The 269,507-nt window shown below is 41.5% G+C and overlaps 8 protein-coding genes and 1 long non-coding RNA gene across 10 annotated transcripts; 5 read left to right on the forward strand and 4 right to left on the reverse strand.

Moving 5' to 3' along the window:
* Nucleotides 1-1,218: 1,218 nt before the first annotated feature.
* Nucleotides 1,219-2,134, forward strand: LOC133462587 (uncharacterized). The gene is made up of 3 exons (XR_009784260.1): nt 1,219-1,235; nt 1,360-1,421; nt 2,043-2,134. It is a non-coding gene; the product is annotated as an uncharacterized LOC133462587 (long non-coding RNA).
* Nucleotides 2,135-26,564: 24,430 nt separating this feature from the next.
* Nucleotides 26,565-38,550, reverse strand: ap5s1 (adaptor related protein complex 5 subunit sigma 1). 2 transcript variants are annotated; one of them, XM_061743573.1, is made up of 4 exons: nt 38,305-38,550; nt 31,233-31,364; nt 31,073-31,184; nt 26,565-27,449 (listed from the first exon to the last, which is right to left on the reverse strand). In XM_061743573.1, exons 1-4 carry the CDS (start codon nt 38,469-38,471, stop codon nt 27,321-27,323), a joined length of 540 nt encoding a protein of 179 aa, XP_061599557.1. In that variant the 5' UTR covers nt 38,472-38,550; the 3' UTR covers nt 26,565-27,320. The 2 variants fall into 2 exon arrangements, with proteins under 2 accessions (XP_061599557.1, XP_061599555.1); XM_061743571.1 differs by having other exon boundaries at nt 31,073-31,364.
* An 11,675-nt stretch (nt 38,551-50,225) lies between these two features.
* Nucleotides 50,226-64,591, reverse strand: cdc25b (cell division cycle 25B). The gene is made up of 15 exons (XM_061743819.1): nt 64,076-64,591; nt 63,820-63,902; nt 62,712-62,760; nt 60,878-60,919; nt 60,671-60,704; nt 59,801-59,935; nt 59,393-59,497; nt 59,185-59,304; nt 58,939-59,016; nt 58,611-58,799; nt 56,434-56,532; nt 56,272-56,334; nt 56,064-56,162; nt 53,711-53,956; nt 50,226-50,788 (listed from the first exon to the last, which is right to left on the reverse strand). Exons 1-15 carry the CDS (start codon nt 64,282-64,284, stop codon nt 50,648-50,650), a joined length of 1,692 nt encoding a protein of 563 aa, XP_061599803.1. The 5' UTR covers nt 64,285-64,591; the 3' UTR covers nt 50,226-50,647.
* A 27,644-nt stretch (nt 64,592-92,235) lies between these two features.
* On the forward strand, nt 92,236-94,529 carry LOC133461924 (tripartite motif-containing protein 16-like). The gene has a single exon (XM_061742948.1). It carries the CDS (start codon nt 92,236-92,238, stop codon nt 93,907-93,909), a length of 1,674 nt encoding a protein of 557 aa, XP_061598932.1. The 3' UTR covers nt 93,910-94,529.
* A 1,852-nt stretch (nt 94,530-96,381) lies between these two features.
* On the forward strand, nt 96,382-102,813 carry LOC133462840 (uncharacterized). Its single transcript, XM_061744290.1, has 5 exons — nt 96,382-97,090; nt 97,298-98,041; nt 98,461-98,473; nt 99,002-99,137; nt 100,439-102,813. Exons 1-5 carry the CDS (start codon nt 96,382-96,384, stop codon nt 102,200-102,202), a joined length of 3,366 nt encoding a protein of 1,121 aa, XP_061600274.1. The 3' UTR covers nt 102,203-102,813.
* A 20,724-nt stretch (nt 102,814-123,537) lies between these two features.
* noto (notochord homeobox) lies at nt 123,538-134,084 on the forward strand. Its single transcript, XM_061744291.1, has 6 exons — nt 123,538-123,928; nt 124,058-124,245; nt 124,927-125,126; nt 126,031-126,184; nt 127,619-127,751; nt 133,933-134,084. The coding sequence occupies exons 1-6, from the start codon at nt 123,538-123,540 to the stop codon at nt 134,082-134,084; spliced, it is 1,218 nt and encodes a 405-aa protein (XP_061600275.1).
* A 5,402-nt stretch (nt 134,085-139,486) lies between these two features.
* On the forward strand, nt 139,487-145,411 carry emx1 (empty spiracles homeobox 1). The gene is made up of 3 exons (XM_061743672.1): nt 139,487-140,094; nt 142,096-142,280; nt 144,789-145,411. Exons 1-3 carry the CDS (start codon nt 139,713-139,715, stop codon nt 144,954-144,956), a joined length of 735 nt encoding a protein of 244 aa, XP_061599656.1. The 5' UTR covers nt 139,487-139,712; the 3' UTR covers nt 144,957-145,411.
* Nucleotides 145,412-150,320: 4,909 nt separating this feature from the next.
* On the reverse strand, nt 150,321-189,712 carry sfxn5a (sideroflexin 5a). The gene is made up of 14 exons (XM_061743093.1): nt 189,561-189,712; nt 181,746-181,814; nt 177,410-177,487; nt 177,206-177,232; nt 176,054-176,108; nt 174,925-174,950; nt 174,751-174,804; nt 173,104-173,160; nt 171,082-171,147; nt 168,300-168,390; nt 165,354-165,469; nt 165,147-165,232; nt 151,864-151,981; nt 150,321-150,685 (listed from the first exon to the last, which is right to left on the reverse strand). Exons 1-14 carry the CDS (start codon nt 189,606-189,608, stop codon nt 150,608-150,610), a joined length of 969 nt encoding a protein of 322 aa, XP_061599077.1. The 5' UTR covers nt 189,609-189,712; the 3' UTR covers nt 150,321-150,607.
* A 2,113-nt stretch (nt 189,713-191,825) lies between these two features.
* On the reverse strand, nt 191,826-243,504 carry rab11fip5a (RAB11 family interacting protein 5a (class I)). Its single transcript, XM_061743066.1, has 5 exons — nt 242,849-243,504; nt 213,104-213,615; nt 205,196-205,796; nt 195,368-195,512; nt 191,826-193,765 (listed from the first exon to the last, which is right to left on the reverse strand). Exons 1-5 carry the CDS (start codon nt 243,238-243,240, stop codon nt 193,499-193,501), a joined length of 1,917 nt encoding a protein of 638 aa, XP_061599050.1. The 5' UTR covers nt 243,241-243,504; the 3' UTR covers nt 191,826-193,498.
* Nucleotides 243,505-269,507: the final 26,003 nt, after the last annotated feature.

Below are 269,507 nucleotides of genomic sequence, written 5' to 3' on the forward strand. Positions count from 1 at the left end.
CTGAGTATATTTTTCAAAAGCATTTCCCCATACTTCAATGCAATAGGTTAGATATGGCACAATCATGTTATATAAAATGTACAATAAAAATACAATATACAATATATAATAAAAATATAAAATATATTTTATATGTTTTAAAAAATATACAATGCCTTGTTATCCAGTGAATCTTTTACTTTGTGTATTTTTACCTTTGTATGCTGTATATGTGATTTCCAACACAAATTCTCGTCCAGAATGACACCTAGAAACTTTGTTTCCCTTACCTTATTAATTTCAACACCTTCTATACTAATTGAAGCACCAGTGTCTTTGTTTCTATTGGTGAATATCATGAAGTTTGTTTTATCAAGATTCAACAATCATTTATTTAGATCAAACCGTGTTTTTACTCTTTTAAGTACCAGAGACTGTTATCTTACTGAGATCCTCCAGATGTGCCGTTGCAGTTGCCACTTGCTGAACGTACAGAGGGGGGGACAATGTATAATACAGTATGGTTGCAATGCTGCTGCTTGTCCTTCAGAGAGGAACCTGCACAGCACGAAAAGATGAGTTTATGGGAATATGCTGACATAGCATTTAACCGGTAATGTTTGTGTTTGCTGGGTGTGTGTGGATGTTATTGGGAATTTACTGGTAAAAGAAGTTTACTGTGAAATACGGCCATTTCTGAGCTGTAATCGGGAGTTTACTGACCCCACTTTGTTGCCACGGGTAGAGGAACAGCAGGGGACCTGCTTAAGGCCTTTGTTTAAAAAAGGAGCCATCAAACAAGAGCCATCAAACGGCCATCAACACTTCTGTGAGTTACCATTCAAACTCCCCCAACCTATGCCCAATTGGCCCACGTGAATAGCAAATGGAGATAGGGCCTTTATGTTATTGCGGGGGCGTGGCTAAGAATTGATTCAGCAATGTCATTGGTTTCTGTCTCACAGCGTTGAGAGTTGCGGGGGTCTTTAAAGTTTTTCCTAGTTAGTTTGTTTTGCTCCCGCCCGGTAGAACTTTTTTTGCTTTTGAGGAGATACTGCTGCGTTGTTGTAAAACATGTCGCATAAACGGTCCTTGGGATTTTATCCAAATCAGAGCGCACACTACAAGACATGGACGGCAGATTTGAACTACTGGACGAGGAAGTGAAGAACTTAAGCTCTGATCGTGTTGAAACTTTCAGCTCCGATTCCACACCCGCAAAACGGATTAAAAGAGCAGAGAACACACGTGTTGCTGTAAGTAAGTTTGCTTATGACTATAAGGCACAATTCCTTTTACATTTAACTGCATGTCCACAGGAGGCAATAATGCTTAAATACTTTTAGAATCACACTAACTTTGTATTATTAATCTATACAGGAGGCTGTAAGACGTTTACACAATTCTGAAAACAACGCTATGAAGCTGGATCCAAAACAAAGGTAAATATATGTTTTTTGTTTGTAATCACTGTAATTTACCACAGCAAAATAAAAAATAAATGAATAAACGGCATTAGGAAAGAAATTGTTGAAAAGCCAAACTGATTTTGTAGTGATGGGTCGGTCCATAGACATATATAAACTTTATATATGTCTATGGACTTTATTAAAGGCTAGATGACTCGTCCGCGCTGCTGCCAATGCAGAGCGACGTCGTCACACGGCGGCCATCTTGCCACAGGAGAGCTCGCTCACTCTAACATTGTGTTTAATGGTGCATGTACTGCTTAAACAACCTTAACTTGCTCAATTCTCAACAGATTTTCAAACAGTTTGGTTTTTTTATCAACGTCAGAGATGTAGTTATGACACTGCATACTTGTGAATAATTATAAACATTGAAAAACGTACTTTTATATGAAAATAACCAGAAACAGATAGCTATGACATGGTATTTATATTAAATCAATATTTCTATAGTATTCTTAGTAACGTGTCACGTGTGCTCAGTGTAGTCACATGTGATCTAGATCTATTTTCTCCACACAAAAATAAATAAAAGGTTGCTTTGGGGTTTGAGTTTGTTTTTAATCAACTAATGGCTCCTCTCTTTCCCAACAGTATCAATTCTCCACATAACCTTGCAGTTACGACATACATGTTGGAGCAGGTCGGCATTGCTTTTCCTGACACAGACAGCGACGTGATAACAGGTAAAAAGAAAGGCACATCCATCCTTGTTCTTTTAGAATTGCTTTGAATAGATATTGAACCTAATTAAATTCTAATTGTATTTTTGCTTGCGCTTTAGCTGCTTGCTGCCTGCGTGAGGACTGGGGGGGTGGGGGGTGGTTGGGGGGTGGGGCTTGGGTCGGTGAAGTTACCCCCCCCCCACCCCCCTCAAGTCTGGAATGTCACACCTTTGTGTGACAATAGCCAGCATGGCACCCTGCTGAGCTGGCTACTCCAAACACAGCAAGAGGTCCCAGTACAATACGGGTGTTTCCGGACCGGGGAAATTTTTAGTTTTCGGCTGGTTTACCTTACATAAATTCCCGTGCTAGCACCTGAAATACCGGGGGTATACACAGCCGTAAACCCTGGTTTTTTTGCTGTGCTGCTGCAGTTAAGACAGCGCTTCATCCAACACACACCATCAGTGTTGGAAGGTTGTGGTCTCATCATCCAAACCAACTTTTCTGTGTTCACATGAATATTTAAATGTTTGCAGTTCACTTGTTGGTACGTGAAACAAGAAGGTTTGTCAGTGGTAAGACGACAACATCTGCCTCGTGATTTCTGTGGGATTACAGCAAGCATGCCCCAAATATGTGGGGTAAATACGTATGAGGATGTGATGTGGCTATGTGAGAATGATCAACTTTTAAATAGATAATGTTCAAATTAGTTTGAATGGTGTAGCTCTAGGTTGCTAATGTGCTGCGGCAGCTGTTCGATGCTCAGGCAGACGTTAACTGAGCACTTCCATCTGCAGCTATTAACCAGACGTTAACAAGATCACAACTAAGCATTCCAGAATTTCATCTGGTGGCTCATTGTGGAGAAAACTCGACCATAAGATGTGCATGTGATCTGAAATGGCATAAAGGAGCCGGTACAAGTGGGTCTGAACCTTTCTTCTGCATCTGTTGGGTTTTCCTTTTTTTTCCTGTGGTCCAGAATACTGTTTTACCCAAAACCAAACAGAAAACTCCAAAAGAGCAAAACAAACAAAAAAACACATCTAAAACATTTAACATATATTCATTTTCAAAGTATTGTTGGTTAATATTTAATTTGGACAAAAACATGTAATAAAAGTGTTGAGGCGTACCCTGGATTCACACTGAAAGCGCTACAGGCATCAGAGGCGTCCGGTTGCCATTCATTTTCTATGAAACCGGGCTGCGAGAGGCGTCGGAGGCGTCGGAGGCGTCGGGAGCTGCGCGTTAGAGATCGTCAATTTGAAGTTGAGAAATCTCAACTTTATGCAAATGAGCAGCAGCGACGCCGAGGCAGCGTCCAATCACAGCCCGGGATTCCCGAAGCGAGAACCCTCAATGCTGATTGTACTTTCATGTTCACACAAGCGTACACTCATTCACATGCAAACATGACCAGAGCTGTACACTAACAAACTTACTTTATCAGGAATTAATATATTTCATCCTGCAAACTGACATTTCTGCTGATTTGACTGCCGTTTTTACCTAAACTGCTCATGTGAAACAGGTGACTGATGGTTGAGGAGCTGGATGGTCCCAACGATTTTATTTGCTACATCGATCCAACGCAAAATAATAAAAAGAAACGTGCTTATTAATGTCAAAACACAGCTTGAAAGCCCCGCCCACTGCAGGCATCGACAAGCATCGACAGACTTTGGCAAGCAGCGTGATGAAGGCGTCCTGAGCATCCACAGGCGATTTTTGACGCTTTCAGTGTGAATCCAGGGTTACTGTTTATCACAGGAACGTAATTAACTTTGGTTAAGACGTTGTAGACATAAATCGCAGAGGTGAGTTGATTTCCCGCCTGCGCGATCTGATCTGTTCTGCAGGCAGACGGGAAGCCCTGCGGCTTAAAAACCTTCTTTCAGCACAGGTGGTCTCGGGGTCTGACGCCGTCCCAGGAGCACGTTGGGGGGGGTTTGGGGAAAGACGCGGTGGTGTGGCATTATTATTTACAAAATCCTCGTAATGGCCCTGGTCACACTTTATTTTAATGGAACTTTGTCAGCAAACTCGGGCAGAAAATCAATACGATTTGTGTAGCTATATGGCTTTTGAAGGGCCTGGGAGGATGCAGCTGTCTCTGCCTCCACAAATAATGTCACTGTTTTAAATAATGTCAATGTCTTACAACAAATGTACTCCCCACTTCCCAAGACAGTACAGGTTTTACAGGAATACACAGTAAAGGTCAGCTCAGAATGAATAGAATAAGGATTGTGTCTCTGTGGTGTAGCTAAACATAATCATGTTTTAAGTATTATCTGGAGTTACAGTTTACTTTCACCCTTTTTGTTCTACTGGTTTCTAATATTTAACTCTTCCCAACTGTCTGCTTCTTTATTTTACATCATATTATCAATAAAAACAAAAAAATAGTAGCGGAATTAGTCTAAATGTAATTACAGTTTGGAATAGTTCTCAGAAACTTATTTCATTTGGATATAATGAGCAGCAAACAGCAGAGCCCATCTGTTCTCCGCTGCGCTGGTACTTTCACAAAATGCTGAAATGCATTCAAGTTTTAAGATGCCCGTGGGCAAACTGGGAGCAGGAGTGAAGAAAAGCAGCAAATGAGAAACAGCATGGTATGATTAAGCATATAAAGGAGAAAAACAATGTTTAAATAATGTGAATTTGCCAGTTACAGTTGATAATTGGAGGCTTGACAATTAAAAATCAATATCAGCTAATGTTGTTTTGAGTTGAAAAAGAAGCGACTGTGAGGAAAACTGTAGTAATAGCCTGACTGGTTATGTTCCAGCAACGTGCACGGCGTGACGAGGCAAAACAAAGAAGTTCAGAGGGACAGAAAAGCGGCAGGGCGAAGGATTGAAGGCATACGGGGGTCAGGGGATGTGACGTGTAATTGGTGTGGAATATTGACCTGTTTTCTCTCTCTGACAGTGAATCCAGGAGCAGAGACGTCAAACTGAGGGAGATGCAGCCGCGAAACTCGCTGTCATGAGCCGAGAACAGAATTATCTGTATTTAGGACTGAGCAACAATTATCAAGTGGGAGTGTTGTGTAAAATCCAAATAAAACCAGTCTCATTCAGTGTTCAGCTTTATTCACTGTAGAACATTAAAAACATTAACTGTTGAAACTGAGGAAAGGTATAGTTTAACCCTTGTGCTGTGTTTGGGTCAAGGGAGAGTGAAGGGAGAAAAGATGGAAGGAAGGAAGGAAGGAAGTAAGGAAGAAAAGAAGGAAGGAAGTAGGAAAGGGAGTAAGGAAAGGAGAAAAGATGGAAGGAAGGAAAGAAGGAAGAAAGGAAGAAAGGAGAAAAGAAGGAAGGAAGTAGGAAAGGGAGTAAGGAAGGGAGAAAGGAGAAAAGAAGGAAGGAAGTAGGAAAGGGAGTAAGGAAGGGAGAAAAGATGGAAGGGAGGAAAGAAGGAAGTAAGGAAGAAAGGAGAAAAGAAGGAAGGAAGTAGGGAAGGGAGAAAAGATGGAAGGAAGGAAAGAAGGAAGAAAGGAAGAAAGGAGAAAAGAAGGAAGGAAGTAGGAAAGGGAGTAAGGAAGGGAGAAAGGAGAAAAGAAGGAAGGAAGTAGGAAAGGGAGTAAGGAAGGGAGAAAGGTGAAAAGAAGGAAGGAAGTAGGAAAGGGAGTAAGGAAGGGAGAAAAGATGGATGGAAGGAAAGAAGGAAGAAAGGAGAAAAGAAGGAAGGAAGTAGGAAAGGGAGTAAGGAAGGGAGAAAGGAGAAAAGAAGGAAGGAAGTAGGAAAGGGAGTAAGGAAGGGAGAAAAGATGGAAGGAAGGAAAGAAGGAAGAAAGGAGAAAAGAAGGAAGGAAGTAGGAAAGGGAGTAAGGAAGGGAGAAAGGAGAAAAGAAGGAAGGAAGTAGGAAAGGGAGTAAGGAAGGGAGAAAAGATGGAAGGAAGGAAAGAAGGAAGTAAGGAAGAAAGGAGAAAAGAAGGAAGGAAGTGGGAAAGGGAGTAAGGAAGGGAGAAAAGATGGAATGGAGGAAAGAAGGGAGAAAAGAAGGAAAGAAGGGAGAAAAGGGAGGGAGGAAGGAATGGAGAAAAGGAAAGAAAGAAGGGAGGGAAGAAGGAAGGAATGGAGAAAATAAGGAAAAAGCAAAGAAGGTAATAAAGGAACGAATGACGAAAGGGAGGTAGGAAGAAAAAGGAGTAAAGGAGGAAAGGAAGAGGGAAAGAGAGAGAGCATGGCAGGAGGAAAGAAGGATAGAAGAATTGGGTCATTTTGACCCAAAGACATCACCAGGGTTAAGGGAGTTTGATGGCAGCGGTGGGAGGAGGCCAGCTGAAACAGTTCTGGGAGACAAACGTTGTCCCACTCTGGTCCCACATGAGGGGCCAGGGTTGTTTTCATCTCACCATGAAAGAAAGCGCTGCTTCTGTAATGGAGCAGCGTGTGATTGAACATTGTCTTGCTGAAAGATTCAAGACCTTCCCTGGAAAACGAACAAAAAAAGACAGAAAACGCTGATGGGAGTATATGTGCAATATACCGCTCACCATTAACGTCTCCTCTCCAGATGTTCCAGCTATCCATTCCACGGGCGCTAATGTTCCCTCATGCCGTACCAAGAACGATGTAGGCCTTTGAACCAAGCGCTGATAACAGCAGATAGCTGCTTTTGTTGTTGACGCTGATGGATCCCACACATACTGTAGGTAGAAAGTATAACTCTATACCTGCTGGGGAACAGCAGCAATACTGTGAGGGGAGGCATAGTTTCATCATTTCATCATTTTCATCATTCCTACTGTATCAGTTGTGCCTCAATACTTTGTTGAAACAGCGATTTCTCAACTTCATCTCATTCTGCAACAATCCTGAAAGTCCTGTGTGTGCTGCAGGATTCCTGGATGATACTCATATTTCATTGCAGTGAGAATGCTGTCAGTTTATAGTCTTGAGGTCATGATGAAGAGTGTTGTGCAAGTTCATACTTCTCATGAACTAGTTCAAAGTTCAATTCAAATAGCTTAAAAATGAACAGTTCATGTTCATAGCTCACCATTTTCACTTTGAACTAGTTCAAATTCAGTTCATTTCAATTTTTTTAGGTGAGAAGTACAAATGAAACACCCCCCTATCCTAAAACTGTTCACTGTTTACAATCATGTTTTGTCCTAGTGGCTTTTCAACTTTACTCAGAGGCTGTAATTCTCCAACAATGTAGTCCATTATCAGTTTGTCTACCTGTTGCAGGTAAATCCTCCCCCTGAAGGAGCAGCAGTGACTGGGGTCGTTTGGGGCTGAAGGGTCTTCTTGGTCTTTCCTGATCACTTTGATTGATTGTCAAGGACTTGCAGATATTTTCTCACACTGGACAGATGCTTTAACTCCACATGACGTTTCAAATTTGAAGTTGACGAGGCGGACGCTAGGACTTGCTTTTGTGTTTTTTTATTATTTGCACAGAAAGGTTAGATTTTTACCATCGGACTCTTTGGGAGACGATGTGTAAAATTCCCACAGATAATGATGACTGGATCATCATCTGACGTCTCGCTGACGCTGCGTCTGCAACGTCTCTCTCTTCACTGGTCATGTAAAGATGCACCGGGTTCGGGCCACCGTTGCCATGGAGATGGTGCCCGTTGTTATGCTAGTGTGCACTGCATTGTGGGTAATGTAGTGTGAAGTCGTCGTCTCGTCCAGTATTTTAAATGTGCGCTGCCCGCTGGTGAAATGTGTCCTGTAATAATTGGACCTAAACAGTGAAGCTGAAACTCACATAATCTGAACAGTTCAAATTCCAGTTCATGATCTGCAGAATGAACAAGTTCACGTTCAAGTTCTTTATTTGCAAATATGTTGCGTTCAGTTCAACGTTCTCACAGAAATTAATGTGTTCAATGAACGCGTTCATTTGAACTCGTTCATGCACAACGCTGGCCAGGATGATGTTAAAGCAAAGATGACAAAATTAGATACGTTTTTTAGTGCAACCAGGGAAAAAGCAGCATCCTGCCTGAGGAGAGCTCGCCAGCTCCCTACTGACGACCGTCGGGGAGGCCATGAGAAGACGGTCACAACATTAGCCTACATGGCGACAATAGCAATTCAATTCAATTCAATTTTATTTATATAGCATCTATTACAACAGAAGTTGTCTCTAGGCACTTTCCAGAGTCCCAGAACATGAACCCCGAGCAATTATTACATAAACATAACAAATAATGGCAGGTAAAAACTCCCCTACTGGGAGAAAACCCTCAAGCCAAACAGTGGCAAGAAAAACTCCCCTTTAGAAGGGAAGAAACCTGGACCAGGACTTGGATCATAAGGTGGGAGGGGACCCTCCTGCAGGAGGCCAGCTGGAGGGCAGGAAAAGAGAGAACAGACAGAGAGAATGAAGAACAGAAAAAGGAGACACACAGACACAATGGCAATTTGATGCACTACAGTAATCCCTCGCCATAACGTCGTTCACCTTTCACGTCTCGCTGCTTCACGGATTTGCACAGTGCATTGTGTTCTGCATTCTGATTGGCTAAACAGTCTCCCCGCTTCTTCACTTCCTGTGTCAATAACGTTGGTTGCTTAGCAACAATGCTGAGAACGGCCAATGAGCTTCAGCAGCAGCTCAAGAACGTTCATTGCAGTCTCAAATATAATCCATGGTGGCATGTCGGTTTATAAGAATCTTTTTGCCCAGAAGAAAAAAGAGCGACAACAACTACCCATGCATGCAGTGTGCGTGTTTGTTTAGGGCAGGGGTGGGGGCACAAACAAATGTTCGCACCGAGGCCTACCACCACGATGTTACGCCGCTGTCACCAGTTGTGCTTGGAGCTGGGCTCGCGGCGGTTGCTTGTACTCCACCACCCTCAACGATCCCAGCAGAACACACCACTTTACTGGGTTTTACATGTCATGGAACATAGATGAACCCCTCCGCCAAAGAGACAGACTCAAACAGAGACGTACATGTTGCACATACTCTGTTGTCTTACCCAGATCCTCCAGATGTGCCGTTGCAGTTTTCCTGTCTGAGAATAAAAGTGCAAGAAGCTGGAGGAGAGCCCTCCCAAGGATGTGGGGAGAACTTGAAAGAAGGAACCTCCAGGAAGATTAACTGGATGAAAACACTGCTATTCCCATGCTTTTGACTGGAAAATGAATCTTCAATAAATAATAATGATGACATTTGTATGAGTCATTCTACATTCACATGCTGCTCAGAGGAATGAAGAGATGCCTTCAGGGATCGTTCCGTGTAGAAACTGCAGGCTCCATAACTCCTAGATGCACCCGTGCACCCAGACAGCGAGGTTGGGAAGAATCGTAGATTGAATCAAGGAGGCAAGAGCAAGAAAAGGCATCAAAAATGAATCCTTTAATGTGTTCAGAGTTTGCAACTACATATTTAAAAAAAAAACTTTAAAAAAAAACCTTCTCTCACATGGGGAATGAAAAAGCAGCAAACCACACACATGGGTAATTATTAAGGTGCCATTAAAAATGAAAAGGGTTCCCACTGTGTGCCCTGAAATAACCCGTCATCACACAAATGCCTGGCTCTGAACACAGAGATGGATCAAACACAAACAGCAACCAGTTTCAGAGTGTTGCTTGTTGCTCAGATGGCTCTTGGCGTGACATGTAAACACTGAGCGAGGCTCTAATCTCTTCGTATGTACGAAGCCACTGGGCAGCAGAAAACATGCATTTCAGCGCAGTGGAGGCTCTCACAATGAAAGGTAGTGGAGAGCGGGGAGGAGACCGGACGGGCTTTTAGCGCGAGCTGGGCCCAGGCAGGATGACGCGACCGACACTGGGGGCCGCCCCTGAGTGACTGCAGCTTAGCGAGAGATGACATGACAAGCATATAGTGCTCTCTGCTGCACGTCCCTGGTGTCAGAAGTAACCCACTTCCCCCCCTCTAATTGCCACTTCCTCTTTAAAACTGTATCACTACTCACAGTGGATTCAAAGTGCAACTGAAGTCTGCAGTGAATCGTGCAGCGGCAGGAGGACTTAGTCCTTATCCTCAAAGACGGGGACTGCTGATTTAGTATAAAAAAACATTAAAAAACTATGTGTCCTCATATCTTTAATGGATTCTGCAGCCAGGTTTAAATTAAACAACCATTCTCTGAAAATAAAGTGGCTCGCAGGGGGCCTGGAGCCAAAGATACACCTGCTCTCCATCCCAGAATGAGCCGTCTGCCTCCAAACAGAATTAATGACACGTTCAGGCACGTGTTGACACAGCTTGTATAGTCAGGATTTTGTCATCATCACCATAATGTCGTCCCCAAACCATCTGTAATCAAGGACGATTTCAATGCAGGTTCACAGCGTATGTTAAATCAGAGAAAGCCGTAGCCAGTACTGGAGTTGAGGGGGGATGAGGGGGGATGGCACCCCCTGAAATAAAAACGGTCAAAATCATCCTCCCTGTAAAACTGCCATCCCCCCTTTCCATCCCTTATGTCATTTCATCAATGAATGTGGTTTTACTGCTATTTCAACATTTAGAGTCATCACCAGAAAAATAACTTATTTGACAATTTTCACCTGTTTTAAGTAAATTTTCACTTGAAATAAGTAGAAAAATCTGCCAGTGGGACAAGATTTATCTTCTCATTACAAGCAAAAAAAATCTAGTTTTTTCCAGTGATGAGTCTTGTTTTAAGTGTAATGAGATTTTTTTTAAAAACGCTGCTGAATCGCGGATACAAGCGGCCGAGATGAGTTTCCTCCGCAGGGTGGCTGGACGCTCCCTTAGAGATAAGGTGAGGAGTTCGGTCACCCGGGAGGAGCTCGGAGTCGAGCCGCTACTCCTCCACATTGAGAGGAGTCAGCTGAGGTGGCTTGGGCATCTGTACCGGATCCTCCTGGACGCCTCCCTAGGGAGGTGTTCCAGGCATGTCCCACCGGGAGGAGACCCCGGGGAAGACCCAGGACACGCTGGAGAGACTATGTCTCTCAGCTGGCCTGGGAACGCCTCGGACTCCCCCCGGAAGAGCTGGAGGAAGTGTCTGGGGTGAAGGAAGTCTGGGCATCCCTGCTGAGGCTGCTGCCCCCGCGACCCGGTAACGGATAAAGCGGGAGAAGATGAGTGAGTGAGTGAGTGAGAGATTTTTTTTACTAAAATGAGACATTTTAACTAGAAATAAGACACATTTTCTTATTTAGAGTTTTTGCAGTGATCCATTTTACTTATCCTGTGAAGGACAGAGTCATATTGATAAGTTCAGAAAACTGTTTTTTATTGTTGTGTTTTGATGTATTTGATGTAAGCCCAGTGGATATTTAAAGCTTACAGAAGGCTGCATTTAACTGCTGCTATGTCATTCCTGCAGTATTTCTGCAGCTGTTTTGGTCACTGCTATTATTTGTAATATATTATATTATTTGTAATCAGCACAAATTATCTGTCCCCATATGATAAAATCCACCATCCCCCCTGATTTTCTTTTACAACTCGAGTACTGGCCGTAGAATATGCTACGGTAAGGGTGGGAAGACCCGCCGGAGCCAGGAGGGGCAGGACTCGGAGCCCCAACTGGTTCCTGTTTCATTAGGGAAAATAAGATCAAGATTTCAGTTAATGCAGTGGGTGTCGGTCTAAGGGTAGGGTTGCCAACTTATAAGGGACACCTCATCAGCAGCCTTCACCCTTCCTGGCAGGATGAATATTTTTAGCCCCTTTTTTTCAGTGAAACGATTTTTTAACTATTTGACTCGAACCCGAATTGAATTAGATGCATATTTTTGAATGCCATGAACACATGGAAAACAAATTATTATCCAGCAATTCACTTTAATACAAAATAACAAATTAAACTGAATAAAAGAAGTATCTTTCTTAAACAGAAACCTGTCCTGCTTAACTTAAAATTGCATAAATGAATATAAAACAATAGAAAGAAAGCAGAACATCCATCCTGTAATTTTTTGTGCAATAACAAAAGTGCAAACAGAAAGTCTGTAGAAAACTTGTAAACATATTTGTGCCTCAAAGGCCATGACTGTAGCTACAGTTGTAGTAAAACAGGAAAAAATAACAGCTCAATGCCATTTTCCATTGGCATTTTATGACTATTTTTTGACTCTCACAATAATACTGGACAAAGTGCGTCCCTTTTCAGCTCAATACGGGACGCTACTTTAGTTTATAAATACAAGATGATTCCGTTTTTCAAGGGACGGTTGGCAACCCTAGTCTGTTGTTCAGGGGATTGGTTGAGTTTAGCAACGTTACTCCACATGAACTCACAGAGCTCGTCCTCATTTTGTTCCGGCTCACCTCGGTGAGAAGTGACATGATACAAGACGTGTCACCAGCGTCTCCGTGCGCCTCCAAACCTCCTGGTCCACTACATGCAGCATGTTCTCATAATAGATTTCAACTTAGAAGTGGACTCTGCTGTCCTGAATGCTCCATTACACAACTTATCAGTGCACAATGGAGTGTGGCATCCTGGGTAATGCAAAAGACCAGCCAGTACTTCCTCCAAACAGGCAAAAGACAGCACTTCAAATCAGAAACCAGCTTGTTACAGCGTCCAGGTAAAAGGTCTTTGTTTGTTGGTTTTGTGGGTTTTTTACTATTATTAAATGCTGCTTGAACAGACGAATAAAATCCTCTCATAAAGGACGATGCCGGAGGCCGTATTTCATTTGATGAGACCTCCTGCAGCAATGCTGAGACAGAAACCCTCCTGCGTTTCTAGAATGCTGCCGGGGCTGGGTCACCTAGAAGTGGTTGATACGTCTTCACCATTGAGTTCATAAAGCAGACAAAACGGGGCACTCCTCCAGCCTCGGCTCCCGCGCGCCAGTAGCAGCGCAACATTGAATTCAAAACTGTTAATGGACTGCAGTCGACACGTGTGAGACCAATAACCTGGAAATATAGCCAAAATGAATTCACACAAAGGAAGGCAGAGAGGCATCAGCATGAAGATAAGTCTGGAGCACCAAACTAATGCAAGAAAATGTTTGTGAGTATAAGGCTGACAGCGTTGTGCAAGTTCATACTTCTCATGAACTAGTTCAAAGTTCAGTTCACATAGTTTAAAAAATAACAGTTCACGTTCATAGTTCAACATTTTCATTTTGAACTAGTTCAAATTCAGTTAATTTCAATATTTTTAGGTGAGAAGTACGAATGAAACGCCCCCCTATCCTAAAACTGTTCACTATACAATCATGTATTGTCTTAGTGGCTTTTCAACTTTCCTCAGAGTCTGTAAATCTCCAACAATGTAGTCCATTATCAGTGTGTCTACCTGTTGCAGGTAAATCCTCCCCCTGAAGGTGCAGCAGTGACTGGGGTCGTTTGGGGTTGTTGGGTCTTCTTGGTCTTTCCTGATGACTTTGTTTGATTGTTAAGGACTCGCAGATATTTTCTCCCACTGGACTGATGCTTTAACTCCACATGACGTTTCAAATGTGAAGTTGACGAGGCAGACGCTCAGACTTGTTTTTTCAGCGCAGGTGGACATAATTTGCACAGAAAGGTTAGATTTTTACCGTCGGACTCTTACGAGACGATGCGTAAAATTCCTGCAGATTATGATAAGGATCATCATCTGCGTCTGCATCATCTCTCTCTTCACTGGTCATGTAAAGATGCACCGGGCTCGGGCCACCGTTACCATGGAGCGGGTGCCCGTTGTTATGCTAGTGTGTGCACTGCATTGTGGGTAATGTAGTGTGAAGTCGTCTCGTCGTGTATTTTAAATGTGTGTGCCGCCCGCTGGTGAAATGAGGAGGATTATTCCATAATAATTGGACCTAAACAGTGAAGCTGAAACTCTGAACAGTTCAAATTCCAGTTTGTATCTGCAGAATGAACAAGTTCACGTTCAAGTTCTTTATTTGCAAATATGTTGCGTTCAGTTCAACGTTCATTTGAACTCGTTCATGCACGACACTGAAGGCTAAATAATAGTGCTTATCATGAGTGCTGGGTTTTTAAATCAGATTTTAATAACAGTCCAATCCTACCGAATGTTTTGATAACCCATTTATTCCATGTTCTCCCCAGTTCCATGAAGAAGATGATGGATTAGCCAGAACTGCTTGTACAAGGCTCATCTCAGGTTAGCTGCTCCAGAGGGGACTGGACTCAATGCATTTGTTCAGTTACTCTGGTTTTGTATGTTTAGGTTCCGCGCCACATGTTTGAGTCCCGGGAAGAGCAAACAGGGATGCTGTTCCTGCTGGATCTTCCCCCAGCTCAGAGGTCACAGCTCCGAGACCTCCAACTACCGCCGGCACCGGTGCTGGCGTCACCTTTCACATCTCTTCCCCCTCTTCATTCAACCAGACAATGTCTGGTCCACCAGCAACATCAGCATCTTTACTCTTACTTCCTCCACCATCTCTATTTGTTATTTAAGCGTACTCTTAAATTAAATACTTGTGATTTTCTAAAACCGTGCAAAGTTATGGATAAGCCTTGAATGCAGGCATTGTGACGTAGAATTGTCAAATTGATTTGATTCACCGCACGAATCAGCACAGATTACTACTGTATTTGTCCTGGTCTTTGTACGTTTGACCGTATAGAAACATAATTCTCCTCAGTTGTGTGAAATAAGACCTGGAAACAGGTATTGTGACGTAGAATTGTCAAATTGGTCTGATTCACTGCACAAATTGTTACAGATTGCTTTTGTAATACAGTATTTGACCCGGTCTTTGTACGTTTTGACTGTATAGAAACGTAATTCTTGCCATTGTAAGAATGAGATGTACCTGCTGTACTCTACTGCCCTTACTTTTTAACAACTTGTGCTTCTTATTTTTTTACCTCTTTACTTATCATTTTTCTTCATTTTATTTGTTATTTAAGCGTATTTTTAAATTAAATACTTATGATTTTTGAAAACCATGCGAAGTTATGGATAATCCCTGAATGCAGGCATTGTGACGTAGAATTGTCAAATTGGTTTGATTCACCGCACGAATCGGCACAGATTACTTTTGTAATACTGTATTTGACCCGGACTTTGTACATTTTGACCGTATAGAAACGTAATTCTCCTCAGTTGTGTGAAATAAGACCTGAATGCAGGTATTCTGATGTAGAATTGTCAAATTGGTTTAATTCACCGCACAAATTGTAACTGATTACTTTTTTAATACTGTATTTGACCCGGTCTTTGTACGTTTTGACCGTATAGAAACATAATTCTTGCCATTGTAAGAATGAGATGTGTACCTGCTGCTCTACTGCCCTTACTTTTTAACAACTTGTGCTTTTCTTATCATTTTATTTCATTTTATTTGTTATTTACTGTTTAATTGTGTCTTGCCACTTTTAATGTTGATGTAAAGCACTTTGAATTACCTTGTGTTGAATTGTGCTGTACAAATAAACTTGCCTGACTTTGTGACCCATCCTCCATCCGTGCAGATGTTCCCCCGACTCTATTGCAGCTGCTTCCACGTGAGCCTTAACAAAGTCAAAGTCAAAAGTCAAAGTAGCTTTATTGTCAATTCTTCACATGTCAAGACATACAAGGAATCGAGAGGACGTTTCCCACTTCCCTCGGTGAAACATATAAAGTGCGCAGGCACAACAGATAGACAAGACATTTCCTAAAAAGTTCACATAAATAAATACAACATTTACTAGTACTAAGATGGTAGTGCAAAAGGCAATTTTTGTAAAAAAAAGAAACATTCTTTAGGGTGTATTTGGACATTGTGTGAACTCCCTGCATCCCGAGTCCTGCTGCTAAGTGCTGGATTGTCTCGAGGATCTGTGCCCGGTGCAGCGGGGGTCTGGTCTGGTGTGGTAGACCCCGGCCTCCATCGCTCTCCTGCTCCAGGCCTGTTCTGGAGCTGCTGTGATTAATGCCTCTGCGCTATCCTTCACGCCACCGCTCATTTAAGCCTAAAAGAAGACATATGGGGGAATGTGCAATCAATTACACAAATGACATTCTTCTTTGAATCCGACTGGCTGATACATGCATGAGTAATGATTAGGAACAATTACTAATGACGCATATAAACACTGACGAGAGGGGGAACGCTTTATAAGAAGAGATATAAGCTCCCGTTGGTACAAGTGAGGTGTCACACAAAAGCCATTTAGAGAAGTGAGGGCCGCGTGAACGGAACACAGTAAAGAGAAGGCCCTTCTGGCGCTAACGCAAGAATTTTTTACAGATTTGACATAAGCCCGCTACGATAAATGATCAAGAGGAGTTCCTTATACATGTAATTATTTATTTATTTATTTATTTTCTTATTTTAGTAGGGGTGGCCATTAAAATACAAGAGGAGTCACTGGAAAAACTGATTATTTTTCTTTTATATGATTATGATTATGATTATTATTAGGGCCCGAGCACTTACAGTGCGAAGGCCCTATTGTATCTTTAGGAAAAAAACATTTCTTGTTTTTTTTTTCTCGTTTTTATTTTTCCAACGAAATGAGGGACTTTTTGCCCCCCTAAACGTGCCCCAAAAGTCACCAAATTTTGCACGCAAGCCAGGCCTGGTGAAATATTTGATATTTAATGGTTTGCATTAATGGGCGCCCCCCCTAGAAAACTTTGTGCCTCAAGCCCCACAATACGGTTTGACGTACATGCACGAAAATCGCTACACACCTGTATCATGTCGCAACTTAAAGAAAAGTCTCTTGGCGCCATGGCCGAAACCGAACAGGAAGTCGGCCATTTTGAATTAATCGTGTAATTTTTGCGCAATTTATGCCATTACTTCGGCCGCTAATACGGCCCGAACCGTAACGCGTACCCAGGTGTATTATACATCAAAATGTTCGTCTCCATCCTACTTTTCTCAGTCAAAAGCGTTACCGGGGCAACGCTAGATGCCAAAAAGCTCCCCCCACCCTTCATCTGATTGGTCCATATTTGATAGTCCCTATTTTCTGCCATAACTTTTGAATGGTTTGACATAAAGACATGTGGGTGGTGTCATCGGACTCGGTTTTGAGTACTTGACCTTCATTGGCCTGAATTAGCCCCGCCCCTTCTTCTGATTGGTCTATATTTGATAGTTCCTATTTTCTGCAATACCTTTTGAATGGTTTGACATAAAGACTCGTGGGTGGTGTCATCGGACTCGGTTTTGACTCCTTGAACATAATTGCTGCAAATTAGCCCCGCCCCTTCATCTGATTGGTCGATATCTGATAGTTCCTACTTTCTGCCATAACTTTTAAATGGTTTGATATAAAGAGTCATAGCTGGTGTCTTCTGCTAAATGTCCAGGCCTGAAGAATCTACATGCAAGTCATACAAGCTTCCACTGCAGCCTGAACGTGCACAAGGGGACTCTGGATGATAAACTGCTAAGAGTGGGGTTAACAGCAGCGTTAACAGCAGCGGTAATAGCTTGAACAGAGTGTGACAGCTGTCAAGCTCAGCTTACTGCTGATTTTTATGGTTGGTGATCAGTATTATGGGCTGGAGGTCATGCCATGAATGGTTGGGCCTATACCGGGGCCAGGTATGTTTGGCCCGGCGCTGCAGAAACATCTGTACTCGCACACCAGGACGGTCTGAAGCTGCAGCCAGAGACCTGAACGTTGCGAGGGTTTTAAACATCAAACATATGCAAAGTCTTCGTGAATAGACGCAGTTAACGTAGCTCTGAGGACAAATAACTAACGGGGAACAGCAAGTTAGTGTAAGGTTATATGCTTCACTGGTGCTGGTCACTTATTATTATCTGAATGTGGTGACTGTGATAATCCCTCATTATTAGTTCTTCTCCTCTGCTCCACGGCATGCAAGACCTTCATCTCCAAGGTTTATGGTTGGATTTGAGAATGAGATTCTGTCATTTACGTCACTCACTCCAAAGCACCGTTAAATGTCACGACTGAGTTAAAGGCCTCCCCCAGACTGCAGCGGACACACGTGCTTTCATGGGCGGGAGGCGGGAGGCGGTCAGCGGCTCTAGTAGGTGATAAAAGCTCCCTATAAAAACAGTCTCCCACACAATCCGGGCTGTCTTGGTCTAGAAGGCAAACAGGAGTGTTGCTCCTCGTCTGGTGCAGCCAAAATAAAACTGAGCAACAATTGAAGCCAAAAGGAATGAATAAAATAATGTGGGCGATACTTGGTACCTTCATTATTCAGTAGCTTCAGTGTGGCTTTATAAGTCTCTGAAATGGTTGTGGAGGAATGTGGGTCCTTTCGTCTTCACAATGCTGCGTCAGGATGTGTGTTTGGGACAATCACAGCTCTCCTAAGGTCATGCCGCAGCTTTTCATCTGGCCCGAGGTCTGGACCAGCTAGGCCATTACAATATCTTAATTCCTGCATTTCTCTGGGTATTTTTTCTTGGTCTTCATCTAATGGTGCCGCAGTGGACTTCGGCGTGCTTGGGGGGGGGGTCTGTAGACTCGGAGGAGCAGCTCTGTGTGGTAAAGTGGCAGGTTGTTGATTGACAAGTGCTTTGAGTGCTTTCTACTCATGAAAATGTAAGCTCTCACTATTGAGGATTGAACTCCAAATTGTTCAGAAATGGTTTTATAACCCTTCTCAGATCGATCTGCAACAACAGCTGCTCTTCTGAGGCCATTGTTACCGTCTTTACCTTTGGGAGGTGTGTTGGAGCACACCTGAACATGCACACCTGAATGAACCTCTGCATTTATGGTCTGGGCATAAGCGAACTAAGCAGCTGCTTAGGGCCCCGTGACCACTAGGGGGCCCCAAGAGTTAAAAAAAAATAAAAGATAAAACTATTTTTTTATGTGTGAGTGATGATTCCTACATGATCAAAGGTATGTTATGCCATGGCCCCCCTAGAAATTTGCTGCCTACCCCACTGGCCACCTCACTTGCCTCAGTAAAAAAAAAAAACATTGCAGATCACATCGATTCTATCGTCTACGGTATTAGGTCTTAGGGCCATGGAGGAGAAAAAATATCTGAGAGGGGAAGATTTTTTTTTTTAATGTGCACATCGAAAAAAAGTTGAAATGTCGAGAAAAAAGGCAAAATGTCGAGATTAATGTTGAAATACAATTTCGAGAAGAAATTTCTGAATAAAACAGAAATTTCGCCTTTTTTCTCAACATTTCGACTTTTTTCTCGAAATTGTACTTCAACATTAATCTTGACATTTCAACTTTTTTCTCGACATTTCGACTTTTTTCTCGAAGTGCATAATGAAAAAAAAATCTTCCTCCTCAGTTATGCATTTCATCCCAAATCATTTGGGCCAAATGCATATCAGTAGGTGTTTCTTTAAGTATTTCTGAGCCTGTATACTACAACAGTATAATAAAATCCTGTAATGATGGCTTTTAGTTTTGGTGTCCACCCCAAGAATTTAAGTGGCCCCATCTGGCCCCCCCTAGGAAACATTTTTGGATGTGGGTACTAACACACAACTATAGGAATCAGATACAATTCTCCATCAACAAGTGGTGATGCTCCTTGTGTGGCTTTATTTCTAAATAGTATGAAAAGCTTTGATAAAACATCTCAAGACATCACCTGCTTCACGCCGGCCTTCTCCTTCTACACAGGGCTGGCCAGTAACGGCCAGTAAAAGTGAGGACGCGTGCGTCCACCACCGGTCGGATTACGATCCTTTCCCCAATCCCACGGCGGGAGGTGCAGGAACACACCCACAAATACATTTTACCATAAAAGAGTCACCCGGCATGGAAATTTACTGAGCTGGTCGTAACGTTTTACGGCCGGAGCTCGCTGCTGGATATGATGATATTTGCTCGGAGCTGTTGAAGTTATGATGCCAGACGATGCATTTCACCACACAGAAGCAATAACCGCTCCACAGTCCTCTTAATTAGGGCTCATATCGCCATCGTTGACCAATTTCAAGCAGTAAAGTACCAAACGGTGTGTCGTACGATGGAAATGCAAGCGTGCTTTGCCATATCGTGATTAGTTTACTATGAGTTTGTTGCCTTTCTGGTCCATCAATACCTCTTTTTAGAGGAGAAAAACACATGAAAGTATTCTCATCTTTGATTTGAATAATAGTGAACTTCACAGTTTGGCCTTCAATGCAAAGGAAGACCGTGTGTTGTTTGTGTGATAATCCCCGCTGAGACGCCACGAGAGCATGTGGAGCATGTGGCCTTCGTCATCATGGACTATTTTACCACTCGGCTTCTTTAAAGATCAACAAATCAATGTGCGGACAGAAATAAAAAGAGACGAGAGAAGGAAAATCAAAGAAATGAAAGTCCTTGTTTTCATTTCCCTCTGTGAAGTTTGTTTTCCTGCCGACTGTTTCCCCGCAGATCGCGCCGCCTCGCTTTGGTAATGAGCAGAACCGTCAAAACTTCGGAGGAATCCAGCAACAAAGGGAGTTTAATTAGGGTTTATTTTACTCCTATTGTAATTAAGAGTTGTTTGAAGTGATGAGACGATCAAACCATAGCCTACTTCTGCACAAAAGCATCAAAATAAATGCACGGAAACTGGATTTCCAACGCAACCTGGAAGCGTGTCTGTCCTGGTTGTGATGGGCTGAATCAGTGGCGTCAATTCAGTGGAAGCTAAGGTATGGCAAGGTTACGAGTCACAGAACTTAACTAGAGTATCAATCAACACGTCCAGCAAATACTCATCACAGAAGTCTGCTATGTAGCTTATCTGTGTGGTCAAGAAAATTGGAACTTTTTCAAATGCAGTCTCGCTCACACTGCAAAAACTCAAAATCTTATCAGGAATATTTGTCTTATTTCTAGTTAAAATGTCTCATTTTTAGTCATTTTTTGTCTCATTACACTTAAAACAAGAGTCATCGCCAGAAAAATAACTTGTTATTTGACCATTTTCACCTGTTTCATGTAAATTTTCAATTGAAATAAGTAGAAAAATCTGCCAGTGGGACAAGATTTATCTTCTCATTACAAGCAAAAAAGATGTTCTACTTATTTTAAGTGAAAATCTACTTGAAACAGGTCAAAATAGTTGTTTTTTTTGAGTTTTTGAGTCTTGTCTTAAATGTAATGAGATTTTTTTGACTAAAAATTAGACATTTCAACTAGAAATAAGACAAATATTCTTGTTAAGATTTTGAGTTTTTGCAGTGTATAATAACTAGTGAAATCGATCATGTTGTTCTGATTTGCATTTGTAGTTATTTTATATGTATTAAATAATAGAATAATCAATTCAAATAGACAGAGTAATTCCATAAATGTATTTAAAAAACAAACATTTACATTTAACCCTTGAAGCCAAGGTGTGGCGGCTGCCATACCTTGCCATACCCAATGGACGTCCCTGGGCTGAATAAACCAGGGAGGTGAAACGGACTTTTTACTGGGACAAAATCCACAACTGTGGCAAAGAACCAACATGACAAAATGATGATTTATCGCATTTGAGCCATTAATTCAAGCTTAGCATGCGAGTGCCTACGTATTCCACTGGGAGCATGTAATCCCCCTCCTACACAGGCACCAAAAGAGAAGAAATTTACAGATCACCCTGATCTGTTGTGGCATCTAATATGAGTGGCGTTTAGCCGGTATCACTGCACATCCCTCAGCCTCCGCTCCAATACACGCTGCACTTAGCCCCGGCCCGGGAGGAGAAGACTTGAAATTCTGGAGATGTGCGCGTGAAAGGGAATAGAAATGATGCCTAATGTATATGAATGGAAGCCGGAGCGCTCGGCTTTTTCACGCCGCATACCTTGACAGAGGCTAAAGTGAATAAGTCGTCAACTCTTATTGAAATTCATATTGTACCTCTGGCTGAGGCTGAGCCCATTTTCTCCACAGTGCTCTCGCCACGAGCCGCACAATAGTCGGGGAGACGTCTAATGAGGCGGGAGGAAGAAATATTAAGAGCGAATGCTTGAACTGAAAAGCTGGCATAGTCAGTGGCTGCTCGCTAAATTCAATGAGAAACTCTTTTTGTTGGAGTTTTTCTGCTGCCGCGGGAGCGAAGGGGAAGGAGGCGCTGAGTGACTGAGATGGGCTCTGACAATGTCAGCTTTGGTCTGGTCAAACGGGGTAGAGGACGCCGGAATATGACGGCGGCTGATATTCCGAGGCAGCGGGAGCCGGACGGGAGGTTTTCCGCGTGCAGAGCGGGAGCGGGACCGAGCGGTTTGGGAGGACGGTTCACGTCCAGGACGCCCGGCGCCCCGGAGGGCCGTCCCTGCTCGGTGGCTCGTGCACACAGCAGCAAAGCACATTCTGCCTTTGATCCAGTGGCTCTGTTGCCTCATGCAGTTTGACCTTTAGTCCTGTTGACAGAAACACCCCGCCCACCATCTGCTTAGATGCGTTTTTTTTTCTTTCTTTTTTCTTTTTTTAAGCACTGGGCCTGTTAAAAACCTATGCACGAAGTTGGTGCACGCACCAAAAACTATTTTTGCAGTGATGTTTCAATTTCTAGCAGTACTGTAAAGTACCAAACGGTGAAAATGCAAGCGTGCTTTGCCATATCGTGATTAGTTTACTATGAGTCTGTTGCCTTTCTGGTCCATCAATACCTTGTTTTAGGGGAGAAAAACACAAGTAACAAGTATTCTCGTCTTTGATTTGAATAATAGTGAACTTCACCGTTTGGCCTTCAATGCAAAGGAAGACAGCACATTGTTTGTGTGATAATTCCCTCGTTTTTTTCTTTCTTTTAAGCACTGGGCTGTTAAAAACATATGCACGAAGTTGGTGCGCGCACCAAACACTGTTTTTGCAGTGATGTTTTTTCCTTTTCTGTGTTAATGGCCTTCAATTTCAAGAAGTAAAGTATCAAACGGTGTGTCGTACAATGAAAATGCAAGCGTGCTTTGCCATATCGTGCTTAGTTTACTATGAAGTTTGTTGCCTTTCTGGTATCAATACCTCGTTTTAGGGGAGAATGAAAGTATTCTCATCTTTGATTTGAATAATGAACTTCACAGTTTGGCCTTCAATGCAAAGGAAGACAGCACGTTGTTTGTGTGATAATCCCCTCGTTTTTTTCTTTCTTTTTCCTTTTTTTAAGCACTGGGCTGTTAAAAACCTATGCACGAAGTTGGTGCGCGAACCAAACACTGTTTTTGCAGTGATGTTTTTTTTCTTTTCTGTGTTAATGGCCTTCAATTTCAAGCAGTAAAGTACCAAACGGTGTGTCGTATGATGAAAATGCAAGCATGCTTAGTTTACTATGAGTTTGTTGCCTTTCTGGTCCATCAATACCTCGTTCTAGGGGAGAAAAAAACATGAAAGTATTCTCATCTTTGATTTGAATAATAGTGAACTTCACAGTTTGGCCTTCAATGCAAAGGAACTGCACGTTGTTTGTGTGATAATCCCCTCGTTTTTTTCGTTCTTTTTCCTTTTTTTAAGCACTGGGCTGTTAAAAACCTATGCACGAAGTTGGTGCGTGCACCAAAGTACGGAGCCCCTCTGGTGACATTTGAAAAAAATAAAATAATGCATGGCAACGCATTAATAACTCGTGTTCACGAGTTAATATCTCGTGGCCACGAGATAATCAATGCGTGGCCACGAGTTATTAATGCGTGCCCACGCATTATTTTACTCGTGGATGGCATTATAACCTACTGTCTGGACTTCGTGGATGCAACTTCCTTGGTGGGATGGTTATTCATCATTAATAATGGTAATTATAGTCTATTTATATTAAAGAGCAAGAGTATTGTCATGGCGAGTGTAGTAATAACATGTGACATTTGAAAAAAATAAAATAATGACTCATACAGTATATTAATAACTCGTGGCCACGAGATATTAACTCGTGGCCACGAGTTATTAATGCGTGGCCACACATTATTTTATTTTTTTCAAATGTCACCAGAAGGGCTCCATACCAAAGACTGTGTATGCAGTGGTTTTTTTTCTTTTCTGTGTTAATGGCCTTCAATTTCTAGCAGTAAAGTACCAAACGGTGTGTCGTATGATGAAAATGCAAGCGTGCTTTGCCATATCGTGCTTAGTTTACTATGAGTTTGTTGCCTTTCTGGTCCATCAATACCTCGTTCTAGGGGAGAAAAAAACATGAAAGTATTCTCATCTTTGATTTGAATAATAGTGAACTTCACAGTTTGGCCTTCAATGCAAAGGAAGGCAGCACGTTGTTTGTGTGATAATCCCCTCGTTTTCTTCTTTCTTTTTCCTTTTTTTAAGCACCGGGCTGTTAAAAACCAATGCACGAAGTTGGTGCACGCACCAAACACTGTTTTTTGCAGTGATGTTTTTTCCTTTTCTGTGTTAATGGCCTTCAGTCTGTTCACTCTGTAAGTGATACCGAAGCCTCGGTCTTCAGTTTTCATATTCATTAGCTCGAGCTTTGCCGACGAGCTCGGGCCATTCAGGGAATACTCACTTGCAGTGTTTACCTGAGAGAGAAACTTGCGGGCTTTATTGGCCATTTATAACCTTAATCCATTTAAGCCTGTAACTTGAAACCCGCACGGCCCCCTCTTCTTCAAAACAAATGCTAATTTTGAAGCATCAACACATTTTCCAGCCATTTGATTTCTTTGTCCAATTACACTGAGCGACTTTCACGGCCTTCTGACACCGTGTCTCACCGTTCCTCTTGTTTATTTGTGCGCTGTGATGTTTAACGAGTCCTCATTAGTAGATCTGTTACCCATGAGGCTGCATTGTACTGAAATGTGGACAGGACCTTTCAGACTTTTTTATTTTAACCTCCACTTGACATGAACTCATTTGATCAAACAGCTGCTTGCATGCAAAGATGAACTTCCTGTCTCTGAGCATCACAAATTTGTAGCTGTAATTACAAACCTCTGAGACACACATGAAAACGATTTGAAGGCTGTTTGTTTGATGTCTACATCTAAATTTAAATTGTTTCAAGGCAACATTCAGGAGTTTTCCAAAGGAAAATAAAAAAAGGTAAGTTTCTGCTCCAATGCCAATATTTGTCTCCTATTAGGATGAGCAGAGCGGCGGCGGTCATGTCTGGCTGAACGCTGCCCTCTAGCGGCGAAACCCCCGCACTGCAGCTCTTTCCTGGGAACATTTATCACAAACACAAGCTTCGTTTCATGCAGTTTAAACATATTTTAGCAAGTCATGTAATCCCCCTCTCTCCCTTTATATTTCAGTCAACTATAACAGCCCCCAAGTAGGATCTTTGGCTGACGCCACGGGATGGAAAGGCATCAAGCAGCAGCAGTTTGGTGGAAAACTACCAATTATTATTTTTTTTTTTAATCTTTTTGTCTGCATACAGGACTGTCTCAGAAAATTAGAATATTGTGATAAAGTTCTTTATTTTCTGTAATGCGATTAAAAAAACAAAAATGTCATACATTCTGGATTCATTACAAATCAACTGAAATATTGCAAACCTTTTATTATTTTAATATTGCTGGTTATGGCTTACAGTTCAAGATTAAGATTCCCAGAATATTCAAGTTTTTTGAGATAGGATATTTGAGTTTTCTTAAGCGGTAAGCAATGATCAGCAATATTAAAATAATAAAAGGCTTGCAATATTTCAGTTGATTTGTAATGAATCCAGAATGTATGACATTTTTGCATTATAAAAAATAAAGGACTTTATCACAAAATTCTAATTTTCTAAAACAGTCCTGTATATATTAATGGTTAATACCAAATTGGTAAAAACCTAAGGCATATACTGTATATGTATGTATATATATATATATATATATATATATATATATATATATATATATATATATATATATATATATATATATATATATATATATATATATATATATATATATATGTATATATATATATATATATATATATATATATATATATATATATATATATATATGTATATATATATATGTATATACGGGGTGGGGGGTGGTAAGGGGTGACATCCGCTGCTAGTCTGAAACGTGAAAAACCAAAGGGAAACGCACAACGAGCACACAAGCCTTTGAGATCTAAGAGAAAAAAAACAAAGAAACAGACACAGATTAGGCAGAGACACAAACATCAACCATTTCAGGTCCTTGAGACTGAATCAAAGCCAGACTACTGTGATTATCTGTCCCCCAAAACTGTGGAGTGAGTATGTAGGTGAGTGAGCAGGTACAGTATGTATGTCTGTGTAACTGTGTGTGTGTAAAGTCAAATTGACTGATTAAATTTCCCTCCTAATGAATCAAGCAGGAGTTTCCTGCACATGTGAGAGCATGCCGTGTGAGCGGAGCGGAGGAGCCTGAACTGTGGTGATTTCCTCAGAAGTTTGGGCAGTGCTGAGACTCAGCTGGCAGCTAGGAGTCCAGCTCAGCCCAAAACGGGTTGGGCTTGGTCTTAGTGTTCACTTAGCTACGTATGTCAACTACTGCACCGTTATTGGGTTCAGTTGGGTTCACAAAGCTGATGACGACGGTACCCGAGTGACCAGACTACAGGTCGTCCCCCCAGTCCACCCCCCACCCCTGGCCTCCTATCTTGCCCCACTTTCATATTAATGTTCATTATTCAGAGAATTTACTTTTTTATTTCAAATATAGAGAAAAAAGAGAGAGAGAGGGAGAGAGGGAAAGCTGACAAAGATAAGGAGTTGGTCAGTCTGGATTTAGAGGGAAACGGTTATTACAACAAATATTCACAAGACATACAAAGTATTCATATATTATTTACATGTTTGTGCATCCGGATACACGTCCTGCACTTGTTCTTGTCATCATTCTTGCTTTATTCTGCTCTGACAGTTAGGTGTTCCTTCATTATCGTCTCTTTGTTTCCTGCCGATCCCATTTCCCTCACAAACGGTGACATTTCTGCTCCTGTGGAATAAAAAGAGAAGAAGAATCCCAGTCTCCTTCCCCCCTTCTGCTAAACTCTCTTAAAGCAACAACACGGTTCATTAATAGCTCCAGAATTCTCCAAAATGCACCAAAAAAAACAGGTGAAATGTGGCTCGTCGGAGCTAAACTCTGCACACGGCGACATTGCAGGTAGAGCGAATGAAATAAATAGCAGACTTTGATCCTGACGGGTGAGTCTTAACTGGCCTCTTCAGCTGCACTCTCATCTGCCACGTTTTCCGCTCCGCTTTTCAATTTGACAAACACGATTTGAAGTGAAGCCTCCCACACAGTAAACAGCAAACGGTGAATTGCAAAAGTGGCTGAGGGAGATATCCAGCAGCAGCAGCAGCTCCTCTGCTGCCGACGCTGACGTGTCACCGGAGGTGAACGACGGGCGGCGTGTTTGCTGTGTTTGCTGCACAGCAGCGAGAGCGGCTCGGCCCACCGGGGCTCGGCCCACCGGGGCTCACTTGGCCATGTACGCCGCCGTTTCCTTCTCCAAGCTCTGCAGGAAGCGGTGGTTGAGGAAGAGGAGCTGTCCGTGAGGAAGGAGGCGGCTGAGCAGGACGTCCACGCGGCTGCTCTTCAGCAAGACCTGGAGGGAACAGGTCATAAGTACAAGATCTTCGTCAGATGGGAGATACAGTGCAAAAACTGTAAATCTTTGGAGGAATATTTGTCTTATTTCTAGTTAAAATGTCTCATTTTTAGTCAAAAAATCTCATTACACTTAAAACAAGAGTCATTACCAGAAAAATAACTTATTTGACAATTTTCACCTGTTTCAAGTAAATTTTCACTTGAAATAAGTAGAAAAATCTGCCAGTGGGACAAGATTTATTTTCTCATTACAAACAAAAAAGTCTTGTTCCACTGGCAGATTTTTTACTTATTTTAAGTGAAAATCTACTTGAAACAGGTGAAAATTGTTGTTTTTTTCCAGTGATGAGTCTTGTTTTAAGTGTAATGAGATTTTTCTTGACTAAAAATGAGACATTCTAACTAGAAATAAGACAAATATTCTTGTTAAGATTTTGAGTTTTTGCATGAAAACGAGAGGAAAGCCAAGACCCAAGAAAGCTTGAGCAGCAGATACTGTTTCCCCCGGGACTCAACACTCGGTTAACAGTTTTCCAGTCGCTGCTGCACGTTTTCCGAGGAGTGGGTGTGTACATCGGAGTTTTGGGACGTCCAGCGGCCGGGACGTTTGTATGGAGCCAAATCAAGGCCAAAAGTTTTGCTAATTTGAAAATGAAATTGGAATTGGAAAAACTAAGATTTGAACCTGAACATTTTTGATTATGAACTTATTATTTTACAGTTTTCTCTGTTCTGCTGTCACTCATGATTCCACGCCCCCTACGCCAGATCAGGGCCAAAAGTCTGAAAAAGATCTGTTTTTATTTAAGTTTTTATTAGTTTCAGTCACGTTCATTCTCCTTTTAGTTGTATCAAGTTTCAGTCGACTAAAAGTCTGAGCATTTTAGTCTTATTTTAGTCAGAATCGTCCAGGACCATTTTAGTCTAGTTTTAGTTAAAGATTGTATTTAGCCAAACCCATTTTACAATTCCAACAAGGTTATCTTATTATTATATTATTGTTACCTTATAGACTCAAGAATACATTTATTCTAGATACAGAAGACTAATTTGAGTTTACAAGATATTCATTTTTCCGCATTTCTCCCCATCTTTTTGTAAACCCAGCAGCATTTAATATTAAAATGTATATTAAATGTTATAACATTTCGTCTGATCTCGTTTAAGTCAACGAAAATGAAGACACATTTTAGCAGAGTTTCTATTTTGTAATCTACATTTAAGTCTTGTTTTTATTCCTCTACGATATTGCATTATATATGTAATTATCGGTATCGTCACATGACCAGCATTTTCGTTGCGTCTCGTTTTCCTCAGGTGATAAAGTTTCGTTGATGATGATATCTAAACATAATTTTCGTTGATGAAAGCAACTTTAACTTTAATTGAAGTGGAGGTAAACTATGTTTACTCCAGCAGTTACAACGTTAACAAGTAAGAATAAGCTGTTTGTTCGTGGCAATTAGAGGACATGTCATCCAGCGCTTAGTGAATGTGTCTCCACAGCTGTTGGGCAACGCGGCTCTGAGGGGGAAAGCCCCCAAATACAGCAGCATAATAAACAAATAAACGTCACCATCTGGATTCAACAAAACAACCAGGTAGGAGCGTCCCGCAGGAGAGCAGGGCGGTGATTAATATGATGCAGACGGCAGCGAGTTACTTAACCGTAACCCAACTGTCCTTCAACACCACCGTGGCGGAGGACACTTCCTCTGAGACGGGAAGAGTCCTGGTGTTGGGACGGTGAGAGGACGCTCGCCTCTGCTACAGAAGGCTGCTCTCGGCTTCTTAGAAGGACGACTAAAAGACCGTCTCTCTGTCTTCCAAAGACCTTAACGAGACCTGGGCAGCACGTTTTCGTCGCCACCTGGCAGCTCCGGTTTTTGGACCACTGAGGAGGTGTGGCAGTGTGAGTAATGTCTAGGGATGGGAATCCAAAACTGGTTCTTGTTGAGAACCGGTTCCAAGTGTTTCAATTCCTTGGAATCGTTTGCCTTTTTTGCAAACGATTTCCTTATCAATTCCAGTGGACGTGAATGACGTCACTATGCGCACGAATGCGCACGTTGTGTAGTTACGCAACGTGCGCATTCGCACCCAGCAGGAAAACATGTCGACAAAGCGGCATAAACGCCTGAAAGTTTTGTTACATTTTACCAAAAAGGATGACGACAGGGCAACTTGCAATACTTGCAATGTGGACATTTCAATAAAGGGGGGAAACACTAGCAACATGCAAAAGCATTTTCATACACAGCATGCAATAACTTTTAATGAATGTTGCGTGTTTGATCTGTTCCGAGTCCGGAGTGAATCTTCTCAACGTTAGCCAGTCCTCTGCTGTTAATACTGCAGGTAACTACTGTAACAAACTAACACTGCCTATCATGTCAGCACCATTTGCCTTATTGTAAAACCTGCTATTACTAACTACTAACGTTAAATAAATCCCTTCTCATGCATTACATTTAGATGACCATGACTCACTTGTATTTTTTTGTTCAAAGATATAAAACAAAGTTGATGCTAATCGACCTGTTTGTTCTCCTTTTTTCCAAATGATAATCGATAAGAGAATCGATAAAGCCAGGCAGACACTGTGCGATTGTCAGCTCATTTTGAACCGATTTTCTACTCGTGCAACAATTTTTTGGATCGGGCCAGATTTCGACCGAATCGTTGGTCGTGCTCGTGCAGTTAACGTAAACACCTCACGACGAGCTCCCGATCACAAATCACGTGCTCTCAAGAAAATCAAACGTGTTTGAAATCCTGGTCGCTCCTTGTGAAGGAATCACAGTTGAAGCAGCTACGACCCGACTGGACTCATCCTTTCACAGAGAGAATGCGCAATCTCTGATGTCACGTCAAAAACTATTATTTGTAGTTTAAAGTGTTTCAAATTCACATTACAAATCATGTTTTAATAGCAGAAAAAAAAGGTCGCATTTCCCACGTCTGCCCAGCCAATTCCTTTGTCCAACCACGACGTTGTCTAATCTTTTTTCATTTATCGCCACACAGAATGGCACAAATTGCTAAAGGCTGATTTATGGTTCCGCGTTACACCAACACAGAGCCTACGGCGTAGGGTACGCGGCGACCAGCACCGTACGGTTACGCTGTCGATTTAACGCAGAACCATAATTCAGGCTTAAGGCAGCGCGTTTTGTTTTTGCTGAGCATCTTCAGTGTCTCCCACTTCCGGGTTCCTCCTCTTCCACTTCTTTTTGACGTTGCAGTTCCAGTAACAGGAGTCCGACGTGAGGATTATGATCGTATAGTGTGAGCAGACGGGTCGCATCAGAGCATCGGGTCGTACAGTGTGAGACCATAAATCGTGGGCTGCGAAATTTTGAACTCAGCGATCTAGTCGTGCAGTTTGAGATGGAGCTGAATCAAACCATTTAAAATATCACACAGTTTATGCCAAGCTTTAAAAAGAATCGAAAATGGAATCGGAATCAATTCCCATCCCTAGTAATGTCAAATTGTGTTGCAAACTGGTAATAAATGGGATTTTTGTCAGTAAATGTTGATATGAATAAATGCTGTCTTCCTTTTCCCTGTGTGTGTGGTGTAAAGCAGAGGACGGTGGTCCGAGGCGGTGCCCACCTCGCTGCCGGGGCCCAGCATGTGCAGGTGCTCCAGGCAGTGCCGGGTCAGGCCGCGCAGCGTCCCCTCGGCCAGCAGCAGGTTCTCGTGCGGCTCACAGACCAGCGTGAAGGCCAGGCTCTGCACGGCCAGCCACAGAGCACTGGCCTCCTGGGGGAAGGGCTCTCCGGCCCGCAGCCGCACCACGCCGCCGTCGGCCTCCTGCAGGGCCAGGGCCTCGTCCCCCGGACCCACGTCCACCAGAACCTTCCCCGAGGCCTCCCGGGACAGAGAGACGGCGCTCCGCACCTGCCTGGAGCGGGAACAGGAGTCAGCATCAGTTCTGGGAATCACTTCATTGTCACTCACCCTGCTGTTATTCCTCATCCACACAAATGGCACTTTTCCACTAGTACCTACTCGGTTTGACTCAACTCGGCCTGGTTTCTTTTCCTTAACAATTCAGTTGGAGCAGAAGTAGGAGGTTGGAGAGAAGCTGCTGTGACGTATTTGATTGTGTGATATAAACAAAGAAGGCAACACTAAAGATGTAGAACCTGGAGGAGATGATAGATGTGCTGCTGGGTCTGTGGCTCGTGTTTGATACCAAGTTAAAAAATGAGAGTGAGAGAAGCTTCAAGTGGTGACGCTTTTACATTTTTTGTTAGTTTGTCTCGTGCTGCTGAAAAGTCAGCTGGAGCCGTGAGCAGCTATGAAGAGACAGAGCTCCTGGTGGATCTGGTCGTTCCTTATCGCCCGTCTACATCCCTTTTTACGACGGAGTATTAGGGCCAAACTAAGACAAAAAAAAATTTGGAAATTATGAGAATAAAGTCATAATATTACGAGTATAAAGTCGTAACATTACAAGAATAAAGTCGTAATTTATGAGAATAAAGTCGTAATATTATGAGAATAAAGTCGTAATATTACAAGAATAAAGTCGTAATTTATGAGAATAAAGTCGTAATTTATGAGAATAAAGTCGTAATATTACGAGAATAAAGTCGTAATATTACGAGAATAAAGTCGTAATTTATGAGAATAAAGTCGTAATTTATGAGAATAAAGTCGTAATATTACGAGAATAAAGTCGTAATATTACGAGAATAAAGTCGTAATATTACGAGAATAAAGTCGTAATTTAGGAGAATAAAGTCGTAATATTACGAGAATAAAGTCGTAATATTACGAGAATAAAGTCGTAACATTACGAGAATAAAGTCGTAATATTATGAGAATAAAGTCGTAATATTATGAGAATATAATTCATGAGAACTCTAACAGGAAGAGCATCTTCTCCCTGTGTTAAAATGAGGAATATTGAGCATCTTATGAAGTTATATTTATATATTCATAATATATTTAATATTATGACTTTATTCTCGTAATATTACGACTTTATTCTCATATTATTATGATTTATTCTCGTAATTTCCATTTTTTTTTGTCTTAGTTTGGCCCTAATACTCCGTCGTACATTTTTAATTCTCTCCTCAGCACCAGGTTTATGAACATCTGCACCTCAGAGTTGGATCAGAAACAGACTTTTGCTGCCATTGCTGTTGAATAAAATGAACAAGAATCCGTCAGAGTCTCTTTCTCTGATTTCCTCCTCCTGACTCAGACGTCTGACTCCAACCCCCCGACCAATCGGTGGCCTGTAGTGTGATGACGTCAGATACAGCTGACTCAGCAGCTTAGAACCTCAGCAGAATAGTTACAGAAAAAGTATCTACTCGGCACGTTAGACCCCTAGTGGAAAAGCGCAAAACCGAGGCCAGTCAGGCTGAGTAGGTACTAGTGGAAAATCGCCAAAAGATACACAAAGATTTTGTCGCATAAACTTCCAAAAATAGAGGCGATTTAAAGGCTCAGAGCTGATTTACAACAGAACGGTGATTGTGAGAGTCCTCCGACTCCATGGCTGCGTTACAAAAGGCCTGAGCAACGGCAACACCAGCCAGTCCCTTCAAAGCCTCGTCTCCCTCCGTGCTGGAAGATGATAAGAGTTTTGCATATTGCAGCAGGAACAGTAATGAGGTGGCTCTCCGCCGCAGGGAGGGAGCGTTATCCTCCGACAGACAAACACTCCCCGCTACCTAAAACACACCACATGAATGCAGAGGAGAGTGACAGCTCCGACTCCTTGATGATGCTCGTCTGTGTCGTGAGCCTCCGAAAATTATCACGACGCAGGCGAAAGAAAAAGAGGAGCAGAAACACAAAACCGGGACGCGCTTGATGTTGCAGACATCTTAGCAAACAAGTCGCAGCGTTTTCAGGCTTTTACTTGTTCAGAAACTTTATTCTGAGAGTTCTGGGGAGCGTTGCAGAGGTGCTTCTGCATAGGCCATAGGTCGATTCTCATATTAATTTCTAAAAATCGATTCTTTTTTAAATCATTACATTACAACTTTTGGTATTTTTTGTTTATGCGCAAAAAAGGAATGTTTTGTTGGACACGATAATAACTTCTGCCATGTTTTTGCCTTTAAATTTGTTTAAAGATATGAAAAGTTTTCAGTTATAATTGCATAAATTGTCTATATTTCATTACTTTACATACTGCCTAGGGGTTACATTTGCACAAAATGCTAAAAACCAAATTCTCAAAAATTAAAAACAAAAATAGACCAAAAAAATTAAAACGGAATGTGGGAAAAAATAAAACCGATTTCATAAAGCCCTATCTCTGTTTCCTCCCTGGATCCGTTTGATAATTCTGACCCACATGATTTTTCTGAAAGCAGTTCTATCAGCATTCTGGGAGCTGATTGGTCCTTACAGCATCATTAGCTGCAATATTTACTGTTGAATCTCAATATAATACTAATATTAATATGTTGCAGAACTACAGTCATATAATTAATGCAACAGGTCAAAAAACTATTTTAATAACACTAACCCAAATCAATATCAGAATCGAATCGAATCAAATCTTGATAATCGATTCTGAATCTTAAGAATCGGAATCGAAACAATTCTTGACATTTGAATCGATACCCAGCCCTAGTTCAGAGTGTCTCTCCGTGCTGGAAGGATGTGAAAGGTCCTGCTGCTCAGGAAGGACTTCACAGGTTCATAAGACTCACAAGACCTGGACCCGACCGCCTAAAATAACACAGTGAAGGAGGAGGAATCCATTGACAAACCTGAATCTAATAGAGTTATTTTGTGTTTTACTTTTAAAACCTCAGATATTACAGCCGACACCGACAAGGCCCAGAATCTGGGTGTAGTCCTGGACTATGACCTTCAGAGACACATTAAAACAGTCACCTGAAGAACATCTCCAGGATCAGAGGACTCATGTCTCAGCTGGACCCTGCAGAACTCATCCATGCGTTTATCTGGACCTGATACTGCTGCCCCGGTTCTCACCAGAACTAAGGAAGTGGACCGCATCACTCCGGTTCTGAGATCTTTACACCTGCTCCCTGGACCTCAGAGAAAAGACTTTAAAAATACTGAATGGTTTTAGAACCAAACTACACTGCAAAAACTCAAAATATTAACAAGAATATTTGTCTTATTTCTAGTTAAAATGTCTCATTTTTAGTCAAAAAAAATCTCATTACACTTAAAACAAGACTCATCACTGGAAAAAACAACAATTTCCACCTGTTTCAAGTAGATTTTCACTTAAAATAAGTAGAAAAATCTGCCAGTGGAACAAGTTTTTTTGCTTGTAATGAGAAGATACATCTTGTCTCACTGGCAGATTTTTCTACTTATTTCAAGTGAAAATTTACTTGAAACAGGTGAACATTGTCAAATAAGTTATTTTTCTGACGATGACTCTTGTTTTAAGTGTAATGAGATTTTTTTCACTAAAAATGAGACATTTTAACTAGAAATAAGACAATAATATTCTTGTTAAGATTTTGAGTTTTTGCAGTGCATCAGAGACTTGCCGTTGCCATAGCAACCACCCAGACCTCTCAGGTCTCCTGGTTCCGGTCTGCTCCGTGTCTCCAGAACCAGAACCAAACATTCAGCTTCTATGCTCCACAGAGCTGGAACAAACTTCCAGAAACCTGCAGGAACGCAGAAACCCTCAGTTCTTTTAAATCAAGGTTAAAAACGTGTTTGTTCCCAGCTGAATTATTTAAACATTGATTTCAGCACAACACATAACTCCACCTTAAGCCTGACTTTTCTTTATTATGTCACTGCGCTGTGACTCTTGCTTTTCCTCTTTACTCGTCACGCTTTCATCATGTAAAGCACCTTGACTTTCCAAATAAACCTTTAAATAATTCCTGTAAGGCTCATTTTCCCACAGGAGCAGGAGATGGAGGACTGTCCTGGGGAACTACGTCAAAGCCCCCAGAGAACGCCACGCTGGGTGGAGGCAAACGATGCAAGCGATGCAGGTGATGGTTATGATTATAAACGGGCCTCTTCTCTTCACACCTCTCAGTGACATAAAAAAGGTGCAAACATAAAATCTTTAGACTCTTCAAGGAATTAATTCAATTCAATGATATTTTACAATCTGCAGTATGAATCTCTCTCTCTCTCTCTCTCGTTTCCAGCTCTAGGAGCCACACGGGAGGCAAAGCCTCTCTGCCGTATAGATGAGGCCAGAAAAGCTCCTTTTGTTAATCTTGGTGTTAGTTGTGGCCGTGGAGCCCTCACCCACCCTGATACTGATGCTGATATTGATCCAGACTGCTGAGGGACGTCCCATGATGCACCGGGCTCTTCTCTCGCTCTGTTCTCTATAGACTATACTTGTGTCTGTAAGTCATGTTTTCTTTTGCGTCTCATAGGAAGATATCTGCGCACTAATCTCTCCCACGTTTTTTGGGTCCAGGGTCAGCCGGGTATAGACAATTGGTGCTTTTCCACTAGTACCTACTCAGCCCGACTTTTCTGTAACTATTCTGCCGAGGTTCTAAGCGGCTGAGTCGGCTGTATCTGACATCATCACACTACAGGCCACCGATTGGTCGGGGGTTTGGAGTCAGACGTCTGAGTCAGGAGGAGGAAATCAGAGAAAGAGACTCTGACGGATTCTTGTTCATTTTATTCAACAGGAAATGGCAGCACAAAAGTCTGTTTCAGGAAAGAATTAAAAAGGGATCTAGACGGGCGATAAGGAACGACCAGATCTACCAGGAGCTCTGTCACTTCATAGCTGCTCACGGCTCCAGCTGACTTTTCAGCAGCGCCGAGACAAACTAAAAAAAATTAAAAAGTGTTGTCACTTGAAGCTTCTCTCTCTCTCATTTTTTAGCTTGATATCAAACACAAGCCACAGATCCAGCAGCACATCTATCATCTCCTCCAGGTTCTACATCTTTAGTGTTGTTGTCTTCTTCGTTTAGATACAAAATCAAATACGTCACAGCAGCTTCACTCCAACCTCCTACTTCTGATCTGGGTATTGAAAAGAAACGAGGGCAAGTCGAGTTGAGTCGGGCTGAGTAGGTACTAGTGGAAAAGCGCCAAATGTGATCATTGCACATGTTTGTAACTCTTCCGGACCAGCGCTACCACTTTTTATTCATATCTTTTATGTATTGTGTGTTTTTTATATATGGTGTTTGATTCTCTCACTGTGATTGTACGTGTTTGACTCTTTGTGCTGCCTCTTACCCAGGTCCTCATTGTAAATGAGAAACTGTTCTCAACTGACTTACCTGGTTAAATAAAGGTTAAATAAAAAATAAAATAAATAAATAAATAAACAATGGATGGATGAACTTTGAATCTGGACTGGAATGAGTTACATTAACTGGACTGTATTGAACCTTCCCTCTGTGTAAAGAGCCTGTGATGATACATAAAAAACTGGGCATGTTATGATGTACTACTGCATCACAGAACTAGATTAGATTAGAATATCCTTTATTTCTCCCTCAATGGGGAAACTCACTTTGTGCAGCAGTACACTTAACACACATGCAGGGGAGGGGTAAAAAAGTACAAAATATATAATTACGAAATATAAACAGTATAAACATTGGAATGAAAATAAAAGTAGTGCAGTACGGGAAAGAATGAAAAAACAAGCAGGTAGGTTGTGTGTGAGGTAGACAGATATTTCACAGAACTAAAACAGCCTTTCTTTTTTTATGCTACCTCTTTAGGTTTGCTTTTAATTTTTTGTTGTAATGTACTGTGTATTATGTGTGGGACCCCAGGAAGAATAGCTGCAGTTTTGCTTTAGCTAATGGAGATCCAAATAAAACTATAAACTATAAAACGGAAGCAGAAATGGTTCTAGTATTTATGAACTTAACCGTGTGTGGAGTGTGATCTGTACTAGAGGAACCACGTGGAACCAACTGGGGATTTGTGGCCCTTAAATGTGATTCTGATCATGTTAAACAGCTTATTCAAAACAGAACTACCCAGGATTGGTGGACGTGGAGACATCCGTCCCCTGCTCGGCCTGCTGACCCGAAGGGGTGGTGACATGTGTGGGTGTGGAGCAGTACTCGAGTTGTAAAAAAAAGAATCAGGGGGGATGGTGGATTTTATCATATGGGGACAGATAATTTGTGCTGATTACAAATAATATAATATATTACAAATAATAGCACTGACCACAACACCTGCAGAAATACTGCAGGAATGACATAGCAGCAGTTAAATGCAGCCTTCTGTAAGCTTTAAATATCCACTGGGCTTACATCAAATACATCAAAACACAACAATAAAAAACACTTTTCTGAACTTATCAATATGACTCTGTCCTTCACAGGATAAGTAAAATGGATCACTGCAAAAACTCAAAATCTTAACAAGAATATTTGTCTTATTTCTAGTTAAAATGTATAATTTTAGTAAAAAAATCTCATTGCACTTAAAACAAGACTCATCACTGGAAAAAACAACAATTTTCACCTGTTTCAAGTAGATTTTCACTCGAAATAAGTAGAAAAATCTGCCAGTGGAAGATTTTTTTGCTTGTAATAAGAAGATAAATCTTGTCCCACTGGCAGATTTGTCTACTTATTTCAAGTGAAAATGTACCTGAAACAGGTGAAAATTGTCACATTTTTCTGGTGATGACTCTAAATGTTGAAATAGCAGTAAAACCACATTCATTGATGAAATGACATAAAGGATGGAAAGGAGGGATGGCAGTTTTACAGGGGGGATGATTTGGACCGTTTTTATTTCAGGAGGGATGCCATCCCCCCTCATCCCCCCTCATCCCCCCTCAACTCCAGTACTGGTGTACAGACTGACCCTCCAGAGCGGGTACAGATGCGGGTGTACAGACTTGGACCCACCTCGCCACCACCGCCAGCTTCTCCCTCCGCAGCAGCCTCCTCTGCTCGGGGCTCCGCTCCCCCAGAGCCCCGTCCGGCCCGAACACCCGGGAGTACAGCACCCGGCTCTCCCCGGGGGACAGCCCGCCCACGGCACAGGCGGTGTGGATCAGGAAACACAGCACCATGCTCTTATAGGACCACAAACGCACCGAAATAACACTCGCTCCTCATGGACCGCTAATGTTTATCATTCACTTCCGCATTGGTCAGCTGACCGGTGACGCTGCTGCGCTCGGTCCGACCACCAGAGGGCGCTGCGGCGCTGCTGTCACAGGCTGGAATAAGGGAGATTAATAATAATAATAATCATCATCATCATTATTATTATTATTATTATTATTATTATTATTATTATTATTATTATTATTATTATTATTATTATTATTATTATTATTATTAATAATAATTGTTGGTATTGATTGTATTGATATTGTATTATTATAATTATGATTGTGATTGTGATTCTGATTATGATTATTATGATTATGATTATTATTATTATTATTATTATTATTATTATCATCATAAGCCAAATGGATCAAATATAGAAATATTTAATACCAACAAATTCACTTATTATTTCGTGTCAGTGAAATTATTGCTGTTAATGACAGCTTTAATGTCTTTAACGACTATAATAGATAGATAATATATAAAGTCCAGGTTTAAAAGTAATGATGTTGACACCAAGTCATGTATAACAACACGGGAGGTAATAAATAATAAGAAGAGCCATTTGTGCAAAAGTCTGCCATGAATAAAGAGACATTTGCAATCAAATATTTTATTTGGATCAGTAAAGACGGAATATGAAGCTGCTCTTGAGCTTGTCCGGTGTTTTCTGTTGTCCGCCTGCCTTTTGAGTTTGTTTAATCTGTTGGTGTCCTTTGCTTCCACGCCTACATGGATGGTTTCGTTAACATAAACACACTTGTTCATTTGAGTGTGTTGGAGCAAACTGCAACTAGTAGTGGTTTGATATAGCTTTAACTGATTAGGTGCATAAGAATAGATCCCTGTACTCTGATCATGGATTTACAATGTGTACCAGACTATAATCATGTTTATTTCTGTTGTAAACATTGAACATTTTAACAGGGAAGTCAGTGGAAACTCACTTTTGGAGCCCGCCCCCAGTGGTCAGTCTGTGAACTGCAAGCTTTGGCATTTTTTTTCAAAACTTGACGTTTCCCTTTGACCATTATATTGTGGTACCATGTTTCTTTTCTCCTTCTGCAGGTGTTCCCCCCTGTCTTTAGTTGTTTTTTTTTTTTTACAGTATCAACTAATCAGCTGAAAGGATCAGACTCAGAGCAGCAGCATGAATGAAGCCCAGCCTGCAGAAGGGATGAAGTGGTTCCTGAAAGAGACAGCAGCAGATCAGCAGACAGGAGGAGACAGCTGTTAATCCAGCAGCTGCTGCTGGTCACGCTGCCTTTGTTTGAGAGGCCCAGAGAGAGGGGGGGAGAGGGAGAGACAGACAGAAAGAGAGAGAGAGAGAGAGGAAGGGAGGGAGAGAGAGAGAGACAGAAAGAGAGAGATCCTGTTTTTAACACAACAAACAGGTTCTCACATGTTCACCTCTAAAACAAACCAAATAGACACGAGCTGCTGACGTTAACTGTTAATCTGTTTATGAACATACCGGTTTAACAACCTCATAAAAATAATAGTTTTTCTGTTTTAGAAATAACTGCTTATCTGTGCTCGTCTGTTGCTTAAGTGTTAATGCACTGCAAAAACTCAAAATCTTAACAAGAATATTTGTCTTATTTCTAGTTAAAATGTCTCATTTTTAGTCAAAAAAATATCATTACACAAGACTCACTGGAAAAAAACAACAATTTTCATCTGTTTCAAGTAGATTTTCACTTAAAATAAGTAAAAAAAATCTTTTTTTGCTTGTAATGAGAAGATAAATCTTGTTCCACTGGCAGATTTTTCTACTTATTTCAAGTGAAAATTTACTTGAAACAGGTGAAAATTGTCAAATAACAAGGTATTTTTTCTGGTAATGACTCTTGTTTTAAGTGTAATGAGATTTTCTGACTAAAAATGAGACATTTTAACTATAAATGAGACAAATATTCCTGGTAAGATTTTGAGTTTTTGCAGTGTGGTTCTGTTTAAATCCTGCTGTGATCAGTCTTTAAAACTCCCTCCATGTTGAACTGCAGGTTTGTCCATTTTTGAAACTTCCCTCCAACTCTTCCTCTTTTGTGTTAACATCTTTTGACTTCAGGGTTGCCTTTTTTGCTTTAACATGGTAATATTTTCTTTATTCTTGAGCTCAACTATGCTCAACTAAACTTGTGGAAGTGACATGAGCGGTGCTGCACCTCCTAATCCGTCTGTTGTGTTTGCTGGTGAATAAACACGGAAGTAAAGCTCGGGGGGGGGGGGGGGGTGATGTAGCGGCTGGAGCAGGGTTTTTTTTCTTCCATTCCATTCCAGGTTTTGCAGGAAGTCTCATCCAGACATTCAGAGGTTGAATACTTTATTTTGAATTTTTTAGTCAACAAGTCAAAACACAACACACTTGGTACATTTTGCAGTAAGAATGAGCATAAAATCTGGTGAAAACCTGCAGTTTTCCTCCACACAACCACTTTTCATCCATCGGTTTCAGTCTAAACTTTAATGACCTAGATCAGGGGTGCTCAATACGTCGATCGCGATATACCAGTCGATCGCAAAGGTATTATTGGTAGATCGCGTGACATTAAAAAAATTGACGTCAACCTATCATCCATCCCGTCTTTTGATTGATATACAGGGCAGCCAATCAGATGACATCTGAATTTTGTCTGAGGTCATAGGTCGCTGCGCATGAGCAAACAACTGCGCAAAAGTGCTAACTAGCCAGCTTCTCAGCTTCTCAGTTTTCAGCCTTTGGTTTTTTCTAGGGCAGAAACGATTCCTCGAGTAATTCGAGTAATTCGATTACAAAAAATGATAGAGGAATTTTCTCTGCCAGTGTTATCAGGTGTAATGGCATTTAGGTTAGAAATAAGAACATTTCTTGGTAAGATCCTTAGTTTTTTGAGTAAACATAGTTAATTGTGTTGTGTTGTGCAATTATGGCTCATGCGATATAAAGAATCCTCAATATATTTATAAATAAATATATGTTTTGCATTTTTTGTAGTAGGTGGTAGATCATTTTGACTTGATAATTTTATAAGTAGCTCTCATGCTGAAAAAGTGTGAGCACCCCTGACCTAGATGAACAATAAAGACGAGCACCGGTCCTCACGGTAGACACATTTAACCAAATCTTCTGCAGGATTTGCATAAAATAGTCAAATGAAAAGCGAGTACGTCCATATAACTCGAAGGTTTTGCATATCAGGACAAAAATACAATGAAAATCACGTGATCAGTGTGCAGCCCTTCGATCCTACCAATACCTGCAAGTGATGAGCTTTTCAAACGTTGTTTGTTGTGAATAATGACATATATCTTATATGTTGCTGTAGATATGAGGTTGTATTTAACACACTTTAAGACCTGGTAGGGTGTACAAATCACCCTGTATCTAGTTTGGATTCATGTTCTGGCTTTTTGGACACTTTCAACTATCGACCACTCACATTTACCCTGACATCATCCTTCTTTAATCATATTTTCATAAGCGTATTGCAATAAAACCCATTTGTTTTGCCATCTTTACAGATGTGGGTTGACATCGACACTCCATGTAAGTATCTGTGTGATAAAATACCAACTACTCTGACGGGAACTTGTTCTGTGACGTGAAAAGTGTGCTGAAGATTTATAGTTTCAAGAAGAGCGAGATTTTGATTCCCTATAAATAACTCATGGATCTCCATCTGCAGCTGCTTGTCTCCTCTGGCTATGAATCCTGTAAATGATGGGCATAGCTGACAAGTTTACAAAGTCCAAACTCAGGTTAAAAGCATTATAGATGTGAGAAATGAGGATTTCTTATAACCTCTGCAAGTAAGTGCACTAGACTTATGTAGAATCTTTGACTAGCAGAGGTGTCAAGTAACAAAGTACAAATACTTCGTTACCTTACTTAAGTAGAAATTTTGGTTATCTATACTTCACTGGAGTAATTATTTTTCACACGACTTTTTACTTTTACTCCTTACATTTTCACGCAATTATCTGTACTTTTTACTCCTTACATTTTAAAAACAGCCTTGTTACTCTATTTCATTTCGGCCTTTAAAAAAAAACTATCCAGTTAAATTGCTCCATCCGGATAGAGTGAATTTGGTTGTGGTTGTTTCAGATGTTCTTGTCCAGTTTTGTTCTTACATCCGTTCCCTCAGATTCCTGCAACTAAACTTGGATGTACATTCCAATAAAGGTTAGGATAAATGATAACATGCCTCTGAAGTTTGACTTTTTGCACCATTACAATACTTATAGGCAACTAGTCATCATATCTCCTGCTCTCTGAAACACATGTTAATGCTCAATAGTACACATATATGCTTCTTTAATATATTTGCATTATACTAAGATGCATTCATTTTCAATGGCTTTTGTCCTTAATGGCTTTTTCCCCCTTACATTACTTTTACTTTTATACTTTAAGTAGTTTTGAAACCAGTACTTTTATACTTTTACTTGAGTAAAAAACTTGAGTTGATACTTCAACTTCTACAGGAGTATTTTTAAACTCTAGTATCTATACTTCTACCTGAGTAATGAATGTGAATACTTTTGACATCTCTTTTGACTAGTTTAGGCCTGAATCCTGGTTTGACTCATACTTTAAGCGAAACCTCCTGCTTTTATGAAGCAACACCCATCCTGTACGTAATGATTAGCCAAGGTCGGTTCGCTCAGTTCAATCCTCGCTTACAGAAAAAACAACACTGATCGCAGATAAGAGCTGGCCCGCATCGCTGAGGATAATCAATGTGAAACCGAGGCCGGGTTTCAGAGTGAAACCCTGCAACAGCTGTTAGATGGGAGCGGGTTTCCAATCACAAAGCAGCACAAGTTCACAGCAGCTCGTGTCAAGAGCACCACAAAAAAGTCACCGCATGTTTCAGTGTTTTTGGTCTCTGAGTCATATTTCCCATATTTGTGATGAAGTGAAGCAGCTGAACGAGAACAACAGGATGTGGGTGAAGGTCACATGGACCAATGATCACAAGGTGCACGTTTGAAATAGAGGAAGCTGAAAGCTGCTAAATCTCTGAGAGTGTGTGTGTGTGTGTGTGTGTGTGTGTGTGTGTGTGTGTGTGTGTGTGTGTGTGTGTGTGTGTGTGTGTGTGTGTGTGTGTGTGTGTGTGTGTGTGTGTGTGTGTGTGTGTGTGTGTGTGTGTACACTCACAGCGGGGCGAAATAAAAAACATCCTGAGTTTGTGGAATTCATCTCAAACTATCGTGACCTGATGCAACACGCAAGTTTCTTACTCACACATGAGGATAACAGCAGATGCTTAAACCTTTCAGGCAGCTTTTATTTCATATTTATTGTTTTTTTTAAGCACAGAAATGAAAAAGGTTTTAACAGGTACCTGGCAGGATTAACAGCCGCTAAAAAAATGCTTGCTCTTGGATGGAAACCACCACACGATCTACCAACATGTCACTGGTTTAATCTGTTTATGGACATTCTACACATGGAACTTTCAGTGGCAAGAATTCATGGTGCGGGACCAGGACATAAAAAATATGGACACATGCCATTGAAAAACTGAAAGAACTGAATATTGACTGAACATTTATCTATTTTTTTGTTTTTTTGTCTTGCTTGTTGCACGAATGGTGAATAATGTTGGTTTTTATGATCACACCAATCTATTATTCATCAAGTCAAAAGCACTCAAATTCATGGACCTGGTAGATCAGAAAACAGCTTTGCTTATGTTTAAAACCAGAAAAAATCTACTTCCTCCCAACATACAAACCATGTTCAGAGAGAGAGAGGGGGGTTATGCCCTCAGAGGCCAATTCAACTGGAAACAACCGATCTGGAATACAGTTGCAAAAAGTAGGTGCATTTCTGTTTGTGGCGTGAGGTTATGGAACGCATTACAGGAAGAATTAAAATATAGCAAAAATGTGTTGAATTTTAAAAAAAGTTATAAAGACATGATGATGGATAAGTACAGACTTGTTCTTGGGTAATGGAATTATGTCATAAAGAAAAGAAACAAAAGGATGGGTACATTGATTATTATTTTGATAAACATTTAAATACAGGTAATCCATTTTTTAACATATGTGTGTGCAGATACAGGCATGTATGTAAGTGTAAGCATGTGTAATGTACATATGTATGTGGATATGTAATGTGCTTGTATATATGTATGTACATGTATGGATATATGTGTAGGTACGTCATAAGTAGATAGGTATGCATGTATACGTGCATATGCTTTTTGTTGTTGTTAGTTATTATTCATTTGTTGTATTTATCACAAGGAAAATGTCTCAAACATGTCAGACAATAGTCATTTTGAAATGTAAGAAGGGGCATTCACAAGCCGAGGCTTCAGCCCCAACCCTTTGGTTGTGACCTAAGTGTTCATGCTTGGTGGTGACCAATACATTTTCTTAATTAATTAATTAATTAATTCATTCATTCATTCATTCATTCATTCATTCATTCATTCATTCATTCATTCATTCATTCATTCATTCATTCATTTTCATTCATTGTTTTGTCCTGTTGTTGTGTTATTGTCATTTTGTTGGATCGCTACAGGGTGGGTGGGGGTACGGGTGATTTAAAGGTTTTTACTATACAATTGCATGCATAATTATTCAATTTAATTGTATGCATCAACAAAATAATAAAAAAACATTTGATCAAAAAAAAATGTTTTTATCAGATTAAAGTTATAGTGAAAGAAGCAGAAGCGAGAGTGGGAAAAGAAGTGCTGAACTCATGCAGAAGTTCATTGTTGCACAAGTGCAAACCCCACCCATGCTCCCAGCACTGGGTGCACCCACTGGGTGCTAGGTGTGTCCTGCACTGGGTGGGGAAGCTCTGTGATTTACAGGCTGCTTTTCTCAGTTTACCGCCAGCGCCGGGTGACGGGGGTCGCAGCGAGGTGCCGTTTGTGCGGGACACAAGTGGCTTTGATGGGACTAGTGTTGTCTTTGTCAGCCTCTTTCAGTTTTACTTTTAGTCTAGTCTTTAGGTCAAACCATCATTTTAGTTTTTATTAGTTTTAATCACGTTCATTCTCCTTTTAGTCGTGTCAAGTTTCAGTCGACTAAAAGTCTGAGCATTTTAGTCTTATTTTAGTCAGAATTGTCCAGGAGCATTTCAGTGTAGTTTTAGTCAAACATTGTATTTAGCCAAACCCCTTTTACAATTCAAACAAGGTTATCTTATTATTATATTATTGTTACCTTATAGATTCAAGAATACATTCATTCCAGATACAGAAGACTCTAATTTGAGTTTGCAACATACCATATTTTCTGGATAATAAGCCGCTACTTTTCTCATAGGTTTTGAACCATGCAGCTTATACAAAGGTGCGGCTATTCTGTGGATTTTTCTTCCACCGCTCGGGGCGCTCTAACTGGAATTAAATCAAAACTAAGACAAAATAAATGCAAAGAAAAATACGCTACTTCTTTTTTAGCAGATACAAGTAGGTAGAAGCAGATTTCAAACAAATAAATAGATAAATAAATACCGGTTATTTTCTCTTGGTTCTGTCCCGTTTTAATCAGCAAAGTTGCTGCCGTGTTAAAAGACACTGTTAGGAAAGGATCTATTTAGGTACAAACATGTACATCATTTACAGTTCTAAATCCTTCTGTACATGTAGTAAATATCTAATCTAACAACAGAAATATCTGCAGCTTGCATATCTTTTTTTTTTTTAAATAGAGCGGATGCGGCTTGTATACAGGTGCGGCTTATAGTCCAGAAAAATACGGCATTTATTTTTCCGCATTTCTCCCCATCTTTTTTTCTGTTTCTTTTCCACGTCTAAAAAATGTATATTAAGGATCTCTGTTATAACATTTCATTTCATCTCGTTTTGGTCAACGGAAATGAAGACACATTTTAGCACAGTTTTTATTTTGTAAATCTTCATTTTACTCTCGTTTTTATTTGGCTACGATATTGCATTATATATTTAATTATCGTTATCGTCACATGACCAGCATTTTCATTGAGTCCCGTATCTTTTTCCTCAGGTGATAAAGGTTCGTTGACAACGATATTTAGTCTTAATTTTCGTTGACGAAACCAACTTTAGCTGGGACCCCGAGGTCGTGCGGTTCACCCAGGAGCACCTGCAGCTTGCTGGGGGGACTAGGATGAACGCCAGGGTTACAAGCTACTCTGAATACCCACATCTTTAATAATTCAGAGAACACATCTGTGTGGTTTTGAGTTGAGGTTTTTTTCTTCTTCTGCAAACCAGAGTTTCAGTAGTCAAACGGAGCATTTGCATGTGTTTTGGTATTTGCATTCCTCTGCTCTCCCCTGCTTGAGGCTCCAGTACTTCTATGAGACGAGCTGAATAAAAGAGTCTGAACACTGGAAAACACGAAGGTGAATCACTTAAATACTGTTAAAGGGAATTCTTTCCTTTTAAAAAAGATCCAGGGCAGCACTGCAGCTTTCACATGGCAAAGATGATCAAAATGCACGTGAGGAAAACCAACAAGTTGCCCTTGTATGAATAATAAGGTAGAGATTTAAAATATTAAGCTCAAGTTCACCTGTGAGGTCAGTGACGCCAGTTCTTCCAAATCTAGTGCCGCTGTGATCTTCAGAAATGCGCTGGGAGACTCCAGATGTGAGGTCTGTCTCCCAGGGACCCGGGCGGGGGATTATGCATGTGTGTATTATCTTAACTTTTGCAGGAAAAGGCAGCTCGTATTGAAAAGCAACCTGTGAGTGTTGCATTATTTATGCCTCATGTGAAATGAAGCCCCGAAGGAAAAGCTGAGAAATGGCCCGTTAGTCATTCTGTTCACACGAAGGTTGCAGGCCCACTCTGAATAATGTAAACTCCCCAAACAAACACGTGTAAGGGCAGAGGAAACTAAATCTAGATGTTTAAACTGTGGGTGCCCTCAGGTTTTCTTGCGTTCCCGTCCCTTTCCAGGGTCGAGGAAATGAGGCGTCTTCAGCTGCACAGGAGGCCGGCAGGAGCCTCTGCAGGGAAACCGTCGGCTTCAGAGCTGCGTGGGTGGAAACGGGCTGGGATGGTTCCCACGGGAACAGGACCGTTTTTCTGCCAATCCTTGCTCCCTGCAGAGAAATGCTACTTTGTGGTTCTGCACATGCGCACAGTCGATATTCAAAGTTTGATTGCCCATCATTTCTTGCACGATGTAAAATTGATAATATGGGATGTTGAGTATTTGATCCTTCAAAATACAATACCCATGACATGAATTGCATTACACTTTGTGAACATTATACGATAAAGAGAAAAAAACAACAATTCTATCGCTTTAATTGATATTGATTCAGTCATTGGCCCTTTATTTAACCAGGCAGGTCATTAAGAACATTCTTATTTACAATGATGGCATGGTAAGCGACAAGGACCACTTTGGGGGAAAAGGAAGTGGTTTAGGGAGTAAAACACAGTAAAATTGTAGCTCTACAAAGGTAGAAAACACTTTCTTGGCAAAGCAGCAGAAATTGGCAGAACACCGTACTCTTGGGCAGCTGCAGCTGATCCAGAATGCTGCCGCCAGAGTCCTTACAAACACCAGGAAACTGGACCATATTACACCGGTCATGAAATCACTACACTGGCTTCCAGTGAGTCAAAGGATAGAGTTTAAAATCTTACTGCTGCTCTACAAAGACCTGAATGGTAATGTTGAAGTACAATTTAGACTTTATTCACGAAATTGTATTTCAACCTAATTCTCGAAATTTCGACTTTATTCTTGAAATTGTATTTCAACATTAATCTTGACATTTCGACTTTTTTCTCGAAGTGCACAATAAAAAAAATCTTCCCCTCTCAAATATTTTTTCTCTTGCCTGGCCCTAATACTTTTTATTTTACCTCTTTTCTTATGTTATTTCATTTTGTTTGTTATCTAAGCATACTCTAAAATTAAATACTTATGATTTTTGAAAATATTTTATTTGTTATTTACTGTTTAATTGTGTCTTGCTGCTTTTAATGTTGACGTAAAGCACTTTGAATGACCTCGTGCTATACTAATAAACTTGCCCTGCCAGAGAGCAGAGTGCTGCTTTTACAACCGTCCTCCCCTGGACGGGACACGGGTTTTCTCAGCACGTGGAAGCTCTCGAGTGGCTGTTAGGTCCTGCTGTAGCTGCTGTAGCAGGACGTTAACCTCCTGTCAGAGCACGTCAGGCCCAGCCCCCGCCCCCATGCACAGGAATGCCTGCACGTGAGAGAGTGTGAGAGAGTGTGTGTGTGTGTGAGTGGACAGAGGGAGGGAGGGAGGGGCCACTCCCACGGCGAGCTGTGGAGGGAAGATTTGAAAGAAGAAAACATGTGGGCCCCCGCCCAGAAGACCAAACAAAACTGAACCAGCTATTCTTAGCGGACAAATGTGGACTTTGAGTCGTTTACGCCAGAGCTGTGAGCAGAAGCTGCACGTTTCTCTACTTCTACTACACGTTCACATCCGTGTCCTTAAGCCTCCTTAAGGTCATGTTTGCACTGCTGCACATTTTGTATATACACACTGCAATAGAGTTGTATTCTATTTTATACTTAGGCCCCGTTTCCACGTAGCAAAAACTGTGGTGTTTTCATGCGTTTGCCGTTCGTTTACACGAAAACGAAGCTCAAAGTCACCAAAAATGAGTTCTGAAAACTCCGGCCAAAGTGGAGATTTTCAAAAACTCCGTCTTCACGTTTGCTTGTAAACAGAGGGAAACAGACATTTAGGCTTCAGAACGTCACATTATGAGACAGAAACGTCACCAGTGTCATGTGTGCGACCTGTGTTTACAATTTGTTTGGCCACCGTCAATATTTTCTTGTATTTATATTCTAAAGTCACACTTAAAAGTAACTCCACTTCTCTGTCAGTCCAAACGAAAGACTCTCATTCCGTCTTCGGAGTAACTGGAAGTTACTCGTGTCATTTGTTGTTTTTTTCCAGGATTCTGATTGGCTAGCATGACTTTATCTTCTCGTTACACTGCCCCCTGTAGGTTTGGCTGCTCATAGCGCCTTAACAGCGTATTTATGCGGGTTCGTGCAACGGTATTTTTCAAAACGTAGAGGGGGAAATATCCGTTTTTGTAAATACCCTATCTGTAAACGTGGCCTTATTCTACTTTTTTTACTTAAGATTTTAAAGGAAAACACTGCTCAGTGCTGCTTTAATTTCATTGTATGCCTCGTACAATGACAAAAGTCTGAGGCTGGGGTTAATTTATCTACCACTTCTTTGCAAATGTCCTCTGACAGTGGGAGCAGCAAAGTCCTCTGATAGTCGGCGCAATTGACTGACTCACTTGTTTCTCAATCAACATTTCACAGAAAAGGCAGACATGCGGTCCATTTGAAATCACACTGGATCTTTATTTCAGCAGCACCCCCCACAAGCCTGCACCAAAATACTGGAGCCACCCTACAAATGATCTGAGATCGTTAGTTGTGCAGAAGGTGAGACGTTCTCTCGCTGAAAAAGCAAGAATTCAAAGCAGAAGATCAAAAGGGCTCACACTTGCTGGCCTGCAGCGTCAGAGACTGCAGTTAACAGGTAGTTTGGTTGCTTTGGTATCTGAGAAAACAAATCCCCAACTATTGCATCTGATCAGGAAGGAACGAGCAGGAATAATCTGCATCTTTTTACAAATTAGGCATGTATCCAATTAGAAATTAAGGACATCAAGAGAAATACAAGCATAGAAATGTGGAATAAAAAGGTCAATTCATATAAAAGGTATTAAAAAAAAAAAAAAAAGAAAAAAAAAAGCACCTCAGTTTGTGAAAGGATTAAATTAAGTGCCTTCAAAAAAAAAAAAATACAAAATAAAAAAAACAATATAAAAACACAGAAGAAGATGGGAGCCAGCGAGGAGACGGAGCTCAGACTTGGTAGTGTGGTTAGGGTGTTATTGCAATCCAACTGTGATTAAAATACTATAAAACAGGCCGTAGGTCCAAAAGAATGCTTCATAAAATCTGGTGGCTGCATCTCAGAAGTCCTTAAAAAAGGTTCTTCATTTCACGTCTTTCTCCTCTTTAAAATTTGCATAAATAAACTTGGTTATTGGTTAAAAATGAAGCTGGACTGTGTCCTGCTGGTGCGACCCCCTGGTGGGCGGGGGGAGGCCGTGGTACCGAGTCCAGGTCCGGGGGAGGTGGGTAGGACCGGGAGATCACAGCTTCTTCAGCCGGCTGTACATGTCCCTCTTGCTGCGCTCCCCGGCCCACGTGCGACTTTTCTGGCGGAATTTCCGCAGATCCTCCCGGTAATCTTCGTGGTGCATGGGCCGGTAGGACTGGGGTTCACACTGCGACTGCACAGAGAAAAGAGACGGGTTAAAATGGGGATAATTTAACCTACTGATGTGTGAAGAGGAACTGCTTCTACCCTGTTTTACTTTAACACAAAGATATTTATTCTGAGTACAAAAAGGCAAGGCAACTTTTATACCCTCTAGTATAGCTCTGCTAAATAAATTATAGCTGCATTATTAATTTCATAATCCACTAGGTTTGGTGTGAAGCACTTTAGGATCATTGTGTTAAGTTATGTTATTGTATAGTGTTGTACTATACTGCACTTAATCACAGTGTTAATCGTTCCATGTCGAATTGTCTTGTATATTGTTCTGTTTTTGACCATGTATTCTGACTGCCACAGATGCAAAAGGACTTTTCGAAAGGACAATAAATTGAAACTAACTTGTGCTTTTCAAAACTAGATGTTTTTAGATCAGATCCTGCTAACGTCTCTGGATGATGAAAACGTGTTTATAGAGTTGGTAACAAACGCAGTTATGTCATCTCGGGCCTGAAGGCCCGAGATGACATAACTGATGACATAACATAAGGCCCTGAAGGGAGGCGTTATCCGCAAAACAAAAATGTAACCTATGGGTAGAGATGCACCGATCAGGATTTTGAGGGCTTGTCTTGTCTGTTTTATTGCAGGCTGAGACTCGTAGAGACGACTTAGACTCAGCTTACAGAGAGTAAGTGTAGCTTACTAGCTTAAGCTTTCCTGTGGTGGTTTATTGTTGTAAACGTCATCTGATCGGCCCGCTTTGAACTATTATTTTCCGATCTCCGATCAAAATCGATAGGGGCATTATCGGGCCGATACCGATCGGTTGCCGATTTATTGGTGCATCTCTACCTGTGGGGTTGTAGAATAACGCGTTCTCTACGTCGGCAGGATTTCTAAGTCGTCAGACAGGTGTAGTTTTCAAAGCGCGGGTGGATGAACATCGGGATGAGTGTTTTTTGGCCGGGTTTTGCTTCTTGCAAAATCCTGGTTTGTCATATTTTGGTGCTTTTCCACTAGTACCTACTCAGCCCGACTCGCCTCCACTCGGATTGGTTCTTTTCCACCAGGGGTCTAACGTGCCGAGTAGATACTTTTCTGTAACTATTCTGCCGAGGTTCTAAGTGGCTGAGTCGGCTGTATCTGACATCATCACACTCCAGGACACCGATTGGTCGGGGGGTTGGAGTCAGACGTCTGAGTCAGGAGGAGGAAATCAGAGAAAGAGACTCTGATGGATTCTTCATTTTATTCAACAGGTAATGGCAGCAAAAGTCTGTTTGCTGATCCAACTCTGAGGTGCAGATGTTCATAAACCTGGTGCTGAGGAGAGAATTAAAAGGGATCTAGACGGGCAATAAGGAACGACCAGATCTACCAGGAACTCTGTCTCTTCATAGCTGCTCACGGCTCCAGCTGACTTTTCAGCAGCACCGAGACAAACTAACAAAAAATTCAAAAGGCGTTGCCGCTTGAAACTTCTCTCACTCTCATTTTTTAACTTGATATGGAACACAAGCCACAGATCCAGCAGCACATCTATCATCTCCTCCAGGTTCTACATCTTTAGTGTTGTTGTCTTCTACTTTAGATCACACAATCAAATACGTCACAGCAGCTTCACTCCAACCTCCTACTTCTGCTCCGGGTGATGGATTGTAGTGGAAAAGAAACCAGAACGAGTAGAGTCGAGTAGGTACTAGTGGAAAAGCGCCATGTGTTCTGTTGTTCAATCAACAGGTTCTGGCCAGACGTGGGTTTATGGCGCCCTCTGAGGATGAGTAGCTCCCCAGTTACTCATCTTGCAGATCCCACCTAGTTCCGGCTAATTTTCTTTATACGGTGAGTATAAAAAGGATAAATAGTGGATCTTAACTCAAATCCCTCCATATTAACCCCAGGGGCCTCCTAAGACCACGACCTGGTTTAATAACACGCAACAGTATAGAGGGTATGGATTGATGTCACATTCCCACTGGACCAGCCCCCTTACTCGCACTGAGTGGCAAAACATCAGCAAAAACAGCTGCAACTAGTGGAGAAGACGGGATAACAGCTGATTATGGGCTTAAATTAAACTTGAGTGACCTGTACAGTTACCCCAAGAACCAGTGGTCCATGGACATTAATATTTGGTACAGTTACCAAGAACCAGTGGTCCATGGACATTAATATTTGGTACAGTTACCCCAAGAACCAGTGGTCCATGGACATTAATATTTGGTACAGTTACCCCGAACCAGTGGTCCATGGACATTAATATTTGGTACAGTTACCAAGAACCAGTGGTCCATGGACATTAATATTTGGTACAGTTACCAAGAACCAGTGGTCCATGGACATTAATATTTGGTACAGTTACCAAGAACCAGTGGTCCATGGACATTAATATTTGGCCACGAATCCAGTTTCCTGATATTTATATTACTTAATTTCTACACCGGGGAAATACACGAAGCAAAGCTTGAAGGCATACAAAAGTCTTGACGCTTGGTCCGACTTCAAGGCAGTATTTGTTGTAGAAACTAAAGTGATGACACCGAACTTTATGATTTGACCGTTTAACGTTAGCTACCCAAAAATCCAACATTACCTGATACAAAATGGGAACCGAAAATCTACGTTTTGGTGCCTGGAATCCAGTTGTTTCTGTGAATTGCAGCGATCCATTTGTCTCTTAAGCTTATTTTTCGGCAGTCTGTAAAACGATAACTCCAATTTCTTTCTAAATCTAAAGCTGTGAAGTCACATCTGTGTCGTCATGCGCATTCCCTTTATTAAGCAAACTCAAGACGGCCTGTACTTGTTTGAAATGGAGACGGTGCTGAATTGATCTCACGTTAGGATCAAAGTTTCACTGAGCAAGTTTTGCAGCTGCTGCCAACCCTCCACCGATTCACAACATCAGCTCAAAGGAGTCTTAAACACCAACCTGGAAGTGAGGGAAGAAATCTTTGTACCCGCCCTTGAGGATGTAGAGCTCGGGGTAGAAGAGTTTGGGGTATTCGTTGAGGGCGCGGTCTCGCTCCCTGACGAAGCGGCACATCCGAGGACCCCGCTCCGACGAGAACTCGCAGTGGAAGACGATCACCACGCGCTTTTCTGCGTGGGACGGGACGATGGGGGTCTTGAGGAGGAAGTCCTCCACCTGGTTCTCCTGGTGCAGGTTCAGGGCTCCCTGAGACAAACAAGACACCCCAGATGCTGACAACGCCGTTTCAAACGCTTGCACCGGCACGAAAAAACAAGCGTGCTCTGCTTATAACTAAGACCCTTTGATACACAGGTAAAAGTTGTTACATCATCAGAAAGTAATGTGCTGATTAAAATGACGACAAATGCCTACAAGGAAATGCCCTCCAAAGCCGTCTCTAAACTATACACGTCTACAGAAATGTAATGGTAACACTTATATTATATCAAATCTAAATGGGAAGTAGGGCTGGGGATCGATTCAAATGTCAAGAATCAATTAGATTCCGATTCTTAAGATTCAGGATTATCAAGATTTGATTGCGATATCGATTTGGGTTAGTGTTATTGAAACTGTCTTTTCAGCTGTTGCATGAATTATATGACTGTAGTTCTACAACATATTAATACTAGTATTATATTGAGATTCAACAGCAAGTATTGGCAGCTAATGATGCTGTAAGGACCAAACAGAACATATGAAATCAGTTTTTCCCACATTCCGTTTTAATTTTTTCCATTTTCGGTCTATTTTGGTTTTTAGCATTTTATGCAAATGTAACCCCAAGACAGTATATAAAGTAATTAAATATAGACAATTTATGCAATTATAACTGAAGCAAAACAGGGCACCAGTTATTCTCGTGTCCAACAAAACTTTCCTTTTTTTGAGCATAAACAAAAAAAATACCAAAAGTTGTAATGTAATGATTAATATGAGAATCCATTTTTTTTTCAACACAGGCCAAAATTTCAGAGTGTGCAAAACACAACACAGCTCTACGAGCTCCAAACGCTGGAGAGTTGGGATGGAAAAATCTGACACGTCTCTGTCACGCCTCAAATTAGAAGCAAACAGACTGGATTACAACAAAAATGTTGGAGACAATGTGGAAGCTATAATGCCAACCACAGTCACATTTTCTGGTCATGTGCCAAATTACAATCTTTCTGGGATGACAGTATTGGGCTTTTGGAGGTCATTTTAAATTATAAGTTTCCCAGGGAGCCTCAGGTTCTGTATCTGGGAATGATCCCAGAAGGAGTTGTTAGGAAAGAAGATACCTATTCAAAATAGTGATTGTTGCCTATAAGAAGGCCGTTACAAGAAACTGGTTGAAAAGTGACGCTGCACAAAGACACTGGATGGACATTATGGAGGAGAATCTACGCAATGGAATAAATGACCTTTCATCTACGAATCAAAGCAGGTGACTTTACACAAAACTGTCTTTGAATAATGTCAATTTTCTTCAAAAACAATGCTCACTCAACTTAATAAGAATTGGTATGCCCCCTCTTTTACTGTTTTACTTGATTTCATGTTATGTACCGTTACATGTGTGGGTCAATGATGTGACGCCTATATTTTCTGAAAAACAGATTTTTTTTTTCAATTCAAAAAAGGTTTAAATGGATTAAAAAAAATTACCATATATATGAACTACCTGTCCCACATATGGACTCACTTGAATTTTACAAAAAAAAAAATACTCGTTATTTGGGATTTTGTTGTTATTTTAAGCGTCAAAATGTCATGTGGTGCGACCGTCCGACCAGGACTCTTGTTTTGAAATCACTCAATGTTTTTAAATCAATTTTCTGCCCTATCTGGCATGATTTCCGAACTGTCTTGTAGTGTGTAAGATTGCAACACATTTGTATTTATATTTCCATCATAATATACAAACAAAGTTTGACTGATGTCCATTTTATGAAATATCATGTGGCACGACCATTAAAAAAAAAAAAAACATTTGTATAATACTGAAAACTTGTAAAAAAAAGATGTAATTTATTAATTTATTTTAATATGAATCATGGTTGCGCCACATTACTTTTTTTAAGGCTAGTGCCAATTCATCTTGACAAAAAACTCTGAAATCACTTAATTTAAAATCTTTATATGAATTTATGTGTACACAACATTCTTAATGTTTGAACTACTGCAATAGATATTCTTTCTATTTAAAAAAAAAATTGACCTGTGGAAAATCCTTTTTCGACATTGACCCGTATACGTATACAAAAATAACTAAATGGAGTCTAAAAAAAAAAACCCAAAACAAGCGTGCTCATAGCAGAAGACTCACTTTAATGTGTCCTCCTTCAAACTCGTAGGGGTAGCGGCAGTCGATGACGATCACTTGCTCCACCAGATGTTCAAACTGGCCGTTCAGAGCTGCAACCATCTGAAGGACCAGAGGACACATTTGTTAAATCAAGTAGCTTTCAAACCTTTCTTATTTTTTAATTTAAAGGTTGTAAAGTCCCCACTAAAGACTTTCTGGTCCACCTCACCATGTCTGGGGTGATGTACTTGAGGTCTTGATGTTTTCCCTCCACGGTGGGTAGTACGAAAGGCTGGAAGAAAAAAAAAAAAAGGGGGGAAGTTGCAGTGATGTAAAGCCATTTCACTCCAGTCAAAGCGACGCAGCCGAGAGGTTTCTCCGTCTTGCGTACCTTCGTGAAATCTCCGATTAGCTCGTTGGAACCGTCGTCCCAGTACTTTTCAATCTCTGTCTGGCAGAAGGACTTGGACCTCTGGAGCAGCGCGGAGCTCTGAAACGAGAGCACGAGCACTTAGAGACAAATCAAGGTCGTCTAGAAAACCTCTGAAGAAACAGACCTAAGCAAAGGTGACAGATGAGTAAATACTCACGTATACCCGGCTTAAAAAACTCTGAATTTTCTGTATTCTAAGAAACATTTCACTCCGATTAACCTTTTGTGATAAATATCAGGCGTCCAGAGGTGGTATGGACAGTTTGCCTGACGCTAAATTTGATGTTGGGACATCGGCTGGTGTTCTTTTGCTGAGGTGCGTTTGTTCCAGAGGTGGGTAGTAACGAGTTACATTTACTTGAGTAAGTTTTGTACTTTTAGGATTAGTTTTGAATCACTATACTTTTTACTATTACTTGAGTAGATTTGTGAAGGAGAAACTGTTACTCTTACTCCGCTAAATTAGGCTACATTGAGCGTATTACTTTTCTTTTATCCACGTCAATCTTATGACATCACTGAGTGATTCTTTGGGAAAAATGTTTGTTTTTGCATGTTTTGTCAAATTTAAACAGACTCAAACACAGAGTTTCTATGAGTTCATGGGCTTGTTCTAGTTCTGCATGGTTAAAAAAGAAGTACAAAGGCGTGAGATTTTGTGCTACTAGTGCTTACATTTTTTTTATTCTGTTATTTTATTATTTATTAAAGTACTTGAAATTACTTTAAAATTATTTTAAGCTATTTTTTATTAATTTATTTTATTGATTTAATTTGCCTGAGGATGATTATTTTGTACTTTTGTCTGTTTAAATGGTTGTGTTAAAAAAAATTAATCAGATGTTACTCCACAGTTACTCAGTACTTGAGTAGTTTTTTCACCAAGTACTTTTTTACTTTTACTCAAGTAATTATTTGGATGACTACTTTTTACTTCTACTTGAGTCATATTATTCTGAAGTAACAGTACTTTTACTTGAGTACAATTTTTGGCTACTCTACCCACCCCTGGTTTGTTCCTGCTATTTATCAAAGTCTTCATTTAAAATGAAAGCAAAGCTTTTTTCCTTCCTCGTTATCAGAGAGATTTAAGACTACACATTAACAAACAGTCAAGCGCTCTAACGTGTGAGACCATTAGTGCGTCTGAAATGCCATACTAAACAGTACATACTCAAAAAGTACACTTTAGTTCGTCACACTTTTGAGTAAATATCAGTAGTATGCATTAATTGGGATGTACTACTCAGAGCCACACGGCACTTCCTGCCATTGGGAGGGGGGGTTGTTACCATGGTAACAACTCCTGTCACAGCAGCACCGCTCTTTCCCGTTTATCCTGGCCCAAACAAGATGACATTTCTCCTCTCTCTCATTCGTAAACTTTGCAAATACATCCCCTCACACAATGTGATAAATTAACTCATCTGGTTAATATCTTATGGAAACCAAAGCGATATCCCACCCAATTCCTCAGATCTGAATTGTAGAGTGATGATGCTGCTGCAGCTTTGCTTGGTACCGGTAACGTTATCCTCCATTTTTGTTGCTAAGTATCTGCAGCACTTAGCAGCCAAACAACGCTGCATTGCATTGTGGGATGTTTCTGTTTAGCTAGTGTCCATCAATTCATACCAATACATTTCTCCGAAATGAGTATGGATAGTACATACTATTGTACGTACTACACTGCAAAAACTCAATCTTAAGAATATTTGTCTTATTTCTAGTTGAAATGTCTAATTTTTAGTCAAAAACTAGACATTTTAACTAGAAATAAGACAAATATTCTTAAGATTTTGAGTTTTTTTGCTTGTAATGAGAAGATCAATCTTGTCCCACTGGCAGATTTTTCTACTTATTTCAAGTGAAAATTTACTTGAGACAGGTGAAAATTGTCAAATAAGTAATTTTTCTGGTAATGACTCTTATTTTAAGTGTAATGAGATTTTGACTAAAAATTTGACATTTTAACTAGAAATAAGACAAATATTCTTGTTAAGATTTTGAGTTTTTGCAATGTAATGTTTCGGACACACTATAAAAAAATCTGTTTTTTATCTACTCATGAGGGAGAAAGTATGGGATTTGGGACACAGCTCATGACTGATTACGTCTTGTGCGGCGAGACTCACCACCCTGGGGGATTCTGGGTCCTGCTCCATGGTGGTGACCTGGGATCCTGCCACGCTGCGCCGTCTCTTCACTCTAATGGGGGTGTTTTCATCTGTGGGGCAGTCGGGGCGTTTCATGGAGGGACGGGACACCGGGCTGGGCGTGGAGGGCGAGCGGAACAGGTTTCTGGGCCGGCACCGAATTATGGGCTGGAGATACAGAAGATGGAGGAAAATATGAACTCCCGGCATTCAGTACGTCAGGATCTGAACTTGACGGGTGGTTACAGTGTGACAAATTTAAATGAGCCAAGCAAATGAGAGAGAGAAAAAAAAACCAAACACTTACAGAGTCCTCTGCTGCCCTGTCAGCCATCAGCGGCGCTGTGAGCAAGGTGGCCATTCCCATCGGCATCCCAGAGTCGCTCTGTAAGTAGCAGAGGGGCACAAGACAAAAACTGAGCGGCCATTGTTTTCCTTTAATCCTTTCCTAGTCGTGGCAAAAGGTTGAGAAAAGTGTGGCATGAAAGAAACAGGGAAAACAATCCCTGGGACACTTTCAGAAGGATTTCATGAGTCTGTGACTGTGTCTCACCTCCATGTCGTCAAGCGCCTCCAAAAAGCCATCGTCGTCCTCGTCGTTTAGAGGGGAGGAACCTCTCATGGGGCTGGAGTCACAGAAGTCCAGCATCTGGACTGCAGAAGGTGAGGAGACCTGCACAAAGACCAGACAAAGAGGATCAGCCCCTTTCAGAGCCGGAGCACAACCAGAGAAACCAGCAGGCGTGTCGAGCTCCTCGCACCATGAGAGCCGGAGCAGAGTTGGGACGGAGGGCCAAGGTGTCCTGGAAGGAGCGCAGGCGATTTCTTGACACGGGCTTGGATGGTTTTTTGAATTCGAAGCCCTCCTTTAAAGACAAGACAACTTTCAGATAAAGAGGAATCACCAAACACCTAAATGTTTTCTCAGATGGAAATCTCCAACCAGCTAAACTTTTAAATCTATTTTCTAGATCTATTGTGTTAAGACTGCTTTTAAGATATACACTCAATAATAAAACGCATGGAAAATTCCACCAATACAAAAAGGAAATAACATTTAAATCATAAGATACAATGCCATCGCCATGACAACAAACGTGAAGGCTGTGTCGTGAGAATGCAGGTGAGCTTCAGAGCTGCAGATGTGAGAATACAGAGCAGTTTCTGACCTCTGGCATGTTCTCCTTGTTGTGCTGAGATGTGGAAGCGGCATTTGTTTGAGTGGGTTTCTGGCCGAATGTCCCATAGCGGTTGGAGCCCGTCTCCTGACCCTTCAGAGCCGGGCTGAAGCCGAGGAGCTGCAGCTGAGAGGGACACAGAAGAAACAAATTTAAAAACAAGGCCCAACAACCAGAATCTGCCTCTATGCACATACTGAAAGAGCAATAATTCAATTTTCCAAAACAAATAACCAAATTTGTAACAATGAACTGGGATGTCAAGGTGATTTACAGGACTGTCTCAGAAAATTAGAATATTGTGATTTTCTGTAATGCAATTACAAAAACAAAAATATCATCCATTCTGGATTCATTACAAATCAACTGAAATATTGCAAGCCTTTTATTATTTTAATATTGCTGATTATGGTTTACAGTTTAAGAAAACTCAAATATCCTATCTAAAAAAATTAGAATATTCTGGGAATCTTAATCTTAAACTGTAAACCATAATCAGCAATATTAAAATAATAAAAGGCTTGCAATATTAATGAATGTAAGGCATTTTTTTTTTTTTTTTTTTTTATAAATTGCATTACAGAAAATAAATAACTTTATCACAATATTCTAATTTTACCACAGACTCCTGATATGTCAACAGGCCATACGGTACATGTCATTTGTCCTTTCTAATGCGTGTTCTGTCTCTCCCCAAAAACTCAAGATAGTAAGACGATACTTCAGTTGTGCATAAAAGGAAAAAAAAAAAAAGCGCAGAATTGTTGAATTCTGTTTGTTGACCTGGAGACTACTCAAATTACAATATATATATATATGTATATATAAATAAAAAACAGAACATATAATAAGACAACTTACTGGTAAAGAGTTGTTTCTTCGAATTGTCCTCTTCCTATAATTAACAAAAGGAAATGGATGAAGTCAATACAAGTCAAATTAACAGGCAGACAGACTTGTTTAGTGTGAAGAATGAGCGACTCCCGGGAGTGCATCACTTGTTAAATGACAAGAGGCCGTTGCAGCCCAGCAGTTAACAGTGTTTTTATTGATTGGAAGGCAACTTACTCGTTAATAACTTTAGTTGACTGTTCAATGGCCCGTTCAAATCTGTAACAGAAGAAATAAAGACAGTCTGCATTTGTTCACAAGTTTCAAGAAGATGCTGCGCATTAAATAAAAACATACATTTGCAATATGTTCCTCTGAGAAAGGCCAGAAACCGTCGAAAGTCAACCGTCGAAAGTCAACGGTGGACTCAGACTAAACGGCTCTTAAGGCTCTTTGAGGAAACCTCAGTGATGTTGCAGCGAGCCGGAGAGTCATGGAGAACTGATAAACTGTTGAATATCAGCTTAAACTCTGCTCTACAGGACTGTCTCAGAAAATTAGTATATTGTGATAAAGTTCTTTATTTTCTCTAATGCAATTAAAAAACAAAAATGTCATAAATTCTGGATTCATTACAAATCAACTGAAATATTGCAAGCCTTTTATTATTTTAATATTGCTGATTATGGTTTATTTTTTGAGATAGGATATTTGAGTTTTCTTAAACTGTAAGCCATGATCAGTAATATTAAAATAATAAAAGGCTTGCAATATTTCAGTTGATTTGTAATGAATCCAGAATATATGACATTTTTGTTTTTGTAATTGCATTACAGAAAATCACAATATTCTAATTTTCTGAGACAGTCCTGTATACTGTTGCTCCAATCCTGTGTGTTCTGGTCGCTTTATTTCTCAACACTGACCTCCAAGTCTGTACATGCTCAACTTTTTAAACAGAGATTGCCTGTTTTTGTAATGTTACACCATTAAAGAAACAAGTTATGGAAACTAGGCCACTCCTGTGGTGCAGGAAACACACACAACTTCCTTCAATGGGTACACGGTTGCTATGACACAAAGCACCTAGACACTGCAGAGAATCCAGAGCCCCTTTGAAGAACCTGAAGGAACAGCTGGACTGTAGGAAATAAATGCACAGATGCAACTGAAGGCCACCTGTATGCTAAACAAGGAGCTGAGAGCTGGTGAGCAGCTCAGGGGGAAGGGCGGGAGAATGGAGGCAGCAATCAGCTAAATCGACCATATGCCTGCTGGAGCCAATACCGCCAAGCCCTTTTCTACAAGGAGTCTTTGTTCCAGGGGGGAACGTGCCCCATTCAACCCAGACGAGGAGAAGGGAAGAGCAGTTCAGTGGGGGCACCCTCATTTCTATAGCAGTGACACACAAAAAAACTCCAAGCCTTTTCTCCTATTGAAATAACACTGCATAGGGAGAGTGTGCCAAAACCCAGAGGGGGGTGGGTATTATTAAACCCAAGCACAGTCCCAAAGCCTCCCCCACCCTGAAAACTCCCGGGTAACCCAACAGCTGTAAAAGGACTGAGCTCTTGCTTGCAGGGTCAGTGTGGAGAGCACACCCCCCCCTCACATCAGACGGCAGCAGGTGTCTGCAGGGACTCACCCATGGGAGAGCTAAGGGGCCACCCAAGACCAGGCAGCGGAGGATAATGCAGACAAACTGCTGGAGATAACAATTCTGAGCTGATGCAAACAAGTCTCGCCGTCAGCAACTTTTAGATGTCAAAGATCCGCCCGTCTCTGTGACCACAGAAATTGGTGGTAAATGTTAAAAGATTTTCATCTCATCTGCCTCATATCATATGTTAGATAATCCACTTGTGTGATTATCGAAAATAAAAACCGTGAACCAGTGATCCTAACGCCAACGGTAGAAACAATAATCCTGCAGATAAATGGTGTCTGGCTGAGCTGCACCCAAACATAGGGTGGGGGGCCGGCGGGGTGGGGGGCCCAGAGGGGTGAGAATAGGAGCGCAAATGAAGGGTTAACTGATTAGATGAGACGGCAGGCAGACAGCGGGACTTACGCGTCTTCCACTTCCCCATCCGAAGGGCTGGGAGGATCCATACCGAGGCCTGGAGGGGGATGTGGAAAAATCACAGTTACACAAGCATCAGGATATAACACACAAAATAGTGGGCTGGAACTGTAGTTGATCAATTACCAGATAGTAGTTTTATTTCAAAACCAATTTTATGTATCAATGGGTACAAAAAAAAAAAATGGGGCTCAGACTAGTTATTTTCTATTTTAGATTGAACTTCAGGAGTTCAGTAAATTGTCTAGTTGGCACCAGGAATATTTATTGAAATAAATATGCCCGGGAAGATGAGGACATTCAAACAATGTAGTGATTAGCATTTTTGCTTAATAAATTATCATAGCATGAATAGTTTCCCCTTCTGTTTATATAAATATAAAAATCAGCAGAATCTTCTCCTCTTCCCTTCTTCCCCATTTTTATTTATTATAAGTATCTCAGCCACAATTTTTGTCCATTGTTCCTGTAGTTTCTTGTGCTGGCCTCCTTTTTTCTCTTTTGTGCATGTTTGCAGGCCGGAGCTTCAGGAGCTGCGCATAGAGACAACCTTTGTTGTTAGACGCTATATAAATAAAAATTGAATTGGAGGTGTTTAATCCAGGTGCCATAAAGTAAAAATCCTGTCCAGCACTTGTTCCAATCGGTCACTAAACCAGCTCCTCTGCAGGTAGATGGTAGGTTGTTAGTGAAAACACCGGTTTTAAAAATTTACAGGCTGATCCACAGGAATATGTTTTAATGAGCAAATATCAGCTTAATGTAAAGAAAATTATTTGACCAATGGTGCTTTGAGACTGACCCCATTTCAAAATTGGTCTTAATTTAAGATTGATTCAAAACTATTTTTGATTTTGTAAAGAAAAACATTAAAGCACATCAGCCACTGGCTGTATCCACACTTTCATGTCCACATCCACAGATAAAGTGGAGTATGGACTGAAACCAGGCCGTGATGGCATCACTGAGCAGACAATGGCTGCAATAAGGCTGATTTATAGTTCCGCGTTACACCAACGCAGAACTACGGCGTAGGTTACGCGGCGACGCTCTGCGTCGATATAACGCAGAACCATAATTCAGACTAAAACCTCACCAGCATCCGAGGAGACGTCCGAGCCGAACGAGGGGACCTTCTCCAGGGTGGCATGCTTGCTCCTTTTCGGGGTGTCAAAGAGGCTGTGCGAAAAACAGAGAATAAAAAGGAAAATAAGTGAATAATGTAAGCAGAGTTTTGCTTCCTGCAAACCAAACAGGAGCAACACATGAATGAAAGCTCACATCTTCCAAAAAAGACGTGTAAAATACGTGTATAAGCGCATGGAAAAGAACATGTGTAAGTTTATAAGCACCTTCCGAGTCCAGCTAGGTTGTTCATCACCAGAGCCAGGTTGGTGACCGGGGACATCACCACCTCGGGGCCCGGGGAGGACAGCTCCCTGCAGCGGGGGTTCACTGCGCTCAGCTCGGCCAGCGGGAGCAAGGAAAGCCCGGGGATCGTGTCGGGCCTTTTCTTAGCAGCGGCGTTAACCGGACTGGTGCGTTCAAAGGGGGAATCCATTTTCCTTTTTCCTTTCTCCAGTGTGGATAAATCCCAGCTGAGGATGTTAACTTTCTGCTTGATTTAACGTAATCAAGACAATATCGACCCAATTAAAGACGCTCCAGGGGCTTCACGGTTACGCGGAAGCTAATCGGTCGAATTTACGAGCGCATTTCCCAGAAAATAGGATCCAAAACCCCGGTTGGATGCGACTCGGTGGCTCCGCTGGGAACAATACATTCAGCCGGTGTTCATCGCTATTGTTAGGGTGGGAGAGCTGCAGCAGGACGTGTATCCTCTCTGACAGCCCTGGCGTGTGAGGACGCTCGCAGGCTGCACGTATTTATGTTTAAAACAGCAGAGCAGGAGCGGCAAAACCTCAGCCAATCAGAGACGCTGTCTTGTCGGCTCAGCCAATCAGAGGCCGGGACGCCTCCCCAGTTGTTTTCTCACCGGATGGAGAAAAGAAAAAGGATGTGACACAATTATCTTTTCTGTCATTTTTTTTTTTTTTTTTAAATTGAACACAATTTTTAAACAACAAAAACACATTTTATACAAACTGCTAGTATAGGAAATATAATATAAGAAAATAGAACACTTTGGAGGTATCATGAACAATTTGCCTTTAAAGCCCAGCAGAAACTGCTTCCATACCAAACTGCATTCAGGATTTGTTCCAAATAAAAGAAACCCGATATGACCTGAGGGGGAAACTCATGTTTGGGATGACTACTGCAAGAACAGATATTAAAAAGAGATGTACATCAATTAAGGCTAGAGAAATATGGAATAGTTGTGACAACGACCTAAAAATGTGCAGTTCTATCGTCAAGTTTAAGGAAATGTTTAAAGAAAATATTGTAAATAAATATAAAACACTATAACTATAAAGTATAGTATCAAAAACATTCTAGAATGTGAAACGTCAATTTTATATTTTGTCTTACTTATTTATTTTTGTCTTCTTTATGCATTGTTTGTTTCCACTGAGTAATGCTAATGTCTCATATTTAAGCTGATCATAAGATACGGCTTCAGCCTACACCTTTTCAGCAAAAGAAATGTTTATTTTACCTTTTCATCTTGTTTTGTAAAAAAGTGTGTACAAGCCGTAAATAAAGATGAATTCATTCATTCATTCATTCATTCATTCATTCATTCATTCATTCATTCAACAAGAGACATATAAACAAAAATTAAGATAGACAAGTAAAGTTAAAACAAAGGAACAGTAAAGCATTTTAAAGCAAATAGCATCGACATTTCCAAAAGAGACTTAAAATAAAAGATACTTTGATATATCGGTTAATAATTTTTTTGCAGTTATTTGACTTAATATTTCTTATAGAAACAAAAAACTTTTGAAATCATTTATAAAAAATTGGAAAGAGGGCTTCCTTTTTCCTCCACTTACAACAATGTATGTGATATTTAGCCAGTAAAAGAATGACATTAACCACAAAGGACACTGATTTGTCAATTGTATCTATATAAAAAATAATGTTAACGATTTCTAATTTTGGAATGTCATTCATTTTTAAAGATAGCCAATTTCTAATTTCACGGCAAAAAAGTTGTGAGACAGAACACAATAAAAACATGTGATCAAGTGATTCTTCAGATTCATTGCAAAAAGCACAGGGGTCAACTTCAAATTTAAATCTATGTCTCAAGAATTCAGCGGTTGAATACATTTAAAATGAGTTTCCTTGACTTTGGGGGGATTGGGCCATTTGATATAGTTTGAGTGGGCTTTTTCTAATGTAGACAAACTTAAAATCTTTTCTGTAATGTCCCCTTAGATACATTTCATAGTTTCTATTTTCAGTGATTATTTATTATATATTCTCACAAACCTAACTTTAAAATAAAACGGTTGTTTTTATTCTGAGTGATGTTATATGTGTAGTAATTTGAACATTATTCTGAGCACGTAAAATATATGCGATTGAACCTCTTCACGCATGTTCAAGATGAATGAATTCAATCCTAAACGAACGAATTCAAGTGAACAAAAAGTATATTCACATTTTTATAAATCTTGCAAAAATTATTATTAAAACAAACTTTATGTAAGAGCAGCACAGTCAGTGGTGGAGATAATATATGCACATACAAATAAAACACAACACCTAACAGTAGCTTTTAAAGTGTTTCAGCAGTAAATATAGAGGATGAAATCAAAAGTTCAGTGGCACAAGCTATCAAACAAGAAAAAAGAGCTTAATTTCCTCAGAAATTCAGTGATCCAGTAAGTACAAATTAGCATACAAAATTAAATGAAATGCTTTAATCAGTCAACTTTATTTCCCAGGTTTGTGCAAATGCACAGTCAGTTTGATTTGGCAGACTTTGTCTCTCAAGGTTCAAATGTAAATAAAAAAAGGAAAATTTGAAAAAAGTAACCTAATTAAATAAAAAATATGTTATGTACAAGAATGAACTGATATTTACAGACATGAAGATGTTGCACATTTATCCGACACTCTGTTGTGACCACTGCAGGTTCAGCCGAGTCCTGGTGTGAGAGCAGAACCTGTCTCTGTGATGGGTGGGTTTGGTGTGAAATCCCCTCCAGCACCGACCACATTGCCCCTCAGGGCCCTTTTCCTGAACCTGGACCAATACAGGTCCTGGTCTGGATAGAGCCAAGATCTACCCTGATTATTTTTTTCTCCAGACCTTACTGTCTGTTGCAGTCTGTACCTCCCCTGTTTGGTGGCCGATCCAAACCAGACAGTAATGGAAGAGCACTGGACCGACTGGATGATAACAAAGTAGAAGGTGATTCGCAGCTCCTGGGGGCCAAATTCTCGCAAGCTTACTGTCATATATACAGCGGGGAAAATAAGTATTGAACACGTCAACATTTCTCTCAAAAATCATATTTCTAATCGAGCTATTGACATGAAATTTTCACCAGATGTTGGCATCAACCCAAGTAATACACACATACAAAGAAATCCAAACATTTATGTCCATAAATTAAGTTATGTGTAATAAAGTGAAATGGCACAGGGAATAAGTATTGAACACGCTTACTGAAATTTATTTAATACTTAGTTTAAAAACCTTTGTTGGTGATTACAGCCTCAAGACGCCTACTGTATGGAGAAACCAGTGGAATACATTGCTCAGGTGTGATTTTGGCCCATTCATCCACACAAACTGCCTTCAAATCTTCAAGGTTCCGGGGATCTCTTCTGTGAACCCGGACCAGTTCAGTTCTTTCCAAAGATTTTCAATTGGATTCAAGTCTGGTGATTGACTGGGCCATTCTAGCAGCTTTATTTTCTTTTCCAAACTTGACTGTTGGTACGGTGTTTTGGGGGGTGATGTGCGGTGCCATTTTTCCTCCAAACATGTTGTGTCTTATGACATCCAAAGAGTTCAATTTTGGTCTCATCTGACCAGAGTATGTTCCCCAGGAAGAATAGAGGCACATTTGTGTGCTTCTAATGGGGATCCTTAAATAAACTACACTAAACTAAACATCCCGAGCTGTCTCAGGAAGTACAACCTCTGCTGTGCCTTCTTTCAGACATTGTCTGTTTGGCAGGTTCACTTCAGATCCCGGAAAATTGTGGATCCCAGAAACCTGAAAGTGTCCACATTAGACACTGTGTTGTTGAGGATGGAGAGGGGAGGGAGTGGAGGGGATTTCCTCCTGAAGTCTGCTGTCATCTCCACAGTCTTAAGCGGGATCAGCTCCCGGTGGTTCTGACTGCCCCAATGGACCATCTGTTCCACTTCCTGTCTGTATGCAGACTCATCACTGTCCTGGATCAGTTCAATAAACATGATGTCATCGGCAGATTTTAGTTTACCAGAAGGGTTCCCTGAGGAGCAGGGCTGCGTCCGAAATTGCATACTTCCACCCTAATGAGTATGCAAAATGAGTATGCAAGATTTTTTAGTGCGTCCGAAACATTAGAACGTACTCAATAGTATGTACTATCCATACTCATTCTGGAGAAATGTATTAGTGTGGATTGATGGACACTAACTAAGCAGAAACTTCCCACAATGCAATGCAGCGGTGTTTGGTTGCTAAGTGATACGTATATGTCATAAGTATAATATTAAGTATAATAATATTATTATATAATATTAATATTATAATATTCATATATAATAATAATATATAATGTCATCTTGTTTGGGCCAGGATAAACGGGAAATAGCGGAGCGTGCTGCTACTGCTGCTGTGACACTTCACTTCCTCCCAACGGCAGGAAGTGACGTGTGCGCTCTTAATAGTACAACCGAATTAATGCACACTACTGATATTTACTCAAAAGTGTGCCGAACTTAAGCATACTTTTTAGTATATACTGTTTAGTATGGCATTTCGGACGCACCGCAGGTGTAGAGGGAGAAGAGCAGTGGGGGGAGGACACATCCCTGGGGGGTGCCATTACTGATGATCCAGGTGCTGGAGGTGACACTCCCCAACCCCACAACATACATAACACTTAACACACTCTCTTACATTACACCAGTGCAATAGAGCCCCTACTGCTTATTCTGTTCAATCTGGATTATGGTTCTACTGTGAATGCATATGTACCTTCTTCGCATCCCTCCCCTTTTTTATGGGTCACCAAAGCGAATAATAATAATAACAACAACAACAACAACAATTAAAGGGGATGAACGGGCCCTCGCACTCATGGCCACTCTGACCCCCCCCCCCCCCCCCCCCCCCCGATTCCCCCGGGTTCCCCCCACATTCCTAGGTCAATAATACTATAAAAAGTGCCTTTGCTATTTAGATAAAACTCAACTTATCATCATAAGCATTTCAGAAATGACACCATCCACGACTCTCTACGTCAAACCATTCAAAAGTTATGGCAGAAAGTAGGAACTATCAAATATGGACCAATCAGATGAAGGGGGGGCGCGCTTTTTGGCATCTATCATCGCCACGGTTACGCTTTTGAAAGCATTGTCACAGGATGGAGACGCACATTTTGATGTATAACACACCTGGGTGCACGTTACGGTTTGGGCCGCATTAACAGCCGAAGAAATGGCATAAATTGCGCCAAAATTACACGATTAATTCAAAATGGCTGACTTCCTGTTCGGTGTCGGCCATTGCACCAAGAGACTTTTCTTTAAATTTGCGATATGATACAGGTGTGTACCGATTTTCGTGCATGTACGTTAAACCGTATTGTGGGGCTTGAGGCACGAAGTTTTATCTGTATGGACCAATCCCCCCCAACTTCCACAATGGACTACTGCGTCCTACAAAAATACTCTGAGAGTATTTACAGTAGACTAACTCAGGAAACCACCGATATGTAACCAGTTCAACCAGACTATGGAAGCTATTCAACTAACAAAACCAGACAAATTATACCAATACAGTTGTTATTCTGCCCTTTTCACTTTTTTCTGTGTCGCTCTGTCCTCCAACTCTTCCAGTTTGATCAACTTTAAAACTCCTAGTACAGCAGAATCTCTTATTCACGCCTCCTCACTGTAATTGCAATGCTGAAGGTGAAATTCTCAATCTGAAGAGTTATCAAAGCAGGCAGCACCCATTTTAACGCAACGGCAGCACTTTGGCATTCCAACGAGGAGGTCTCTCTCCATCGTTCTCCGCCAACCGCTGGCTATAGGCATGTGTCCTGAGGAATAACCCCTGTCCAACACAGAACTCTTTGTTCAGCTAAAGTATCCATGTGATTGGCATCACAAATGCAGATGAGGTTTAATGAATTCCTGGAGAGTCGTGAGCACAGGAATTAGATTCTCACCTCACATTTGCAAAGAGGAGACAAAAGAGGGGGAAGGAAAGGTGACTCGCCCGGATAAAACTTCCTCAGAACTGCTGACACCAAGCCCAGCAGTTTCTACCGAGCCTGCGTTCAGACCAGCGGACAGTCACGGATCTGCAATCTGATGAAAGCAATCTGAAGTCACTCTGACAGGTTTAAATGTTGGATAACCCCCCCACATTTGAGAATATGTCATACATTAAACCTTTCAAATTTGCAGTGTCGTTGGACCACAGGCCCATGTCAGACTCATCTTTATTACCATAAGATCCTATGTCCATCCTATGTCCTATGTGTAATACTCCAGCACTTTATTCTTAGCACTTTATTACTCAGCACTTTAGTACCCCAGCATTTTAATATTAATATTAAATCTAATTTTAATTCTAAGTGATCTGTTTTTTTACGGACCATCACGGACAGGGGCGGGGGATCTGAGGACTTGTGTTTTTTGCACACTTGCACTTTTTGCACACTACTTGCTCTTGCACATGTACTGGACTTTTATTCTTTTTAACTGTTTTTTTAACAACTAATCTACTCTGCTTTTTTAACTTAACTCTTTTTAACTTATTTAACTCTTCTTAAACTGTTCTGTTGCTGGCTGACAAACCGAATCTCCCTACGGGGACAATAAAGGTTTTCATTCATTCATTCATTATTGGATCTGTTTTTTTACCTTGTGTTGAATGCATGCATGAAAAAATGCACTGATGCTGCTGATGTAACACCTTAATTTCCTGCAAAGGATTAATAAAGTCTCTATCTATCTATCTATCTATCTATCTATCTATCTATCTATCTATCTATCTATCTATCTATCTATCTATCTATCTATCTATCTATCTATCTATCTATCTATCTATCTATCTATCTATCTATCTATCTATCTATCTATCTATCTATCTATCTATCTATCTATCTATCTATCTCTATAAGATCCTTATCCAACTCTTTCAAATCAAATTCAAATCACGCTGCTTTTCTCTACTTCAGTAATGCATTTTGAATGCAAATAGTCATATGTAGTTTTATAATTCAACTTCCCTCCGGAAGAAATTAGTCAGCGATGCTCAGTCTCGCTTCCGTGAGTCACATTATGCAGTAAATAGGAAGAGAGGTTTCAGAGTTAGTACCACTTCCACCGCTGCTTGTTGCAGAACTTCCGTACCAGGCTGACAGCTTTTCAGCTCTGTAACTTCAAGTTATGCATAATATATTTAGCTAATATGTTGTGAAGTGTTGTATTATTGATTCAGTTTTGAACTTCATTTTTTTTATTACTATTATTACGTTTATTGAACAGGGACAAATGTGTGAAACATTATTTCATAAAAGAATACAAAACAGATGTCATACATACAGGTTTCTAGCCACAGCTAATTTGCAACCCCTGTCCCTGGTTAGGCCTTTACTTAAAATTTGAAAGCAGAGTTAAAACAGTACAAAACCATTAAAGTACAAAACATGCAAAACAGAATAAACAGAATAAAGACAATACAAAGACAAGAAGCAAAAACACAAACCAGATGAGGACACAAAACTAAAATAATACAGTGGTACAGTATGTTAAAGTCAATGTTCACAAGCTTGTTTCAGTTTCAGCCATTGTTTTACTTGTGTACTAAAAACCTTGAGCTCTGTCAGTATTTTGATTTCAGGTTCAGTTTATTCCATAATTTGGTACCTATTACCGAGAAGGATGACTGTCCAAATGTCTGCGTTTTGCTATCCTACAATTACTGCTTGTTGCAGCCCTAGTTCTAATTCCACTGTTTTGTTTGTTTACCAATTGGCAGAGTATTTTTGGGGCAAGATTATTCACACATTTGAAAATAAGTTTTAAAAATGAGAAGCCTACAAAACTGTCAACTTAATAGATTGTATGTTTTGATAATTGGGCAGTGATGCCATCTTACAGGTTTTAGATCCATTACTTTCAGTGCCTGTTTATATAATGACCTAATAGGTGTAAGTGTTGTCCGATTAGTTTGGCCCCAAACAGTTACAGGACTGTCTCAGAAAATTAGAATATTGTGATAAAGTTCTTTATTTTCTGTAATGCAATTAAAAAAACAAAAATGTCCTACATTCTGGATTCATTACTAATCAACTGAAATATTGCAAGCCTTTTATTATTTTAATATTGCTGATTATGGCTTACAGTTTAAGATTAAGATTCCCAGAATATTCTAATTTTTTGAGATAGGATATTTGAGTTTTCTTAAGCTGTAAACCATGATCAGCAATATTAAAATAATAAAAGGCTTGCAATATTTCAGTTGATTTGTAATGAATCCAGAATGTATGACATTTTTGCATTACAGAAAATAAAGGACTTTATCACAATATTCTAATTTTGTGAGACAGTCCTGTATACAATATGATAAATGAGAAAATATCATGGCTTGCATGAACTGTTTTCCTCTTTTTGTGGCAGAGCTGCATTTGCATCCTTCCTGTAAAATGAAACCCGTATCTGTGGGCTCTTGCTGGTTTTGGACTGCGGTGGCCTGTGACGGGAACCTCCCAGCAGTAAATGTCAATGCTAATGTTTTAAGCACATCATTGACAGAGGTGAGTAGCAGTGAAACTTCGGGGGTCGACGGCTGGTGTTCTGCAGACGCATGAAGCTCGGCCCTGAGAGTGGCCCTCTTGTTCCTGTGTTTGACCACAGCAGCTGCAGATTCCTGGTGACAACCATCTCTAAATCAACTCCAACTCCTGCTCCAGTTCTTATCGTCAGTAAAGAAAACCTCAGCGGTTGCTGTTGGATCATCACGCGGCTCAAACCCTCCACTGAAACCAGACAGAGCTATTTTCACCTGAACTGATGCCGTTTTATGAAAGTGATCTCAAAAAGTAGTAAAAAGTAGTAAAAAGTTTCCTAAATTAAGTTTTTGTAGTGTAAAACTTTGCATTCAAAGTGCATCTGCACAGTAAATAAAAGTAGCACAAACAAACCCAGTTGATTGCTGTAAGCATTTTAAAGTAATAAAAAAACATCATATTTCCCATCTCAAGCGTAGGAGAGGAAGTATAGGAGGCAAATACTACTCATCTAAAATAATACTTGTAGGCAGTATTTAGGTGCCTCTGTAACTTTCCACCATGTGGTCAGGAGACACTGGACAGCTGAGGGACAACGGTGGACGAGCCGCAGGACGGACAGACACACGAGCATTTGCATCAACCTTGGGCCAAACGGACTGTTGCAGAGCATTTTCATTAATAATAATAATACATTTTATTTGATGGCGCCTTTCAAGTCACCCCAGGTCACCTTACAAAGAATAAAAGCATAAAATACAAGCATAAAATAACAACATCAAGCATTATTAAAACCAAACAACATCAGTGTTATAGCCACAGAGACAGTGTGCAGTCTGGGGTCAGAGAGGTTAGTGGGGGCAAGATGGTGGAGAGTTTTGTAAGTGGGGAAGGAGGTTTTTGTGTTTACATGGGAAGTTTAATTCCTGTTTAATTCAGAAATAAAATTAAATCCGATTTAAAATGATTAAAAATTACCATGTAAACACCTAATTCCGAATGAAAAAGGCCATTCCAAATTAAACTTAATTCCAAAGTAAGTGGCTGGTTTATTCTGACTTTAAATCCGAATAGAATAATTCCGCCATCATCTATAAACTCATTCCTCTTTAAATTAATTCCGGTCTGTCTCCATGACGCTTATATTCCGCGCTGGGCTGGTTTTACAAACAAAGTTTCAAGATGGCAGCACGCAGTAAACGCTGGTCAAGAGCAGACCATTTATTTAATAAATAGCTTGGAGGACCTGGAAATAATTAAAAGAACAGATAGCAGGAGCTTTTCAAAGTTGTAGCGGCTAGGTTAAATGAAGGAGGTTTCGCAGATAGAGACGCCACCCAGGTAGATAATCATCCACATGATGTTGTCGTGCTGCTGCCTCAAAAATAAAATCAAAACAAATCCAAAAAGGATGCTAATAATGTGGTCCTCCATGTTGTTGCTAATCGAGTAAGTTTGTTTTCTTCCGGTGGACGTAAATACGTAAAGACGTCGGCCCCCCTATCCAATCAGAACCTTCCCAACCCCCAGACCTTTAGAGGAATTGGATAAAGCCGATCAAACGTGTTTTCCATGTAAACCTCAATTACTGTTTCCATGTAAACTTGAAGGAAAATAGTTTAATTCGGAATTATTTAATTCGGAATAACTAATTCCGAATTAAAAAACATCATGTAACGGTGGCCAGTGGAGTTGGATGAGAACAGGAGTGATGTGGTCAGATGATTTGGTGCAGGTGATAATCCGGGTGGCCGAGTTCTGAATAATTTGCAGTCTGTTAATGAGTTTGGTGGGGAGTCATTGCAGTAGTCGATATGGGAAGTGACAAAGGAGTGGACGCACATTTCGAAGTATAACATACCTGGGTGCATATTACGGTTCGGGCCGCATTAACGGCCGAAAAAATGACATAAATTGCGCCAAAATTACACGATTAATTCAAAATGGCCGACTTCCTGTTCGGCTTCGGCCATGGCGCCAAGAGACTTTTCTTTAATTTGCGACATGATACAGGTGTGTACCGATTTTCGTGCATGTATGTCAAACCGTATTGTGGGGCTTTAGGCACGAAGTTTTATCTGTATGGACCAATCAGATGAAGGGTGGGCGCGCTTTTTGGCATCTATCGTCGCCACGGTAACGCTTTTTACTGAGAAAAGTAATGCGTGTTGTCACAGGATCAAGACGCACATTTTGATGTTTGACCTGAGTGCATGTTACGGTTCGGGCCGCATTAACGGCTTGTTAATGAGTCTGTTAATGAGTTTGGTGGGGAGTCCGGGGAGGAAGGCATTGCAGTAGTCGATGTGAGAAGTGACAAAGGAGTGGACCAGGATTTCGGTGCTGGATTTTAGACAATGCTGGGCGTAGTCTGGAGATGTTGCAGAGGTGGAAAGAAGGCAGATCGGGTGATGTTTTGAATGTGAGGTGCAAATGAGTGGGTGCTGTCCAGGATGACGCCGATGACGGCTTTTTTTTCATCGACACTAAAGTTCAAATAGTTCATTAGCACAGTGACAGCTGCATTACAAAGCCAAAAGACCATCGCATGCATGGGCTCAGGAGAGAGCAAGCGCTAAGCACCACATGCTGGTTATTTAACAGGACCGTTCAGCCAGGGAGGACACCCTTCCCATCACAGGCACCGACGGCCTGGTGGCTTTCAGGGGAGAGGATTCCACCTTTCCCTGCTCCTGCTGAGTCCAGAGTCAGACGCACGTGAAGACGTTTCCTCTGACGTTTGCACACTGCAAAAAACTCAAAATCTTACAAGGAATATTTGTCTTATTTCTAGTTAAAATGTCTCATTTTTAGTCAGTCAGTCATTACCAGAAAAATAACTTGTTATTTGATCATTTTCACCTGTTTCAGGTAGATTCTCACTTGAAATAAGTAGAAAAATCTGCCAGTGGAACAAGATTTATCTTCTTATTACAAGCAAAAAAATCTTGTTCCACTGGCAGATTTTTCTACTTTTTTCAAGTGAAAATCTACTTGAAACAGGGGAAAATTGTTGTTTTTTTTTCCAGTGATGAGTCTTGTTTTAAGTGTAATGAGATTTTTTGACTAAAAATAAGACATTTTAACTAGAAATAAGACAAATATTCTTGTTAAGATTTTGAGTTTTTGCAGTGCACACTCTTATTATCAACATTCACAGAATCAAACCACAAACTGATTGACACATTCATTCTCTTGGTTTCACATGAAACAAGGTTAAGAAGAATCAGCATTGCTGACTGCTCGGGAAACATCCTGAAATAATTTACGGACGTCAAAAGAGAAGCCGTGTAGTTTCAGAATAAAGGCCAAGAACTCATGCGTTGTGCTGCCGGTTTAAAAAAATAATGATCAAGTCTTTTTCTTCTCACTTGATGCACTACAGATGAATCTTAATGCAATAAAACAGTATCTTGAAAACTGACCTTTTTGTTTTCCTTCAAGAGTTGAACATGACTGATGTGTACACATATGTTTTGAACACAGATGGAAGCCTATGCCTAATGGCCGCAGAGAATGTTGATGTTTTTAACTCTTGTGCTGTCTTTGGGTCAAGGAAGGAGGAAAGGAAGAAGGGAGGAAGGAAGGAAGGAAGGAAGGAAGGAAGGAAGGAAGGAAGGAAGGAAGGAAGGAAGGAAGGAAGGAAGGAAGGAAGGAAGGAAGGAAGGAAGGAAGGAAGGAAGGAAGGAAGGAAGGAAGGGACAAAAGAAGGAAGGAAGGGACAAAAGAAGGAAGGAAGGGACAAAAGAAGGAAGGAAGGGAGGGAGAAAAGAAGGAAGGAAGGAAAGAAGGGAGGAAAGAAGGAAGGAAGGAAAGAAAGAAGGGAGGAAAGAAGGAAGGAAGAGAAAAAAGAAGGAAGGAAGGGAGAAAAGAAAGAAGGACGAAAAGAAGGGAGGAAAGAAGGAAGGAAGGGAGAAAAGAAGGAAGGAAGGGAGAAAAGAAGGAAGGAAGGAAAGGAAAGAAGAAAGGAATGAAAGAAAAGAAGGAAGGAAATAAGGAAGGACGGGAGGAAAGAAGAAAGGAGGAAGGAAGGAAAGAAGGAAAGAAGGAAGGAAAGAAGGAAAGAAGGAAAGAAAGAAGGGAAAAAAGAAGGAAGGAAGGAAGGAAGGAAGGAAGGAAGGAAGGAAGGAAGGAAGGAAGGAAGGAAGGAAGGAAGGAAGGAAGGAAGGAAGGAAGGAAGGAAGGAAGGAAGGAAGGAAGAAAAGAAGGAAGGAACGAAGGAAGGAAGGAAGGAAGGAAGGAAAGAAGGAAAGAAGGAAGGAAAGAAGGGAAAAAAAGAAGGAAGGAAGGAAAGGAAAAAACAAGGAAAGAATGTACAAGGGGAGAAAAGAAGGAAGGAAGGGAGGAAATAAAGAAGGAAGGGAGTAAAGAAGGAAGTAAGGGAGAAAAGAGGAAGGGAGTAGGAAGGAGAGAGCAGGAGGAAAGAAGGAACAGGAGAATTAGGTGATTTTGACCCAAAGACAGTACGAGGGTTAAAAAGAGGCTCAAGACCCATCTCTTTAATCAGGCTTTTTTGACTCATTTAACTCTTTATAATTGTCCATGATCACCCCTATTTTTATTGGATCTTACTACTCTGTTTTATATTAATCTTTAGTTTATCCTGTTTTCTTATCTCATTGTTTCATCTCAATGTTATATTTAAATGTTTTAGTCGTTATTTATGGTCTATTTTATACATTCTATTGTTGTATTCTCTCAGTTTCTAATTTCTTGCTCTTTAGACCTACTCTTAGGATTATATGTTACACTTGTATACTTTTTTAGTGTGTATTTTAACTACATAGCCTACATAGTCTTATCCTGCTTTCCATTAATAAGTTTTACATTTGTGTATTGTTTTTATGTAAAGCACTTTGTGCTGCATGAAAGGTGCTATACAAATAAAGTTTGATTTGATCTGATTTGATTTGAGCAGTCTGGTTAAGGACGACTTCCTGAACTTTCAAGGCAAAATGTACCGTTAATGCGTAACTTTCATGTAAAACAAAGCAGTACACCTGTGGAGCAAGGGAAGTCAAAATAAAGACAGAAATGAGAGGAAAAGCAGAACAGAAGTGTTGGACACATGAATGTTGCGGCTGGGATCTCTGCGTCTATCCCTCTGCTCCGCTCTGACCTCTTCATACAGCATTATTTAAGCTTTTTTGTTAATAAAATATGCTTCCGCGTGTCAGAAAGTGATGATAAAGGAGTAGCCGCTGTAGACAAACGCAAAGAGCTTTTGATCTAGGTGTCAATATGGGACCTGAGTGGAATGAGAATGTAGAGATTTATCCGATCAGTTGAAAAACAGCTGTTTCAGGAAAAGTTTCTACCAGAGTTTATTGGAAGTGGCTTATGGTAGTTATTCACCATGTCAGGGGTTGGTGGACGTGTTGAAGGTGGAGGCTCCTGAAGATCCTCTCTCTCTGGTTTAATCTATACACTAATACAGCAAAATATGTATTTACAGGGGGGTGTGTGCAGGAAAATGTCCAGCCAAACAAGAAAATCTTCCTAAAATTGAAGCTTATTGCATTTAAACATCTGTCTTCAATATACAGGACTCAGAAACTCAGGTCTCAGAAAATTTGAATATTGTGATAAAGTTCTTTATTTTTCTGTAATGCAATGCAAAATGTCATACATTCTGGATTCATCACAAATCAACTGAAATATTGCAAGCCTTTTATTATTTTAATATTGCTGATTATGGCTTACAGTTTAAGATTAAGATTCCCAGAATATTCTAATTTTTTGAGATAGGATATTTGAGTTTTCTCAAGCTGTAAGCCATGATCAGCAATATTAAAATAATAAAAGGCTTGCAATATTTCAGTTGATTTGTAATGAATCCAGAATGTAGGACATTTTAGTTTTTGTAATTGCATTACAGAAAATCACAATATTCAAATTTTCTGAGACAGTCCTGTATAGTGAGTAAATATCCCACAAATGTTTAACTTATTCAGCACCGTTTAGCTGTATTCTGGTAAATAGAAACTTGTGTGATCAAAGAAAGTCTTGCCATTATCAATGAATACAATGAATCTATTATGTGCACCCACATAATCCTGCACAGGGTCACGGGGGTCTGCTGGAGCATTTCCCGGCCTGTTGCAGGCGAAAGGCCGGGTCCATCCATACCCACCATAACAATAACCACATAATAACCCACTCTAAAAGTAAACGTGGAAGCGAGCAGTCAGCCGTGGCTTTTCCATCCAGGGTCTCCAATAGGGCTGGGGATCGATTCAAATGTCAAGAATCGATTCAATTCCGATTCTTAAGATTCAGAATCAATTATCACGCTTTGATTTGATTCGATTTGATTCCGATATCGATTTGGGTTAGCGTTATTAAAAATGTTTTTTTCAGCTGTTGCATGAATTATATGACTGTAGTTATGCAACATATGAATACTAGTATTATATTGAGATTCAACAGCAAGTATTGGCATCTAATGATGCTGTAAGGACCAATCAGCTCCCAGAATGCTGATAGAACTGCTTTCAGAAACATCGTGTGGCAGAATTACCAAACAGATCCAGGGCAACAAACAGAGACGTATGAAATCGTTTTTATTTTTTACCATTTTTGAGAATTTGGTTTTAGGATTTTTTTCAAATGTAATCCCAAGACAGTATACAAAGCGAAGAAATATAGACAATTTATGCAATTATAACTGAAAACTTTCATGTTTTCATACCTTTAAAGATATTTAAAGGCAAAAACATGGCACTAGTTGTGCTTGTTTCCAACAAAACATTCCTTTTTTGGGCATAAACAAAAAAATACCAAAAGTTGTAATGTAATGATGAAAAAAAAAAAATCGATCTTTAGACATTCGAATCGATTTTTAAGAATTAATAGGAGAATCGATTTAGAAATGGAAAAATCGATTTTTTTCAACACAGCCCTAGTCTCCAAAGGTTCCCCTGGTCCTGGCGGTGGCACTGCAGACACTTTCATGAGAGTCTTACTGGTGTGTGCAGGGGCGTCATTGGGTATGGCAAGGTACGGCAGCCCCCACACCTCGGCTTCAGGGGAAAATGTACATACTTGTTTTTTAAATACATTTATGGAATTACTCTGTGTCTATTTGTATTGATTATTCTATTATTTAACACATATAAAATAACTACAAATGCAAATCAGAACAACATGATCGATTTCACCATATCTTGAAATGTGATGTCCCAGCATCCCTGACGCCAGCGGTCGCTAGGTCAATCTTGTTTTTAGCGCGCTTACAACTAACTTTCAAAATTGAAAAGGAAGCAGGCAACCCTGCAATTTTTTTTTCAAAAAAGAAGGAAAGTGATGGGTCCAATGTTGCCCCGGCAGCGGAGGGAGTCAGGCTATTAACGCGGCTGTTAGCTACTGATGGATTAATTATGCAAGTTCATCTTAAGGTAAGATATCAAATCACCCTATCCTCTTATAAATCTGTTTAAGGGAAATATTTGACTGTTTTTACTCTCCCTCTTTCTCTCTTCTGCTCCCTCCCTCTCCTTTTTGCATTTGGACTTTAACTGTTTGAAGTTAAACTGGGATTTCCACGTGACATTGTTGCACTGACATAGTGAATGAAGTGAACAGAATGGGTTAAATTGCGTTATTTCTGCTCTCTAACTCTGCCGCTTGCCGTCCATGGTGCCGAAAACGGATGGACGGACGTTTTGCATAATCAACACGTTGTTAAAGTGAAGTTTTCATAGTTACGTCAGCAGGAAGTGAGTGAGGCTGCATTTGAAAAAGTTCAAATTTTCCTTACCATGCAGATAAGCTACATAGCAGACCTCTGTGATGAGTATTTGCTAGGCATGTTGATTGATACTGTAGTTAAGTTCTGTGAGTCGTAACCTTGCCATACCTTAGCTTTGACTGAATTGAAACCACTGGGTGTTGGTCCACCATCATGCCCCGGTAGGTGCAGGTCAAGAAGAAGAAAACATCTGCTCATGGAGCCGCCTGACAGATGGACAGATGGACGGAGGGAAGGAGCTCCAGCTCCTGGAAAGGAATTCTGGAGGGAAAAAGACAAAGGATGAGGAGGGGGACCAAGACGAGATGTTGCAGTTTGTGGGGGTTAATGAAAGGAAGAGGGAGGAGGAGGAGGAGATTTATAGACTGAAGTGAGACATCCTGAAAAGGCTGGGAGCGTTTCTTCTTATGAAACACTGAATCCAACCCAAAACCAAGGTAAAGGAGGGACAACATTTATCTTTTTTTTTAGTTTTCGTACAGCACTTTAAACGGCGTCTTGTGCAAGCCATGCACTACACAGTTTTCTTCTTTTTATTATCATTCGTTACATGTGTAGGATATTTATCTTTTTCTGACCGAAGCAGTGACACGTGAATGATAACAAAGTGATCATTCATTGGTCTTGTGGCTGATTTTTAAGAGTAAGACATGATTTATTTTGAGTATAAGGATCTCCGGCAGGTCACAGGGCAGTTTGGTGCATTCACGCCAAGCAGCTTGTTAGGTATTCATCTGCTGATTTGGGCTCCCAGCCGAGAATAAAATAAGAAAAGTGATAATTTGGGTGTGAATGGACTCGGCCGCTCGACCTTTAATTAGCTGGTTGAATCCTGCAGACTCAACCTCGGATCACCTGATGACAGAAGCACTGTTTAAAATGTAGGCACGACATTTAACAGGCTTTATTTCGGTATAATTACATTTTGCCAATATTTTCATGGGTTACTTGCAAAGGTGATATTAAAGCAACACCTTGGGACCCAAGCTATTCTTAGCTCAGTGGGTGTGGATGGAGGTCAAGTCATTTTCTCTTTCTTAATTACTTTCCCGAGACCCTTTTCACCTCGACTATGAAGCTCTGCAGCTCTGAGAGCTGCTTTGGTCATTGATGAGTGATGTGAAACCATTCACAGTTGCTCCAACAAATCAGTGGAAAGTTACTCTGGCTGGTTTTTGCTGATATTCGGGATGAGAGACCATGAGAGTTAAACGAGTATTCCTTCTTATGAAACTGATATTTTAACGTGAATCATTTATTTATTTATTTGTTTATTATGGATCTCCATTAATCCTCACTGCAGTGAAGACTATTCTTCTTGGGGTCCAACATTGCACACATAAAACAATACAATACAATCCTTACAATTAAAAAAGAACTAAATCTAAACTAAAATGATCTTAGATGTCATGTAATTCAACCCTTAAATTGTTGAAACCAGCCAGAACCAAACAACAAAAAATATTACATTTTTAACACTCAGAATTTCAGAATAAACCAAGAATTTCTGAATAAAACAACTAACTAAAACTGACTTCCTTGCTAAGTACTGCTTTTCTTAATTTATTTTTCAATCTAGCTTTATTGTTTATCATGGTTAAATGTGTTGGAAGCTTATTCCAATATGTTACTGCTCTATACGCTGTAGCCTCTTTAGTGCATCGGTTCTTGGTAGAGGAAGAGTAAAGTGAACACCAGAAGCAGATCTGGTTGCATAGTTGAGTATTGCTGGGTTTTGTTGTTACCATGTTACCAGGTTACACACCAGCCTTTTGAATAACAGGCCTTTGTGCTGTTTAAAGTAACTGGAACAAAAAGAAAAGTCATGTAGTGTTGAAGACGAGTTTAAAACTCATTTCTGAATTTGTTGGTGCACTTTTACAGGAAAGTCTCACCCCGTGATGAGTTTGATCCACGTTCAGCTGAACTGTGCTCACATGTGTTTCCTGTTCTTGGATGTGTTGCGTGTATATGAGTGAACCTAATCCATGCAACAAACAATGAAGAGGTGAACACAGCACACACTTTACGTGTAACGAATGCAAGCACACTTTATTTTTCTGTTTTGTTATTTATTCACCTTCAGGTAGGTTGTGGAGCAGTGGCAGACTTACCAAGTTACAGGACTGTCTCAGAAAATTTGAATATTGTGATAAAGTCCTTTATTTTCTGTAATGCAAAAATGTCATACATTCTGGATTCATTACAAATCAACTGAAATATTGCAAGTCTTTTATTATTTTAATATTGCTGATCATGGCTTACAGCTTAAGAAAACTCAAATATCCTATCTAAAAAAATTAGAATATTCTGGGAATCTTAATCTTAAACTGTTAACCATAATCAGCAATATTAAAATAATAAAAGGCTTGCAATATTTCAGTTGATTTGTAATGAATCCAGAATGTATGACATTTTTGTTTTTTTAATTGCATTACAGAAAATAAAGAACTTTATCACAATATTCTAATTTTCTGAGACAGTCCTGTAGAAGTTGCTGGATTGATTCATATCCTGATCACACGCCAGCGCATCTGTAGCAGGACACCGAGAAACAGAAAGAAGTATTTTTCACTGTTTATACTCTTATATAATTAAAATACCCCCTTCATGAGACTGTCAGAGCCCTGGAGAGCTCCATCAGTGACCGGCTTCGTCACCCACGATGCACCACCGAGAGGCATCGCAGGTCCTTCCTCCCCGCTGCCATCAGACTGTACAACCAGGCCTGCTCTCAGTAGCCAGTGGACAATAAAATGTGCAATAACATAAGATGTGCAATATCTGCCAATCTGCCAGTCTACCTCACAACACTCCACCTGCTTTTCTGCACTGTTTAACTGTATATACTGTTCATATCCTGTGTTTATACATATTTTATACGTATCTTTTTGTATTTTTTATATATTTTTTATTTCTGACTTTTCACTCTTTTTACCCCTCCCCTATATGTGTGTGCTAAGTGTACTGCTGACAACAAATACGTTTCCCCACTGAGGGAGAAAATAAAGGATATCTTATCTTATCTTATTAGCAACGCTCTTCTGTAACAGCCCAAATAACTGAAACTTCATCGAGCCGTGATTTGGTTCTGGTCTGGATGTATCACAGTTGCTCCAAATGCTCCGATTGTTTTCTTTATTTCGGATGCTCATGGCCATGTTCATGCCAATTGGTTAGTTAGTTAGTTTGTTTTTTTAATTTGATGTGAACTTTAAATGCAGTTTTCTTACAGTCCTGGTTAGAAACGAATTGTATTCATTTTTACTCAAAACTTGAACCATGTCTGATCAAATAATCTCGGTTCTCTAGGAGTTTATAGAGAAATCATTAGGGCTAAGATAGGACATTATATTTTTTTGATAATGCTTAGTTAATTTTTGAATGCTGATTTAAGATAAAAAGTAATTTCTATCATCAGGACTTGTTTGAACCTTCTCCTGCTGTAAACAACCTGCACACGAAGCGAGCGCCTTTACCAAACAAAGAAAAGTTGATGAAGGCAGATTCAATCCTGCATAAACGAGACAAAACTGAACCATTTAAAGTGCCATAACACCAAAGCATTGGGCATAAAACGGAGGGATGACACAAAGTAAAAGCACTGAAGTTAACAGCCTATTTCCATGGTGACCCTGCTCTAATTACTGGCTGAACAAATCTTCTGCAGAAAGACTCTTGTCCTCTGCCCTGGTTGCACTGAGACGGTTCCTTTGTTTGCTTGCTAAGTGACTGATGGGTGTGTGTGTGCGCACATGTGTGTGTGTGTGTGTGCAGTCATTCATCTTGAAAATGAATGATAGAAAGCAGTTGGCAGCAGTTGAGCTGCCCATCTGTCAGAGGCAGAGCAGCTGCCTCGTTTCTGCAGGATCAGACAGAGTTATTAATCATGAATAAGGTCAGGGATTAAAAGTTAATAAGTTCCACAAGTATCAGAGGCAGCATTATTAAATGTTCATAAACTCAACAATTAACAGCACTTGCCTGTAATGTCCCGAATGACGGATCCTTTATTAATACTGGATTAGGGGGCATAAATGTCTCTCTGAGCTGGGGTTAGAGGTGCAGGCCAGAGGACACTCACATGTGGAAGAAAATCTCCTCACAGTGTAAAAGCTGCGCTTGCACACTAAAATGTGTCCATTATTTTGGCAGAAAGCTTGAACAAATTTTTGTTCACTGTAATTTTTGAATCAAAGGATGTTTGTCAAGGTCAAGGAAATACGTCTACCCTGAAAAATAAATTAACTTCATTCATTCTCACATATCATCTGTATAAACCAGTAGTTGCAGCTGCTGACAAGGAATTCACTTGACCGTTTGTGTGTAGTATGGCGCCATCTGTTGGAAATCTGTGGTCACTACACGAATCATGAACTCAAATAAAAATAGTACTCAGTACTCGAGTTGTAAAAAAAAATCAGCGGGGATGGTGGATTTTATCATATGGGGACAGATAATTTGTGCTGATTACAAATAATATAATATATTACAAATAATAGCACTGACCAAAACACCTGCAGAAATACTGCAGGAATGACATAGCAGCAGTTAAATGCAGCCTTCTGTAAGCTTTAAATATCCACTGGGCTTACATCAAATACATCAAAACACAACAATAAAAAACAGTTTTCTGAACTTATCAATATGACTCTGTCCTTCACAGGATAAGTAACATGGATCACTGCAAAAACTCAAAATCTTAACAAGAATATTTGTCTTATTTCTAGTTAAAATGTCTCATTTTAGTAAAAAAAAAAATCTCATTACACTTAAAACAAGACTCATCACTGGAAAAAACAACAATTTTCACCTGTTTCAAGTAGATTTTCACTTGAAATAAGTAGAAAAATCTGCCAAACAAGATTGTTTTGCTTGTAATAAGAAGATAAATCTAGTCCCACTGGCAGATTTTCCTACTTATTTCAAGTGAAATTTTACCTGAAACAGGTGAAAATTGTCACATTTTTCAGGTGTTATTTTTCTGGTGGTGACTCTAAATGTTGAAATAGCAGTAAAACCACATTCATTGATGAAATGACATAAGGGATGGAGCGGGGGGATGACAGTTTTACAGGAGGGATGATTTTGACCGTTTTTATTTCAGGGAGGATGCCATCCCCCCTCATCCCCCCTCATCCCCCCTCAACTCCAGTACTGATAGTACTGTACACACAGACTGATTAATTTTACCTGTATTCTTTTCCAGTAAAAACTAATTCATCTTATTGTCAGAGATGGAGCATATTATGATTTGTGGCATTTGTTTTGATCTATTTGAACTTTTGTATTTGTAATCGGCCCATCATCAGACCCCACTCTGCTGTTTTTAGGTCATTTTAGATTTATTTTGTCAAATCAGTCAGGCTGCTGCCTTCTATTCTCTAATTAACTTTATAAGCATACAGCTGAGTAAAAAATAATTAGCTTTTTTAAAATAAAATTATTACGTTGTCCATGACCTAAAGCTTTTGAAGAAACGTAAATTTCCAGTAAAACATATTAAGAGTAAAAGACAAGAAAAAAACCCAAACAAACAAAACATTTTATGTCTTCGTCAAATTTATTCGCCTACTGCCAATTAATAATCTGCAGCGCCGCTGTTGTGCCTTGCAACCAGTACTGGAGATGAGGGGGGATGAGGGGGGATGAGGGGGGATGAGGGGGGATGAGGGGGGGTGGCATCCCCCCCCTGAAATAAAAACGGTCCAAATCATCCCCCCTGTAAAACTGCCATCCCTCCTTTCCATCCCTTATGTCATTTCATTAATGAATGTGTTTTTACTGCTATTTCAACATTTAGAGTCATCACCAGAAAAATAACACCAGAAAAATAACTTATTTGACAATTTTCACCTGTTTCAAGTAAATTTTCACTTGAAATAAGTAGAAAAATCTGCCAGTGGGACAAGATTTATCTTCTTATTACAAGCAAAAAAATCTTGTTCCACTGGCAGATTTTTCTACTTATTTCAAGTGAAAAATCTACTTGAAACAGGTGAAAATTGTTGTTCTTACCAGTGATGACTCTTGTTTTAAGTGTAATGAGTTTTTTTTTACTAAAAATGAGACATTTTAACAAGAAATTAGACAAATATTCTTGTTAATATTTTGAGTTTTTGCAGTGTGCTGTACTCTACTGCCCTGACTTTTTAACAACTTGTTTTGTTTATTATTTCACCTCTTTTCTTATCATTTTATTTCATTTTATTTGTTATTAACTGTTTAATTGTGTCTTGCCGCTTTTAATGTTGATGTAAAGCACTTTGAATTACCTTATGTTGAATTGTGCTTTACAAATAAACTTGCCTTCCTTCACCCAACAAAAGCTGCACCCACACTCTCCATAAGAGCTTAGTTTGGTCTCATCAGACCAGAGGACAGGCCTCCAAAACTAATCCCTGTGGTTCTGTAGTTCACAGCAAACTTCAGTCTGGCTTTGATGCACTGCCATGTGAGCAGTTCTTCTTGAAAAAAGACTTTGAAGATCAGCTGTATGAAAAACCCTCACAAACATGAAACATGAAGAGAGAACACAGTTCACCAACACTTTTACAAATATCAAGGGATGCTGTTGACATATGTCATTATTTCTTTCTCTAAAGTGTTGGGACTCCAGTAGTTTCAGTCATAACCAGGTCTATTTCCAACAGGACTTGTTTCCTAGTACTTTGAACTGATGTCTAGCTATTGTGACAAGGTGAAACATTTGAAAAATGCCTTCTCCCTTCAGACGAGCATATCTGGAAAATTCTGACTGAGATCCAGGCAGATTTATTTGCTTCTTGGCATTGCATACCACTTCTTAACTAGAATTTGAGATGAGTTTTTCTCAGTCTGGTGTTGATGTGACACAAGCCTTGCTCATGGAGTCCTTTTAAGTAGGATTCACGCTGACTGATTACTGAGGTGGGTTGAAGGTTTGATGCCCTGAGGTCTAGCAACTTTAAGCACATCAAATTTTCTTTTGTCTCATGGTCAGTAAGTCAGTGAATTGTTTACTTTATTGAGTTGACAGTTCCCTGCATGGGAAGACTCAGGGGAGGAGGCATATGAAAGGAAAAGGTTTAGATACGCAGAATTAGGGGCAGAAGTTTAGTTTAGTTTAGTTTATTTTGTTTTGGTCATTTACATTTTAGGATGTTTGCATATGCACACTGTATATGTATACACACAGGTATAAATATATATATATTATATATATGTACACATTTCCTTTTTTTGACCAAAAAGGTATAGGCTGAAGCCTCATGGCTTATTTTGCCTATCCTTTTCAACAAAAAGCAGACTTCAGAAACAAAAAGATATTAATAAGAAGAAAATGAAACGAACGAACAAAACAAAGAAAATGAACAAAGAAGAGAACAAATTAGATGTGGTCACTCACGATTGAGGACAGCTGCAGGAGGAAAGTTGCATAATTTAGACAGTTTAATATGAAGATAATTTATATTAGTGTTCTATATTTATCTATTATTTTAGATTTATATTTTTTTTTTAATTTGTAAATTGAGCTGCTTTTTTTTAGTTCCTCATCCAGAATCTGAGCAGCGAGGATGGAAAGTTAGGGTTCATCCAGTAGAAGCGGGGTGTAGAGGTTTCATAGCTAGATCAGTAACTAAATGATTTGGAGGAACTAGGAGTATATGGGCAATGTCAAAGGAAGACAGTGAAAGGAATATCAGAAAAGGCAGCTAGATATAGTGGATTTGGATTAGGAGAAATAATGTCAGCTGGAGCCCAAAATAAAAAAATAGAGTGGGGTCTGATGAGGTCAGCTGAGGAGGAAACCCTGGAAGAGGACATTTATTTTGGGGAGTGGCATATTTGATTTGGTTTATCTCTAATGGCGCTTTTCCACTATTACCTACACAGCCCGACTTGACTCTACTCTGATTTGCACTTCTCCACTAGGGGTCTAACGTGCCGAGTAGATACTTTTCTGTATCTATTCTGCCGAGGTTCTAAGTTGCTGAGTCGGCTGTATCTGACATCATCACACTACAGACCAACGATTGGTCGGGGGGTTGGAGTCAGACGTCTGAGTCAGGATGTGACATCAGTGAAAGAGCGACTCTGACGGATTCTTATTCATTTTATTCAACCAGCAATGGCAGCAAAAGTCTGTTTCATGATCCAACTCTGAGGGTCAGATGTTCATAAACCTGGTGCTGAGGAGAGAATTAAAAAGGGATCTAGACGGAGATAAGGAACGACCAGATCCACCAGGAGCTCTGTCACTTGATAGCTGCTCGCAGCTCCCAACGGACTTTTCAGCAGCACAGAGACAAACTAAATAAAATTAAAAAGTGTTGCCGCTTGAAGCTTCTCTCACTCTCATTTTCTAACTTGATATCGAACACAAGCCACAGACCCAGCAGCATATGGGTCAATGACATGACGCCTATATTTTCTGAAAAACAGATTTTTTTTTTCAATTCAAAAAAGGTTTAAATGGATAAAAAAAATTCCATATATATGACCTACCTGTCCCATGGACTCACTTGAATTTTACAAAAAGAGGTTTATTTGGGATTTTATTGTTGTTTTAAGCATCAAAATGTCATGTGGTGCGACCGTCTGACCATGACTCTTGTTTTGAAAACTTTTTTTGAAATCACTCTAAATGTATTAAAATCAATTAATGCCCTATTTGTCTTGTAGTCCTGTATAAGATTGCAACACATTTGTATTTATATTTCCATCATAATATACAAACAAAGTTTGACTGATGATGTCCATTTTAGGAAATATCATGTGGCGCAACCATTAAAAAAACTAAATCCGACAGCACTCACTGTAAGTACAAAACTTTTAATGCATGGTTAAATCACTGCACAGCAGCAGAGAATCGGACGCGTTTCAGCTTACAGCCGTCCTCAGCGATGAATGATTAAGTGGGTGTCTCCCATTTAACAGAAGCCAGCTGACTCTGATCGACTCTAAACCACTCAGAATAAAAACCATACATCAATCATGGAATAAGTGCAATGAAAATATTTAAATACAATAGAGAAAATAGAAAATATGAGTACATCATAGAAAAATAGTAAATTGATACAAATAGAAAAATGTTTAAGTAGACCACTTCACAAACCCTAACCCTAACCCTGTTTTTTGGACTGGCACCCGGTGACACACTTTTGGTCTTTTTGAGTGAGCACGCCAAGTCTGCCGGCAACAATTAAAAAAACAACATTTTTGTATCATACTGAAAACTGAAAAACTGGAAAAGATGTCAAGATGTTAAGGAAATTAATTTTAATATGAAACATGGTTGCACCACGTGACTTTTTGTTAAGGCTAGTGCCTATTCATCTTGACAAAAAACTCTGAAATCACTTTATTTTTTTTTTAATTTAAAATTTGCATATGAATTTATGTGTACACAACATTCTTAATGTTTGAACTACTGCAATAGATATTCTTTTTTTTATTATTTTAAAATTGACCTGTTGAAAATCTGTATTCGTCATTGCCCCACATCTATCATCTCCTCCAGGTTCTACATCTTTAGTGTTATTGTCTTCTTCGTTTAGATCACACAATCAAATATGTTTGCTCCAACCTCCTACTTCTGCTCCAGGTGCTGAATTGTAGTGGAAAAGAAACCAAGCCGAGTTGAGTTGAGCTGAGATGAGTAGATACTAGTGGAAAAGCGCCACAAGAGTCAGCTAGAGCAGGGGTGGAAGATGACTCGCAGATGAATGACATGGTAATGAATCTTGGAATGGACTTGACAGCCTTATCCTCCACGGCTAGAATTAGATAGAACAGTGCTCAGGATAAGGTAAGAGAAGCTGCAGGGGTTAAAGGTAGTACCATAGAGGATACGATACTTCAGGTCTGTCCATGTGGCTTGCAGAAAGTAACATCAATAAAAAGCCTTATAACACATCAGGGAAAGAAGAAGTGTTTAGCAAAGAAAGGACAGAGTGGACGCATTGAGCAGTACTTCTTATGGAGTCATTCCAGTCAGTCGGATGAAGTCCAGCAATGGGTAGAAAACAACAGTTCTCAGGATATCAGTCAAACTGAGGAGGAAGAGGAGGAGGAGGTAAGAAGCAATGCAGGTGAGGTAAACATCCCAGCAGGGCCGGACTGGGAAACTTTTTCAGGCCAGGAGTCAGTCATGTAACCAGGCCACCTTGCCCACACACACACACACACACACACACACACACACACACACACACACACACACACACACACACACACACACACACACACACACACACAACACACACACACACACACACACACACACACACACACACACACACACACACAAACTGACACACGTATATAATCTAAACTTTGTGTTTAATGTTTAGTTAGTTGTTGTTTTTGTGTTGTTTAGCATCAGAATTTATCCCTGTATTGTTTCCTTATCTTTTAACACTTGTCCAAATACATTCTGATTCATTTGAATGAGAGAAGTTGTTTATGTTTATTTCATACACATTTGTCACAGCTGCTGGTTGCAAAGGTCTGTGCTCAGACTTCTTCCTTCACTGTTATTCTGTAACGCCACCCCCCCTACTTTGAGACTGATTTTGCTGTTCAGTTATTATTTAATGATGAGTCAGGTGGTGCCCTGTTTTGATTGATTAATTTAGATAATTCATTTCCATTATTAATTATTAATAACTCTCTACTAACTGAACCAGCGATCCCTTTGTTGCACAACACTGTGATGCATTAAAGTTGTGCATGTTTCAGTCTGAACAAATGACAGTCATGTGAATGTTAAAATGTAAATGTGGACTTTTATGAAAATCCCAGAGTCCATCTGGTTACACCTTTAAAGGAGCCGTCTGTAAGAAATGTCCAAAACTGGTACTGCAGTCACTTTCAAAATATTGTTGAGCGGCGTGTACCCTCCCCCTCCTCCCCCCGACCAGAGGTTGACAGGTAGGCTGCAGAATGCAGCAGGAACGTAGGCTGCCATGGCTGCGATAATTAGAGCCGAGCTGGCAACCCGGATGCCGAAACAATACTGACTTGGTGATTGGGAGATAGGTGGAGGGTGGAGCTTCAGAAACAATACTGACTTGGTGATTGGGAGATAGGTGGAGGGTGGAGCTTCAGAAACAATACTGACTTGGTGATTGGTAGATAGGTGGAGGGTGGAGCTTCAGAAACAATACTGACTTGGTGATTGGGAGATAGGTGGAGGGTGGAGCTTCAGAAACCATACTGACTTGGTGATTGGGAGATAGGTGGAGGGTGGAGCTTCAGAAACAATACTGACTTGGTGATTGGGAGATAGGTGGAGGGTGGAGCTTCAGAAACAATACTGACTTGGTGATTGGGAGATAGGTGGAGGGTGGAGCTTCAGGCTAAAACAAAAGATGACAACATAAACATCAGTTGAGGGCTGCAACTCCTCTTTTTAAACTGGAATATCCTGGCTTGAGTGCTGTTGTCAGTGACATAAGTATTTGAAATGAACATGATTTTTAAATGTCTGTTGACATATCGGGGTCATTTTATGATTCGTTTTATTATTGCTCTTACATACAGCTCCTTTAAATGCTACATTAAGTCTGTTCATGTGAAATGTATAAGAATTATAAACTATAAAATAATTCATCTGTCTGAAATGAAACCTAAATTACATTTATTATTATTATTATTATTATTTCTGAATACGAGTTGAGGTAAAAAGTTGTTTACTTCTAAACTGAAGTCTGATATAAAAGGGTTAAATCCAGAGTTCGTCCTCTTCCTGTAATCTGATGCTGGTGAACCTCCCTCTTCTTCCTGCTCTCAAACCAGCAGATTCAGTTTTACCTCGTGTTTCCTGGTTCTAAGGCAAGTTTCATGTTTGAGGAAGTGAAACTGTCTCAGTCTCAGTTATCGAGAGGAGAAATGGCGCAGAAAGGAGTTGAGCTGGACCAGGAAAACTTTTGTTGTTCGATCTGTTTGGAGATTTTAAAGGATCCGGTGACTATTCCCTGTGGACACAGTTACTGTATGAACTGTATTAACAACTTCTGGGATGAAGGAGAGAAGAAACTCCCCAGCTGTCCTCAGTGTAGACGGATTTTCACAGAGAAGCCTGAGCTGGTGAAAAACTCCATGTTAGCAGCTTTGGTGGAGCAGCTGAAGAAGACGGGACTCCAAGCTGCTCCTGCTGATCACTGCTATGCTGGACCTGAAGATGTGGCCTGTGATGTCTGCTCTGGGAGAAAACTGAAAGCTGTCAAGTCCTGTTTGGTCTGTCTGGTCTCTTACTGCCAGAAACACCTTCAACCTCATCATGATTCATCTTCATTCAAGAAACACAAGCTGGTGGATCCCTCCAAGAACCTGCAGGACAACATCTGCCCCCGTCATGACGAGGTGATGAAGATGTTCTGTCGTACTGATCAGAAGTGTATCTGTTATCTCTGCTCTGTGGATGAACATAAAGGCCACGACACAGTCTCAGCTGCAGCAGAAAGGACGGAGAGACAGAGAGAGATGGAGGTGAGTCGACAACAAATCCAGCAGGAGATCCTGGACAGAGAGAAAGATGTGAAGCTGCTTCAGCAGGAGGTGGAGGCCATCAATCAGTCTGCTGATAAAACAGTGGAGGACAGTGAGGAGATCTTCACTGAGCTGATCTCCCTCCTCCAGAAGAGAAGCTCTGAGGTGAAGCAGCAGATCAGATCCCAGCAGGAAACTGAAGTGAGGAGAGTCAGAGAGCTGGAGGAGAAGCTGCAGCAGGAGATCACTGACCTGAAGAGGAGAGACGCTGAGATGAAGCAGCTCAGAGTCATCGAGGACCACAACCAGTTTCTCCACAGCTGCCCCTCACTGTCACCACTCAGTGAGTCCACACACTCCTCCAGCATCAGCATCCGTCCTCTCAGATACTTCCAGGATGTGACAACAGCTGTGTCAGAGGTCAGAGGTCGACTACAGGACATCCTGAGAGACACGTGGACAAACGTCTCACTGGCCATCACTGAGGTGGATGTTTTACTGTCAGATTCACAATCAGAACCAAAGAGCAGAGATGGATTCTTGAAATATTTATGTGAAATCACTCTGGATCCAAACACAGTACACAAACGGCTGTTACTGTCAGAGGAGAACAGAAAGGTGACTTTAATGGAGAAACCTCAGTCTTATTCTAGTCATCCAGACAGATTCACTTCATGGTTTCAGGTCCTGAGTAGAGAGAGTCTGACTGGACGTCATTACTGGGAGGTGGAGAAGAAAGCAGGTGGAGTTCGTGTAGCAGTTTCATACAAGAATATCAGCAGATCAGGGAATGAAAGTTTATTTGGAGATAATGACAAATCTTGGTCACTATATTGTTCCTCAGACAGATATGTATTTTTGTACAACAACATCCAAACCTCCATGTCAGGTCCTCAGACCTCCAGAATAGGAGTTTACCTGGATCACAGAGCAGGAGTTCTGTCCTTCTACAGCGTCTCTGAAACCATGACCCTCCTCCACAGAGTCCAGACCTCCTTCACTCAGCCGCTACACGCTGGAGTTTGTCTTTACTACAATAATGGAGACTCAGCTGAGTTCTGTAAACTCAAATAGATGTATTTACTCTTCATGTCTTTATTGATTTTCTTTTCTTCTCAGAGACGAACGTCTCAAACTGTGATGGATGGAGGGATGTTTTTGTTCTATAAGTTGATGTTGTGTTGTTATTTCATCTTTGGATGTGAAAGTCGTTCTTTTGTATTTTCACCTCGGAAATATTAATAATATTAACATGTTCTATTTCAGTATAAAAACATAGAAATAAGCCTGTGTTGTAATTGTTGTTAACTATTAATTTTAATGTATTTCTATGTTGCATTTCACTTTTCTTCTTCATGGACTCCAACAGACGACCCACCAGACCTTCTTTATCTCTGATATCATGTCTGCATTCACACTCGTTTCCTCATTCATTAGCAAACCAAATGTTCTTGTTTTCTAAAGATAAAAACATTTTTTCAGACTCGAGCACAAAGTAAATGATTTCAGAAATGTTAGTGACAGCAGCAATGCAGCAAACAGTTCAGTAAAGCCTCTAGTTGGTGTAAACTAGTGTGTTGGGGCCGGTAGTCATCGCTGCAGCTGCAGGACCAGACTAGATCTGCAGATCACATGTTGTTGATGTCTAAATCTGTTGAGGATGTTTCGTGTTTAACAATCTGGATATTTAGTAAGAAATAAAACTTCTGATGTTCTAACAAAGTGTTTTCTTCAGTCTTCATTCCAGGATTTGACTCAGATCTGAGAGAGAAAACATGAATCTAATATTTAAGTAAAACGGATGCAGTTTTCATCCTGAAACATCACAAAGTACAGAGTTCATGTTCACAACAGATCATATTTCTGGATTTAAATGTGTCTTTACTGCTCTTGTACTGGCCAGACTCAGAAAATAGGCTTTAAATCTCCACAATCCTCTTTTCCTGGTAAATAAAGATGAAATAAGTGAATTAGAACAGTGAACAGTTGAATCTCAGTTAAATGGAGCCGTCTTGGGAGCAGGAGCCGCTGCAGGAACATGTTCTGCTTGGAAGATGCTGCTGGACGGTACCAGAGGGCGGTGCAGCGGTTCAGCTTCACTCTGCAGGGTGGAGGTCTGGGAACGCTCAGGAAACCTCCCAAGATGAGTCACTTTACCGTCAGCGTGTTGAGAACTGAGTGCACGTTGTGACACTAGATGTAGTAAATGTTTGACTTTTAATGGGCCGTGCTGCCTGAGAGCAAGGGTCAAGTAAACGTTGAGTTCCAATGTGCAGGTGAACAGAAGCAGCAATAAAAATGAATCATGATGGAGACAGAAGCTCATCTGGACCTCTGGGGATGTAAAGTCAGCTCGGGTCGTCACTCCTGTGTTCCCAGGTTTCTAGAACTTCCCCAGACCAGGATCACACTGGTGTCCACACTGATGTTTAGAAGACTTGTTTCAGCTAAAATGATAAAAATCATATTAATACGTGGATGTTTTTCTGAATCAGGTTGATTTAAAAGTAGAAAAACTGATTGGAAGCTTTGAGATCCCAGAGACTCTGACTGCAGACTGTGGAGAAAGAGAAGCTCCAGCAGAAACATGTGACCTCCACTCTCCAGGGTTAAGTTCAGGGGAACATATCAGCCTGTGGTAAAGTGGAAGTGACTGCTGGGTTCAGCAAACGCTGGTTTATCACAAGCTGGAGACTGCTGAGCTTCACTTCATAACACTTCACATTTCATCGTTTACTATATTTATGTTTTACTTCATTTTTTAAGTGCTTCTGCTGTTGATGTAACTTTCTGTCCTGAACATTTTATCCTGGTTCACGTCTGCAACCTCAGGACCTGGAAACAGTGAAGATCAGGAGTCTCGGGAGTGACGTCACACCGCCCCCTACAGGAAGATGCTTACATGACATGTAGTGAGGTTTTTAAAGAGGAAAGAAGTCGTGTGTGTTTAAACACTTTTCCTCCACTGATTTTGATGTTCAGTTATTATTTAATGATGAGTCAGGTTTTGTTCCCTGTTTTGATTGATTAATTTAGATAATTCATTTTCATTATTAATTATTAATAACTCTCTACTAACTGAACCAGCACTCCCTTTGTTGCACAACACTGTGATGCATTAAAGTCCTGCATGTTTCAGTCTGAACAAATGACAGTCATGTGAATGTTAAAATGTAAATGTGGACTTTTATGAAAATCCCAGAGTCCATCTGGTTACACCTTTAAATGCTACATTAAGTCTGTTCATGTGAAATGTATAAGAATTATAAACTATAAAATAATTCATCTGTCTGAAATGAAACCTAAATTACATGTATTATTATTATTATTATTTCTGAATACGAGTTGAGGTAAAAAGTTGTTTACTTCTAAACTGAAGACTGATATAAAAGGGTTAAATCCAGAGTTCGTCCTCTTCCTGTAATCTGATGCAGGTTAACCTCCCTCTTCTCCCTGCTCTCAAACGCAGCAGATTCAGTCTGACCTCGTGTTTCCTGGTTCTCAGACTAGTTTCATGTGTCTCAGTCCCAGTTACCGAGAGGAGAAATGGCGCAGAAAGGAGATCAGCTGGACCAGGAAAACTTTTCTTGTTCGATCTGTTTGGAAGTTTTAAAGGATCCGGTGACTATTCCCTGTGGACACAGTTACTGTATGAACTGTATTAACAACTTCTGGGATGAAGGAGAGAAGAAACTCCCCAGCTGTCCTCAGTGTAGACGGATTTTCACAGAGAAGCCTGAGCTGGTGAAAAACACCATGTTAGCAGCTTTAGTGGAGCAGCTGAAGAAGACGGGTCTCCAAGCTGCTCCTGCTGATCACTGCTATGCTGGACCTGAAGATGTGGCCTGTGATGTCTGCTCTGGGAGAAAACTGAAAGCTGTCAAGTCCTGTTTGGTCTGTCTGGTCTCTTACTGCCAGAAACACCTTCAACCTCATCGTGATTCATCTTCATTCAAGAAACACAAGCTGGTGGATCCCTCCAAGAACCTGCAGGACAACATCTGCCCCCGTCATGACGAGGTGATGAAGATGTTCTGTCGTACTGATCAGAAGTGTATCTGTTATCTCTGCTCTGTGGATGAACATAAAGGCCACGACACAGTCACAGCTGCAGCAGAAAGGACTGAGAGGCAGAGAGAGATGGAGGGGAGTCGACAACAAATCCAGCAGAGAATCCAGGACAGAGAGAAAGATGTGAAGCTGCTTCAGCAGGAGGTGGAGGCCGTCAATCAGTCTGCTGATAAAACAGTGGAGGACAGTGAGGAGATCTTCACTGAGCTGATCTCCCTCCTCCAGAAAAGAAGCTCTGATGTGAAGCAGCAGATCAGATCCCAGCAGGAAACTGAAGTGAGGAGAGTCAGAGAGCTGGAGGAGAAGCTGCAGCAGGAGATCAGTGACCTGAAGAGGAGAGACGCTGAGATGAAGCAGCTCAGAGTCATCGAGGATCACAACCAGTTTCTCCACAGCTGCCCCTCACTGTCACCACTCAGTCAGTCCACACACTCCTCCAGCATCAGCATCCGTCCTCTCAGGTACTTTGAGGATGTGACAGCAGCTGTGTCAGAGGTCAGAGGTCGACTACAGGACATCCTGATAGACACGTGGACAAACGTCTCACTGACCATCACTGAGGTGGATGTTTTACTGTCAGATTCACAATCAGAACCAAAGAGCAGAGCTGGATTCTTGAAATATTCATGTAAAATCACTCTGGATCCAAACACAGTAAACAGACGGCTGTTACTGTCAGAGGAGAACAGAAAGGTGACTTTAATGGACAAATATCAGTCTTATTCTAGACATCCAGACAGATTCACTAATTGGTCTCAGGTCCTGAGTAGAGAGAGTCTGACTGGACGTCATTACTGGGAGGTGGAGAAGATAGCAGGTGGAGTTTATGTAGCAGTTTCATACGAGAATATCAGCAGATCAGGGGATGAAAGTTTATTTGGAGATAATGACAAATCTTGGTCACTACGTTGTTCCTCAGACAGTTATGAATTTTGCTACAACAGCATCGACACCTCCATCTCAGGTCCTCAGACCTCCAGAATCGGAGTTTACCTGGATCACAGAGCAGGAGTTCTGTCCTTCTACAGCGTCTCTGGAACCATGACCCTCCTCCACAGAGTCCAGACCTCCTTCACTCAGCCGCTACACGCTGGAGTTTGGCTTTACTACAATAATGGAGCCTCAGCTGAGTTCTGTAAACTCAAATAGATGTATTTACTCTTCATGTCTTTATTGATTTTCTTTTCTTCTCAGAGACGAACGTCTCAAACTCTGATGGATGGAGGGATGTTTTTGTTCTATAAGTTGATGTTTTGTTGTTATTTCATCTTTGGATGTGAAAGTCGTTCTTTTGTATTTTCACCTCGGAAATATTAATAATATTAACATGTTCTATTTCAGTATAAAAACATAGAAATAAGCCTGTGTTGTAATTGTTGTTAACTATTAATTTCGATGTGTTTCTATGTTGCGTTTCACTTTTCTTCTTCAACTCCAACAGACGACCCACCAGACCTTCTTTATCTCTGATATCATCTCTGCATTCACACTCGTTTCCTCATTCATTAGCAAACCAAATGTTCTTGTTTTCTAAAGATAAAAACATTTTTTCAGACTCGAGCACAAAGTAAATGATTTCAGAAATGTTAGTGACCAGCAGCAACGCAGCAAACAGTTCAGTAAAGCCTGTAGTTGGTGTAAACTAGTGTGTTGGGGCCGGTAGTCATCGCTGCAGCTGCAGGACCAGACTAGATCTGCAGATCACATGTTGTTGATGTCTAAATCTGTTGAGGATGTTTTGTGTTTAACAATCTGAATATTTAGTAAGAAATAAAACTTCTGATGTTCTAACAAAGTGTTTTCTTCAGTCTTCATTCCAGGATTTGACACAGATCTGAGAGAGAAAACATGAATCTAATATTTAAGTAAAACGGATGCAGTTTGCATCCTGAAACATCACAAAGTACAGAGTTCATGCTCACAACAGATCATATTTCTGGATTTAAATGTGTCTTTACTGCTCTTGTTCTGGTCAGACTCAGAAAAGAGGCTTTAAATCTCCACAATCCTCTTTTCCTGGTAAATAAAGATGAAATAAGTGGATTAGAACAGTGAACAGTTGAATCTCAGTTAAATGGACCCGTCTTGGGTGCAGGAGCCGCTGCAGGAACATGTTCTGCTTGGAAGATGCTGCTGGACGGTACCAGAGGGCGGTGCAGCGGTTCAGCTTCACTCTGCAGGGTGGAGGTCTGGGAACGCTCAGGAAACCTCCCAAGATGAGTCACTTTACCGTCAGCGTGTTGAGAACTGAGTGCACGTTGTGACACTAGATGTAGTAAATGTTTGACTTTTAATGGGCCATGAAGCCTGAGAGCAAGGGTCAAGTAAACTTTGAGTTCCAATGTGCAGGTGAACAGAAGCAGCAATAAAAATGAATCATGATGGAGACAGAAGCTCATCTGGACCTCTGGGGATGTAAAGTCAGCTCGGGTCGTCACTCCTGTGTTCCCAGGTTTCTAGAACTTCCCCAGACCAGGATCACACTGGTGTCTACACTGATGTTTAGAAGACTTGTTTCAGCTAAAATGATCATATTAATACGTGGATGTTTTTCTGAATCAGGTTGATTTAAAAGTTGAAAAAATGATTGGAAGCTTTGAGATCCGGAGACTCTGACTGCAGACTGTGGAGAGAGAGAAGCTCCAGCAGAAACATGTGACCTCCACTCTCCAGGGTTCAGTTCAGGGGAACATATCAGCCTGTGGTAAAGTGGAAGTGACTGCTGGGTTCAGCAAACGCTGGTTTATCACAAGCTGCAGACTGCTGAGCTTCACTTCATAACACTTCACATTTCATCATTTACTATATTTATGTTTTACTTCATTTTTTAAGTGCTTCTGCTGTTGATGTAACTTTCTGTCCTGAACATTTTATCCTGGTTCACGTCTGCAACCTCAGGACCTGGAAACAGTGAAGATCAGGAGTCTCGGGAGTGACGTCACACCGCCCCCTACAGGAAGATGGTTACATGACATGTAGTGAAGTTTTTAAAGAGGAAAGAAGTCGTGTGTGTTTAAACACTTTTCCTCCACTGATTTTGATGTTCAGTTATTATTTAATGATGAGTCAGGTTTCGTTCCCTGTTTTGATTGATTAATTTAGATAATTCATTTTCATTATTAATTATTAATAACTCTCTACTAACTGAACCAGCACTCCCTTTGTTGCACAACACTGTGATGCATTAAAGTCCTGCATGTTTCAGTCTGAACAAATGACAGTCATGTGAATGTTAAAATGTAAATGTGGACTTTTATGAAAATCCCAGAGTCCATCTGGTTACACCTTTAAATGCTACATTAAGTCTGTTCATGTGAAATGTATAAGAACTATAAACTATAAAATAATTCATCTGTCTGAAATGAAACCTAAATTATTAATTACCTTATTATTATTTCTGAATACGAGTTGAGGTAAAAAGTTATTTACTTCTAAACTGAAGACTGATATAAAAGGGTTAAATCCAGAGTTGGTCCTCTTCCTGTAATCTGATGCTGGCGAACCTCCCTCTTCTTCCAACTCTCAAACGCAGCAGATTCAGTCTGACCTCGTGTTTCCTGGTTCTCAGACTAGTTTCATGTTTGAGGAAGTGAAACTGTCTCAGTCTCAGTTATCGAGAGGAGAAATGGCGCAGAAAGGAGTTGAGCTGGACCAGGAAAACTTTTCTTGTTCCATCTGTTTGGAGATTTTAAAGGATCCGGTGACTATTCCCTGTGGACACAGTTACTGTATGAACTGTATTAACAACTTCTGGGATGAAGGAGAGAAGAAACTCCCCAGCTGTCCTCAGTGTAGACGGATTTTCACAGAGAAGCCTGAGCTGGTGAAAAACACCATGTTCGCAGCTTTAGTGGAGCAGCTGAAGAAGACGGGACTCCGAGCTGCTCCTGCTGATCACTGCTATGCTGGACCTGAAGATGTGGCCTGTGATGTCTGCTCTGGGAGAAAACTGAAAGCTGTCAAGTCCTGTTTGGTCTGTCTGGTCTCTTACTGCCAGAAACACCTTCAACCTCATCATGATTCATCTTCATTCAAGAAACACAAGCTGGTGGATCCCTCCAAGAACCTGCAGGACAACATCTGCCCCCGTCATGACGAGGTGATGAAGATGTTCTGTCGTACTGATCAGAAGTGTATCTGTTATCTCTGCTCTGTGGATGAACATAAAGGCCACGACACGGTCTCAGCTGCAGCAGAAAGGACTGAGAGGCAGAGAGAGATGGAGGTGAGTCGACAACAAATCCAGCAGCAGATCCAGGACAGAGAGAAAGATGTGAAGCTGCTTCAGCAGGAGGGGGAGGCCATCAATCAGTCTGCTGATAAAACAGTGGAGGACAGTGAGGAGATCTTCACTGAGCTGATCTCTCTCCTCCAGAAGAGAAGCTCTGATGTGAAGCAGCAGATCAGATCCCAGCAGGAAACTGAAGTGAGGAGAGTCAGAGAGCTGGAGGAGAAGCTGCAGCAGGAGATCAGTGACCTGAAGAGGAGAGACGCTGAGATGAAGCAGCTCAGAGACATCGAGGACCACAACCAGTTTCTCCACAGCTGCCCCTCACTGTCACCACTCAGTGAGTCCACACACTCCTCCAGCATCAGCATCCGTCCTCTCAGATACTTCCAGGATGTGACAGCAGCCGTGTCAGAGGTCAGAGGTCGACTACAGGACATCCTGAGAGACACGTGGACAAACGTCTCACTGGCCATCACTGATGTGGATGTTTTACTGTCAGATTCACAATCAGAACCAAAGAGCAGAGCTGGATTCTTGAAGTATTCATGTGAAATCACTCTGGATCCAAACACAGTAAACAAACGGCTGTTACTGTCAGAGGAGAACAGAAAGGTGACTTTAATGGACCAACCTCAGTCTTATTCTAGACATCCAGACAGATTCACTACATGTTTTCAGGTCCTGAGTAGAGAGAGTCTGACTGGACGTCATTACTGGGAGGTGGAGAAGAAAGCAGGTGGAGTTGATGTAGCAGTTTCATACAAGAATATCAGCAGATCAGGGGATGAAGGTTTATTTGGAAATAATGACAAATCTTGGTCACTAGATTGTTCCTCAGACAGTTATGGATTTTGGTACAACAAAATCCAAACCTCCATCTCAGGTCCTCAGACCTCCAGAATAGGAGTTTACCTGGATCACAGAGCAGGAGTTCTGTCCTTCTACAGCGTCTCTGGAACCATGACCCTCCTCCACAGAGTCCAGACCTCCTTCACTCAGCCGCTACACGCTGGAGTTTGGGTTGGTAACACTGAAGACTCAGCTGAGTTCTGTAAACTCAAATAGACGTATTTACTCTTCATGTCTTTATTGATTTTCTTTTCTTCTCAGAGACGAACGTCTCAAACTCTGATGGATGGAGGGATGTTTTTGTTTTATAAGTTGATGTTTTGTTGTTATTTCATCTTTGGATGTGAAAGTCGTTCTTTTGTATTTTCACCTCGGAAATATTAATAATATTAACATGTTCTATTTCAGTATAAAAACATAGAAATAAGCCTGTGTTGTAATTGTTGTTAACTATTCATTTTGATGTGTTTCTATGTTGCATTTCACTTTTCTTCTTCATGGACTCCAACAGACGACCCACCAGACCTTCTTCATCTCTGATATCATGTCTGCATTCACACTCGTTTCCTCATTCATTAGCAAACCAAATGTTCTTGTTTTCTAAAGATAAAAACATTTTTTCAGACTCGAGCACAAAGTAAATGATTTCAGAAATGTTAGTGACCAGCAGCAACGCAGCAAACAGTTCAGTGAAGCCTCTAGTTGGTGTAAACTAGTGTGTTGGGGCCGGTAGTCATAGCTGCAGCTGCAGGACCAGACTAGATCTGCAGATCACATGTTGTTGATGTCTAAATCTGTTGAGGATGTTTTGTGTTTAACAATCTGAATATTTAGTAAGAAATAAAACTTCTGATGTTCTAACAAAGTGTTTTCTTCAGTCTTCATTCCAGGATTTGACACAGATCTGAGGGAGAAAACATTAATCTAATATTTAAGTAAAACGGATGCAGTTTTCGTCCTGAAACATCCCAAAGTACAGAGTTCATGTTCACAACAGATCATATTTCTGGATTTAAATGTGTCTTTACTGCTCTTGTTCTGGCCAGACTCAGAAAAGAGGCTTTAAATCTCCACAATCCTCTTTTCCTGGTAAATAAAGATGAAATAGGTGTATTAGAACAGTGAACAGTGTAATCTCAGTTAAATGGAGCCGTCTTGGGTGCAGGAGCCACTGCAGGAACATGTTCTGCTTGGAAGATGCTGCTGGACGGTACCAGAGGGCGGTGCAGAGGTTCAGCTTCACTCTGCAGGGTGGAGGTCTGGGAACGCTCAGGAAACCTCCCAAGATGGCTCACTTTACCGTCAGCGTGTTGACAACTGAGAGCACGTTGTGACACTAGATGTAGTAAATGTTTGACTTTTAATGGGCCGTGAAGCCTGAGAGCAAGGGTCAAGTAAACTTTGAGTTTCAATGTGCAGGTGAACAGAAGCAGCAATAAAAATGAATCATGATGGAGACAGAAGCTCATCTGGACCTCTGGGGATGTAAAGTCAGCTCGGGTCGTCACTCCTGTGTTCCCAGGTTTCTAGAACTTCCCCAGACCAGGATCACACTGGTGTCTACACTGATGTTTAGAAGATTTGTTTCAGCTAAAATGATAAAAATCATATTAATACGTGGATGTTTTTCTGAATCACGTTGATTTAAAAGTTGAAAAACTGATTGGAAGCTTTGAGATCCAGAGACTCTGACTGCAGACTGTGGAGAAAGAGAAGCTCCAGCAGAAACATGTGACCTCCACTCTCCAGGGTTCAGTTCAGGGGAACATATCAGCCTGTGGTAAAGTGGAAGTGACTGCTGGGTTCAGCAAACGCTGCTTTATCACAAGCTGCAGACTGCTGAGCTTCACTTCATAACACTTCACATTTCATCATTTACTATATTTAAGTTTTACTTCATCTTTTTAGTGCTTCTACTGTTGATGTAACTTTCTGTCCTGAACATTTTATCCTGGTTCACATCTGCAACCTCAGGACCTGGAAACAGTGAAGATCAGGAGTCTCGGGAGTGACGTCACACCGCCCCCTACAGGAAGATGCTTACATGACATGTAGTGAGGTTTTCAAAGAGGAAAGAAGTCACGTGTTTAAACACTTTTCCTCCAGTCTGGATTTCTTCTTTTATAAATTTAATCATTTTATTGTCATTTAGAGTTCAATAAAAGGTTTTTTGAGATAAAGGACTCTATTAAAACATTTTGTTGCTGCTGTATATGAAAGTTAATGTTTTTAGGGATGCAGAACGTACTGAAGGCCAAGTTGAGATCTGTCTATCTGTCTGATCAACTTGGCCTTCAGAAGGCGGGCAGAGCCTCCAAACAGGCCAAGGACTCCTATAAGAGGAAAATGGAGGGAAACCTGAAGGACAATAACCCACAGCAGATGTGGAGGGGTATCCACTCTTCAATCTCTGCCGGACACATGCCTCCGTCCCCACATGTCTGAAGGCCTCCACCATCGACAACCTCCATGATTACAGACCCGTTGCCCTGGCCCCTGACGTCTGTAATCATGAAGAGCCTGGACCGATCAGTCTTGAAAACGACTGGAGCTCAGGGGAGGAACAAGGAACTTCCGCTGTAGGGGCTGAAAGGAAATGTTGAGACACAAGAAGGTTTTTCTGGCTGCAGCCTCGGCAGTTGCATCAGCTCTACTGTGGCCTTGCCTAATAGGGTCAGAAGAAGAAGTGTGGGCCTGACACTTACACACAACAATGGCAGAAGGGAGCAGAATAGCTTCAAGAGGAGACACAACTTGTGGTGCATTATATATCAATAAATCAATTTTTGGCATTTGGTCAAGTCATCCTCCAGCGCCTTTATTTTTTTCTCTCTCTCTCTCTCAACGCCGCATTTTCTCTTTTTTTTTACCTGGCTGGGTGTCAGTTATGTGCCTCTGAGTCTGGACTCATCTCCTCTCCCAGTCCCCTCGCTAAACACACACACACACACACACACACACACACACACACACACACACACACACACACACACACACACACACACACACACACACACACACACACACACACACATACGGACTGTTGGGGCGGGTGCTAATCAAAACAAACCAATCATCTTGCCCTCCTCACGTACTGCAACAAAAAATCCCATGGGGCCCAGAAAGCTTTTTTCCCATAGACCGCAATAGTAAAAGAGAAGCCTCTAAAACTGTTCACAGGACACCTCCAGCTGTAATCACCGGCAATTACTAATCTTTGTATTCTATATTTTTAAGTCATGGACTTTATATCCGTCAAAAATGTTTTATAACGGCCAGAAAAGTCAAAGAAAAGTCTCTTTCTGGGGCTGACGTCACAGCCGTGTTCGTGCATTCCACGGATGTATTATATTAATATATATTATGTAATTATATTAATACATTAATAATATATGTAATACTATACATGTAATAATATACATGAATTAATATATTATATTAATACATATTATATTCATATTCGCGTCATTGCCCCAGAGCATCATGGGAGGTGACTCAATTGCGCATGCTCTATGGGCCCGATAACGCGGAAGTAAACCCGGAAGTCAGACATGTTTTCAGCGTATGCGCTGGCTGAGCAAATTGCATTGAAATGAATGGGCGGCCATTTTCGATGTCCCATCCAGTTTTTATTAATACATTCATGGCCCTGCCAATTTGTGTTTATATAAAGAAACAAACTGTATTGTAATGTTGCAGATTTGTTGGATGGAGTTTGCTGTTAGATTTTGGGTGTTTGCGTGCCCTCACCTTGTTTCCTTGACTTCATGGATCGTTCCAAGACCCGTCACAATATTGGAAAAGTAACCAGAAAACATATACACACCTTTATCAACTCACACAGATTTTTATGCTCACCAGCTTCATCTGTACTGTGTGAAAGAGTTTTTTCTGAGGCAGGGGACTGGTGTCTGAGAGGAAAATCACCTTGGAGCAAAGACACAACAAAATGCATCAATAAATCAGTATTTAGTCTTTTATTTCATATGATTTAAAACTTAAGTCAACAAAAGTCCAAACATAAACATTTTAACTGAATTTTATTACAGATAAAATTGATATATTTTACATACCAACTCATTTTAGCATTTGCACAAACAAGGTTTTAAGCAAATTTTGAACTCTTCCCATAAACAACTTAACTCAGCAAACACATTAAGCAAATTAAATGATACAATGATGAGATCATATTTTAAGTAAAGGACTATAGATTACATATTTCACAGACTGGTGTTGGTTTGCAGCCTGTGAGCTTTTCCATCTTATTTCCTTCACCTGCAGTGAATCTAGAAGTACTGCAGGGGTCGCTGTTGAGTGACCGACACGGTTATCATCATCCTATCACCACAATTAACAAACAAATGAAGCTTTAGCTGGAAAAATAAAGTAAGTGAACAAATACCTCAGTGGCTGCTTGTAGTGAAAGGGGGTGTACAACTGGAAAATCAGCTAAACGTCAATTCGTTGCAATAGCAGGACTGTTTGCGTTTCTCCTGGTGCTTTCTTGAGATGTGATGTCGCGAGACTAACCACAAATCGGGCAAGGCTGCCTGTAAAGCCATACAACTTAATATAAAGGCAGAAATAAATCAATATACAATCAGAAGGAAGTAAAACAAATATAGCTTAACTTCTGTTTACATGCAATATGAATCCAAATGAATCTCACAAAGAATATTAAACAAATTACAAATATACAAAAGCTTAACAACCCTTACATAAAAGGTGTAATTTATGTATTTACTGCAGTCAATTAAACAGTTCCAACCAAATGCTAGCATATATGCAAGGATGGACAGACACAGACACAGCTTGGGGTTGTAGAACATCAACAGGACACTGAGAGAAAAACTTATGTTTATGGTCCGAGGATCATGCAGCAGCACCCTTGGTAAAGCTCATGACAGCAGCATTAAAGTAAAAGCACGCTTAGATTTTAGAGCAACTTCTCCAACCTTGAAGATGACATTGTTTCCCAGGATTATCATTATATATTTTACATATTACATTACACATTTTCTTGTAAACATTATATTCATTTAAATCTCCGGATTATATATTACACAGAACGAATAATAGAGAGAGAGAAAGGAAAAAAAACAAACACAGTAGAAAAACAGAGATAGTTACCGGTGGCCGACAAGGGCCAAACGCACTGCAACGGCCTAATGCGTCTCAGTTAAGGAAAACGGCTTCAAGTACAGAAACGATTCAAATTCACAAACTCAAAACGAGGTACAAAAAGAGGAACGTGGTGCAAATGAAAAAACGTGCTGCAAAAAACAAAGACAAATGTAGCATCATCAAATGTGCTGCAAATAGAGAAACGATGCAAAGCACAAAACAATATAAAACAAGAAACCATCTTCAAAAGAAAAATGCTTCATAACTGGTCACTACAACCGGAAGTGCTCCAAACCTGCAGGGGGCGCTCTCGGCGTAACAGCTCAATGGACAGACACACGGGATGTAGGTGTACAGTATATTACACTGAAAATACTGTTGCATCACTAGTGCATATTTTCTCACCACAGATGCATAAGAACAAGGTGAGTGGCCCTGCAGACCAGCTGAGGGCTTCGGCTGTGCTACAATAGATGATGTGCTAAAATGGCTGCCAAATATAATTAAAAAATCTTGAGTTTGTCCATTATGGCATATCAGAGTCTTTCCATGTGTAGTACTTGAGTGAGTTCTGATTGCCACTATTTGAATGTGGGCAGTTTCTGATTTCCAGAACCTTAAGGGCAGTCTCTTAGCAATTATAGCTCCTTACATGAGCGGCTTCCCTTCTGCAGGGTCAGAGTCGTACCCAAACAGCCCAAACACTGCTATGTTTGGGTCAGGCGTAACTCACAATTATACACTTCTGAAAACCATTAGTTATACAAATGTGGACATGGCCAGAAAAGGTGGGCCAAAGAACCCTTGGCACATTTACATGGATTGCATAATGGAGAGACAGTAGATTTGATGTAACTTTATTTTTAATACTGAAGCCTGTGCTTTACCTTGAATTGGACTAACTGGTGCCCAACTTTCACAGAGCAGGATCAGATTCTGCTGTGGCCCTCTCCCAAAACAAAGCCATCCATCTTTATCCCCACTTCCTCCTCTCAAGCCGTTTAATAGACTTTGTGTCAGAATTAGTAAATTCAACAAAAGTAATTATGTTTTCTTCAGAAAGATGCTCAAAATAAGATGACAGACATAGTTTCTACTATGTAAATGCCTTTAAAAAAACCTCTCCATTGGTTTGTATAGATGAGTTATTGATGGTATATGAACTGTGTAACTCCAGATAAAGGGCATGATTATGGGATCTAGACTTTTATAAAAATAACTCTGCGAAAGAAAATGGAAGACAGAGGCAGGGGGCGCCACTTATTAATCTCCTCTTTCAGCTTTTCAATTTTTGCAAGGAAATCAATTTGAAGATGAACTTGAATCTATCTATAATTTTGGAAGGGAGATTTTGCAGGGATTAATATATTAATCCCTGGTATACCCAGGTCTCAACCTGGCGTCATGAATTTACTTTTTTTTCCAATTAATTGTGTATGGGCAGACTTCGCCAAATACTTTAAATGTTCTAGTAAAATGGAGATGGACTGCTCAGGCTGTGATGTGAAAATGTATCACGTGCAAAATCAAATCAAATCAAATCAAATCAAATCAAATCAATGTATGGTCAGGTTTTTACCCAGGTGAACTACCTTTAGTGTCCACCAGATGGCAGCAGCGGTGCAGCAGATCCGGCTCCACCTGCCAGCCTGTGTGGTCTTGTTTGAAGTGTTCTGGTGCTCTTGTCAACACACTAAATTAGCCATTGTGTCCCTCTGTCTTTGCATTCGTTTAAAGACAGGAAAGTGAGGTGTAATGTGTCTTTAGGTGGGCTGTCTGCACTAATTATTGCTCTCAGTCCATTATGGCCCACAGAGTCAGCATATCTCTCTTTGTTTGCCGTTTCTCCAGGGAGACGGCTGCTTTGATCTGCTGTTTGACACTGGGATTGTCTTCTGCTTAGCTCAAAGTTACATGGACCGATACAAAAGGCTGCAACTAAGTGGGACGACCGTAAACCCTCGAGACTGCTCCACCACCGCACAGAGGAGAGAAAGTTGAAACACAGACCTCAAAGCAGCGTGGAATAAAAGGGAATTTAAAACATTAAGTCAGTCTGCATCTGCCGTTTGAAGAAAATTAAACCAGAAGAACTGTCCAGGGTCACATTTCATTATGAGTGGCATTTCAAATAATCAGGAAGCTTTTAAATGAGGACTCAGAGGTGTAAATGGTGTGATCTTACAAGCTTCTCTGAAAGCAGATCGTTATAATTTATCTTTTATCATGCTAAACAGAGATGTTTGCAGCCTGCAGAAATGTTGAGCAATCATCCAGTTTGCAGCCCACCCGTCTGCAGGTGTCTTCACAGCTTCTCTGTAATTACACTAAGATTTTGTCCACAATGGCCATCCATTGTGGCCCATCTCTTTCTCTCTTTATATGTATGTTTGGTTTGTTTTTGCATTTTATTGTTCCTCTTTATTGATAGAGTGTAAAGCACATGGGACATCTGCTGGTTCCGCAGAGTAAATGTTTGATTGAAATGTTCAGCAACACAACAAGTGACAAATGCATCATGACAAAACTGAAACTAAGCTTTTACACTAAAATGAGTGCATGTCAGGGATCTAAGTTAGTAAATACAGGGAAGAAAGGAAATAAAAAAACACTAAAAAGGAACCGTAGTCACATGCATGTGTCTGAAAGCAGATTTTCAGTTCTCTAGTCTGAAAACCTGTTTGTTATCTTGTTTCCCTAATTTCTAACATCCATTACATCCTCATTACCAATCAGACAGGAGATAGCAGGAACAGTCAAGGTGAATGTGCCGTGATTCTCCTGTAAAAGTCCTGGGGAGGGGAGCCCGGGGGGCCGAGGAAGTGTGGCTGCAATATAAGCAAACAGAGAATGTGAAGGGAGGAAATGGCCTTTCCTCATAATCACAGCCCACTGAGCCCAGGAGCAGCAGTGCATTCAGCTCGCAGCGCCGGGGAGCTCGGCCGCCCTCTGTCTGCTTTCAATGCAGCTCAAACCCGCAAGCGCAGCTTTATGGAGAAGCTCCGACACCCACAGGAAGTGTAAACAGAGGTCAAGTGTTAAAGTCCAACCCGCTAATTCTCACCTCCATTTAAGAGCGAAATCTCCTCGGAGCACCTGGGAAGAGGCCCCTTTCAAAACCCGCCAATGACGCCTTTCATTAGCGGTATTTACAAATCAGTAAAGATGTGAAATCTGATGCATTTGTGCAGACTAATGTTTATGGTACAGAGGCTGACAAAGGGACTGTCAGCGGCTCAGACAACCCACATGAGGGAGTGTCAGCACTCACCCCCCAAACAAAAAGAAAATGCATCATGTTAACGTCTCACACTGGTAGATACAAAAATTCACAGAGTTAAAAATACAGATACTCACAAAACCACCAAAATACAAATTAAAAAGGAGAAGAACAGGAGAATAAGACATTAAATGCAACCCCCCACTCCTGTCCCTTGACCTGTCCTTGATGTTGACTTGGATTCTGCATTAAGCGTGAGTAGGTTGGTAAACCAAAGAATTCATGAGCTTTATCTTGTTCTACTGTGAATCTACAACTTGATGGTAACGTTTGAAACTCTTTTTTAGAACAAGGTTATGATTGAGGATGATGTTATTGCCAGCCTTAACATGTTATTATAATTTCATAGAGTTTCTGGAGCGGTTGTACGGAAGAGTATTAGGGCCATGCAGGAGAAAAAATATTTGAGAGGAGGAAGATTTTTTTTTATTGTGCACATCGAGAAAAAAGTCGAAATGTCAAGAAAAAAGTTGAAATTTCGAGATTATTGTTGAAATATAATTTCGAGAAGAAAGTCGAAATGTCGAGAATAATGTAGAAATACAATTTCAAGAATAAAGTCTAAATTTCGTGAATAAAGTCGAAATTTCGCCTTTTTTCTCTACATTCTCTACAGCGGTATTATTAGGATCCTCATTAGCTACAGCATGACTGCAGCTATTCCTCCTGGGGTCTGCCAACATTTTAAAATAATACAGTACTAAACATAACATAATAAAAGCAAACCAAATACATTTCCACTAGATAAAGAGAATATCATATAAAAAATACTCTGCAAAAAAAGCAGAGACATTCCACAAAATGAAGACACTGAAATGAGAACACAAAACAAAACTAAAACACTGCACAGTTAAAGCCGAGGACACACCAACCCGACGTCGCCCGCTGTCGGCCGACTGCTGTGTCGCCTCGCGTCGCCTGTGTCGGGCTGGGTCGGTCTCAAAAAGAAGCACTTGGACAGACCACAAAGATGACACCCAACGGCAACTAGCACGTACGTTCTGCACATGCGTGAGAGGTAATTCCCCTCCAGACCAGCAGGCAGCGGTAGTCTGTATTCACTCAAAAACAAGGGAAAACCGGAAGCTCTGGGAAGCCGTAAACAAAACAAATAGGCTTCATATTCACACCACATTTCCACACCACTCTCGCTACCACAATGCGTAAGAATAAAGAATTGGCACTGGCGTTGTCAGCGCCGAGGCCTTCAGCTTGTGGAAGAAGAAAAGAGGAGGCGGAGGCGAAAAATAAGAAGAAACCGCACTACATGGGTGAAATCATGGATACAACAGCGACAGCTCAAGGAGCTTACCCGAAACCTGCACTGATTCGCTACCTGATGCCAATCACAGAGGGAGCTGTTTGACCGGCTTAAAAGCTGCCGACGGGCGGCTGACCTGTGGCGACGTGCGGGACACACCTGGGGAAACTAGGCCGACAGACGCGCACCGACGCTCATCGACGGCCCGACGGCCGACAGTCGGCTTGGTGTGTCAGGGCCTTAAGAGTTCATCTGAGGTCGTCAAAAAGTCTGAAAAGCAGTCCACAATTTCATTTCATTTGTAGTCTAGAACTTCACAACTGATCTAATACAGAAAAAAAGAAAGAAAAAAATACATTCAACAACAGTCATAACCACCTATGTTTCAATTTCCAGCATGTCAAGCAATGCAAGTGTTCAGGGTCCCCAAAAGAGATGTGGCCTTAAAGGCATCATATGCTGCTCTGAAATCTCCGTGTACTGTTCTGCATTAATGCTGCCATCGCAAAAAAGTCAATGAACATTGTAGAACTTGGTTTTTGGACTATTTTATGTTTGCTGTGGAGCAGCTGTCTTAAACCAAACAGTCCAAATGCACCTAACTGTAAAACTCCCTCCATCGCCTGATACATGACATAACTTTGACAAATCAGATCAAACAAAGCTTCTATTCACATTATTTTGTATCCTTTTCTGCACATCTATATATGAACTGTTCATCTGCAGTACTGGGACGGCCTAGTCGTGTCAGACAGCTCAAATACACTCTCCCTGTATTCCTGGGACGGGAGCAGCATGTCAGTCCTGTCAGTCAGGCCTGATTAGCATGGCACTTAATCCCTCATTCAGATGGCAATGATGTGGACGATTATTGTTGTGAGTGGTGGAGGATTCTACGTGGCTAAGAGAGTGGAGAGGTGAGTAGTTCATGCAGTAGTCTTTACAGCAACGGTGTCGATGCTAATGTTAGAAGCGAGCTGCAGTGAGGAGATCCTCCCTCCTGTCACACATGCAAAAGAAAAACACACACAATCTGCAAACAAACATCCAAAAGAGGTGATTTTCAACGCCGGAGCTCGTCAGCTCATTTCACAGCTGGACCAGTTGGACCATTGAGCTGAAACCGGAAATGAAGCTTCTAACCAGCTCTTCTCATGTCTCTATTGGTGCTTTTCCACTAGTACCTACTCGGCTCTACTCATCTCAGCTCGGCCTGGTTTCTTTTCCATAACAATTCAGCACCTGGATCAGAAGTAGGAGGTTGGAGTGAAGCTGCTGTGACGTATTTGATTGTGTGATCTAAACGGAGAAGATAACAACACTAAAGTTGTAGAACATGGAGTAGATGATAGATGTGCTGCTGGGTCAGTGGCTTGTGTTCCATATCAAGTTAAAGCAGCACTATGTAACTTTTCCACCTTAATGGAAATGTCGTGTTCTTTCTGGTAAAGCACTACCGCTTTTGACCAAAGGAGCCGCCAAAATCAACAAAAGCTGAAAGTTACATTGCGCTGCTTTATTTTTTTTTTTTTTTTTTTTTTTTTTTTTTTTTTTTTTTTTTTTTTTTATTAACAAACAGTGCAAACGATGACAAAAGACAGCATCAGTATGTGTGTGTGTATGTGTGTGTGTGTGTGTGCATGCGTGCCGTGTTTGAGTGTAAATAAGGTGATGAAAATAGGTACATAAATTGAGAATATTGATTCGAAAGTGAACAAATAAACAATTTTCATATAGAGTGGTGTAGCATGATATCATATAAATATAGCAATATCCTAATATAACATAATTTGTATAAAATATTATAACATATAACCAAATTATATCACCATACTATTATATATTACAATATAATACTATAGTTTAACATGCCAAGAGATTTCATAACTTAAATATAATAATATGAAACAATATATCATGATAATGCCAGTAATAATTATTAGAGTTAGAATTGGTCATTTATGTTTTGCAATGAGGGGTGAGGTCAGACCGGGGTGTCAGGGGAGCGAGCAGGAGGCCCCCACCAGACTTCAGTTGCCCGACCGGGAGCCCCAGCAGGAGGCAAGTAGGACGGCAGTGAAAGGAAACCCCCCCCTACTATATAAGTACATATATATTTATTTATTTTTTTTTTTATTTATTTATTTTTTTTCTTCTCCCCCTTTTCTTTTTCTTTTTTTTTTATTTTCCCCTATTCCCTTTCCCCCACTACCCCTCCTGATTAATTTTGTTAGTTCTGTTAGATGTCATTTAGAGTCAGGAGGGATCGCATCTTGGACCGCAACCAGACCCAGAGGAGGCTGCCGGCCCGTTGTGGATCGACCTCCTGTGCTTCTCCTACTCTGGGCAACTCCCAGACCCAGAGGAGGGGGTCTGCCCGCTGAGGAGAGGCTTTCCAATTTTTCATTATTCATTTATTTTATTTAATTATTTATGTATTTAATTGTTCCCTCCCCCCCTTTTTTGAGAGTGAGAGAGACATTGCGCTGCTTTAAAGAATGAGAAGCTTCAAGCGGCAACACTTTTTTTTTTGTTAGTTTGTCTCTGTGCTGCTGAAAAGTCAACTGGAGCCGTGAGCAGCTATGAAGAGACAGAGCTCCTGGTGGATCTGATCGTTCCTTATCACCCGTCTAGATCCCTTTTTAATTCTCTCCTCAGCACCAGGTTTATAAACATCTGCACCTCAGAGTTGGATCATGAAACAGACTTTTGCACATTGCTGGTTGAATAAAATGAACAAGAATCCGTCAGAGTCTCTTTCTCTGATTTCCTCCTCCTGACTCCAATCGGTGGCCTGTAGTGTGATGATGTCAGATACAGCCGACTCAGCCGCTTAGAACCTCGGCAGAATAGATACAGAAAAAGTATCTACTCGGCACGTTAGACCCCTGGTGGAAAAGTGCAAAACCAAGTGTAGGTGAGTCAAGCCGGGCTGAGTAGGTACTAGTGGAAAAACGCAGAGAGGTCCTTCAAAGTAAAATCAGGTACTTCATCAGACGTGTGCTGCTGCCTATCTGTGTCTGTACTGGTTCCAGTGCTGGTCAGAGTCCAGGCCGAGCTTTTTAGACGTGTCTGATCCCCAGAAACAGAAAAAAAAAAAAAAAAAAAACTGGCATTATCACATAATGATTAAAAAGTACAATATAAACTCTGTCTAATAAATTCATGCAATGTTTTGATGTAATATGTTAACTTTAAAAAGAATATGTAAGAATATGAACCTGTAAGCAATGAAAATAACCATATTTATTATTTATTAGTCCTTTATCAAATTAGTTTTTTTTAATTTAAAGAGTTAATCAATAGATCTTTGTGTTCACGACACACCTAAAATGATAGCAAGAAAGCAAAACGACAAAATAACAGAACAATATCATCCAACATTGGCTGGATTACAGGAAGGTAAGACAATCGTAGGTCATTATCAGACGGTAAAGGGCACAAACCTTCGTTAGGCACCGAAGCGACATCAATTGAAGCAGTTTTGAGTTAGAACGGCGTGCTTGCAGAAAATTGGCAGTTAATATAGTTATTAAAGAGAAGCTAACAAGCCTAAAAAATATGTTTCCACTTCCGTGGATGAGATCATTACAAGTCATTTATAGGTTGTATGTTCAGAATGTGCATAAAAAGGCTGTACAGGTCGATGGTCAGAAGTCTGGACTGATCCAGTTGGCTGGAAGGAAAAACTCACTTATGTGTCTTTTGAAAGTAGTTTGATTAACATTCAGTTGTTGAACTGTAAAACTCACTCAGAGATGAGTGATTACTGCCAACCTAATAATCAAAATGTGTGTGTGGGGGTAATAAAATAAAACCACTAAATTGAAAATACATAAACTTACCTAATGTATTCATGATGATGAGAAGAATAATTATTGAAAAATTGTTACCTACAAAATTGAAATGATTTTGAATTCAATAATTAAAAAAAACTATAGACTGAGGGAGTGAGATGGATTAAAATGTCAAATCCTGATACAGTAAAATCCAGGAAAATACCACATTGATCAGGCTGTACGCGGCCAGCAGGCTCTGCTATAACTTATTCATCATTTTATTACCTCATTGTGTAAAACTTTGGTTCTACATCTTCGGCTGAAGAATATTTAAGTGTCTGCAGTAAAAAACCCGGCAGACTTTGTTCCAGAAGACTGATTTTTGTGTCACACATGAAACCGCCGTGCAACATCGGGCCCCTTTGAATGAGCGTAGTTGAGAACTAGACTGCACATGTTCAGACACGTCGGTAGCTTGTTCTGGTCAGGCCCTGTATGTAATGTGCATTAAAATGCATCCTGTGAAATCTGAACCCGAGTGGCCTTGCAGCCCCTAGCGCATCCGCCCACACCTGGCATTAACATGTGGAGGATATGAGGACAGATGTACCACCAACAATAGCAAGACATCGAATAACAAAGAGCTTCACTCTGCTCATTTGTGTGCGAAACCCAATGAGCATCAGCTAATGATGTTTATTAGATGGTCCCTGAATCCGTTCCAGGGTGTTCTGGGAGTCTACAGGGATAATGTGGAAACTAGTGTCCTGAACGGCGTTAAATAGTTTCCTGAGTGACCAGGGCCCAATCCCAAAATTGCCCCTACTTTCTTTCACTAGCCCTAAAAAAGAAGGGACAGATTTTAGGGCCCTTGAATCTTCCCAGGTCTGTCCCAATACTCCCACTAACCCTACTTTTAGCACCACCCCTAAAATCAGGAAGCTGAGAGCCAAAAGCTGTTTTAATTTCAGCTGTAGCGCTGTTAATATGCCACTTTATTAAGTTTTAATATTTTTTCAGGCGTAAAAGTAACCGTTAAGATCCCCAACCTGGGCTCAGTTTATCCAAATAACGCCTGTTAAGAAATTTGACCCGATGTTTTCGGCGATGATAAGAGCCGCCGGTCCGGGGAGCAGCAGCAGCAGAAACAGCTCACGTACAGACGTGATCGCCTGGTCAACCTGCGCCGTCGTCCCGGGGGAGAAACCTGCAGCTCTGTGGAGAATTACTGCTGGCTGAAATAAATCATTTAGGAAGATAAATGTTAGTTTAATAGATGAAATCTAACAGTTGTAGCTACGCCTGTTAAGAAATTTGCTCCGAAAATTTCGAGATTTCTGCCTGCCGGCTCCGGAGCTGATTTATGGTTCCGCGTTAAATCGACGCAGAGCCTACGGCGTAGGGTACGGCGTACGGCGTAGGCTCTGCGTTGGTGTAACGCGGAACCATAAATCACCTTTATTCTGGCGTGATCTTCGGCAAACGGGCAAACTAGTGATCAGTTCATTCACTGAGTGAAAATTATGAAAGTAAAATATATATTTCTCGCTAGAAATGTAATCAAAACGCATTTTTATGCAGAAACTAAATCAAAATATTGATTTTATTCACTAAAAAATAAGAAATGTCCGCCATGTTTTTTTTTTTGATTCAGTCTGCAAATGACGACGAAAAGCATTCTGGGAAATTTTTCTGTCCCTAGAAAACTAGTGAGGATCGGAAATCACTCGATCCGTAGGGACAGATTCATAGCCAGTACACTAGTTTTCTCCACTACCCCTAGGTGGAAAGAGGAATTGGGACACCACTACCCTCACGGGAACGTGCAAAATTTAGGGGTAGGGATGAAAACGAGAGGTAGTGGGAGTATTGGGACAGGGCCCAGATCTGAATCCTTCCTGGAACACGTTCAGCTCTTGCGTTGCCATTGGTTGATATCAGGTTTGACAGGACATCTTAACAGGTCTGAATGATCTGATTGATCATGGTGGACTGTTACATGGCATGAATGCAACACTGGAAGACCTCCACCACTCCCGTTGTCAGAAAAAGCCCAAAATATAATAAAAGACACTTCACACCCGGACACTCACTGTTTGAACTGCTGCCGTCTGGGAAACGATACAGACTCATGAAAACAAGGACAAACAGACTCAAACAGCTTTTACCAAACAGCAATAACCACCTTTAACAAAAACAGGAGCTAATGTGCAATAACAAATATTGTATGTTGATGAAAGTTCTTGTAATGTTCTTGTGTTCATGTATGTGTAGAGGGGTGAATGTGTCTAGATATATATAGATATTTATTTTTTAGTTATTTTATTTCATATATGATGCACTGACTGGAGAGCACTTTTTTATTCCGTTTTACTTGGTGACAATGACAATAAAGATCTATTCTATTTTGTTCTACAACTTTGGATGATTGACTTCTGTAACTCATTTAAATGTGTGACTCTGGGCTTCCTGAGCTTTGTTTTTATTTAACCTATAGCTTGTATCTATACCTCAGCAAAAGAAAGGTTAAAGCATCTAATTTTATTAGAATTATTATAGTGACAATCAGAACTGGGACTTATTATGAAAGAATTTAAAATGGCCTTTTAAATTACACTGAATAAAAATAACAAAATGAGTAATGTTATAGAGAAACAAGTCTGTTCTGTATAAAACAACATTTTCTCTCATTGTTTTTATATCATAAGTTTTTTTTTTTTTTTTTTTTTTTTTTACCTTGTCTGCACACATATTATTGATTGATACCATGACGGTAGAAACCAAAAGTGTATATATGTGCATTATTACTATATGTAATATATACATATATATACGCACACATATGCGTAGACATACATAAATATACACATACAAACCCAGTGTTTTTTTTTTTTTTTTTTTTTTTTTTTTTTTTTGGGGGGGGGGGGTGGGGGGGGGGGTGACGACATCCACTGCCAATCCAGGAAGCAGGAACACACGGAGACACACGTCAAGCACTGGAAATCTGCAACAAAAAAAACCACAAACAAAGCACGAAACCGGCACGGAGCCATCCAAAACACGAACGGCAATCGACCTAAATCTTGAGATCTGATCGCAGTCTGAGCTAAGCTATCGCTACCGCTACCTAAACCCAAAAACTAGAGAGCCAGCATGCAGGTGAACAAGCCAGTGTGTATGTCTATGTGTGTGTGTGTGTATGTATATGATCATGCATGTGTGTTTGTGTGTGTGTGTGTGTGTGTGTGTGTGTGTGTGTGTGTATGCATGTGACTAAATGACTATATGTGTGTGTGTGTGTGTGTGTGTGTTTATATCATAAGTTTAAAGTTGAAATAAATTGTGTTTGTATTTGATTTCATTCAAAGTGGAAAGGTGGTGAATGAAGTTTAGTAGAAGTAGAAGGACACGGGAGCTTCCTTCCAGGAGGTGAGACACTGAAACTGGTTTCAGAGATTGTTTCTGAGTTTGGTGGATTGTCTTTAACAGGAAAAGCGCTAAAACAGACACCTTGTCTAAAAAAGCTGTAAAAAAAAAAAACCTCTTCCAAACTCTGAGCAGGTTTTGGTTTCAGCGTTAGGCTGAACGTGAATGTGGAATGAAACCAGACACATCCAGTACCTGCCCGTACTGAACAGTCAAGGTGAGGGCCAAGGCCCAGCAGGTAACGTTAATGAGCCGTCAGCCCAATCTGCTAGCCCACAAAGGCCCGTCGTTCTGGATCGTTCTGCAAACGGCTTCATAAACTCATTAGTGATGGGTGTGTGTGGAGGGGAAAGGCTGAGAGCACAGTGCATGTTAAATGTGTCGAGCATGTGAGAAAAAGATCCCCTTTCAACTCAGTAATAATAATGATGACGGTGTTTCTTCATGCTTTTGTCTCGTTCAATCACGTGTGAGCTGAGATTCAAGGTGAGACAGGAGAGTTTCTCCGTGCTGCAGATGTCCTGCTCGCCTCAACATGACACTCTGACCTGGAGGATATTTATTCAGGCTTAGGGTTTAGATTTTGTAGTTTCAGTGTGCAGACAAAAGCTTTAACTCTCAGCTCACACGTTCACTGGAGAAGATTTGCAATAAATAAATAAGATTGACACCTATAAGGTTGAATTTATCTCACATTCAAAGTTGGAATCAATATATTAGCCCAATTATGCTTTTGTATTATTATTAATGCATCAACATTTATCATGACTGTTGGTTGTAGACAGATTAAAATTAAGTCTCCTTACTTTCATGAGGAATTTGATTAATAGTAAAAAACCACAATATTTCGCAGATCAGATAGTGTTCACTAGAAATGTCAATAAATATCCAACCAGACAATCATGTTATAATCATTTACTGGCACCTAAGCCAAGAACAAACTTTTTAAAACACAGTTAAATATAAATATATAAATATTACATCAAAATACAGTTTTAAAAAGGTAGTAAAAGACTATTTACATAAAATTAAATGAGTAAGAAATATATCACATGCTATAATTTATTACAGGAATTTATTTGCGGGTTACTTGAGGTATTGTAATGACTGTATGATGCATTCTTTGTACCAATAATGTATTTTAGACAGAAAGTTTGCTGTTTGTGTATATGATGACTCGGTATTACAGTGACCTGTAACAGCGATAAATGTGTGTATGTGTGGACTATGTTCTTTTAAATTACATTGGGGACCCCAGGAAGAATAGCTGATGTCGCGACATCAGCTAATGGGGATCCTATAAATAAAGAAATAAATTGCAACTTAATGCAACACGGGCCATTAAACCTGCCGGTGTCTGAAAATAGCAAGCAGCCTGTGGATGTGATGTTCAATTCTGTTATTTTGCATGATTTCGTATATTGGATCTATCATCCTCTGGAGTTGTGCATCACTCTGAATTCAAACAAACCTCACACTGGTACAAAAAAGCAAAGAGTCAGTGCTTGCATGGCAGTAAAGAGGCTGCAGAAGAGTTTGAAGCTTCTGCTGAGAGGCTCGTTTGGAGGGGACGACCCGCTGAGCCCCGAGGCCTCAGCTCCCTCTCTCTCACAGCCATGACTATGAAAAGAAGCCCTGCAGGACAAAGCTGCATGTATTCCTCGTCTGGCTCCAATACACAAAGCAGACACGACCAGCAGCAGCAGCAGCAGCAGCAGCAGCAAGAGCAAGCACTCCCACACAACACAAATGTGGGCATTGGTTTGTTTTTTGTTTTGGGGTCCAGTTTTGTCAGAGGAGCTGAGACAGATGGTCAAGTGTCCGAGGAGAACGCAGGGGATTTGTGTCAGGTGCCACTTGGGCTGAAGTTTATTCTCATTGCTGAATATACATTTAACCAGTTCACAGAGTTTTCTACTATCACAAAACACTGTATTAACCCACTGAACCCTGATTCGGAAAATTGTCTTCGGTCCCTTTGTAGCAGTGTAACAAATAAAGAAATAAACATGAGAAAACTCAATGTTCCAATAACATTTGTATGTAAAACAACTTCAGCACTTGAGAAATAAAAAAGCAGATACAATATATGCCGCCAGAGTCCGTACAAACACCAGGAAACTGGACTACATTACACCGGTCATGAAATCACTACACTGGCTTCCAGTGAGTCAAAGGATAGAGTTTAAAATCTTCCTGCTGGTCTACAAAGACCTGAATGGTGTTGGACCAAAATACATGGTTGTTCTGTTAGTTCCTATGAAGCTCCCAGACCCCTGAGCTTCATCTGGATCTGTTAGTTCCTATGAAGCTCCCAGACCCCTGAGCTTCATCTGGATCTGTTAGTTCCTATGAAGCTCCCAGACCCCTGAGCTTCATCTGGATCTGGTTTGTTGTGGTTCCAGAACCAGAACCAAGTAAGGTGAGGCAGCGTTCAGTTATTCTGCTCCTCACCGGTGGAACAAACTTCCTGTAGACCTGAGGTCTGCTGCAACTGTAGATCCTTTAAATCAGGGTTAAAAACATTACTGTTTACTCAAGCGTACTCTTAAATTAAATACTTGCTGTATTCTACTGCCCTTATTTTTAACAACTTGTGCTCTTTATTATTTTACCTCTTTTCTTATCAGTCTTAAAAGACTTTATAAAAATGACGTAATTTCTCGTTATGGTATGGAAAATTAAGTTTGCCAACTTCTTTTCTTACTTCTTCTATTTTGGGTTTTGCGCAACTTTTTATTTTTGCAATGATGAGAATTTAAGTTTATTTTTGGGGGTTTTGAGCCATGTGCTATTTATTTTTGCTATGATGGCAAATTTAAGTTATTTTGGGGTTTTGAGCTCTGTGCCTTTCTTTATTTTGCTATGATAGGATATTTGACTTTACTGATAATTCATTTCAAAGTTTTGAGCTTTGCACTTTTGTATTTGCTGTAACCAATGTAAAGTACCAGTAAGTAAAATGGGTTTATATATATAAGTCTTGCTTCTACCTACACCTTTTCGGTTACAAATGTACCGAAATAAACATTAATTAATTAATTAATTCATTCATTCATTCATTCATTCATTCATTCATTCGTTCATCATTTTATTTCATTTTATTTGTCATTTACTGTTTAATTGTGTCTTGCTGCAGTGCTTTTAATGTTGATGTAAAGCACTTTGAATGACCTTGTTTGAATTGTGCTATAATAAACTTGCTTATAGTTCTATTTTTCCATTATGTTTCTACCTCTCTCACAAACTGGGACCATGTCAAGTCTTCTCAGTGACTGATAAAACTCACTTCTGATCTGGTCTCCCAGCCCTGAGCTGCTCTGGACAGAGATGTTCCTGTAAACAGCACCTTTGGGTGGGTGGTCCGGTCCTTGAAGACGCGTCCTCATTGTTCAAACCCCGGTCGACAGCGTCTGTGTTTGCTTTCTTCATTAGACATTCTAGTGTCATCCGAGGAGAATCAATACAGGGCGCGCAGGTCAAAGGGACTGGCCGCTTCGCTCCGCTGTTTAAATGTGTTTTAACAGTTACTTAAAACTCTGGAGACGCTCTCTGCCACTTCCAAATGATGGAAATGAGCCTGGAAAGTTTGCAGAGCTGGCAATCATCCAAGTTGAAAGAGGGAGAGAAAAAAAGGTGGTTTTCTCTGGTCGGTGTAAGAAAGCAAATGTCTTGCTGCAGAAATCACGTGTGATACAGGTGTACAGTGAAAGCTTCCTGCAGACTTAGTGTCATTTCAATCTTAGATTGTATTTATGAACAATAAGTGAGTCTGCTCGGAGGTTTAAGGAGTCAGAGCAGCGGGTTGTGCTGGGAATCAAATAAAGCCCTCCTTCACTTGAATAGCCATATTCAAAGGATAAATTGGATCAACCTGCGGATTATTATGGTGCAAAGAGATAAGAGGAGTTGAGGTTTGGCAAAGACAACAGTCTATAATCCCACCTGACCCGCGGAACAGAGACGTATTTTCAAGATTCGCGCTATTCTGCTAAAGGAAGACGTTTGAAAGACAAGATGAATTTATAGGAAAAGATTGCAAACTATTGACGGAAAAACGCAGAGCTCTATTGTAAGATATTCTGGCAGAGAGTTCAGAAATGAACAGACACGACAAAATGCATTAAAGTGTTTTGAAGTGAAGATGTTTTTTTTTTTATGAATTAAATTAAATTAAAAAAAACAACAGATTTTCTGTAAATTGTGCAGCTCAGAGTCGGTTTCCAATGCTGAAGCGGCTTGTTACGCTGCTTAAAGCATCTGTCGCCAGCCAGGACTTAAAAGCTCCAAATAAGATGATTTAGTAACATCAAGGCTTTCCCAGCGGTAATGATTACATTTGGACTTAAGATCCATGCAAGAATTTGTTGGCCAGTAAATCTCAGGCGTCCCCTGCCCCCCAGCGCACTTTCAAAAGCCTCGTCATTCAAAGGGTTAGGATGTTTGACAATCCCAGCTTGTACAACTCCACCAATTAATTGGATACGTTGTCGGGATGTTGGTCCCTCTCATCTTCTCCTTGGAAAGACAAAGGATCGATGGGGGGCTGTTCACACTTCCGTGCGCGGCCGGGGTATAAATCAGGCCTCTCCCAACAGGAGCAGCATTGATCTTCCTGCAGGACCTGGAGCAGCAACTTGTTTTTTTTGGAGAAACACCCAGCAGATCAATTTTTTAAAACATGCACGCACCGATGAAACCGTTGGAAGTTTATGGATACTCCGTGCGTAATTACGCACCGGCACCGCCGTACCCGCAGGTCCACGGAGGTCAATGCCTGTCCTCCACGAAGCCTGTCAGCGGTAAATCTTTCACCATCGAGGCCCTGCTGGCCAAACCCGAGGAGAGGCTCGGGGGTCGGACCAGTCCCACGCAGTGCGGGGTGAAGTTCCACCCTGCAGCGGCCGCGCCGCCTCTACCTGGACACGCTGCTTTACAGATGCCTCCAGCACCGTATTTCTACAATCCAAACATCTCACACCCCGCAGTCCACACGCAGCCTGGATACTCGGTCTACTGCTGCCCGCCGTTCACCTACCAGGCATCGTGTCGTGGAGCATTTTACGCACAAGGTAAATTTTACGCACAAGGTACATTTTACGCACAAGGTACATTTTACGCACAAGGTACATTTAGCTACCCAAGCATGACACCGTGTCATTTTGACGGTGGGATTAAATTGTCTTCTCTTATTTTTACAGCTTCAATGTCCAAAGTCAACGCAGGGCTGCATTCCTTCAAAACCAAAGGCGGGAAGTCTAAACGGATGCGCACCAGCTTCACCAGCGAGCAGCTGTCCCGGCTGGAGAAGGAGTTCGCACGGCAACAGTACATGGTCGGGTCGGAGCGGTTCCTGCTGGCCTCCGCTCTGCAGCTCACAGAAGCCCAGGTGAGAAATCTGCTGGAGAACAAGCAACAAGACGCTGAGTTTGTGTCAGCATACACAGAGGTGTCTTCAGTATTCACATTCATTACTCAGGTAGAAGTATAGATACTAGGGTTTAAAAATACTCCTGTAGAAGTTGAAGTATCAACTCAAGTTTTTTACTCAAGTAAAAGTATAAAAATACTGGTTTCAAAACTACTTAAAGTATAAAAGTAAAAGTAATGTAAGGGGGAAAAAGCCATTAAGGACAAAAGCCATTGAAAATGAATGCATCTTAGTAGAATGCAACTATATTAAAGAACCATATATGTGTACTATTGAGCATTAACATGTGTTTCAGAGAGCAGACCAATAGGGTGTCGGAATGGTATTATGTTTATACTTCTCATCCAACCACAACCAAATTCACTCTATCCGGATGGAGCAATTTAACTGGATAGTTTTTTTTTTAAAGTCCGAAATGAAATAGAGTAACGAAGCTGTTTTTAAAATGTAAGGAGTAAAAAGTACAGATAATTGCGTGAAAATGTAAGGAGTAAAATTAAAAAGTCTGAAAAATAATTACTCCAGTGAAGTATAGATAACCAAAATTTCTACTTAAGTAAGGTAACGAAGTATTTGTACTTCGTTACTTGACACCTCTGAGCATACACATGACCTGTTTTGTTTTTTTTCTCTCTTCAGGTCAAGGTCTGGTTCCAGAACCGACGCATCAAGTGGAGGAAGCAGAGCCTGGAGCAGCAACAAGCCAAACTGGCCAAACTGGGCCTGGCTGCTCCGGTGAAGAGCCCCGGCTCCCAGGGCCACGGGGATGAAGGTGGAGAGGATGAGGAGTTCTCCGACTCCGATGTGGATATAGAAGTTTCCGACGGCTCTGCTGATCAGTGACAAGCCACTCAACATGCAGGACTTGAAGATGAAAAGACATTTTGTACATAAACTGCTGAGAAAGGAGGCTGCTCTCTCCAACTATCAATATTTAATAGATGTATAGTTATATATTTAATTTTTTACCCCATGTGGTTTATGTGCTCACTTCATGTATTGATTTATATATGAACTGCCATTCATAAATATATTTTATCGAATTGATTACCATCTTGCTGCATTTAATTCTTCCTTTTTAGAGGTTAGGTGGCATCAGAATCACAACTAGAGGTCTGATTTTCATTTGAACATTTCAGGGAAGTTACTATGATCAAGCTGTTCTATATGTTTGGTTTTTTGTTCATCTGCGTCTCAGGCAGGACGGGGTCTTAGACCTATACAGCAAATCTTCCCCTCATATTAGCTTCAGTTCATTTATTTTCCCCCAATCCGGATCATTTTTAAACGTTTTGAACAAAAAAAGGACAAAAAGCAAATGTTGAAATAATACTATATCTTTATTTTCACATCACAGTACCTGATGGTCCACTAGATGTGATGAGACACGGATTTGTCTCATAATAATTGAACTTTTGCAGAAAGAAAACACATCTGTGAATGATTACTGCTCCACTTATACTCTTCTGGGTTTTAGACAACTATTGTGCCCCTCTGACCTTATTGCTCGTCTCCTCTGACTCGCTGTGACGATGATGGAGACATTTCCTCCCACGTTTGATTTCATGAACAGACTGAGGTTCCCCTCTGATTTAAGCTAACCAAATAAATAACCGGCCCGGGGATTAGGGGGGATATCTGTAACCTGGGGTGACAGGGGTCAGTCCGTCTCAGAGCTGCAGCTTTAGGTCTCACTATTTAATCCATTTAAATGGTCAGTACGCCTGTTCTCCTGCTTCTCAGAGGCCGGGGCTCCCACACGCCCGCCCACCGCCGGCGGGAGGCCTTTCTCTGCTCCGCTGACTACCAGCGTCACGGCTTCCATGCAGGCAGACACTCACACACTCTGCTGAAGCCAGACCTGGCAGACACCAGGGATGAAACACCAGGGATCACAGTGTGTAGATGTCGGAGTCAGAGCAGCTTGTTAGGGTACTCAAGCCTAAACCGCTCCAATTAAACACAGACGACTGCAGTTGTTTCATGAAATATGCTGTCTCAACAAATAATTCATAGTTTCAGCCATACTGAGATAGTAGCAGAATGATTATTATCGGGGGTAAACGAGGACATGACGCAGGTCAGAGGTCTCGCTATGCAAAGTTTAATCATTTTTGAGTTCAAAGATAACTTTACATCTGACTGTTGGAGCTGAATCCTGATTAACGGTATAAACTGAACAAATCCAGACTGCTGGACGATGCAGGCAATCTGCCATGACATGTGAGTCACGTACACGTTAGTATCCCTCTAACCTTTGTGTGTGTGTGTGTGTGTGTGTGTGTGTGTGTGTGTAGATAATATTGCACCATAATGGATCTGCAGGCAAATGCAACCTCAGGCAAACAATAAGGTCTTATTTCTCACAATTATTTATTTAGAAAAAATAAATCACATGAACAACACTAAACCCCTGTGATTTTATCTTGTATAGTCTTGTTTTCTGAATTGACCTTCTCTCCTGACATACGACTCCCAACCTTCAACTTGTCCACCTGTCACTTTATTCAGCTGCATTTAAAGGTTTACCTTTCTGCTGCACTGCTCAGCTCCTTCGGTGACCTACAGGCCTTTCATGGGATGGCTGTATACCTGGTTATTTATTTATTTAACATTGCATTAGTTAAAAGCATCTGCTAAATAAGTAAAGGTAAATGCAATGCAATCATTTTAGAACCCCTTCCAGACTGATTTTCAGCAGTAATTGCTTTTCAAAGACAATAACTTATGTCTTGCCCCCTTGGCATTGTGTTAAAACATATTATTATTATTATTATTAGTAGTAGTATTGGATTCATTTTGGTTGATAATGGCATGGTGAGACACACACACACACACACACACACACACACACACACACACACACACACACACACACACACACAGATGCTTTTTGTCTTCATTCTTTACCACTCAGCAACAACAAGGTACATAAATGAGCGGTTAATAAATACATTCAGGAAAACAACTCTTCTCTTTTGTGTTTTGGCGTTTGCTTTTCCAAAAGTAAAAAAAAAATCACGGTAGACGACTGCTGAAAGAACTGATTTAAGCACATAAAAAAGTTTTAGATGTTCAAATTCAATGCCATTGTTGTTGGCAGCAGATGTGCGGGAGAAAGTAAAGAGCAGCTGAAAGGGTTTAAGAGTACCGGTTCATGAGGAGGAGTTGTTGTCCTGCTCCGTCCTGATGTCCTAGTTCAGCTCCATTACAGCTAAACACAGCTGAAGAAGCAGAATTTGGGTTAAAAAAAAGGCCTTGGAGAGCCTTTTCTGATGTGATCAACTTGAAATGGGACTCAGAGCCCCCACTCTTCACCCTCCTTCTACAGCCCCCCATAATCCCATTGAGGGACAGACAGACAGAAGCAGCCAGAGGCCTGGGAAAGTCCTGGGGGGAGGCCGGGATCATCGTCTCAATTAGCACAGGGCACCTGAACGGACAGAAGCGCGCCAGCTCTGGCTGTGCGTCTGCACATCCTGCAGGGGCTGGAGGGAAGCTTTGGATCAAAGTCAGCTGGAACAGACATGTTAACTCATCTCAGTGTCAGAACGGTTTATACTTGTATCCATTACTCGAGTTGTAAAACAAAATCAGGGGGGGTGGTGGATTTTATCATATGGGGACAGATAATTTGTGTGGATTACAAATAATATAATATATTACAAATAATAGCACTGACCAAAACACCTGCAGAAATACTGCAGAAATGACATAGCAGCAGTTAAATGCAGCCTTCTGTAAGCTTTAAATATCCACTGGGCTTACATCAAATACATCAAAACACAACAATAAAAAACAGTTTTCTGAACTTATCAATATGACTCTGTCCTTCACAGGATAAGTAAAATGGATCACTGCAAAAACTCAAAATCTTATCAAGAATATTTGTCTTATTTCTAGTTAAAATGTCTAATTTTAGTAAAAATATCTCATTACACTTAAAACAAGACTCATCACTGGAAAAAACAATTTTCACCTGTTTTAAGTAGATTTTCACTTGAAACAAGTAGAAAAATCTGAAAAAAGACTTTTTTTGCTTGTAATGAGAAGATAAATCTTGTCCCACTGGCAGATTTTCCTATTTCAAGTGAAAATTTACTTGAAACAGGTGAAAATTGTCAAATAAGTTATTTGTCTGGTGTTATTTTTCTGGCTTTCTAAATTTTGAAATAGCAGTAAAACCACATTCATTGATGAAATTACATAAGGGATGGAAAGTGGGGGATGATTTTGACCGTTTTTATTTCAGGGGGGGATGCCATCCCCCCTCATCCCCCCTCAACTCGAGTACTGCTTGTTTTTGTACATTTTTGTCTAAAATCAGCTAAAATTTTGGCAATTCTGTCATGAGAATATCTACTTAATATGTGATTATTTTCAATGTTTGTTATGTTGTTTTGTTCCATTTGGAAAAAACACTTTAACACACTGTCAAGAAATGGAACGGCGACAAAAGGAAAAACAGGCCTTTTAAAAGTAGTCGTTAATCCTGGTTCTTCTGTTCAACCCCTGATGTTCCACATACTGCAAATGCTGCCAGGCTGTAATGAGAAAAAAAGGCTTGTAGTAAAATGAGACAGAAATAAATCCACGATAAAACTGCAGAGAGTAGCAGTGTAACTATCCCGTGGAGCTCCTCCACAGACAGTAAAACAGGATTAAGACTGCACACGGATCACACATCCAGGGATTACAAACAAGTGGCAGCTAAATCTTAATTCAGCTGTTAGGTGAAACTCATCAGCTGTTTCCAGTTTTACCAGGAAACGCTGGTCCAATTTGGTGCAAACTTCTGCAAATACTCCAAGTAGGAGTTTTAATTTACTTCAAAGCCCCAAATTTAAGATTCACATGTTAAATGTGAATGAAAACAGACAATGCAGAAATGACAAGAAAGTGTTTTTTTAAATGGTCAGTTTTATTTTTGTTGCCAAATAATGTGCTCTGAAAACACAGATTTATTCACAGGGAAACTATTCTCTAAATGCCTAAACCTAACCAGCTGACGAGGAAGGTGAAGAGAAGTCGGATGGACACAAACTCAACACCTTCATCTTCACCTTCACCTTCATTTCTGAATCTCTAAAAGTTGTCCTGCATCATATTTATACAAAACACATACATTTGCATTAGTAATAAGAAAATACCTTATGTATGTAGCATGGGTGACAGTTTCAGTTCATGTTAACATTACTGATTTTATATACCGTATATATATATGGGTCAATGACGTGACGCCTATATTTTCTGAAAAACTGATTTTTTTACAATTCTATGATTTCTGAAGTATCTTGTAGTGTGTAAGATTGCAAAAGATTTGTATTTATATTTCCATCATAATATACAAACAAAGTTTGACTGATGACCTACATTTTAGGAAATATCATGTGGCGCGACCATTAAAAAAAACAACCATTTTTGTATAATACTGAAAAGATTTCAAGATGTTAAGGAAATTCATTTATTTTAATATGAATCATGGTTGCACCACATGACTTTTTTAAGGCTAGTGCCAATTCATCTTAACAAAAAACTCTGAAATCACTTAATTTAAAATTTTAATATGAATGTATGTGTACACAACATTCTTAATGTTTGAACTACCGCAATAGATATTCTTTTTTATTATTATTTTAAAATTGACCTGTTGAAAATCCTTATTCATCATTGACCCATATACATATAAATAGTTTTTAGTTTTAGTTTTTTAAGTCTCAATTGGGGTTAAAAGGCAAACTCACCAGCTTTAACTCCAACTACCTATTTTATTTAAACAAAAACAATAAAAAAAGATCCATTTGATTTGAATAAAAGACCCAATACTCAATTATAAATTCCCCTATAGGTGAATATTAAAACTGGGTTAACAAATGAGCCGTTTAAGGGTTTCACACTGGGTTGTTAGACAGCTGTCGTTTGTAAATGTTGGAGACTCCTTTGTCAAAAGTCTGCGGTGATGAATAAATGCATGATTATTGTTGCTCATCCTTGTGATTCAGCGGCTCGTTACGGGGGCCGGGGCCTCGCCTGGAGAAGGTGTGAAAGTTCTCAGAGGGCGCAAATAACCCCAAGCTCTAGTGCGGAGGCTGCAGCTCATGCGACGATTGTTTCCAGAAAAATCCCACTTTGCATTTTATTTGCAGAGCTGAGGGCCGCTCTACTCCATCTAATAGTCATTAGGTTTCATTAGCAGCGTTTGAAGTGGGGGCCCCTCTTTGTGCGGCGCTGAAAAGGAGCGCACTCGAGGCGCACAAAGACTTCTGACGCAGCTCCCCTGGAGGGGCCGCAGTTAAGCCTGGTTTATGGTTCCGCGTTACATCGACGGCGTAGCCTACGGCGAGGGTACGCGGCGGAGCGCACCGTACTCTGCGTAGGTGTAACGCGGAACCATAAATCAGCCTTTACTCCCAGAGAATCAACTGCTCTCTCAGGAAGTGGCAGATCCTGTTTACAGGGTTCATTCAAAGCCAAATACTTAGCAGCTAAGATGTGTAACTGATTTTTTTACAGAGGAAAATGTGCATGTAGGGCCATAGATACCTGGTAAAAATATTGTTAATAGCGGGTAAAAAACTATATCACAAGGAAATGGGGTAGAGTGGAGTCTCCGAATCAGGTGTTGCCAAAAAGTGATTGCCTGCCAGAATCTGATTTCTGCTGATTTGTGGCCGCGGGAGCGCGCACCGCAGCCCGTTAAGCGATAGCGCTGTAACGTCAGATTTTCAGATTATGAAGCTCAAGAATGAGATCAAGTCATATTTAGGCAGAAACAACTTTTCATTAACTGTATTTGGACTTCAATCAAATTTTTCGCAGGTGAAAAGGCCTATTTTGTGTTGTAATGGTCCTTTAAAAGAGTTAAAAGCAATCCTGTGAGCTCTAGTGTTTATATTATGAAGCTCAAGAATGAGATCAAATCATATAGTTAGGTGGACACAACCTTTCATTCATTGTATTTGGCCTTCAATCAATTTTTGGCAGGTAAAAAGACCCATTTTCAGGGGAGAAATCAGATTCTGGCAGGCAATCACTTTTTGGCACGACACCGGAACAATGGATGGGGATAATAGAGGAAATCTATACAATGGAAATATTGACACATCGTTTTAAGACTGCAAGAAACGCAGCTGGAAGACAAATGGATGAAAGTGACATTTTTCAATACCTGGAACAGCGACTAAGACTGTTGAAGGATTATTAGATACAGAAGACGAAACAGAGAATGGCCAAGAAGGAATGCAACTCCTAACAGGACTTTAATTTGTCTTTTTTTTTCCAGTGTGGCTATTTGTTTTTTGCATTGTGAAGTGATGTTTGCAAAACATTAAGAATCAATAAAAAACTAATTAAAAAAAAAAAGATGTGTAGCCTAACTGAAAACTTTTGGTTGGCGTTTTCTCCCCAACTCTCTACTTTTAATTCCAGTGTCAGAAATACTGGAGAGCTTTTATATGAACGAACCAGGTGATTCACTTTTTTTCCTGTCATTAAAAAGTTTTTAGTTTTAATCCAGTCTGTGTTCAGATTGGTGTGTTTGTTTATTAGGGGGGAATGGGCGCAGGTGGCTAAACGACCCCATTTCTCATGCAGGTGGCACAAACGCAGAGACGTGCTACTTCTCCCATCTCGTTATGACGGGGTGAAAATTTCCAAGCATTTAAGTGGAAGAGATTAGCTGAACACACAACGCTAATGCAAAACAAAATGGCCAATTAGTTTATTAATGAAGACGGAAATGAGAGCGCGCAGGCGCGTAAAGGGCCAGCCCGGTCCATGGGGTCCAGACTGGTTCCAGACTGAGGTCCAGATGGATTTGAAATACAAGAATCGAGGTGTGATCAAATGTCGACTTTCAGATTTTATTTAAGAAGTTTCACCAAAATCTGACACTTATGAATTACAACCGTTTCAAACAAATTCAGGAGCTCAAAAGTGCGGAAGAGTATTAGGGAAGAGGAAAAAAAATTGAGAGTGTTATGTTGAGGTTAATGTTGAAATACAATTTCGAGAAAAAAGTCGAAATTTCGTGAATAAAGTCCAAATTTCGCCTTTTTTCTCCCCATTTCAACTTTATTCACGATATTTTTACTTTTTTCTCGACATTTCGACTTTTTTTTCGACATTTCGACTTTTTTCTCGAAATTGTACTTCAACATTAATCTCGACTTTTCGACTTTTTTCTCAACATTTCGACTTTTTTCTCAACATTTCGACTTTATTCCCGAAATATTGACTTTTTTCTCGACATTTCAACTTTTTTCTCGACATTTTGACTTTTTTTCTCAACATTTCGACTTTTTTCTCGAAATTCTACTTCAACATTAATCTCGACTTTTCGACTTTTTTCTCGAAGTGCATAATGAAAACAAATCTTCCTCCTCTAAAATATCATTTTAATTTTTCTCCTGCCTGGCCCTAATACTCTTCCGTACAAAAGAACATCAACCCAAGAAGAAAATAATTTTCCAGATCCCTTCCTTACTTTGAGACAAATAAAGATGTTGATATCTGTTTATGGGAGTGAAGGAGGCCATCATTAAAATAAAGTTGAAAAAAAACGGTAAGGGAGGGAGAGAGAGAGAGAAAGAGAGAGAGAGCAGAAACCCAAGGAGTGACAGTTGAAAATGTCCTTCATTGCACCTTTTACCATCCAAAAGTCAAACATCACCCACTTCAAACACACTTCAAACACTTCCCCCATGCAGGTAGGGAAAGAGAAACAATCAAACCAGTCATCTCCCTGTATCTTGCCTGTACATAACACCCCCAGCTGCCCGTAAACGTGAACCTCTCCAGGCTCTCCATGAGGTAGAATTCAGCCTTTCACCCACACAGCCAACACAGAGCAGCGTCTCCACGTCCACCAGAGCTACTTTAGCAGAGGCAGAGATGAAAGTGTGTGAATCTGCGTCTCCCTGGCTGAATACGCTGAACTATACACAAACAAAGGAGAAAAGCCTCTCGCAGCCCGAAGGACCCGCCGACCACAACGTTACTGTAAAACATCCAACAAGATCAGCAAGAGTTTCAGACTGACCATGCATGAGATGTGCTTTGTTTCTGTCCGTAGCCATGGCAACATGTAACCCTGCTTCTCAACAGGTCAGCATCCCGTCTGGGAATCGAGAACCGGTTCTTGTTCAGAACCGGTTCCCAGTGTTTCAATTCTTTGGAATCGTTTGTATATTTTTCAAACGATTCCCTTTTCAATTCCAGCGTAGTGACGTCATCACGCATGTTGCGTGAGCCAGCAGCCGATAGTAGACATGGACATGTAAGAAAGATGAGCACAGGCTAACTTGCAATACTTGCTAAGTGAATATTTCGTCAAAGGGAGGAAATGCTACCAACATGCAAAACTATTTGAGCACACAGCAGCAATAATGATCAAGGAATGTTGCATTTTCCAGCCGCATCTGCAACGTCCGCATGTCCTTGGCCAATAATACTGAAGGTAACTAACAGGTGAACGCTCCCTATCACATTAGCACCATTTGCCTCATTGTTGTCCTTTTTTTTCCAAAATGGGAAGTGATAAGGGATTTGTTAAAGAACCAAATCGGTAAGCAGAATCGAAAATGGAATTGGAATCGTAAAAATTGTATCAATTCCCATCCCTAGTCCCACTGTGTCCACTCCAAGCCCTTGAGAGGCAAAAGTCTCCCGCCTTCACGGACGACATGAACGGTTGGTTTCCCAAAGAGAGGAAGAAAACGGAGGACAACCAAAGTGGATGCTTTCCTCTACTGATGAAGGCCAACGACTCTCCGGAGAGACGCTGTCTAACTCTGTGAGAGGAGGATTCACAACAAGCTGCAACCGGCCGGTAACATTCAGGAAACAGAATGACCAGTTAACACCTAAAAGAAGCCTCCCATGTTCTGGAATCAGCTTCTTTGGACAGAAAAGTAGGGAGAGGAAAAACAAAGGTTGAAGCAGACCACATCTTGTGTCAGGCATGCGGAGGCGGTGCTATGGTATGGGCATGGCTGCCAGTGGAACCGGTCCGCTGGTGCTTATTGATGATTCCTCAGAAACTGGAAGGATCTGATGAATCCGGCTGCTGCAGAAGTGGGAGACGAAATCGGACGAGTACGGGTCTAAACTCTGCTCACTTTCAGCCAAATACAACCGCAGCGTAGCTGGGTGATGACCCCGAACATGCCAGGGAAAGCAACTCCAGTCTTTTTTTTTTTCAATTATATTTTTATTTGTTTTTAGCATTTTAAAGACATACAGGACAAAAACAACAAAGCAAAATCAAAACAAAAAGAATAAAAGAAGACATGGTTACCTAAAGTAAAAGGACAACTTGTAAATCAAATACAAAAATAATCAAATCAAATAAAACATGGTCACAGTGCATATATGTCTCTTTTGTGCACAGAGTCCTGGAATGGCCAGCCATGCTGGATGAATGTCAGAGGTCCATAAGCGGTTGCAATATTCTCAGAAAAACACCCCCCTTATTTTTTAGAGTGTACGTGCGTTTTTCCAAACGCAAAGTTTCATTCAAGGTTTGTTTAAACAGGTTAAATGTAGGGGGTTTGTGCTGGTTCCAGTTGAATAGGATGCATTTATTCGCTATGAACTCGTCTTTTTGAAGACAAAGAAACTGAATATTCTTGAAGGGACTAGTCAAATGCCTGATTTCAACCCAGTGGAGCATCTTTTCAGTTACCGAAGACCAACCTGCAGGCAGAGAGTCCCACAAACACGGGGGGGCTGCAGGGCTCCGGTAAACCACCAGGGAGGAAGCTCAGACTCTGGTGATCTCTGTCCAGACTTCAGATAATCATCAACTACAAAGTATTTAAACCAAGTATTGAAACAGGGGGACCTTTCTTAAGACGAGTCTGATTTCTAAATGTTTTTGTGAAACCGCCTTCATACAAGTGAAACATCGTGGATGTTTTGTGTCAGACCCTCGTGGGTGGTGTGTAAAGGCAGAACAATAAAACCATTATTGTTCTGACACCTCCAGACCTAAGCTGCTAGATAAATGAAGGTAATCAGGCCTGATCACTGACTGCAAAGATGCATCAAAGTTAAGGAGGTTCAAAAAAGTTAGAGCCTGTTAATGACCTGATGAATCACAGCAGACATAACTTTACACCGTGGCAGCGCTTGAGAAAACTAATACAAAGTTGAATGATTCCACACGTCAGTGGACCCAGAACCGGCGAGCTCGTACTTCTCCCTTGACCCTTGAGTTGTGTCTCGTGTTGACCACAAGATGGCAGCATCTGCAAAGCAGCTCCAGGTTTCTGTCAGGGCTACAAGATAACTCACACAGAAGAGGGAAATCTCAGGCTGCAGGAAGTTCAAATAAAGTACCATGGATGTATTAATTAACCAAAGTACATGTGGTTTTGAAACTTTAGGACCTCGAGTATTTGCTCTTTTAAGGGCTCAGCTTCAACAGTTAGTGGCTTGTTAATAAAATATAATCGTTACCTCCTTCAATGTGTAGTAAATAAAATAAAATTAGAAAAATAATAATAATAATAATAATAATAATAATAAACCTACAACATATGATACACAGTCCTATAAATGCTTCAGCACCCTGAGTCTAAATGTTTTATCACAGTTTTAATGACGTCCCTGTTTATTTTTTAGTCCCTTTGGGATACTAACAGAAATACATAAACCCTGGTTTTCTTGAACGTAAACAGAATGACATCTGAGTTAAAGTCACTGGTGTTATAAAGATAAGCATGTGGAACTATTACTCGGCCCATTATTCCAGAGCCCCAGATGTGGCAGGTCACATCTCTGCAGCCGAAGACTCCACGGTGCGGTGCGGGGGCGCGCCGCCAGGGGGCAGCACTGGTCCTCGGTGCCTCCACTTCGAGACAGTCTGTGGCTGTTTGGAGACTCATTTAACACTTGCTGCAACTTTTCTAAATCATTACAACACAAATTTCACTGAAAAAACATCATAATGTCGGATTAAAAAAAAATGCTGAATTAGTGTCTCACATCCCGAAAAAACGAAATAATTTTCACATTATTCTAAAATTACTATTATTATTATTATTATTATTATTATTATTATTATTATTATTATTATTATTATATTTAATTTTATTTATTACACATTGAAGGAGGTCAGCATTATTTTTTATTAACAAGCCACCTCAGACCACCAAGCCAATGTAGCAGTGTTTGCGGACTGGAGACAGTTAAAGACCTCATTAAGGCACTTGTTAACGCTCCTAAATAAATCAGGCATGGTTTTATAATGTATTTTGTCATTTATTCATTTATTTGTCAGAATCATAATCATAATCAGAAATAAGTTTATTGCCAAGTCGTTTAACACACACAAGGAATGTGTTGTGGTGATTGGTGCAATACAAAAGAACAAATATATTATGAAAAGAGAAAATGTACAACATGTTGGTTTTAAAGTGCCGGATAATGAGTTTACAAAGGTGAGGATGTGCGTTAATGTGACGCATAAGGTCAGGATTGGAGTCTTTAAAGTAACGTGGGTGGTATAAAGTACAAAAGTATATAACATATAAAGTAACGCTGTTCTCATGCTTTATCTTTTCAATTCAGGAGACTCCATAATCTTAGAGGCGTCTGCAATTTTACTGTACAAAAAGCTAAAAAAGGTATGAAAAGGAGATGTGTCTCCATTACTGGAGTTAAATTCTGGAATGATGCCAACATACCTTTAAAAACATGTCATTCTCTTTTGGTTTCTAAGAAAATGGTTTGTAAAGCTATTTTTGAAGCTTAAGTGCGATTGACTATCTGTTAATGTTTCTTTGCTTTTCTGTTGTTTCTTTGCTTTTCTGTTGTTTCTTTGCCTTTTGTTGTTTCTTTGCTTTTCTGTTGTTTCTTTGCTTTTCTATTCTCTTTTTGGTTTTCTGGAGGTTTGTAGCCAAAAAAAGAAAGTTGGTAATATAGGATAGGCTTTTATAAGCAGTTTGCTTCAGCTTATGCCTTTTCAGTCATTGTTCAACACATGATTATTGGTTTTGTGTGAAATGTCAATGCTGAGCACAATGTTGTTTTGGTGTTGTGTTGTCATGATTGAATAAACTTCATTCATTCATACATTCATTCATTCATTCATTCATTCATTCATTCATTCATTCATTCATTCATTCATTCATTCATTCATTCATTCATTCATTCATTCATGTTATCGGCATAACACTAAAACTAGGCTTGTTTGACTGCATGAGGTCCAGTTTGAGTCACACTGGGCATTGGACTTGATATTTTTGATCTGCTTCATTGGATGTTTAAACGTCACGTTTCCATCCGTCCAAGTTAAAATCGGATCCTACTTTCTCCGAGACGCGGACGCGTCGTTGGTGCCGGAGCTGCGGTCGGACCTGCAGGTTCTGGTTCTGGTCAGGGTTATAGCGGAGCCTGGAGGGGGGGGATTACCAGCAGGTACGGAACAAGACTGCTCTGCTTTGTTTTCGTTCAGGCAGAGCGATCTGATCACGTATTAACCAGCAGCGATCGGGGTCAGCGCGTAAAGGCCCCGCGGGGTTTCTTCATTAAACTCAGCCGCATTTCCAGCCGGCTCGATGGACCGCGTCCCTGTGCGGCTCAAGGTGGAGCAAAACCCCGGCTAAACGTATCAAAGTGCTTATTAAAGAGCCGCCAGAACCTGTCCTGAAACATCTCTCCCATAAACTCAATGTCCGGTGCGCAAATATTCACAATTTATCATCATGATGTGTTCAATTCCTCCAATTACTCTGGCAGATCTATCAAATTTAACAATTGATTAAAAAAACTCGGCTCAATTTACGCCTTCTTACTCTTTATTATGATAATTTACACGCGTTATATCCAATAGTTATTCCAAAGCCCTTTCAGGGAAACAGGACGTTCAAGTTTTGCGCCACCGAGAAAACGAACGTCGTGCGTCCAAATGCACACCAGAAAAAAGAAAACGCAGAAAGAAAACATGAAGTTTTGTGGAGACGGACCTATTCAAAAAAAAAGTCAATGCTGTGTTTAGGAGCCTTTAGCTTTAAACACCTAATCAACAACTTGTTTTAGCTCATAATTTCCATCGGTAATGATTTTCTAATGCAACCTCTAAGCCAAGGAGCGCATTAGGGGACAATTATTAACCTGGTTAGGGAACAAAGGAAGCAGATACGAGGACAGACTCTCCTGCAGGCCTGCATGCTCTCAGAGGGCAAACCCAGGGCTTTCTCTATAAAAATAGAAAGAAAGAAAAAAATATTTACTTATTTTTTAAATCAATGTATTTGAACACCATAAGGCTATTTTTGTCATCAAATCAAATCAATCAAATCAATCGTTATTTATATAGCGCTTTTCATGCGTATATAAAAATGCAACACAAAGTGCTTTACATAAAATCTTAAACAAAAATTAAAACTTATTAACCCCCCCCACACACACACACACACACACACACACGCACACACACACAAACACACGCAGACACACGCATATATATAAATGTGTCTATAGACACATATTTATATATAATATATATGGCTACATTTTTTGTAAAACATTCATTCCAACAGTTTTGTCATTTTGTTGCAACCTTTAGATCTAGATATTGATTTATTTGACTGGTGTACATTTGATGTTGCACATAAAACGAGATTGTATTGCTATAAGTCAATACAAGTTAGAAAGAAATTAAAAACAAATACACCAGCTCGGAAATACTAAATAACAGAACATGTATTGAGTTCTGACCTACCTGGAAATAAATAAAAAGTGGTTTAAATGGAGAGAAATGGAGCCCGGGAGTCAGTCAGTGCTTCAGAACTCAGGGCAACATCAAAAGGATGATTAAAAAGGAAAACAGTCTCAGTGAGTTACTTTAATACTGACACACGGGATAATTCCTAACCCAGCCGCATTTACACGGAACTAGCACTCAGCCTCGCCCTCGCACTGTTTTCCCTGCAGAACATGGAGATATTAAGTGAGATTGCGCATCACAATGGCCCATTAATTGGCGCGTCCGTGTTTGGTGTGCGCGCCCGTGCAGCCCTGCAGCGCCCGCGGCCTCGTGTGATCCGTGCATGGAGCAGAGCAGGTACTCCAGTCCAGGAGACCAATTGCAGCTCTGCTCCAATCACCTCCCTCTCCCTGCGCAGCGTCAACGCACTCGGGAGGCTGGCAGCGCACAAACCCACACAAACCCCTCCAGGAGCGCAAACGCACGCACCGGGAAACTTACAGCATTGTTGAGTTTTGGAGCAGCTTGTTAATCGCGCAGGCTCGTTTATATTAGAACAACTTCCCCCTGCAGCCGCCGCGACCCTGCAGGCTCAGGCTGCAGCATCTCTGGTGAAGGATGCAACCCTGAACGGGGGGGAAACCGTCCTTATACGGGATAACGGGAACCGGACCGGCCGCTTTTATTTATTGAGTATTCCCATCCAGAAGTCATGTTTTCGTCTGCAGGAAAGCGCTGCTTCACGATCGAGTCTCTGGTTGCCAAAGAGAGTCCCGTGGCGGAGGAGCCGCTGCGTCCCACGGCGCTGTCGTACTCGCACCCCGGGCCGGAGGCGCTGATGGGCGGGTACCAGCCGTCCCCGGGCCGCCTGTACCAGAGCCCGGAGCTGGTGTTCCCGGAGGCCGCCACACACCCGGCCCTCGCCGGGGCCCTCACCCCGGCCATCGCCGGGGGCCCGCACCAGCTCGGGGGAGCGCACCAGCTCGGGGGCGCGCACCTGCAGCACACGCACTTCTTCGGGACGCAGCACCGAGACCCGCTCAACTTCTACCCCTGGGTGCTCAGGAACAGGTTCTTCGGACACAGGTTTCAAGGTAAAGTCCGCGCCGAGACACGCAAAAAGATGCAAATTTCTGTTTGATTTGGAAGTTGAGGCGAAGTCTGATCAAACTAAAGATATGAACTCGATGTGAATAGTTTACTGGGAAGATAAATGGGCCAAAGATAGATCTGCATGTAGGCTGCATGTGCTCGTATTGGACAGCAGTTAGAAAATGATGAACAAAACGCCACAGTAATAGCGAAATATTCATAAAAAAAAAACAGATTTAATAGCTGTGTTCATATTTAAACATTATTTTGTAACCATTTCCAGACTGATTTTGAGCAGTAGGCTAATTGCTTTTCAAAAACAATAACTTATGTCTTGCCCCCTTGGCATTGTGTTAAAACATATTATTAGTAGTAGTATTATTGGATTCATTTTGGTTGATAATGGCATGGTGACACACACACACACACACACACACACACACACACACACACACACACACACACACACACACACACACACACACACACACACACACGATTTAACGATTTAAATTACATTAAACTCACTCTACAGAAAACACCAACATAACTATTGTTATTGTTTTTAATAATGATAAATACTACTACTACTGATAATAATAATAAATAACAAATATTAATAATAATAAATAACAAATAATAATAATAATAATAAATAGATACATAAATAAATGATAATAATTATAAATAATTACACAATGGGTAGATTATAAACGCAACTCAGCTCGACTACAACAGTATCAACCACATGAATTAAATTGAGTGCAGATGTTCAGCGTCTCCTTGAGTAGCTACTCGTCTACATCTTTTAAACTATTTTTGATGATTATGGAATATATGTTTGGTTCATAAGACAAATTGCTGCTCCGTTTATTTTACACCTGCGTGTAAGAAAAAGCACTTTAATAATACATTTATATATTATACTCTGGATCCAAAAACGCCTCCCTATACAGACATGAACAGTTTGATGGGTAATTAAAAAATACTTTATTTGTGTAATTTCATCACGAATGAAAGAATATAAGGACGGGAAGAATGTAATCACTAGAATACGGTTTAATGGAATTATATGACTGAATAGAAAAATAAGATAAAAGTAGTTTGCAAAGTTCTGAACAGAAGCGGATGTGCGCGTTTAAAAAGTTTAGAAAGGAATCGTCTCCAGCACACTGGCACGGAGATGGGATTAAAAGTAGTCCGTTTTCTCCTCATTTAGTGGAGCAAAACTCCAGCTCCGTCCAACACCTTAATATACATTTATATTTTCGCCTCTTCATTCATTCAGGACGTGGGTATTTGATTTATTTTATCAGCTGATAAATAGAAGCCGAGCAATTCACGTATTTGACCGGATAGTTTCCTTTTCTTTTTTAATTATTTCATTTTTAAATTACCCGGTGACGTTGCACAGTTAAAAAGCTGCAAATTAATACAAGAAAAGTCTGGAAAAAAAGTTTAAAAAGATAAAAAAAATGACCACAATATAAATTAGATAAAATAGAGCCACGTGGAAGGTCAAGCTGACGCCAGAAGACGCGCGTAAAACCAAACCGGGTCTGGTTTAAATCAGCTTTAATGTCAAGCGGGGGGACGGGGTTCGAGTGGGGCTGTTGGGGAGTCCTGGTCCGGGTCTGGCCCGGGTCTGGCCCGGGTTAAATCCGGGTCTCAGGGTCTGGGCCCTCATCTTAGACGCGTGCAAGGAAAAGCGTCCGCTGCGTCCGCGCTTTTCCTTGCACGCGTCTTTTTCCATTTCTTGCACGGGAGGTATATGTTAATAAATGTTGTTAGTCAGATATAACATCATATAATTTTAATTCGTGCTGAAAGAAAACCTGTAAATCTGGATCTGGCACACGGCGCGCTCTCTCCACGGGCCGATCCACACACATACACGAGGATCGTGGATGGATTTATCTAAAACACTTCTATGGGAAATAGTGCAGGGTTTGATCATTTGTGAAGGGGCTCACAGTGTGGGTTTTTATCTCACGGCCTGCCAGGTAACGACGTGTCCCAGGACAGCCTGCTGCTCCACGGCCCGTTCGCCAGGAAACCCAAGCGCATCCGCACGGCCTTCTCCCCGTCGCAGCTGCTGCGGCTGGAACGAGCTTTCGAGAAGAACCACTACGTGGTGGGAGCCGAGAGGAAGCAGCTGGCCAGCAGTCTGAGCCTATCCGAGACGCAGGCAAGTTTGCAGAGGCTTCACGGGTCCAGTCGAACCACAATATCCACCTGAGGGGCTCCTATAAAACAACAAAATACATTTATCTGACTGCATTTTTACCAGTCCAGTTTAGAATAGAATAGAATAGAATAGAATAGAATAGAATAGAATAGAAAGCCTATATTATCATTATAATAGTACAATGAGATTAGGCTGCAGCTCCGTAAAAGTGCACACATGCAAACAAAGACTGTGTAAACAACAAAATAAGAAACAGGAAACGTAAATATATATACACTATGAAAATGAGTGAATGAGAGAATAATAATGCACGTGAATGAGTGAAAGAATATTGCACCAATAGATGGACGAAAATAATAGAATAGAATAGAAAAGAATGTCTTTATTGTCATTTGTACAAGTACAACGAAATTGGATGCAATCTCCTTTAAGGTGCATGGTTTTAAAAAAAATATATATATATTAAAACACAACAACTATAAAAAATAAATAATCTCTAAAAGGACACAAACAGGAAGACAAGTATTCACATTTGGCAGGTATTGCACGATTCTTTGGCAGGTATTGCTCGTTCGGTCAGTATGGAAAAAGTCCGTTGGAGTATTTAGCAGTATTGAGTGTAGTTATGGCTCTGGCATAGAAACTGTTCTTGAGTCTGTCTGTGCGTGATTTCAGTGTCCTGAAACGTCTGCCTGATGGCAACAGTTCAGAGAGTGAGTGTCCGGGGTGAGATGGGTCCTTGATGATTTTCCTCGCTTTCCTGAGACAGAAGAAGAATATCGCACATAAATGAGTAAAGAATATTGCACATAATGGATGAAGAATATTGCGCAGTATGAGTAGCTTATTGGTTCAGAAAGTTCACTGCAGCTTTGGGGAAGAATCTGTCCCTGAGTCTGTTTGTCCTGGTCCGTATGGACCTGAAGCATCTCCCAGAGGGCAACAGGTCAAAGAAGTGGAAACCGTGGCTGGTGTTGTCCTTTAAGATGTTGCTTGCCCTGCGGGAGCTGTAGATGTCCGACAGGGAGGGCTCTCAGGCTTTAAAATGATTTTTTCACTGCAGTAGATATTATGCTCAAGTCTAATAAAGATAATAAACATAAAGAGATTTGAACAACAGCATATAACTAAGCTGCATTGAACCAGCTGTAAAAACAACCACTCAAAGGTTATTGGTTGTTAACTTTGATGATTAAGATTGATTCCCACAATCTATTGATCCCTGTGGAAATATTAGGACAGATCGTGTTACCGCTGATATGAGGAAGGCGTCTTTATTTAGAGGAGGTGAACCTGCAAAGCTGCGTGATTTGTGCACAAACGTGATGCCATCCAGCTTGCAGCTCATGAGCCTCAGGGAGTCTGGGCTTTTACTTTGTAAAGTCTGAGTCTGAAGCAGGTATTGATCAGAATTTTAAAGAATATGACGGGAGACACATGACATGGACAGAGGTGTCATTAAAAATAAAAACATGAATAAAATAAGAGGTCCTTCAATTTTGTGATCTTTCACATGAATTTCATCCATCAGTTATGAGCAGAAATAGAGCTTGTGGTTTTGTTTCCAGATGTGAAATGGAGAAAACTGAAGCTGAACGCAGCTTTTACTGAACAGAATACAAAGCAGGTCTGGATGAAACTCCAAAAGCTGATTATTTTTCCCAGAAAACCTGTATGTTTTCATCCAGAGCGTGGGTTCACGTAGGCCTGTGTTGAAAAGATCGATTTTCCAATTCTAAATCAATTCTCATATTAATTCCTAAAAATCGATTCGTATGTCTTGATCGATTTTTTTTCATCATTACATTACAACTTTTGGTATTTTTTTTGTTTATGCCCAAAAAAGGAATGTTTTGTTGGACACGAGAATAACTGGTGCCATGTTTTTGCCTTTAAATATGCTTAAAGGTATGAAAACATTAAAGTTTTCAGTTGTAATTGCATAAAATATTTCTTTGCTTTATATACTTTATATGCTGTCTTGGGGTTACATTTGCATAAAATGCTAAAAACCAAATTCTCATGGCAATGCCCAGGACTGTCTAGGTAGGAGCACTGGGTGATAAAATGGGGGGAAAAAAACCGGGATAAAAATATTAAAAAAAAAAAAAAAAAAAAAAAAATTCTCATAAATGGGAAAAAATGAAACCGATTCCATCCGTCTCTGTTTCCTCCCTGGATCTGTTTGGTAATTCTGACCCACGATGTTTCTGAAAGAAGTTCTATCAGCATTCTGTGAGCTGATTGGTCCTTACAGCATCATTAGCTGCCAATACTTGCTGTTGAATCTCAATATAATACTAGTATTAATATGTTGCATAACTACAGTCATATAATTCATGCAACAGCTCAAAAAACATTTTTAATAACAGTAACCCAATTCAATATCGCAATTGAATCGAATTGGATCGAATCAAAACGTGATAATCGATTTTGAATCTTAAGATTCGGAATCGAATGGAATGGTAATATTCATGCAACAGTCTCATGCTGGTTCTTTCTCCTCAGGTGAAGGTCTGGTTCCAGAACCGGAGGACCAAGTACAAGCGTCAGAAGCTGGAGGAGGAGGGACCGGACAGCCAGCAGAAGAAGAAGGGGAACCACCACATCAACAGATGGCGCATCGCCACCAAGCAGGCCAGCTCCGAGGACATAGACGTGACCTCAGAGGACTAAAGGCTCCGGCGGCCCCGCTGCCCCGAGCCCTGAGGACCAACACTATTTATTGTGTAAAATTATTAAGTTGAATTAGAAACATTAGCAGAAGACTCCAGAACTGAATACGCGATCACGACATGTCTTCGTGGAGGTGCTACACGCTGACGCTGGAGAGGACGCGTCCACTCACGACGTCCATCCTCACGTCTGTGGGGGAGGGAGGACTCGTGCATCGCTTCACCATCTCCGGTGGGAAGGAAAACCACGTCCACCTCCTCCATCGTGCTGTTGTCCTGTTAGAAATTGTACATAGGGGCAGTAATGAAGGTTGTTTTGTTTGGTCAAAGCTGTTTCTTTAAAGTCATTAACACCTCGTTGCTCAACCCATACACTCATCCACCTGTGCAGCGTGTTGATTTGAGTTTGTCCCTGATGACGAGACGGCGTGGAGTCACACACCGAGTCCACCCGGGCAGGGGCGCCTACAAAAATGTTTCCATAGGGGGGGCCAAATGTGGCCACTTAAATCCTTTAGGGTGGACACCAAAACCAAAAGCCATCATTACAGGCAGGATTTTGTTATACTGTTGTAGTATACAGGCTCAGAAATACTTAAAGAAACACCTACTGATATACTTATTGTGTTACATTTAATGGTCTTATGTGCATAGACTAATAGTACTGATGGCAGATCAAGAGCGGCTTCCTGGGTCTGGCTGGCTGTGCATTTGGCCCAAATGATTTGAGATGAAACACATAACTGACGATAGAATCTATGTGACCGGCAAGTGTTTTTTTTTATTTATTTTTTTATTGAGGCAAGTGTGGTGGCCAGCAAATTTGTAGGGGGGGCCGTGGCCACCCCTGGCCCCCCCCTGGTGGCGCCACTGCACCCGGGGGGCGACCGGACCAGGGGACGGACCAGGGGACGACCTGAACATCTGACTCCACCAGCCTCTGTGCCGTAACTGCAGAGGAACCCACACTCTCTGTTGCAGCTCCTGCTGAGGCTCCTCAGCAGCAGAGAGACTCCCGAGCAGCCGTGCATGACTCGGGGACGCATGAGAAGCTGCAGGGGCCTGCGCTGTCCAGGGCAAGTTGAGTCACATAAGAAAAGCAGCTCCTTCTGCCGCGGCAGATTCTTGGGTGTGGGTGACGGCTGACGTCTGCAGCCCTGCATGCACCAGAAACACATCCACACTTCTCAGCACAAAATGTAATTACAAAGAGATGTCTAGAAATAAAAGCAGAAAATATTTCACGGACAGGAGATGTAGTGTTTTTGTGTGATTGAGGGCGAGATCTGACATAGCCGGGTATTTACAAAAATGGATATTTCCCTCCTCTAGGTTTTGAAAAATACTACGGAAGAGTATTAGGGCCAGGCAGGAGAAAAATTAAAATAATATTTTAGAGGAGGAAGTTTTTTTTTTCATTATGCACTTTGAGAAAAAAGTCAAAATGTTGTGAAAAAAGTCGAAATTTCGAGAAAAAAGTCGAAATGTCGAGAAAAAAGTCAAAATGTCGAGATTAATGTTGAAATACAATTTTGAGAAAAAAGTCAAAATGTTGAGAAAAAAGTCAAATTACAAGAATTGGCTTTACGATATTGATTTGAAACACATATGACACATATGCAGTTGCTTAACTTCAGAAACGTACCCTTAACGTTACACTCCAAGGATGTAAGTTAGTTAAGTCAGTCGCTCTCCTAACTGGATTTGATGGACCAGAGGAGACATTTCCACTTTATTCACCAAATTGTATTTCAACATTAATCTCGTCATTTGGACTTTTTTCTCGACATTTCGACTTTTTTCTCAAAGTGCACAATTAAAAAAATCTGCCCCTCTCAAATATTTTTTCTGCTGCATGGCCCTAATAATCTTCCGTAAAATACCACTATTTACACAAACCCGCATAAATACGCTGTTAAGGTGCTATGAGCAGCCAAACCTACAGGGGGCAGTTTAACGAGAAGATAAAGTCATGCTAGCCAATCAGAATCCTGGAAAAAAACATCACACGAGTAACTTCCAGTTACTTCCAAGATGAACGAGAGTCTTTGGTTTGGAGTGACAGAGAAGTGGAGTTACTTTTAAGTGTGATTTTAGACAAGAAAAAACAAGAAAATATTGACGGCGGCCAAACAAATTGTAAACACAGGTCGCACTCATGACGCTGGTGACGTTTCTGTTGCATAATGTTACGTTCTGAAGGCTAGATGTCTGTTTCCCTCTGTTTACAAGCAAACGTGAAGACGGAGTTTTTGCAAATCTCCACTTTGGCCGGAGTTTTCAGAAATGATCGTTTTTGGTGACTTTGAGCTTCATTTTCGTGTAAACGAATGGCCAAAACGCATGAAAACACCACCGTTTTTGCTAACGGGGCCTCAGACTGACGGTGCAGATTGCTGTGAATTGTGCAGCGCCGGTGTTTGATTGGAGGGAAAACCTGCACGAACTGAAGAAGGAGATAGGAGGCAGAGCGGGGTGGGGTGTCAGCTCAAGGGGAAGGGTCTCCGGAGCGAGAGACACCGGTCTGAGTGATGCAGATGAATGCTGAGGGGCAGCTGTGCAGGTGTCAGGTGCGAGCTGACGGCAGACCGTCCTCCACATTCCAGCAGGGCCCGGAATCACCACAACGACACTTTTTAGCTTGTTTTTATTTTTCTAAAGGGGGGGGGGGGAGGAAGAGCAGCTCCTGCGGTGCTGTAACCACTCCAGTAATCACCCGCCAAAAGAGACGGAAGGAGCCTCTGCCTAATGACCCCGGGTGTTCACGGGAGAGGCCTGATGTCTGACCCCATGTCTTGTTTTGTAAGCTAAGAGGCGGCGGGACGGAGGAGGAAGCAGAGGAGCTGCAGGAGGAAAACACACACCAGTCCTTTCCCCTTTATGCCAAAGTGCACAATGCTTCAGACATCTGGAGGTGCACAGGGGTCAACTGGTTTGTTGTGAGTTCCCAGGATATCCAATACTCGCTGCAGGTGCACGTGCACGCTGAAAAGGGACATGGCGTATTATCTAAATAAACCACAGCAAATTTGTTTCCCTCCGACAAATCTTTTAGCCACAAAGGTTGGTGAAGAGCTGCTGGACAGAGGTTTGGTGAAACGGCGAGCAGAGTTGGTGAGAGCTGCACCACCGAGATTTCTGGCTGGATTAGTGGGAGGACGGCGCTCGTTTCTCTATGTAAACGCAGAGTCAGCAGAGCAGGAAACCTCTCCGGAGGATCCGAGCGTTGCGAGGTGGGGGAAGGAGCCGGCGGGTCCCTGCTGCCCCCCCCTCTCTGCTGCTGCAGAGGTGTCAAAAAAAACATATCCATCACAGCATCATCCTTATCCAACTACTTTGTTTGCAGGGGATGACTGAAGCCTTCCCTAAATGAGATGCTTTTGTGCTGCATCAGAAAGAAGGAAAGTCCCTGTTGAGTGATCACTCACGCAGATCTCCGCAGTGAAAACAGAATCACATTCTGATATCTGAAAAGGAAGAGCTCTTGTTTGCTCAGCGCGGCTGATTAGCTCACTGTGATCCATTTACAGACAAAAGTCCAATCCAAACTATTTCCTTCAGCCCCATTTAAACGGGGTAGGTGGATGAGTCGGTAGAGCGTTTGCCTGTAAACCTGAAGGTCGGTGATTCAAGCCCTAGTTCCTCCTGTGTCCTTGGGCAACACACTGAATCCCCACTTGCTCCCGGTTGTCAGGCGAGTGCTGTTGTACGGCAGCGCTGCAAACAACCGGTGTGTGTGTGTGAATGTCTGCAGAGTGAAGCGCTTTGGGGGTTGGTAAAAGCACTACTGTATGTAAGTGTAAGACATTTAGCATTTTTAAAATGCTGTTTTGCTTTTATTTGCCTCGCCCCTGGCGCGCGCCATAAATCTCCGCGGCACCGCCGGCTCATCCTGCAGCCGCTCTCTCGTCAGGTTGTCTCCGCTGCAGCCAACTGTGCACCGTTACCACGGCAACCGCGCAAACACACTAATCACACAGATCGTGACAAGAGAGGGTTTATATAAACCAAGTGGCAAAGCAAACATATTGATGTGAGTACAACATTTAAGCCGGTGAAAAGTCGGGATGATAAAAATAACAAGCAAACCTCCATAAAAAAACAAAACTGTCTTTTTATTATGAAAAACAAATCACCAAAAAAAAATACGTCAGAGTTAAGATCCTCTTTTCTGCACATGTTTTACAACAAATAGGCTGTGATGGTAGACTGAATGAAATGATCCCGTTTCCACCTTTATGCCCCGCTTAAGAAACAGCGCCAGCGTTAAAGAGGACAAATAAAAATAAAGAATGATCCGCATTAGAATGTGATCAGATGAGGCATAGAAGCAAAATCAGGTACTTCATATTTCTAACATCAGCAGAAACATCTTCAAAAATCTCTTTCATTTGACCCTTGATTAAGTTTAAATCATAATTTAAAACAAGAAAAACATTCAATTAATGGTTTCAAAACTGACATTCAGGACCCCTACAGAGGTAAGAAAATTAAAACGTCCTCTAATCGGCATCTGTTCTTCAATGGCCATGTTACATGATGTTTTTTAATTCGGAATTAATTATTCCGAATTAAATAATTTTTTAAGACCATCGAGCGCGTAAACCAACTGGACCTGGCGCCCGTGACGTCAGCTGCTAGTTTTTAAACTGGTTTGAGGCATCATGGGTAATCTGATTATTGAAATATGGAGTTATTTCAAAAGTACAACTCCAGTTCTTATGACAGTGATGCAACTTTTAAAAAAAAGACACAGAACAAGTTCACAAATCTGTGAGAAAATGTCTATAAACTGAAAGAATTTCAGAATAAAATAGGAAGAATTTCAGGATAATGCTGACGTGTGTGCAGGGGCCTGCATCTTTGATGGTTTGGGGGTGCAACGTATATATGTTCCCATCCAGACATCTTCTCATCTTCTCTGCATCTTACTAAGCTGCGTCCAGGAGGAGAGGACGGCTCCACCAAACGAGTCCGTAGTCAAGGTGACAGCAACAGTCTGCTTATTCATCACACTGCAAAAACTCAAAATCTTACCAGGAATATTTGTCTTATTTCTAGTTAAAATGTCTAATTTTTAGTCAAAAGAATCTCATTACACTTAAAACAAGAGTCATTACCAGAAAAATGACTTGTTATTTGACAATTTTCACCTGTTTCAAGTAAATTTTCACTTGAAATAAGTAGAAAATCTGCCAGTTGAACAAGATTTATCTGCTCATTACAAGCAAAAAAATCTGGTTCTACTGGCAGATTTTTCTACTTATTTTAAGTGAAAATCTACTTGAAACAGGTGAAAATTGTTGTTTTTTCCAGTGATGAGTCTTGTTTTAAGTGTAATGAGATTTCTTTGACTAAAAAAAGAGATATTTTAACTAGAAATAAGACAAATATTCTTGTTAAGATTTTGAGTTTTTGCAGTGCATCAGCCAATTTTACTTCACATTCACGGAAAACAATATCTAGTTTATGGAGCGTTGGTTGAGACGACTATCCAGCAACTATCTAGCTGGAAGTATCCAGTGATGGAGACGTTGACGCCTCAGTAATGCCACCTCTCATCACTACCGTAAATGTGTGTCTCCTTCACTCATACCTCCTGCCCACGACGAGCCGCCGTTTCTTCGTGGCACGCCGGCCAGCGAAATGCTCTCACAGTCCTTTATTGTACGTTACAATCTTACAATCTGTTGCCATAGCGACCTCTGGCTCCAGCTGATTCACATCGATCTAGGGGAATCAAAGCAGAATGAAAAAGGTCATCAGAGCAAATGTTATACTTGTTCGGGCTTTCAAAGTTTACATACTGTGGGCGAGTCACACACACACACACACACACACACACACACACACACACACACACACACACACGTGCATATGACGTGCACATAACATGCATGTCGTGAAACAATTTTCCATGTAACAAAATCATTCTTAAAGGCTTTAAATGTTCTCCATTTACTGCTAATTTGCAAAAAGAGCCAATTTGGCAGATTAAAGTCTAATTTGAGGTTTGAATCTCCTAATATTTGAACCAGAGACAGATGGCTGTCGAAGTTGGAAGCAGAATCTTAATCAGACATCTTGCTAGGTGTGAAATGGGGAAGTGGGACAAATTGAGTAGGCGGGGGGTCCCGGGGAGCAGGGCATTCATGTTGCTTACTGCGGAGATCTTTTTTTTTTTCATCTGCTATCCTCGCGAAAGTGCAAAAAAAGGACTTGTGAGAGAAAAAACAAGGCCCCTCCGTGGAGCGGGAGGCAGTTTTCACAGGACTGTTGGCGGCACATATGTCTGAAGTTTGTTGCCATATGGCTGGCTGAGCTATTTCCAGTTGTAATTAAATCCTAAACATTTTAAAGCCAGAGATGGTTGGCTTGTGTCAGCAAGTCACTTGGCAGAGAGGACACAAAGACAGAAAGGGATGGAGTTAAAAAAAAAAACAGAATCTTGCCACAGTCATTTAATGAGCTGAATAATACATATTACGGCAATAAGGCTAAAGTTAGATGGCAGGCTGCTAGTCTGGACGCCATCGGTGGCAGGGAAGAAAGGCTGAGCGGATGACAACAGCGCGGGTCACGTCTCAGAGGGACGGGCTCATTAGGAGGGAGCCCAGTGGGAAACGGCCAAGAGGTCGGAAACATCAGCCGCTGAAGGTGAGGATATTCAATAAAGTCAAAGCTAAATCAAATCAAATAAAACCACTCTTAGTTCACTATCGTGCTGACATTTTCCCTTTGCAATAAACTTTTTGCTTAATCCAATGGAAGGAAAAAAAAGGTAACAAGTTCATCTTCAAAGATTCTCAAAAGGTGTTCAAAGTCCAGTTTCAAGGCAATTTTAACGTACGTCTTCTTAGAAAGAGGCAGATCTTTTCAGAGAGAGCAGCATTTTTGTGTTAAAGTACCTGAGACATTTGTGGGAAGAGGCTGATGGCGAGCGGCAGCGCCAGCCCAAAGGCAGCGAGACACACCAGACTGTGGACGGGCAGAACGAGCCGGCGCCGTCTTTGCAGGAGGGGCAGCCTGGTGGAGAGAAAATGATGGTTAGCTTTTTACGCTGCAGTAAAATCAAACTTATGAATGCACAGGTAGGGGTGTGAAGGCAGACTAAAATATCCTCAACAGAAGTACAGCGTAAGGAAACGACTGAGACTCTTCAGAACCGCAACAAGACCTGCAGGTCCCTTAAAGGCCAATGACGTATGCAGTCACCACATATGCAGTCATGACACATAGTCCGTGGGCCAGAACCCAAAATTTCACTTGTCAGCACCACTCAAGGTGACCAAACTTACTTGTGATTTTTTAAAAGATCCATGTCTATAGATTATATTCTGGTATGATAACCTTCCTGAGTGGCAGCTGGATCATAGTTATCAGCTCATGAAGTTACCACCCCCTTCAGAAAATTACATTTTAGATGCTGCTGCATATCCTGGTTTAGACTCATGTACAGGATATCTGTCAATGTTTCACAATATTGTCTTTGGTATCATTTTAAAGGGGACCTTCTAAGCATTCATTCAAGCTAAGATGTGAATCTTTCTGACCAACATCGAGGTCAGTGCAGCCCTTTAAACAACACACATTTTTACAATATTTTCGCCTAAAAGATATAATTTCCCAGATCAGTTAAGTAGCTCTTAACAGCGAAAGACTTCTTTCAAACCTTCTTAAGGAGCCTGTGAAAGAAAATCGCGTTTCCCAGAGTTGCTCTTAGCTTAAGAATCTCTTTCATTAAGAATGAAATGAAAGATGCTGCTGACCCAGTCTTTACAACCATCTTAGTGAACAAAGACTCACAGATCCAGCCGCGTCAGGCAAATCAATATCACACCAAGTAATGACATATCAAAACAATGCACCCCGCACAAATTTTTATCTATTTTATACTTTAGATTTATATTGTTTAGCATTCATTGGTGACAGCAAAGGGGGAAAAAAAAGAAAAATAAGGAATAACAAGTGTGTTCCTGTATATGCTTTATGCTTTACGCACAAATAAAACGATCATCATGAATATCATTTATTTGATAATTTGGCTGCTATACAGCATGTTCTCGCTGCAAATCAACCGCGTCGCCGTGCGCGAAGCAGAACTGTTTATATGAACGCATTCGTGCGTCAGCACTTCAGTCCCCTGGACGTGCTGTCGGACCGGGCTGTCCAGGCACCGACACCGATCCTCCTGCGCCGTGCCCGAGCCCGAGCACCTACATGTGTGATGACAGGGAATTAGTGCATTGAGGAGCAGCGCTGCGTCTCCACCAGTGTTGTGCTAGTTACTGAAAAATAGTAACTAGTTACCGTTACTAGTTACTTCATTACAAAGTAACTCAGTAACTCAGCTACTTAGACCAAAAAGTAATGCGTTACTATGAAAAGTAACTTTTTAGTTACTTTAAATAAATACATTATTTTAAATGCTCCCATTAATGCCCCTCTAGCCTTCATTTCAGCAGGTACTGTATGGATTTACATTGTGCATCGTGTTCTGCATTCTAAACAGTCTCCCCGCTTCTTCACTTCCTGTATCAATAACGTTGGTTGCTTAGCAACAAGCTGAGAACGGCCAATGAGCTTCAGCAGCAGCTCAAGAACGGCCTTTGATGAATCGTTCATTACAGTCCTCAAATATAACCAATGGTAGCATGTCGGTTTATAAGAATCTTTTTGCCCAGAAGAAAAAAGAGCGAAGACAACGACCCATAACTATTTTCTTCTCTTGAAAGAACACACTTGCACCGCGGGCTTTAGAAGAAAAAGACGCTACAGCACGAGTCGGGATGCAGCTCAGAAGAGCAGTGGAATACGTGTGAGGCGGGGCTGATCTCTGCAATCTGAAGCCCTCTATAATTGCAAAAAGAATTTCACTTATCACGGGTTCTTTTTGGAACATAAGTTATAACCCCTGCGAAAAACCAGGGATTGCTGTAATTCCACGTTGCGAAACTCGCCTTCTTTTGGCTCTTGACCGCTCATGTTTTTGAACGCACACACACTAAGTTTCCTTCGGTCTCTGCGTGTGGGGTAAAAAAGCTTCTAACCCAGAAATAACGGAGTAACGCACCGTTTGGTAGCGGTAATTGCGTGACTGAATTTAAAAAGTAAAAACAATACAATTCCTCATTATTCTCTTACCAAGACTACTTCTTATTTAGTTGCAGTCTTGTTTTCATCATGAAAAAGGGTCATTGAATTATATTTATCATCTTAATATTTCATTATAACGCACAGGCAGCAGGGAATTAGTGCGTTAGGCAGCAGTGCTGCGTGTGAAAATGCGCTGATAGTGATCGGTGATCGATTTGCCTGGCATCGATTGATTTGGTTTCAGAACCGGACGGCTGCTCCAAAGAGCTTCTGAAAGAGCGAAACTAAAGGACGGTGTTAAGAAGTCATCTGGGAAACACCCGTATCTTAGGGTACCTTCTTAGTTGAAACCTTCTTTGAACCTCTCTTAAATCCTTAAATCAAAATCGGGCCCGATCAAAAAAAAGTCAGGAAATGTATAATATACCCCATACTATATCATTGTTTCAGGTCATTGTGAGCCTTAAACTAGAAGAGCATTATTAGGCTCCTATGAAACTATAACAGCCACTAATGTCACAAACTGGTCTTTATCATGCAAATAAAGGATGATACAGCTGCCACTCAGGAAGGTTATCATACCAAAATATCATCTACAGACATTGATATTTTCAAAAATTATAAGCAAGTTTTGTGACTTTGAGTGATACTGACATCTGGTCTGGCCCATGGACTAATATGCAGTCACCACATAAGCAGTCACCACGTATGCAGTCACCACTATAAGTCTGTCTTGCTGATTCCTGTCAGCACTCGCGCTGCTGCATTTTGGATCAGCTGGAGGATATTCAGAGAATTGGACATCCTGCTAATAAAACATTACAGTAATCTAGTCTAGAAGATACAAACACATGAACTAGTTTTTCTGCATCACTCTGCGAGAGGATTTTCCTAATGTTTGCGATATTACGGAGATGGAAAAACGCTATTTTACAAACCTGATTAATATACGTCTTATATGAGAAATCCTGATCAAAACCACACCAAGGTTTCTCACAGTTGCACTGAAAGCCATCACAACACCATCTAATCCCTTCCTAAGATGCTCTGGACCAAAAATAATAACCTTTTTTATTAACGTTTTATCTGAATTTATAAGCAAGAAATTTCTGGACATCCAGTCCTTGATGTCCCTAAGACATGCCTGAAGTTTAACTAACGGTTCTGTTTCATCCGGCTTCATAGACAAGTAGAGCTGCGTATCATCAGCATAACAATGAAAGTGTATGCCGTGATTCTGGATTATACTTCCCAACGGCTGCATGTATAAACTAAACAAGATTGGCCCTAGCACTGAACCCTGCGGAACACCATAACAGACCCTGGACTGTTCTGAAGAAACCTCATGTACATGAACAAACTGGAACCTGTCAGATAGATATGATTTAAACCAACGTAGAGATGTTCCTTTAATCCCAACAACATGCTCTAACCTGTGCAGTAAAATGCCATGATCTATAGTGTCAAAAGCAGCACTGAGGTCCAGTAGAACCAGTATGGAAACTAATCCCTTATCTGAGGCCATAAGAAGGTCATTCGTGACTCGAACCAGTGCTGTCTCTGTGCTATGATGCATTCTGAACCCTGACTGAAAGACTTCAAACAGATCATTTCTATACAAATAGTCACATGACTGACTTGCTACTACCTTTTTCAGAACATACAAATGGAACGTTGGAAATTGGCCTATGATTAGCTAAGGTTTCTGGGTCAAGAGAAGGTTTTTTTAAGTGAAGGTTTAATTATTGCAACTTTGAAAACCTGTAGTACATATCTTAAGTTTAAGGATAAGTTGATCTGGTTCAGTATTGTCGTGCCAATAAGAGAAATAACATTTTTGAATAGTCTAGTCGGGATGGGGTCTAACATACACGTGGTTGGTTCTGTAAGTCTTCACAAGGTTTCCCTCACTGTTGCTGGTATTTTGGTCCGTTCCTCCATGATCTCCTCTAGAGCAGTGATGTTTTGGGGCTGTTGCTGGGCAACACAGACTTTCAACTCCCTCCAAAGATTTTCTATGGGGTTGAGATCTGGAGACTGGCTAGGCCACTCCAGGACCTTGAAATGTTTCTTACGAAGCCAATCCTTCGTTGCCCAGTGATGTGTTTGGGATCATTGTCCTGCTGAAAGACCCAGCCACGTTTCATCTAGAAGGAGGTTTTCACTCAAAATCTCACGATACATGACCCCATTCATTCTTTCCCTACATGGATCAGTCGTCCTGGTTCCTTTGCAGAAAAACATCCCCAAAGCATGATGTTTCCACCCCCGTGCTTCACAGTAGGAATGGTGTTGTGTTTCTACCCAAAAGTTGTATTTTGGTTTAATCTGACCATATAACATTCTCCCAATCCTCTTCTGCATCATCCAAATGCTCTCTATCAAACTTCAGACCTGGACATGTACTGTCTTCAGCAGGGGGAACGTCTGGCCCTGCAGGATCTGAGTCCCTGATCGTAGTGTGTTACTGATGGTTCCTTTGTTACTCTGGTCCCAGCTCTGCAGGTCATTCACTAGGTCCCCCGTGTGGTTCTGGGATCTTTACTCACCGTTCTTGTGATCGTTTTTACCCCATGGGGTGAGATCTTGGAGCCCCAGATGGAGGGAGATTATCAGTGTCTTGTATGTCTTCCATTTTCTAATAATTGCTCCCACAGTTGATTTCTTCACACCAGGCTGCTTAACTATTGCAGATTCAGTCTCCCCAGCCTGGTGCAGGTCTACAATTTAGTTTCTCATGTCCTTTGACAGCTTTTTGGTCTTGGCCATAGTGGAGTTTGGAGTGTGACTGTTTGAGGTTGTGGACAAGTGTTTTTTATACTGATAACCAGCTAAAACAGGTGTCTTTTGTACCGATAACCAGTTAAAACAGGTGCCATTAATACAGGTAATGAGTGGAGGACAGAGGAGCCTCTTAAAGAAGAAGTTACAGGTCTGTGAAAGCCAGAAATCTTGCTTGTTTGTAGGTGACCAAATACTTATTTTACCAAGGAATTTACAAATTGATTCGGTAAAAATCCTACAATGTGATTTCCTGGATTCTTTCCCCTCATTCTGTCTCTCATAGTTTAAGTGTAGCTATGATCAAAATAACAGGCCTCTCTCATCTTTTTAAGTGGGAGAACTTGCACAATTGGTGGCCGACTAAATACGTTTTTGCCACACTGTATGCAGTCATCACATGTGCAGCGTTTTATCATATAAATTAAAAGTCTTCAAGGTGACAAATATTTACAGAACGTTTTCAAGAGACAGAGCTGCATGAAATCCAGTTCAGAAGTGAGCAGCACAAAGCTGTGAGACACATGTCAAGAGTCAGAAGGTGATCTCTCCAGAAACTCGGGACGCTGATGCTCAGTCGACCCCACGGGTGATGCCAATCAAGCAACAAGAAGACTTGCGTCTGAGGATCACACGCCAACTCCTTCACCGTCACTGGTGAGGATGCAGATATGTAACACTCCTGCACTGGATCTGGTTCCCATTTTAACCAAAGCAATTGGCAATCAAGAAGCTGGATCCCGTTGAGGTTTCCCTCAGGATAATGGGCAGTCTTGCAGTTGTATATGCAAATGATCAGGTGTACTGAGGCCAAAATTATCTCAACTTTAAAGTGGGGGATCACCTGCCCGCTGGCTCGGAGCTGAATGCAGCGACGCCTTTGTGAAGCAGATCTGGTGCTGAGGGATGATTAAGAAACACAGGGCAGAACGTTTCCTTTCATATCTTCACAGGTCTGAAAAACAGCTGCTGAGTTGCTTTCATTCTCCTTTAAATGTACTTTAAATGTTTCTATGGAAAGCTCTTTGAACTGCCTCGTATATGAAAAGGGCTACACAAATAAAACTTGGCTCGCCTCCATCATCAGATTCAAATTAAAGCTTCAAATGGAGACAATTACAGGTATAATGATGGTTAAGGTTGTGCTGACATTATATTAACCTCATAATAGCCTTAGACATCATAGATAACATTAAGTGTAATGAAATAACACACCTAGTGACGGCGTGCTAATGAATGTATTCCCACATTCTGATGAAGTCTGATTTCAGTGGATGAACGCTTTTATAAACATGAAAAACTACTTACAACAACCCTACTCAGGCCCCGTTTACACGGAGCAAAAACTGTGGTGTTTTCATGCGTTTTGGCCGTTCGTTTACACGAAAACGAAGCTCAAAGTCTCCAAAAACAATAATTTCTGAAAACTCCGGCCAAAGTGGAGATTTTCAAAAACTGAGTTTTCACGTTTGCTTGTAAACGGAGGGAAACGGACATTTAAGCTTCAGAACGTCACATTATGCAACAGAAACGTCACCAGCATCATTTGTGCGACCTGTGTTTAAAATTTGTTTGGCCACCGTCAATATTTTCTTGTATTTTACCTGTTTTACATGTATATTCCAAAGTCGCACTTAAAAGTAACTCCACTCTCGTTCCGTCTTGGAAGTAACTGGCAGTCAAGGCTGATTTATGGTTCCGCGTTACACCAACGCAGAGCCTACGGCGTAGGGTACGCGGCGACGGGCACCGTACGTAGGCTACGCCGTGTCACATGTCACACGTGTCATTTGTTGACGTTTTTTTCCAGGATTCTGATTGGCTAGCATGACTTTATGCTTTTCGTTACACTGCCCCCTGCAGGTTTAGATGCTCATAGCACCTTAACAGTGTATTTATGCGGGTTCTTGTAAACAAGGATATTTTTCAAAATGTAGAGGGGGAAATATCCGTTTTTGCAAATACCCGGCTATGTGTAAACGTGGCCTCAGTATTCTTGTATTTCCTCGTCTCTTGAAGTCAAATACTTTACAAATGTATCATAAATGTTTAAGAATAATCACTGGTAGCAGTAAGAAGTGAAGTAATGATGAACTCTTCACAAATGTATCTCCAGAAGTCTCTGGTGCAGAATAGACTCGTATTCAGCGAGTGGGACAGTGAACTCAGCAGGAGCTTGAGAACCATCCGCCCCCCCCACTCCCCGACTCCCCCATAACAAGGAGAGCTGCTGCCTAATGAGGAAGCTCATTAACACATATAGCTGCCATGCTTTAATTAGGCTACACACACACACACACACACACACACGTTGGACAAGTGCATTTAAAGGGAAAAGTGGGGATGTATTCTGAGATGCTCAGCGCTGCCGTGGATCTGAACACGAGCGGGGGGTTCATGCAGCACCAGCTGCAGCTAAAACGCTCTCCGTTTCCTGGTTAACGACCGTGTTCTGGTCGGGGTTCATCTCCTAACAGGAACGTCCACCTGAACCGACACCGGTTTCCACCAGTTTCTCAAAAATACTAAATAATTGCTACGCCAACATTTGGAAATAGATGCGAGATGAAGCTGTAATCACCTGCTGGATCAGTGGTGCTGTTTGAGGACCAGAGCAAAGTTAAAGGTCTTCTTCTTCTGTTTCTCGTTAGAAGTTGAAGAGGTAAGAATAAAAACACAGCGCGGGAGAAATGTCATCTTGTTTCAGCCAGGATAAACGGGAAAGAGCGGAGCGGTGCTGCTACTGCTGCTGTGACAGTAGTTGTTACCATGGTAACAACTCCCCCTCCCAATGGCAGGAAGTGCCGTGTGGCTCTTAGTACGTCCCAATTATTGCATACTACTGATATTTACTCAACAGTGTGCCGAACTTAAGTATACTTTTTGAGTATATACTGTTTAGTATGGCATTTCGGACTCACCGAGACTGTTGGTGGCTACGTGAAAACCTGTGCATTTTCATTTTGTTAAAGGTCCAACCTGCTGATACTGATTTATTCATCTAGTAGCGGTCCTTCGGAGCGTCTTCCTGCCTGCTCAGGCCACGGTTTCTACCTGCATCGCCTGCAGGTTTAGTTCATTATCCTGCTCAGTGTTTATAGATAATATGTGAAGGATGTTATTGTTATTTGTTCCTGTCTTCTAAATCTGAGCTGAACTTAATTAACAAGGAACCACAGCAGAGGCTGCAGGATACGTTTTCAGCCTATCAATCTTTTGACACTTTTGATCATTGATCCACCACAATTTGTAATTTGCCTAAAACATTGTACAAATGACTTTATTTGGTATTTTGGAGTCACAATGAGCATCACTGGTCTGGTCTGAGTAGCCCTGCATCTACAGTGACAACACTCGAGGTGTCCTTGTCCGTCAGGACATACGGAGAGCAGATCCAATCAAGCATGGGTCTCTGAAGCATCAATGCTCAACGACCGGGACCATTAGCAAAAGTTACTAAATAAACTGGAAGGTTTGGGCAAGTGGGAAGTTTTCCACCACAGATAAAACGTTTGCAGTGAAACGGGTCAAAGCGAAGGCTGGTTAGATGAACAAGGTGCTGGATGTGTTTGGTGTTGCATCTTTGGGATGAATTACCACGGAAACTGCAGGTTAGGCCTTCACGTCCAACTTCAGCCTCTGACCTCTGGCCAAAATATCCCATAAACACACTCCTGAACATTGTGGAAAGCCTTGCAAGAAGAGTTAAAGGGCCGGTGTATAAAAACGTGCCATTTGAACTGGTTGAGTATTTACTTATTGCAAGGCATCTATGATGGAGATGAAGGAGAAGGGAGAGCAGCAGACGACCAAAGCAGCGTAAGAGCTGGACAACAGGGGGGCAGCAGATGGAGGGAGGGAACCCACGTGGTTTCTTCAAAGTTATGCAACTGAACAGCACGTCATATCTGCAGAACTTTATGAAATCATACTGCAGTTAGGGCTGGGTATCGATTCAAATGACAAGAATTGATTAGATTCTGATTCTTAAGATTCAGAATCGATTATCACGCTTTGATTCGATCCGATTCGATTCCGAATTCCGAATATTGATTTGGGTTAGTGATATTAAAAATGTTTTTTGGGCTGTTGCATGAATTATATTATATGAATTATATTATGCAACATATTAATACTAGTAATACATTGAGATTCAACAGCAAATATTGGCAGCTAATGATGCTGTAAGGACCAGAATGCTGATAGAACTGCTTTCAGAAACATCGTGGGTCAGAATTATCAAACAGATCCAGGGCAGCATATATGAAATCGGTTTCATTTTTTCCCATTCATAAAATTTGGTTTTTAGCATTTTATGCAAATGTAACCCCAAGACAGTATATAATGATATATAGACAAGTTATGCCATTATAACTGAAAACGTTAATGTTTTCATACTTTAAACATATTTAAAGGCAAAAACAAGGCACCAGTTATTCTGGTGTCCAACAAAACATTCCTTTTTTGGAGAGAAGGAACACCAAAAGTTGTAATGTAATGATGGAAAAAATTTTTTTTTTAAATATCGATCTTTAGACATATGAATCGATTTTTAGGAATTAATATGAGAATCGACTTAGAATCGGAAAATCGATCTTTTCAATACAGGCCTAACTGCAGTTGTAATAAACTCCACTTCAGTGTAACCACACCCCCTACGAGCATTTGAAACAACACTGAAACACCAGCTGAAGCGGACATGGCTCTGCAAACATGGAACTTTGGTCTAAAATTGAGATCATTTAGCAGATAAATTTAACCTATATGGGTGTGAATGAATACAGAACCTGCTGTCAGTGCGGTGAGCGTGTTCTCAGCAGCACAATCCATCATTGAGGGGCCTCACGGGGACCCGGCTCTGTTCGTCTCTGTCCCCTTGTTCTCGCTCCATTGAGAGCCAGTGAAGGCAAGCTGACATAAAGGATCGCTGAGCACTACTACTACTACTACGCCCTCACAACTTCCTGCACACACACACACACACACGCACACCCAAACACACACACCGTCCCTCCCTCTCCCCGCTCTGTCATTCAGCTGCCAGGAATCCCAAACACACCTGGGCAGCCGGCCGTGCCGCCCGGCCCGCCCACTAGAGCGGTCGGGACAAGTGCTGTCAGGAGAACGATGGCTGCATTCCTCTGCACACCTCTGGCACGGCCACGCCGTCCACCACAAGACATTCGGGTAAAACACTTCATTAAGACATCATTACAGTCACATCATAAAACTCTGTGCAGTGATGGCGAGCCGTCAGCAGAGAACGCAGCTTACCTGAGTCAGAGGTGTTCATATTTGCATAAATGCACTGTGCACTGCAAAAACTCAAAATCTTAACAAGATTATTTGTCTTATTTCTAGTTAAAATGTCTCATTTTTAGTCAAAGAAAATCTCATTACACTTAAAACAAGACTCATCGCTGGAAAAAACAACAATTTTCACCTGTTTCAAGTAGATTTTCACTTAAAATAAGTAGAAAAATCTGCCAGAGGAACAATATTTTTTTGCTTGTAATGAGAAGATGAATCTTGTCCCACTGGCAGATTTTTCTACTTATTTCAAGTGAAAATTTACTTGAAACAGGTGAAAATTGTCAAATAAGTTATTTTTCTGGTAATGACTCTTTTAAGTATAATGAGATTTTTTGACAAAAAATGAGACATTTTAACTAGAAATAAGACAAATATTCCTGGTAAGATTTTGAGTTTTTGCAGTGTGTCCCTTCCCTCTTACATAACACATGCTCACGAGCAAACAAATGTTTACTGCCAAACTAAACAAAGTAACAACCCAAGCGCGGTGTGCCACCAGCGAACCCAAAGCAACTTTACGCACCACATCACAAACCTGAACTGCAGGACACAAACAAGGCAAACGCGTAACTAGTCAACAGATGTCAAAAAGCTACCGAAATACACTTAAACTTTAACCGTTCCAACTAAACTATACAGCATAACCAGGAACAAAACCGACGACTCCCCCATTTTGTCATAACCTAGCCCATAGGCCATGACAAAAGGAGAAAACAACACAGCGAAAATAAATATATAGCATTTATTTTAAAGAAAAATACGGCAACACTAAATAAAATCAACTTGTGAAATGTGGCGCTTTTCCACTAGTACCTACTCAGCGCGACTCCACTCGCCCCAGTTTGGTTCTTTTCCACTAGGGGTCTAATGTGCTGAGTAGATACTTTTCTGTATCTATTCTGCCGAGGTTCTAAGCGGCTGAGTCGGCTGTATCTGACATCATCACACTACAGACCACCGATTGGTCGGGGGGTTGGAGTCAGACGTCTGAGTCAGGAGGAGGAAATCAGAGAAAGAGCAACTCTGACGGATTCTTGTTATTTTATTCGACCAGCAATGGCAGCAGAAGTCTGTTTCATGATCCAACTCTGAGGTGCAGATGTTCATAAACCTGGTGCTGAGGAGAGAATTAAAAAGGGATCTAGACGGGCGATAAGGAACGACCAGATCTACCAGGAGCTCTGTCTCTTCATAGCTGCTCACGGCTCCAGCTGACTTTTCAGCAGCACCGAGACAAAGTAACAAAAAAAAAGCGTTGCCGCTTGAAGCTTCTCTTACTCTCATTTTTTAACTTGATATGGAAGACAAGCCACAGATCCAGCAGCACATCTATCATCTCCTCCAGGTTCTACATCTTTAGTGTTGTTGTCTTCTTCGTTTAGATCACACAATCAAATACGTCACAGCAGCTTCTCTCCAACCTCCTACTTCTCATCTGGGTATTGAAAACCAACGAGGGCAAGGCGAGTCGAGTCGTGCTGAATAGGTACTAGTGGAAAAGCACCATTAGTGTGTGAATGTGGAAAATGTGTGGTGCGTGTTGTTAAGCAAAATAAAATCTAAACCAAGCAAATGAATAGGGCTGGCAGGGAAGAGAGCGCCTCACTGAAGACAGGGAGGTCTTATAGACTGGACCACTGGGCCGAGGTTTCTCCGAATCAACCAATCAGCTCATCTCACATCAGACTCCTCAAAGACAAGATAGAGAGAAAGTTAGGCACTCTTTATTTACTGGTTTTATATATTTATTTTGTTTATGGTTGGTTGAAGTATGTTTGTATATAAGTATATAAGTATATATGTATATATATATGTATATATATATATATATATATATATATATATATATATATATATGTTACGGTTAATGTAGAAAAACGGCTATTTTGCAAAATAATGTGCAAAATAACCGGCAGAGCGGCTAATGTAGAAAAACAGCAGTAGCCGGTTAATTCTGTGGATGTGTCAGACCCGACACTTTTTCGGGGAGTGTAACCTTAGGCTTCTTCAACAGCCATAAATAACCTTGTCAACAACAAGCATGTGCAGCATATGGGCTTCTTCAATTGGCTGCGTTACGCACCAACTGCACTGATTGGAGACTGTAAGTGACTGGTTTGAAGCGCAAATTTCATCCATTCAACTGAACTGTAGGCTATTCTGTGGTAACTGGACTCTATCGACCAAATGAATTACTTTTGCTTCGTTTGTTTTGGTTTCATCAATTTGTGCAAATGGAGGAGGAGGACAGACCTCCTCTCATCATGCGTGCGATTTGGGTTTGCGCGATTCAGGTTTCGGAGCGCACCTTCCATGAGAGAGACGCAACAACTGTTTGTCTGTTTTGGAGGTGCAAAGAGAAGGTGGGAATAGATCTTTCCTCACAAAGACTGTCACACTGGATGTTTGCGAGTACATTTCCCAGCCCTATAAGGCTGGTAGAGGTGTGCCCAAATTCAGAGCGCACTCCACTGCGCTTTGCCACCTCGGTGGCGCTCTAGTCTGGGGTGCCAATGACGTGATCTGTAGTTTGCATTATTCGTTTTGGAATACTCTATTGAGGAATATACTGCATGGGATTTGGACTCAGAATAATTGCTATAATTGCCACGGCATAATTGCCACGGAGAGCTCAAACCTTCGTCTTTCGTGTAAATGTTTTTTTTTTTTTATTAAACTGTTAGGGATTCCAATCCCTACTAATCTGCTGGCATCAACAGCATGAGTGCATGAAACAGACAGACCTGAGCTCCACAGCAGTCACAACCCAGTCCAACTCTGGAGGAGGAGAACTTACTTTACTCTTTTATAATATTCTCTGCCTTCTTTAACTAGTTTCTGTGTTATTCACCAAGTTATACTTTTGTCTTTACAGCTGCAACTTCCACAGCACCAGCGTACTTTCAGAGAAGCGACACCCTAACAATAACAGCGCAAATGTAAAACACAGGAGAGGTAAAAACAGATGAAAAGGCCAGCATAGCAGTGAATGGTGTCTTACTTCTCTAGAGCAGCCATGATCAGTGGAGGAAGCACCAGGATGGGCATGGGCAGGACCACTCTGGTCAGGGCCGTCTCCAAAAGTGCCTGTCACAAAAAAATCGCTTTTTCAAATTAAAAATTTAGACTATGAGGGATTTCTGAAATATTACAAATATTACTCTACTGATCGGTAACAGCAGTACTGTGCAGATAAATGGGGACATACATGCCTGGCAGCCACTCTGGATGTTCCCACCACGTTGCCGTTGTCGTCGAGAACGCTGATGCCGTCCGACAGCTCAGAGTGTCTCATGAGCACCACGTTGCAGACGTTTGCTGTCGCTGTGAAAAACAAAAACACCTTTTAAAATATGAGCAACTCTGTCGGAAGACAGCGATATGGAGCAAGTAAACTGGGTTTCACTGATTGTTAAACACACTGGAATTGTCAGCGTTTCTGTTCAGGCGCTACCTCATCCCTTCATATTCCAACTTTTCAGACTGTTTCCAACATGAGCTTGATAGATATTTTGTTTCTTTTAGAACAGACTCAAAAGATTTAGACAGGCTGCTATAAGTTTTGCATGTAGATGCACCAAGTGGCGTGAAAATATCTGAATTTAATAAACTATTTTTTGTGTCATCAAATTTCCTGTGGCAGTAAAAAAAAAAAAATCACGACTACAGTTTTAGAAAACAGAGTTGTATTCTGGTGAGCTGATGGATTGGATGATGTCAGTGAAGATCTAATTCAGGGGAAACACCAGTACATTAGATTTAATGTGATTTGGCTCAAAATAATTTAGAAACATCCACCGATAGGTAGTCAGACTCCAGGAATAGAAAAGACACAGACACAAACCTCTGGTTCAGGTTCATATGAAGTTTAGCTAATACAACAATCAAAGAAGTCAGAGCACTGACCCCTGTGGCCTCCCAAAGGTAAAAGGAGCAATGAGTTGCTCTTTACATTTAAACCAGGAGTCATTTAAGGATTCACTAATTTGCCCAACAGCACACAACACAGTATTGTTTTATCGCCAACTCCTCTACACACCAAACCCCCACCATTACACCCACTTCATTATATGTTGTGTACAACATATTAAACTGCTGTTTACAACATATTAAACTGTTGTTTACAACATATTAAACTGTTGTGTAAAACATATTAAACTTTTGTGTAAAACATATTAAACTGCTGTTTAAAACATTAAACTGTTGTTCACAACAGGAGGTAACAACAGCATACTTAACAATGGCTCATGTTGGGGAATTGCAACAAAGTGGAGATTTGATGCAACGCGTTGGGTTCCAGATTTTATTCTAGTAAATCTACATTTTAAACTCATCTGAAATGACCCACATTGTGAAACACAATTGCCTCCCATCAAGAAGGTTCATGGTTTAAATCTCGCCGGGGTCCTTCATGCTGCATGCTTTCTGCGTAAAATGCCTTGAGATAACTTTATAGTGAATTAAAAGGATACAAGTAAAGGGAATTAAAGTAATTTAGTATTATTTTAAGAACTTTGCATCAAATAACTGGAAATGCGTCTCTCTGAAAAGCACAGAGCCCTGCTGGTTGTACTCACAGACGAACAGAAGTACACAACTGCCACGCCACAAGTCCCAAAACTAAATATCTAAGTGCGACTTTAAAAACAGACAAATTAGCTACAGACCGAGGTAGCTGGCAGGTTGACAAACAACAGCGGGCTTCTCTGATTTATTCACGAATTTCAAAATGAAGACAAAAGTATGCTAATGTGGACGGACCTTTCCTTTTGACTCTAATGGGAATAAGAAAAACTCATTTTAGAGCGTTTAGTGGTGGCGCCCCGAGCCTTTTTAATTTAAGACAACAGCGTTCAAAGTTATCTTTCCTGAGGCCCGCAGGGACGGCGCGTTGCTTTGTGACGGGAATTTAATTGTCTGAGCAAACAACTCTTTCTACCTACAAGGGATTTCTTTTTAATCCAGACCAATTAATAAAGGACCAGATTATGATTTTGGCAAGGAATGACAAAAACTCCAGCAGAAAGATCTAACTCCTAAAACCGTGTTTGTAATTATGAATGCATCGTAGATGAATGTAAAATCTGCTCAGCTTAATGTTAAAATAACTGGATGCACTTTGTAATTATTTAAAATAATTACATGCATGTACACTAATTGTAGCTGATAACTAGCAGTGTATTCATGGATATGCAACCAAGAATTTTCCACACAATTAATTCCTAAATATCACAAATAATGAGAATTATTTTCTACAACAAACAAATAAATTAAATCAAAAATAAATAAATTATACCCACAAATTTCTGCCCTCAAGTCTTCATAATTTAATTGAGTGACAGTCCGCTGCTTGATTAGGTTATTACAAATAAATCGAGCCTTAAGTAAGCAAACAAAATCAAAATGGGTGAAAATTCAAACAGCACTTTGCTTTCCCTCACTTCAATTAGCCATTTTAATTACCTTTTACGGGGCCATACACAAACAACAACAGCAACAACAAAGCACAAACTGAAATCAGGTAAATGAGGCCTTGACATAGACGCCACTTTAGGGGTAATTATCCAATTTGTTTGCAGCAGCAGAGTTCCAGCGAGCAGCCAATTACCAGGCAAAGGCTGCGCACTAGAAACCTGTTGATTTAATTAGAGGAGCCGCCATGGAAGCGAACGGGAGGTGGGAGGACAGGCAAACAATTTAATTATGAGCCAGCAGCCCCGGGGCATTGTGGGACACGGGTCTATACCCCTGGGTGTGACTGTGTTTGCAGGAGCGGTGCATGAAAATCAGCTTTGTGGCTCCACACACATCTGACAAAGCATGTTCTCAGCATGTCTCCAATGCTGCAGAGACACAAAAAAAAGACTGAGGGAGAAGGATGAAACAAAACTGCTGGGTTCTTGGTTTTCACACAGAGATTTATTATGATCACAGCACACTAATAAGAGGTATTTACAACCCCGAGGATCAGAATGAGTTTGGAGAACCCACGATGGAACCGTCCAGGCTGATGCATCGAGAACAATTAGAACCCGTGTCCTTTTCAGAACGATACTCGTCCACAAATGTCCCATAATGCATCTGGAGTGGCAGCTCAACGTGCATCTAATCAAAGTTAACATTGCTGATGTGTCACTGAGCTTTTCCAACTTACCCACAGCAGGGAAGGGAATGAACCTCTGCACCAAAAGCCTGGTGGTTGGACTGAAGCGGCTCGCTTTCCGGGTCAAAACGTTCAGCCCGACCTGAAAGTAAACACAGGTCTGATACGTTAGACGTGATACCAGTAGGAGACAGGCAGCGGAAATTAGGAAACCTTCCTGCGTCAGAAATAGAACTGGATGCAACGTCTGTAAACTCATAACTGAATCATGTTGTATTTCAATACTAAAAGGTTGTAGTGAGTGGGGTTTAAGTGCTGAGCTAGCCCAGCAACACACGGCTTCAGCCCGCCGCCCTCCCCCGCCCCGCAGGGGGTCGTCACCAGAATGGACGTTTAATTGGAGAGCTCCTGCCCCCCCCCGCCGGCCTGCCGTTCCTCCCTCCAGACGCCCCACCACTTTTTTCTGTTCTCGCCGTCATTGTCAGGACTGAGCCCATCAGCCGGATGGAGCCCAGCAGGACCAGTAATTGGCTCGCTTTGAGGTCCCCGTCGGCGCTCAGAGTTATGTCAGGCAGGTGTGTGAACGCGCCTTCTAATCCCACGACATCCCAGACAGTGATGACTAAGTAACAGGGTGTTAGTAAATGGATTACGCTGATGTTCAGCTTCTCCAAATCTAAACGTCAAAACCGTTAAATATTTAAGGCCGCATGTAAAAAGCAATTTAGACAACATAAGTGCAACTCTGAAGCAACGTGAATTGCGTTTTCCTGCTGCGGTGGTTGACTTCGTACGTCTCGAGCAGGCACGTATGTAGCCACACTTTTCCATGAGCACCACCACCACAACAGCCAGCTGAAGCACAAACTCTCAACTCGTATGGTGGCAGCCACCGCGTTCAAGTGGCAGGATGCCCTGGCTGCTCGTCACAACGCACCTTTCTTCATCACTAAATCACACTATTTTTGAGTATTAGGGCCATGCAGGAGAAAAAATATTTGAGAGAAAAAGATTTTTTTTTATAGTGCACTTTGAGAAAAAAGTCGAAATGTCGAGAAAAAAGTCGAATTGTCGAGATTAATGTTGAAATACAATTTGGTGAATAAAGTGTAAATGTCCATCGGCCCATCAAATCCAGTTAAGAGAGCGACTGACAGCTCTGCAGCAGCAGCCGTAACTAACTAACTAACTTACATCCTGGAGTGGAACGTTAAGGGTACGTTTCTGAAGTTATGCAACTGCATATGTGTGATATGTGTTTCTAATCAATATCGTAAAAAGCCAATTCCTGTATTCTGAACCTTGTTGTTCAACTATATTAGGAAATTTTGACTTTTTTCTCAACATTTCGACTTTTTTCTCGAGATTGTACTTCAACATTAATCTCGACATTTCGACTTTTTTCTCGACATTTTGACTTTTTTCTCGAAGTGCATAATGAAAAAAAGTCTTCTTCCTCTAAAATATTATTTTTATTTTTCTCCTGCCTGGACCTAATACTATTCCGTAATTTCCTTACCGATAGCAGTGGATACACTTTAATACACATCCATCCTCCTGCACGGTTTCATCTTTCCACTAATCTTTCCACTGAGCAGCGCAGCAACCTGGGCGATCTGTCATTCAGGTGGAAGGAAGGGTTGGGGGGGACAAAACCGCCAATACAATTTTAAATGTTAAATGTTAAATGTTGCAGAAATTGGTTTCCTCACAATGTTGGCATTTCAGAGATTTCAGAGAAGTTGTAGAAATGAGCGAAGAAAAGAGACGGAAACTAACTTCCATCTTAGCAGCTGAGGTGTAGTTTAGTAAATCTGCTTTTTACCTTCCACCTTCGTTACCATTGCATTTTAACTTTAATTACAGTCTTTTGCTTATTTTAGCAATTTCCAAAGGTTTTTTTTTTCCTCAAATTGATAAAAACCTTAATGTTCATTAAAATAGTTTGTCACCCCCAAGAAGACGATAGCTACCAGAATATCTGCAGATCTTTGAGAGCACGTAGATGAAGATGTACAACACCTTCATTCATCTGGGATCTAATGAATTAACAGGTTTTAATGACATTTTAAAGTTTTAAAAAGTCATTAATATACTGTAATTGTTTTCGCTGTTAGGGACCAGCGGGACACATCTCCTTGTTTTATTTAGTTTGTAAAAAGATACTTGGTTTTGTAGAGTCCACATCAAGACGAATACACACACACACGTGCCTTTAGCTGGTAGGTTATTACATTATAATTAAAAACAGAACCTACTCAATTTTAATTACACTTTTAAGCTGTGTAATTTGCTTCAAAAGGGTGCGATTGTGCAGCATGTCCTTGTGTTTTAGTTCTTTCCCGTTCCCCAGCTGCCGTGAGTGTGTGCACCTGTGTCTCAGCAGCCCTTGGGTGTAGATCTTGTCTTGACTTCCCCTCGCTCCCTGCTGGTCGTTACTGTTTTCCCATGACTGTTTCATGCCATGGTTACCATTTTGTTCCCGTACTCCCTCCTGGCTCTGTCTAGTTCTGGCTTTTTGCTTTTGCTTAATCGTGACAGAACAGTCGAGCCGGGAGGAAGGGAAAGACATGACAAGATATAGTCACAGGGCTGACGAGACACGGGTGCAAACAATCGGGGCAGATAGGAACAAGGGAGGACAGAACAGACCTAAAACACGAGGATGTAGGCTTTCAAAATAAAACAGTATACCATGGACAGATTGAAGAAGTGGCTGACACTGAGAAATCCTACCAGCGGCTGGGAAACGCTGGTGTGAAGGGAAGCACGGAGGCAATGATGGGGACATCTTGCCTTTTACAGTAACAACAGAAGTATGACGGGAACTCACAGCAATGGACACTGCACTGGTCACTGCTCCGGTGTAGCCCTGGATGAATCTGGAGACGGGGGCCGGCTGCAAGACAAGAGATTAATAACTCCACTTATAGAACGGCTCATGAAAACAATAGTTAATTCTCTCTTAAAAAAGATCTATATTTAAAACAAGTCTTAAGTATACCGACATGTCTTTATGTCACAGAGTAAACAGAAAACATTGACTACGTTTACATGCAGTCAAAATATATTCCGTTTGGCGTTTACATGATCGAATATTCGGGTTCTAAAAGGAGTAACCCAGGGGTCATATTCTGGTTTTTAAAAACCCAAATATGAGCAAATTCCAGTTATTCAAAGGGGTTATTGGTGTTTACATGGCCGTGCAAAACCGGGTTATTGCTTATATTGCTAATATTGACTGCATGTAAACGCAGTCTCTGAAACTCAGTTTGTGTTCAAAGACACCCTGGACAGCAGCTTTGCAGATCTCTCAGGTGAATTTAATCTCCCGCCTTCTCATCTCTTTCGATACTTTCAGATTAGACACTGCGCTAAAGCTTTGTTTCCAGTTTTTCCATCCTCTCCGCCGACTCTACAGTGGGAGGTGCTTTTAAACCACGATCCACTTCAAAAATCACTGATCTTTAAGGTTTACGATGACCTTCTGTCTTTCGATCTCTCTCCAGTTATTAGAGTTAGGGCTGCCTGGGAAGATGAACTGGATCTAAACTTGGAGGATGACTGGTGGGACGCTGCTCTTAAAAAAATTTACACAAGTTCATCCTGCGCTCGTCTTACACTTATACAGTTTAAAGTACTGTTTAGAGTCCACTTTTCTAAAGCTCGACTCTCACAGATCTATCCCAGTGTCACTGACGAATGCGACAAATGTCATGCCTCGTCCTGCAATTTAACCCAAATGTTTTACTCTTGCCCACTACTTTCTCGCTTTTGGTCGAATTATTTTGACACCATGTCAAAAACACTCTGGGTGAATATAAAAGTCTCCCCCCATGTTGCTATATTCGGGCTCCCAGAGGACCATGGCCGGTTTACTTCAAATCAAATAGACATTCTGGCTTTTACTTCCTTACTGGCAAGACGCCACCTTCTTCTCCACTGAAAGTCGACTAAGGCTCCTTCTAGTACCCAGTGGCTCAACGACACCATGTTTTTTCTGAAGCTGGAAAAGATTAGATATGCACTGAAGGGTAGTTGTAAGAAATTTTATAATAAGTGGCTTCCCTTTCTTACATTCTTCCACTCTCTCCAGTCCCTGCCTCCTGATTGACGGATCCCCCCCCCCTCCCTCTCTTCTTTCATTCCTCTCTTTCTTCCTCATTATTATTTATTTATTTACTTTTCCTTTGTTTTGGGGGTTTGTTTTTCTTTTTTTTTTCTCTCCCCCTTTTTATTCATCTATTTTTTAATTTATACTGTGCAGCTTTGATACTTAAATATTACTTAGAATAATTTCCATTTATTTGTCATTATTTTGTGTGGATTTTTTTGTTCTGTTGAATAAAAAAAAAAAAAACATCCTAGGAGGTAGACTGTATGTTCTGTATGTTGTATGACTGTATGTTCTACTGTGCCTTACCCCCTAATAAAAATATTAAACTAAAGAAACCCTGGACAGATGTGTTGATGTCCCTAGTCACGTATCAAAACTTTTTTCTTGGTTGTTTCGCCATAGTTTCCATCACAGGCGTCTTTATTTAGTTAATTTCTAGTGCGGTATCGTTGTAGGTGCTATGCCGGACATGGACCAGTCAGAGCAAAGGAAAGTTGTCTCAGAAAGCTATAAATAAGCAGGTTAAAGGTGGTTATAAGACCGTCTCCAAGCAGCTTCCTGTTCCTGACACTCAACCAGCAAATATGAAAACGTAGAGGGTCCATGGGACTGTGTCCATCCTCCCAGGACCACGACCAGGACGGCAAGGAGAAATCAATCAGCTGGATATTTCACACTTGCAACAAATCTGTCCACATGTGTTGAGAAGTGCCGGTCTCTCCGGTCCAGCAGCGCTACCTTGGAGGCGTTGCGGTTGCAGTAGTTCACGCAGGCGTTGTGACTCTGGTTCAACCACTGAAAGAAGGGAACAGGGTGGAGATAAGGTCAGATCAGGGGTAATTGTGCTTGTAACTTCTCACAGAAGTGTTCCAGTACAGCCCATACCTGTCAAGTCTCCCGTTTTTGCCGGGAAACGTATTTTACCCCTCTTTCCCGCCGTCCTCCCGTATTAGTATTTTCCCGTAAATTTCCCGTTTTATAATATAATAATTTTTAAACTGCAAACAGAATTGTCACCAGCCTCGCGAGAACTGCCCCCTGCTGTAGCCTGGGGGGCAGTTCTCGCGAGGTTAGTGGTCAAATCAGAGAGATGGATAGATGGAAGATGTTTCTGCCCAAAAAGCGAAGACTTCGTGTTAATATCTCTAAAAATGGGAAACTGAATTTACTTTCCTAAAGATGAGCAGGACGGGGCTCAGAAACATGCGTCTGTGTTGTCATTAATGCCAGAGAGCCACATGAGTGAAAAAGACAGATTAAAAGAAAATGTAAATGTTTCACTTGAAGACAACCAATGTGTATATAAACTGAAAATGTAAAAAAATAAAAATAAATGTGCTTTAATTCCCATATGTGTTTTCATTTAGGCTCTATTATAGGAATTACATACATAGGAAGTACACAGCATTTTAGTGTTAACAAAGGTCATCCTATCAGGCTACAAGCACATAATTGTAGTTTATAAGTGGTTGACAGGTAGTTATTTTGGATTTCTCCTAAATCTGTCTTAAAATGTAAGATACTGGACTTCGGTTGGGCTGGTGGGACAGTGGAAAATTTCCCATATTTTTAAATCCAAAACTTTACAGGTATGGTACAGGCCCATTTAGTGTGTTTCTATGAGAATCGCCTCTATGGATTTTGAGGGCCTCCGACACAGCGGCGACATTTTCTGATGCTATTTTACATAAAATGATGCATTTTAATGGTATTTCTGACTCTCATTACCATATTTGTGGAAGAAGAAAATCATGACAGTTGACATGTCCAGTAGGGGAATAACTGAGCAACGAATACTGTCTGTGTGAAACCGCAGGGACCGAACCATTTTACATAAATGATGTTTCCAAAACAAATAAAGCTGTTGTTAACAGGACATGGAAAATAAAAAAAATGTGTGATTATATCTTAGTTAATAACTTAGTGTTGTTATTTTTTCTGTCTTACTATTTCATCATCATTGGCCCCCCTCAATCACGGGCCCCTAGAATCCGTCTCCTTTAACCCCCCCCCCACCTTTTAGACGCCACAGACAATAGTAAACATGTAGAGAGATCACTATTTTAAAAATGACACCCTAGGAATTAATTGTTCGCTCTTGGAGAACAAATATCTGATCAAATACTAAGGGTTAAGCTCCACTTACTGTTTAACTCTCACTCTTATTGTGCAAATTAAACAGAAACGGTCCGACATGCGTAGTTTAATATGATCTATTTATCCTTTGGGGAGTTTTTGGGAGTCTTGGATTTGAGTGGTTGCCAGGACGACAGGTAGAGGAATTGTAGAGAAAGCTACCGTTCAGAGAAATGTTAATTAAAGTGTGCCAAGTTTTTTAATAGAAGACTATAGTCACGTGAGGATCATGTGGGGAGCATGAGTTACCTGCCAGAAGACGGTTGACAACAGCGTTTGATTCGGGAGGAGGAGGCCGACAACCTGCAGGGAGGAGAAGAGAAAACAGAGAATCCTCTTCAGGCCGGTGAAGACTGTCCAACAAGACTCTCTGTGTCTCGTACGTTATGATGAATGTTGTATGACGACTAGTAAAAGTCCTACCACTGGCGTGCCAAACGGGATAAAACCTGGGGAAACAAAGTCACGATTATATCGCATGCATTTTACTGTTCGGCTTCACTTTTTTATAGCTATCATTATAGCTATAAAATATAGCTCTCAGAGGTAATTTTTCACTATATAGACAAACTATGGTAAAAGAATGGTGATGTACAGAGCTACGTCTGCATGGAACCCTCTTCCCAAACACTTTAAGCAAACTATTAACATAAAATAATTCAAATTGTTAGTAAAGAAACATCTCTTGAATAGATACATATAAAACTTATTTAATTATTATTAAATAAATAAATAATGTAGATAGTATATGGGTATGTGTATATATATATATATATATATATATATATATATATATATATATATATATATATATATATATATATAAATGAATATTTATTAAAAATGGTTATTGGTGCAAACTATGATAACTATACATTGCTTGAATTTGTTTGGTATAAAATGTATGAATATGTATTGTTTTTATTTATATCTAAATGTTAAACGGAATTACTTTTTATTTTTTCTTTATTTTCTGTTTTTCCTTTCTTTTTCATATGCTACCTCTTTAGGTTTGCTTTAAATTTTTTGTTGTAATATACTTTGTATTATGTGTCGGACCCCAGGAAGAATTAATAGTTTTGTAGTAACAGTTTTGCTGTAGCTAATGGGGATCCAAATAAAACTATCTTTATAACATCGATAGCCGCTTTCTTCAAAACTGCCCCATTCTTCTTAGGAGTTCATTTCTCTTTCTCTTGACAACGGCGCTAGTCTGCGCGGCCCAGAATGATCCGCACATCCTGGCACTTATTCCCATTTTTCTGACACGTGTATGTTGGTCCTATCAAGCTAATTGCGGCCGTCTTTTCCCCTCTTCCCGCTGACGCGCACCTCACGCAGGAACGGGCTTTAAAATAAGGCCGAACCGGAGTGTCACGGCAGGAGAGAGGTTTTAATCAGCCCCCAGCCGAGTGTGACCTTTCCCAGGCCGAGACAACCCGAGGAGCCCCACCGAGCCGTGACAGTTCCCAGGGCGGTGACGCTCCCGTGTTGGACCACATAACAAGCCCCTCGGCCCCACATCCCACGAGATGTCCACACCCAGCTCTACCTGACATCCGAAAGGGCATGGGGATCTTCTCCTCCGTGTCGGGGTGGATGACGGCCTGTAATAACATAGCAATGGTTGAAATCAGACCATAATTAGACGTTTATTAGGCAATTCGGGAAAGTAGAGTTGTTGGAATTAATATCGCCGTCATTACCGTCAAACATGGCACCGGAAACGAGCCGAAGTGGCTGAAGGAGGTAACTGTTACCAGTTTAACTGATTCAGATCAGTAAAACCAGCAGCTACATTTCGGTCAAAACAGATTAGATCTGTCCACGTCTCGACATAGTTGTTATTTTTTAACAACTTCTGCTTTTTATTATTTTACCTCTTTTCTTATCATTTTATTTCATTCTATTTATTATTTAAGCGTACTCTTAAATTAAATATTTATGATTTTCAAAAAACCAGTGGTTACACTAGTGATGGATAAGCCCTGAATGCAGGCATTGTGACGTAGAATTGTCAAATTGGTTTAATTCACCGCACAAATCGGCACAGATTACTTTTGTAATACAGTATTTGTCTGGTCTTTGTACGTTTGACCATATAGAAACGTAATTCTCCTCAGTTGTGTGAAATAAGACCTGGAAACAGGCATTGTGGCATAGAATTGTCAAATTGGTTTAATTCACCGTAGGAATTGTTACAGATTACTTTTGTAATACTGTATTTGACCCGGTCTTTGTATGTTTGAGCATATAGAAACGTAATTCTTGCCATTGTAAGAATGAGATGTACCTGCTGTACTCTACTGCCCTTACTTTTTAACAACTTGTGCTTTTTATTATTTTACCTCTTTTCTTATCATTTTATTTGTTATTTACTGTTTAATTTGTCTTGCTGCTTTTAATGTTGATGTAAAACACTTTGAATTACCTTGTGTTGAATTGTGCTATACAAATAAACTTGCCTTGCATCTGAACACCTGACCACGTGTCTACGGGAGAATCGAACAATAACGGTTGAGATCTGTTAAGTTCAATGAAGGGTGTTGTCCACCTCCACCTGTCCTTCGGAGCTACAGCGTCAGTTTGGTTGATCTTTTCACCGGCACCACGTCACATCCATCAGATCCTAGCGATCGGGGTCCCAGCCGGGCGAGTCTGCGGGTTAGTGTTGATGCAGAGGAACGGCACATCAAAGTCTTACCTGCTTTATTTTCTGGGCCGTCCAAAGCTGTGGAAATCAGAAGAAAAACGTCTTTCAGATGTGGTTTTTAAGCTACACAGGGACACTTAACACATGCCTTTGCTATGTGTTTGGATTTCATCAGATGGACAGACACACGCTTTAGTGTCTGTTATGCTCCGCTGAGACCAGGGAGACTCACTGAGCTGATCTTAGAGAGTTTACCTGAGCATCTGTTACTCCTGGAGGCAACGTTCCCCGTCTGAAACGGTCAAGCAGCTCCACGCACTCCTGCAGCCGTTTCTGACGCCACAGAAAACAGAGGACACAGGGAACAGTAACGTTAGAACCATAACATTTTAGCTGATTCCTTTTAGTCTTTCTTGTATACACTTGTTTTAACTAGCTGTTCTTGTTGTTTTAACCCAGGTCTTGTTGTTTTAAGTTGTTCTTATGTTTGTTTTAGCAGGTCTTGCTTTCTAGACCTACTTTTAGGATTTTATGTTATACTTTTATACTCTTTTAGTGTGTATTTTAACCTCATAGCCTATCTTATCCTGCTTTCTTGTAGCTTTTAGCTCCAGTGATTATTCATGGGGAGCCTCCATGCAGGGAATAATTAGTTTTATGTTTTGCTATTGTTTGTTTGTTTGTATGTAGGACAGGCATTAATATAAGCACTATGCTTCTGCCTGTGCCTTTTCAGTCACTATTTTGCAATAATGTTTGTGTTCAATGTTTGTAGAGTGATGTGACTGAATAAAGAATTTCAATCAATCAATCAATATATGCATGAAAAGCGCTATATAAATAATTGATAATTGATTTGATTTGATTCATGGATCCATGTGTCAGAGTAGCAAACACTGCAGATCTGCAGCTACTGAGCAGTTTTCTGATCACTGTCTAATGCAGATCATAACAGGTGGTCATGTGGACTAATTCATGCTAATGAGCTTGACGGTTAGGTACGTGTGTGTGTGCATGTATATTTGTGTGTGAGGTCATGCGTGCATGCAAAAATCACAGTCTTCCCTGTTGTCACTGGGGCAAGTTGAGGCTACGTCTGGCCCAGCAAGGTGAAACCTGTGTGCATGTGCATGTGTGTGCATGTGCATGTGTGTGCATGTGCATGTGTGTGCATGTGCATGTGTGCGTGTGTGTTTGCACTTTCCACTCCCCACAGCTGCCCCATATGTCCGCTGCTCGTCACGTCCCAGGGGCTGCCTCCGCTATTAGTCAACAAAAGAGCCCACTAACAGCTCCATTACCCTCAGCGCCACAGCTCTGATGGTACCAGGAACAATCTCCCACAACACACCTGACGACCGCGGAAATGTTACGACAAGCCGAGCCGCCTGCATGCGGCGCAAAGGTCAAACAAAGGCAGAGCCGGATTAAATAAATGGACTACACTAGGCAGACTGTGATTTTCGGGCCCCCCTCAATCGATGTTATTTATGAAATCTTAAACTTACCAAAGTTACTAATAAAACTTAATTCACATTTTACATAGCATAGTCATAGTCAAGTTGGTTCTTTATATTCCAAAATAAGTCATGTGTTGTATATTAAACAGTCTATCAGACTATTTTTAGATTTTTATTATTTATACGTTATTACAATGCTCTATTAAATGCTGCATTCTGCAGAAAATCTTAATTAAATGTGTTGATTAAATTGAATAGTTAAATAAGAAGTCAAATCTACAAAGACCAATACAATTTGCAGTAAGACAAAGTGTGCTGTAGTATGTATGTCTGTATGTGTATATGTATGTATGTGTATGCGTATGCAGAGCCGTTTGAGAGATTTGCGAGGCCCTGTGTGAAATAGCCAGGGTGGCCCTCGCGAAATTTTTGGGTTTTTCGGGTCGGATCTGGTGTCTCTATGCGCAATTTTAACTCTCCAATTAGCAAAATACTGGATACCTTCCCCTGCCTCATCATCATCTGGGCTTACCTCGACGCGGGGCCCCACGGCTGCTTGAGACCCGGGCGGATCGGTGATTTTTGTAACAAATTTATCAAACGTGCCTTTCAGAGAGGCATTAAACTCTTCCATTGTCTTTAGTTTTTTTCTTTTTTCATCCCCTGATCGAAATTTCCTGAATCTGTCTTGTTTTCTCGACATTGTGTGACAGTTTGTTCCACCTCCACCCGTCTGGATCAGAGCAGCTTGTGTCTGCGCTTGGTCTGATCATTGGATTGAACAACAGACACGCGTCATCATTGCACATATATTTATTGATATGCACAGACTAGTACACATTTAGGTCTGTAATGGAACGTGACTGTTGATATTTATAAAGAAAAAAAAAAAAAATAGGGGAAAAAAAAACGGCCCATAGCGCCAGGCCCCTTGGGGCGCCAGGCCCCGTGCGGTCGCACGGATCGCACATCCCTTGCGGCGGCCCTGTGCGTATGTATGCGTATATGTAAATATGTATGTATACTAAATATAGTAATAATGCACATATATATATGCCTTAGGTTTTTACCGGCATGTTATCAACCATTAATATGTGTGCAGACAAAAAAAAAAAAAAAAAACATTTTTTTTTTTTTTTTTTTTTTTTTTTTCCCCTCTGTCTGGGCCCCCCCCCCTGTCGGGCCCTAGGCACGTGCCTACTCTGCCTCTCCGTTAATCCGGCTCTGAACAAAGGTCTGCTGTTTGTGGCCTTTAGGCCTCAAGCACCTGAACCAGAAGCATTTCAGCAGCTTAGGAAACACTGCAGTTTCTGTAAAGTTTTTAGACTTCAGAGTTTAATCATAGTTCTGTATAATCAAAGTTAATCAAAGTTCGGTATAAAAAATGTGTGACTTTATGAGAGTGAATAAAGGGAATGAAAAATCTAAAGGTTTCCTACTCAAATACAAGGTCAGTCATCATGACAACCTTCAGTCTTTGGTGGGTCCGAGTCTGGAAATATGCATTTTACTGTATTTCTGCGTTCATGTTCTGTGTTCATGTGTGTCCTGCAACGTCACACCCCTCATCCTTTCCTCTTAATGTTACACTGCATTTGCTGCAAGTTGGACAACGTAGCACAAAACTGCAGGACCGATGCAGGAAAAGGAAACGTATCGGAGCTGAGTTTAAGTCCTAAACCTGCTGCTACGAACAAAGCTGTACACTAAAATCACTGGTTTACAGGGATCATATGGAACACACCTCCCATAGAGAATAATCAATATACAGGACTGTCTCAGAAAATTTTAATATTGAGATAAAGTTCTTTATTTTCTGTAATGCAATTAAAAAAACTAAAATGTCATAATTCTGGATTCATTACAAATCAACTGAAATATTGCAAGCCTTTTATTATTTTAATATTGCTGATCATGGCTTACAGTTTAAGATTAATATTCCCAGAATATTCACATTTTTTGAGATAGGATATTTGAGTTTTCTTCAAAATCATACTTTTGATGCCAATAAAATACCCCAAATTTCAATTCCATATCTAAGGAAGAGGATTAGGGCCACTGAAGGAAAGAAATGAAAGTTTCACTTCACTTCACTTTATTAATTAGGTTTGCAGCAGATATAATCATTCAGCACACATTCATCATACAGCTACGTTCAGACATAAGACCATACATGATGTGAGCAGAGGAAAACTACATCAGATGCACCAAGCTCATAGTCCACAGAACACAAGGAGGGAGAAACAATAAAAAGGGAGACTACCGATCAGCATAAATAATTTTAAATACATTTCAACAACACAGGTGGCAGCATGAACCAAGTTCTAAACCACAGAGCCACAATTACCCCCTCTTCTCTGCAGCGTTCAAAGCCTTAGTGGAGAGAGGCACTAAGGAAAATGTATATCTGTTTTTTGTAGCTTAAAGATTAAAGTCAGAATTCTGCCTTTTTTTTCAGAAACAAAATAAAAATCCTCCTGTTAATTTTGTTTTTTGTTTTAGTTTTCTTAAAGATTAAAGTCAGAATTCCGACTTTTCTTTAGAAATGAAAAAAAAAATAACTTTTTTAGGTTTCTGAAAAAAGTCAGAATTCTGACTTTTTTCTCAGACTTCTATTTTTTTCCTCCAGTGGCCCTAATGGTCTTCCGTACATATCAATCCACAATAAAAACAACTGATGTGAAGAACCAGCAGCATGTTTCTCCGCACTACCAGCATGTGGGCACAAAAGGATCGCTTGAACATACCGTAAAGAACGGCATCGTATTATCTACTTTCCAGTGCAGGAGGAATGCTTTTAGCTTATGCATTATACACGAACAAGCTTTAAAGAAATTAAAAGCAGCATTATCTGCTCAGACGTCCGTCTAGCTCCTGAACAGCCAATCAGAGCTCTCTCACACACACAGACCTGAGCCCGATTCAACATGTTGAGTTGGATGAAAAAGCGGGAACCGGCAGATCTGAAGGTGTTTTTCCCTGTTATTCAACAGTCACCTGTCGGTTTTGAGTTTCAGAGCCCTGAAGAGTTTGCTGCATCCGTCCCTAAAAACATTTCACTGAGGTGCCATTCAGGGAAGTCGAGTCAAACAAACAATTAGACCCTTCTTTTACTGACTGCATTTGCGTACCTCTGTCACAAAGAGTGTGCTGGGGTCGATCACGTCCAAGAAGTGCCGGAACCGTCCAAAAAAAGTGTCCTGAGGGAAGAAATGCATTAAATTATTCAATTAACTAAAGTGCAACTTCAATTCCCCAAAAAATCCGTCTTACTTTTTGACTTAAATACATTTCAGACCCTGTGCTTCTTACTTTTACGTGAGTCAAGAAGTTGAATCGGTACTTCCACTCATACCCGTCTATCTGTTCCTGTACTTCTTCTTACGGTACTTTTGCCACCTCTGGCAGCGGGGAGAAGCTGTTGGCTTGAGTTAGTTATGGAGCATTAGCGCTACACCAGCGACTGGTATCTAATCAGTACCAGCATCAGGTGACACTTGTGCCCAGATACCCAGATCGATGGTATGTTGTTCAATGGTGATTTCCAGAAGTGGTTCTTAGACCACGCAGGGATTTCTGTCGCAGATTCATACTTTTCCTTATTTCGGTCTCCTGAGAACGGAATAGTATTAGGGGCAGGCAGGAGAAAAATAAAAATAATATTTTAGAGGCGGCAGATTTTTCTTTCATTATGCACTTTGAGAAAAAAGTTGAAATGTCGAGATTAATGTTGAAGTACAGTTTCAAGAAAAAAGTTGAAATGTTGAGAAAGAAGTCGAAATGTCGAGGATAATGTTGAAGTACAATTTCAAGAAAAAAGTTGAAATGTTGAGAGTAATGTTGAAATACAATTCAAGAAAAAAGTCAAAATTTTGTGAATAAAGTTGAAATGTTGAGAAAAAGGGCGAAATTTCGACTTTATTCACGAAATTTCGACTTTTTTCTCGAAATTGTATTTCAACATTATTAAAAAAGGGGTGTCGCCGTCTCACAGCAAGAAGTTCCTGGGTTCGATTCCCGCCGGGGACGTTGTGGGCGCTGAAGTGCATGTTAGTTCCCCCATGACTTCAGCTCCCACACCCTGGGTGGGGTTGGTGAAAGGGCCTTTCTGTGTGGAGTTTGCATGTTCTCCCCGTGTTCCCTTGGGTAGCTAATGTGAGCTACCCTCACAAAAACATGCACACAGTCCTGGGCTACACATGCCCCCTCTGGCCAACCGGGGCGCCAGATGAGGTGGGGAGGAAACCCAACCCTGTCTGGTGAAAAGATGCAGCCTGCTCAGTCCTCAGGTTAAGGAGACGACCTGAGCTCAGTGTAGGGCCCTCCCGGGGTTGGTAGACTGTTACTTAGGTAGGAGCACTGTTTAAAAAAAAAAAAAAAAAAATTCAAGAAAAGTCAAAATTTTGTGAATAAAGTTGAAATGTTGAGAAAAAGGGCGAAATTTCGAATTTTTTCTCGAAATTTTATCTCAACATTAATCTGGACATTTCAACTTTTTTCTCGACATTACGACTTTTTTCTCGAAGTGCACAATAAAAAAAAAATCTTCCCCTCTCAAATATGTTTTCTCCTGCATTGCCCTAATACTCTTCCGTACCTGAGGGCCTAAAGATTGTGGACGTCCATGTCTTTCCTTGACCCGTCAACACTGAGACTTCTCCAGATTATGAGAACCTTTCCACATCATTATGCACTTTAGATGGTGAGATATTCAAAGTCTTTGCATATTTCCACTGATGAATACAGTAATCGTTCAGCAACTGGTACACGCAGTTTTTTAGATCATGTTGCCAACCCATCACAAATTAATCTAAACTAGTTGTAATATGTTCTTCCAGGTGTTTATCCAAAATTAAATCAGCTCCACTTACTTCTGCCTTTTCTTGCCCATGTCCCAACAGGGCCGGTTTCAAAGGCCTCTATGCTGCCGTACAATGTTTTAATGATCCAGTAAACATTTACTCATTATACATTATAATGAATAAATATAACAATATGAGATGCCACCTGCCTTTTTGCATCTATGATTGTATGATTCTGCTGACATTTTATTGTTTCAACATCATTAGTAAGGCTTAAAACTTAAAGCTTATTAGATGCACAATGTGTTCCCGAGTTTGTGATTAACACGCAGTCTACAAAACATCTTGAAGGGCACGGATGAGTTTAGAAAGGCCATCTACTTCACTTTTCCTCCGACACGTGCGTCAGATTCTCGGGGTGGCGGTGATTCCAGCTGTCAGCCGGGAACACGGGCCTATCAGAGCCGGCCAGCTGTTCCAACCCGCCAGGTGGAGCCTCATTAATACCTCTGGCAAACTGTTTCCTCTCTGCATCTTTTAGAGGCACAAATCCACTCACACTGAATGCAATTAATTCCTTTAATGACTATGCCAGAAATACCTCTTAATCGCTTACGCAAAACGGAGCATAAGGAGCCATTTTGACATAAAGCGACGCACCGCGCATCCTTGACAGCAACCCATCCCTCCACCAATCTTTATTTAATTACTCTAACTCCTCATTTGGATGGAAAGCTGGTATCTGACTCGCTGCTGCAGATTGTCAGTTACTGAACATACGGATGGTTGATCAAAACATCTAATGGGGGAAAAGTATTTGAAATCTGCTAAGTGTGATTCACCAGTAACATCTGAATGAATCTGTTCCAGCTGAGACCAATGAGCAGTTGGGTATGTGAACGCTGCTTACTTTTAAACAAACCCCAAGCTTTTCATTTGGACTCTTGACATTCCCTTCATCTAATTGAAATATTATAAACCTATTTACAAATAGTTTATTCTGCACTGAAACTCGAGTTTCATTGGGGTTTTTCTTACACAGCTGTCTAAATCAAAATGTAACATGAACCAGATTTCTCACGGAAAGCCTGAGTAGGATAAAGATGGTTAGGGCAGCATTTCGTCAAAGAACTCGAATGTCTGTCGCCGCTGACTTCCCGCGTGCAGCTGGACTACAAATCAGTTGTTTGTACTACAAGATCAGGATTGTTGCGTCACTGCTGGTATTTAGGACATTCTGTGCCATCAGAAGGTTTGCTGTCTCTTAGCACGCTCCTGGTACTCTAGGAAGGCTGGACAGGGCCGTGGAAGCGGACCAGTACCTGCTCCTCTGCTCAACGAGGGACAGGATGAGCACGAGCAGAACCCTAAGAAATGACCTCCAGCAGGTGCCAATTTCTCTGACCCAACACTTATGGCACTTTTCCAATAGTACCTAAGCAATCAGCAGTGTATACTAACCCAGCGTCGGCTAAATGCAGCAATAAGTTTTGATTTTGCCACTGAAACAACATCTGAAACTGGATATTCTGCTGTAAACGTCCACTTCACTCTTAGAATTTACAATTGAGGAATGCAAGGAAGTCCTACTTCTCTGACATCATCACCAAAAACAGTCTTGATGCTCGGGCCTTATCTGCTACAGTTGACCTGCGACAGGCTAACAAACCCTCCAGAGAAAATCCTAAATATTAGACAAGTAGTTGGTACATCAGCAGCAGGTTCAGCACGTGTACCGTGTCCCCCGAAAACCGGTTTAAACACCATGACACAGTTTCAAGCCATTAACCGCAAAGACCTGGAGCATATCTTACATCTCCAACAAAGTCAGCCTACCTTAAGAACATATCAAGGTTAAAAGATCTGGTGTCTTAGCAGGACCTGGAGACAGAAGTCCAGCATTCATCTGTAGTAGCTTGATTATTGTAACAGCATCTTTACAGTCCACCTTAAAAGTCAGTTATAAAACTGCAGCTCATTCAGAACTATGCTGCCCCAGTCCTCACTAAGACCTAAAAGTGGACCACATCAGTCCAGCTGTGAGGTCTTTACCCTGCCTGTCAGACTTTAAAGTTCTGGTGCTGGTCTATAAAGATCTGAATGGTCCAGAACCAGAACACATCAGGACCTCCTGACCCGGTATGAACCTCCCAGACCCCTCAGGGCATCTGGATCTGTTTTTTATCAGTTCCCAGAGTCAGAACCAGACATGAGAAGCTGCATTCAGCTTCTTCGCTTCACATGTCTGGAACAAACTCCCAGAAACCCTCAGATCAGCTGAAACACAGGTTGAAGTCTTACCTGTTCTCAGCTGCATTTTAATAAAGCTCCAAATCTGCACTGATACTTTTAAGTTTGAGTTTCAAAACCTAAAACCATATTTTAACTACTGATTTTATCTATTGTTCTCTTTTCTTTAATTTTTGTTTAACCCTTGTGCTGCCTTTGGGTCAAAAGGACCCAATTCTTCTATCCTTCCTTCCTCCTGCCATGCTCTCTCCATCCTTCTTCCTTTCCTCTTTTCCTCCTTTTTTACCCTCCTTTACTCATTTTTCTTCCTCCCTTTCGTCATTCGTTCCTTTATTACCTTCTTTGCTTTTCCTTCCTTCTTTCCTTATTTTCTCCATTCCTTCCTTCTTCCCTCCCTTCTTTCTTTCCTTTTCTCCATTCCTTCCTCCCTCCCTTCTTTCCTTTTCTCCCTTCTTTCCTTCCTTCCTTCCTTCCATCTTTCCTCCCTTCCTTACTCTCTTTCCAACTTCCTTCCTTCTTTTCTCCTTACTTCCTTCTTTCCTTCCTTCCATCTTTTCTCCCTTCCTCCCTTCCATCTTTTCTCCCTTCCTCCCTTCCATCTTTTCTCCCTTCCTTCATTCCTTCTTTTGTCCCTTCACCCTCCCTTGACCCAAAGACAGCACAAGAGTTAAACTTCATATCATGCCTTTTATTTATACTATGTGATGTTTTAATGTCTCTGTAAAGCACTTTGAATCAGCTTGTTGATGAATTGTACTATAGAGATAAACTTGCCTCACCAGCAGCTCTGCATCTCCTTCTGCAGAAATTGGCTGAAGGAGCTGGTAGCCACAGCTAACTTTGATTCACATACAGTGGGAATGTTTCTGTCAGCTTCTTGGGCAACATGGCTGCGCGCAGTACAAGGAAAGAGATTTCAAAACGGCTCCTCAGAAACCAATGGATCACAGGCCAGGAGCCACAGCAGCTGACTTCAGGGCCCTTCCCTGGAAGTCTGCCAGGACTCACAGTCACTTATTCTGTGGTGCCGCAGGGCTTGCATGACTGCAACAGCTCCAACGCAACCAGGCCACCACAGAGCCCGCGGGAACTCTGCTAGTCCTCGTTTCAGCCCCGGCGGCATTTCTGTTAGATTTCAGCTCAGTGACAACATTTGACACGGGGACGTGTTTGAACAGATTTGAAAAGAATGAATGCAAAGTAATATTTAATAGTATCATAGGTTTGTATAAGCTAGGTCAGCCAAGCTAAAATAGCAAACCTTGACTAAAATAAGGCGGCTGTGTCCCAGCGGGCATCCCAGTCTGTTTGCTTCACCCATCTGTAACAGTATAGATGGTTAGATAGTACCAGTAATGGCGCTTTTCCACTAGTAGCTACTCAGCCCGACTCGACTCGCCTCCACTCGGTTTGGTTCTTTTCCACCAGGGGTCTAACGTGCCAAGTAGATACTTTTCTGTATCTATTCTGCTGAGGTTCTAAGCTGCTGAGTCGGCTGTATCTGACATCATCACACTACAGGCCACCGATTGGTCGGGGGGTTGGAGTCAGACGTCTGAGTCAGGAGGAGGAAATCAGAGAAAGAGACTCTGACGGATTCTTGTTCATTTTATTCGACAGGTAATGGCAGCACAAAAGTCTATTTGGTGATCCAACTCTGAGGTGCAGATGTTCATAAACCTGGTGCTGAGGAGAGAATTAAAAAGGGATCTAGACGGGTGATAAGGAACGACCAGATCCACCAGGAGCTCTGTCACTTCATAGCTGCTCACGGCTTTTTACTTGATATCGAACACAAGCCACAGACCCAGCAGCACATCTATCATCTCCTCCAGGTTCTACATCTTTAGTGTTGTCTTCTTCGTTTAAATCACACAATCAAATACGTCACAGCAGCTTTGCTCCAACCTCCTACTTCTGCTCCAGGTGCTGAATTGTTATGGAAAAGAGACCAGAAAGAGTTTAGTCGAGCCGAGTAGGTACTGGTGGAAAAGCACCATAAGAAAACCTAAGAGTGACGTCACAAGTGGGTTGTGCAGTTCTTTTTTTTACAGTCTATGGTCATAAAATTATGGAGATATATTTCTTTTTTTTCTGGCTCAATCAGCAGCTCTTTAATTTAAGCAGAGGTGTATAATCCAGGTGCCATAAAGTAAAATCCAGTCCAGCAGTTGTTCCAACCATCACTAAACCAGCTCCTCTGCAGGTAGATGGGAGGTCGTTAGTGAAAACACCTGTTTTAAATGTGCAGGCTGATACAGAAACATGGCAGGGTTTTTACTTTATGGCACCTGGATTATACACCTCTGAATTTAAGTATCTGTAAAATGCATAGTCGGTCACTGTAGCATGTTAAAATGGCCCTTTAATGCATTTTCAGTAACATAATAGAGTAACATAACAGAAGTTTTACAATCCAAGAGATAAAATTCCCCAGATTCGTTTGTTTGTTTACCAAGAATAAGGTGTTTGAGATGTTTAAAAATGGCAGAGGTGTCAAGTAACAAAGTACAAATACTTTGTTACCTTACTTAAGTAGAAATTTTGGTTATCTATACCAGTGTTTCCCAACCCTGGTCCTCGTGGGCCCCTGTCCTGCATGTTTTAGGTGCTCCCCTGCTTCAGCACACCGTGATAAAAGTACCTGTGTCATCAACAGAGTTGTGCAGACCTTGGTGACAAGCTAATTAGGACCATTCATTAGAATCAGGTGTGTTGGTGCAGGGAAACATCTAAAACATGCAGGATAGGGGGGGCTCGAGGACCAGGGTTGGGAAACACTGATCTATACTTCACTGGAGTAATTATTTTTCAGACGACTTTTTACTTTTACTCCTTACATTTTCACGCAATTATCTGTACTTTTTACTCCTTACATTTTAAAAACAGCCTCGTTACTCTATTTCATTTCGGCCTTTAAAAAAAAACTATCCAGTTAAATTGCTCCATCCGGATAGAGTGAATTTGGTTGTGGTTGTTTCAGATGTTCTTGTCCAGTTTTGTTCTTACATCCGTTCCCTCAGATTCCTGCAACTAAACTTGGATGTACATTCCAATAAAGGTTAGGATAAATGATAACATGCCTCTGAAGTTTGACTTTTTGCACCATTACAATACTTATAGGCAACTAGTCATCATATCTCCTGCTCTCTGAAACACATGTTAATGCTCAATAGTACACATATATGGTTCTTTAATATATTTACATTATACTAAGATGCATTCATTTTCAATGGCTTTTGTCCTTAATGGCTTTTTTCCCCATTACATTACTTTTACTTTTATACTTTAAGTAGTTTTGAAACCAGTACTTTTATACTTTTACTTGAGTAAAAAACTCGAGTTGATACTTCAACTTCTACAGTAGTATTTTTAAACTCTAGTATCTATACTTCTACCTGAGTAATGAATGTGAATACTGAAGACACCTCTGAAAAATGGTGAAATGGTCCTTTTTGTCCGAATCGGAAACCAACTTCAGCGTCATCTTTAAACTTCCTCAGGCGCTGAGCTCAAAGTCCGCTTTTTGTTGCAACTTTAAAACTAACTCACATTTAGAGACACCGTAGCGCCAAAGCACTACTTAACAAATGCTTCGGTCCAAATGACCAATAAACAGAACGGTTTAGTTTATGTTGCTTTGACTGGATTTGATACAGGCACATATAAACATGTCATCTGTTAGGGTGTTTAAACCTGAATTATGGTACCGCGTTAAATCGACGCAGAGCCTACGGCGTAAGGTACGCGGCAACGCGCCCTGTACGGCGTACCCTACGCCGTAGGCTCTGCGTCGATTTAACGCGGTACCATAAACTATCCTTTACAGATGGCTCTTATTTAAAGCCCACGTTCACTTTCAGATACACTTTATCGACATAAACGTAAATGTACCTGGTTGAAACGCGACTTGCCGTACTGGAAGGCCGGACTTTCAGACATTTTGCTGCAAATGCAAAAACAAAACACTAAAGCAAAACCCAACTTCTTCTTCTATCAGTTTATGAAACGCTATTTTCCTTCCCTTCATGAACGCCTGCAGCGGAGGGGCTGCGCGAGTCAGCTGTCAAAGGCCGAAATGCATTCTGGGCAACGTAGTTTTGGATAGGCAACTCCACAATAAGAGGTTCACGTATTTCTTGTAATGTGACTACATTTCCCAAGAAAACGTGCTTTGTTTTTGTTATTTGGAAAGACTTCTCAAACTTGTCCATAGTAAATTATTGGAGTTGAACCAGAGGAACAGATCAAAGTGTTATTGTTAGATGATAATGATCGTGGAGATGTTTGGATTTATAGATGGAAATATAGCCCTCTAGTGGTTGTGTAGCGCTAAACTCAAAGCCTAATACAACACAATAGCTTTAATTACACCCTTAAACCATATACAGGACTGTCTCAGAAAATTAGAATATTGTGATTTTCTGTAATGCAATTACAAAAACAGAAATGTCATGCATTCTGGATTCATTACAAATCAACTGAAATATTGCAAGCCTTTTATTATTTTAATATTGCTGATCATGGCTTACAGCTTAAGAAAACTCAAATATCCTATTTAAAAAAAATAGAATATTCTGGGAATCTTAATCTTAAACTGCAAACCATAATCAGCAATATTAAAATAATAAAAGGCTTGCAATATTTCAGTTGATTTGTAATGAATCCAGAATGTATGACATTTTTGTTTTTTTAGTTGCATTACAGAAAATAAAGAACTTTATCACAATATTCTAATTTTCTGAGACAGTCCTGTAAATATCTTTGCACATCTCAACAAAACAGCATTCTTTTTTATTACGGTTCACTAATAATACAATTTTATCAGTCTGTGTTGGTGATGTAGCTACTATTGTGGACATTTAAGTGATAATCTTTAAATTTTTTTAATGTAGAGTTGTTAAATGTTGTTAATGTTGTTGTCTTCAGTAGTTGTTAATGTAGAGTTGTTAAAACCCATACTTGGGTAAAATTCTAATTGAACTAAAAAGTATTAATTGCTTTAGTCCTCTGTGTGATTTTCAGATACTTATTCTATAGATAAAGGATATCGTATCTAGGATGATGTTTGGCCTTGCAGTGTGGGACCGGTTTAACACCCTTATGCTGGGAAAATAAAACACAAATACAATAAAATAAAATACAGGACTGTCTCAGAAAATTACAATATTGTGATAAAGTTCTTTATTTTCTGTAATGCAATTAAAAAAACAAAAATGTCATACATTCTGGATTCATTACAAATCAACTGAAATATTGCAAGCCTTGTATTATTTTAATATTGCTGATTATGGCTTACAGTTTAAGATTAAGATTCCCACAATATTAAAATTTTTGGAGATTTTTGAGATTTGAGTTTTCTTAAACTGTAAGCCATGATCAGCAATATTAAAATAATAAAAGGCTTGCAATATTTCAGTTGATTTGTAATGAATCCAGAATGTATGACATTTTTGTTTTTGTAATTGCATTACAGAAAATCACAATATTCTAATTTTATGAGACAGTCCTGTAAATGACATCGAATACAGAAAATATGAATTATAGGTAGCATTGGAGTGGCTAAACTAGTGAAACAAAGAACTGCAAACATACATATTGTGAGCAGGAAACACAAAATACTCTTTATTAAATATACAAAATTTGTGAAACAGATTTGCATCACGGATTGTAAACGTTCCAATCTTACATACCAACCTGGAGCCCATTCAACCAGCTACACAACCAAAGACAAAACACAATCAGTTGGAACTTAAAAACCTTGTCAAATGGAAGACATGAAAGAGGATGGCTGTTCCTGTAAGTGCCGAGTCATATCTAATATGCTTCTATAGTCGTCTATGCTCTTGATACGCAGTCACACAGCAGAACGGAGGCGATGGCGTGGTTCTGGATGCTTTAAGCGATGAGCTCACCGGTAAATCATTGTTGCGGTGTCACGAGAGGCCAGGTGCTTAATCACAAGAGCGTTTAGAAAGTGCAGTACGGTGTAAAGTCGATCTAACTCTACCGATATCACACAGACAGGTACAGTAGAGACTTTTCTTCTGACTATTAAGTAGTGCAAGAACATCCACAAATGCTGTTAAAAGTGGCATCATATCAGAATACTTCATGGTGTATCAATCAGCTCTACAGATTAAGTTTCAAGGCTTTGTGTTTTTTTTTTTCTTTTCTTCTTTTATTTCACAGTAAAATCACTGATATTACTCATTTTTTTATTGGTATGTATACAATTTATTACTGTGCAGTGATCTAAACAATATTATAAAAAGCATCGAACCGATAAAAAAAACACAACCTTCAGTGAACAGATGGCTTTGCTCTTTCAGAACCTGCCCCCGACAACTCAAATGAAGCGCTAGAATTCTCAACGGACATGGAAACAGAACAAAAAAATAAGGCAGCGTTTGGCATTTCAATACGGCATATATGCTGTAAAACGCGGTATACGTCCCTTTGCAACACCTGGAAGCGTAATGCGTGCGGAAGCAGAAGCGGATGTGACGCAGGAACACCGAGGTGGGGGTGGGGGGTGGGGGGGTCAAGTACCGGCACGTCGCAGGAATCAGAGAAGCTGCGGCGCCCCGATCTCCATACCCAGCGATACTGTCTTCACCTGATAACGCCGTGACCCAGATGAGAATCAGTTAGCTTATGTGGCTGAGCATTGTGGGGGGATTTCAAGATGTGCCCAAGAAAAGAAGGAGAAAAAGGGGGGGGAAGAAGAAGCAGGCGAAAGATAAACAGCACTTATCTCGTGTGGAGAATAAAACCCATTCACTTGTTGGCTAAGAACACTTTTGAACATTCGTAAGCTACAATCAGTTTCCAGTGATGTGCACGTGACATGCCCGAACTCTCACGCTTCTCATTTGGTTTGCAGTTTTGGAGAACTAGTCGGAGCGCATTTATCAAGGAGTTTTTGTGGAGTTTCAATCCAAAACAGTCTTAAAAGCAACTGGGGAAAGTGACACCGAGCAGGTTTGCAGCTTTCTCCCGCTGAACCAGGATTCACCTCCCGCTGGTCCGGGTTCTGGATCGGTTTAACTCGCGCCGGGCAGTGCCGCCCTGTAGGATTATCTCTGTCAAGCCTCGGCTTGCAGGAAACACCGATTTCTTAATGGTTTGTCCTCGTTGTGCAACGCAGCACTTGTGGGGGAAGCTTCCCTTTTAACGTCGGCCCACATGTACCAAAAGCTGACACTGTAAAGAGCCAATAATCAGGACATCTGTCTTTAAAAGACAGCTGTTATTCTAACCTTTGACATGTTTCGTGGGACAGACTCTGCAGAATTGGATGAGCGACAGGTCTATCGGAGGAGAAACAACCACAAAACCATAATGAGGAGCTCCATCAGTCGGAGAGACGGTGTGGGAACTCAAATACAGCACATGTAATACCTTTGGGTTCTGATCTGATATCACATCGTGAAGGTGCCATTAGCAGCTGGGCTTGATAAAGACTGCTGTAGATAGAAACCCTACCAGCTCCTCTTTGCTGTGACAAGGTGTTAAAGTGATCTGTGAAGTGAAAATAAGGACTCAATGTTTCTAGTAGGACCTCAAACTGGAAGCATCTCCGGGGTTTGCAAACCGCCACCTGACTGTGTGAACCTGAAAACAACCTGAGGATGCGCTACATTCGGAACCGCTCGAACCAAACCTGCCACCGAGGAACGCTCTTCAGGGACAGTCAAGACTGGAAAACGTCGCCTTGACACCTCTCGGTGCCTAAATGTTTGTATCAAAAAGGACGGCATAGCAGTGAAAAGACTAAAGAGCAGTTGTGGGGGTTAGAGTGAGCGGATGCAACCCCTTCCTCTCCGTCGTCACTTGAGCTTGGAGGGTTCCTTGCGCACTTGCAGGAGGGTGGGCTTCTGCTCCATGATGCGCACCAGCAGCGTGTCGATGTAGTCCTCCAGGTCCTTGACCTGCGGCTTCAGCCTCCGCAGCTCCAGCTCGCGCTTGGCCAGCAGCAGTTTCTGGTGCTCGAACGCCGATTTCTGGTCGTCCAGATCCGCCTCGCGCTGCACCAGCAGGGCCACCAGCTCGCTGTGGGTCAGGTGGTAGTACGAGCCCGCGCCTTCTGTCAGAGACTGGGGGAGCAGAGAGAACCAGAGGAGCACACAAGGTTGGTCACGGACAGCCTGAACCAAAGATACTCTATACAGAATAGGCCTGTGTTGAAAAAAATCGATTTCCCAATTCTAAATCAATTCTCATATTAATTCCTAAAAATCGATTCATATGTCTAAAGATCGATTTTATTTTTTTCATTTTATTTATTTATTTATTTTTTTTTTTCATCATTACATTACAACTTTTGGTTATTTTTTTGTTTATCCTCAAAAAAGGAATGTTTTGTTGGACACGAGAATAATTGGTGCCATGTTTTTGCCTTTAAATATGTTTAAAGGTATGAAAACATTAAAGTGTTAGGTTATAATTGCATAAATTGTCTATATTTCATTACTTTATATGCTGTCTTGGGGTTACATTTGTAAAAAATGCTAAAAACCAAATGCTCAAAAATTAAAAACCAAAATAGACCGAAAATGGAACAAATAAAAACGGAATGTGGGAAAAAAATAAAACTGATTTCATCCGTCTCTGTTTCCTCCCTGGATCTGTTTGGTAATTCTGCTCCACACGATGTTTCTGAAAGCAGTTCTATCAGCATTCTGGGAGCTGATTGGTCCTTACAGCATCATTAGCTGCAATACTTGCTGTTGAATCTCAATATAATACTAGTATTAATATGTTGCATAACTACAGTCATATAATTCATGCAACAGCTAAAAAAACAGTTTTAATAACACTAACCCAAATCAATATTGGAATCGAATCGAATCAAATCTTGACATTTGAATCGATCCCCAGCCCTAATACAGAAGATAGCGCATTACCGTTTCTGTCAATGGTATGAAATGGTTTACACTTCCTGTCTCCTAAGTGGGCGTGGTCGCCGCTCTCCCCACATCGTTTTGGAACATACAACACTAGATACAGTACAACTTTAATATTTGCGCCTTATTTTGCCGCTCGTTTTTTTTAATCTGCTACCTTAATGTCTGATATCAACCCAGTACAAGATCATCGGATCAGTCTAATATTCTTTTTTTCCTTCCAAAAAGACTTCAATAATAACAATAACAGTATTATTAAGCAAAGAAGCAAGTTTTATTTTAGTTTTAAAGTTTATCCGATGGGAAAACGATGTTGGCAGTTCTGCAGTGACCGACGACTCTGAATCTCTGAATCAGCGCCAGAGAGGAGAGCTATGTATTATTATTATATTATATTATATTATTAGCTATGAGAGCCAAATCTCACAAGAGTGTGTTGCTCAGACAGAGACAGGTCTCAAACAAAGTTCATATTCTCCTAATCTGTTGGTCTGAAAATTGCCATTTTGGTGTCAGAATGTTCAGAAGGTTTGTGGCTTTTGAAAAATGGGTCCCATATTTACTTAGGTTACTATGGGACGAAGGAATTGGTAATAATCTGTGCTCACGTTCACTTTTCCCATAGGACTCAATAGACTCAGGACCTGCTGTTATTCTCCTAAAGGGGCGGTGGGGAAACCCACGTGACACAGATACAGGAAACCCAACCGTAGTGGGGGGTAGAGTTTATAAAACGTCTCTGCCTGAACCTGCCTAGTGAATCAACATGGAGCTGTTATCTGAGAGCAGTACCTTCCTCTTGTCCGCCTCCTGCTCGCTGATGTGGCCGCTCCTCCCCGGGTGGATGGTGGACTTGAGCTTCTCCAGGCCGGTGGCCAGCACGGACCGCTTCTCCTCGGCCAGCAGGGCGTTCGTCAGCGGCTTCACTGGGTGGGGACTGGACGGGACGAGAAGAGATGAAAACACACACGCACACACGTGATACAACACGTCTCTGTTCAGTTTCACGCTCCCAACAATATCTGATTGTCATACTGGAGGTCCCTTGTTTCTGAACATCTGAGGATAACATTTATATTATTTCAGACGGTAAAAACGCGCAACAGGCCGCTCACATCCATCCGTCTGTTACCACGGGGGTCTGCTGGGTCTGCTCTGCTCCGGGGGTGCACCCAGACAACAAACACGTACTAGAAAACTAAATCTCTACAGGTAGGACTCACCGCCTAAAAAGAGACACGCACAATTTAATTCCTGCCAAACAGGGATCCCAGCGCTCTTTTCAGGGGTTCTGACTATCAAACAGAACCCGCTCAGGTGGAACCAGGTGACCTTGGTACCGAGCTCGGCTCTCCCTGGAGATATAAATAAGGAAATGAAAATCATTTAATCTAATCTCGGTGCAGATTCCCGGCCATCCTAAAAAAAGAGACAGCGGGACATGTTTTCCTCGAGGTGTCCCCGGTTGAGGTGTCTCCCCCAGTTGAGGTGTTCCCTAGTCGAACTGTTCCCTAGGCGAAGTGTCCCCTGTCTATTCCCTGAGGTCATCTGGAACAGGCTACAGCAGACCCCCGCATCCCTAAATATTTTTTTTTCATGATTTATTTGTGTCTTTTATCATTAAGGTAGTGTTGTCCTGATCGATCGGCCCCTCGATTGATCGGGCTCGATCATGGCATTTTCAAAACATCGGTAATTGGCCAAAAAAGTATCGGGACATACCTAGTTATTAATGTTTTTAATATATATTAAATTGTTTTATATATTGGTGCATTTAACGTCACTTCCGGTCGGCGGCCAGAAGTGGCGAAGTAAGCGAAACTAACATGGTTTACATGTTTGAATTGTGAAATTTTATATATGTTAATGTTGCATTAAGCTGCTGCTATTCATTTCATGCCATTCAGAATGTTGCAATGAGGTTAAGCCAAAAGTTTGACTGGATGTCATTCAACTACCTCTTTTGAAGTTAAATTAATTTATTTTTGTTATTGCACTATTCTGCACTTTTTGTTTTAGTTTACAATTTCATGTTTTTACATTTTGTGGCACCAGTGCCGATAAGCTTTGTTGAAATATATGTCCATGTTCTCCAATGGACAATAAAAGAAACTGTATCTGATCGGTAAAAAGTATCGGAAATGTATCGGGAGCCAAAAAAAGTGATCGGATCGGGAAAAATCGGGATCGGCAGATACTCAAACTCAAATGATCGGGAGCTAAAAAAATCCTGATCGGGACAACCCTACTTTAAGGTGCTTTAGACATAAAGTTGGCTTGACTCGAATAGGAAGGATGAAGGGAGGAGAGATGATGGATCGCGCTCCTGTGCACAGACAGACACATGGGGTACAATACAATAAGCTAAAGGTTTAAACTAAGCTTTTATTCTGAAAATCCCTCATAATCCCACCAGTTTCCTTTGGAACAATGACTAATTTTGGAAACCATAGTTTCCATTTTGGAGGACAGATAAACAGCCGCTCTGTAAAACTCACACCCGACGAATCTTCTGAGACAATGACTTAATAAAAGCACAGGAAAGAGAATTTCCTCCGTCTGTGACCTACATTCGAAAGAGCTGCTGCACTAACTTTCATTTCCAGTCACTAACAGCGCTTCTTCCATTGTTTGAGGTTGTTCCCTAGACCTCCACGATGACAACAGACGTCAGGAACAGGTTCAAATCCCCCCAAAACACCTCAGAGCGAAACCAAGAGAAGGATGCACAGATTTAAGATTCCCCAGAAGAAGTGGTGAGCATTAAAACCCAAAGTACCTTAAACCCGAGAGACTGAAATGCATGCATAGGTGTAATCAGAACTGTGTTGAGGGCGTTATTACCCCAAGGTGAAGAGGAAATGACAAAACAACACCTTTCTGTCAGATTTCTGCTGGATATGTTGGCAAAGGAGTGTGGCGGTGTGACAACACGAGCTGGCCCTGTGGGGAGGGAGGAGGTCTGCATGCATGTGTGTGTTGGGAGGGGTGTGTGTGTGTGTGTGTTTGTGTGTGTGTCTGTGTTGGGAGGGGGGATGTATGTGTGGTGCAAGATCAGGGCAAAATAATAACCGTTAATTGGTCTGAGGCTTGGTTTTCCCCCCTGTTACCACAGCCAGGTCACACACAAGAAACCTACAGGAGAGTCCTGTTAACAGCGGTATCTGTGCGTACGTGTGCATGTTTCAACAAAGTGATGAAAAGCAGGAGGTCACACCACAAAAGGAGAAAGCCCACGAGAGCTGGAGGAGAGGCTTGCGGAAGCAGAGCCATGGGAGGAGACCGAGGAAACGGCGGGATAGAAATTCCTCTCCACCTCGCCACCAAGCACCGAGCATGTGCACCCTCACCTGTTCTGCTGCGAGGCCGCCTGCGGCTGCGGCGGCGGCGGCTGCGCTGGCTGCGCGGGCGGCTGCTCTGCGTCCTCCGGCCCCGGCGGTGGAGCGGTACCATGTGGAAATGCGGCTGCAACGTTTGCAAAGGGAGGGAGGGTACAGAGCGCTAGAGGAGAGCTACTGCTTTCAGGAGCAAAGGGGGTCAGAAAGGGGAAGTGGTGGGAAGACCACTGGACAGAGGTGGGATCGCTCCCAAAGGAAGGCAGGAGGGTTTCATCGAAGGCCGGCGCCAGGGTACTTTCGGACTGGGAGCGGCGTAGGGAAGCATTTTGTCCCTCCGCCCAGTTCAGCAACGTTCTTGCCAGGACCTCATGACGCCCCACCTCTCCGTCCCCAAGGCTCTTTGGATCATGTGTGATGGGAGAGTGGGGCTGTGGCACCACTACCTGGTGTCCGTCTCCCGTTGTGAACCCAGTCTCAAAGAATGTCTCCTTGTTTTCCTCAAATCTTTGTGTAATGTCTGTGTCTGTGTTTCTAGAATCCGTCAGGGCGGCTGCGTGGATGTGGCTGAGCTCGCCACAGAGCGTGGAGTTGGCAGAATGCAGCGTGTCGTTCATCTCCGAGGCGCTGGACTGCCAGGAGGACGAGTGAGAGTTGCAGGTCTGGTAATCCTGCGAGTCGGTGCTGACATAAAGGCTGCGGACTAAGCTGCCGCCACTCCGCTCAGATATTGCTGCGTGACACAAATCGCCGTCGACGTCTGGGCTGGCGCTACTCGCAATGTGACTCATGTCGAGGAACTCAAGAGAGACGTTAGACGGTGAATGTGGGTACGGGTCGGCACCCTGCTCTCCGGAGCCGGTGGGCAGCGAGGCCTGCTCCACATCAGGGGACGAGGTTGTGACGTACAGGGACGGCAGTGGGGAGGATTGTCCATCTGGAGAGCCAGGGACGTCCACGTCCGCGGCCGTGTTCACAGAGCCGTCACTTAAACCCTTAAATAGCTCCACCGGAACATCTAATCCCCACATGTCTTCAACTTTGCTTTCATCGTCCGACTCCAAAGAAGCCCCGTTTCCTCCGTCACCATCTTCATACTGGATAACAGTTTCCTGGGCAACATCAACTAGGGACGGGTCGTTGGACCCCTCAGCAATGCCGTCTTCCGACTCCGAGGACTTCACCTGATGTAGCCCAGCTGATTTAGGGGAGTTCCCAGAGCGCAGGACATTGCTTTCAGCTTCTTCAGAGGACAATGCCGAGAAGTTGTCAGTTGGAGACGGGAAACCGGAGCCGGTGGGCAGCGAGGCCTGCTCCACATTAGGGGACGAGGTTTTGACATACAGGGACGGCAGTGGGGAGGATTGTCCATCTGGAGAGGCAGGGACGTCCCCGTCCGCGTTCACAGAGCCGTCACTTAAACCCTTAAATAGCTCCACCGTTGGAACATCTACTCCCCACATGTCTTCAACTTTGCTTTCGTCGCCCGACTCCAAAGAAGCCCCGTTTCCGCCGTCACCATCTTCATACTGGATAACAGTTTCCTGGGCAACTAAGGACGGGTCGTTGAACCCCTCAAGAATGCCGTCTTCTGACTCCGAGGACTTCACCTGATGTAGCACAGCTGATTTAGGGGAGTTCCCAGAGCGCAGGACATTGCTTTCAGCTTCTTCAGAGGACAATGCGGAGAAGTTGTCAGTTGGAAACGGGAAACCGGAGCCGGTGGGCAGCGAGGTCTGCTCCACATCAGGGGCAAAGGTTGTGATGTACAGGGACGGCAGTGGGGAGGAGAGTCCATCTGGAGAGCCAGGGACGTCCACGTCCGCGGCCGTGTTCATAGAGCCGTCACTTAAACCCTTAAATAGCTCCACCGTTGGAACATCTAATCCCCACACGTCTTCAACTTTGCTGTCATCGCCCGACTCCAAAGAAGCCCCGTTTCCTCCGTCACCATCCTCATACTGGATAACAGTTTCCTGGGCAACATCCACTAAGGACAGGTCGTTGGACCCCTCAGCAATGCCGTCTTCCGACTCCGAGGACTTCACCTGATGTAGCACAGCTGATTTAGGGGAGTTCCCAGAGCGCAGGACATTGCTTTCAGCTTCTTCAGAGGACAATGCCGAGAAGTTGTCAGTTGGAGAAGGGAAACAGGGAAGCCCGTCTTCTGCTAAGCTGCAGACGGCTGAAGCAGAAGGGCCTGGAGAGCTGCTGCCGAGTGGTGCAGATGAGGCCTCAGACGCGGCTGCATTCATGTTAGTGTCTGTTAAATCGTTAGTAGCATCACTGCCTTGTTTCATTTCAGCATGAGCATACAGTGTTGGAGTGTTAGCACCAGCGTTTAAAGTGACGTCACTATCGGGGCTCATTTGCTCCGGGATTGTTTCAAGCAATTGTGGGAAAGTGTCCAGGTGGCGCGAGTTTGTTTTGGTCGCCTGGCTGGTTCCTCCCAGTTCCTCAAATGACCACGTTGTCCTAAGCTGATGATGTATCCAGTCATTCCCGTTAGTGTTTTCATCAGCATCCGTTACTGCTGCCTCATTACTGCAGCGTTCCAGTGGCTGGTCTCTGGGTTCGTAGTGCTGCGCTGGGCATTCTGAGCTCAGGTCCTTGGGAGACTGCAGCCTGCCAGCTGCAAACTCGTCAAAGGACTCGTCCCACTGCGGCTCTGGGTCGAGCTTCCCGCCAGAAATAAAAGGGTTGGATGACTTTTTCCCACCAGGGGACACGGGAGGATGAGGTCTCGCCCCGGCTCTGGTCACCGTCACTTGGCTGTCCGCGTCAGCCGCGTTGATGGGATCCTCCATGGTTGGGCGGTCGTGGGTCAGGGTGGGGTTACGGTTACTCGGCTGCGGAAAGAGCTGAGTTATGGGGGGCCGGGAGCTGGAAAGATAAGGCAGAGGAGGCAGCAGAGGTTTTAGCGCGTCTTCGTAGAAAGGGTTGTGCTGCGTTAGAGAGAAGAAAGGGTTGCCGGGGGAAACGAGGGACGGTGCGGTCTGTGAGTTGTGGAAAGGGTTAGTGTGGTGCAGGGCAGAAAACACAGCGTCAGGATCTACAAGGGGAAAAGGAGGGGGGTGCCTAGGTGGAGGAGGTGGAGGGTTGGGGTCAGTGCTGGGTGCTAGTTTAGGTGAGACCACCAGGCTGTGAAAGGAAGGGCACACAGTCCTCTCGATTAGTGACGTCACACAGCTCAACTAACGTCTCAAAACGCGTATTATGCAGGATATTCATGACCATAACAGAGATTCAAACCAAAGTAAACCTCCCAGTCCTGTTTTAAGACCGAGCAGAGGTGGGAACCAGCCTCGTGCTCTGCAGAGACACAGTCATCGCTCCTCGTGAATTTTGCTGTGTTCGTTTTTGGCTTCAGCGTTCGAGCAGAGGATGTGCAGACTCTGAAGAACACTAGCATGTGGGTGTGAGGGCTACAACAGCAGCCACATAGCTGCCTCGAGCATCTGCAGGCACGAATCCATCAGCACAGCGGTTACAGGAGTTTATATAAGAGATGTCCATTTTAAAGCAGCTGAAAAAGCAGCAGGAGTCCCACTTCACTCCTCGGATGTACTGCTTTATTCTGTGACTGACTGTGGTCCATCTCTCGACCTGAATCCTGCCTTTATGGCAGGGGTGGGCAATCCTGGTCCTCGAGGGTCGGTGTCCCGCATGTTTGAGATGTTTCCCTGCTTCATTGCACCATGATACAAGTGACTTGTGTCGTTAACAGAATTGTGCAGGCCTTGATGGCAAGCTGATTACAATGATTAATTTGAATCAGGGGTGTTAAAGCAGGGAAAACTCTAAAACATGCAGGACACCGGCCCTTGAGGACCAGGACTGCCCACCCCTGCTTTATGGGGTGAATTGAATCAGAGTTCTGGTTCTGTAATTTGGATGCAGCATTTTTGGACTGCAATATCTGTTTTTTGTGATTCCTCAAGGATGCCAGCACTCTTTTTGGACTGCAAATATATTGGTCAATAGCATTTCAAAACAGGTAGCATCAGTACCTTTAAACATTTTTACGAAGCACAAATGTACAGGACTGTCTCAGAAAATTTTAATATTGTGATTTTCTGTAATACAATTACAAAAACAAAAATATCATACATTCTGGATTCATTACAAAATCAACTGTAATATTACAAGCCTTTTATTATTTTAATATTGCTGATCATGGCTTACAGCTTCAGAAAACTCAAATATCCTATCTCAAAAAATTAGAATATTCTGGGAATCTTAGTCTTAAACTGTAAACCATAATCAGCAATATTAAAATAATAAAAGGCTTGCAATATTTCAGTTGATTTGTAATGAATCCAGAATGTATGACATTTTAGTTTTTTTTTTTTAATTGCATTACAGAAAATAAAGAACTTTATCACAATATTCTAATTTTCTGAGACAGTCCTGTATAATATCTCTCTCTGAAACATTCAGTATATGACTTCTGTTATGAAACCATGTTTTCATGAGTCTCCAGCAGATTCTCTGGTTTCTTCGGTGTTGCTTCATCGTCAGCAAAACCTGCAGAATCTGGATTTGTGGAAATTGCAGCGAGCTGTAAATCCACAGGGGGATTTTTTTGCCACCTTTTCTAAACAACATGAGCCCGAACAGCTCACTGCTCGTTTTGGCCTCTGTTTTTGTGTACAGAGTTGCTCATGCTCCGCGGCACTCACTAACTCAGTCCATCTCTTGCTTGGAGCGAGGCAGCAAGCGACGGGAGGATTTATCCAAACCTTTTACATCCCTCAAAGTTATTCAACCGATTTTTTAATTATCACTGTTGGATTTAAAAGAACTAAATTGAACTTGAAGATCACAGACGGCGCGCTCTAGTTGCAGGCGAGGCCCAACGCCACCAGAAACGGAGCAAACGCCAACAAATCCATCAGATTCTGAGTTTAATCGATTTTTTTTAACGTTTCTCCATCTTTTAACTGCTGTGAAAGCAATTATTGTATTTTCATTCTCTAAATCAATCACGTTTTCACATATACGAAAGCTACGTCCTCTGTTTTTGTGCGTTTGCAGAAAAGGAGGGTGATTATTTAGCAGTGCCTGTGCCAACTTGGCAGCTTTCCCCCCAGTATGTCGACGCCGTGTAGGCTGTGGAAATGTACCGTCGCGGAGCTGCCAGGGGCCTCGTGTGCACAGAACTGCTGACCTTGATTCCATCAGCAGGTGCTTACCTGTCCAATATTTTGTTTAAACTCTTGGTTTCATGAACTATGACGTGAACTGAAGATTAATGACATCCATAAGCACCGTGGCGCGGTGGAAGTCTTTAAAATAAAGGACGCACTTGAAGCCAGGTCTTCTGTTGCAAGTGGAAATAAGATGAGCTGCGGGTTTTCCCTCCCTCCCCTCTCCTCCTCCTCCTCCTCTGCCCTCACACACATCACATCTGCCTACACAGAGCCTTCGCACTCATCCACAGCAGTGATTTCTCCCGCTCACGCCAGCGTCTCTGCACAGAAACTGATTTTATGAGCGACCCATATGACAGGACGCACAAAACTCATTTCACAAGAGCAGCTTTCCTCCTCCACCGCCATCTGCATTGCAGATACCTGCTGTAACCAGAGCCCGAGGCCGGGAGGGATGAGCGCAGAGCTGGAGGCGTCTTGGAGACCAGATGCTGGTGTGCAGGAAGTACAACCACTACGACCAAACGGAACCCCCTCTCACACGGGGAAATTTTACGCGTAACTCAATCGGAAGCTTCTCATATTTAAGTCTAATTCAGATTTGCGATGCACAACCTTTACTGTACTGTGTAAGGCAGGGGTCGGCAACCCAACATGTTGAAAGAGCCATATTGGACCAAAAACACAAAAAACAAATGTGTCTGGAGCCGCAAAAAATGAAAAGTCTTGTATCAGCCTTAGAATGAAGACAAGTTTCTATATTAGTTAGAACTGGGGGAAGATTTTTTTTTTTCATTATGCACTTTGAGAAAAAAGTCAAAATGTTGAGAAAAAAGTTGAAATGTCGAGAAAAAAGTCGAAATTACGATGAAATAGTCGTAATGTCAAGAAAAATGTCGAAATGTTGAGAAAAAAGTCAAAATTTCGAGAAAAAAGTCAAAATTTCGAGAAAGAAAGAAAAGAAGAAAAAAAAGAAAAAAGGAAAAAAGAAGAAAAAAAGAAAAAAAGGAAGAAAAAATGAAGAAAAAAAGAAAAAAAGGTCAAATATTTTTGAAAAAGCTCCAGGAGCCACTAGGGCGGCGCTAAAGAGCCGCATGCGGCTATAGAGCCGCGGGTTGCCGACCCCTGGTGTAAGGGAACAGACGACGGGCTGCTATGTGTTGACTGGCTGAAGTTAGACGAGGCTGCTAACTCATCATTTACGCGGGCGTTGCAAGTACGGCGCCTTTAAAAGGTCATAAGTACGCCTTGCCGGGTTTATTGTATACACAAGCAAGCGGGCGTGTGCGGGCGTTGCCACCACAACTATCCGGCAACTCTGGATCAACCACTACTCATCAATAATTGGACACACAGAGAAGTATGTCACTTGTGCACATTTGTACCTCACCTGCAAAACATGTCACCTTCATTTTGTGAGGTGTCTTCTAATGCAGCTACTGAGACTTTTTAACCATGTTAGGAAAGGTTTGAATGAACAAAACGAGCCTAATAAAGTCTGGAAGCCCATCTACAGGACTGTCTCAGAAAATTAGAATATTGTGATGAAGTCCTTTATTTTCTGTAATGCAAAAATGTCATACATTCTGGATTCATTACAAATCAACTGAAATATTACAAGCCTTTTATTATTTTAATATTGCTGATCATGGCTTACAGCTTAAGAAAACTCAAATATCCTATCTCAAAAAAATTTGAATATTCTGGAAATCTTAATCTTAAACTGTAAACCATAATCAGCAATATTAAAATAATAAAAGGCTTGCAATATTTCAGTTGATTTGTAATGAATCCAGAATGTATGACATTTTTGTTTTTAATTGCATTACAGAAAATAAAGAACTTTATCACAATATTCTAATTTTCTGAGACAGTCGTGTATACCATTTAAACCCCAACTGTTGAGAACCCACAGGTAGATCTGTCTTCCATCTCAGTTTTCTGCTCATTGAAACCTTTATAGTTGTAGAAGTGTAAAAATCACACGCAGTTTGATACTGAAACCTCCGACACATGAAACCTACTCTCAGCAGCTCCCCTGGCGCTGCTTCTGACCCACATTTTATTCATACCTGAATAATAATTCATCATCTGCTTGATGCTGTAATAAATGAAGCGGGTCTCCAGCTCACCTGGGCTTGCTGTGCGAGTCCTTGGATCCGAACCATCCGCGGTGCTTCTCCTCAGCCGCCGCGGCGTGTTGAGACTCGTCCTTGGACTGACTCTGACCCTTCCCCGCAGAGTCGCCCCGCCCGTGCGAGAACAAGTTCCTCCTCTGCTTTTTCCCCTGGATCTCCGACTCCGCCTTGCAGGCGGGAGACGGTGAGGCATCTTTTGGCTGAGTGGCCTCCTCCTCCGGCCGCTCCTCCTCTTCGCCCAGCAGGGGCCCGCTCTTCTCCAGGGCCGCTGCTATGGCGGCCTTCTCCTCCTCGCCGGCCCTGTCGAAGGACCAGCGGCGGCCGTCTCCCGCGGGGCCCTTGGGGACGTCCGTGTGAGCCCTGTGAGTGCTGAGGTTCTGTAGGGAGACGGAGAGAGGCAAGGACTTCTGCAACGGCCCCAGGCCCAAAGAGCCTGCGGGTTTTCCTGAGCCCGGGTCCAGCGGCTGGACGCTGTAAGAATGGCTTCCATTGACACAAACGGTGAGTTGAGGCACTGCGATGGTGATCTCGCCGGCCTCATCGTCAAACTCACATTTGTAAGAGGACGACTTTGGCGATATGTTTGCTGTGTGCTCTGCAAAAGAGGACAAGAGGATGGAAGGAAGAGGAAGATGAGGGAGAGGGTTAGGCAGGCCGTGACTCGACACAATCATCTGCAAAGAGACTAGGGGTGGAACAATATATCGTGCCACGAAATTTCACGATACAAAAACGTCACAATACGTGTCGTGGAGATGACAAACTGTATCGCGATATTGGGTTATTAATATTAATCTATTGTGTTGACTAGTAACGCGCATCCGACCGCGCCTCGACCCGCGGACCAAAATCTTCCTCCGCTCAGAAGAAACTAGTACCGTTTTGGTCCCGATCACGGGACTCTTGCAGGATTTTGAGCTCTGAACTTTTACTTATGTAAGTCTGGTGTAGAGTTAAGCCTTACCTTATTAAAGGAGCTTGAGGCAGGATTGAGGCAGGATTTATGAAAAAAATGTGTAAACGTTTTAAGTTTTCTAGTAATAATGTCAGATGAAGCGTTTCAAACCAAAAAGAATGAGCCCTCTAGTGTATCTCTCCTTTGCCTTGAACAGGCTGTGTGCTGCAAAATGTGCTCCAATTCCGGGCCCGAATTTCCCACGCTGTCCTGCGGATGTGACGTCACATGACGCTGCATGCACGTTCTCCCCGTTCTCCCGTGCCGGCTTCACTGTTGGCTGCAGTACCCCCGACGGTGGTGAAGGGTGGCGCTAGAGTCTCATTTCTTAAAAAGGAGCCTCATGCTCCTTTAAATTAAACCAATCTTTTTTATGATGTAAAATTGTATGTATTTATTTACTTTTATTTATTTATTTAATTTTAGTTGTTAAATTTCTGGAAAAGAAAAAAATCAAGTCATACATGAGAGAAACTATTCAGTTTGTGGCAAAAATATTTTTACTTGTATGAAACTGAAGATGCATAATGCAAACCTGACATTTACTTTTACTTCAGTTTGTGGAAAATGGTTGGCCTGGCTTTCTCTTTAAAACTTAAACAGTTATAAAGCATTACAAACTGTAACAATAGGGCAAACGCACAGCATTGTTTTGTATCTTTCAAATAAAATACATTTTTTCCAGTCATATGTTCCTCATTCAAGGTTGTTAAAAAAATACTGCTATAATATCGTACCGTATCGTTATTGTGACCTCAATATCGAGTATCGTACCGTATCGTGAGATTAGTGTATCGTTACACCCCTAAGAGAGACGGGAGGTTGGAGCTTTCCTCCATTTCCTCCAGACCTTACTAGCACTATGTTGTGGCTTTACTGGCAGTTTCTTTGGTAGACTGAAGCGTCAAAATGAATATTCATGGATTTATTGACAAGTCTTTTCTGTGTGAAGAGCCTTCTGGTGCTTCGGGCGATTGTACCATCGTTCTTTTATTCCTGCAGGTTCATCAGCTCGTCTGAGATGCAATTCTAGGAAAGCCTAAAACTATGGAGCTAGAACAGTCTCATAATTCTCAAATGCTCACACCGTTTCACAAATGCACAGGACAAGTTTCACAAATGCACAGAACAATTCACACGTGCGTAGGACAAGATATACAAATGTATTTTTGATGCACACACAAATATAACCTGATTTACAAAAGTTTTTTTGTCTGTGAGCTGCACTGGATTTGTGTGTGACTTTTGAGACTCCCTTGACGTGACTAGATCCACAAATATGTTTTTTTTAACACGGAAGGATCTGCAACCAATCAGATGTCTTCATTTGTTTCAGCCAATCATAAGAGCGCAGAGGGGGACGCAGAGCAGTGGATAAAACACAACTTACTCTAAACCAATCAGATTAAAGGGGCGGATACACCTGCTGTTTGAACTGCGTTAGTGCCGTTCACTTAGAAAAGTGATTAATATTTCAAGTTGGTGGAGTAAAGATAAATAAACACCAACAGGAGATAAAATATAAATAAACAGGATGGAGAGGAGGTCACTGCTCTGCTTTTCTTGTGATCTCGGTAAAGAAAACTTTTGCGATCGGAGATGGTTTGTCGGGCCGTTTAACCGTCAGGAGACTGCACTCCAAGTCCTGCCGATGCAGCAACTGATGATGAGAAACAGCAGAGATATTTCTGTATTTGAACTACAAGTGTCTTTCAGGAGAACGAGCCTGTTGACGCGTCAAATGACGGGGGCAAATATACTTGCTGTTCAGAACGCGACCTGCAGTTCTGGCTCTGGCCACTAGCGGCGCTGGTCCCGGTCAGACACCAGCTGACCACAGGGACCAGACGTGGAGGTCAGAAACAAGCAGCTGTTATCCTCACATTTATGATGTGACATCGCCACCACACAGAGACAAACATGTGTCAAAACAGCGGCGGCAGATCAACACATTCCCGGTGCACATTCATGCTCGTGGGAAGATGCAGCCGTGATGATGCTGTTCGGGGTTTAGTCCACCGATCATCAAACATCTGAGCTGGATACAGAGGTTCTTCGGTTATCAGTCGACTGATACAGACTTTACTCCAGACATTTCGGTAAATTAATCTCCTGACATGCGCGTGCTGCTCCACCTGGCGCTGCAGCTCGTCCCCGTCAGGTAGAAGGATGACGGCCAGCTCTCTGCTGCGCTGAGCTGAATCAGCGGGACAATCCTATGTAACACGTCGTCCAACCAAACGGAGCAAATACATAAATATCTCTGCTGTTTCTCATCATCAGTTGCTGCATCGGCAGGACTTGGAGCTCTGCAGTTTCCTGACGGCTCTGGTTGAACGGCCCGACAAACCATCTCTGATCGCGCTGTTTTCTTTACCGAGATCACAAGAAAAGCAGAGCAGTGATCTGCTCTCCCTCCCGTGTTGCTGTCTTGTTTATTTATCTTTACTCCACCAACTCCAAATATTAATCACTTTTCTAAGCGAACGGCGCTAACGCAGTTCAAACAGCAGGTGTATCCGCCCCTTTAATCTGATTGGTTTAGAGTAAGTCGTGTTTTATCCACTGCTCTGCGTCCCCCACGTGGGTGCGCTCTTATGATTGGCTGGAACAAAGGAAGACATCTGGTTGTGAAAATACGTGTTAAAAAAAACGATCAAGTCACGTCAGGGGAGTCTCAAAAGTCCCACGCAAATCCAGCGCAGCTCACAGACAAAAAAACATTTGTAAATCAGGTTATATTTGTGTGTGCATCAAAAATACATTTGTATATCTTGTCCTGCGCACGTGTGAATTGTTCTGTGCATTTGTGAATTTTGTCCTGTGCATTTGTGAAACGGTGTGTGCATTTGAGAATTATGAGACTGTTCTAACTCCATATAAAATGCTTTCCCAATCCACAATGTTGTAAATAACTGTCATCTTAAAACTGTGAAGCCTTTGAATGTGTCATTATCTAAAGTACAAAATGTCATTAAAAGACTAAGATAACATGGAGAAATCTCTGCTGGGGGACAAAGATGAAACTCACTGTCAGATGCCCTTGATGTGATGACTCAGCATTAAAAACAGCCATGATGGTGGGATGGAAACCACTTCCATAGATTACTGCCCTCAAAACACACACAAGAGACATGCAGCTGTCTCCGCTCGACTAAAGCTCATTTAAGATGGACTGAAGCAAAGTGGAAAACTGTGCTGTGATCAGGAGAACTGAAATTTAAACTTTTTTTTGAACGCTGCTTGTTATCAGCAATCCTTTTCAAAGTCTGAAACTCTGGCGGCACGGAGGCGTATTAGTGGCCGAAGGGGCAAGCTTACACATCTGGAGAGGAAACATCAGTGCTGAAGGGCAGTACTCGAGTTGTAAAAAGAATTCAGGGTGGATGGTGGATTTTATCATATGGAGACAGATCATTTGTGGTAATTACAAATAATATAATTTATTACAAATAATAGCACTGACCAAAACACCTGCAGAAATACTGCAGCAATGACATAGCAGCAGTTATAAATAATACATCAAATACATCAAAACACAACAATAAAAAACACTTTTCTGAACTTATCAATATGACTCTGTCCTTCACAGGATAAGTAAAATGGATCACTGCAAAAACTCAAAATCTTAACAAGAATATTTGTCTCATTTCTAGTTAAAATGTCTCATTTTAGTAAAAAAAAAATCTCATTACACTTAAAACAAGACTCATCACTGGAAAAAACAACAATTTTCACCTGTTTCAAGTAGATTTTCACTTAAAATAAGTAGAAAAATCTGCCAGTGGAACAAGATTTTTTTTGCTTGTAATAAGAAGATAAATCTTGTCCCACTGGCAGATTTTTCTACTTATTTCAAGTGAAAATTTACCTGAAACAGGTGAAAATTGTCACATTTTTCTGGTGTTATTTTTCTGGTGATGACTCTAAATGTTGAAATAGCAGTAAAACCACATTCATTGATGAAATGACATAAGGGATGGAAAGGGGGGATGATTTGGACCGTTTTTATTTCAGGGGGGATGCCGTCCCCTCTCATCCCCCCTCAACTCCAGTACTGCTGAAGGGTACATTCAAAACTGCTGTTTCCAGAGTGAATGACTTTGCAGTAGACAAGTCCTGAACGGGCCCGTCTGCAGGTGAGGACTTTCACCAACCAAACATGCCAGATCATGAAATGTTTGGGGGTTCAATTCTGCTGAGTCGCACAAGAAAGTGCCAGACATGGTAGTTGAAAAGTAGAAGTCAGGAAGGGAAATATAAAAGAATACCAAAGTCACTGAATGTGCAACTTTACAATCACTGAACGTGATGTGTATGGATCGCTGCCAAAACCCTCCATCAATAAGTGGAGGAAGTGTGGCTCTGCAGAGACCGAGCAGAGATCAGGAGAGGACGAGCAAAGTTCAGGAGAGGACGAGGAGGAAACTCATCAGGGAGGTTACCGAGAGGCCGGCTGCAGCAGTTTTCTGTATTCTGCACGAGCCGGAGCTCTGAGGCAGCGTGGCACAGCGGGGGCTGCTTCCTACAGGAAAGGTTACGCAAGAACACCTGAATTATGCATAAAAAAATACAATAAAACAAACACATTAGTCACTGCAAACCATGAGGGAAACTCTGTTATGGTCCGACGAGCAGTACTGGAGTTGAGGGGGGATGAGGGGGGACGGCATCCCCCCCTGAAATAAAAACGGTCCAAATCATCCCCCCTGTAAAACTGCCATCCCTCCTTTCCATCCCTTATGTCATTTCATCAATAAATGTGGTTTTACTGCTATTTCAACATTTAGAGTCATCACCAGAAAAATAACACCAGAAAAATAACTTATTTGACAATTTTCACCTGTTTCAAGTACATTTTCACTTGAAATAAATAAATCTGCCAGTGGGACAAGATTTATCTTCTTATTACAAGCAAAAAAATCTTGTTCCACTGGCAGATTTTTCTACGTATTTTAAGTGAAAATCTACTTGAAACAGGTGAAAATTGTTGTTTTTTCCAGTGATGAGTTTTGTTTTAAGTGTAATGAAATTTCTTTTGACTAAAATGAGACATTTTAACTAGAAATAAGACAAATATTCTTGATAAGATTGTGAGTTTTTGCAGTGATCCATTTTACTTATCCTGTGAAGGACAGAGTCATATTGATAAGTTCAGAAAACTGTTTTTTATTGTTGTGTTTTGATGTATTTGATGTAAGCCCAGTGGATATTTAAAGCTTACAGAAGGCTGCATTTAACTGCTGCTATGTCATTCCTGCAGTATTTCTGCAGGTGTTTTGGTCACTGCTATTATTTGTAATATATTATATTATTTGTAATCAGCACAAATTATCTGTCCCCATATGATAAAATCCACCATCCCCCCTGATTTTGTTTTACATCTCGAATACTGCCGACGAGACCTGAACAGGAATGTTTTTCCTGGAACACCCACAGTGAAGCATGGCGGGGGGAGCATCATGCTTCAGTTCTCTTCAGTCGGGCTGGGGGCATTTATCAAGAGAGATGCCAAAATGCATAGCAAAATACCTAGATATTTAGCCTTCTGTCCCTTTAAGAGGGATTGCACATGCCAACATGACGAGGACGCAAAGCTGACATCACAATCGACGAGATGCAACTTCAGAAAAGGAAGATCAAAGTCCCGGAAAGACCCGGTCAGATCTCAGATCTGAACAAGAACCTCTGGAATGACCTGAGAAGAGCCGTACGCAGGAGACTCCCTTAGCACTTTGAAGAAACTTGAATGTATTTGCATTAAAGAATGTGGGATAAAAGTCCCGGGTGGACATGAGAGAAGCTCACACAGATCAAGCCTTGATGCTGCATAAAGACGAACATTGTTCCACAGCAGTAAGAGGGGAGATTCACGCCATCAGTGTGTGGTAAGTTATTGTTTTATCTGAAATATTTCCAATAAATGATTATTCATTTTGTGTTTGGGTTTGTGTTAAAGATGCAACAAGTACAAAATTGATGTTATTTCTGTATTATATTTTAAAATATGTATCTACTGAACCTAAAAGAGGACGCTACACTTTAGAAAACACTCTCTCGTCTTTGCTTTTATGAAACATATCGATTCCATCGACTTCAAAATTACCCTGATTTATTTCTTAACACGACAAGTCATCACAGTTCTTCCATTAGATCAGTGTTTCTCAATCCTGGTCCTCAAGCCCCCCCTGTCCTGGACGTTTTAGATCAGGGGTCGGCAACCCAAAATGTTGAAAGAGCCATATTGGACCAAAAACACAAAAAACAAATATGTCTGGAGTTGTAAACAATGAAAAGTCTTGTATAAGCCTTAGAATGAAGGCAAATGGTGAAAGGCGAAATGTTGAGAAAAAATTCGAAATGTTGAGGAAAAAGTCGAAATGTCGAGAAAAAGGTCGAAATGTCGAGAAAAAAGTAGAAATGTTGAAATTAATGTTGAAGTACAATCTCGAACTGTCGAGAAAAAAGTGGAAACGTTGAGAAAAAGTGCAAATGTCGAGAAAAGTCAAAATTTCGAGAAAAAAGTCGAAATGTCGAGAAAAAAGTCGAAATGTTGAGATTAAAAAGGAAAGGAAAAAAGAAGAAAAAGAAGAAAAAAAAGAAAGAAGGAAAAAAAGAAAATAAAGGAGGAAAAAAAAGAAGAAAAAAAGGAAAAAAAAGGTCAAACATTTTTGAAAAAGCTCCAGGGAGCCACTAGGGCGGCGCTAAAGAGCTCTAGAGCCGCGGGTTGCCGACCCCTGTTTTAGATGTTTCCCTGCTTCAGCACACCATGATACTCATCAACAGAGTGCAGAGGACCATTAATTAGAATCAGGTGTGTTAAAGCAGGGAAACATCTAAAACATGCAGGACAGGGGGGGCTTGAGGACCACTGCATTAGATATAAACCTGAACTTGTGTTACTGCATGACTGGGAGTTCCTGCACTGGTGTGGGAGTATTCCTCACCTGGGCTGTTGTCTGCCGTCAGGTTGCTGCTGTTACTGGGGGAGTTGGACAGGTCCGACACCACCACGCTGATGCCGGCCGTGGGGCTGAGGCTGCCCCCCCGGGACGAGGACTCGCTGCTCTCCGAGCCCAGCGAGGTGCTGGAGCGAGTGTCCGAGGACTTCCGCAGCTTCCCTCTGAAGAAGAAGGTCCTCATCTTGCTGCGCCGGGCCTCGCCCCCCTCGTCGTCCTCGTAGTCCTCCTCTCCCCCCCCGTCGCTGGGCAGTCTTTGGCGTAGTCGGTACAGGGAGCCGTAGCCGCCGGGGCCCATGGCCGCCGCGGCGTCCTCCTCGCTGGCTCTCCTCTTGCCCTTGATGCGCTCCTTCAGCTTGCTGAAGGTGGAGGCCCCCTTGTCCTTCATGACCAGGTCGTACATGCTGGCCGTCAGGTTGTTCCGGGTGAACTGGATGGTGACCTGGATGTCTCCCCGCTCCTTCTCCTTCTTCCCCGTCTTGGAGTGGAGCCGGTACCACCTGCAGCAGAGACATCACACCCGTGCACGTCAGTCACGCGGCCACAGCAACGTTTATCACTTAGTCATGAATCTCTGGTTAGTTTAATACAGTTTAATACCGCTTCAGGCGGTGTCAACCCATGAACACCCCCCTGCTGCTGATTTTACTTCTTCTGGTACCACAAAGATCAAGTGCTTAAATAAGAGCTGTTACACTCTTGTGTAGGTAGACACAGTTTCCTAGGAGTTTAGCCCTCGTACTGTCTTTGGGTCAAAATGACCTCATTCTCCTGTTCCTTCGTTCGTTCCTTCCTTCCTTCCTTCCTTTTTTTCCCTTCCTTCCTTCCTTCCTTCCTTTTTTTCCCTTCCTTCCTTCCTTCCTTCCTTTTTTCCCTTCCTTCCTTCCTTCCTTCCTTTTTTTCCCTTCCTTCCTTCCTTCCTTCCTTTTTTCCCTTCCTTCCTTCCTTCCTTCCTTTTTTCCCTTCCTTTTTTCCCTTCCTTCCTTTTTTTCCTTCCTTCCTTCCTTCCTTCCTTCCTTCCTTCCTTCCTTCCTTCCTTCCTTCCTTCCTTCCTTCCTTCCTTCCTTCCTTCCTTCCTTCCTTCCTTCCTTCCTTCCTTCCTTCCTTCCTTCCTTCCTTCCTTCCTTCCTTCCTTCCTTCCTTCCTTCCTTCCTTCCTTCCTTCCTTCCTTCCTTCCTTCCTTCCTTCCTTCCTTCCTTCCTTCCTTCCTTCCTTCCTTCCTTCCTTCCTTCCTTCCTTCCTTCCTTCCTTCCTTCCTTCCTTCCTTCCTTCCTTCCTTCCTTCCTTCCTTCCTTCCTTCCTTCCTTCCTTCCTTCCTTTTATTCTTCCTTCTTTTCTTCCTTCCTCCCTTCCTTCCATTGTTCTTTTCTCCCTTCCTTCTTTCTTTTCATTCTTCCTTCCTTCCTTCTTCTCATCCTCCTTCCTTGACCCGAAGACAGCACAAGGGTTAATACAAGTGTGTGCTTGTGGGAGAAAATACATCTGTATACATATATAGACAAATGCATGTCTATTTGCATACATGATATATATATATATATATATATATATATATATATGCACCCCGCCCCCTTATTTCCTGTGCGAGTTACACCTAGTTGTATCCAGCTGCTGACGATGCCAACAGCAGTGATGTGTGTTTATCTGCATGTAAAGTGGCAAGACCGGATCCAATCGCAGCACTGGGTACACACTCTAATGCCAGGTGTGAAAGCACGACACATGTGACTGGATTTCTCAGGGCTAATGCTAATAATACACGGTCTCAATCAGGAACACTGCAATTGTGGAAAGTCAGAGGACAGGAGACGGGAATGACGACAGAATTGGGCCATTTTGGCAGTAAAAGAGGCGACCCACAAGTGGACTTGTTTTAATCATTATTAATTATGGCGGAGTTGCAGCAGGCGGGAGAACTGGACATATTTTGACATGCACGGAGACAACAGCTGGTCAGCGACTCCTGCGGTCTGCTTTGTGAGCAGCTCGGAGGAACCGGACTGCAGGAGACAGGTGACACCAGCATCCAGCTGGCTGGGAAAGAACAGGAGACTAGCGGCTCTCTAGTGTCTGAATGGGGGCTTGTGCTATTTCTAATTCAATTTAAACATTTGTTTGAGCAGTCACTTCCTTTTCTGTCTCCCACTGGGGTGCAAACTGGCAAAGAAATGGGATTTGTGTGTGAGAGACGGAGAACGTCTCTGCAGACTTAAGTGGAGCCCAAGAAAACGGCACGGTTATGGCACGTTTCCGTTCTGGGGTTGTTTTTAATCAGTTCAGACGCCCAAATCATCATACATCATCTCGAGCACAGGCGGACCAGGAAAAAAAAAAGAAAAGAGAAGAAAAAATCTTTTTTTTCCCATAATGCAGCAGCAGAACAGCAGCCTGTGGTTTGTCCCATATATATATCTCAACCACGTCCCCCTCCTATCGGGACTGGCCTTCGGAGGCCCTTTAACTCAAAATCAGGCAGTAGCACTTACATCCACCTCATCTTGTTCGGTTATATAACCTGGTTTTTCTATAAAACCCTGCCAACGCGTCCGTTTCTTCCTCTCACACATTGTTCTCCCTGTTTTCTCCCCGTCCGTGGTCCAACCCACTGAGCTGCACACTCACTACTTGCCTCTTTTTCCAGCTAAATGACTACAGACCAGTGTAACGTATGTTTGCATATTTAGTTCTTGTAACGAGTGCCACAGTTTTAATTCAGCCTTGAAGCCTTCATCATCATCATCATCATCATCATCATCATGATGAAGAAAGACCTCTGAAATCAGCATCAGTTACTGGGAGGTTTATACAGCTCTCCTGGCGTTAAAGTTAACACCTTTTGTTACTACCGTCACTGAGTTTGCAAGTGTGAACCAGCAACCTTTCTAACGCAGATTTTGACATATATAACTCAACAGACTAGATATAGACTTGCTGATGTTGGTCCCACGTTGCACACATTTATTTCAATTTGTGAATAAAAATGTAAGAAAACTACATAAAATATCCAAAGAAGAGAAAGTTCCAGCCCTGGCTGGCCTTCACCGCATGAACTGTTGATGCATCATTAGCTGGGGTCAGTCTCCTAACTGCTGCTGACATCTTAAAGGGGACCTATTATAGCATCTAATACCTATTTTTAACAGGTCTTGAATGTCTTAAAAACAAGCTTTTGATTGTTTTTGCTAAATAAATTAGAAATTCAGCCTCTGAGCCATGTCTTTATCTTCCCATTCTCTAACCTCATTATCTATGTGGGATTCTGAGTGGGCGGGGCTATAATAATGAGGCTCTGTGCTGATTGGCTGCCTGAATGACGCGATACACCGCTATGAAAAAATGGCGGAAGCTCCGGCCGGCGGAGTTAGTTGTGGGCGTGGTTTCACGCATCGCTCCCGTCGCTACGTAACGACGGGAGCAGAATCTGAACGGCTCGTAGATCCACATCAGACTGGACGGCTCATCCGGGCGGCTGTACAGACACTGCAGAATTTGGTTGCTTTCCTCCTTCTCTGAGTTGGCAGACTGAGGGGAGACCACTTTATATATGTTAAAGCAAGAGAAAACCTGTTTTTCCATAATAGGTCCCCTTTAAGAGAGACAAATGGATCGCTGCAATTCGCAGAAACATTTCAGGCACCGAAACGTGGATTTGCGTTTCCCATTTTGTATCAGGTAATGTTGGATTTCTGGGTAGCTAACGTTAAACGGTCTAATCATAAAGTTCAGTGTCCTCATCACTTTAATTTCTACAACAAATCCTGCCTTGAAGTCGGACCAAGCGTCAAGACTTTTGTATTCCTTCAAGCTTTGCTTCGTGTATTTCCCCGGCGCAGAAATTAAGTACATATAAATATCAGGAAACTGGATTCGTGGCTAAATATTAATGTCCATGGACCACTGGTTCCTGGTAACTGTACCAAATATTAATGTCCATGGACCACTGGTTCTTGGTAACTGTACCAAATATTAATGTCCATGGACCACTGGTTCTTGGTAACTGTACCAAATATTAATGTCCATGGACCACTGGTTCTTGGTAACTGTACCAAATAATGTCCATGGACCACTGGTTCCTGGGGTAACTGTACGGGTCACTGTCAAGTAGGAGTGGAGTGGCCTAGTGGTTGGGGCTCCGGGCTCATCCAAAGGTTGTGGGTTTGAACCCTGGCACTGGCGCTTTACTCTTGGCTTTCCTCACTTCACCCAGGTGTATGAATGGGTACCTAGCTTTGCTAGGGGAAGTATCCAGCGATAGACTTAGCTTCCTATCCTGGGGATGGTTACCATGGTTACCACCTGTTCATTTGCCCTACAGAAACCGGAGATAAACACCGGCTCTATGGGCCACAAGGCGTAACTGTACGGGTCACTGTCAAGTCCAACTGCCTTTAATTTAAGCCGATAATTGGCTGTTATCCCGTCTTTTCCACAGTTTCTCCTACTAGTTGCAGCCATTTTTGCCAGTTGGATGTTTTGCCACTCAGTGCGAGTAAGGGGCGTGGTCCCATGGGGAAGTGACATCAATCAATCTATTGTCTGATTTTAACATGAACCTGTGTTATTGGGTTATTGTAATCAATCAGGATGATCAACCCTCACGCAGGACGTCTGTGGCCTTCTCAAGCTCCCTGGATGTACCTGACCAGATGTTCTCCAACATCTGGACCTTCCGAGGCCGTGGGAGCGATGCCAGTGAAGAACACGAGTTCTGTCCTGATTTCCTAATCGAGTGTTTGACCTAAATGTCCCTGAAGGCGAGTCTGATCAGCTGCCGATTCTTCTAATGCACGATCAAAGAGGTGCACTTCTTAGAAGCGCTGTGGCCCGGCGGTGGAGCGGCACCCACCAGCTCACCGCGCCGTGACTCATGGGAAAGTCTCATGTGAATCTGCAGAAACATGTTTGAGCAGCGACAAGTCATGTGCTCTTCACGGAGGACAGGAACGAAAACCACATCTCTCACTTCCTGTGCTGCTGTGCTGCTCGCACACAACACCTCAGCCACACGTCCTGTCGCCACGACGACACACGGCTACACCCAACGGCTTTTATTAGATTATCGGTCAATAATCATTTCTGTCACGTCGTCCTCGCGCCTCGCCATGACAGAGCAGATTACAGGCTGCACTTCACCTCTTCCTCTGTCTCACGCTCAACAAAGTGCCCTCTTCCTTCTGAAAGTTGTTCAGGGTTTTATTTAGGGCTGAGTATCGATTCAAATGTCAAGAATCGATTTGATTCCGATTCTTAAGATTCAGAATCGATTATCAGGATCCGATTCTATTCGATATTGATTTGGGTTAGTTGTTTTTTGATCTGTTGCCTGAATTATATGACTGTAAAATAACTAGTGAAATAATAATTTCACAATAATTATTGTGAAAAAACTAAGAAATAAATAACTCAAATGGGCCTTTCAATATCCATTTAAAGTGCAAAAAAAGAGAAAGAAATTGCAAAAGGCTCATGCAGTAAACAAATCATTTTAGCTTGTCTAATTTATTCTGTCACCAGACACACAGCTGGCCATGAAGCACTTGGCATTTTTCAGGTATGTGATGACAAACTGTGTGTCCGATAGCAGAAGAAACTAAACACACCATGCATGTGTGAATTAAATGACGTGACTACCGTGATTAAAGTTCACTGGGCGAAAATGTAATTATGGGAAAAAAAATAAATAAATTAAAAAAAAAATCGTTCTTCAGACACACTAATCGATTTTTAGGAATTAAAATGAAAATCGATCTAGAATCGGAAAATCGATTTTTTTTCAACACAGACTTAGTTTTATTTGTTTGTTTTAAACTTTTAACCCACAGACTGTCTAAAACAACCAACCAAGCATGAGGTCACGTGACCCACTGGTCCCTGACGACCGTTTTTGAAGCCCGTTCTTCTTCTTCTGGGGTGCAGCCATGTTGCTACGGAAACACACCCACCATATGTCAACCAATGTCTTTGCTTCCAGCTGCTTCAGCCTGCCGCCGCCCAAATACCTGCAGAGCTGCCGGCAGACATTCACAGCGGGATACACAGTTTAATATGTTGACTAAACATATTAAATGTTATATATGACCACTGGGTTGAAACCGGGTTCATCCAAGCCGACGACGGCTTCGCTAAGTGCGGTAGATTGACCGTTCCGGATGAGGGACTGATAGCAGCTAGCCATTGGCTGATCCGGCTGTCAATCAATCATATTAGAAAAAAAGCGTAATGCTTTATATAAACTCTCCTGGGCCCTCATTTATCAACCGTGCGTACGCACAGATCTGTGCGTAAAGCGTGCGTACGAGCATTCTCAGGCAAAGTATGGTATTTATCAACATGTATTTGTGCGCAGAAACACGTGTAAATATACGCACAGCTCCGACCATGCGTACGCACAAAACCTAGTGGTAGAACAGTGAAACTACAAATAGAACCCATTAAAAGAGTCTCAAACTTTACATGTGAAGTTTGAGATCGCTGAACTGTGACTGAACGGGGAACATGTGCACATGTTCCCCGTTTCCTCCAATTAGGCTAATAAAAATTCAGTAATTCAATTAATTCAGACATTTTGAATAATTGGTGTGAAAAGCTATAAAAGACAGCTTTGGCAGGACGACCTGAAAAGAAAATACAAGTACCATGGCTTATCTTGCACTGTTGGAGGATTTAGAGACCGTGCGCTCCGCAAAAACACGCTCCGCAGAGAGCGCGTTTTCAAAGAGCGCTCTGATCTGTTCAGTGAGAGCACGGAGCGGCTTCTCAGCAGGTACCGCTTCCCCAAAAACATTCTGATGGATCTATAATGTGATTTACAACTCCATCCCAGTCACATCCAGCTCCTGTCCACCCTGGGATGTTTGTCCACCGGAACATTTCAGAGAGAGATTGGAGACATGCGGCATTTCGCAGCAGAATCATGCCGGCAGTGTTGTATGCAATAATTTCTCTGGCCCTAATTTACACCCAGTTTCCATACACACATCACCAACAAGCCCAAATTAAACGAGGATTTCACGCCATCGCAGGATTCCCAAACATAATTGGAGCTAGATTGCACCCAAATCACAATAAAAGCGCCATCACACAATGAATTCAGTTACGTGGACATGAAAGGATTTCATTAAATTAGTGCACAAATAATCTGCGATGCAACTATGTCTCTGTTGCCCGTCGTTGCCCGGTGGCCTGCAGGAATGCAACACTCATTTATTCTGCAGAACAGCTCTATTGGTGTTTGCACCTCCAAGCAGGAGCTTTTGACTCCAACCAAATCTTAATTTATGGATAATCTTCCAAGAAATATATCAAATATGGTCAACATAATTATTTTACAAGCCAAATATCACATATATAAATGCAAATGGAATAACAGCAAACCCTCCATTGTACAACTGAAAAATGAATGTAAACTGTATTTAGCGCAGTGTTTCTCAACTCCGGTCCTCGGGACCCCCTGTCCTGCATGTCTTAGATGTTTCCCTGCTTCAGCACACCGTGATAAAAGTACCTGTGTCATCAACAGAGTTGTGCATACCGTGGTGACAAGCTAATTAGGACCATTAATTAGAATCAGGTGTGTTGGTGCAGGGAAACATCTAAAACATGCAGGACATGGGTGCCTCGAGGACCAGGGTTGAGAAACACTGTGAAAAAAACGATATTGCCAAAAGCTTATATGAAACGATGTCTTTGTTTCTTCATTTTTATTAATACACTTCCCATAGCTTGTCAGTAAATGTATCTTTTTTTTTTGCTCTCAACCCCCCCAAATGTTGAATATTTGTAGATAATTGATTATTTTGTTTCATTTGCCTTTTGTTGTAAACTCTACAGAATTTTGTTCAATAAAGTTTGTAAACCTCCAAGCGGGAGCTGTTGTTGCTCCATATATGGCCAATTGGAGGCGTTTCTGAATGCAAATGACGGTAACCGTGCACGAGCACGGCAGTTTAGAACAGGTGGGATTTATCATCACTGATGTGCGTACGACCAGCGTCCGCACGTTTGATAAATCCGGATTTTTTTGTACTTACACACATTCTAAATTTCACTCCTACGACAGAATTTAGGACCTTTTCTACGCACTGTTGATAAATGAGGGCCCAGGTGTTTTGTAAACATGCTTATTTCTGCTCTAAAGTCAGAGATGGTCCTGCCTCCATCAGTCAGTGGAGGAAGTGCAACGACTCTCAGCCCCCCGTGTGTGTCGGTGATGGTTGCCGCTTGTTTCCCCCCCAACTGTTGGCATGTTCTTCCCGTTACATCGTCTGTTCGTTCGTTATTTTTCATTGGTGGACTACATGCAGTAGTCTTATTGCCGCCTGCACGTCCTGCGGTGCACTGGGGTTTGAAATCAACGTGTCAAAGTGTATAAAAACCACACTGTCCCCAAGATGGGGGCGAAGCCCCTCCCCGACGGAGGAGTCGCTGGCAGAGACTGCTGCTCCATTCTCTCACCATGTGGTAATGCGGCTCTTCCTGCCTTCCCAACATGTCCACGTGTTCGTTCACTAAACGGCGATCGTAGTTTCAGAGTGGGCTGTGGATTCCTTTTGTTTGTAAGGGATGTACAGTAATCCCTGGCTATAACACGGTTCACCTTTCACGTCTCGCTGCTTCACGGATTTACATTGTGCATCATGTTCTGCATTCTGATTGGCTAAACAGTCTCCCCGCTTCTTCACTTCCTGTGTCAATAACGTTGGTCTCTTAGCAACAAGGCTGAGAACGGCCAATGAGCTTCAGCAGCAGCTCAAGAACGGGACATTACAGTCTCAGATATAATCCATGGTGGCATGTCGGTTCAGAAGAATCTTTTTGGCCAGAACAAAAAAAAGCAACAACAACGACCCATAACTATGTTCTTCTCTGGAAAAAACACACCTGCACCGCGGCTTTAGAAGAAAAAGATGCTACAGAGCGGAATAAAGTCAGGATGCAGCGACACAGTCGGAAGAGCACTGAAATACACACAAGTCACAATTTGTCCTACTGTACTTATTGTATTTTTTTCATAATCATTTTTTATTTTCTCCCGTTCAAATCCAATTAATCGGGTCGTGGTGGGGTGGGACTGATCTCTGCAATTTGAAGCCTTGTATAATAATTGTAAAAAAACAAACTAAACGTTGCTATTTCACGGATCCATCCTCCTGATTAACGTTCCCCCCACCTGGACTTGTAACTGCTTCAAGAAGACGCCATCGTCTGCTGAGTGAGGTGTTTGTTCAGGTAGTCTGGCGTCTACAGTGTCGCGGTTTGTTGAGTCAACACCAAACTCTAAATGTCAGACTGTAGGAACTTAAATGTGCAACTGAAGGGGAAAAAACCCATTTGAACATCAAAGGTGAAACATAAAAGCCCCACCATGAGAGAAAACAGACTAAAGCAAAGCCACAAACCTGCAGAGGCGCTGATCTGAGAGAGGAGGCTTCCTCTGAAACCAGCAGCTTCACATTTCCCTCCGCAGGATTCCTCCCTTTTTCATGTAAATAAGACACAAGACACGAGGCTGAACCGTATCCCAGGCCCAGCTTGAGAAAAGCTTTACTAAGCATGATTGTATGATTGCTGAGGTAAAGATCAGCAGTATGTGAAGTATACTGCATACTATACTGTGTACTGTGCTAGAGCAAGAACACGCCTGTCCTAGAGAGGAAACCCTTCGGAGAGAAACTACCATGAACACATGCAAACTACCGTATGTTCCACACCATAAGGTGCATTGTATTATAAGGCGCACCTTCAATAAATGGCGTATTTTAAAACTGTCTTCATATATAAGGTGCACCACATTATAAGGCTACGGAATTTACAGTAAGATAACATACTATAGTGGCTGGGGTTGAGTTACGTATCTACCTGATGGAGCTGCGCTACAGCAAATGCAAAAAAAAAAGAAGAAGAAAAGTACCCTAAGTGAAACTTTATTAACAAAATAAAAACCAGCTTTGCTCCGTCTCGTCACAGTCGTCATTATGCGGGTCAGGGTCGCTGCTGTTGTCTTGAACGTCTGTGACGATTCCTGCCGGTTTTAGCGCCGTTACTTCGGCAACACCAACTACATTACCCACAATCCCCCCGACTACTGGAACAGAAATTACCGTAATGATCATATATAAGGTGCACCGCATTATAACCCGCACTGCTGGTTTTTGAGAAAATTAAAGGCTTTTAGGTGTACCATATAGTGCGGAAAATACGCTACACCTCCACCATGGATGAGCGATGGCATGGGAACAACAAGGGGCAGCCTCCAGTTTCAGACCAGTTGTGAACGCGGGAAAAACTGCAGGTCATAGAATGACCACTAGACGCTGGCTGCAAAAGCGAGTCTCCACCCAATCTCTGCAGTCCAGCCGAGCTGAGGGGAAGCTAGCAAAGGTTGGTCAGCTGGACCAGCCCTTGCTTTAGCTCTGGCAGATCTCATTTCAGATGTTGCTGCTAAAAATCACCTGAAAGAGGACAGATTTCATCGTAATTAACGAAGGAACTTCACTTTGCTTTGAGGTTTAACACAAGCTAAGCTAAAACAGTCTGCTTGTGATGACGGAGGTCGGCCGGGCAGATGAACAAATCTGTTCTGGGTCCACCAAGATTAACCATAAACTGCTTCAGAACTGCTCTTCAGAAACTTGTGGGTGATACACGGAGGGTCATTGCCACACAGTCTGTGGTTACAGTAGTAAACAGGTAACTTGAATGATTACCAACGACTTATACAGGTTTGGAAACAACAACGTTTCATTCCCTCGACGCCTTTTTCAGACCAGGTCTCGCTTTTTCAGACCAGGTCTCGCTTTTTCAGACCAGGTCTTGCTTTTTCAGACCAGGTCTCGCTTTTTCAGCAAGACAAAGAGCAGGGCTCCTTAGCAGGGCGTCCATGGCCGACCTGCAGTCCAGATCTATTATCAATAAAAAACGACGTTGGATGTCGGACTTTTGACATTTAACCGAGAAATAGCAGAAACATTCCTGAACAACAGCTTAACAAAAAGATGCAGCACAGAGGTAAAGATTCTCTGTGTTGTTGACTCCTGCCACCAGTTTCACAACCAAGCTGAGCTTCTCCGTTAAAAGAAAGAAAAGCTGCATTTTTCATTATATTTTAGGTTTAAATATTTTCAAATCATTGAACTCTTTGTTTGTAGTTCTCTAAAACATGATTTGACAAAAGTTAACTTTGAAAATATGGCTCAAATCCCTGTACTGTAGTCTGAACCAGAGTTTACTTTATTTATTTCATCGGTAGTTATAGAACATAACTAGTTTAAAACCACCATCTATGCAGTCTTATTTGCAGTACTTGCTCGGCTCCACATTTGTTTACCAATGACAGAGGCAGGAAAGCTTCGAGCAACTAAAAGAGACGTCCAGGCAGAATCAGAAACACAGCGAGGGCTGTTACGCAATCCTCATCCTCGTGCCGCTGACCTCAAGTTCAGCCCTGACGACACGGTAACACCCCAGACCAACGCCGGCGAAAACAATTAGCAAACACATTCCAGTCCGATACAACGAGCAGGTGGAGCCCTGCGGTCCGGGGAGAGAGCAGCGCTGCTGCTTTTTATAGCTCTGCAACAACAACAAACACAAACACAATGGAGATGTGCTGCATGAGCACAATGTCTTCATCCGCTGAAACACTCAGCATTCGAGCCCCAAGACGACCCGAGCAGAAGCGTGTTTGTCCTGTAAGACAGATACGTCTTTACTGAGAAGCTTTTTATCAAATGAGATCCAGTTACTGGATGATTAAGCTACGCGTTAACGGCCCCGAACATGTCTGTTCTCTCTTCTCTTTAACAAAAGCAGCACACAGATTTTTGTGCAGGCTCTCAAGCTACCTTAAACGCCAGAGGAACGTGCTCAAGTTTCACATCGATGGTCCAACAATAGCATCAGCCAACTCCCTGCAGCCGAGGTGGGGTTCACATTCCAAACAAGAGCCACTACTATCAAAATACCACATCTGTCCTGCACGGTAGGAGACCATTCAGTGGAAATGTCTCCAGGTCTGCATATGCAACACATTTGTACTTATTTGCAATTTATGTTTATCAGATTTTAACAATCATCTGAAGATGTACAGATAAAGAAAAAACAACTTCTCACACACAAAACATCTGCTTTAGGAGCGGCTGCCGTTGATGTCCTATTTGTGTCTGTGCACCTGCGGGCCACGTGATGCATGAACAAGCCTCAAGTGGCATGTGAGTGCAAGATAAACAGAAAGGAAAGCTAAAAACAGAGAATGCAACTCCAACAAAACCAGAAACCTGCGTTTTCGAGAGGACTGTCTTTTCCTAAAAAGCTGCCAGGTTTCCAAAACAAGAACGTGGAACAGAAACGGTGCAGGTCGATACGTTCCAGTGTTGTGGGCTGAGAACATGAAAGGCCACATCAGTCTGGAGAAAGTTTATCTGTAGAGATTTTTACCACCACAACTAATCTCATTCCAGAGCTACAGAGCATGACAGCATATCTACTTCCCAATCTTAAAAGAAAATAAAAACTAAACAGGAAATTGCAGCGTTCCACCCCACCCGGCATGACACGACTCTCCCTCATCTACGGAGCAGCGGACACTTTGTCAACCAAAGCCAAGCTCAGTTCAGCCACACCCCCAGCCACACCCCCGGCCAATGGAAAGTTGAATTTGGGTCAATGACGAATACGGATTTTCAACAGGTCAATTTTAAAATAATTAAAAAAAAGAATATCTATTGCAGTAGTTCAAACATTAAGAATGTTATGTACACATAAATTCATATTAAAATTTTAAATTAAGTGATTTCAGAGTTTTTTGTCAAGATGAATTGGCACTAGCCTTAAACAAGGTCATGTGGTGCAGCCATGACTCATATTAAAATTAATTTCCTTAACATCTTGACATCTTTTTTTTTTTTACAAGTTTTCAGTATTATACAAAAATGGTTGTTTTTTAATGGTCACATGATATTTCATAAAATGGACATCAGTCAAACTTTGTTTGTATATTATGATGGAAATATAAATACAAATGTGTTGCAATCTTATACACTACAAGACACTTTGGAAATCATTCCAGATAAGGCAGAAGATTGATTTAAATACATTTAGAGTGATTTCAAAAAAAGTTTTCAAACAAGAGACATTGTTGGACAGTCGCACCACATGACATTTTGATGCTTAAAACAACAACAAAATCCAAAATAACTGGTATTTTTTGTAAAATTCAAGTGAGTCCATATGTGGGACAGGTCGGTCATATATATGGTATTTTTTTATCCATTTAAATCTTTTTTGAATTGAAAAAAAAATCTGTTTTTCAGAAAATATAGGTGTCACGTCATTGACCCATTTACAAGTCTTCAAGTATTATCGGGTTTTGAGTGTCTGCGGAGCGTCGAGGGCCTATTTCGTATCAGCCATCGACAAAAGACTTCAACTCATTTCACACGTTCAGAAAACAGTGTCAGTGTTCAAAGTGCACTTTATTGACACGGTATGCTGATACTGAATGGCTTATTACTTTGACTTTCATCTAGTTTTCAACTACCAAGGGAGCCTAAAGATTTACGTCAGTCACAGCTGCTAAGGGATCTTCTTGTGCTGTCCCTCAGAATATAAAGCTAGAGGAAGTGTTGCCGACGCTCTAAAGTTTACGGACCAACATTAGATCGACAGTCTGGTAGAGTTTGGAAAACTAGAAAAGCTCTTCCATGTCCATCAATACAGCCTAGTCTACAACGTGACTGTCACATTCTCCATGTTCATCCAACAGAGAACAAAAAAACAACTCAACACGCGTGTCACATCCGGGATCGAGGCTAACAGCCGTGCTAGCAGCTCAGGAGGTCGTAGCCTTTTTGTCATCTCACAAAAATGGTGCTGAGTTTTAATAAATACACTATTTAACATATTCAGAAATATTATACTATGCTAAAAACATCTCCTGAGCATTACTGAACCTTCTGAAAACTGCAGATTGATTGTAACGTGCAGTACTTTGCAAGTATTTCAACTCCGTTACAACAGTTCTTAAAACGGGCCAGACACGGATACTCCGGATCAGGAGATGAGCCACACCAGGGATGTAGTATGTTCTGTATAAACTAGATCTTACTCAAGTATTATACATTTGACAATAGTTTCAAGAAAAGCTTTGCTGTGGCCCAAAGGTCGACAAATAATGCATATTAAAAGGTGCACCCACTCAAAGACACCCGAACCATGCAAAACATGACTGACCCCTAAATTCTGGTTTGTTTGGCCGGTGTGAACGCTCAGGCACAGCTCCTGGTCGGTTGGTACACCGGCACGTGTATATGCAGCAGGGTCTAGGACTGAATTATTTACCCATCTTTAGTTTAAACACAAATTTAAAATGACTCTGTGATGCAATAGAAAGTGACAACGACACAGGGTGGATAATACTTTTAAAAGTATTGGGTCTGATAAAGATTACGTTATAATTCAGATTTGCATTGTCCGTCACATATAGATATTTTTCATGAATCATTCAATGTTTTTTTTCTTTTTTAAAGTCCCCACTGTGCTGATTCCCTGAGACTGTGCTTGACTTCATTAAATAAACCAGCACTCGAGGCAATGATGTAATGTCGTACAGTACGTACAAGTTATGATCAAGATTGGAATAATGGGTGAGTGGGCGGGGAGCAGATATCAGAAGGGTTTCTGAACCAACACTGATGGAACCATCATATCATGATAATGCTGCCTTTCACAGGAGATGGAGAGGATATCTAGTAAACATGCACCAAATCACCAAGATCAGTGGGTTAGAGACAAAATAACCCCACTGAACATCTTCAAACAACTACAGACCGGGAATCTTGATTTGGTAAATGGTTTCACATAATTTTCCATTTCAAAGATGTTATACGCACGTCACCAGTGGGAGGGCCTGCTGCCATCTTTTGTCGCTGTTCTTTCTCAACTCAACTGCAGATGACATCCATGTTCAGAATACAGCACTAAAAAAATCCTAGTTAATAATTTACCCAGAGAAGATACAGTCTCTGAAAAAGAAAATGCACCACCTTCATCTAAAACATTTTAGATGTGATGTTATCTGTTAACAGGTCCTGCACAGAAGGAACATTTTTATCAAAAGACATGGGAGAAATATACAGATCTTTTTTTCTGTCTCTAATGGGTCTTAGAGTGAGATAAACTACAACCAAATAACATGTCTCCATGTCACAAACACTGCAGTAATTACTGCCTTTATGGTTCCATTAGAATTAATAGGCCAAGTAGCAGCCAATCAAAAATAAAGTACATAAAATCAAGATGGTAGCACTTCAAGATGACTGGGGCCTGGCCTGTCCTCTGGACAGAGAAGATCTGGCCGGGGACATGTGGACATGATGCAGAGCCCCATGTTTGTTGAAACCAAAGACAACACACAACACCAACAATCTACCAAGACCAAACACCAACCACCTATCAAGACCAAACACCAACTATCTATCAAGACCAAACACCAACCACCTATCAAGACCAAACACCAACCCTCTACCAAGACCAAACACCAACCACCTATCAAGACCAAACACCAACTATCTATCAAGACCAAACACCAACCACCTATCAAGACCAAACACCAACCCTCTACCAAGACCAAACACCAACTATCTACCAAGACCAAACACCAACCATCTATCAAGACCAAACACCAACCCTCTACCAAGACCAAACACCAACTATCTACCAAGACCAAACACCAACCATCTATCAAGACCAAACACCAACTATCTACCAAGACCAAACACCAACCACCTATCAAGACCAAACACCAACTATCTATCAAGACCAAACACCAACCATCTATCAAGACCAAACACCAACCCTCTACCAAGACCAAACACCAACTATCTACCAAGACCAAACACCAACCATCTATCAAGACCAAACACCAACTATCTACCAAGACCAAACACCAACTATCTACCAAGACCAAACACCAACCACCTATCAAGACCAAACACCAACTATCTATCAAGACCAAACACCAACTATCTACCAAGACCAAACACCAACCACCTATCAAGACCAAACACCAACTATCTATCAAGACCAAACACCAACTATCTACCAAGACCAAACACCAACTATCTACCAAGACCAAACACCAACTATCTATCAAGACCAAACACCAACTATCTATCAAGACCAAACACCAACTATCTGTCAAGACCAAACACCAACTATCTATCAAGACCAAACACCAACCACCTACCAACACCAAATACCAACCACCTACCAAGACCAAACACCAACCATCTACCAACACCAAACACCAACCACCTATCAAGACCAAACACCAACTATCTACTAAGACCAAACACCAACTATCTATAAAGACCAAACTCCAACCACCTACCAAGACTAAACACCAACCATCTATAAAGAACAAACACCCACCATCTACCTACTTGTTTTTCAGCAGCATGACTGTTCTCTGAGTAAACCACAAACTATTTACCAAACAGTCCTCAGATCAAATGTAGGACTGACTGCCTTACAGTTAGAGCTTGACTGAATTTGGGTCACGCATCAGGATGACGATCACAAGCCCACCAGCATGCCTAAAACTCAGACTGAAAAAGCAACTAAATCGAGGCGTTGCAATGGACCAGTCAAAGTCAGACCTCAAACCTTCAGATATGCCGTAGTGGGACCATGGAGTTTGTCTAACTTACACAGACTCCCATCCCAACCATCAGTAACCACCCAAACCAACTTTGGACTATCATCTCATTGCAGTAAACAAAGTTAACCTCCATCTGCAGAACTCAATGATCGCAACCAACGCTGCAAAGAACATCAGGCCCAAATTCCTCCTCAAAGATGTGAGAGACTACCAACGTCGTGAAGAAAAAGCAATCACTGCTGAAGGTGGTTTGATAAACTGAACATGAATGATGAATCGGGTATTATTGTTCACCTCAGGTCGTATTTAAATAATCTCAAGACCTGGTCAGGAAAGAATGATTAGAATTTTGTTCTGATAACTAAAACCTTACAAATTAAAATGTAAGGGTATATTCTATAATTCATAGTAAGTCATAATGAGTATCTGTAAAACTGAAACTTTTAACAATGCCGCAGGCTGTCAGCTTGCTCAGAGAGGCTTGTTAGGATTGATGGAAGAAAAGTAAGTGGAGCTACTCCAACTGTATCACCAAGAGGAAACGCACTATTACATACTTCTCAACGAATTTGGATGTTAAACTGGTCCTCACCAAGGACTGTGCTGGAAACGTGCCCGGATTCCCACTTGATCGTCATGTGGAATAACGGAAAAGCAGCGGGACCCAGACTGCATTCCACATCTGGATGTGATGAAGTCGACGCTCACCAACAACCTTCCTCCTGATTCTTTCACACCAGCAACGCCACACTTAAGAGCACATATATCTTCAGACGAACGCAGAGGATCAGCGACAAACAGCCCTTGAAATGGTCGCTTCTTGTAATGAAAATACATATAAACCCCAGGTAAACGTGTAACTTAAACATCTTGGAAGAAAATGGGGCTGTCACCTTTTAAATCTATAAATGAATACTTGGCAAGTCCTTTTACAACACTGAATATCCACTGAAGCTGAGTTGATATTATTTAAGTTATTAGGACTAAATCCACCGTAAAAGCTAATTCCACAACCTGAGAACGAAATAACAATATTCTGTGTGTGAACAGAGGCTGCAACATGTATTATTCATCTTTTAAATCTGCAAATATCTCAGGGCCACCTCTCTACAAGTCCAGGAGAAGTTTCTAGACTAAAATGGCCAGTTCCTGGTGAACTTTGTGTTCAGATATTTTGTTTATGTTGCATAAATTGACTGTGCTGCCTTCAGGAGGTTCAGGTGCAACCAACAATAAATCAATTAGTGAATTATTTATAACAACACAGAGAGAAAAGTGTTTAAACTTTCAGGACCGGCATGCATATTGGAGGACGTCTGTCGCTGACCCGGTCTTTCTGCGCCGCTAGGACTGGTGAGAAACTCTGTGAGAAAGTAGGTGAACATTTTTGGAAAGTCATTGATGAAATATCTGATTCTGTCCAACTGATCTCACGCGGTCGTCCTTGGAAAGCCCTTCGTTAACACCGTCATCATATGGGCTCGGGGGCTGCAGTGGCTCATCCAGGGATTGGCAGGTGAAAAAAAAGAACAAACAAACAAAAGGATTTCCTGTATTGTTTATTTTTGCGTCAGCTATTTTGTGCTGTATGCAATTGCAGATAAGACCATTCTTATAGTTACTATGACTTATTAAATCATGATATGATTTACAGGACTGTCTCAGAAAATTTGAATATTGTGATTTTCTGTAATGCAATTACAAAAAAGAAAAATGTCATACATTCTGGATTCATTACAAATCAACTGAAATATTGCAAGCCTTTTATTATTTTAATATTACTGATCATGGCTTACAGCTTAAGAAAACTCAAATATCCTATCTCAAAAAATTAGAATATTCTGGGAATATTAATCTTAAACTGTAAACCATAATCAGCAATATTAAAATAATAAAAGGCTTGCAATATTTCAGTTGATTTGTAATGAATCCAGAATGTATGACATTTTTGCATTACAGAAAATAAAGAACTTTATCACAATATTCTAATTTTCTGAGACAGTCCTGTATATTGTTGATATATGTCCATTCTTGTACTTCAGGCCTGCCGACACAGATTTCTTTCTTAAAATGATACCCAGGTACATTAATAAGCTGTGAAAGGGGCAGAGGCTGCAGGTTCTTGGTCCGTTGGCATCTTTTCAGACGTCTCAGCTTTTAGCAGCTTCCTATCGTTGTGTTCAGCAGACTGCTCCTGCTTTTAACGTCAGATTAAGCTTGATGTCTCCGAATTTTTTGGCTGTTGCTCCTCCTTAAATTAGTTTTCATCGTACAGATTATACAAATTACTTTCTTTGCTACGTTGGAGTCAGAGTGAAGACCTTCAACAGCATGCTCCCCCAATATTAAAAACGAAAGAAAGATCTCAAGGCTGTGCATTATGATAGGTGGACTGAATGAATCGATCAATATGAGCTGATATCGGCAGACACTGCTGGGCGACAGCAGTCGGGACCAATCAGACGGGACTAGCCAGTTCTGATACCAAGTCCCGATCCAACAAGAGCAGCGTTGTCCGTTCCAGCCCAGTATCCTGCAGCAGAAGTGGCTGCAGGTCTGCGTTCATCTAGTTATCTGACATGTTTCCTAAACGCCAAGGAGCCTGCTTCACGTTTGCTCCACGACTACGTCAGCTCACCAGCTACTGAAGGCTCCGCCTACGTCAGCCCACCTGACATAAACTGTGGCTTGTAAAACTAAAGGATAGACAATGAATAAATGATGTAACTTATTGAAACAAAAATGGAAAAAATAGAAAAAAAAAAAACATCTGTTCATTTCCACCCGATCCCAATTAGGGCTGCAACGATTCGTCAACGTTGTCGCCAAAAATCGATAATCAAAATTGTCGACAATGAATTCCATTGTCGACAATTGTCGCCAGACGTGTTTTTCCAATGAAGTGAGGCGTCTCACTTCAACACAATCTCTGTCGAGTCGCGCATGCACGATAGCGTCTCAGCAGCTGCGGGTAATAAAACTTCAAAAGTTTGGGAGCATTTTAGCCTCGATACGGCGAATAAAAAGATGACTTGCAAGGTTTGCAAAGCAGACCTTGAAAATGTGTTTCATTCGTTAACTTTGTTTATTTCATGTCATTTATTAGTCACTCACAGCCTACTCTCATTGCTATAACCTCAATCACATAATTGATGCGTGTGTGAAAGGCGAAAAAGCTTGTGTGATGATGACAATGATGGATTTGCATCTAACTTTCAGTCAGGTGCCTATGAACTGTCAATTATCCATCAAGCTCCACAATGATCATGTTAACATTAAATCAGATAGATTTGTCTGGACTTTTCTCTTGCGGGACGTGAGAAGACACTAAATCAATGCATCTCTATTATTGTGCGCTGTGCGGGCATGAATTCTCAGTGTTTTGCGGATGCGGGAGCAGGATGAAGAAAACAGTCCCGCTATAGCAGGGCTCTAGTGCCATCTTTCTTGTGTTCAGGGCTCCAGACTGCGACCAAATGCTCGCATTTTGCGACCAAAATTTGAGTATGTGCGACTGAATTTCATGTCCACTCGCACACGTGCGACCAGTAAATTTGCCAGTGTTTTTTTTTTTTTTTTTTACACGTTAAACGTGGAAGGGGTGCGTCAATGAACCCGCATATTTGCAGGCCAATGAGTTTGAAAGGGAATGAGTCGGGGGATCTATTTATTTATTTTTTTCGTTTAATTTCACCAGCTCAAAGCTGGTATTACGCCCGGGCCACATTTAATGCGACACGCGCTGCCGCCGCGGCGCGCACATTAGAAGAAAGAGATGGCGGATATGTTTGGTTTTAGTAACATCATGCTCAGGCAATGAGTCTGTAATGGCCCAGACGGGAGACACATGTAGCTCAGTGCTTAACTTTTATTTTTAATCCACTCTATATTCTTCTGGTTGTTCTCCGATATCCTCCCCTAAAGCCTGAATTATGGTTCCGCCTTAAATCGACGCAGAGCCGCCGCCGTAGGCTCTGCGTTGTTGTAACGCGGAACCATAAATCAGCCTTCACCCGGTACATCAGAATCAGAAATCAGAATCAGAAAGGGGGTTTATTGCCAAGTTTGTTGACACACAAGGAATTTGTTGTGGTGATTGGTGCAATACAGTAAAAGTAAAAATTAAAATAAAAATATAAAAGCAAACAAGTATATGGAGATAAAATAAGAGATAGAATAAAGTAAAATGTATAAACATAAATAAACCGAAATGTACAATATGAGGATTAAAAAGTGCCGGATATGAAACATACATAGGTTTCTCTAAACATCTGTCCCCGCTACAGTTTTAACTAAAAGAAAATGTGCTCCAATACAGCAGGTCTCATCATTTTATTTTGAACACTGCCAAAACTCTAACTTAAAACGTAACTAGAACTTAAAATTTGCTTGACACAAATGAAAGTTAAATTTTAACACGTGGGAAAAACACCTAACCTTTTAAGTGATGTGTGTTATCAGGTGTAATGGCATTTTTAGGTTATAAATAAGAATATTTCTTGGTAAGATCCTTAGTTATTTGAGTGAAGGCAGTGAATTTGGTCGACTGGTGTAAGTTCAGGGTTTTAGTAAAGACACAAGTAGGGAAATGTTATTGGCCAGTACTCCCAATATTTGTACATTTGTTAAGTACTGTGTTTAACAGTTAAATTCATGGCTGAAAGGTTACTAGGCACTTTGTTTCCAAACATTTTTTTATCATGTGAATGTATGTTTTTTTTATATATAATGACAGCAATGGTGCTGTCAGTTTACTTTATGTTGCGGCATCTTTAAAAGTGCACAATAAAATGTAACACTGCATTTGAAACAGCACATTGTGGTAATTCATTAATCTATTATGAAATACGTATTAGTAATACACTGAAATGTAGTAGAAATGTAATAATTTGGTTAGCGTGTCGATAAACGATGTGCGCTCCTAAAATTTCTGATTGTGCCCCTAAAAATTTTCAGTTAGGGGCTACTGTGCTCCTAGTGAAAAAAGTTAGTCTGGAGCCCTGGTGTTTATTATCATTTGCCACATAATTAAAGCAACCTCATACTAAATTATTATTAATCGGATTAGTAAACTAATCGTTTCAATAGTGACTAGTCGACTATTAAAATAGTCGTTAGTTGCAGCCCTAATCCCAATCATTCGGTCTAATGTGACGGTCTTCAAGCATGTGAACGGATCAGGACCTCACTAGCCAATAGCAAACACCGAGCGGTCGACCGCTGCATCTCGAGCAGCTAAACTGACCCGTTCTTCCAGGTAACACATGTTGTTGTTTCCACTTCCCAAACGTCCAATCGCAGACGCCTGTGAAACCCACAGATCCTCACACCTCATCTGAGCAAGGTTAACAGTGAGGTTGTTTTAACATTCTATCACTCAACAGCGTTCTTTCAAACTAATCTCTTGATGGTTTTTACCGATAAATGTTGGTTTCTGACGAAGCGCTGCCTGTCTAACAGGTCAAAGGTCACAGATGTCTACTTTAGACATGTGGTTTTGTCATGTACACACGATCACAATGTCAACTACTTTGGTGTTTTATTAAATTAAGAATAACTCTTCAAGTAGAGCAGGTGAAAAGGTTGTCAGAGATTAATCACGTAAAGTGCACATACTCTCTCTAAGAGCCCTCTAAGAATACGTGGAATATACACAAGCAATGTTTGTACATGAAAATACACAAAAGTCTCAAATGGAAATATTTTGAAAACCAGAGTTGGATGTTGAATCTGTGGGTTCCTGTTTCCAGTCCCACAGTGATGTAACCAGTAATGTTCCCCGGGCGGTACTTTCTCTGGACCGGAGCTTTTCTGGAGGTCCACCTCCCACACCGACACACTTCCTGCTCTGTGCAGCCCGCGGCTCCGGTCTGAGGCCTTACACAACATCTCAGATGGGCTTCAGAGGCAGTAACTACTGCTAGAAATGCTAAACTACACCATAACCTTAGCTCACAAGCAGGTCAGCACGATATCCTAGAAAAAAATAAAATAAAACAGAATAACTGAGCCAAGATCACGGCCCGCTTTCTACAGAGGCCGAGTGTTTTCGTAGAGACCCTGCAGGGGAATTCACCTGCCGCCCACCTTTCCTGTAAGCTGCTCTACAACAGAAATTAAACACGAAAACACTTTGCACTGCCGTCACACTAGGGTTTTGCGTTTGTTTGTGAGTTGGCAGAGATGAAACCCTTACCAGAGGTCAACTGTCTCAGCAAAACCATTCATCCATCATGCTTGATGGAGAGGTGAAGACCGACCGCCTGATGGAGGTTTCCTTCTCCATCTATCCATTAAATACACCATACACAATTCCCAGACCCATCTATCTTAGAATATCCAAATCATTTTAAGTGTATTTTGTATTTTGAACACTTTCTTGCAAACAGGGGACCCTTCCCACGAGGCAAACATGATGAAACCGTCACATCCATCGCTGGTTTTTTCAACCGACGTGATTCTAATTACAAGAACAGCAGTTGCACAGATTCCAGTGGTTTTTGGTCGGGAGCGGCGTCGCCCGCCTAATGTCTCTATGTTTCACTGTGGGACGCACAAACGCATCAGCAGACATGCCAGCGCGTGAACCTGCCGCTGCTTCCCTCTGCAGGGACACAGCCCGGAAACTCCCAGCATGCTCAGAAAGGCCTTGTACACCACGAGTATGCAAAGAATGTATTTTTTTCTCTCACCTCCCCCTAAAAAAGTAATTATATTATAAATATTTGGAAGGCTAATGTAGCAGTTTAACCGACTTCAGGGTCCAACTTTGGCCACTAAAATGTGGCCATCAGATGTCTGTGGCTGTAGTTGCATACTTTAGTTCTTGCAAGATTGTGGAGTTGCTGTTTCTGTGTTTCTGGTTGATTGTTTCAGAGGGGTTTTAAAGCAATTCGTGCATTAGATGATGCAACTAAAGATGAATAATAATAATAATCTCTTCATTTGTCGGTATATATGGAAATACACCGAAATTTGTCCTCTGCTTTTAACCCATCACTAGTTAGACTAGGATCAGTGGACTGCCATTATTCTGGCGCCCGGGGAGCAATTAGGGTGAAGGGCCTTGCTCAGGGACCCAAGGTATTTTATCTTGGTTGCCATCCTGGGGGTTTGAACCAGCCTACCACTTCCGAAGGCTGCATCAAAACATTGCACTAGTCGGGCCAAGTATCCTCACATTTATCCATCCACAGCAGCATCCCGGTCACTACACCAGAGGTCTGAGCAGGCCGACCCAGCAGACATCAGGGGAACACTGGGGTTAGTGATGCACCGAAATGAAAATTTGTGGCCGAACAATGGTTCTTTGCAGTTTTTCCATTTATTTTGCCAATTTTTTCACCATTGCATAAATCATAAATTTCTCCCGTTCAAATCCAATTAATCGGGTCGCAGTGGAGCTGATCTCCGCAATTTGAAGCCTTGTGTAATAATTTCAAAAATCTGGGTTATTTTCTTGGAGGATCTCGTCAAACATATCAGACAGTGAGGGTTCTCCACCGCATCAGTAGTACGGGCTCTTTTCTCTGCTGTGCGTCCCGTGACCGTCTCCATCACCAAGCGGTTTCCCAAATCCAACTCAGCCTGGATCATTTCTCGTGTCCTCTGCTTTTTCCCCACATCCAAGTAATGATCTGACATGCTGCATTAACACCACACGCCCCTGACTCCAGCTGTTCACTGTTTGATTGCGTCATCTAAACACGCCATTATTAATTATTAATTATACGGTTTTTTTCCCCACTTATTCCACCGAAAGTGTTTTTTTGCTATTTTCGGCCAAACAATTTCGGTTACCGAACATTCGATGCATCACTAACTTAGGTGTTCCAAATCCACCTGAAAACTACGATACTTCTCCTGGATCTCTGTTCTGCCTTCAGGTTCCCTCCATTTATGCAACAATACCTTCCTTCGGAGACCTCTTACATTCTGAGCAGACGCACGAATCACAAGCGGCTCATTGGGACACGGTTCTTCAACCCCAGTCCTCAGAGATGTCCCGCAGGTTTTAAATGCTGCTCTGCTCCAACACACCCGACTCAAACGACTGGATCCCCGTCAGCTTGTCTGCCACTGGCGCTCCAGCTTGAGCCAGGTGTGTTGGGGAAAGGACCCGCCTGAACCTCTCAGGCCGGTGTTGCTTTAGGATAAGAAGCCCCTAGATGTCTGAACTCTTCACCTCATGGCCAGGGGGAGGGCAGCGTAGGAAAAACCTAATTGCATTTTCTTCTGGCAAATATTCCAATGCAGTTTGCGACGGTCAAGCTCAAATCCATAGTCAGTACTCGAATTGAGGGGGGATTATGTCATTTCATCAATGAATGTGGTTTTACTGCTATTTCAACATTTAGAGTCATCACCAGAATAATAACACCAGAAAAATTACTTATTTGACAATTTTCACCTGTTTCAAGTAAATTTTCACTTGAAATAAGTAGAAAAATCTGCCAGTGGGACAAGATTTATCTTCTCATTACAAGCAAAAAAAAATCTTATTTTAAGTGAAAATCTACTTGAAACAGGTGAAAATTGTTGTTTTTTCCAGTGATGAGTCTTGTTTTAAGTGTAATGAGATTTTTTTTTACTAAAATTAGACATTTTAACTAGAAATAAAACAAATATTCTTGTTAAGATTGTGAGTTTTTGCAGTGATCCATTTTACTTATCCTGTGAAGGACAGAGTCATATTGATAAGTTCAGAAAAGTGTTTTTTATTGTTGTGTTTTGATGTATTTGATGTAAGCCCAGTGGATATTTAAAGCTTACAGAAGGCTGCATTTAACTGCTGCTATGTCATTCCTGCAGTATTTCTGCAGGTGTTTTGGTCACTGCTATTATTTGTAATATATTATATTATTTGTAATCAGCACAAATTATCTGTCCCCATATGATAAAATCCACCATACCCCCTGATTTTTTTTTTACAACTCGAGTACTGTCCATGGTCACCCTTCATTACATTTCTAACCAGTGTTGGAGACTGTAAATAGTGAGGTATGCTGTCTGTAGGCAGCAGTAAATGCAGTAAACCTGGCTCAGATCAGTTGTTCTGGAAGAAACAGGAGGACAACTTGACTAAAACACACGTGAGAATGGCGTCTTATGCTGGATAATGTCTTTAAACTCATATTCAGACATCCTGTTGATGGACAGCACTCCCCATGCTACAGTGAGGTCCATTTCTTGTGCCGTTACCGTCACAAACCAGGCAGAAATCCCGGTTTCCTCTGACACAAACTGGCACAAACATCAACGCTAGCTTCACATTACTTTTTTTAAGGTATACATCAGCCTGGGATGATTCCGTAATGGTTCCTGGTCTCTCTACATGAAACACTCGTTTCGCATCTCTTATTAAATCCAAAATATTTTCCTACAAAAGAAGTCCCTTTTTTCTTTGGGACAAAAGTTGGATCTGTGCTTTGGATTTGAACGCTGACCCTGTCTCTAAGATTAGCATCAAATATGGTGCTTCCCTGCTTTCATATGTCTAGACTTGGACTATTTTTAGGGTTACTATTATGTGAAGAGGGCCTAAAAGCGGCACCGTTTCACGCCTCCAGAAGAAGTATAACGGTTGGTACAAGTGCAGCCTTCGAGATCTAGCGATTGCATTATTTCAAGTGACAATTTGGACCTGATTCATTGTTCAGCCGCCACCCTGAGTGTGTTGTTAGAACAGCCGTACGTCCGGCTAACGGACGGCAGCACTTCACCGCATGAGGAGAATGACAGTGATGCATCTCTGGAGGATACAACAGGCCAAAGTAAACATATTATTTTCCTTATTTTATTTTCTGCCAATAGTCCCTCAAAATGCAATAAGAGTTAAATAAACTGCTGGTTTCACTGTTTATAGTGATGCACCGAATGTTCGGTAACCGAAAATAGCAAAAAAAAACCACCCTCGGTGTTCGGTGGAATAAGTGGGGAAAAAAACGAACAATTAATAACGGCATGTTTAGCTGACGCAAAAGTGGATAAAACAAAATAAAGAAAAAGAAAATCAATCCCTTTCCCATATTAATACTTGTATGGGAAAGGGATTGATTTTCTTTTTCTCTATTTTGTTTTATCCACTTCTTTTTCACTTTTTTTCCAATGCACTTTAATGCTTTTTTTTTGTTTTAAGGCCTATGTTACAATTTTTCAGCAGTCAGTTATAGGCCTAATGTAAGCTCAAAAATGGCCAAAAAAATGATTTTGCAAATTTATTTACTTTAAGTTATTGTGCCTTGTTGGTATAATGTTGCTGGAATATTTTAAAAAATGCTGGAAAATTAAAAAATGTTCAGTTTTTCATGTTCAAAAAATATTTCTACCTTTTAATTTTGTAAAAGATTTTTTTCTTTGAAAAGCATGCCTAAAGCACATTTATTTGATTTATGCAATGGTGAAAAAATGGGTAAAATAAATGGAAAAACTGCGAAGAACAGTTCTGTATGGTATTCGGCCAAGTGTTTATTATTATTTTCGGTTTCGGCCACAATTTTTCATTTCGGTGCATCACTAACTGTTTATTAATATTATCAGACGTATTTATTCAGATCTCTGTCCCATCTAAGATCCTCTGGGGTTTTTGTTTTTTTTCTCAAGGTTGACACACATGGCACTGCTGACGGTGGGAGATGTTGCTATTGACCAGCCCAGACTCATTAAATACCACAGGGAAACACTGAATGTCCCAGCTCGCCCCAAGTGCTGACACAGCATCCTCACAGATAGGCTCTAACCTTCACGCGACCAGCTCCAACAGGCTGCAGGGGGAAAACGGTTCCCCCTGGTTTCACATTCTCAGGTACATGTGACATGTGAAAAGAGTGGGTCAAGTGGTCAGGACATCCATCCAACCACGTTAGAGCTCAAAGACGGGGCCGTCTAATCCTAAACGTGAAGTTTCCTGTCAGTCCGTCGTATCAGGACGTCCATGCAGGTTAGTGATTGTGCAGAAATCAACAAACAGACAGATGAGTGTAGTTTCTTCAGAAGACACAACCTCTACTAACCCTGCAGCTTCCAGCGGCTCCGGCTTCTCTCCTCCCTGACTTCTTCACCAGCACAAATCAGCCTACTTTTAAGTTCTGGGCTGTTCTGAGGGACGTGTGGAAAAGCTTTTGAGACGTACGCTGCATGTCAAGATGTTCATTTTAGGATTAGTATTGATGCATGAAACAAATCTGAGACTGGGGGGACAAAAAATCCAAACTGAGTGTTCACCCTTCGTTAAAGACTCCTTTATGGCCGACCCGCCCTGCTCAGTGAGCCTCATAAAGTAACATGTTATGCTTTTTAAAGCTACGTAGTAGTGGTGGGATCATGAAACTGCTGGTTAATCCCTGGATTTGGGCCAAGGCTAATCCCCGTCCCTGCATCCACGCTGGCTGGCTGTTCTGGAGAAGCCACTACTACAGGGATCTGATGTAAACATGGTGGTGCAGGGGATGTTTCTGGTCCTCGGGACCCCCCTGTCCTGCATGTTTTAGATGCTACCCTGCTTCAGTGCACCATGATACAAAAGGACTGTGTCATTAACACACTTGTGCAGACCTGGATGAGAAGCTGATGATGACCATTAATTAGAATCAGGTGTGATGATGCAGGGAAACATCTAAAACATGCAGGACAGGGGGTCGTGGGGACCAGGGTTGAAGACAGTGGCAGGGGTGGCAACGCCCCCCCCTACAAATTAGCTGGCTACCACACTTGCCTCAATAAGAAAAAAAACCCTTGCCGGTCACATAGATTCTATCGTCAGTTATGCGTTTCATCCCAAATCATTTGGGCCAAATGCATATCAGTAGTATTTCTGAGCCTGTATACTACAACAGTCTAATAAAATCCTGTAATGATGGCTTTTAGTTTTGGTGTCCACCCCAAGAATTTAAGTGGCCCCATCTGGCCGACCCTATGAAACATTTTTGGAGGCACCCCTGTACCCAACAGGCATCTGATGTAAACATGGTGGTGCAGGCGATGTTTCTAGACCAGTGGTCTCCAACCCTGGTCCTCGGGACCCCCTGTCCTGCATGTTTTAGATGCTACCCTGCTTCATTAACACACTTGTGCAGACCTGGATGAGAAGCTGATGATGACCATTAATTAGAATCAGTTGTGATGATGCAGGGAAACATCTAAAACATGCAGGACAGGGGGTCCCGAGCAGGACCAGGGTTGAAGACAGTGGCACCGGCCCCCCCTACAAATTTGCTGGCTACCACACTTGCCTCAATAAGACAAAAAAAAAACACTTGCCGGTTACATAGATTCTATTGTCAGTTATGCGTTTCATCCCAAATCACTCACTCATCTTCTTCCGCTTATCCGTTCCCGGGTCGCGGGGGCGAGGGGTGTCATCCCAAAAAACTTGGGCCAAATGCAGATCAGTAGGCGTTTCTTTAAGTATTTCTGAGCCTGTACACTACAACAGTATTGTATCATTGTTAATGTGTATTGTCTTATGTTGTATTGTTGTGGCCATGGTGGCAATGAAGTTTTCCCTTTGGGGATTATTAAAGTTGAATTATATCCTATCCTATCCAGTAAAATAAAATCCTGTAATGATGGCTTTTAGTTTTGGTGTCCACCTCAAGGATTTAAGTGGCCCCCTCTGGCCGACCCTATGAAACATTTTTGGAGGCGCCCCTGGCCACAACAGGCATCTGATGTAAACATGGTGGTTAGGAGCCCCTGTCCTGCATGTTTTGATAAACACCCTGATAAAAATGACATTGTCATTAACAGACTTGTCCAGACCTGGATGAGAAGCTGATGATGACCATTAATTAGAATCAGGTGTGATGATTCTTCAAGGCAACATCTAAAACATGCAAAAAACATGTTCCAGAAGTTGTGGGGTGTCCCTGCAGCCGGGGTGGGGGTGAGCTGCTGGAGGAGGGAGGGGTGTCTGCAGGGCCATGATGCAGCACCACACTGGACAGCTGTGTTTATGTCTCCTAAGGAGATGTGTAAACGGGGGACACCCTAAGGTGGGGACACCCCGGCATGGAGGGGTCACCCACCCTGCACTGCAGCACCCCCAAACATGCACACAGAAAAGCGTCTGCACTTACTGGTTCTTGAGGCAGCGGCCGCCCTGGAACACGTCCCCCAGCGGGACGGCCGCCTGGCCCAGGAACACGTCCTGGCCGATGAGCGCCCGGTGCATGACGGTGAGCAGCAGCACCCCGGGGTGCTGCACCCCCCCGGGGGGGTGGTGGTCCAGCGCACCGGGCGGCAGCTCCAGGGAGCACTCCTCCCTCCAGTCCGGCTCCGTGCTCTTCTCCGCCACGCCGGTGGCGTACTTCTCCCGGCCCAGCTGGATGAGCGCGTACGCGTCGCTGCCGTGCTTGCCCTTGGAGCGCAAGCCCCGGGCGCGCAGCACCGTGACCAGGACGTGCGTGGGCACCCACGGGTGCTCGTCCTCCACCGTGAGGAAGGACATGCCCTCCCGCCCCGCCTGCATGTCTCCGGCCGGGGATGGAGCTGCTGCTGCAGCTGCTGTGGTGGTGGCGAGGGTGGTGCGGGGATGGGGGGGCTCGTGTCCGCGGGGAGGCGCGCTCACACCTGCTCCGGCCCGCCGGCGGTGGCCGGCCGGTGCCGCATTATTATGGCCGTCCGTCGGCGGCTGGTCGCTGGTCGCTGGTCGGCGGCTCCTGCGTGGCGGCTTCTGCCGCAGTCCGTCCCCGCCTCGCTCCGTCCGTCCGCCGGCAGCGACGTCACGCCTCCAGCCTCCTGCAGGACGAGGAAGTGGAGCTGCTGCTCCTGCACGCTGCACGCTGCTGTTCTCCACCCTGATTTATGGTTCCGCGTTAGATCGACGGCGTAGGGTATGCGGCGACGCGCACTGTATGGTGCGTTGGTGTGACGCGGAACCATAAATCAGGTTTGAGAGAGATGCAGATGTCCTGGGAGGGAAGGCCTATGGCAAGCCGTTTAACATTTAATGCCTAAGTTTGACTATCCCGAATTAACATTGCAGACATCTATAACTGCATTTTGACTAGAAAGATTTATCATTCATTTCATTTTCATTTCATTTTATTCTTTATTTCATTCAAAAAATAAAACAAACAATACAAATACAAATTTTCATAAATTGTGAATGAAAAGGGAGCAGAAAGAAGAAGAATCTTATCTAATCTGCCCCTTTTTCCAAGAAATAAATTCACAAATAACCTAATTAAACATTTTAAAAACAACAACTAAGTACATAAAACAACTCAAATAAAATAAAATTACTGCCGTCTATGGGTATGTCAATCAAACTTAACTAACATATTTCATTATATTTACTTAACATACAGGCTTTAATTGTTCTTTTGAATGTAATGTTTGATTTGGATTCTTTGTTTTCTTTATTCAGATTGTTCCATAAACTGATTCCTTTCACAGAAACACAACGTTCCATCAATTTAGTCCTGAATCTTGGTTTTTAAAAAATCTCTGTTCCTTTTAAGTTATACTTGCTTTCTCTTTTTTCAAATCTTTTCTGAATGTTGATTGGTAAAGTTTTTTTATGAGCTTTAAACATAATTTGCAGAATACTATAGTCTACTAGTTCATGAAATTTCAACAATTTTAACTGAAGGATTCAAGATATCTATAACGTCACTTTGACTAGTCAAAACTCTAATTCAAGATATCTGTTATTACATTTTGACTAGGCAGAATGGAAGTTAAAGATATCGCCAATTTGAGATATCTCTAGTTAAAATTCATTTCAAGATATATAATTTGATTATAGATATCTAAAATTAAATTCTGACTATCCGTAATTCCAGTTTGAGATATCTACAACGTCATTTTGACTAGTCATAATTCCAGTTCAAGATATCTACAACTTCGTTCTGACTAGTCAAAACTTAATTCAAGATATCTAAAAAGGACGAGTAGATATCTTGAATTGACGGGAATTAAAGGGGAAGGGGAACTATTATGAAAAACAGGTTTTCTCTTGCTTTAACATATATAAAGTGGTCTCCCCTCAGCCTGCCAACTCAGAAAAGGAGGAAAGCAACCAAATTCTGCAGTGTCTGTACAGCCGCCCGGATGAGCCGTCCAGTCTGATGTGGCTTCTACGAGCCAATAAGATTCTGCTCCTGTTGTGACGTCACGACAGGAGCGATACGTGAAACCACGCCCACAACTAACTCCGCCGGCCGGAGCTTCCGCCATTTTTTTGTAGCGGTGTATCGCGTCATTCAGGCAGCCAATCAGCACAGAGCCTCATTATCATAGCCCCGCCCACTCAGAATCCTGCATAGATAATGCGGTTAGAGAATGGGAAGCCATAATAGGTCCCCTTTAAATATATCTTGTACTGGAATTATGAATAGTCAGAATTAAATTGTAGATATCTGAAACTGGAATTACAGCTAATCGTAATTTAGTTGCAGATATCCGTAATTCACATAGCGGATATCTGCAACTGAATTGTAGTAATTTCTAACTGTAATTAGAAACCCCACACACGACTGGCAAATTGAGAAAATTTAACATTTAATGCCTAAGTTTGACTATCCGGAATTAACACTGCAGATATCTACAACTGCATTTTGACTAGTCAGATTTGTCATTCAAGATATCAATAACGTTATTTCGCCTAGTCAAAACTCTAATTCAAGATATGTGTAATTAAATTTTGACTAGGCAGAATGGAAGTTAAAGATATCTCCAATTTGAGATATCTCTAATTAAAATTAAATTTTAGTGCAACAACAAAAGTGCAAACAGAAAGTCTGTAGAAAACTTAAAAACGTAAACATATTTGTGCCTCAAAGGCCATGACTGCAGGCTACAGTTGTAGTAAAACAGAAAAATAACTTATGAACTCAACAGCTCAATGCCATTTTCCATTGACAATAAAATACGTAATTTTTCGCCACATGGGACGTGCGTGCCAAGTTTCCCAACTTTTCGCGTAATTCGAGTAATTTTTGATATCTGAAATGACAATTGTGGATGAGAAGAATGTAATTGTAGATATCTGAAATGTTCTTTTTTGACTAGGAAGAATTGAATTGGGGATATGTGCAACACATATCCAGTCTGTTAAATATTAAAACGGTTTGCCATAGTAGGCCCCATGCCAAGCTTAAAAAACACAGTTAAAACAGTTAAAACGACAAACAGTCTCCTTTCCTTTCAAACTACAAGACTATACCAAGAACTGGAAGTGACACACATCATTCCCCCTGCCCCCTTACTGGTCATGTTCTTCCTGATTACTGGAAATTGCGGTCATGATCATAATCAATTAAGTGTTGGTTGACATTCACAACATTTGGATTAAAATAGTGCATTGAAAACATTTTAAATGACACAAACAACGTCACAAGTGTTTTCTCTGTTTCTGACATCAAACTAAACCATTAACTTTACATGGAACATCTTTCCTGCTTAACTTAAAATTGTATAAATTAATATAAAACAATAGAAAGAAGCAGTCTGTAAAAGTGCACATTTTTAGTGCAATAACAAAAGTGCAAACAGAAAGTCTGTAGAAAACTTGTAAACATATTTGTGCCTCAAAGGCCATGTACGCTACAGTTGGAGTAAAACAGAAAAAAATAACTTATGAACTCAACAGCTCAATGTCATTTTCCATTGGCATTTTATGACTATTTTCTGACTCTCACAGTAATACGGGACAAAGTGCATCCCCTTTCAGCTCAATACGGGACATACTTTAGTTTATAAATACGGTTTTTCAAAGGACAGTTGGCAACCCTATCCTAGGCTGATGTCAGGTCACTGAGTGGTACGTCATGTTTGGAGGTTTATAGTCCTCGTGTGGCCACCCAGGGTGGAGTTTGGACCTGTAACATGACAAACATGTATTTGACTGTAGGAAGAAGCCGGATTACCCGGAGAAACCCACATCAGCACGGGCCAGAACATGTCCACGCAGAGACCTGCTGTGAGGAAACAGCACTAAACACCACAACAACGTGCTGCCCATAAGGGCCCTTGTGCCTCATAAACTTGAATGGAAAACTAAGTTGGTCCTTTAATGAAAAGCAAATGTCCATCTCATCCAGACTGTGTGGATATTTAATTTAACTCAAGCCCCCCCCACGGTCTCTCAACTTGACTGAGATTTGGGCTTTGAGAGGCCTGCCCCAGAGCCTTGATCTCAGGGTTCTGTTGGACTAGCCTTTACTACTGGGTTGTCCCAAAAAGACCTCCAGCTCATCCACCATGGTGCAGCTGGAGTTCTGATGAGAACTAGCAGCGAGGTCATATTTCCCCAGTTTCAGCTTCTCTCCGTTGGTTCCTGTTAAAACCCAGAACAGAATGGAGATTCTTCTCCTCACTTCTAAAGCCCCTAATGAACAAGCTCTATCTACGGAGCTCATAGTCCCATATTTACAAGCAGAGCACCTCGTTCTCAGGTGGCAGGTTTACTTGTGGTTCCTAGAGTTTCTAACTGAGTCTGGTTCTGCCAGAGGCTCCTTCCTGTTACAGGGGAGTTTTTCCTTCCCACAGTCGCCTATTGCTGATCTGTATTATCGAAGTGCCTGGAGGTGACGTTTGTCAGGATTTGACACTATCCATATAAAGCTGAACTGAACTGAATTCAACAGGTTTTGGATGAATAGATGTCTGTTTTGGGTGACTGTCCCGCTGGAATACACGGCATACACTTTCATTGTTATGCTGATGATACGCAGCTCTATTTGTCTATGAAGCCGGATGAGACAGAACCGTTGGTTAAACTTCAGGCATGTCTTATGCCGCTTTTGCACTGGTACCACCTCAGCTCGGTGCTACCCGTGTTGCGCTTTCGCACTAGGGCTGAGACGTGTAGAGCCGCTCCAAGTCGGTACTTTTTTCTGTAACCATTTCAGCCAGGTTCTTTGCGGGCTGAGCAGGGACTATTTCTGACGTCACCACCCTCCGCGCCAGTGATTGGTCGGGGGGCGGGGACGTCCCCACCCTCCGCGCCTCTGATTGGTCGGGGGGCGGGGCCGTCAGACGTTTGAATCAGGAAGCGGGAGTCAGCGCGAGAGCGACCCGCGGCTCGCAGCGATTTTATTATGAAGCGCAAAACGTCTGTTTGGTGATCCAACTCTGAGGTGCAGATGTTCATAAACCTGGTGGCTGTCGAGAAAAAATTAAATAAACGATGTAGACGGGCTGTTTTACTCTCAGCCGCTCCCGGCTCCAGCTGATTTCTCATCTGTGCCGACATGAACAAAGCGGTTGCGCAATCGAGTACGTCACAGCAGCTTCACCCAAACCTGCCCGCTTCTCCCCTGGCTGTGGAAAACACACGTGTGGAACCGTGTAAAGCCGCGCCGAGCCGAGTCGGGCCAAGTAAGTCCTAGTGCAAAAGCGGCATTAGGGACATCAAGGACTGGATGTCCAGAAATTTCTTGCTTCTAAATTCAGATAAAACAGAGGTTATCATTCTTGGTCCAGAGCATCTTAGGAAGGGATTAGATGGTGTTGCGATGGCTTCCAGTGCAACTGTGAGAAACCTTGGTGTTGTTTTCGATCAGGATTTGTCGTTTAAACCATATGTTAATCAGGTTTGTAAAATAGCGTTTTTCCATCTCCGGAAAATCCTCTCGCAGAGTGATGCAGAAAAACTAGTTCATGCGTTTGTATCTTCTAGACTGGATTACTGTAATGTGTTGTTAGCAGGATGTCCAAGTAATTTGCTGAATAGGCTCCAGCTGATCCAGAATGCAGCAGCGCGAGTACTGACAGGAATCAGCAGGAGAGACCACGTCTCTCCAGTGTTAGCGTCGCTCCATTGGCTACCTGTAAAATTCAGAATTCAATTTAAAATTTTATTACTTGCATATAAAGCCCAAAACGGCTTAGCTCCGCAGTATTTACAAGATTTGATAGTGCCTTATGTTCCTGGCAGAGCTCTCCGTTCTCAGAGTGCAGGTTTACTCGTAGTTCCTAGAGTATCTAAATGTAGATTTGGAGGGCGGGCGTTCTGCTATCAGGCACCACTACTTTGGAACCAACTTCCAATCTGGGTTAAGGAGGCTGACACCACCTCCACCTTTAAAACTAAACTTAAAACCTTTCTGTTTAGTAAAGCCTATAGTTAATGTTTAGTAAATCTCTAGCTGGTGTTGGTAAATCTCTAGGTAGTGTAAACTCTAGTGTGTTAGAGTCAGTAGTCATAGTTGCAGCTATAGAACAAAACTATAATAGTTAGTCTCAAATATAACTTCGCGGTAGATATGCTGCTATAGGCTTATGCTGCAGGGGGGCACCGACATGATCCGCTGGGCGGTGCCTCTCACCCTTCTTCTCCTCTCCTTTCCCCTTCCTTTCTTCTCCATTACCATTTTTATTTATTATAAATATCTCATAGCTATCATTTTTGTCCATCGTTCCTGTAGTTTCTTGTGCCGGCCCCCCTTTTTTCTCTTTTGTGTATGTTTGCAGGCTGGAGCCTCGGGAGCTGCGTTCTGGCCTGTGTCCCTGTCTTCATCTCTGTGCAGATTCAGAACCAGACTGCTTCATTGGTCCCTTTAAGGGCCATATCTTTGCAGAAACCTGTTCATGTACGAACATGAACGAACAGCAGAACCAGCAGATACGCTGAGGTATACCACCTCAGTTTAACTTCATGCTTCCTCTGCATCCGGTTGTACTTTCTCTCTGATGTTCTAATCAAACCATGTCAGTTATTTCATTAAGACATCAAGAAATTGCATCAACTTCTGCAAAAAAACCTTGTCTCCTTGAACACAACTTCCTCTCAACCGTCTCTGCTAAGAGACGTGTCTTCACGCAGGTGATCTGGACTGTGCTGACACATGAACACGTTTGTTGGTACCCCTCCATTAAAGGGAAAAAACCCAGTAACGATCCCTTTAAAGTGACAAAAATAAATGATGATTTGTAGAGCAACGACTGCCTAATGGCGCTATTCCACTAGCTCGACTCGAATCGTCTCGGTTTGGTTCTTTTCCACTAGGGGTCTAACGTGTAGAGTAGATACTTTTCTGTATCTATTTTGCCGAGGTTCTAAGCTGCTGAGTCGGTTGTATCTGACATCATCACACTACAGGCCACCGATTGGTCGGGGGGCTGGAGTCAGACGTCTGAGTCAGGAGGAGGAAATCAGTGAAAGAGCGATTCTGGCGGCTTCTTGTTCATTTTATTCGACAGCAATGGCAGCGCAAAAGTTTGGTGATCCAACTCTGAGGTGCAGATGTTCATAAACCTGGTGCTGAGGAGAGAATTAAAAAGGGATCTAGACGGGAGATAAGGAACAACCAGATCCACCAGGAGCTCTGTCACTTCATAGCTGCTCACGGCTCCAGCTGACTTTTCAGCAGCACCAAGACAAACTAACAAACAAAAAACAAAGCGCTGCCACTTGAAGTTTCTCTCACTCTCATTTTTTTACTTAATATTGAACACAAGCCACAGATCCAGCAGCACATCTATCATCTCCTCCAGGTTCTACATCTTTAGTGTTGTTGTCTTCTTCCTTTAGATCACACAATCAAATATGTCACAGCAGCTTCGCTCCAACCTCCTACTTCTGATCTGGGTATTGAAAGAAACGAGGGCAAGGCGAGTGGAGTCGAGACAGGCTGAGTAGGTACTAGTGTAAAAGTGCCATAAGTGTACATCTCTTTAGTTCCAGCTCCTATCAAATGTGTGGACCCAGGGAGACGAGACCTCCGACCCCAGTACTGTTACCTTGATTAATGCAGCTTCAGTTCACACTGAGCTAGTCCCAGGATCTCGTTGTCAGAACGATAGGATGGGTTTGCAGCGTTACCGAGGAGATCAAAGATCAGCCCTGAGACTTTTACGCTCTGTGGTTTCCGCAGACTTCCTGAATGTTGTCACAATTTTATGAAACGGAGATGTTGAAAGTTATTTGTCAGTTTACTTGATGCTGGGGCTGAGGTTGGTCAAATGTGCTGAGTCATGGCTTCTTCTTCCTTTGAAAGACAAAAACCTTTTTGAAGATGTTCATTTTCTACCCATTCCTATTACCGTCCACAGCTAATCGGCTGATTCTTCCACAGAGATATTATCTCTTCTATCTTCTTCTGCTTTTATAATGAAGTTTGAGGGAAATTCAAAAATGAACAACTGAAACTGCATCCTGTGACTGTATGCAGACTAGATGAAGTGATAACAGGGGGGAGGGGTGACCCCTTGGGACAGGTTTTGGGACTACATAAAGGTGGATAACGACTCCCTCTAGGATTTTGGTTTGTCTCCAGGTATTTTTTTCAGAAACCCAACATAACCAGGCAAATATAAATAACTCTCCTGGTGGGAGAAAAACCTTACGCCAAACAGTGGCAAAGAAAAACTCTGCATTGAGAGGGACGAAACCTTGAGGAGGATGTGGATCATAAGGGGGGACCCTCCTGCCAGGTAGAGGAAAATGGGACGGGGAGAATGAAGAGGAAAGGGATGAGAGGCACATATTTACTGTCAATATTATGTCAGGCAAAATATAATTATCTGTTAGCTGGAGTGTGAAGAGTTCTATGTACTTATGCATATTACGTGGTTAGCTGGTGCACTACAGGCGACCATATAAACAGGATGGGGGTGTGGAGGGGGGATGCAGGTCAGGATGTATCTAACAGACATCCATACAGACAGGTGGAAGCAGCAGTGGGATGATCAGAGGGGGGACTGCAGGTCAGCATGCAGCTCCTGAAGCTCTTGACTGCAGACCAGCACAACAAACTACAAAAATGGAGAACAATGATGGTTATGAGATACCGGTACTTATAATTAATAACTGAGAAAGGAAAGAGAGGGAGGGGTGATGGGCACCAGCACACATACATATACACACATATATTCATTCATTTATTTATCTGCTATGTCCCCTCAACACACACATATGTGTGTCTATCTACATATAAAAAATATATATACATATAATTGATATCCACTATGTCCCCTCAACACACACATATGTGTATCTATCTCCATATAAAAATATATATCCATATAAATACATTTATATCCACTATGTCCCCTCAACAGAATCATGACTGAAAGAGGGTGTTTTCCATGTTGTTGGATAAGCTCAGTTCTGCTCTCCTTCATGTGCTTCAGGGCCTTCCAGCTTCATCTGTGGTGAGAGGAGAGAGGAGGGGAGGACAGACAAAACTGGGACATGAGATATCATCAGAATGTAGGAAAAAGTGAATGCAGAGGCTTTTATAATATAAATAAAACAAGTTCACTTCTCACTTAGAGTGTGACACCTGACTAAATGTTTTCCTAGTTTGTTTAATAAAGTAGCAGCTTTAGCTATCATGGACTGACTGACGGATGGATGGATGGATGGATGGATGGATGGATGGATGGATGGATGGATGGATGGATAGATGGATAGATGAATGGATGGATGGATGGATGGATGGATGGATGGATGGATGGATGGATGGATGGATGGATGGATAGATGGATAGATGAATGGATGGATGGATGGATGGATGGATGGATGGATGGATGGATGGATGGATGGATGGATGGATGGATGGATAGATGGATAGATGGATGGATGGATGGATGGATGGATGGATGGATGGATGGATGGATGGATGGACGGACGGGTGGACGGACGGATGGACGGATAGGTCGATGGATGGATAGAAGGATGGAGGGATGGATGGATAGATGGATGGATGGATGGATGGAGAGATGGATGGATGGATGGATGGATGGATGGATGGATGGATGGATGGATGATGGATGGATGAATGGATGGATGGATGGATGGATGGATGGATGGATGGATGGATAGATGGATGGATGGATGGATGGATGGATGGAGAGATGGATGGAGAGATGGATGGATGGATGGATGGATGGATGGATGGATGGATGGATGGATGGATGGATGGATGGATGGATGGACGGATGGAGAGATGGATGGATGGATGGATGGAGAGATGGATGGATGGATGGATGGAGAGATGGATGGTTGGATGGACGGATGGATGGATGGATGGATGGATGGATGGATGGATGGATGGATGGATGGATGGATGGATGGATGGATGGATGGACGGATGGAGAGATGGATGGATGGATGGATGGATGGATGGAGAGATGGATGGTTGGATGGACGGATGGATGGATGGATGGATGGATGGATGGATGGATGGACGGATGGAGAGATGGATGGATGGATGGATGGATGGATGGATGGATGGATGGATGGATGGAGAGATGGATGGTTGGATGGACGGATGGATGGATGGATGGATGGATGGATGGATGGATGGATGGATGGATGGATGGATGGACGGATGGAGAGATGGATGGATGGATGGATGGATGGATGGATGGATGGATGGAGAGATGGATGGATGGATGGATGGATGGATGGATGGATGGATGGAGAGATGGATGGATGGATGGATGGAGAGATGGATGGTTGGATGGATGGATGGATGGATGGATGGATGGATGGATGGATGGATGGATGGACGGATGGAGAGATGGATGGATGGACGGACGGACGGACGGATAGGTCGATGGATGGATAGAAGGATGGCGAGATGGATGGATGGATGGATGGATGGAGAGATGGATGGAGAGATGGAGGGATGGATGGATGGATGGATGGAGAGATGGATGGAGAGATGGAGGGATGGATGGAGAGATGGAGGGATGGATGGATATATGGATGGAGCCTTTTGCCCTACGAATCCTTAGAAACATCAGAATCTCCAGGGAACTCATTACAGAAGTGCAGATGGTCCTGACATGTGGCTGAGGAGAGAAAAGTTCTGCAGCTCATAAAGTCAACTACGCTGAATATCAGTGCCGCTCTCCTACATTTACAGGACGCCTGCTGTTAGGAAAATGTATGTAAATTATCTATGTTTTATAATGTTTGTAACTATCATTATACTCACAGCATAACAAGTGGAAAAATACTGTGACAAGATAAATGTTGGAAGCAACTTTTGACCTATGGAATTAAACTAGAAGAGTGTTGGAAGAGGCACTTTTGCCCTATTGAATGTAACTACAAGACTTCGATTGATAGTAGTAGTCATGATTGAATCAGATAATCTTTGGAGACAACTGAATGCTTTCAATATGATTGATTTGTAACTATGAGTATATATATGTCTTATGTCTGTATTAACTTCAGTAACCAGGAGGAAACTGACAATTATGTTAAGCTGCCTGACTACTCCTTGTACAAGTAATAAGATTGTTGGATCTTACCTCTCTCTGTCTTGTGTCTCATTCTTGCCGCTGCAGAGTTGGAGTGCAGAAACACATTTCTCTAACACCTGCAGACACAGACTTCTTAAAGCAGCACTATGTAACTTTTCCACCTTAATATCATATTTCCAGAGTCATTGTGATGGTACATCAACTTCCAACAGGTTTAATGAACCTCTGTCAGGGTCTGAGGGGTCTGTATCGCCTTCACTGGCACTATGTAACTTTGAGGAGCATGGTAGGAACCCTGCCACACTAAAAAACTACACATTTTTACGGCTTTGACTGCTTTACGGCATACCTCATTTCCCCCTCCTTCCCGATTCGCAGTCGAGACGAAAGCTGGGTGGGGCGTGGAGCGCAGAGCTCAGCAGAAGCTGGTATTATGGCCGAAGCAGCGAAAAAACCGAAGAAAATAAAAGTTTTATCAGAGGAGGCGAAAAAAGAAAGAGGGAGAGTAACAAGCTTAATGCCCGGACAACAATAAACATTGGCCCTGTGTCGTGCCAAAGAGTGATTGCGTGCCAGAATCTGATTTCTGGCCGTGGGAGCGCGCAGCAGCCTGTTGAGCGATAGCGTTTAAACGTCATATTTTCAGATTATGAAGCTCAAGAATGAGATCAAGTCATATTTAGGCAGAAACAACTTTTCATTAACTGTATTTGGCCTTCAATCAATTTTTGGCAGGTGAAAATGCCTATTTTGTGTTGTAAAAGAGTTAAAAGCAATCCTGTGAGCTCTAGTGTTTATATTATGAAGCTCAAGAATGAGATCAAATCATATTTAGGTAGGAACAACCTTTCATTAATTGTATTTGGCCTTCAATCAATTTTTGGCAGGTAAAAAGACCCATTTTCAGGGGAGAAATCAGATTCTGGCAGGCAATCACTTTTTGGCCGGTGTTCACTCGCTGGCATGAGCTGTAAGACGAGGAGGGATGTCCGACCGATGGGGATTTATGGGGATAAAACAAGAGACAGAATTGTTATGATACAAATGTAAATGTAGAGTTCTATGTTCAATAAGAATAAAAATTAGTCCTGCCATGGAGGACTTGGGCCTCCATTGGCAGGACAACAAAACTTAATAATGTATCAATATTATATTATACAAAGATGGTTATTATTATTATTATTATTATTATTATTATTATTATTATTAGTATTATTATTATGTATAGTATATCATATTATTATTAGTATAGATATCGGATAGGTGAATGGATGAATGAATGGGATGCCTGGGTCCGGCCCCCCCGGCCACCCAGCCCGGACCGGGTGGCTGGGGATTGCCTGGGTCACGGTCCGCCGCCGCGGGATCCTTGGCTGCTTCTTCCCGCGCCGTGGGGGGGGAGTGGGGGGCTCGCAGGCGGTGGGTTGCCTCCCTCCTACTTCTCCCCTCTGTGGGGTTGCCGGTGGCCTGGGTTCCGGGCTCTTCCGTGTCGGCCTCTGGTCTCGCGGGTGGCGGGGTTGCTCCCCCCCCCTCCCCCAGTATAGATACACTTCAGGTGGAGCTTTGTTTGGTTTATTACACACACACACACACACACACACACACACACACACACACACACACACACACACACACATAGCCACTTAGTCACATACATATACACAAACATACACAGCCACACAAACATATACATACACACACACACACACACACACACACACACACACACACATGTGACACACACACACACACACACACACACACACACACACACAGCCACAAGACATGTACACACACACACACACACACACACACACACACACATACACACACACACACACACACACACACGCATGATCATATACATACACACACACACACACACACACACAGCCACAAGACATGTACACACACACACACACACATACACACACACACACACACACACACACACACACGCATGATCATATACATACACACACACACACACACACACACATAGACATACACACTGGCTTGTTCACCTGCATGCTTGCTCTGTAGTTTTTGGGGTAAGGTAGCGGTAGCTTAGCTCAGACTGTGATCAGATCTCAAGATTTGTGTCGATTGCTGCTCATGTTTTGGTTGGCTCCGTGCCGGTTTCGTGTTCTGTTTGCGTTTTTTTGTTGCAGATTTCCAGTGCTTGACGTGTGTTTCCGTGTGTTCCTGCTTCCTGGATTGGCAGTGGATGTCGTCACCCCCCCCCCAAAAAAAAAATCACTGGGTTTGTATGTATATATTTATGTATGTGTACGCATATGTATGCGTATATATATGTATATATATTAAATATAGTAATAATGCAGATATATATACCTTTGGTTTCTTCCGTCATGGTATCAATCATTAATATGTGTGCAGACAAGGTGAAAAAAAAAAAAAAAAAAAAAAAAAAAGAATAAAAATTAGAATGTTTTCCCATTCGTCTTGGGTTTTGGTAATTCTAAAATTACTAACAATATCAACAACAGACACAGAATAATAATAGTGATCATAAAATTGTGTAATTGGCAATGAGGAAGCTAAAAATAATACAATAAATAATAAATAATAATACAATTGAATAGAATTACAGCACTAGAGGAAAGAATGCAATGTGAAGAAAATGTATAGAACATTTCTAGTATTTTTCCTGAGAACTGTAAAATTGTGCAGGGCTGATCTACGAAACATTCAGTTATTCACAGGTTATAAAGTATTTTTTAAATTTTGTCAGTAAGTAAGTTGGACTATTAATTTATGACGAAGTCACTCTAAAAAACGTGACAGGAACAAAACCGAAGCGTATTATCAAATGCACGCGACGGGCACAGGAGTTTTCCGGCAGTACGCGCTGGTGCTCATGGGAACTGTAGTGTTCTTTCTGGTAAAGCACTACCGCTTTTGTCCAAAGGAGCCGCCAAACTCAACAAAAGCTGAAAGTTACATTGTGCTGCTTTAAAAAAAGGAAAACGCCATCAGGAGGGAGCCCTCACCCCCAGGTCACCGCCTCCTCGACGTCCTCCCCTCCAGGCTCCTCCAACCCCTCCAACCCCTCCAACCCCCCAACCGCTGCACCCTGTCCAACCCCGTCCAACCCCGTCCAACCCCACCACCCCTCCTCCCCACACACACACAAGCACTTTGTCTCGCCCTCCTTTCCTGCCACCCACACACATAATATTAGTTGGTGTTGTCATTTGTGTCGACGGAAACTGTTTCTTCTCTCATTAAACGCATTTCTTGGTGGTATTTTGACAGAAGCACTTGAGATTTTCCACTCAGGTAGAGACCGAGTAAACAGAGCAGCTCACAAGAGGGAGGCGATCGGGCCACTTACGAAATCTTTGTATCCGTCACATCTGAAGTGGGAGGAGGGGCTGCAAATGTGGGCTTCCTCTTTTCTGTGCCCGCTGATATCGCAGACCTCTCCACGTCTTTTTCAACCATAAAAACTTTGCAATATTTATTCTCCGTCCACTCTGTTTCCAACTCCCAATCAGGTTTGACAAGTTTGGCATTAGTATTCATGAAGTTTTGACTTTGACACGTTCAGTTTAACACCTGGCCTTAAAAAGTCAATTTGCACATTGCGGCCACGTCATTTAGATTACAGGTATGAGTTTGTAATGTTTCAGATGAAGTTAATAGTTTTAGAAGTAATGAGGAGTGGGAGTAAATTAGTTTTGAACAAACTACAAATGCAAATTTAAAGTGAGAACATATAAATAAATAAATAAATCGTTTGTTCACCATAGAAATTAATTGTTGATCATAACCAGGTTGTAAATGGAAAAATGTGATTGTGGCAGAGCAGGAGAGCAGGTTTGGTTAGTGGGAATGCTGTCACGGACTGTTACTGACGACGGCACACGCCAAGTAAATACATCTAGATACTGGGAGAAGTATCTAGAAGTACGGTGAATTGAATTTCTGATGAGGTTGACACAGTTAAGAGTCTTGTGTACAACATCCCCCGATCTGTAATGTTTTACTGCAATAACTTTGCAGGAAATACTATGTAGTAATCGCCCTGACTTCAACCTCACATTGCATCAGTACAAGACATTTCTTTTGCTGTTATGCAAATTCAGACGCAGTGATGTTGCAAAATGGCCCTTTGCATGAAGTGGGGGGGCTTGTTTCAGTTTCTTTCCACAGAACCAGGAGTTTGGATAGGAAATATCCTGAAACCTGGGAATCAGGTGTGCATTTGTAAAAAAAATTCAAATAGTTTACAACCAGTTCTGCCTGATTTATTTAGTTGCAACAGAAAAATTCACATTCAAAACCACCACACCGTAAATAAAACAGACGTCAGGGATGAAACTCAACAGCTCGGCACACAGGGGACGTTTAAGTGAATAAAAGCATCTTTTCTGCTCCTGGAAAGGTGGAGCATGCGTCTCAGAGAGGAGGTGAAGCTCATAGTGTTCTCTGTTGGCCGCTGAGACAAACGCTCCAGGCAGCCAGCGTCTCCTGGGATTTGTTAGTTGTAGTTTTGATTACGTTCAATCCCAGCTGAGGAAAACTGTTTTAAAGTCAGGTTATAATATCGAAGCTCGTACACAAATTATTAGTTAAAAATAGTATGAGCTGCTAAAGTATCCTTGTCAAAAATATTGCTTCCTCCGTCATTTGCTGTTCTAACAGAGTGCCATGATGACTAATAGGCAAGGCAAGTTTATTTGTATAGCACAATTCAAGGTAATTCAAAGTGCTTTACATCAACATTAAAAGCGTCAAGACACAATTAAACAGTAAATAACAAATAAAATGATAAGAAAAGAGGTAAAATAATAAAAAGCACTAGTTGTTAAAAGTAAAGGCAGTAAAGTACAGCAGCTACATCTCATTCTTACAATGGCAAGAATTACATTTCTATACGGTCAAAACGTACAAAGACCGGGTCAAATACGGTATTACAAAAGTAATCTGTGCTGATTTGTGCAGTGAATCAAACCAATTTGACAATTCTACGTCACAATGCCTGCATTCAAGGCTTATCCATAACCGCGCGGTTTTCAAAAATCCATCCATCCATTATCTATACCCGCTTTGTTTTCAAAAATCATAAGTAATTAATTTAAGAGTACGCTTAAATAACAAATACAATTGAAGCTGCAAGCAGCGATGAACGGGCCCTCACACCCTTGTGCACGTTCAGGCTGCAGTGGAAGCTTGTATGACTTGCATGTAGATTCTTCAGACCTGGACATTTAGCAGATGACGCCACCGCTTTTTGGCATCTAGCATCGCCACGGTAACGCTTTTGAAAGAGAAAAGTAATGTGCGTCGTTGCAGGATCGAGACGCACATTTTGATGTAAAACACACCTGGGTGCACGTTACGGTTCGGGCCGTATTAACTGCTGAAGGAATGGCATAAATTGCGCCAAAATTACACGATTAATTCAAAATAGCCGACTTCCTGTTCGGTTTCGGCCGTGGCGCCAAGAGACTTTTCTTTAAGTTGCAACATGATACAGGTGTGTAGGGGCTTGTGGGGCTTGAGGCACCAAGTATTCTAGGGGGCGCTGTTGAGCCATTTTGCCGCGCCCATTTATGCAAACCATTAAATATCAAATTTTTCGCCAGGCCTGGCTTGCGTGCAAAATTTGGTGACTTTTGGGGCACGTTTAGGGGGACAAAAAGGCCCTCCTCTCGTCAAAAAAATAAAGAAAAAAAATTCCTACAGATACAATAGGGCCTTCACATTGTAAGTGCTTGGGCCCTAATTAAATAAAATGATGAGAAAAGGTTTTAGCGCTCCTTAAAGTCCCTGGACCCCTGCTATCACCTAGGAGACAAACCCTCCCTGAGAGCCATCCAACACGGTTCAAATGAAGGCTTGAAATGTTTAGTCATATTTTGGAGAACGTAATCTGTCTAGTGAAGATATTATCTTCACCAGTGATAAAGACAGCAAAGAGATTTCTATGGAGAGCCTGTGAAGAGATCAACTCTGAGCTTAAGGCCTCATCAAGGAGAGAGTCTATTCTGGGAGCTGAGCTGTCAATCATCCTCTCATCAGGCTCTCACATTCATATCGGATCCCGACAGCGACAGCTGTTATATAACTCTGGCTAATCCAGCAGTAAGATGCCGTGATTGAATGCAGACACACACATGTAGACACACAGTCTGGTGAGGGCCAGCAGCTGCCATGTTCACAAACAGTCTCTCCGCAGGGCCAAGAGCAGCAGAGAGATGAGGCCTGAGATGGACCCAGTTCAAGCACCGCAGTGCAAATAGCCTACTTAGAGTTTAAACTGAGCAATTAGAAACCTAATCAGGGCTCACTTTCTCACCCCTGATGAACGTAATGAAATGCCGCGCTCCCGTCCTCTTAAGTGACGCTCGCCCCGGCCTCGGCCCCGAACAGTTGTGACTGTCTGTACCGGCACAAATATCCCCACGTGTTTGCAGTGACTCAGCAGATACAAAACCAGGGGCCGGATTCACAAAACATCCTTAAGAAAACAAATCTTCTTAAGTGTCATCTTTTTCTTAAGTTCAGTCTTAAGAAGAAAAAAGAGAAGAAGTCATATTCTCCAAAAAGTTCTTTCTTTCTTTCTTTCTTTCTTTCTTTCTTTCTTTCTTTCTTTCTTTCTTTCTTTCTTTCTTTCTTTCTTTCAGGCTCATTTCTTTCTTTCTTTCTTTCTTTCTTTCAGGCTCATTTCTTTCTTTCTTTCTTTCTTTCTTTCTTTCTTTCTTTCTTTCTTTCTTTCTTTCTTTCTTTCTTTCTTTCTTTCTTTCTTTCTTTCTTTCTTTCTTTCTTTCTTTCTTTCTTTCTTTCTTTCTTTCAGGCTCATTTATTTCTTTCTTTCTTTCTTTCTTTCTTTCTTTCTTTCTTTCTTTCTTTCTTTCTTTCTTTCAGGCTCATTTCTTTCTTTCTTTCTTTCTTTCTTTCAGGCTCATATCTTTCTTTCTTTCTTTCTGGTTAATTTCCTTCCTTCCTTCCTTCCTTCCTTCCTTCCTTCCTTCCTTCCTTCCTTCCTTCCTTCCTTCCTTCCTTCCTTCCTTCCTTCCTTCCTTCCTTCCTTCCTTCCTTCCTTCCTTCCTTCCTTCCTTCCTTCCTTCCTTCCTTCCTTCCTTCCTTCCTCAATCAGACTTTCAGACTTTCCAAATCAGGCTTTACACAAAAACGTCATCAACGACAAAGAAGTATTTTCTCAACTTTCTTCTTAAGTTTCTTCTTAAGAAAAAAACTTAATAATAAATGGTATTCTTGAAATAAAAGTTCTCAAATTTGTTCTTGCCCTTTTTCTTAACTTTAAGACAACCTTGACCTGTTTTAAAATTTCTTCTGTGAAAAGGTAAAACTCTAATATCACCTTTTTCCAACACATTTTAGACAAGTTTAGACTAGTAGGTCATAGTTTGAGGATATACTTTGTAATTAATTACACAAAGAGCCTGTTAACTGTTTGTTAGCATGTTAGTTAGCGTAGTAGTTAATTATTATTAATTTTCCCCAATAGTATTTTTTTTCACACATTAATCTCATCCACCATAACCTTGAAAAGTTCCTGCATCTCTTTTTCTCCTTCTCCATGTTTAGTGAGTGACTGACGGTTAAGACCAAACTACCTGTATATGTTGTTTGTTGGCGCGTGCAATGCAATGGCATATTTTAAGAAGTTCTTAGGTAGGAAAAATAAGAAATTCGTAAGAAATGACAGTTCTTAAGAAGGTTCTTAAGAAAATATTGAGGAATTGCACTTAAGAACTTTCTTATGAACTTCTTAATTTTAGACCTTAAGACATTTCTTAAGATCGTTCTTAAGAACATATTGGTGAATCCAGCCCCTGGGCCGTAGCGTCATTTAATGAGAAGGGAAAACGCTTTCACTGTTGCAGTTTAGTGAAACATCATGGGCTCATATTTTCAGTTGAAGTGTTGAAAAGAAAAGAAAACAATAATTTGATGAATTTACTAATATACATCTGTTTTTGCATGGCAGACCTTTAACATATTCAGTGATGATCTCACCTCTTCGTTCTTAGCTCTTTCACAAAACACTTAAAGGCACCCTATGTAACCGTAGCACTCCAGACCCGATGGGGCCAGTATGATGAGGATGTGCCCTGCCCTATGTGGAAGACCTAACCAAGAACAGGGTAAACACCGTTCCCCAACCCCCATGGCCCTGTTGCCCATGAAATTGGGATAGAATGCATCTTCTTGTGAAATGATTGTAAATGAAAAGTTGTTTCCAAACACAACATTATTTCAACTTTTTGTGCAACCGTGCAGAATAAACCTTGCCCGTTGTGTATCGTTTGTGCCGTCGTGCAGGCATAGTGCTCATGGCTTTGCAGCAGGTTTCAGACTACATGACGTCAGTGCTGGCTGCCTGCCCTGCGGTCCAGACCACTCACAGTTCTGCAGGTGTTCGCACTACATGTGCCCCGTCTGACCGCTAATAGGCCACCCAACTAGTCTCCAAACCATATTTTACCAGTGAAAAACATTCAAGAAAAGTTTAAATAATGAATGATATTGAGCACCGTAGAAGGTTTCCTTTGAGGAATATTGTTTTTCAAGATTTCAATGATTTTCTTTTGAATATGTTGACAACTTGGAGATACTTTGCTTTTCTTTGTTTTAACATCACCTGTTTCAAATGAGATCATCTTTTTTGTAACCTTCTTCTTCTTCTTAAATTCACCCTGTACCACCATTACCGCTGGAGCACAGTGAGGGCTTAAAACGCACAAGTGGATGAATAGTAAAAAATAAACATAAAACATAATTTCTGTCATGTTGCATGCAAAGCAATACAAGTAAGGGAGTCTGCATGAGTTTGCCATTAAATTTAAAAACAGCAACAACACATTTAAAAGCTGGTTACACACAACACTTGTAATTCTTGTGCCTTTATTATTAAGCATTCACAGTGCTGGAGGAAAAAAGTAAATGCACCCAAATGAACCCATAGATGATTTACTTCAACAGAAGCAAATTGGAGTCAGTAGTTTGAAAACTTTGTAAACCACTGATGTGGTTTAATTACTAATAAAATATACAAATGAAATCAAATGATGAAGTCTGTCTCAGTATGTATAATATATATATATAAACACAATATAATATAATATAATATAATATAATATAATATAATATAATATAATATAATATAATATAATATAATATAATACAATATAATATAATATAATATAATATAATATAATATATATATATATATATATATATATATATATATATATATATATATATATATATATATATATATATATATATATATATATATAAACATGATATAACATAATATAATATAACATATCATAATATAATATAATATAATATAATATCATATAATATAATATAATATAATAACAAAAAATCCCTTAAAAAGTTAAAGGTGCCATCATTATTTATTTCATATTTAAAACAAATCACACTTTGATATTTGATTCAGTAACATTTCTTATATTTCTTGTCACAATCGAGAAAGATGTGGCAAAAATGCTGCTGCCCTTAATTTAACCTGCTGTTAGAAAGTGACATCCCTTAACCTTGGCGCTCAGCTTGAAGGTCTTTCAATGTTTTTTTGTTTCTTTGTCCTTCGACACTATCGTTCCAGCCAGGATTGATTTAATCAGCTACTAGGAGGCTGGTTACGGTGCTATGGACCTCTTCCATCTTAATGTGTGCAGCAGTAATGGCAGGAGTAGGAAGCTACCTGGAGATGCTCCTGCAGCATTTACCTTTAACATGATCATCAAACATTTCCTTTGCAGCTCATCCGTAGCCAACTCTTCCTTTTGCTCCGTCAGGTCTGTGTTCAGTACGGTGCACACAATCATACCACAAACTGTGGCAGGTTTTCTTCCTCTGGGCTGAATGGCTGATAAAAACCCCAGAGACACCTGTGATACTGATTGAGGTCACACACTTAGTTTGAAATAAGACCGTAATCTTGTGCTTTATGACGTCTGTCCAGGCTAGTTAGAAATATCCTTGTATAATAAACAGTAAATCCTTTCTTTTCACACTTTTATCACTTTTCTTATCTCATACTGAGGCAGAAAACCTCCATGTTTCCGCCCTGCGCCTGAACGAGGACGTCACTTGTCGTGCACAGCTGTTAAAGAGCGCTGTGTTTTTCTTTGTGGGCTCAATAAGAAGGTGTTGGTTTACCAGCTCTGGGGATGTGGGCTCTCCCTTTGTAACGCTTAACCAGAGACTTAGTGGTCTTTGTCAGATTTATATTTTAATTATCCGCTAAACTGTGGCTGAAGGCCATGTGGGAAAGAGCTGAGGTCTGACCCCAGCAGCTGTCAATCACCCGCCAAGGAGGAGGCGGCCACAGCGGCACAGGGACACATAACTCTCACTTTTAACTCCTTACGATGTTCCTTATGAGGTAAATAACTAGTAATCAAGCGCTTTATTCCCCCTAAACTGTGTCCCTGCGATCAGAGGTGTCAAGTAAGAAAGTACAAATACTTTGTTACCTTACTTAAGTAGAAATTTTGGTTATCTATACTTCACTGGAGTAATTATTTTTCAGACGACTTTTTACTTTTACTCCTTACATTTTCACGCAATTATCTGTACTTTTTACTCCTTACATTTTAAAAACAGCCTCGTTACTCTATTTCATTTTGGCCTTTAAAAAAAAACTATCCAGTTAAATGTCTCCATCCGGATAGAGTGAATTTGGTTGTGGTTGTTTCAGATGTTCTTGTCCAGTTTTGTTCTTACATCCGTTCCCTCAGATTCCTGCAACTAAACTTGGATGTACATTCCAATAAAGGTTAGGATAAATGATAACATGCCTCTGAAGTTTGACTTTTTGCACCATTACAATACTTATAGGAAACTAGTCATCATATCTCCTGCTCTCTGAAACACATGTTAATGCTCAATAGTAGTACACATAGTACACATATATGGTTCTTTAATATATTTGCATTATACTAAGATGCATTCATTTTCAATGGCTTTTGTCCTTAATTGATTTTTCCCCTTACATTACTTTTACTTTTATACTTTAAGTAGTTTTGAAACCAGTACTTTTATACTTTTACTTGAGTAAAAAACTTGAGTTTATACTTCAACTTCTACAGTAGTATTTTTAAACTCTAGTATCTATACTTCTACCTGAGTAATGAATGTGAATACTGAAGACACCTCTGATAAATGTTTACGTGGGGCCCATCGTGGGTCTAAGTTGAATAACTCAGTGTGGTTACGCTCCTGTACGTAGGTGATGTACGGTCTGATCTGGGCCCCAATTGATCATTAACATGATCAGATCTCGGTGGGAAAGTCACAAGGGGCCAACGTGGAACCCCACATACAAATGTCCACTTAAATTAGTTTTATTTTGTCGGTCAACAAGCAAATAAACGCAGTTTCAAACATGTGTGTTTCCCCTGTAACTGCCGAGGTGAGGCTCTCAGAGCAGGTCGTTTTATATTTGAGCGCCATCTATTGGTGGAAAGATGATCTACAAAAAGTCTAAATCAAACTGCCAAAACGTGCATTTAAAATACTCATCTTTATGGAAATAAAACGTAAACTTAACTGAGGATTTATGTGGATATGAGGGTCGAGCCACGGTTTGGATTAAGGTTTTTCTCCCACTAGGGGAGTTTTTACCTGCCACTGTTTATGCTATATTTATGTAATAATTGCTCGGGGGTCACGTTCTGCTCTCTGGAAAGATCCTAGAGACAACTTCTGTTGTAATGGTAATTTTCTTCATGTAATATAAATAAAAATGACAAAAAAGAAAGTCCTGAGTGCTCAGAAGATTCATCTAAGTCGGGTGACGAAGGTGCTCTTTGGTGGGAAAAAGGATGTCAAAAAGGAAGAAAAATCCAAGGCACTCTTCTTCAAATATAAAAAGCCTTTATTTAAATTGGCTATTTCATGTGGAAAGATTAAAAAAGTGGGTTACAGCAGTAATAGTAATTTTATTGAATGTAATATAAATAAAAATGAATTGAATTGAACACATGCATGTAGTTAAGTAAAGGTTTTCTGCAGCTTTGTTATGGTTATGTGCACTGTCAATTTATCATATCTTTATTTTGTGCACACAAAATATTTTGCATTTAATATGGGAATAAGCAAACAAAACAGATTTTTTTGTGATGTCATATTCACAACATAAACCAACGATTTGAACCAGAATGCAACCTGTAGATAAAGAAGTATTCCTCTCCCTGGGTGAGCACCAGGGATCATCTCAGTGGCTGCAAACAGAGATCAGATCAAGGGGAAACAAAGAGGGGAAGCAACGGAGGCCGTCTCCTGCTGCCCGCTCGTCTGTGCTGAATATTAAGAGATGGCCAGATGATTTGTCCTTGTGTTTGTCCTCCTCTGATACTTCCTCTCTGGGCGTCGTGTCCCCCGTGAAGAGGCTAATCTGCTCCCAGCGGGGCTCCTACCAATGAAGTGCTGGGGAGAAAGCCCTCACATATACAAGCTAAAGTCCCGACTTAATGCAGGGCAGCCCTCCCTTCAGGTCCCACATGCCACTTCCACACACACGTCGGCCTTTCACAGGGACACGGAGTCACGCGGGAGATGGTTTGTGTTGAACGTCTCCCATAATGCATTGTTAGTGTTTTACCAAACATCTGAAATTACTAAAAAAAGTCATTAATTATCAAACAAAACCTTTAATTTCATTATATTTGGGTAACGTCTTCATGTATAACAGGGGTGCACTAACAATGCCATTGCATCATCATACCATAACCGGACAAGATCTTTACAATTTGTTATTAGGCAAGGAAAGGCAAATAAAATGATAAGAAAAGAGGTAAAATAAAATAATAAAAAGCTAAAGTTGTTAAAAAGTAAGGGCAGTAGAGTCTACAGCAGGTACATCTCATTCTTAAAATGGCAAGAATTACTCTATTCGGTCAAAACGTACAAAGACTGGGTCAAATACAGTATTACAAAAGTAATCTACAACAATTTGTACGGTGAATTAAACCAATTTGACAATTCTATGCCACAATGCCTGTTTCCAGGTCTTATTTCACACAACTGACGAGAATTACGTTTCTATACGGTCAAAACGTACAAAGACCGTATTACGTAGAATGCATTAGAAGTTATGCTGCATGATGGTACGTTATTTTAAAAAAAATCCTAATTTTTGCAGAAAAAACCCCAAAAACCTGTCCAATCATTTTTAATTAACTCGTAACCGGACAGGAAACTACTGGAGGACGTTTGTCTTTGAAGCAGCTGCAGAGCTGAATAATCCCCCACCAGCGTTGCCCGATGACAGGTGATCTAATTAACTTAGAAAATGTCAAATGTGTGGTCAGAAGAAGCAGAATTTCCCTAATTCTACAACTGAAAAATTCCTGTTAAAAAATGAATTTTTTGGTCCATTTTTATAAACTGCTGCATGTCTATGATTGTAAAAACCCAACTAGTGCATGTGAGGTTATTGTGTTACAATATGTCAAGATGCATCTGTTACATTTCAAATTCAGCTCAACGTATCCACTGCAGCCACAAAATGTGATTATTCTTTTAATTAAAGGGAGAAGGATTCTACATCTTATGCTCAACGTGTATCTGAATGCAACACACGCTAGAGAGGAAGAGGAAGAGGAAGAGGACATGTATTCTCCACACACAGACGGCTGAGGGACTCCAGAAGAAATGAACTGTCTGTCATGGACTTCTGCATCAACCGTAAAGGCCATGCATTGATCTATTTGAATAAAAGAAAAAACCGGATTTTTCATTTTACTACCCTTTACTCCCCCTCCTGACCTCATCTGCTTGGTGAATCTGTGGCCACCAGCAAGCCGGAGAAACATCACCTGCAAATTTAACACTGCAAAAACTCAAAATCTTAACAAGAATATTTGTCTTATTTCTAGTTAAAATGTCTCATTTTTAGTCCAAAAAATCTCATTACATCTCATATATCTCATTTGACAATTTTCACCTGTTTCAAGTAGATTTTCACTTAAAATATGTAGAAAAATCTGTCAGTGGAACAAGATTTTTTTGCTTGTAATGAGAAGATAAATCTTGTTCCAATGGCAGATTTTTCTACTTATTTCAAGTGAAAATCTACTTGAAACACGTGAAAATTGTCAAATAACAAGTTATTTTTCTGGTAATGACTCTTGTTTTAAGTGTAATGAGATTTGTTTGACTAAAAATTGGACATTTTAACTAGAAATAAGACAAATATTCTTGGTAAGATTTTGAGTTTTTGCATTGAACCAAAACAGAACCAAAACAGAACCAGAAACAGAGAAGGACGGAGATGGACGGAGCAGCCTCCCTCCTGAAGTCTTCTGAGCCAGTGCACCAGAACAACGGCGAGAGGCGGATCTGAAGTGGAGCGTGCAGGTTCCTCTCCTCTGTTTGATGTCCCTGGGGGACGCAGACATCATGTAAGCCCCCTGTAATTTACTGTTTGGGGTTGCCTGGGCAGGGTTAATTCCCACGAGGAGCTTCGCTCAGTGGTTTTATAAAGTTGGGATTTGTAAAGCTGCTCTTGTTGACCCCCCACGGGTCAGGAGGGCAGAGGAGCTGCACCACCCCCCTCTGAGACCGTCTGCATGCATGAGATGGATGCAGACGGAGAGGGGAAGCATCTCCAGACACAGATATGTTAGGAACATTTAAGCGCCGTGCAGCTGAGAACGCTGCATGAAAGAGTGGTTCACGTGTTCATGCAGTCTGGGAGGTCCATGAGAGGTCAACCCATATGAGGATTTAATGCAGACTGAAGCCACTGCGGTACTTTACCAAGACACAACCCTCTGCTACTTCCTTTGTGCTTCATATTGCATTCAGGGCTTGTCCTTTAGCTTGTTATAATAGCCTTGAAATCACGCGTTTATGGACATGAACCTCAGAAGCAGCTGTGCATCTTTTAACCCTCGTACTGTCTTTGGGTCAAAATGACCTCATTCTCCTATTCCTTCTTTCCTCCTGCTCTCTCCTTCCTTCTCCCTTCCTCTTTTCTCCCTCCCTTCCTTCCTTCCTTCCTTCCTTCCTTCCTTCCTTCCTTCCTTCCTTCCTTCCTTCCTTCCTTCTTTCCTCCCTTCCTTCCTTCCTTCCTTCCTTCCTTCCTTCCTTCCTTCTTTCCTCCCTTCCTTCCTTCTTTCCTCCCCTCGTACATTCTTTCCTTGTTTTCTCCTTTCCTTCCTTCTTTTCTCCCTTCCTTCCTTATTTCCTTCCTTCCTTCCTTCCTTCCTTCCTTCCTTCCTTCCTTCCTTCCTTCTTTTCTTTCTTCCTTCCTCCCTTCTTTTCTTTCTTCCTTCCTTCCTTCCTTCCTTCCTCCCTTCCTTCCTTCCTTCCTTCCTTCCTTCCTTCCTTCCTTCCTTCCTTCCTTCCTTCCTTCTTTTCTCCCTTCCTTCCTTATTTCCTTCCTTCCTTCTTTCCTTCCTTCCTTCCTTTCTTCTTTTCTCCTTTCCTTCCTTCTTTTCTTTCTTCCTTCCTCCCTTCTTTTCTTTCTTCCTTCCTTCCTTCTTTCCTTCCTTCCTTCCTTCCTTCATTCTTTTCTCCCTTCCTTCCTTCTTTCCT

Source organism: Cololabis saira, chromosome 16, assembly GCF_033807715.1.
Source record: "Cololabis saira isolate AMF1-May2022 chromosome 16, fColSai1.1, whole genome shotgun sequence".
Taxonomy (NCBI): Eukaryota; Metazoa; Chordata; class Actinopteri; order Beloniformes; family Belonidae; genus Cololabis; species Cololabis saira.

Excerpts from the sequence above, each read along its gene's own strand:
- ap5s1 (XM_061743571.1), bottom strand. The coding sequence starts at position 38,471 with ATGGTGCTGTGTTTCCTGATCCACACCGCCTGTGCCGTGGGCGGGCTG. Across the intron at positions 31,365-38,304 it reads AAGCTGGCGGTGGTGGCGAG|GCAGGTGCGGAGCGCCGTCT; the intron begins GTGGGTCCAAGT and ends TTCCCGCTCCAG. Across the intron at positions 27,450-31,072 it reads TGCTGGGCCCCGGCAGCGAG|GTCTTGCTGAAGAGCAGCCG; the intron begins GTGGGCACCGCC and ends TGTTCCCTCCAG.
- cdc25b (XM_061743819.1), bottom strand. The coding sequence starts at position 64,284 with ATGGATTCCCCCTTTGAACGCACCAGTCCGGTTAACGCCGCTGCTAAG. Across the intron at positions 63,903-64,075 it reads AACCTAGCTGGACTCGGAAG|CCTCTTTGACACCCCGAAAA; the intron begins GTGCTTATAAAC and ends TTTTTCGCACAG. Across the intron at positions 50,789-53,710 it reads ATTTCTTCCCTCACTTCCAG|TCGCAGTGTGAACCCCAGTC; the intron begins GTTGGTGTTTAA and ends TTCTCTGTGCAG.
- LOC133461924 (XM_061742948.1), top strand. The coding sequence starts at position 92,236 with ATGGCGCAGAAAGGAGTTGAGCTGGACCAGGAAAACTTTTGTTGTTCG.
- LOC133462840 (XM_061744290.1), top strand. The coding sequence starts at position 96,382 with ATGGCGCAGAAAGGAGATCAGCTGGACCAGGAAAACTTTTCTTGTTCG. Across the intron at positions 97,091-97,297 it reads TGCTGATAAAACAGTGGAGG|ACAGCTGCCCCTCACTGTCA; the intron begins ACAGTGAGGAGA and ends ACCAGTTTCTCC. Across the intron at positions 99,138-100,438 it reads CCAAGATGAGTCACTTTACC|CAGATTCAGTCTGACCTCGT; the intron begins GTCAGCGTGTTG and ends TCTCAAACGCAG.
- noto (XM_061744291.1), top strand. The coding sequence starts at position 123,538 with ATGCACGCACCGATGAAACCGTTGGAAGTTTATGGATACTCCGTGCGT. Across the intron at positions 124,246-124,926 it reads TGCAGCTCACAGAAGCCCAG|GTCAAGGTCTGGTTCCAGAA; the intron begins GTGAGAAATCTG and ends TTCTCTCTTCAG. Across the intron at positions 125,127-126,030 it reads TCCGACGGCTCTGCTGATCA|AGGCCGGGGCTCCCACACGC; the intron begins GTGACAAGCCAC and ends CCTGCTTCTCAG.
- emx1 (XM_061743672.1), top strand. The coding sequence starts at position 139,713 with ATGTTTTCGTCTGCAGGAAAGCGCTGCTTCACGATCGAGTCTCTGGTT. Across the intron at positions 140,095-142,095 it reads CTTCGGACACAGGTTTCAAG|GTAACGACGTGTCCCAGGAC; the intron begins GTAAAGTCCGCG and ends ACGGCCTGCCAG. Across the intron at positions 142,281-144,788 it reads TGAGCCTATCCGAGACGCAG|GTGAAGGTCTGGTTCCAGAA; the intron begins GCAAGTTTGCAG and ends CTTTCTCCTCAG.
- sfxn5a (XM_061743093.1), bottom strand. The coding sequence starts at position 189,608 with ATGTCTGAAAGTCCGGCCTTCCAGTACGGCAAGTCGCGTTTCAACCAG. Across the intron at positions 176,109-177,205 it reads CGGCCCAGAAAATAAAGCAG|GCCGTCATCCACCCCGACAC; the intron begins GTAAGACTTTGA and ends ATGTTATTACAG. Across the intron at positions 165,470-168,299 it reads CATTCCCTTCCCTGCTGTGG|CGACAGCAAACGTCTGCAAC; the intron begins GTAAGTTGGAAA and ends TGTTTTTCACAG.
- rab11fip5a (XM_061743066.1), bottom strand. The coding sequence starts at position 243,240 with ATGCAGGCGGGGCGGGAGGGCATGTCCTTCCTCACGGTGGAGGACGAG. Across the intron at positions 205,797-213,103 it reads GACGGCAGACAACAGCCCAG|AGCACACAGCAAACATATCG; the intron begins GTGAGGAATACT and ends CCTCTTTTGCAG. Across the intron at positions 193,766-195,367 it reads AGGAGGCGGACAAGAGGAAG|TCTCTGACAGAAGGCGCGGG; the intron begins GTACTGCTCTCA and ends CTGCTCCCCCAG.